This window comes from Ursus arctos, unplaced genomic scaffold (assembly GCF_023065955.2).
Source record: "Ursus arctos isolate Adak ecotype North America unplaced genomic scaffold, UrsArc2.0 scaffold_13, whole genome shotgun sequence".
NCBI classification, from domain to species: Eukaryota; Metazoa; Chordata; class Mammalia; order Carnivora; family Ursidae; genus Ursus; species Ursus arctos.
The window spans coordinates 48714440-48990824 of NW_026622797.1; the positions used below are offsets into that span (position 1 = coordinate 48714440).

Consider the following 276385-nt stretch of genomic DNA (forward strand, 5'->3'; position numbering starts at 1 on the left):
TAGGAGATCATACAGGGATCCTGATTCCTTCTAGCCTGTTCTTAGCACAGGGTACAATCTTCATTCATATGACTAAAGCTTGTCCACATCTGTCTATATTCCAGCCTGGAAAAAAAGGAAAAAGAGAAAGTGCAGAAAAAATAATTTTCTTATGCAAATAAGGCTTGGAAATTGCAATATCAGTTCTGCTCACATGTTCACACCTAGCTGCAAGGGAGGCTGGAAAGTATGGTTCCTACTTGGGTAGCTAATTGCCTGGTCAAAACTTGGCCAATTCTGTTACTTAAGAGGAAACAAGGAGAGAATGGATGTGGGGGCCATTCTCCAGGCCTGCCACACCTTTCTTACTTTCTAATCTACGGTAGCCAAGTAGACACTCCCTAACACACCATTCTGTTTTAATTCTCTGCATAATTCTTATTGTTCTCTTGTATTTACTTATTTGTTGATTGTTAGGTCTCTGTCAGATTTTAAGCTATGTAAAACTTGTCTTTGCTTAAAACTGTATAGCATTGCCCAAAAAAAGTATTTGACATAATGTATTCAATCAGTATTAGCTGAAAACATGAATTTTTAAGTGCCCTCCTAATAGATTCTGCTTTTTCAAATGAATCTTATCTCCCAACATCCCCTCAAAGCCCATCCCCCAATTCTTCACACTATAAAAAATCTTATTCAATTTCCAATACTAGCTATAATTCCACATAACATTCTCTAGGACAGTACTCTAGCACACACTGACTGTATTATCTCTTGTTGCATGATAAATTACACAAACTTAGTTGCTTAAAACAGTGCACATTTATTATCTCACTATTTGTGTGGGTCAGGAGTTTGTGCATGGCTTAGCTGAGTCCTCTGTATCAGGGTCTCTCACAAGGCCATAATCAACCTATTGGACTGTGCTGCAGTCACATCTGAAGGTTTGACTAGGAAAGGAGCTGTTTCCTTGTTCCCGTGGTTGTTGGCAGAATTCAGTTCCTTACAAGCTACCGGACTGTGGGCCTCAGTTCCTCACTATAGGTCCTTGCCATATCCTTCATCAAACCCAGAAACAGAGAACGCTAGTAAGCCAGAAGTTACAATCTAATATAACATAATTACAGAGTGGCATTCTATTAGCTTTGTACCATTATCATATTCTACTGGTTAAGAAAATTAGAATAATGTTACAAGTTCTACCCATACTGAAGGGGAGTGGATTTGATAAGGGTGTGAATACTGGGAGTCAGGGATCATTGAGAGCCAGTTTAGGACCTACCCATCATCACACTCACTACCCTCTGGGACTCTAGAAGCATTTATTAATTTTTTAAAAAATATTTACTTATTTATTTGAGGGGGGAGGGGGTGGAGGGAAAGGGAGAGAAAAACCCAAGCCAATTCCACACTGAGCATGGAGCCCAATGTGGGGCTCAATCCCATGACCCAGAGATCATGACCCGAGCCGAAACTGAGAGTTGGAGGCCCAACCGACTGTGCCAACCCGGTGCCCCTCCAGGAGTATTCATAAATATGACCACATAATTTACCATTTAATAGCTTCATTGTTGGTTTAATATGCCAACTAAACTGGCACACCCATATCTTCTATTTGGATATTCCAATCTCAAAACAAGGCACATATACACTTTTGGATTGAATTTAAAGTGACTGAGGGGGTATGCTAGAGCTGGCTTCTTCCTGTTTGTAAGAGTTATTTGCTACGTGTTCAGAACTTTTAGGAGCCAACTGACATAGGTAGGTTGAATTGGCCATGCTGGGAGCATTTACTTCAAGGATATTGGTAAACTCTACAATTAGGGTTCTCCATACCTTCAAAGAGTCAGTTGTTAAACATTTACCATTATACCACTGGTTGTCCCAAATCTGTCACATTCATGGTGTTGAAAACATGGTTTTCTCTAATGTAAATGTGAGTTCCACCACCCAAGGCTGTTGTGGGATTGTAAGTGATAAAAATGGTTTGGAAACTATAGAACCACATACAAGCTAAGACATGGCATTATCACTGCAACATACAGAAACAAAAAGGAAAGAAACAATACTGTCATAGCTGATGTGTTTTACATTAAATTGTGAAACAAAAGTGCCCAGATACAATCTGTCCCCAGAACTGTTGACTTCTTTGGTGTGACTAATATGAATAAGAGAAGATATGCCAAAAGTGAAAATGCAGTTTTCTTTGGAACGATTCCCCTTACTGTTCTGTGTTGTATTTCAATTTATCAGACATAGGGGAAGGACAAGTAACATTAGAAAGTGAAACTAGTGAGAGAGAATAAGAATCTCAGAATATAACAAATTTAGTGATGGTGTTTCCTAGGCTGAATTAAATATTTAGCCACAGATATAAACTTAAAAATAAGAAAGGACTGACAACGACCTTAATGGAAATGGGCAAAGCCACTTATAAACAATGTGCTGGCCATTGTCCTGGCAAAATATGCTAACATAAGTTTCTTACTTGTTTTCATCAGTAATTAAATATTCAGTAAGCAAAGAATTTGTAAAGTGCTGTTTGCAAATTTCATGTGGTTCATAAACACTTTGTTTTAGTTTTTAAATATTTAAGCAGATAGCCTCTTCAAAGGTTTTTAAAATTTTTTTTGAGACCTTTTTTTTTTTTTTTTACTGTTTTTGAGGTCCACTTTTGTTTTCTCTTTTTTGGTTATGACCTCAACTTGTACTCATTCTGTCATCTAAAGGATTAAAAAAGTAAGTGTTTTGAATATGTATAAAATATAAATTAAATGTAAAAATATCACAAATTAAAAGGTTTTTTTACAAAATAAAATTATTTTCAGATACTTCAAAAACCTATTTTTTCAAAATGTATAATTATGTTAAAATTAAAGACAATACATATATGAATTATAATTAATAACAATTTACAATTATAAAGGTAAGTTTTTATTATTATTTTTTATTTTTAAAAGATTTTATTTATTTATTTGACAGAGAGAGTGAGAGCACAAGCAGGGGGAGTGGGAGGGAGAGGAAGAGGGAGAAGCAGGCTCCCTGCCCCTAGGACTCTAAGATCATCACCTACCTGAGCCGAGGCAGATACTTACAAGACTGAGCCACCCAGGCACCCCTAAAGGTAAGTTTTTAAATTTAATTTTTACAAATGTATGAAACATTAAATATTTTTATGAAAATTAAACTATTTGCAATTCTTGTATAACATGTCCATTTTGCTACTAATGTAAAGAGTCTGTATCACATTTCATGTATATTATGTCTATACCTACCTATACATAAATTTTTTTCTTTTTAAAGTAGGCTCCACACCCAACACAGGGCTTGAACTCACAACCCTGAGATCCAGAGCTGAGATCCAGAGTTGGATGCTCTACTGACTGAGCCACCCAGGTGCCCCGACATAAATTTAAGAATAATATAAAAGAGTTCAGTATTGCAAAATGTTCCTCAGCCATCATGTTCAACTGTTTGAATTTTCACGCTAATTTGTGAGTATCTCTGGTGTCCCGAGAGAAGAAAATGGATACTTGGCACCAGGAAAAGATACCTCGTGAGGCCCAAAGCTATTGCATTCACAGTAAGAGGAAGAATTTGACAGTTATTTTGTCTCTTCTCTTATCAGTTTCTGCTATTCAGATCCTCCCCACATTCCAAAGGTCTTTCTTCTATGTCAACAGCAATGTAAACCATGAGCCTTTATGGCACTTGTATTCAGTTGCCTTTTGCGTAGTGAACATAGGTCAAGAGACATGGAAAAGTATTTCCCTGGGGTCTAGTTGGTGTTATTTCCAGGACTGGGTGTTTAAGTTTATGGGTCACACTATGCCAACAATGTGCCCTGAATTTCAATGTTATTTAATATGTTATTTAATAAGTGCTTTTGGGGTGTATACTTGTGACATGCAAGGGCAAGGCCCTTCTTGCTGGGTCTAAGATACTGGTTTCAGAGTTCACAGAAGTTAGCTTCTAACAGCTTTTTCTACCTGTAGCTTAAAGCCCCAACTTCCCACCTCTTTCCTAGTCCTTCTATGCCACTGGTAGACAAAGTTTTCTTAGAAGTTTTTAATCTTTTGGGTCCCATCAGCCATTCTATCTCAAAAAAATCTGTCAGATTGAAATAAAAAAGCCCTGGGGTACCTGGCTGGCTCAGCCGGTAGAACATGCAACTCTTGATCTCAGGTTGTAAATTTGAGCCCCACATTGGGTGTAGAGATTACTGAAATAAAAAAGTCCGCATTCACTGAGGGACAATATTTACAGAAATTCAGTTATTGTATCTATTGCTTATAGTAAATTTTTAAGCAAGTATTATGGGAAGTAAGTTCTTCTGAACTTTTAAATTTAAGTTCTAAGGGAAAATTAGCCCCATTCTCTCCCTCTCTCAGGTCAAGCATCTCATTTCAGAAAGCAACTCAAAACTCAGAGTTTGGAGACTCATACTCTATAGAAGCCGAATACCTCTAAGTCAAAGAATTCTATCTACATACTCACATTTGAGGTTCATTTCAAGAGGAGAAAGACCTCAGGGTGCCTGAGTGCCTCAGTTGGTTGAGTATCTGACTCTTTTTTTTTTTTAATGATTTTTTATTATATTATGCTAGTCGCCATACAGTACATCCCCGGTTTCCGATGTAAAGTTTGATGATTCATTAGTTGCGTATAACACCCAGTGCACCATGCAATACATGCCCTCCTTACTACCCATCACCGGTCTATCCCATTCCCCCACCCCCCTCCCCTCTGAGGCCCTCAGTTTGTTTCTCATAGTCCATAGTCTCTCATGTTTCATTCCCCCTTCTGATTACCCCCCTTTCTTTATCCCTTTCTTCCCCTACTGATCATCCTAGTTCTTATATTCCACAGATGAGAGAAATCATATGATAATTGTCTTTCTCTGCTTGACTTATTTCACTTAGCATTATCTCCTCCAGTGCCGTCCATGTTGCAGCAAATGTTGAGAATTCGTTTTTTCTGATAGCTGAGTAATATTCCATTGTATATATGGACCACAACTTCTTAATCCAGTCATCTGTTGAAGGGCATCTCGGCTCCTTCCACGATTTAGCTATTGTGGACATTGCTGCTATGGACATTGGGGTGCATATGGCCCTCCTCTTCACTACGTCTGTATCTTTGGGGTAAATACCAAGTAGTGCAATGGCTGGATCATAGGGGAGCTCAATTTTTAACTTTTTAAGGGACCTCCACACTGTTTTCCAGAGTGGCTGTACCAACTTGCATTCCCATCAACAATGTAGGAGGGATCCCCTTTCTCCACATCCTCTCCAGCAATTGTTGTTTCTTGCCTTGTCAATTTTTGCCATTCTAACTGGCATAAGGTGGTATCTCAGTGTGGTTTTGATTTGAATTTCCCTGATGGCTAATGATTTTGAACATTTTTTCATGTGTCTGTTAGCCATTTGTATGTCTTCATTGGAAAAGTGTCTGTTCATATCTTCTGCCCATTTTTTGATTTGTTTATTTGTTTCTCGTGTATTGAGTTTGAGAAGTTCTTTGTAGATCTTGGATACCAGTCCTTTATCTGTAGTGTCATTTGCAAATATATTCTCCCAAGTATCTGACTCTTGATTTCGGGTCAGGTCATGATCTCAGGGTGGTAGGATCCAGTGCCAGGCAAGGAGCCTGCTGAAGAGTCTTGCTCTTTGCCCTGCTCCCCCCCCCCGCCCCCCGCACATGCATGCTCTCTCTCAAAAAAAAAAAAAAAAGGCAAAAGCCACACCCTCAACTTGGTCTTTCTAGGGTGAAGCCCACAAGTTCAGAAGCCAAGAAGTTACAATCTGTTTTGTAGTGCTTAAATACTTACAGCCAAGTATCAGATATTAGAAGAAAACTTTCCTTCAACATTTAGAGAGAGATCAAAGTAAATAGGAAAGAAAGGAAACCAGAGGAAATAGAACTAATGTAGGCAGTGGAAGTAAACCTCCAAGGAAAAAGACCGTAATTATACACCATGGGGACAGGAGAAATTATTCTATCCACAAAAACAAACAGAACAGACAAAAACAGAATACTACATAAATAAAAAATGTTCAAAGAACAAAAGAGAGTGCTTGAAAATTAAAAATAGGATAGCTGATTTAAAAAAAGGTGGGAGGTAAATTTGAAGAACTCTCTGGGGGCATTTGTGTGGCTCAGTGAGTTAAGTGTCTGACTCTTGATCTCTGCTCAGATCTTGATCTCAGGGTTGTGAGTTCAAGCCCCATACTGGGCTCCATGCCTTGTGTGGAGCCTACTTAAAAGATAAAAATAAGAAAATAAAAGTTAAGAAATCTCTGAGGGGCACCTGGGTGGCTCAGTCAGTAAAGCTCTGCCTTCAGCTCAGGTCATGATCCCAGGGGCTTGCGATCGAGCCTCAAATTGGGTTCCTTCTCCCTCTCCCTCTGCCCGCTCATGCTCTCTCTCACTCACTCTCTTTCTCAAATAAATAAAATCTTATAAAAAATAAAAAATTTGTTCATGACTTATTCTCTTGTACTCTCCTTACTTGAGAAAGGTAATAACTGGAAGAATTGGAGCAATAATCTATCACTATAAATTGTTATCTCTCTTAGGATATCTTTATTTGCAGCTGAAGAATAAGAGCTGTTCTGGCACCTGGAAACACGTTTTAGTTGGTCATTCAAAGCTTCCACTCATTCTGGAAGCTAGAGAGGTCAGCAGGAACCAAGAACCTTTCACACACCCCTTTTTTTTTTTAAAAAAAGATTTTATTTATTTATTCGACAGAGATAGAGACAGCCAGTGAGAGAGGGAACACAAGCAGGGGGAGTGGGAGAGGAAGAAGCAGGCTCATAGCGGAAGAGCCTGACGTGGGGCTCGATCCCATAACGCCGGGATCACGCCCTGAGCCAAAGGCATACGCTTAACCGCTGTGCCACCCAGGTGCCCCCCACACACCCCATTTTTTAAAAGAATTTATTTTTAAGTAATCTCCACACCCAACATGGGGCTTGAATTCACAACCCAGAGATCAAGAGCCACATGCTCCACTGACTGAGCCAGCCAGATGCTCCCCCTTCCCATATTTAATAGAATAAACTATTTCTGCCACAAACCAAAAGCTTACCTTGTTTTGTAATAAGAAGAATATTCTGAGACGATTTGACATTTCTGCCATCCATAGCCTGAATTCCCAAGTTGAAAGAGACTTAAAAACAACTGAGAAAGTCGAACTTCAACCTATCTGGTATCTGGTAACTTGAGATACTCATTATTTCATCCCCACCCACATCCCCTTCTCAGAGAATCTACCCAACCCACAGTCCCTGGAAGGGGCAGCCCTGCTTCCATTAGACCCTGTCTCCGGAACTGTGGCTGATTGGATGAGGGGAGAACACCTAACCCAGTCAGGTTCTTTTGCTTGATTATTTGAACCCAGAGACCTATACATTGAGTCAGTAACTCTGTGGAAGAAACTAGGGCTGTAAGGTCAGGTAGGCTCAGGAGTGGCAGTAATTTGTTGCTGTTTACATGCAGAGAAATCTGGTCCTCAGAGATAGGCCATAACGTGGATGTGCCAAAGGAAGCAGAAATCATACAGCTCCAGAGAAAGAGAAAGTAATGGTCTGACAAGTTGGACCATTTCTATATTTGTGTTGGGAACGATGAGATTTCTCGTCTGGGACTTCTTCTTCTTCTTCTTCTTCTCCTCCTCCTTCTTTTTTTTAAGATTTATCTATTTACTCTAGAGAGAGAGAGAGAGAGAGAGCATGCGCACACACACGTGTGAGTGGGGGGAGGGGCAGAGGAAGACAGATAGAATCTCAAGCTGACTCTGCACCCAGTGTGGAGCCCAATGCCTGGCTCAATCCCATGACCCTGAGATCATGACTAGAGCTGAAACCAAGAGTCAGATGCTCAACCCACTGAGCCACCCAGGCGCCCTTCCCCTTTGGGACTTCTAATTACCTCGTTTTTACTTGAGTTAATTTGGATCGCTTCCTTTTACTTGTAACCAAAGAATCCCTGACTCAATAGTTTTTAAAAGTTCATTTTTGTCACCCATGACTCTACCTTTTCATACCTCTTTAGCCATCTGGATCCTACAGGTCCTCTGTAATCTGTTTTAAGCTATTTGGGAATATGGAAATATCCAAGAAAAAACATTTCCTTGCAATGTCCTACAGAAGGGATGTCTGGGTCTTTCTAGTTACAGGGATTCAGAGGTGCTTAAAAGATCACCCCTTCAAGACTCAGCCTGCTCTTCAGTAGGTCTTATAGACGTTGGAAGAAACCAGAGGATGAACCGGATGAATAAGCTACATAATTTGATGCCATTTATTAGCTCGCTCTCTCTCTCATTCTGAAATAAATAAATAAAATCTTCAAAAACTGTAAGGTTATATTTTTTGTGGAGTTTTTTCTTGGTCCCTTGTTGAAACTTCAACAAATACAGTATTGAGATCTCTATTTGAGAAAGTCTCTGCTGAGAAATTGTCAAAATAGAGAATTTTTAGCCATGTACTCAGAGAATGTGTAGAGAACTTCCCCAGGTAAATATTTATAAACATACCTAATCTTCACATTTTTAACAGAACCAGTTTAGTATTACTTATTCAAAATCCACAATTGTAGGGGCACCTGGGTAGCTCAGTCAGTTAAGCACCCAACTCTTGGTTTCAGCTTAGGTTGAATCTCAAGGTCCCGGGACCAAGCCCCATGTCAGACTCTGCGATGAGTGCCGAGACGGCTTGAGTTCTCTCTCCCTCTGCCCCTCCCGCTTGTGCTCTCACTCACTCTCAGTCTCTCTCAAATAAATAAATCTTTTAAAAAAAGAAAACCAAAATCCACAATTGTAGTTTTCAATTTAGCAAAAGTTGTTGTGTCTGCTGTGTACTTAGCACTATGTGAAAGCATAAGATGAGGACCCTTCAAAGGACCATACATAAAATGCACGAAACTAGGAATTTATACATCTCAGTATAAATTCAACTGATGAATTTCATTCCATAGAATGAAAGAATTACAAAAATCTGAAGTAGGGGAAATCATACTGTTAGGAAGAGTAGATAACTTTTTGTATAGGCAAACATCAGATAATTAGGGGTACTCTGATATTTGGTCATATCACAAAGTATGCGTGTTTTTTTTCTTTTTTACAAAGTATGCACTTTTTTTATTTTTTATTTTATTTTTTAAGATTTTATTTATTTGTCAGAGAGAGAGCGAGAGCACGAGCAGGGGGGGAGCAGCAGGCAGAGGGAGAAGCAGGCTCCCTGCTGAGCAAGGAGCCAGATGTGGGGCTTGATTCCAGGACCCGGGGATCACAACCTGAGCGGAAGGCAGATGCTTAACCAACTGAGCCACCCAGGTGTCCCCAAAGAATGCACTTTTAAAGTAGATTCCTCTTTAAATGACTTTCAAATTCTGAGATATTAAAAACCATACATTTATTTATAAGTCAGTCACAGTGTTTACAATCATTAAATCCTTATGAAAGTAAAGGTGGACCAAAATGAAAATCATTATCATGGATGAAAAAAAATAAATTGTTTCTACCCTTGGGTAATTAAAAATTAGAATATCTTACGAGTTTAACTATATATGACAAGTTAATTTTTATCTACTTTGAATAGTGAAGTCACAGTACCGTTTATTTAGTTTCATAATTAAATGAAATGTGAAAGGTTTCCATTCATTTTGGTATTTCCATACCTATTTCATATCTAGTATTACTTGCACTAAGCTTTAAAAAGAATATAACCTTTTTGTTGCTTATAAGCTTAGTTTTCCTTAAGAATATTCCTAAGAAAAACAATATTTAAGAAAGTAATTAATCACTTCATTACTTTTATTAATTTTCCATTGAGTATTTTAAAGCTTAATCTTTTTTTTTTTTTGGAAGAAAGCAATTATGTGAACAAAGTATTACGGTAATTATAGCTTAGTTTTGTCCAAATAGGCTAGTTTGATGTATACACTTCAGCCACTTAGAAATAATTACACTGAAGGAGAATTTACTTTATCCATTCACATTATACTTCCATCCAAGGAATTATGTAGAAAGAAGTGATTCCTTTCTCCTTTGTACTTGTTTATTTTCCTTTTTGTGCACCTTGCTAACCTACATAAAAGTTAGTTGTAGCTCATTTAAAGTCAGTCTCCGGTGTGAAGTTGTACATTGCTTAACTGTAACCCAAAGTGTGAGAAGGGGAGTGTCAGTGTTTCTCAACAGCAGTATCTTTAGCAACTAAGGTGTGGCATCTCTAGTGCTACTGAACCCTATTCCAGTCAAACATGTTTCTGTTCTGCATCTTCCATTGTGGAGTAAACTTTCTAATATATAGCTTCTAATCCTTAAATAAAGAAAAAAAAGCTAGAAAAAATAACAAAAATCACCATCCAAAACCAAGAGTCATCCAGAGTGTCTGAATATTCCTGGACATAACGTATCACAGTGGCTGAGTTTTCCTTTACCCCTGCCAAGTTCCGCCTCCTGAGTAGGTTTCCCAACAGGAGATGAGAGAGGGGGCAGAGAAATGTTGCTAAGGAACCCACGGGGTACAGTTGTGCAGTGGGCCTATCAGATGACACAACCTCGAGCTTTGTGCTGGCTTACAAGCATTCCACAATATAATAAAAGAGCTGCAATATTATGTAGATACAGAGAGGCAAAATAGAGAGTTCCTAACCTCAATTGTTAGTCCAGAAAGTCAGGTAGTTGAAGAATGACATGGTTACTTATACCTATGATTTTTTCTTGTTAGTCTTATTTTTTCCCCAGAACACTTTTAGGTTTAGGCATCATTTTTATGTATTCATGATGAATGAATGAATGAATGAATGAAAGAAATCATTCATTCATTCAACAACTATTCACTGAGTACCTATTTGGACATTTTGTTAGGTCTTAGCTATTGAAATTGAGACTCTTATATTGATATTGTGAGGTTTCCGTAAGCAGTTTGTTATAAAAATGAACAAGTATAGAGATCAAAATCAAGGGCGCCTGGGTGGCTCAGTTGTTAAGCGTCTGCCTTCGGCTCAGGGCGTGATCCCGGCATTCTGGGATCGAGCCCCACATCAGGCTCCTCCGCTATGAGCCTGCTTCTTCCTCTCCCACTCCCCCTGCTTGTGTTCCCTCTCTCGCTGGCTGTCTCTATCACTGTCAAATAAATAAATAAAATCTTAAAAAAAAAGAGAGCTCAAAATCAGCAATTCCTTGAATCCTTTATAATTGTCACATTTTTTTTTGATAAGGTTAGAATTTGAGCCTTTATTTGATAGGCCTATGAGTTACAAAACCGATATTTCCCAACTGTTAAGGGAGGTGCGGAGAAAGTCTGAACATGAATAGCTACATAATACATATTAGAAAATCCATTGGGGGCACCTGGGTGGCACAGCGGTTAAGCGTCTGCCTTCGATTCAGGGTGTGTTCCCAGTGTTGTGGGATCGAGCCCCACATCAGGCTCCTCCGCTATGAGCCTGCTTCTTCCTCTCCCACTCCCCCTGCTTGTGTTCCCTCTCTCGCTGGCTGTCTCTATCTCTGTCGAATAAATAAATAAAATCTTTAAAAAAAAAAAAAAAGAAAAGAAAATCCATTATGTTATAGAAGAATTTACCAGAGTTCCCTTTTAAACAGCAGCTCTCGGTTTGACTTTAATCAATTTATATACATTTTAAAGTTTTATTTATCTAAGTAATCTCTGTACGCCATGTGGGGCTCAAACTCACAACCCCAAGATCAACAGTTGCATGCTTTTTCGACTGGGCCAGCCAGGTGTCCCAATTTATACACATTTTAAAGGGGTGCCTGGGTGGCTCTGTTGGTTCAGCCTCCAACTCTTGGTTTTGGCTCAGGTTGTGAGATCGCGTCCCCAGTTGTGCTCTACACTCAGTGAGGAGTCTGATGGAGATTCTCTCTCTGCCTCTGCCCACCCTCCACCCCCCCTCTCTAAAATAAATAAATATATCTTTAAAAAAAAAAAGGCAGGGGCACCTGGGTGGCTTAGTTGGTTAAGTGTCTGCCTTTGGCACTGCCATGCCTTTGGTCATGATCTTGGGGTCCTAGGATTGAGCCCCACATCTTTCTCCCTGTGCCCCTCTCTCCTGTTCATGCATGTTCTCTCTCTCAAATAAATAAGTAAAATCTTAAAAAAAAAAAAAGCAGCACATTGGAGTGCCTGGCTCACTCATTTGGAAGAGCACATGAGTCTTGATCTGAGGGTCCTGAGTTTGAGCCAATGTTGGGTGTAGAGATTATTTTTAAAAAGGGTGTAAGGGCACCTAGGTGGTGAAGTTCGTTGAGCATCCAATTCAGCTCAGGTCATGATCTCAGGATTGTGGGATCAAGCCCCTCATTAGGCTCCACATTGAGTGTGGGATTCTCTCTCTTTCTCCCTCTGCCCCTCACCCTAAAATAAATAAATAAATCTTTAAAAAAAGGGGGTGTAGAGTGTAGAGCTCACACACACAAAAAAGCACATTATTGTCTAAAGTGAGCTGTACCTGTTATTTATTTTTGCATATTCAGCCCCTATTCTTTGTCTAGTGTAACTTTCCTTTTTTTTTCTGGCAAACTTAATATGCCTAAAATATATGAATAATGCTAATATTTATTGACCACTTAATATATATAACCTGGAGTCATGTTAAATACTACATGCTTTATCTCACTTAGGTTTTAAGAAGCAGAGACTGTCATTATTTCCACTTTACAAATAGTAAAACTAAGGTTATATAAACACCCCTATGTTCATTGCCGCATTATTTACAATAGCTAAGATATGGAAGCAACATAAATGTCCATCAATAGATGAATGGATAAAGAAGATGTGGTATCTATACCCACAATGGAATATTACTCAGCTTTAAAAAAGAATGAAATATTGCGGTTTGCAACAACATGAATGGATCTTGGGTATAATGCTAAGTGAAATAGTCAGAGAAAGACAAATACCATACAATTTCATTTATATGTGGAACTTAAGAAACAAAACAAATATACAAGGAAAAAAAGAGACCAAAAAGAAAAAAGAAAAAAACAGACTTTGAACTATAAAGAACAAACTGGTGGTTGGCAAAGGGGAAGCCGGTGGGGGGGATGGGTGAAATAGGTGATTGGGAATTAAAAGTACACTTACTGTGATGGGCTCTGAGTAATGTATAGAATTGGTGAATCACTATATTGAATGCCTGAGTCTAATATAACACTGTATGTTAATTATACAGGAGTTAAAATTTTAAAAATTTCTACCAAATACAAAAAAAAAGAATGAAATCTTGCCATTTGTGACATGAATGGACCCGGGAGGGTATTATGCTAAGTGAAATAAGTCAGACAGAGAAAGACAAATATCATAAGATTTCACTGTATGTGGAATCTAAAAAAAAAAAAAAACCACAAAACAAACAGAAGCAGATTCATAATTACAGAGAACGGACTCATGGTTGTCAAAGGGGTGAGAGGTAGGGGAATGGGCAAAATGGATGAAAGGGATTAAGAAGTGCAAACTTCCAGTTATGAAGTAAGTGGCAGGGGTATAAAGTACAGCATAAGGAATATAGTGAATAATATTGTAAGAACTACATATGGTGACAGATCGTAACAAGACTTATTGTGGTGATCATTTTGTAATGTATATAAATGTTGACTTACTATGTTGTTCACCTAAAACTAATATAATATTGCATATCAATTATACTTCACTGAAAAAAAGGGGGGGTATGTGAACAGAGACACACAAGGAGAACACCAGATGAAGACGAAAGCGGAGATTGGAGGGGTGCTTCTACAAGCCAAAGAATGCAAAAGACTGCCAGCAAATTATCAAAAGTTAGGAAAGAGGCATGGAACAGATTCTTCTTCAGAGCCCTAAGAAGGAACACTACTGATATTTTGATTCCAGACTTTTAGCCTCCAGAACTGAGATAATAAATTTCTCTTGTTTATAAACAATAAAATAAATAAGGTAAACAGAATAAAACTAAGGTTAATTTAAAAAAAAAAAGGGCAGGGGGTGCCTGTCTGGCTCAATCAATAGAGCATGCCTGTCTTAATCTTGGGGTCATGAGTTCAAGTCCCACATTGGGCGTAGAGATAACTTACAAAAAACAAACAAACAAAAAAGAAGGTGCAGTAAGTTGGCTAAATTCATACAGCTATTGAACTACAGAACCAGATCTGGACACTCTTGTGTCCAGAACCTCCCCATTAACTGAAATGCTCTATAACTTCCCATGAGCTTCAGTTGTATTCATCTGATAAAAATTTCATATGGTACATCAGAATGCCTCTAACACTTAAAAATGTTGAACTAGAGAACTACAGTTTATTAAATGTAGTTTGGCTTCTCATTTATTGGGAATAAAATCCACCCATATACACAACACATTAATCACAGAAAAGTGCTTAAAGATCTCAACTTAAAACCTTTTCTCTTATAGCATTTAGAAACAAAACACCTAAAATTATAAAAATAAACTACATTACTTTTTTAGGACAAAATTCATGAATTGATGTATCAGGACATAAAAGCAAGTTTGTTTGTTTTTATTTACTTGTGACACCATAATGAAGTTTAACTTCAGTCTATATTTTATACATACTTTGTCCTAAAAACAAACACATGTCAAAGATTGTTTTTTAAATCAACAAACTATGCTTTTTTTTTAACATAATGAATTTAAAGTGAATGAAACAGCCTATGTCTTTTGTGAAATGGGAAATGTTTCCTTTTCTGTGAAGAGGATTTCACTAGGCTAACAGTCTCTTTCACTTTCCCCTATGCATCCCAGAGAAGGCAAATGATTTGATTGATGAATTGTAGGGAAGAAACTGGGTTTGTGTATCCCACTCACTTCTTCCATTCTCCTGATAGCTGGCAGCCTCCATGAGCATCCAAGTATTGTCATGGGAGAAGGGGCCAGTCTCTTCAAGTGAAGCCTATGGTTTTCCAGCATTACCCGTTGACCAGATAGGCAAATCTGCCTACTTTTGGAGTTCAGTATTAGGAAGCCCACATGCCCACAAATGTAAGCCATATTCTCTAATATCTGCTTTTAGTGTTAATAAAGAATATCCTGGGGTGCCTAGGTGGCTCAGTCAGTTAAGTGTCTGACTCTTGATTTTGGCTCAGGTCATGGTCTCAGGGTCATGACATCGAGCCCCATATCGGACTCACGCTGGGTGTGGAGCCTGCTTAAGATTCTCTTTCTCCCTCTCCCTCTGCCCCTCCCCCACCCTCCCCTCTGTCTCTAAAAAAAGTGTGTATATATATATATATATAAATGTGTATCTATCTATCTATCTATCTATCTATCTATCTATCTATCTATCTATCATGATTCTTCATATACCTGCTCTTAATTAATTCAGAACTCAGGTGGGGAAGAGGAATATGTTTGTTTCCCTTAAACATGAACATGTGTGTGATTGATATTGTTAAATGGTATATTAAAATGAACCACCTTTTTTTGAACATTATTTTTAATAATAGCGCGCTCTCTCTCTCTCTCTATATATATATGTATATATATATATAATCTCTACACTCAACGTCGGGCTTGAATTCACAACCCCAAGATCACGAGTTGCATGCTCTAGGCTGAGCCAACAAGGCGCCCCTAAAATATTTTATATTTAAAATCAGCTCTTCATCACAGACCATATTAAATTGTGAAATAACTGTACAAAGTTCCAACGAGTGATAAGATTATACATTTCTGAGAAAGGGACTGTCAAAAAAGTTGAACATAAATCTTAAAGCTAAGGGCCAGTAGGATCCAGAAGCCCATTTTCTCTATAGTAGGCTTTCCCAAACATCCCTAGCACCTGGGCCACTTGTCAAATCTGCAGATTATCTATCATGTCTCTCCCCTGGACATCTTGATTCATTGAGTCTTGATTGGGGCCCAGGAATCTCTGTTGCTAACTTTCTCCTAGGTAAACTTTCCCACTAGGGAAACTGGGGAAAACATTGCCTTTCACCAGAAATAATAAAGCTAACATATTTTGATTTATAGCTGTGCATAAAAATGTAGAATAAGGGATGCCTGGTGGCTGAACCCGTTAAGCGTCTGCCTTCAGCTCAGGTCATGATCCCAGGATCACGTCCCACATTGGGCTCCTTGCTCAGGGAGGAGCCAGCTTCTCCTTCAGCCTGGTGCTCCCCCTGCTTGTGCCCTCTCTCTCTGACAAATAAATAAATAAAATCTTTAAAGAAATGTAGAATGAAATTTAGGTTTGTATTATGACATCATCCAATAAATGAGGTTGGCTTATTTTTCTAATACTTCCAAATAAACTACTTGTTAACAGGAATATTACAGAATCGAGCATAATATAAAATACAGAACAAAACTTTCAGGATTTTTGGGTCACATAATTTGCACACAAAATGATAGGTACTGTAGCATTTGGATTCAAATCCCAGCTCTGCCACTTCCCAGGTGAGTGATCTTGTACAAGTTATATAACCTCTCTATCCCTCAGCTTCTTGGTCTGCAAAATGAAGATTGTATTAGTAGTAAATTCCTACAGAGTTGCTTTGAAGAGTTAATGAGATAATTAATGTAGAGTCTTCACAGTAAGTAATTAGTTGTTGAGTATCTTATTATGCCTTGTGTTAATTAATTTCAAGAGTTAATACACATAAAGCCCTTAGAAGGGTACACAACACATAGTAAACACTCAATATAAGTTATTACATAAAGTAAGATTGAGATAATGATGACCTTCATTTCCATGAATATTTACATTTTAACATCCATCTTCACATAAATATCCTCTCATTTGTTCTTTCCATTAACCCCGTGAGGTAGGTGTTATTAGCCTTTTTTATTAAGGGTTCCTCCTTAAGGGATTCCTTTTTGAAGCTTACAGAGATTAAAAATTTACTCAAAAGTTCACAATTTGTTAGTTGAGCCCTACTTAGAAGGCTCAATGTGCAGGAGTTTGTGAGGTGAGTCTGTTTCTTTTGTCACAGAAGGGCCTGGACTCAGGATGCTTCATAACTGTTTGATGAATTTGATTAACCTACATCTTTTCTCATATCCTTAGTAGTTCCAAAGCACCTAATAAATCAAGCACAAACTCTTCTGAGTTTATCACTTCATTTCATTACTTAATCTCACTCATCATATACACCCTTATCTACTCCCTCTGCTTAAGTATGTTTCTTGTTTCTGAGGCCTAATTATGATAACATATTCTCCAAATCTAAGCTTGGGACATATGATTTGAATAATAGTCCAACAATGGGGCAGAACACTGAAATCAGTTTCAGCCCAGAAAACTAGGGATGTATGTATACTCCCTGTAGCTATGACCCTCCTTTCACTCTTGATCTTTCACTCCTGGTAGTATATGATTCTAATCTCAGTCCCTACAATTCTGCCTTAGAAATGTGCTCAAAAAGTATATATTTACCTATGCATATACATTAAAAATTTTTGGAAAATATACACCAAAGGGTTAACAGCGGCTACTTCCGGGTAATGAGATTGGGGGTATGCAATCTGGATTTTGATTTTTTAAAATGTTATATAATTTTTATTAGTTGAATGGTATTATAATGATATGTTCTATATTTCAAAACTACTTACAAAAAAACTACTTAGGAATATTTTTAAAAATTAATCACAAATAGAACTAAAATCAGGATGTCTTCTTTCCAAATAATAACCACTGCTTAGTCTAGGTTTCAGTCAACTAATCAAGCCAAATGTTAGAGCCATTTCAGCTACTCCAGCTTGAACACTAAATTCAGGATCTCAAATCAGAGCCTTTATATTGATAACTTGTGCCCAATTTGGTATTCTATTCTATCTTCTTTGCTCTAACACTCTTAGAATCCATTCCCACAAGCTTCCCAGATTCCTATTAATACAGACTTGCATGGTTTTGCAATTATTTTGGTATGTAAAGCTATATTTTCTTGGAACAGAAATGCAGTTTTCCCCTTGGGGTACCCTGGAAATTTAACTGGTTTCTGGAGGCAGGAAGGGATGGTGGCAGTGAGTCTTCAGGAAAATAGGCATCCTCTGCTAAGGTTTTACAGAGTCTTTTAAGAAGGGAAATTGGTTTACCCAGGCAGAGAAGGAGGTTCTGTTTTTACTTGCAAGGGAGGTTCAGGGGAATTTGTGTACAAGATTCTCAGCTTTGCCTTACTCCATCGAAATACCTCCAACTCAAGTCTCAAGAGTTTCCCTCCTTCCCAACTGATACCCTGCTCTTAACATTAAAGACTTGGTGAGGGGGCACCTGGCTGGCTCAGTTGGAAGAACATGTGACTCCTGATCTCTCGATCTTGGTGTCATGAGTTTGAGCCCTACATTGAGTGTAGAGATTACTTAAATAAATAAAAGTTAAATAAACAAAAAAGGACTTGGTGAAGTTGTGTGTTCTGCTGTAATTCTGTCATCTGCAAAATTAAATTGGAGGCTTGTCTGCCAGACACTTGCAAGAGATCATTTTTTTTTAAGGTTATAGAATTTCTGTGGTTTTCTACCTATTTTTGAGCTCAGAACTAAATGTCCTGACATTTTCTTATTTTTACTGAATATTCTTTTACTCCCTAGTATAATTAGAAGGAATCTCACCTCTCAGTTTTTGTGGCCATCTTTATCATCATACTAAACTAGCCAGGACTTGAATTCTCAAAGCCTTGCCCTTTTCAGATCCTCCATCTCAAACAGATCATTTTTTAATTATGATGTCATCCCATGCAGTAATGGTTAGTTTCATGTATTAACTTGGCTAGGCTATACTACCTAGTTATTCAATCAAACACTAATCCAGGAATTTCATAGGTGGGATGGGGATTAAATTCTACAGTTGTTAACTTTAAGTAAAGGAGATTACCCTCTATTATTATTATTATTATTATTATTATTATTATTATTAACTGGATAATTATTCTCATCCAATCAGTTGAATACCTTTAAGAGCAAAGTACCGGGGCACCTGGGTGGCTCAGTCAGTTAAGCATCTGCCTTAGGCTCAGGTCATGATCCCAGAGTCCTGGGATCAAGTGCCGCCTGCTGTTGGGCTCCCTGCTCAGCGGGGAGCCTGCTTCTGCCTCTCCCTCTGCCCCTCCCTGCCACTTGTGCTTGGTCTCACAAACAAACAAACAAACAAACAAACAAACAAACTTAAAAAAAAAAAAAAAGAGCAAAGTACCTGAGGAAGAAATTCCACTGAATGGACTGTCCTATAGATTTCAGACTTGACTGCACACACACAATTGCTTAAGGTAACAATTCCTTGAAATATACATATATACATATATATACATATATATACATATATATATACAAATATACATATATATACATATATAAATATACATATTTATATACGTACTAGAGAAATATATATATTAGATTTTGTATCTCTGGAACCTCAGGACCCCGATACACATGCCTTGTCAAAGCTAGCTACGTAATTTGTTCGGCCCACTGCAAAATGAAAATGTAGAGACCCTTATTCAAAAAGCAGGAGACAGGGACACCTTGGTGGCTCAGTTGGTTAAGCATCTGACTCTTGATTTCGGCTCAGGTCATGACCTCAGGGTTGTGAGATAGAGCCCTGTGGCGGGCCTGCACTGGGCATAGAGCCTGCTTAAGAGTCTCTCTCTCCCTCTGCCTCTGCCCACTCCCCCCCCCAAATAAAATATAAAATACAACAAAAAGGTGGAATGGGGATTCTTTTAAAAAAAATAATAAAAAGCAGGAAACAAACAAAAAAGCAGGAAATAAGTGCCATACTAAAACACAACTTTTTTCCTTAAAAATATTTTGTTATTTATAAAACATATAGAGGCAATGATACACTAGTAACAACATAAACTTACTGATTACAAAAATGTACTTTTGGTGTCATAATTTTAAATAAATAATACTTTATTAATGTGATACCTTGATTGATCTTAAGATTTTTCTGGCTTGCTTGCCTGCAAATTCATCTGTTAGGTCATCAAAATTTATACTTTTAGCAACTTCATTTTTAATCAATATAATTGAAAGTAACATCAGTTGGTCTTGGCAAATGCCAGATTGCAAGTAATTTTTGATAATTTTAAATTTCAAGAAGGATCTTTCTGCTGATGCAACTGTTACTGGAGCTATTAAGAGTATTTCATAGACTTTGACAACACTGGGGTAATTTTCTGATAAATTACATTGAAAATACAACATATAACTTATGTTATATATTTTTTATATATATATTTATTTACATATACAAACGTGTGTGTATATATATATATATATATGTAGTGATTTTTTAAAAAGTTTTTTATTTATATTTTTAGGTAATCTCTATACCCAACATGGGACTTGAACTCACAACCCTGAGATTTAGAGTTGCATGCTCTTCTGACTGAGCCAGCCAAGTGCCCCAGGCATAGTGATTACTAAAAAAATAAATAAATTAAAAAAAATTTAATTCTACATATATATCAGCTTCTTGTAAGCCTGAATTTAACTGTAAATGTAAATTTATGCAATGGCATTTTAATGTTTCTTCTGACATTTCCAGTAATTTGCAACGGTCATACAAGAAATTGAAAGTGGCTTTGTGATTTGTATATAATTCAAGACGGCTGTTTCTGCATTTTATTAGGGTATATTCAAAGGAAAAAATTAATTTTCAAGTTCTCTTCCTTCTCAATTTGCTCACCTACAGCTTCATATGAAAATAGTGTTCTTTTCATTACATGTGACAATCTTTAAATTATTTGTAAAAACTATGAATACTTTCTTTGCAATACTGTTGTTTTCAAACCTCTGGAATTTAAACTCACTTAAGAATTTTGAGAACTCTCTGAAATGATTTATTACAATAGCCACATGCACACTTTCATTTTGTAATAATTTGTTGACAGTGTTTCTTGCCAGAGTGCTGGCAGTTCCTGTCTGGGGACTCAGGCCAGAAAAATAGGATCTGTGCCGATGCAGCCACCTCTGCTGCTTGTGCTGCCTCTGCCATCATCACCAACACCGGTCTGGACCCAGACCCAGGCCCAGGCCCAGGCCCAGGCAAAGGCGGGTGCAGCCCTGGGCTGCCAGGTCAGCTGCTCCATACCCAGGCTTTGCTGTGCCCCTGGGTCTGAACCCTTGTCTGCATGTGCTGCCTCCTTGCCTCCCGGTGTATTTCGGTTGCTCACAAGAATGCTCCATTGTCCTAATGAGCTTCGCTTACAAAACACAAGTTCAAAGATAAAATTAATTATGATGCCTTTCTGAACGTGAGGCCCATAAGCCCATGAAGCAGTTCTGCATGGATTATTAGTATCCTAATTTCACTTCATTTATGCTGTACTTAGGTGAGCAACGCAATCCCCAAATTCCCTTCTTGAGAGTCTGTTTACTATATAAGGAAAATATGGTCAGTGCCTGTGAAGACTGGGTCTTCCAGGGAGTAGCTGTCAAGAAGGAATTAGGATGCAATAGATGTATTGGGGGGCAATGTTTGTGAAAGATAAATGGAGGGGGAACAGGGGTAGAGAGGGAAAACCTTCACATTCAGGGATTCTGTGAGAAATCAGGTAGCTTTAATATAGATATTATAAAAATGTTAAACTAAATTTTTAAAAAACCTTGCTTAGAGAAAATCAAAATTAGATTTTCAAACTGTTTTTAATTTCGAAAAAACCTTGAGGCATAAATAGTTGTTTCAAAGTAAATTTATAAAATCCAATTTCAGAACTCCTCATAAAACTTTTAAAAAACATCTGAGGTTCAAATATAGAAACAGATGAATAGCTTATGAATTTAAAAAATGCCTCTTTGTATTTTGTAGAGCTATTTTCAAAAGGCCAAGATAACAATAAAACTTATCTTGTTATCCACAGGCTGAATGAATTGAAAGGTTTTTTTTTTTTAATGTTTTTTTATTGGGGCGCCTGGGTGGCACAGCAGTTAGGCTCCTCCGCTATGAGCCTGCTTCTTCCTCTCCCACTCCCCCTGCCTGTGTTCCCTCTCTCGCTGGCTGTCTCTATCTCTGTTGAATAAAAAAATAAAATCTTTAAAAATAAATAAATCAATGTTTTTTTATTATATTATGTTAGTCACCATACAGTACATCTCTGGTTTCTGACGTAAAGTTTGATGATTCATTAGTTGCGTAAAACACCCAGTGCACCATGCAATACGTGCCCTCCTTACTACCCATCACCAGCCTATCCCTTTCTCCCACCCCCCTCCCCTCTGAAGCCCTCAGTTTATTTCTCAGAGTCCATAGTCTCTCATGCTTCATTCCCCCTTCCGATTACCCCCCCTTTCTTTATCCCTTTCTTCTCCTACCGATCTTCCTAGTTCTTATGTTCCATAGATGAGAGAAATCATATGATAATTGTCTTTCTCTGCTTGACTTATTTCACTTAGCATTATCTCCTCCAGTGCCGTCCATGTTGCAGCAAATGTTGAGAAATCATTTTTTTTTAAAGATTTTATTTATTTATTCGACAGTGATAGAGACAGCCAGTGAGAGAGGGAACACAGTCAGGGGGAGTGGGAGAGGAAGAAGCAGGCTCATAGCGGAGAAGCCTGATGTGGGGCTCGATCCCAGAACGCCGGGATCACGCCCTGAGCCGAAGGCAGACGCCCAACTGCTGTGCCACCCAGGCGCCCCATGAGAAATCATTCTTTTTGATAGCTGAGTAATATTCCTTTGTATATATGGACCACAACTTCTTAATCCAGTCATCTGTTGAAGGGCATCTCGGCTCCTTCCACGATTTAGCTATTGTGGACAATGCTGCTATGAACATTGGGGTGCACATGGCCCTTCTCTTCACTACGTCTGTATCTTTGGGGTAAATACCAAGTAGTGCAATGGCTGGGTCATAGGGTAGCTCAATTTTTAGCTTTTAAGGGACCTCCACACTGTTTTCCAGAGTGGCTGTACCAACTTGCATTCCCATCAACAATGTAGGAGGGATCCCCTTTCTCCACATCCTCTCCAGCAATTGTTGTTTCTTGCCTTGTCAATTTTTGCCATTCTAACTGGCGTAAGGTGGTATCTTAGTGTGGTTTTGATTTGAATTTCCTTGATGGCTAATGATTTTGAACATTTTTTCATGTGTGTGTTAGCCATTTGTATGTCATCATTGGAAAAGTGTCTGTTCATATCTTCTGCCCATTTTATGATTTGTTTGTTTCTCACGCTTTGAGTTTGAGAAGTTCTTTGTAGATCTTGGATACCAGTCTTTTATCTGTAGCATCATTTGCAAATATATCCTCCCATTCCGTGGGCTGCCTCTTAGTTTTTTTGTTTCCTTGGCTGTGCAAAGCTTTTTATCTTGATGAAGTCCCACAAGTTCATTTTATCTTTTGTTTCTCTTGCCTTTGGAGATGTGTCATGAAAAAGGTTGCTTTGGCCGATGTCGTAGAGGTTGCTGCCTATGCTCTCCTCTAGGATTTTGATGGATTCCTGTCTCACATCGAGGTCTTTCATCCATTTGGAGTTTATCTTTGTGTATGGTGTGAGATAGTGGTCAAGTTTCATTCTTTTGCATGTAGCTGTCCAATTTTCCAAGCACCATTTATTGAAGAGGCTGTCTTTTTTCCACTGGATGTTTTTTCCTGCTTTATCAAAGATTACTTGCCCAAAGAGCCGAGGGTCCATTTCTGGGTTCTCTATTCTGTTCCATTGGTCTATGTGTCTGTTTTTGTGCCAGTACATGCTGTCTTTGTGATCACAGATTTGTAGTACAGCTCAAAATCCGGCATTGTGATGCCCCCTGAATTGAAAGGTTTAATAGGTAAGTATAGTTCATTTTAGATATATTCACTTTATTTATTTATTTATTATTTGTTTTAAAGGCGATACTAGTTTATTGAATATACCACAAGGGAGCAGCGGGCAGGACAGCAGAGGAGAGGCTATCTGCCTAGATACATTCACTTTAATCAAGTTTCATTCTCTCCTTTCATTTCTCTTTCTTTCCTCCCTCTCTCCTTTAATGTGGTTAAAAATATTAAACCCTTACTAATTACCTACCAATTGTCGGGTTCTTTGGCAATTATGAGTGCCATTCATAATTGTAATTCATAATGGCAACTACAGTTGATTTATGAATTTCTTTAGCAAAAAATTCTTGAATTTCCACTTAGTATTAGGCACTAGTACTAGCTACCAGGAATTCAACAGTGAATAAAGGATGCTCCTTCCATTTCCCAAAGTACTTATGATCTAGTGGGAGACACAGACATTGGTAAGTAATATTTACTTATCTTTCAGCCCTTGCTCCCAGAATGAGACAAGAGCAAACCTGAGCCCAACCTGTAGCCTGAGGTTTGCTGCAGTGCTGAGAGGGCCTAGATCAGCTAAACCACAATGGACCTGCAACCCAATAAGCATGAGAATAAATGCTTGTTGTTGGTAAGCCATTGAGTTTTTGGTGTGGTTTATTACACAGCATATTCTAGTAAAAAAAAAATATGGCTAATGCACATTTGCAGTTTTTTGTTCAACATTCCTTCTTGCATTTCAGATTGATGTGTGCTTTCTTTCAGCCTAAAGTTTGCCCTTTAGAACATCCTGAGAGTCTTTGAGTGGAAAATTCTCTGAGTTTACACTCGATTAGTAAATTTCTTTGTCACTTGTTCTTTATAATTTTTTGGTAAATAAGTGTAGATGGACTATTAGTTTTTCTCAACAGAATGAAGATTTTGTGCTTCTTTCTTCTGCCTTTAGTTGTAGCTGTTAGGTCAACTGTAATTATTGCCCATTTGTAGGAAATCTCTCTTCTCTCTGGCTGTTTTCATATTTTCTCTTTGTTGTTGGCATTCTGAAGTTTCGTTATGACATGATTAGGTATGAATTTTGACTAGATATGGATTCTTTTTATTCTGCTTGAAACTGATTGTTGGGGCACTGGCTGGCTCAGATGGTAGAGCATGTGATTCTTGATCTTGGGGTTGTAAGTTCAAGCCCCATGTTGGGTGTACAGATTACTTAAAATAAAATCTTTAAAAAAATTGATTTGGATTCTGGGACATGTAAATTCTATGGTATGTGGAACAATGGCCGCTCAAAAATGTCCATATTCTAATCCTCAGAACCCATGAATATGTTAGGTTACATGACAAAGAGTAATTAAGGTTGCAGATGAAATTAAGATTGTTTTTTTTTTTTAAAGATTTTATTTATTTATTTGACAGAGAGAGAGAGAGAGAGAGAGACAGCCAGTGAAAGAGGGAACACAAGCAGGGGGAGTGGGAGAGGAAGAAGCAGGCTCATAGCGGAGTAGCCTGATGTGGGGCTCGATCCCATAACGCTGGGATCGCGCCCTGAGCCGAAGGCAGACGCTTAACCGCTGTGCCACCCAGGCGCCCCCAGAAATTAAGATTGTTAATCTGGTGACTTTAAAATAGGGAGATTATTTTGGATTATCTAAGTGGGCCCAATATAATCACAAAGGGATTAGATATGGAAGGGGGAGGCAGAAGGAAGGTCAGAAATGATGTGATATGAGACAAATTTGACCTGCTGTTGCTGGTTTTGAAGAAAGAGGAAGAGAGCCATGAGCCAAGGAATTCAGGCTGTCTTTAGGAGCTGGAAAAAGGCAAGTAAACAGATCCTCTTCTACAGACTCCAGAAAGAAATGCAGCCCTGGAGACATCTTGATTTTAGCCCAATGAGACCTAAGTTGGACTTTTCACCTACAGAACTGTTAAGATAATAAATTTGTGTTGTTGGTAATGGTAAGTTATAATAGCTTGTAACAGTAGTGGTAGGAAACTAACAATCTCTGGTTATGGTAATGTTATGGTTATGGTAACAAGTTATGGAAAACTGTGGTCATTTGTGATAGTAGTGATAGGATTGAAATTTCTAAGTTAATGGTAATGGTTATGGTAATTTGTTATGGTAATTTGTGACAGTGACAGGAAACTAATACAGTCTCTTTCATCAATTCTGGAACATTTTTGGCCCATTTGACTTTTAATATTGCCTCTTCATTCTTTCTCTTTTCTTCTTCTAGAACTCTGATTTAACATATGTACACCTTTTAACTCTATCTTACATTGCTTCTAATCTTGCTTTCATATTTGGTCTGTCCTACATTGTGGGTAATTTCTTCAGATCTATTTTCCAGTGTACTCATTCTTTTTGCAGCAGCATTTCTTTTCTTTTCTTTCCTTTCTTTTTTAAGACTTACGTATTTATTTGAGAGAGAGTGAGTGAGTGAGTGGGGGAGGGGCAGAGGTAAAGACTTTGCACTAAGCTGGAGCCTGACATGGGGGCTCGATCCCACAACCCTGAGATCATGACCTTATCTTGAATCAGGAGTCGGATGCTTCACTGACTGAGCCACCCAGGTACCCCTGCAGCAGCATTTACTGCTATTTAACCCATCTGTTAAATTTTTCACTTCAACAATTATATATTTCTTTTCTAGAGGGCTTATCTGGTTCCTTGGTAAACTTGACTTCATTTTTTTAACAGCCTCTTGTGTCTTGCTCCAATTTTCAATCTTATCTTTTATTGCTTTAAGGGTATTAAACATACTTATTTTATGTTCTATATCTAATAATAATTCTAATATTTAAAGTTTTTGTGAAACTGATTCTAATTCATGGTACCATATTTTCTTGTGTGTTTGATGACTTGACTAAAAGCTCATGGTTCCTTGGTACTTTATCTATGGGAACTGTTTGAGGTCTCATTCCAGGGGAGGATTTTCTCTTGCTTATACAGATGGTCCCTGACTTAATGATGGTTCGACTTAGGATTTTTTTGACTTTTCACTGTCAATTTATTAAAAGCAACATGCATTCAGCAGAAACTGTACTTTGAATTTTGGTCTTTTCCCTGGCTAGCCCTGTATGGTATACACGCTCTCATGATGCTGGACAGTGGCAGTGAGCTGCAGCTCCGCCTCAGCTACCCAATCACACAGGTAAGCAACCAATACACTTAAAACCATTCTGGGGGCTACTGGCTGGCTCCGTTGGTGGAGCATGACACTCTTGATTTCAGGGTCGTGAGTTTGAGCACCATGTTGGCGGGGGTGGGGGTGGGGTAGATTGTACTTTAAATAAAAAAATAAAAATGAAAAAAATAAATAAAATAACTAAAACCAGGGATGCCTAGGTGGTTCAGTCGGTTAAGTGTCTGCTTTCAGCTTAGGAAGATGAGCAGTAGTAGCACTCCCCTACGTAGCATTTCTGCCGTACAGACACGATAGACAGGAATAACCTCAAAAGTGTGGATAGTAGTAAAATGTAGCAAAATAGTTAGGAAGTGATTTGTTTTAAATACTTATTACCTTTGTTTTTATAAAATTTATTTAATCTTAAGTTGATAGAATTTAATTTTTAGTGATGACTGTTTTTCAACTGGCTTACAGAATTCCTGGAAACTTAATTGCTTTTGTGAGCTGGCAAGAGTAGGGTCTGGTACAACATTAGCCATTTTGCTTATCATCCTATTTCAAATGGCTATCCCCTTCCAGTTACTCTTTATCCCATGATCCCAGGGTCCTGGGATTGAGTCTCACAATGGGCTCCTTACTCAGCGGGGAGCCTGCTTCTCCCTCTGCCTGCTGCTCCCTGCTTGTGCTCTCTCTCTCTGACAAATAAATAAAATCTTTAAACAACAACAACAACAACAAAAGCCTAAAACCATTCTACACCCATACAACCATTGTTTTTCACTTTCAGTATTCAATAAATTACATGAGGTATTTAGCATTCATTATAAAATGGGCTTTGTATTAGTTGATTTTGCCCAACTATTGGCTAATGTAAGGGTCTGAGCACATTTAGAGTAGGCTAGTTAGGTAGTGTATTAAATTCATTTTCAACCTACAATATTTTCAATTTGCAGTGGGTATATTGGGACATAATCCATCATAAGTTGAGACCTGAACTAGCTTTCTAGGGGCATGACTTAGGACCAATTTAAAATATTTTCAGCATAGGTTTTTTTTTTTTTCTTTTCTTTCTTTCTTTCTTTTTTTTCTTCCTTCAGTGAGCTCTACATCTAATGTGGGGCTTAAACTCATGACCCCAAGATCAAGAGTCACATGTTCTACCAACAGCCAGCCAGGCCCCCCATAAGCATAAGATGTTCGGTGGTATGACCTACACATTAAGAACTGTGAAAGATTTGAGTATTTACTCGCCAGTTAGCCTGCCATAATTGCATGGATTTTTTTTTTTTTAATTGCATGGATTTTGGCAGAAGACACACTACTCTTGGGTCAGAGACCAAGGACAGGTATTACTCAAAGCAATAGCAGTAGCGAGAGTGTCAGCATTTGTGTTGGCTCCCCAAGGCCCAATTCCCAGAGGCAACACAGAGCAGGCCAGGTGACATCTGTACATGCAGTGGGTTGCATTACAGGAAAGGAACCTTGAACTTACAGAACATGCGTATTTTATAATTGGCAGTAATCATGCCTGCCTTCTTTTCCAGAGTAGACTCTATGGCTATCTTCTAAGGGTGTACACACACCTTCCTCTGGTCCAGAGGAAGAACCATCAGTATCTTCCAAGACTTCTCACTACGTAAACTATTGAAAAGATAGTCTAGAACAAAGACAGTCAGTGCCTCTGTTCGCAAGATGCGCAGAAACTTGAGCAACTCATTAAGAATTGTCTTCTAACAATAGGTAATTTGAATTGGGCCATGAACCCATGCTTGTGTTTGGCAAATTATTAGGGTAGCTTTGTCCCCCCTTCTATTTAGAGCCAAGATCAAGAGAGATAAGTTTTCTTGCTGTCCTCTGGTGTAGGGCAAGTGTTTTTATTTGTTTGATAAAAGTGTAGACCTTTGTGTTCTAGTTTGTGTATGAGTATGTGTGTGGGTTAAGGATCTCCTATTAGACTCCCCACCTTGGCTGGAATCATAGGTTTGTCTCCTGTCCCTATGCCCTTCATAGTCATTAGAACTCTAGTCCAAGCTCAATAGAGTTCAGAAGACACCCCCACTGCCCATAAAATCTTCCTTTTGTTTTTGTTTACCTCTCCAGATTCCTGCTTTCACTTGGTTTTTGGCCTCTGGTTATTCCTTAATTTTTTAGTATCTCAGAAATGTATTTCAATAGATGTTTTGTTTTGTTGAGAAGTATTATTATTATTATCTATATGAGAGGGTTACTCTGTGTCTCTAATCTCCTATACTGCCATGGTGGCTAAAATGCAGGGAGGTAATCATAATTGGAGCTTAGAGTATCGTGAGTCATCTGAATGAAAGCTGAATTCACCCAGAAGGCTGGTAGGTTTGAAAGAATATACTTAACCAACATGATTAGGAAATGAGGTGTTTTAGTGAACTGGATTTTCCCCCCAGTTATCTAAAGAACCACCTGCTTGGGGGTTCTACCTATGTAAGGCTGCCATACACAGGAAGCAAGGCCTCAGGATTCTCTAAGTTGTATATAATAACTGCACCATTGCATTGATTCTTTTGTTGGCAACTTTAGAAATATTGCAGGTATTCAATTTCATAGCTTTGATATAGTAACTACTTGGATCACTCCAGGGTTAACAGACTCTGAAAACTTGCTACTTAAAGTGTAGCCCATGATCAACAGCATCAGCATTAGCACCATCTGGGTGCAGTTAAAAATGAAGATTCTTAGGCCCCTCTTCAGCCCCACTGAATCAGAATCTGCATTTTAACAAGATTCCCAGGTGGTTCCTTTGAGCATTAATGCTTTATCTTTTTTAAAGATTTGTTTATTTGAGAGAGAGAGAGAGAGAGAGAGAGAGAGAGAACACACGTGCAGAGGGGCAGACTCACTGCTGAGGGCAAAGTGTAGAGCCTGATGCAGGGCTGGGTCCTAGAGCCCTGCGATCATGACCTGAGTCAAAATCGAGAGTAGGATGCTTAACCACCTGAGCCACGTAGGTGCCTCTGTGCATTAATGTTTGAGAAAGCACTGCCCTAGAAAAATGTTTTGAAGAAGGTACAGTTGTTAGTTGTTGCTGATGACTCCAGCAGTCATGAAATCTGGAGGCAGTGTAATACAAGGTAGAAAGCATGGTTTTAAGAATCATAATCTGAGGTCCACTCCTGAATTTAACAGTGTGAGCTTCAACAAATCGCTTAACATTTCTAAATGTAGGATCTTATTTCACAAGATTGTTAAAGGAATAAAAAGAAATAATGTAAAGAGTGCCTATGACAGCACCTGTCACATAGTAGGTATGCAGTAATAGTTTATTTTCTTTCCTTTTTCGTGTCTTGCCTAGAAAGAATAAGTTTTCCCTCTATCATTCAAGTGTGTAGAAAATAGCTTTTATAAATCCATAAGAAATGTCAGTTATTAAAAGAATTATATTCATGAATAGGTAAGATATAAATTATAAAAGTTTCCATAAATGATGAAATATGGTTTATAAGAGATGCATACAAACATATTTAAATTAAAACAGAAATAAAAAAAAAACAAATGAAAATCATTGGAAGTTGAATAGGAAAAATACCTACCACATAGCCAATCACAGTTACTCTAGGCAAGTTTGAAATGTAATACTGAGCTTCCTAATCACCATAGCAAAGAGGAAAACTCGGTAGATTATATAAAGAAATTATTCCAGAGATAATTTCCTTGGCATTAAGGTCCAAGAGGAACGTGTTGTGTGAGTTCTTGTCCAAGGAGCATCAAACAATTTAACGGGATATATTTTAATGGTACAACTGGAAAGTAGCTGTTAAGATAATGAAAACATGACTTTTAAGGGGTCTCTGGTGGTTTATACTTGAAGACTAAAGATAGATGGAATCTGAGCAGAATTTTTTCTTCTTCCTTAATTACTAAAAACCAGCAGAGGCTGAAAGAAAATTTCTTAATAAGCTCTCTAGAAATGGATTATCTATAATTCTTGGAAAACTTAATTTACACAATCAGAGGGATATTTTATGTATCAGTTATAGGCATGGTAAAACGTCACCCAGAATTTTTCTAACCTGTATAGGAGACATGTAGACAATTGGAAGAAAATATTCTTTTTTCCCTACCAGTAGGGACCAACTCTTTTTTAGCCTATAAATATTAACTTGCTCTTTTCACTAGATTCCTTCCCAGTAAAATAAATGAAGGTATATATATTAAAACAAAACTTAGGCCAGTTGATGTTTTGTGTTTTATGATTTTTTTTTTTTTAAGTAAGCTCTATGCTCAATGTAGGGTTTGAACTCATGACCCCGAAATCAAGAGTTGCATGCTCTACTGACGAAGCCAGCCAGGTGCCCCATTATGATTTTAAAATAAAAATAGTGTAGAATTCCTATTAATTTCTTAATAGTTTGAGACAAAAAAATGCATGATCAGAAATATTTGGGAGATGTGCTAATGAAGAATATTTTGGCAATTTTTAAATAATCTATTGTGTTGTTTTTAGTATTTTTTAAAATTTCTGGGTTTTTTTACTCTGTGATATAAATGGGCATCCCTCCCTATTAATACAAACTAGATCCATACCATTCTTTTAAATGGCTGTAGCGTAATCCACTGAAGGGATATGCTATTACTTAATTAACCAATATTTAAACTGTTTTTAATTTTTTTATCATAAAAACCATAGTCATATTCATCTTTGTACATATATCTTTACACACTTGCTTGGGATTACTTCACCCCCCCTTCCCTGGGATTACTTTATCTTAAGAGTTCTCAAAGTGGAACTATTAGGTTAAAGGGGATATGTATTTAAATTTTTAAATTCATATTGCCAAACTGCCTTCAAGAAAGATTACATCAGTTTACCTTCCCACTGAGAATGTGTAACATTGTCCAATTGCCCTATCTTTAGTGAAAAGCAGCAATCGTTATATATTTGCAAATCAGAGAGGTGAAAAGTGATTCAGGAATTATTTTAGATTATGCTCTCAAAAGAAAGGGATTGAAGGAAGTCAGGTTATCATCTCAGCGGGAGACTAGCTTCATTCAGCCTTATCCCAAGGGGACCTCTGGTATACGACCTGCACCACAAAGGTACTGCCTTGAGGCAAGAAGACCAACTGTGAGCTGCGAGCTGCTTCTGGGAGGGGGTAACCACCTTCTTAGATTAAACAGTTCCCTTTGTCAAGGGCTTATTCTCTAGATGGAGAACCGACAGCGGTGAACTTTTAGCTGCCAACACTCATAGCAGCTCTGGGATGGGTGTACCTGCCTACAGGGAATATTGGTGGGTATAGTAGTCAAGTAATCGAGTAGTGTCCTTCTTAATTCATGTCCACCTAGAACCTAGGATGTGACCTTACTTGAAAATAGGTTCTTTGTAGATATAATTAGTTAAGGTGAGGTTGATAGGAGTTAGGACACATTACTCCAAAATATGGCAGCTTGGCATATTGAATATTTTAAGCTGAAGCAGTCTGAGAAAACAGCAGAAGCAGTAAAGTCGTCCCGACCACCTCTCTCATCCCCTGAAAGAGATCATAAAACACTCATGTGAGAGGTAGCCTCCCAACATCCCAGGGGAAAGGAGTATCCTTATCTCTGAAGGAAAACAAAGGGACCCTAAGAATATGAACAAGACAGGACTTGCTAAGTTTCCCCCAGTTTACTACACTTATTCCCTTTAACTTATCATATTCTTCCACAACTGTCTACTCTTCATCAAATCTAGCATAAAAATCTCAGGTCTGTTTCTATGAGTCTTCATTTCCTTATGAAGTTCTCCTGTGTCACGTAAAAGTTTTTGCAGACCCAGCTAGGGACCCTAAGAGGGTAAAGGAAAACTTTTTCCTCCCCTACAAATTCATGCTAGATTACAGTGGGCCTAAATCCAATGACTCGTGTCCTTATAAAAAGAGGAGAGCACACAGACATACACGCAGAGAAAGTCATGTGCACGTGGGGGCAGAGATTGGAGTTATGTTGCCATAAGCCAAGGAATGCCTGGGGCCACCAGAAGGTGGAAGAAACATCTGTGCGAACATGGCCCTACTGATATCCAGATTTTAGATTTTTAGCCTCCAGATCTGTGATAGAATAAATTTCTGTTGCTTTAAACAATCAATATGTGATATTTTGTTACAGCAGCCCTCGGGAACTTATGAAGTAGGGTACTAGCTATTTACCAAGCAGTTCTTAAAGTATGGTCCATGGACTCCTGGGCATCCCTAATGCCCTTTCTGGGAGTCTATAAGGTTAAAACTATTTTCATAGTAATATTAAGATTTTATTTGCCTTTTTTTTTTTTAAACTGCATTGATGTTTCAATAATGGTGCAAGAGCAATCAATGGTGGGTAACGTTGCTGGTGTCTCAACATGTATGAGATAATGGCACCAAATCGTACTAGTATTCACTGTATTCTTCACTGCCATACTCACAATAAAGAAAATGCCAGTCTGTATAGGAATGTCCTTGGTGAAGCATAACAATTATTAGCTTAATTAAATCTTGACCCTAGAGTACATAACTTTTTATATTTTGTGTGACAAGTGCTTTGTCTGACAAAGCAGAACAAAGCACTTTTGCTGCATATTGAAGTACAATGGTTGTCTTGAAAATGCTTGTGTAATCACTGGAACTGTGAGCTGAAGTAGCCACTTTTTCCCACAGACTATCATTTCTACTTGAAAGAATACCTGCCTGAAAAACTAGGATTATTCAGACTTGGGTATTTGGCATTTTCTCAGAAATGAATGACGTGGGGGTGCCTGCCTGGTTCAATCAGTAGAGCATGCGACTCTTGATCTCAGGGTTGTAGGTTTGAGTTCCATGTTGGGTGTAGAGATTACTTAAAAATTAAAAAATATATAACTTTAAAGAAAAAAAAAGGAAATGAATGAAGTGGCACTGTTCCTTCAAGAAAAAGTTGATGGTATTTGTTACCAATGATAACAGTTGAGTTTTCAAGCAAAAATTAGTATTTTGAAAAACTGACACTGTGAGCTTGATATCTTCTCAATTCTTAAAGAGTTTCCTGATGAGATCCATGGTGATATTAACAAATATGATTTTTATGATCAGGGAATGTGTCAACATTTGTCAGATTTGCATAACTCTGGAAAACATTTTCCAAATGACTAATGATTAATGTGTGAAAAAAAGATATATTCAAGTTCAGGATAGACCAATGTTGATTTTTTAGATAATAGAATATGAAAACTTCAGTGCTATTGGTTTCAAATATTATGTTGTAATCATCTTTAATAAACTACCACTTGTTTGGGTGCCTGGGTGGCTCCGTCAGTTAAGCATCTGCCTTCAGTTCAGGTCATGATCCCAGGGTCCTGGAATTGAACCCCACGTCAGGCTCCCTGTGCAGCAGGGAGCCTGCTTCTCCCTCTCCCTATGCCCCTCCCCCCTGCTTGTGCACTCTCCCTCTCAAGTAAATAAATAAAATCTTTAAAAAAAAACACTATCGGGGCGCCTGGGTGGCACAGCGGTTAAGCGTCTGCCTTCGGCTCAGGGCGTGATCCCGGCGTTATGGGATCGAGTCCCACATCAGGCTCCTCCGCTGGGAGCCTGCTTCTTCCTCTCCCACTCCCCCTGCTTGTGTTCCCTCTCTCGCTGGCTGTCTCTATCTCTGTCAAATAAATAAATAAAATCTTTAAAAAAAAAAACAAAACAAAACAAAAAAAAGAACACTATCACTTGTTAAGTTTTGATATAGTATCGGAATATAATACCCACATAAATATCTGAAAAGTCTGTTAAGAAACCCCTCTTTTTTAATTTTTTAAAAATTTTTTTAAGAGAGGGAGAGAAAAAGAGAGAGAGGGAGGAGGGGGGAGAGAGAGAGAGAGAGGGAGAGAGAGAGAAAAAATGAATCTCAAGCAGGCTCCATGCTCAGTGCAGAGCCTGATGTGGGGCTCGATACCACAACCCCGAGATCACGACCTGAGCCTAAATCAAGAGTTGGATGCTTAGCCAACTGAGCCACCCAGGCACCTCATACCTCTCCTTTTTTGAAACTATGTATCTGTGTGATGCTGGATTTTCTTCATAGCAAAACATAATCAATAAAACATAACCAAAACAACCTATTGTAATAGAATGAATGCAAAAGTAGAGATGAAAATCTACCTGTATTCTGTAATCCAAATATAGAGATTTATGAACACATAAGACAATGACATTCTTTTCACTAATTTTATTTTTGTTTTGGGAAACAGTTATTTTTCATATAAATGTGCTGGTATATTATTGTTATGTTTAAATAAAAACTATTTAAAATTAATATTAGTGTCTATTTCTAATACACTAAATATTTATAAAAATAACCCACATATATAAAAGTTCTTGGGGTCCTCAATTTTTAAGAGGGTTAAGGAGTATGGAGACCAAAGAGTTTAAGAGAAGTTAGTGTACTATGAGTCTTGTTTTAAAAAAGCAACTTTAATCAAAACTTTACAAAAAGTATATAGGTATATAGGCTAGATACTACTTATCAATCAATAATAATAAAGTCAATGAGAAGATATTAAATTCAACTATATCTGAGAATATTTAATCAGGCATATTCTTTCTCGTGATCTACTTCACTGACAGTGGTTCCCACCTTCAATTTCAGTTTCATTAGTTATTTTATTTTTATTTGTTTATTTTTATTTTATTTTTTTGAGAGAGAGCATGTGTGCAAGTACAAGTTGGGGGTGGGGGTGGAGGACAGGGGAGAGGGAGGGAAAGGGAGAGAAAGAGAATCCCAAGCAGGCTTCATACCCAGTGTGGAGCCTGAAGTTGGGCTCAATCTCACAACCCTGAGATCATGACCCAAGCTGAAATCAAGAGTCAGATGCTCAACCAACTGAGCCACCCAGGCACCCCCTCAGTTTAATTCATTCTTAAAATTAGGCTACTCAGGGTGTCTGGGTGGCTGAGTCAGTTGAGCGCCAGATTTTTGGTTTCATCTCAGGTCACGATCTCATGGGTCGTGGGATCGAGCCCCATGTCCAGCTCCATGTTCAGTGGGGAGTCTGCTTAGAGAGTCTCTCCCCTAAAATAAATAAATAAATCTTAAAAAAAAATAAGATTAGCTACGTGAAGCACTCTTTTTTCCCCCCTCATGGATAAAATCATCTTTGTTTCATTTCTCTTGATGTATTTGAATCCTTAAAACTAGTTCTACATCCCTATAAGGGAGAAGGCTACACATTTGTGGGGACAGAAAGTACATGGGAAATCTGTTTCTTCCTTTCAATTTTGCTCTAGAATCTAGAACTGCTCTAAAAAATAAAGTCTATTAAAAACACAAAGACAAAACAAAGAAACAAAAAGCTGAGTGCTACCTCCCCAATTCTGTTGCCATGTTCACTTGGCTACTGTAGATGGTAAGTCATGCAAAGGAAGGATAAACTCTTTGGATACCTGAAGCATTCTTTTATTGAACAAATTACTAAGTGTGTATGGAATACTATAAGCTTCTAGGCATTGGTTATGTATTGGTGAGTAAAATAGACATAGCCTTTGCCCTTGTACCATGATTCCTGCTTCTAGTTAAAGATGGGGGTGGTGAATATGTTTCCTTCCTGTCCCTTTTTTTTTCTGCCTGTCCCTCCTACGACATCACTGAAATAGAGATTCAGAAGCACAAAGAGGAATAAAACAGTAGTGAAGAGACCAAAGAATGAGCTTTTAAACATTTCCTTTTTTTTTTCCCCCAAAGATTTCTTTTTAAGTAATCTCTATACCCAAGGCGGGGCTTGAGCTTACAACCCTGAGATCAAGAGTTGCATGCTCCACTGCCTGAGCCAGCCAGACACCCCTAAAACATTTCTATGAGACTATTCTGACACATGGAATGAGGAAGCTACAGGCCTCATCTACAAGGGTGGAGAGATGCAGGTGGTCTGCCACAAACCTCTAAGTGTTGGGGCTGCTGGAACTGGCATACAAGGAAATGCAGTGACAGACTTTAGAGTTGGGATGTTAATTGAAGAATTGCACGTAGAACAGTAGACCTTCCGTTATCTACTTCATTCTTCATATGGGCAAAATATTGTCAAACCAAAGGCATCAGACATTTAGCACCAAGTCAAAAACAGGAGTGCTGTTCTCTAAGAGAAGGGAAACGCTAAGGCACCTAATGTAAGTATTGGCTCCTCAGAGGATAGAGAAAGAACTGATTAAGAGGCATTAAGAATCATCTAAGATGGGCACCTGGCTGGCTCAATCAGAAGAGCTTGCAACTCTTAATCTCAGAGTTGTGAGTTTGAGCCCCACATTGGGCGTACAGATTAGTTTAAAAAATCAGTCTAAGAGGTCCAACATGAGAGTCAATCAGAGTCCTCCAAGGGTGCAAAAAGGAGTGGTGATGTGATGGTAGTGAAGAGGAGAAAGGAAAGTCAAAGAGAAAATAAAAGAGCAAAATGAATTCAAAATACCCATACCCAGACACATTCTGATAGATTCTATTTCCATGATTAAAGAATAGATCCTAGGGGAACCTGGCTGGCTCAGTCTGTACAGCACGCAACTCTTGATCTCAGGTTGTATGTTCGAGCCCCACAATGGTTGTAGAGATTATTTAGAAACAAAATCTTTTTTGGGGTGTGGCACCTGGGTGGTTCATTTAGTTGAGTGTCCAACTCTTCATTTCAGCTCAGGCCATGATCATGGGATCAGCAATGTGTGGCTCCATGCCCAGCAGGGTGTCTGCTTGAAGATTCTCTTCCTCTCCCTCTCCCTCAGCCCTCCCTGCCCCAGCTCATGCACTATCAAATAAATAAATCTTTTAAAAAATAATTTTTTTTAAAGTAGGGGGGTAAAACAGATTTCTTTCTTTCTTATTTTTTAAATATTTTATTTATTTGTCAGAGAGAGAGAGAGAGAGAAAGAGAGAGAGCACACAGGAAAGGGGAGTGGCAGGCAGAAGGAGAAGCAGGCTCCCTGCCAAGCAAGGAGCCTGATGCGGGACTTGATCCCGAGACCCGGGGATCATGACCTGAGCCCAGGGCAGACGCCCAACCAACTGAGCCACCCAGGCATCCCAAAACAGATTTCTAATACAGTTGAACCACTGACTGTTAGAAAATAATGGAGGTATGCCTTCAGGGTTCTGAGGAAATTTCACTTTCAACTTGGAATTGTATATTCAGCCAAAAAATAATCAAACATATAGTTTGGAAAGCAACCAATCTAATCTTTGCTCACTGAGGAGCTCACAGCCTGTCTGGGAAGAAAGACAGGTAAACCTGATACGCTTAAGGTAAGAAAGCATAAAGAGGTCTCACAGGTGTTACCAACATGAAGAGGGCACCCAACCTAGTCTGGGGAGGCCAGGGAAGACTTCTGGAAGATGATCCTGAGTTGAGCCTTGAACCATGAGGAAACAACCTGGTAAATCTCTTCAATAAATTTCCCTGAACTAGAGTAGACTGTGGTAATTTATCTCCATATTCAAACTTGACTTCCACATAGCTTATAACTGGTCATGACTAAGGGTATAAGCATTAAAAAATAGTAATGATTTTGCTCACTCCTTCTATCACATATGCACTGAACCTGATTTGCAAGATGTGCAGCTCAATTCTCCTCATGACTAATCCATTGGAAGTGGGGCACACCTACCTTTCCTTCTGACTTGAACAAATGGATGAAACCATCACTTTTTTCTGTCACTGTGGTTCTCTATCTGTGTCGAATGAACTCAGTACTTTAATGTTTAGGCCAAACCTTCCAAATTCCTTATTGGCATATGATTTAGGTCTTATTAATATCTCTGTGATTATCATTTATTTGTTTTTTGCTTAGAGCCCAGGGCAGGCTACATTCAGATGTCGGAGAATGATCTGTGCTGTATTGGGGCTAAGAAGTTTAAAGAATGAAAAGGTAGTTGGCAAAGTCATATTTGTGAACTTCCTATTTCTTTTTCTTTCTGTTTTTCTGAAAACATAGCAAAGCCAAAAAGACAAATAAGGTAGCTATGAAGTCCTGATCCTACTTGGAATTTTCTTCTTTTTTGAATGAAAAAAAAAAAAAATCCCCAGCTCTCTTTGAGATACGCATCAGCTGAATAGACCTACTTCATTGTTATTTTGTAGCACACTGTAGTTACTGTATATTTGAAAAATCCTACATTTTCCCATACTTAATCTACTAAAAAATGATAATAAGAACAAGAAGATCTTGTAATCTGTTTACAAGGCTACTTTTTCCCCCCCCTTTTTTTAAAAGTAGGCTCCACGCCCAACATGGGGCTTGAACGCACGACCCTGAGATCCTGGGATCAAGAGTTGCATGCTCTACTGACTGAGCTAGCTAGGCACCCCTCCAAGGCTAATTTCTAAAGATCAGATTCATTCACCATGACATGTTTTTGTCATCAGAGCAGAGAAATACGGCTAAAAGACGGAGAGGGAGTGTTTTAATAACATTCTTGTAGTTAGACTCTCCTTTATTTTTTATTTTTGTTTTTACTTTTTAAAGATTTTATTTGAGGGGCACCTGGGTGGCGCAGTCGTTAAGCGTCTGCCTTCGGCTCAGGGTGTGATCCCAGCATTCTGGGATCGAGCCCCACATCAGGCTTCTCCACTGGGAGCCTGCTTCTTCCTCTCCCACTCCCCCTGCTTGTGTTCCCTCCCTCGCTGGCTGTCTCTGTCAAATAAATAAATAAAATCTTTAAAAAAAAATAAAGATTTTATTTGAGAGACAGAGAGCATGTGAGAGAGAGAAACAGAGCACGTGTTTACACAAGCAGGGGGAGGGGCATAGGGAGAGGCAGACTCCCTAGATCCCAGGACCTTGGAATCACGACCTGAGCCTAAATCAGGAGTCAGACGCTTCACTGACTGAGCCACCTAGGAGCTCCTAGACTTACCTTTACGAAAAGAAAAATATAAATAAGAAAGCCCACTCTGGGGATGCCAAAAATTCCCTCCCATTCCCACTGAATATTGTGTGGGGTGAGGGAAAAGATCATTTGCCTCCTTTTTTTCAGGATGGCCCCTCATTCAGTGACAGTCAAAACTGAGCATGGTTGCTGGTTGAATAGTGTTCCCCCCAAATTCATGCCCACCTTGAACTTGAGAGTATGATCTTATTTAGAAATGATTTGTAGATGTATAAAAGTTACAATGAGGTTGTAACTTGTACAATGAGGATTAGGGTGGGGCCTAAATCCAATATGACTAATGTCCTTTTAAGAGGGGAATTTGGACACAGACATAGATGGAAGATGGCCATGTGAAGACAGAGGCAGAGACTGGAGTTACGTTACCACAAGCCAATGACGGCCAAGGACTATTGACAACCACCAAACTAGGAGGCAGGCATGCAGCAGATTCTCCCAGAAGGAACCAACCTTGGTATACCTTGATTTCTGGATTCCAGAATTGTGAGAGGATAAATTCCTGTTGTTTTAAGCTACCCAGTCTGTGGCAATTTGTTACAGCAGCCTTAAACTGACAGAGGCTGTCAGCTCTTCCCACGCCCTATCAGCAGCAGGTGGGCATCCCTCGCTTAGTTTGGGAGTTCTAGCAGGAAGAGGTCTAATTCTAGTTCTAGCAGGAAGAGGTCTAATTTTTCTTTTTATAAAAATTTTGTTTATTTATTTATTTAGAGAGCCCCCACATGCAAGTGGGAGGAGGGGCAGAGGGAGAGGGATAAGAGAATCTCAAGTGGACTCCACACTGTGCCCAGAACCTGACCTGGGGCTCGATCTCATGACCCAAGTCAAAATCAAGAGCTTGATGCTTAACTGACTGAGCCACCCAAGCACCCCAAGAGGCCTGATTCTTAAGCCCCATTGCCTCTCATTCCTCTTCCTCAGCTTCCCTGACACTGACTGTGTATTAAAGATACCAGAATCTGTTTCCCTACCAGCTTTTTAGCTTAGACCATCCTTATTAAATGGAGCTTTGTTCTCAGACTTTTAATCAATGTTTAAATAGTCTGAATATGCCTCCCAGAAGAGTTACAGGTATTTACATGGCAATTAATACTCTGAAATCTGATTGGCCAGAGAACTGTTGCTGTTTGAATGGAAGAGCAAAGGCAAGGAAGGCCTCTTTTACAAGACAATGAACATCTCAATGGCTGTGGCAATCCTACAGTCTCTGTATTTCATAAGCCCTCTGACTCTTCTGCGCACTGAGAAAGTGGAAACAGATGACTGATATCAATCAAATATTAAGAAAAAGAAAGTAGAGGTAGTGATTTTTAACATATACAAAGTGGAGTTTAAGACAAAGAGGATGGACTGTCTCAATAGGATCATTTGATCTTGATAAATGGCCCTGTTAATACTTGACAGTATTGTCCTCTAGTGTCATAGAAACCTGCGGTTAAATCCTATCACTAACTGTAATACTCCATAATTTATTTTCCTAGAGCCTCAGGTTTTTTTTTTTTATCTGCAAAATGGAGATAATACATATCTTCCTCATAGAATGGTTGTGAGGATCATATTAGCTAATTTATATAAAATGCCTAGAATTCAACATTAGCTTTCATTTTCACTCTGGTTACTTGCCAAAAAAAACCCATGCCAAGCCCATCATTCCTTCTTCAAGCCCCCTGCTCAAGCCCTACTGCTTTTTTTCCTCTGCATTTGATCATTCTTTCCATGTTATATAGAAATTATTACTTTTATTATAATGAGGCTAGGAATCTCTCAGTTCTTCAATTCCCTTTCCTTCACGGGGGCCTAGTCTTACTCTTCCCACTCACCTTCTGAAGATTCCTCCCTTTTCGTGTGAAGCTACCTCTGTTTGGATTTTGTCCCCTAGAAGCTCCATATTTTAGCCCCAATATTTCCTATGTTTTTACCTTTTCTTTCTCCACCAGTTCTTTCCCTTCAGTATATGAAAAGCTTCTTCCTCCTATTAAAAACAAACTAATAACAAAACCAAACTCTGAACTTCTCTCGACTATGGTAGGTTCAATTCGATCTTCCTCCTTTCTTAGCCAAGTCCTTTTTTTTTTTTTTAAGATTTATGTATTTATTTGAGAGAGAGAGAGAGAATGTGCGTGTGCACACACACACAAAGAGGCACAAACGGGGGGAAGGGCAGAGAGAGAGAGAGAGAATCTCAAGCAGACTCCCCGCCAAGCAGGGAGTTCAAGGTGGGGCTCCAGGTGGGGCTCAATGTCACAATCCAGAGCATGACCTGTGCTGAAATCAAGAGTCAGCCACTTAACTGACTAAGTCCTCCAGGCACCCCTACTTTTTCATTTAAATTTTATTTATTCACCTTTTGAAAAGGCAACATTTCATGAATCAAAATTCAGAAAGGAATAGAGTACAAATTCTCCCTCCTATCCCTGATTCTCAAGCCATTTACCTTCCCTGAGCAAATGGTTTCCTGCGGTCTTTTTGGAGATCAGTCTATGCATATACAAGGAAATACATATCTTTCCTTTTGTATGAAAATTTTAGCATATTACAGACACTCTTCCGATCCTTGCTTTTTTTCAGTTAAAATTTTATCTTGGAGGTCTTTTCATATCAGTGCCTAAACAATTTCCTCATTGTTAAAGTGTTCTCAAAAGCAGAAGCCAAGATGGGACTAGACATGCAAAAGACTTACTGGAGGAGATGCCTGTGAGGGAGAAAAAGGAGGGAGCTGGAGACAATCAGATAGAGATGCTGATCTGAGCCCCATGAAGGGTGGGGGCATATGAAGGGTTGAGGTAGTCAGTGACTCAGACTGCAACATAGTTATAAGAAAGTTTTAGACAGGCTTAAACCTTGGGATTCCTTAAGACAAAGTCACACATCAGAGGAATCCCGCATCCTGCAGGAATGAACCTGCCGGAACATCCTGCTATGCTCAGTCATCGACTGGGAGCAGTGCACGGGAGTGTGGCCTCATTGCAAATGCAGTGGTAGATTCAGGGCTTAGCAGATGGAGCCTCCCTACAGGGAGATGAGAGGAATAGTTCACAGACTTCATATTATCTTTCAGGCTGCATAATAATCCACTGACGGACATGTCATACTTTATTTAGCCATTCTGGGAGGTACATCACAGCGTCTACCACAAGGAGTGGTACTACTATTTTTTTTTTTTTTGGAAACTACTATATAATTTTGATAGATGCTGCCAAGATCAAAATCTAATGTATATATTGGTATATATTTTGTGAATGTGTACTTCCACTAGCAATGTAGAAGACTATTTCCTCATCTCCTTAGTAACACACGATGTGGTAAAACTTTTTGATTTTTTTAGTTAACCTTTTCATAATCTATATTTGATTTTTCACTTAAACATTTTCCCACTTTTCATTTACTCCCAAGTACATACTCATTAAGCCCTGACTCTGCAATTTACTAGCTGTCTCAGTTTGTTCATATGCAAAATAAGAATCATAAATCAAACCTAATAGGGATATTTTGAGGAGAAAATGAATGTAAAACTCCATAGTTAAAAACAGCAACCAACCCAAAAATATTCTCCATACTCTACACTGATGCTTTTCAAATCTCTACATTTAGGCCAGACTTCTTGTTGGCAGGTAAAAATATTCATCTCTTTACTTGTTCTTTTTTTAAAAAATTTTTTATTTAAATTCAACTTACTTGTTATTTCTGTCTTGATGTCCCACAAGCACTTCAGATTCAACGCGCTCTAGCCAAACTTACCATTTTTCTCTTAAAAATTGCTCGTATTCCTTTATTTACCTTATTGTTAAAGTCAAAACCCTGGAAGTCATTTTGGATTATTCTCTCTCCCTTAAACCCACATTTAATTAATCACTAGGTTCTGTTGAATTTGATTCATAAATAATTCTGGTATCTGTCTTTTTCTTATGATCAGCACTGTCACTCTATGGTTCAGATCCCTGTATTTTATAAGTATTGAGGCAATAGGTATTGCTGCTGCTGCTTCTTTTTTTTAATAGGCTTCACGCTGAATATGGGGCTTGAACTCAAGACCCTAAAATCAAGAGTCACATTCTCTACCAACTTGGGGAGCCAGCCAAGGTGCCCAAAGGCAATAGCTTCTTTACTGTTCTCATTTTCTTCCAATCTACCCTGAACACAGTTGTCAGGAGGAGTTTTTGCATACATAGCACTGATTATAATACTCCTTAGCTCAAGAGTCTTTAATGGCTTCCTATTATGTATAAAATGATGAAATTTAAAACTTTTATTTGACATATATATATATTGCTGTTCATAATCTGACCTCTGCTTATCTGTCTAACCTCTTTTTAGATATCCCCCTTTCCCTGCTTTAATCTGTAACATTCAAATTAGTTGCATTTCTCAGAATATATCATGTTTTCTCATTATATATGTATTTGCCATCCTGCCTTAAATAATTTCCTGCTACTTGCCCACTTGCCCTTCACATAAGGTTCTTTAAATTTTGGCTCAAACTGACTTCCCTTGTGAAGCCTAGCCTGACTCCTCTAGAAGTCTTCCTATTCTACCACTGCTCTTTGTACCGACACAGTTTATTTTCATTTTGCCAGCATGTTTCTTCAATAGGTTTTAGTTCTCCTGATCGAAAAAGACCAATTTTCATCTAGTATCTCCAGCACTTATCACAGTTCCTGGAAATAAAAGAAACTCAGATACTCAGATACTTTTTGATTGACTTCAAGATCTGAAAAAGTTTCCCAAGAAATTTACTCTTGTAGTAAGTAAATGATCTCCACCCCTCCCCAACACACCAAAATTTCCAGGTTTCTTCCAAAACCTAGCAGGCAGGTCACTATTAACTTTCCTTACCACTTTAGATAAAAGTGACAATTTCTTCCTTTGTGCTCCCACTAAATGTGGTACATTAGTCCTATTCTAGCAGCAATGATGTTTAAGATTGTATCCCATGCAACTGACACGTTAAGCACGCAATAATTAAATGAATCAATGTTCACCCTGATTAAGGAGACTTTCTTAAACATTCTCGGAGAATGTCACCATTATGCATAGACCGTAAAAAACCTTTTACAATCCAAATCTGATGATTGTTTTTAAAACGATGCATCCTCCTGGAACTTTGTCCTTAGACAGATGGCCAAAGCTTGGCTGTGGGAACCGCATATGGTGGGAGGAGACCTTGACTAAAGCGCGAGGAAAAGGATGATTGGCTGTTAGGGCTCAGAAGTTCTCCTCAGACCCATGCTAGGGCTCGGAAACCGCTGATGGCTCAGCTTTTGAAATACGGTTTTTGCATCGTAAAGAAAAAAGATTAACCTATCAGGAACAACCGAGCACACCCAATTACCAATCAAGAGCGGGAAAGGAGCCAAAGCCTGGGGATACCCACGCACCAACGAGGACGTCATTCTCTAGTCTCAGCCAATGAGCGGTCGGACGGGGGAGGGAGCGGGGTAACAGGCGGACCAACTGCCACAAAAAACAATCTGCAGTACAACTGTCCTAACCACAGTCCTCGCCTCTCAAACCGCTGGAGCAAACTGTTAGCAAAGCACTTGTCAAACACTTTCCACTCTCCTTCTCGCCCTGGAGCAGTTATAGTGGAGTACCTTCCTCACACCAGAACAAGGGCCTTCTTTCCACCAGGTCCCACAGACTCGTAGAAAGAATACAGCAACTTTGAACCTTCTACCTCCACAGAAACTGGCAGTCCGGCGCTACCTGAGGGGGAGGGGCGGCCCCAGTGCGCAGGCGTGCACGCCTCGTGGGGGCGGGGTTGTAGAGGCCCAAAGCGACCTGGGTACTGTATTTCTTTTGCTGGCAAAACTCAACCGCTCCTGTGGCCTTCGGAACTACATTTCCCAGGGGCCCTAGCGACCTCGGGGTGGGCGGGATGGTTCGTTAATGAGCTCGAGGAAGCCGCGGCGCGGCCCACCAGGTTCCAAAACAAGGAAATGAAGGGGGGAGGCGGGACTGGGGCTGCCTGCGGGAGCCGCCGCCGCCGCCGCCGCGGAGGGGGAGGAGGAGGTGGAGGAGGTGGCTGCCGCGGCCGCCGAGGAGTCCCTTGCTGAAGGCGGACCACGGGGCGGCGGGCGGCGCGCGCGCGCCCGAGAGGCGGCTGTTGGAGAAGTGGAGCGGCGGTCGCGGGGGGAGGAGGAGGAGGGACTGAGCGGCGGCGGCCCCCGCGTCCCGGTGCCTCTATGGGGAAAGCAGACAATGGATTATGATTTCAAGGCGAAGCTGGCGGCGGAGCGGGAGCGGGTGGAGGATTTGTTTGAGTACGAAGGGTGCAAAGTGGGACGCGGCACCTACGGGCACGTCTACAAGGCGAGGCGGAAAGATGGGTAAGAGCAGGGGCGGGGGGAGTAGGCTCGCTTGGGTCCTCGCCCTGCCCGCGACCGCGCGGGATGGGTGGGTCGGAGCCGGGTCGGGCCGTTCCCGAGGGGCGAGGCGGAGGTGGTCGCGAGGCCGCGTCCCAGCGCGGACTGAGGGACGCGGGTGCTGCCCGCCCCCCGCGCGGCCCCGTCGCGCCCCTCGAACTCCCGCGGCGCAGCCCAGTCGGGGGGCGTCGGTCCCGTCCCAGAGGGCGCCTTACGCGTGCATGGAGCTGGTGGCGGGACTCGAGTTGGGACCTCGGTTGGAGGTGGAGTTTGTGGGGTCTGGTCTCTTGGGGAGACGCGGAGGGCTGGGAGAGCTTTGCCGAGGAGTTGCCGCTCCGGCCCTCGGCTGGTGACGGTCGTTGTGGAACTTCCAATCGGCTGAGCGCCTCCCGGGGGCGGCGGTTTGAAACCTAGCCGAAGAGCCGGTCGCGCGGCGGAGCGCTGGGGTCCTAGCCAGCCTCACGGGTCTGACCCGCCGGGCACCTCTGCCCTTGGGGCCAGCCAGTCCACTGGCTTCTCAGCGCAGCCCCCGGTCCCTGTCTATACCCGGCGACTTCTGGGTCCCTCCTCATTCGCCCCCGATTTCGCTTTTTCACATTCTGAATTCCGCACCTTCCCTCGAATGTAGGACCTCCAGGGAAACCGCGTTTTACCCGCAGAACTTCAGAGTTTGCCGAGTTCTCTGGTAACTCATTTCCCCCCTCCTTAGATATTCTCATGTCTCCACTCCGTCCCCTGGCTAAATGACTGTGTGCTGGGGTTTATCGAGCACCTAGATTATCCAGAACGGAATGCGAAGTGACAGGGATCTGGGCCTGAATCTTTGTTTTCCTGGGAGTTGAGAGAGAACCGTAGTGACCTGTTAGGAAGCCTTCATTGATTGCTCTCTTAGGAGAAGGCGAGCTGGCTGAAGAATTGAGAACACCTGTCCTTCGTCCTGTAGGGTAGATGGGCTCGTACTGTAGGTCAGGTGGAACGAGCTCCCTGCCTGCGAAGGGTAGGTTTAAACCAATCGCCTCTTCACCGCCCATCCTGGCAGGAATTCTCCTCCCCCAAAGTTAGGAGCCCAGGAACGTCTATCTTCCTGTCCCGCTTAGTTTCAAACACTTAGATTTCAAAAAGTATATGAAAGAGAGTTTTTAGGGTTCGTAACAGAACATTTCTGAGTAAAGTGAGTATCAGCCATAATGACAGTAAGATTTGAAGTGCTGCCTATCGTTCTGCGCACTCTGTTGTAATTGGTATAGGTGATTTATGAACTTTAGGACGAAAGTAGTTTGTGTGTGCTAATTTCATACAGAGAACGAGAAAGCACGACTTTACAAATTGTTTTATCATAATGTATCGTGGAAATCACCAGGTACTATACACGTATAAAGGATTGTAACTGCAAGTAATTTTTGTGTTACAACTGAACGGGCCCCATGGTATTCAGTTGTAAACTTTTCTCATAATTCAGTTAATTGCCAGGTGTCCTTGAATTAATATCTTGGAATGTGAGGTACTATAATTAACTTGTATTTTGTTTTCGGCGTATTAACTTTACTTGTTTTACTGGTGTCCCTGTAGGAATCTTATCAGATATACTTGGAGAGAGAACATCTAGTTTTCGTATTTGGACATTGGCATTACAAAACAAATTACACGTGGTGTTTTTCATACTCCTCATGCTAACTTTATAATATACTTGATCTGGGCTTTCTAAAATGTATTTTCATCTTTGTTGTTAAAATAGCTACTTTTTAGTAGGCAGCTTTTGAGAAAAGTTGAAAATTCTGCTTTTGAATTGTATTTTGATAGCATGGGCTATAACAAAAAACAGATAATTTAACTTCTGCTTCTGATTGTTCTTTTTGAATATTTTCTCCTCTAATAAAGTTCTTGATTCGACTACACTTTCTTCTTGAGTGAAATTTGTTTGATTAGAATTAATAAAATTTATTTAATAGAATAAGATCAGTTTGTGTATTTTCAAAATATACTTTTAAAAGAAACTTGTAGGATCTGAGAGCATTAGTTGATATCAATGTATTACTTGTAAGAAAAATCATAATAAAGGTAGGTTTTCTTGGACCAAGTGTCTAGTTGAGATTTGAGGCTTTACAGTAAACACATCTCTTGTGGGTTGGTAGGATTAGTTTTATGTTCATTGATACAAGCAGTTTGAAAGAACAAAGTTTTTAGTGATGGTTCCAAACTGTGATGCAGATTTGTACAGTAAAGGATTTTACACTCTGGTCGTGGTCGATTACAGTTTAGATCTTTACAGAATTTATTTTGGTTAATTCAGTAAAAATGTATAATGCTATTTTAGGGAGCAAGAAAAAATCACATGGGTTCATTAAAGAAATTATTCTGATGTGTATAACATAGTATATAATAAAAATCAAGTCTTTTGGAGAAACACTGGAAGAAGTAATGTAACATCACTAGAAAACATCACTAGAAAATCCTCTGCTTGTAGTTTAATACTACAGTTTAAAAAACCTTAGAATATTTTCATTGAAATATGACTTTAACTTAGGCGATGTTAATCATACTACATAAATTTATAACAGTGGAAATGAAAGATTACATTTGGGTTTTTCACTTTTAGTAAAAATGTTACTTGTTCTTTTTGTTTTGAAGGAAGAGAATCTTTTGACCTGACCATCCTTTTTAAATAAAATCAGGCTTAAAAGTTATTCTTGAGAAACAAGTTCAGACTATCTAGATTTTTTAGTATGAGCAAGAATTTATAATGGTTTTTTTTTTCAACAGTAAAAAGTCACATATTATGGTTTATGGTTACAAATCTCAAGACCATATTTCTTAAATCTGAAAAACTTTGTTTTGATAAAGGAATATTGTTAAAAAGCTCTTTTGTCAATAAGAGGTTCAAACAAACTTGATTCCATAGGATAGTGTTATGTCTGGAAACTGTTGTACCCAACAATACTACTATTCAACTTTGCAGACATTCATCTAGTCTTTGAAGCACTCCAATCAAAGAATGCTCCTTTTTGGAGATGTCTGAAAGATACGTGTTAATTGAAAGTGAAATGGCTGACTGACAACAGTTTCAGTTTTGCCTTAGGGTTTCAAATGAGTCGTTGGTGACTGTATCTTAATGTATAAAGTTACAGATGAGTAGTTGGTATCTACATGTCTTAATGTAGGTCATGAAATCCTTCACAAATAAATGTAGTTAGGTACATGTAGTTAGATACATACGGGTAAATAATAATAGGCATGGTTGTATCAGCCTGGTTTTGATAGATGTTTCATATTTGGTTTGTAGTTAAGATAGATGATTGTATTTGCATTTTTTTTAGATCTACGAAGATTAAAGGTGTATCAGTATGATCATAGCATTTTAGAAAGCTATCAGGAGTTTTAAGATCATTTGGTCTTATTTCTTCTTTACAAATGAGAAAACCAGAGCTGTTAGAGGTTGTCATGACCATAGTCTCACAGCAAAGACAAGCCTCACAGCAAATTACATGACAGTAATCCAGATCTCATAACTTGAGTTTTACATTTTCTAATGTGTTTTCCTTCTTAATACCATAGGAGGCAAAACAAAAAAGGCCATGTTGCCTCTAGTTTTGACAATCCTTTTCCATGCAAAGGATACATCTATACCAACAAATACAGAAAAGGGAAAATATCACATGGACATTTAAAAAAAGTAGACGTGCAGGCCTGTAGTTTTCTTTATCTGGTTTCTCTCCATTCTCTCTTACTTTTGTCCACCATCTCTGATTTGCACAATAGCCAAATTGCTCTCTGCTGTTAGGTTAGTCTTTCCTCACGATAGTCCAAGATCCAATTTGCCTGGGGTCATTTTTCTACAAAATAAAATCAATCGTGTTACATCTTAGAAAACTGTACCTTTCTCTCTGGCTCATAAAATCACATCCAATTTTAATTCCTTCCTTTGGCATGTAAAGCCATTTGCATTCGGATCCTAAAGTCTTTAGTCTTTACAGCCTTTATGCTTGCTACCAACTCCCTCCTTTTTCCCGGAGTGTTCAAGCCATGCTTCTGTAGCATTGAATTCATAGTTTCTAGGACTTGGTAAATCCTTTTCATGTCTATTTTTTCCCCCTGCATTCAAAGTAGAATGGTGTTGCTCTGCCATTCCTCCCTCTGTTTTCTCCTCCCATAAACTTGGCAAACTCCTGCTCATCCTTAATACTCAATTCAAATACTTTCCTTCTAGAAGTCTTCTCTTATTCACCAAGTATATTCATTAGCTGTGATTCTGTCCTTCTTTGTTCATAGGTGTGTAATATCAGTATAAGTAATAACCTGCAGGGCTTGATCTCACGACTTTGAGATCATGACCTGAACCGAAATCAAGAGTTGGAAGCTTAACTGATTGAGCCACCCAGGTGCCCCTTCTGTGCTTTTACTAGCTATTTTATAAAGATGCTTAGAAAATGTTAGCATTCAAGCATACTTTAGGAAATTTATTGGTATTGTGGGTTTATGTTAATAAATTTAGTATCTTTTGCACTTAGTAAATCAAATGGCCATTCGTTTATGTTTAATTGGTTCTTCATTTATGCAGTGCAAGCCTTTAGAACTTTATTTTTGAAGCCCAAGGGAAATAAATGCTCTTTTCAATGAAGTTTGATTGTTTAGAGCAGTGGTTGACAAACTTTTTCCACAAAGAGGCAGATACTAAATATTTTGGGCTATTACTTGAATCTGCTGTTGTAGTGCAAAAGTATCCACAGGTAATATATAAATGAATATAAATTAGAATGGCTGTGTTCCAAAAGAACTTTATTTACAAAAACAGGTGGTGAACTGGCTTTCATCTGCAGGCTGTAGTTTGCCCTGCTTAGTTTACCAGCCCTTAGTCTAGAGCAGTGATGTCCAACAGAACTTCATGCAATGATGAAAATGTATCTATGCTCTACGGTATAGTAGCCACTAGCCACTTGTGGCTCAAGGAGTGTGATTACTATGACTCAGAAACTGGCTAGGTGCTGTGATACTGGACTGGGAAGGTTTAGTTTTTGGAACGAGTGGCTTGGCAACATGTAATTTTCAAATTCATGAAGTGACTTTTTTAAATTTAAGTAATCTCTACACCCAACATGGGGCTTAAATTCATGACCCCAAGATCAAGAGTTGCATAGCTTCACCGAGCCAGCTAGGTGCCCCTGAGGTGACCATTTAATAAAAATGTGTATATGATGGTGTGGACAAATGAAATAGGAAAGCTCATGTCTTTCAAGTTATAGGAGAGATTTTGAGGCTGAAACAGTTTGATAATGCAAACTGATACTTGAACTGAAAAACTGTCAATTTGTGAACGCAATCAAGGATATTTTATCACTTTTTCAAAAAAGTATTTTGTTAAAAAAAAAAAAGAAAAAGTGTATGTTCAGTAAGTAGTAAGTGCATGTGCATAAAAAGATATACAGTGTAATATATAAGCCTTCCCTTTCCCCACCCTTTTCCATTTCCACAGGCAGCCATTGTTAGTTTTCCATTTTAGAGAGATTTTCTTGGGGGTGTGTGTGTGTGTTTGATGATAGTGTATGTTTCTCTATTTTTAAACAAATATAATTTGAAAATCATTACATAAAACTGATATGCAGAGATGCCTAGTTCCTCTTAATAGTTTCACTCTATTCCATCGTATTGACTTAACATAATTTACTTAACCATCCCTTTTGATAGCCATTTAGGCTGTTTCCAGACTTTTGCTAGTACTAATACTACAGTGAATAGCCTAGTAGGTACAGTTTTTGTGCATATTAGTGTAGCTAATTAAAATTTCTGTAAGCCGTTTGCCTTTGGAAGTACTGGCTTGAAATGATTTGCTAACATGGTGATATATGAGGTATAAATCTCTAAAGACTGGAGACAAGGAGGCTGAGAATAAGGAAGAGAAATGTTTAAGGCTTTAAGAACAATTATTCATAAATAAAAATGAGCTTTAAATCATTAGTTTGCTATAGGAAATACAGGTTACTGTTTTAGCAGCATGGGAAAGGCATGTCTCTGAGTTTTATGTAGGAAAAAAGTAGATTTATGGAAAGTTTTTTTTTTTTTTTAAGATTCTCTTTATTCATTTGAGAGCGAGAAAGATTGGGAGAAACAGGTGGGGAGGAAGGGCAGAGGGAGAAGCCGACTCCCTGCAGAGCAGGGAGCCTGATGTGGGGACTTGATCCCGGGACCCTGGGATCATGACCCAAGCTGAAGGCAGATGCTTAACCAACTGAGCCATTCAGGCACCCAAAAGGGTTTTTTTGTTTTGTTTTTTTTTAATGTAATGGATGCCAGTATTGATGAATTAAGGATTTTTACTTTTGTGTACTATATGTTTGGACTGAATATGCTGGATAAAAAATTAATATGTGATGTTAAACTGTGTACTTGTTTTGCAAAATGCTCATGTAGCATAGTGAGGATTAGACATCAGTATAGAAGACTTGAAGGCAATGTATTACAATTTGAAATTTTCTTGGTGGTAAATGATGAGAGTGAGGCTATTTGGTTAATGTGTTTTTTTGAGGATCAGCCTGTTCATTATCTTGTGATGTTGGGACTGTATAATGTTAGTGCTGCTTTTGGATCCCAAAACAAAGGGACAAGATATTTTTTCCCCAGAGAGCATTTTAATGTTTTGAATTATTAACATGACTATTTCTTTAAAAACAGGTAGTTTTTAAGGTCTAGAACCATGAAGTAGTAGCCGACAAAGCTATTTGAAGATTTTGTCCATTTATAAATAGCTGATAGTTCAACGCTTCCTGTAATAGCCCTTTTGAGCTCGCATTGTGCAGGATAAAAGAGTCTCAAGAGAGGAGACAGGATGTAATTCAGGATACAAGTGTGCAGCAGTAGTTTTTTATTGAGGGTTTGAATTCTTATCCAAAAGTAACTGATGGATCAAAGAGAAGTAAAAACCTGTGAAGTCTTCAAATAATTGGTATCCTTGTAAAGTATCTTTAGTTTCTAAAATAATGAGTCTTTTCAGAGGAGAAACACACCCTCCTTTAGGGGCTTTAAACCTGTTGTGTGTTTTTTTTTTTTTTTTTTTAAGATTTTTTATTTATTTATTTGAGAGACAGGCTGAGAGGGAGAGAGAGAGCGCACATGGAGGGCAGAGGGAGAGGGACAAGCAGACGCCTGGCTGAGCAGAGAGCCCCACATGGGGCTCAATCCCACATCATGACCTGATCCGAAGGCAGACACTTAACTGACTGAGCCACCCAGGTGCCCCTGTTGTGTGTTTTCTGTCTAATATTTCAGTGAGATTTTGTGGTTGATGATTTCAGTTACCAAGGAGAACGTGATTAGGAAATGGATTTAATTTTGTACTGTGACCACAGACCAAAGCCATGTCATTGCAAACTGTTTTGTAGATATTTAGATTTGGACAGAAAGATGAATCCAAGGCTGCTGGAAAAATAAGGTAAAACTTTTGCCTTACAGGTGGTTAGTTTGCCTTATAGGTTAGTTGCGTCTTTAGGAAAGTTATAATTTTCTTTATGATTGTTAAAAAAGCTCACCTATGAAAGTACCAAGTGGTCTGAGGCACAAGGTATGTTGCTTTTTGCAAAAGTTAGTTTCCTTTATCTCTTTGCCTTTTGCAGTGTAATTATTGTAATTGCATTTTAAGAGTGACTTAAACACTCAGTGAATCCTATTGCTTTGGACTTAGGTGCAAATTAAAAAAAAGTGACTTTTTTCTGAAAAATTCTATGTAATTTGAACCTGTGTAACTTAGAAAACCAGAGTTCTGTTAACTAATTTCTCAGCAGTTTTTGATCCTTATAGTATATTTGTGTCAAAGTGGAAATATTTTTATTTTTATGCTATTAAAATGTATTAAATAATAGTTGTACATGATTAAAAAAACTCCAACAGTACAACTGTATATAAAATGAAAAGTAAAAGCCTTCCTTCTTCTTGTCCACTCTCAAGCTTCCCTCATTTTTCAGAGGAAACCAATGTTAACTATTTTTGTTTTAAGTTTTGCTGTTGCTTACCACTATAACTTTAATAAGCATATAATTCTGTTTCTTTTTAAAATATTTTTATTTGAGAAAGAGAGAGAGTGCGAGTGCACATATGCGTGGGGGAAGGAGGGGGGAGGGGCAAAGGGAGAGGGAGAGGGATAAGCAGAGTCCTGGCTGAGCTTGATCCCAGGACCCTGAGATGATGACCTGAGCCCAGATGCTTAACGGACTGAGCCACCCAGACACCACTATTTTTTTTTTAATTAATGATTTTTTATTATGTTAGTTACCATACAGTACATCCCCGGTTTCCGATGTAAAGCTCGATGATTCATTAGTTGCGTAAAACACCCAGTGCACCATGCAATACGTGCCCTCCTTACTACCCATCACCGGTCTATCCCAGTCCCCCACCCCCTTCCCCTCTGAGGCCCTCAGTTTGTTTCTCATAGTCCATAGTCTCTCATGTTTCATTCCCCCTTCTGATTACCCCCCCTTTCTTTATCCCTTTCTTCCCCTACCGATCTTCCTAGTTCTTATGTTCCATAGATGAGAGAAATCATATGATAGTTGTCTTTCTCTGCTTGACTTATTTCACTTAGCATTATCTCCTCCAGTGCCGTCCATGTTGCAGCAAATGTTGAGAATTTGTTTTTTCTGATAGCTGAGTAATATTCCATTGTATATATGGACCACAACTTCTTAATCCAGTCATCTGTTGAAGGGCATCTCGGCTCCTTCCACGATTTCGCTATTGTGGACATTGCTGCTATGAACATTGGGGTGCATATGGTCCTTCTCTTCACTATGTCTGTATCTTTGGGGTAAACACCCAGTAGTGCAATGGCTGGATCATAGGGTAGATCAATTTTTAACTTTTTAAGGGACCTCCACACTGTTTTCCAGAGTGGCTGTACCAACTTGCATTCCCACCAACAATGTAGGAGGGATCCCCTTTCTCCACATCCTCTCCAGCAATTGTTGTTTCTTGCCTTGTCAATTTTTGCCATTCTAACTGGCGTACGGTGGTATCTCAGTGTGGTTTTGATTTGAATTTCCCTGATGGCTAATGATTTTGAACATGTTTTCATGTGTCTGTTAGCCATTTGTATGTCTTCATTGGAAAAGTGTCTGTTCATATCTTCTGCCCATTTTTTGATTTGTTTATTTGTTTCTCGTGTATTGAGTTTGAGAAGTTCTTTGTAGATCTTGGATACCAGTCCTTTATCTGTAGTGTCATTTGCAAATATATTCTCCCATTCCGTGGGCTGCCTCTTAGTTTTTTTGACTGTTTCCTTGGCTGTGCAGAAGCTTTTTATCTTGATGAAGTCCCATAAGTTCATTTTTTCTTTTGTTTCTCTTACCTTTGGGGATGTGTCATGAAAAAGGTTGCTTTGGCCGATATCATAGAGGTTGCTGCCTATGTTCTCCTCTAGAATCTTGATGGATTCCTGTCTCACATCGAGGTCTTTCATCCATTTGGAGTTTATTTTTGTGTATGGTGTGAGAGAGTGGTCAAGTTTCATTCTTTTGCATGTAGCTGTCCAATTTTCCCAGAACTATTTATTGAAGAGACTTTTTTCCACCGGATGTTTTTTCCTGCTTTATCAAAGATTACTTGCCCAAAGAGCCGAGGGTCCATTTCTGGGTTCTCTATTCTGTTCCATTGGTCTATGTGTCTGTTTTTGTGCCAGTACCATGCTCCAGACACCACTATTAATTCTGTTTCTTGATTTATCAACTTTAGATGTTTTTTGTTGATTTTCCATTAGAAAAACTGAACAATTCTGTGAAATCTCATTACTTCCCGTTTTTCCCTTTCCCATCTCAATGTCCAAATTTATTACTTCGGTAATTTTAAATTTTTTGTAGTGAGTGCTTTTATGACTTTAGATCATGAATTTCTTTTTTCTTGATTTCTCAGTTTAGATATTATTTGTGGTCTTCCTGACATGAATATTAAGGAAAGTAATATATTTCTCCTACTCTTTTTCTCCATCTGCCAATATTTAAAGTATAATTTTTATATCATCCTGCTTTTTGTCTATGAGGTGATTCTAAAAAGGGAACATTGAAAACCATTTAACAGCCTTAAAATGTTGTGATTATGAAATTATTTATTGTGGGATGAATTAGTATATTAAGACCCATGGAGAAGGAAAAGTAATCTTGTGCATTAAATAATTACTGCTTAAAACAGTCTTCTAGGTATTAAGCCTGATGGGTTCTCTTAAGTTATTTTGCCCTTTCTTCAAATATTCTGAATCTTACTTAGCTAATAGCATTTTTTTACATCTCATGTGTGATTTTTCTTGGGTTCCTTGTTTTGGTTCAGCTTAGGACATCTTTTTGAGTAGCTTTTTCATGTAGGATGTATACATATTCTGAGTTCTTGTGTGTCTGATAATGTGTTTTATATTCATACTTGATCAATAATTTGGTTGAATGTAGAATTCTATATTAAGAATAATTTTTGTCTCAGAACCCAAAACTGTTGCTTTATTTCTTCTGGTATTTTTTGTCGCTCATGGGAGTTTCTTTATTGGAAGCTTGCTTATCCTCTCTGGAATCTCTTAGGGTTTTTCACTTTATCTAGCCATTCCAAAATTTCACCAAAGTCTGTCTAGAAAATGTAGGTTTTTTTTTTTTTTAATTTATGTGGTTTTGTTTCCATGTCTTTAACAAAGTATTTTTTTTTAATAGATAACCTATGCATATAATTTGAACTTCAGAGGTAAAAAGTGGTATTTGGTTTAGTTGCATTCCTTCTGCCTCATTTCCTACTCCTTCACTCCCCTTTTCTAATCTTGCCCGTTTCTTATGGATATTTTAGTGGGCTTTTTCTTTTGTCTTTCGTTTAGGGCAATTTTTATTTCCTATTATTTATTTGATTATTTTTTCTTCTCCCTCTATTGCCTTTCTTGTTCTCTTCTTCAGATATCCTTATTAATAAATGTTGACCTTTTAGGCTCTATCTTTCATGTCTCTTAAATTCATTTTCAAAAAATTGCAATTCTTTTTTCTCTCTATTCTGGAAGATTTCCTTTATTTAATCTTCTAGATTACCAATTTGGTCTTTGGTAAGGGTCACTGTTCTTTTATTCAGTGTGAGTCTGACTGCCTGAGTTTAATACGGCATTGGTTTAATAAAGTAAATAAATTCCCTATTAATATTTAGCTTGTTTCTAGTGTTTCTTAAGTAATTTCTTTTGTATGTACCATGTGCTGTTTTTAGCTTTTCCTCAATATTTTTCTTAAAATCTGAGTGCTAGACCAAGATAATGGAAACATTTTTCTGTTTTTTAATGCTTTTTTTTTTTTTTTTTAAAGATTTTACTTATTTATTTGAAATAGAGTGAGAAAGAGAGCACGAGCGGGGGAGACAGAGGGAGAGGGAGAAGTAGGCTCCCCACTGAGCAGGGATCCTGATGCAGGGCTCGATCCGAAGACCCTGAGATTATGACCTGAGCAGAAGGTAGAAGCTTAACTAACAGCCATCCAGGCGCCCCTAAATGCCCTTTTTTTTTCAAGATTTTATTTATTTATTTGACAGAGTGAGAGAGAGAGCACACAAGCAGGGGGAGCGGCAGGCAGAGGGAGAGGGAGAAGCAGGCTTCCTGCTGAGCCAGGAGCCCTAGGTGTGGCTTCATCCCAGGAACCTGGAATCATGACCTGATTCGAAGGCAGCCACTTAACCAACTGAGCCATCCATGCACCCCTCCGTTTTCACATATATAGAAATTATATTGGTTTCACTTTAATATAATAGTAAATTCTCAGCAACGTCCATCTATTCACATATTCATTCATCAACCTATCTCTATCCAAATTTCCATCCATCCATCCTCCATCTTCCTATCTTCTGTCTGTCTGACTATTACCTCTGTTCATCTGTCTTCATTTTTCTGGTATCCATTCATTTATCCCTTGTTTATATTTATCATTTGATTCCTTTCCTCAAGCCAAGTATTGTGCTATAGGTAATGAGTATACAAGGATAAATGAGATGTAATCTCAGACTGCAAAAACTGAGCCTGGAAGTTTCACAACAAATTGCTGATTGTGATTGTCTACAGGAAGAAAAATAGGGTTGAGAGGAAGACTTTCTGAAAAAAGTGTATACTCTTGCATTATTTGAAAAATATCTACATATTTATTTTACTATATTTATATTACCTATTTAAAAATGATAAAACATTAAACTGTAGAGTATATATAACTTAAGGGAAAAAGACAAAATACCTTTATTTTTAATTTTTTTTAAATTTATTTATTCTTTTTAAGTAGGCTCCATGCCCAGTGTGGGGTTTGAACTCACGATCCCGAGATCAGGAATTGCTTGCTCCACTGACTGAGCCAGCCAGGTGTCCCGTATTTTTTATTAAAAAAATTATTTATTTATTTATTTATTTATTTTGAAAGTAAACTCTACACCCAATGAGGGCTCGAACTCATGACCCCAAGATCAAGAGTGGAATGCTCTACTGACTGTGCTAGCCAGGTGTAAAAAAGGCAAATATCTTAAAAAAAAAAAAATAGCTTTTATTATCTTATAAAAATCAATGTGTTAACAAAAAAAAAATCCAACATGTATTTATTAAAGAAAAGTTAGGAAGTATAGAAACATAAAGAAGAAAACATAAATCACTTATAATAAGACCACTCAGAGATAACCATTGATAATATTTTGGCATATTCTTCTCCTGGTATTTTTTTTCCCCCAGTTCTATTGACACAGTATTTATATACAGTACTGAATAAGTTTGCAGTGTGTCACATAGGGGCAACTGGCTGTCTCAGTGGGGATAGAAGGCAACTTTTGATCTTGGGGTCATGAGTTTGAGCCCCACATTGGGTATAGAGATTACTTAAATAAAACTTAAAAAAAATAAGGTGTATAGCATAATGGTTTGATTTATGTAAATTGTGAAATGATTTACCCCAATAGGTTTAGTTAATTCTGTCATAAAGATACAATAAAAATTTTGATTGATAAACATAAAGTTCATTATTTTAAAGTTATATACTTCAGTGAGTTTTTTTTTTAAAGATTTTATTTATTTATTTGACACAGAGAGAGAGAGATAGTGAGAAAGAAAGAGCACAAGCAGGGGGAGCTGCAGGCAGAGGGACAGGGAGAAGCAGGCTCTCCACTGAGCAAGGAGCCGATGCGGGGCTCAATCCCAGGAAGTCAGATGCTTAACTGACTGAGCCACCCAGGTGCCCCTAATTCTGTGAGTTTTAGTACATTTGTAGCACTGTGAAACCACTACCACTACTTATTTCCTTATTAAAGAGTTTAAGATAGTTCTAGAACATTTTTGTTATAGCAAAAGGAAATCCATACCTCTTAAGCAATCACTCTGATTTCCCCTCCCCTGCATCCTGGCAACCACTAACTGCTTTCTGCTATGGATTTGCCTATTGTGAATATTTCATGTAAATGGAATCATATACTATGTGGCTTTTTGTGGCTGGCTTCTTTCACTTAGCATAATATTTTCTTTTTTTTTTTTAAGATTTAATTATTATTAGAGAGCGCGTGTGTGTACATGCAGGGGGAGGGGCAGAGGAAGAGAATCTCCAGCAGACTGCTGAGTGCAGAGCCAGATAGCGCTCGAGCCCACAGTCCTGAGATCATGACCTGAGCTGAAATCAAGAGTTGGACACTTAACTGACTGAGCCACCCAAGTGCCTCTAGCATATTTCCAAGGTTCGTCCATATTGTGGTGAATGTCAGTACTTCATTACTTTTTATGGCTGAATAATATTCTGTTGTATGGATGTACCACATTTTGTTTATCCATTCATCCACTCAGAAATTTGGGTTTTTCCACTTTTTGGCTATTGTGAGTAATGCTCTTTTGAACATTTGTGGACATGTTTTTGTTTTAACATGTTTTCAGTTCTCTTGGAGTGTAATTGCTGGGTCATATGGTAATTCTATAGTTAACTTTTTGAGGAACTGCCAAATGTTTTCTGCAGTAGCTTTGCCATTTTATATTCCCATCTACAGTGTATAAGGGTTCTGATTTCTTCACATCCTCACCTACACTTGCTATTTTCTGTTTGTTTTATTATAACCATTCTAGTGTGTATAAAGTGGTTATCTCATTCTGGGTTTCTCTCTCCCCACTTCCAGTTTTATTGAGATATAATTGACATATAACATTGTATTAATTTAAGTTGTACAGCATGATTTGATATATATATGTGTATATATATGTGTGTATATATATATATATGTTGTGAAATGATTATCATAGTAAGTTTAGTTAATTATCCACTACTTCATAGTTACGAATTTTTTTTCATGTGATGAGAACTTTCAAGATTTACTCTCTTAGCAGCTGTCAAATATACAATACAGTATTGTTAACTATAGTCATCGTGCTGTACATTACATCCCTACAACTTATTTATCTTATAACTGGAAATTTGTACCTTTTGACTACTTTTAACTTTCCTCTCCGCCTCCCCTCTCCCGTAACCACCAATATGTTCTCTGTTTCTATTTTAGTTTTGAAAGATTCCACATATAAGTGAGATGATAAAGTATTTGCCTTTCTCTGACTTATTTTACTTGGTATGATACCCTTTAAGTCCATTTGTATTGTCACAGATGGCAGGATTCTTTCATTTTTATGGTTGAATAATATTCCTGTACTTATACACCATATTTTCTTTATCCATTTATCCACCAATGGACACTTAGGTTGTTTCCATGTCTTGGCTATTGTAAATGATGCTGCAGTGTTTAGTAATTCATTTTTGAGATAGTGATTCATTTCCTTTGGCTATATACCAGTAAGTGTAATTGCTGGATCATATGGTTGTTCTATTTTTACCTTTTCGAGGAACCTCCATACTGGAATTATTAGGTATTTCTTTTGACCCAGAGGTGTCATGAACAAGTTAGTAAGATACTAAGATTGTATAAGTTTGGGATACTCTTTCTTAAGATGTGAAGAATGTTTATTCATATTATTAAATTTCTTTTGAAAACTTGATTTATAATGGATGTCTATATTCTTCTATCATGTGGGTTTGTAATGCTTTAGTTAACCGTTTCTAATTATTGAACATTTAAGTTCTTTCCAGTATTTTGATAATACAAATAACACTAACAAATGTTTTTGTATGTACATTTTGGTCCATATATCTGATTCTTTCTTACAATAGTCTTATAAAGAAATTTACTGTATCAAAGTATATTAATTGGGGTGCCTGGGTGGCTCAGCCATTAAGCGGCTGCCTTAGGCTTAGGTCATGATCCCGGGGTCCTAGGATCGAGCCCCGCATCGGGCTTCCTGCTCGGTGGGAAGCCTGCTTCTCCCTCTCACACTTTCCTTGCTTGTGTTCCCTCTCTTGCTGTCTCTGTCAATAAATAAATAAAATCTTAAAAAAAAGTATATTAATTGTTTTAAGGCTCTTAATATATATTTCCTAATTGCTTTTCATATGTAGTTTCATTCCCCACCACAGACAGTATATATGTGCCCCTCTTATCTCATCTTCAGTAGCTTTAAATGTTCTTTTTTTTCTTTTTTTTAAATCGTTTTATTTTTTTCATCATGATAAGTATACTCTTTAATCTCCATCCTCTATTTCCCCCATCCTCCCACCTACCTCCCTTCTGGTAAACATCAGTCTCTGTAGTTAAGAATCTATTTCAGTAGGTGATGGGGATTAAGAATTGTGATGAGCACTGGAATTGTTGAATCATTACATTGTACGCCTGAAACTAATATAACACTGTATGGTAACTAACTGGAATTAAAATAAAAACTTAAAAAAAGTCTGTTTCTTGGTTTGTCTCTCTTTCTTTTTTCTTTGCTTATTTTGTTTCTTAAAATCTACATATGAGTAAGATCATATGGTATTCATCTTTCTCTGACTTATTTTGCTCAGCACTATACTCCCTAGCTCTATCCATGTTGTTGCAAATGGTAAAAGTTCATTCTTTTTTATGGCTGAATAATATTTCGTGTGTGTGGGTGTGTGTGTGTGTGTGTGTGTGCGTGCGCGCCATATCTTCTTTATCCATTTATCTGTTGGTGGACAGTTGAGTTGCTTCCATGGTTTGGCTATTGTAAATAATGCTGCAATGAACATAGGGTTGCATGTATCCCTTTGAATTAGTGTTTTTGTATTTTTTGGGATAAATACACAGTAGTGTGATCACTGGATTGTAGGGTGATTCTATTTTTAATTTTTTGAGGAAACTCCATATTGTTTTACGTAGTAGCTGCACCAGTTTGCATTCTCATGAACAGAGGAAGAGGGTTCCTTTTTCTCCACATCCTCACCAACACTTGTTGTTACTTGTGTTTTTGTTTTAGTCATTCTGCCAGGTGTGAGGTGTTATCTCATTATAGTTTTGATTTGCATTTCCCTGATACTAAGTGATGCTGAAAATCTTTGTGTGTTTGATGGCCATCTGTATGTCTTCTTTGTAGAAATGTCTATTCATGTCTTCTGCCCGTTTCTTAATTGGATTATTTGAGTTATATCAGTTCTCTTTATACTTTGGATACTAACCCTTTTTTGGATATGTCATATGCAAATATCTTCTCCCATTCAGTAGGTTGTCTTCTAGTTTTGTTGATTGTTTCCTTTGCTGTGTAGAAAATTTTTATTTTGGTATAGTCCCAATAGTTTATTTTTGCTTTTATTTTCCTTGCCTTAGGAGACAGAACTAGAAAAATGTTGCTATGGCTAACATCAGCGAAATTACTACCTGTGTTCTCTTCAAGGATTTTTATGGTTTCAGGTCTCACATTTAAGTCTTTAATCCGTTTTGTGTTTATTTTTGTGTACGGTGAAAGAATGGTTCAGTTTCATTCTTTTGCATGTTGCCGTCCAGTTTTCTCAACACCATTTGTTGAAGAGACTGTCTTTTTCCATTATACAAGTCCTTCTGTTGAAGATTAATTGATTATTTGTTCTTATTTTTGTAGCTCCTTTAAGTGAAGGTTACGTTTATTTGATTTTTCTTGCTTTTTGAGGTAGGTCTGTATTGCTGTAAACTACCCTCTTACAACCACTTGTATCCCAAAGATTTTAGACTGTTGTGTTTTCGTTTTTATTTGTTTCCTTATAATTTCCGATTTCCTCTTTGATTTCTTGGTTGACCCATTCATTGTTTAGTAACATGTTATTTAACTTCCATGTTATGTGTGGTTTTTCCAGATTTTTTCTTGTGGTTGATTTCTAGTTTCATACCATTGTGGTCAGGGAAGATGCATGGTATGACTTTGATTTTTTAAAATTTGTTGAGACTTGTTTTGAGGCCTAATATGTGATCTGTTCTGGAGAATGTTCCATGTGCACTTGAAAAGAATGTGTATTCCGCTGTTTTAGGATGGAATGTTCTGAATATGTCTGTTAAATCCATCTGGTGCAGTGTGTCATTCAAAGCCACTGTTTCCTTGTGCTCGCTTTGGCAGCACATGTACAAAGCCACTGTTTCCTTGTTGATTTTCTGTTTGGATGATCTGTTCATTGATGTAAGTGGGTGTTAATGTCCCCTGCTATTATTGTATTACTATGGATTATTTCCTTTATGTTTGTTATTAACTGTGTTATGTATTTGGCTGCTCCCATGTTGGGTCCATAAATATTTACACTGTTATATTCTCTTGTTGTATTGTCCCCTTTAGTATTATATACTGTTCTTCTTTGTCTCTTGTTACAGTCTTTGTTTTAAAGTCTATTTTGTCCAATATTAATGTTGCTACCCCAGCTTTCTTTTGATATCCACTTGCATGATAAATGTTTCTCCATCCTCTCACTTTCAATCTGCAGGTGTCTTTCGGTCTGAAATGAGTCTCTTATAGGCAGCATATGGATAGGTCTTGCTTTTTTATCCATTCCCTCACCCTATGTCTTTTGATTGGAGTATTTAGTCCATTTACAAAGTAGTTATTGATAGATATGTGTTGCCATTTTGTTACTGTTTTGTGGTTGTTTCTATGGATTTTCTCTGGTTCTCTCTTCTCTTGCTCTCTTTCATAGTTTGTTGGCTTTCCTTAGTGATAGACTTGAATTCCTTTCTCTTTATTCTTTGCGTGTCTATTACTGGTTTTTGATTTGTGGTTACCATTAGGTTTGTATATAACATCTTCTGCATTTAGCAGTCAGTATTAAGCTGATGTTTGCTTAAATTTAAACCCATTCTTTACTCCTTCCCCCATCATTTTTTAGGTATATGGTGCTGTATTTTATATACTTTTTTTGGTTGTTTTTTAAGTAAACTCTTTGCCCAGCGTGGGGCTTGAACAAATCATCCCAAGATCAAGAGACATGTGCTCTACTGACTGAGCCAGCCAGGTGCTCCTTATGTCCTTTTATTTTATGAATCCCTTCACTAATTTTTACAGAAGTATTCATTTTTACTGCTTTTGTGTTTTTTACTTCTCATACTTTCATTTATGGTCATTCCTTTCCAAAGAGTCCCCTTTAATATTTCTTGTAGGTCTGTTTTAGTGGTCATAAACTCCTTTAGTTTTTGTTTGTCTGAGAAATTCTTTATCTTTCTTTCTATTCTGAATGATAGCCTTGCTGATAGAGTAATCTTGGCTGCAGATTTTTCCCTTTCAGCACTTTGAATATATCATGACATTCTCTTTTGGACTGCAAAGTTTCTGCTGAAAAATCTGCTAATCACTTTACATGGTTTCCCTTTTATGTAACTGTTGTCTTTTCTCTTGCTGATGTTTTTAAAAGATTTATTTATTTATTTATTTAAGGAAGAGAGAGAATGAGAGAGAGTGGGGCGGGGTGGGGGAGAGAGGCAGAGAGAGTCCCAAGCAAATGAACAGAGAGCCTGACCCTGGCCTTGCTTTCATGACCCAAGACCACAACTGGAGCAAAAGCAAGAGTCAGACGCTCAAACAACAGTGCTTCCCAGGCACCCCTTTCTCTTGCTGTTTTAAAAAATTTTCTCTATTGCTACTTTTTGCCATTTTAATTACTATATGTCTTGGTGTGGACTTCCTTGGGTTAAATTTTTGGGTGATCTCTGTGCCTCCTGCATCTGGATATCTGCTTCCTTACCCTGATTAGGGAAGTTTTGAGCTATTATTTCTTCAAATAAATTTTCTGCCCCCTTTTCTGTCTCTTCTTCTGAGATCCCAATAATTTGAATGTTACTATGCTTGAATTCCTTAAGACTATTCTCAATTTGCATAATTTCCTTTCCTGTTCTTTGTTAAGCTTGGTTACTTTCCATTACTCTACCTTCCAGGTTGTTAATTTGTTCCTCTGGTTCATCTAGCCTGCTATTCCATCATGTGTATTTTTTTTTTTTAAAGATTTTATTTATTTATTTGACAGAGAGACAGCCAGCAAGAGAGGGAACACAAGCAGGGGGAGTAGGAGAGGAAGAAGCAGGCTCCCAGTGGAGGAGCCTGATGTGGGGCTCGATCCCAGAATGCCGGGATCATGCCCTGAGCCGAAGGCAGATGCTTAACAACTGAGCCAGCCAGGCGCCCCGCATCATGTGTATTTTTAATTTCATCTGTTGTGTTCCTTATCTGTGATTGGTTCTTTTTTATGTCTGTAAAAGGATCTCATTGATGTCCTCCACTCCACACACACAGGTCCAGTGTGTATCTTTATGATTGTTACTTTAAATTCTCTATCAGGCATATTACTTATATCTGTTTCACTTTGGTCTCTTGTCGTGGTTTGGTTCTGTTGTTTCATTTGGGAAATATTTTCCTGTCTCCTCATTTTGTCTGACTTTCTGTGTCTGTTTCTGTGTGTTAGGAAAGTCAGCTACTTTCGTTGCTCTTAATGATGATAGCCTTATGAAGAAGAGGTCTTACAGTGCCCTGAAGCGCAGTGTCCCCTGTTTCCTAGGGCCTGGAGCTTCAGGGAGTGTCTCCTATGTGTGTTGCGTGTACTTTGCTTTTGAGTCTTGGACACTTTTCCCTTCAGTTCAGTTGTCTGCAGTGGCTCTCTTTGCCTATTGTGGGCAGTGTTTTGTCTCCAGCATGGATGGGGTGTGTTTTAACATTTTGTGTGGTAGTGTGCTGGTGAAAGGATACCTGCCCCCACCAGAACAGAGGTCCTACAATAGGTGGTGGTCAGGATAGGTGGTGTTGGCAGAATTTGTGCTGGTTTTCTGGGGGAGGGGCCCACAGCACCAGGAGTAAGGGGAGCAGGCCTGGGAAGGGTGGATCTGCTCAAGTGCATGGGGCCAGGGCTTGCTGTAAGCAAGTTAAGTAGTGAGTGTCTGCACTGTGCTGGTTCCCACAGGTGGCTGTTTATGCTGTGGGGTGGGGGAGGGAAATGGCACCTGCCAGCTCCTTTGTTCCTGGAGGGGACTCCCTGTGATCCCTATCTCTCTAGGCCACTCTGAGATGAGCAAATCACTGTCCCTCCTCTCTGCCCCTGGCAGTTTTCAAATTGCTGGTTTTACACTCTATCTGCATGGGTTGTTTGTCTGCTGTCTCTTTATGGGTGGGGACTCTGCTTCCTGAGTGAAGCCCACAGATTTTAAAGTTCCAGGCTTTAAGTTGAAAGAACTAATGAAATTCGGCCCCTCTTGCTTTCAAAGGCAAATATGGGAATTTGTTCTCCTCATTAGTGTGAAAGTCTGTTTTTCTGCCCTTTTCCTTGCCACCGGCTCTCTCCCCACCAAGGATGACCAAGGTCTGTTTTGCCCCCAGACTGTGTCTTCACCCTTCCTATGTTCTTTGATGTGGCCTCGTCCCTAACTTTAGTTGTGGAGTTTGTTCTGCCAGTCTTTCAGTTGTTTTCTGGGTTATTTAAGCTGGTGTCAGTGTTATCTAGTTGTATCCGTAGGACCAGGGGAGCTTAGGATCCTCCTACCATCTTCCCACCCAACTCAAATACTTTTCTTGCTTTGAATGTTCATTATCACAGTTTGATAGGTGCAATCATTTCTGCCTTAGCCTGATACGAATTAGAGCTATTTTCTATATACTTCTCCTGAAGCTCAGATAAAGGTCTGGTCAGCTTTACCATTTACATCTCTCTTTAGCTTTTTAGGTATTGTAGTTCATTTCTTTCTATCTGTGTCACCAGTGTTTACCAATTTATAGTTAATACATATTTTTGGCTTATGAAAAGCATTTTTTCCCCTTGGAAAACTGTGTATTTATGTAATCTTAGCATCCACATTTTTTCTACTTGTGTGTTGAAGGAAATTACATGTTGTGTTTTACATATAGAAATTGTTAAAAGCATTTAAAAAAATTTCAACTGCTGGAAAGAGGAGCAGATCTAGCCATCCTTTAAGTTCTGGAAAGAACATATGCTAAGGTGTGTTTTTGTGTCAGTTGTAGCTTCATGTGACAGAAAAACCAATTGCTAATGGACTTAAACAAGTAAGGGGTTTATTTTCCTCTTGTATCAAAAAGGCTAGAGTTGGAGAGTGCTCTGCTGGGGCAGCTAGCTGAAAATATCACCAGAGATTCACCTCCTTCCCTCTGTTTTGTGGTTTTTGTACACATGGTCAAATGATTGTTGTACCTCCAGGTTTTGATTCCAGGTTCTAGGCAGGAAGCAGGGGAAGAGGCAGAGGCTGAAAGACAAAAGGGACTGTGCCAACCAAGTAGTAAGCAAGTGCCTTCTCTGGTGTAGAGGAAGACAAAGGAAAAGCAGACTGGGAATGGCTTGTGGGAAGCTAGTTAGTAATAATCTTTGACACATTGTAGAACAGAGTTCACTTTGAGGTGGTGAAGGAGAAAGAAACCTTTGAATTAATTTTAAACTGTTAAAAAAACAAAATTCAACCAGATAAATTTTAAAAATCTTATTGACCCTTTTCAACAACCCATGATGGGGCTGCATCCAATCCAGCAGGTAGAAAGGAGCTCTGAGGAGCTGTGCAAAATGAAAGACTTTTATAGGCCGAATGGAGAGGGCAAGAAAGTTCTAGTAAACAAAAAAGCGAATTGGTTTTGGCAAGGTTACTTTCCTTTAGGGCTTGGCAGGGGTCTATCGGGCAGATTATCTCTAACTAATGCTGATTAGTAGATTCTTGATTGGTTCAAGTTTCCATTTCAGGGAGAGACTAAATTCATTAAATAGAGCTAGGTTGGATGATATGCAGCTTAGCATAAGTGATTCCGTTTTGGGCCTGTTGTCTTGTTTTTAACAAAGCTTAGCTATCACTCAAGTGCTTAATGATAAATTCAATTTGTGAACTATCACCCTCTTCCACACAATATAAAGATTTTCCATAATTAACCAAAATAAATTTTGTAGACCCTAAAATCCATATAAAGGTTTAAAATTTAGATGGATAAAGAGGGGCTTTAAAGTAGAGCCGTATGACGTTATGGGAATCCTTATCTTTTTATACATATGGTAGGTACACACAACAAAGAAATTTGGGACTTAGAACAGAATTTAGTCATATTAAATTTTACATGTGATCTTTGCTCTAGGCCAACTAACTAAGCTTCTTTGTTTAGTTTATTGGGGTTGTAAATTCAGTACTTTTATCAGAAAATCATTTTCCATTACAAAGGCATTTGAATAAAGAAAGTACTTTTGGGTCCACATGATTTAAATAAAGCTTTTTCCTTCTTAAAGAACTGTTGAATGTCCTTTCTCCTGATGGGTTTTTGCCTCTGATTCTCAATAAATACACATATAAATGAAAAGCACAACTGTGGTGTCAGGAAACCTTGGAACGGGAAACCCTCAAATCTGAGCGAGTACTCTCTAGCTTCGGGATTTTGGTAACAGCTCTGAACCTTAATTTCCCCACCTGTTAAAATTTGTATGACGATAAATTTTTACTGTCTCATGTGGTTGCTGTGAGGAGTAATTAAACCATAATGTATAAAAGTCCCCAGCAAAGTATTGGTTTATTTATTCTCCAAATATATTAAGGGGGTTTCCATGATAAATTTCCCTGAAGATTAAATTAGCAAATAAAAAGGGTAGGTACTGAGTAAAAATTATAGTCACCTTAGTTTTGAGAATAAGGATTAATCTTGTTAAGGTCGGTAGGAAGCTAGAATTTTCCCCTCATTTACAGTGAAATTGTTATTAAAAAACTTTATTCTATTAGGAAAGAAAAATGGGTTCTGTGATGGGCTATTTTACTTTAAGCCTTCAAAATAAAGAAAACAGATGAAACAGGAGAACCTTATTTTTTATTAAATTAAAATTTTTTATTTTATTTTTTATTTTTATTTTTTTTTAAAGATTTTATTTATTTATTTGAAAGAGAGAGAGAGTGCTAGCAGGAGGAGGGACAAGCAGACTCCATGCTGAGAATGGAGCCCCACATGGGGCTTGATCCCACAGCCCTGAGATCATGACCTGAACAGAAATCAAGAGTCAAGGCTCAACCCACTGAACCACCCAGGCCCCCCAGATTAAAATTTTTTATTATAAATAGAACATGTTTAAGAAAAATTAGAAAGAAAAGCGCACGCACACACACACACACACACACACCCCGTAACTATGAGATGATAGATGTGTTAACTAACTTTACCATGGCAATCATTTCCCAATACATATATAAATCATCACATTGTATACCTTAAACTTATACAGTGTTATATGTCAATTATATCAAAAAGATGGGAAAAAAGATCAGTAAAAAAAAGTAAATTAATAGATGAACACTATGAATGGTATGGTATACGTTTTTCTGTATATTTTTCTGGGCAATATGTGTTTTTATTTTCTCAAGAATGTAGTTGTATTCTACATGATTTTTGGTAAGCTCAATTTTCCATTAAAAAATATATAGTGGATATTTTTGCACTTCATTTAATGTTCTTTTCCAGCAGTGGTTTTCTTTTTTTTTTTTAATTAAAAAAATTTTAAAAAAGATTTTATTTATTTGAGAGAGAGAGAGAGAGTACAAGCAGGGGGAGCAGCAGAGGGAGAGGGAGAAGCAGACTCCCTGCTGAGCAGGGAGCCCTACATGGGGCTCCATCCCAGGACCCTGAGATCATGACCTGAGTTGAAGGCAGACGCTTAACCGACTGAGCCATCCAGGCACCCTAGCAGTGGTTTTGTTTTAAAGAAAAACTGTACCATTTACATATACAACTCTTCCACCAATAATGTCGTTAAGTAAATGCAGTTATTCTTGAGGGTAAAAAGTCTGCTTTCTGATCTTCCTTCCCCAGAAAATCACTATTTTTAGGGAACATATTCCATTGTATGGATGTACCATTATTTGTTTACCGAGTTACTCTATTAATTGGTAATGTTGTTTGTAACTTTTTATTATTATAAATAGCACCGTGATAAACAGATATTTAGTTAAAATTTTGGTTTTCTGAGAGGGAATTTTCTAAAGTGAAAAATGAAAGTGAAAAGGAGAGAACACATAAATCAAAATGTGCTTAACTGTTAGACTTTATTTATTTTTTAAAAATATTTGAGAGAGAGAGCGCGAGATGGGGGAGGGCCAGAGGGAGAAGCAGACTCACTGCTGAGCGGGCAGCCTGATGTGGGATCCTGATGCGGGACTCCAGGATCATGACCTGAGCCAAAGGCAGTCATTTAATCAACTGAGCTACTCTGTCGGCCCTTAACTGTTAGACTTTAAAATGGAGATCAGCATCAGAAAACTTCAAAGTGAACTGGTGTTTCCTGGTGTTACTATATTGATCTGAATAAAGTAGGGGCTTTAAGGACTTAAATAATTTAATTAAAAACTTAAAATATTTATTCCTGGGGTGCCTGGATGGCTCAGTTGGTTGAGCGACTGACACTTGGTTTCGGCTCGGGTCATGATCTCTGGGTTGTGGGATCAAGTCCTGCATTGGCTCCATAGTCAGCATGGATTCTGCTTGGGATTCTCTCTCTCCCTCTCCCGCAGTCTCTCCCCCTGCTGGCACATGCTCTCTCTCTCTCTCTGTCTCTCTAAATAAATAAAATCTTTAAAAAAACATATTTCTTCCTGAATGTACTTTATAGTGTTTAGAACTTCATGGAATCTTATATCTTGTTCAAATCACTTGCCTTAAAGAAGACCAGAAATATTAATGCCTCCCTAAAGATCACGTGATATGTTTCAGTGTCTGGTATATTTCTGTTGTTTTCTAATTCCTGCCCCAACATTCTTACCTGTAAGAAGTCTAATATAAAGGTAATGAGAACTTTTTGGCTATAGAGCATCCATAATCTTTAATGAAGAGACTGATGAAGGCAAATTAATTATCACTTGTTGTGATGCACTTTTCTATAAACTTTCTAAGATATTGATTGATAAGTGCTGCCGTTTTCATCAGTGAAATATATTTATTTAGGTCCACCTCGGCAGAGGCTTTTTTTTTTTTTTTTTTTTACAATTCAGTGGTTTTAGTATAGTCACAGAATTGTGTAATCATTACCACTATCTAATTTTAGAACATTTCATCATTCCAAAAGAAACCCTGTACCTATTAGCAGTCACTCTCTATTTCCCCATTCTCCTAGCTCCTCGCAATACTATTCTATTTTCTGTCTCTATGGATTTGTCTATTCTGGACATTTCATAAAAATGAAATCCTATATGTGGCTTGTGTCTGTCTTCTTGCACTTAGCATAGTATTTTCAAAGTTTATCCATGTTGTACAATGTATGAATATATTTGCCCCTTGGACAATGCTGGGGTTAGGGACACTAATCCTCATGCAGTTGAAAATCTGCACATAACTTGATTCCTGTAAGACTTAACCACTAATAGCCTACTGTTCACCGGTAGCTGTACTGATAACATAAGCAGTTGACTAGCACATATTTTGTATGTTTTATATATAGTATTCTTGTAATAAAGTAAGGTAAAGAAAAGAACATTTTATTAAGAAAACCGTAAAGAAAATACATTGTCAGTACTATACGTATACTCATTGAAAAAAATCTGCATATAGATGGACCCATGTAGTTCAAACCTGTGTTCAAGGTCAACTGTACATCATTCTTTTAATTTTTATTTAATTAAAAAAAATATCTATATGGGGGCCTGGGTGGCTCAGTCAGTTAAGTGTCTGCCTTTGGCTCAGGTCATGATCCCAGAGTCCTGGGGTCAAGCCCCACATCGGGTTCCCTGCTATCAGGGACCCTGCTTCTCCGTCTCCCTTTGCCTGCTGCTCTGGTTTCTCTCTCTCTCTCTGTCAAATAAATACAATCTTTAAAAAGAAATACAAAAGATATATTTATTTTAGAGTCAGGGGCAAAGGGAGAGGGAGAGAGAGAATCTAAAGCAGATTCCTCACTGAGCGCAGAGGTCAACCTGGGGCTCAGTCTCATGACCCTGAGATCATGATCTGAGCTGAAACCAAGAGTCAAAGCTTAACCAACTGAGCCACCCTTGTCTGTCTTTTTGATTTTTACCCATCTTAGTTGGTGTGAACTGGCATTTCATTGTGGTTTTGATTTGTATTTTCCTAATAACCAATGGTGTGGAATTATGTGCTTTTTGGCCATTTGTGTATATTCTTTGGAGAAATGTCTATTCACGTCCCTTGCACATATTTTCATCGCATTTTCTTTTTATTCTTTTTGTTGTTGTTGGGTGTAAGAGTTATTTATGTATTCTGGATACTAGGCTTTTATGAGACTTATGATTTGCAAATATGTTCTCTCATTTTGGATTGCTTTTTCACTTTCTTCATGGTGTCCTTTGAAGCATAAAAGTTTTTAATTTTGATGATACCAGTTTGTCTTTTGTTGTTGTTTGTTGCTTATAATAGGAAACTGCTTCTTGATCTAAGGTTGCAAAGATTTACTTCTTTGTTCTAAGAGTTCTGTAGTTTCAGCTCTTACATTTAGTTCTGGCAGTGTTTTCTTTTTTTCAGTGAATGGGACATGTGACAAGATTCCAGCCTTTTGGGACTTACAGTGTATTTGGCTAAATTAGACATACACGGCATAACTAGCAATACCATTCACTTATTTATTTGACAATGAATAACCCTATGCAGGAATTAGTAGTGTAAGAATAAAAGACATAGTTCCTTTCCTTATGGTCTAGAGAAAAAATAAAATAGATAACAGTACAGGGCTATGAATTGTTTTCTATAGGTATGCACAGAGTGCTGTGGGGGTAACTAGGAGGGACACTGAACTGACCCATGATGGTGTAGGTGCTTGGGAAACCTTCCCAGTATAGGGAAATCCCATGATAACTGAATTTTGAAGGCCAAAGAGTGAGCTAGACAGAGAAGTGGTTTTTAGTTTAGTAAGATGAGTGGTAAATACATAGTATAAAGGTGAAAGAAGTAATAAACTCAGAGATCTGGAGGAGATTTCAGTTCTTGTTTGGGCCGGATAAATTCTAAATGTGTATAAAAAGTTTTTTTATACCTTTGGAAGAACTGGAAAGGATTAGGGTCTGAAAATAAAAATCTGTAAGATGGGGCTGGTGTCTTTTCCTTTTGAGTTGTAAGGATTAAAGAAGATGGTGCTTTTATACTATAAGTAATATGTGTGTTAATTCTGTTACCATTAATTTTTTTTTTAAGATTTTATTTATTTATTTGACAAGATAGAGACAGCCAGCGAGAGAGGGAACACAAGCAGGGGGAGTGGGAGAGGAAGAAGCAGGCTCCCAGTGGAGAAGCCTGATGTGGGGCTCGATCCCATAACACCAGGATCACGCCCTGAGCCGAAGGCAGACGCTTAACCGCTGTGCCACCCAGGCGCCCGTTACCATTAATTTTTTAACATGAAATTTTGATGATCATTGGCTCTTTAGTATCTTTTTATTTCTAGGGTGTCATGGAGTCCTTAAGAGCAAATTGTTCTGAATTTCCTTTTTTTCTTCTTAATTTCTTACTTAAATACACATTGCATATTATAAACAAGGAAATGGTTGTGCATGTTATTAATAAGGAAATGATTATTGAGCTGTAAAAAGCAAATATTTTAAATTGACTATAGTTTTTAAAATAATTATAAAAGTTGTATAATCTGCAAAAGTAATTAGATGGTAAGGAAAGCTGTAAGGGAGAAAGTAAGAAGCACTCAAAATCACCGTCATGTGATAATTAATGCTTTGGTGCATTTCCTTTTTGACATCTTTTCATCCATTTGTGGTATGTACATAAACACACATATTTGCGTTTAGAAAAACAATTTACAAAAGTCAGATCGTTTTACGTAGGTTATTTTAATCTTTTTTTTTTTTTTAAGTTTTTATTTTTAAGTAGTCTCTATACCCAATGTTGGGCTTGAACTCACAACCCCAAGATCAAGAGTCACATGCTCTACTGACTGAGCCAGCCAGGTGCCCCAGTCTTACTTTTTTAATCTAAGTGCTTTATGAGGTTATCTTTCTGTGTTAGCAAATATAGATCTATATTATCATCTTGTTTTATTGTATTCCATTGTCTGGCAATATTTTAATATGATCCCCTATTGATGAATATTTAGGTGGCTTCTAGTTTTTTTACTGAATAATGCATAGTATGTTTGTCCACTTGTCTGATTATCCCTTTAGAATAACTTCTTAGAAGCAGAATTGTTGGATCATGGGGTAGGCCTGTTTCTAATTTAGGAATGTATCGCCACACTCTTTCTCCAAGGAGGTTGAGCCAACTTGTACCACCAAAAGGGCTTGGTGCTATCTCTTTCTCTTCGTCCTTGCCCACATTGGCTTTTGGCTACTTACTTAAATTCATAGGCAGATGATATTTTGCCTTTATTGATATTATTATTATTATTATTTTATTGAAGTTGAACATCTTCGTTTGTGAATTGGCTGTTTGTATTCATCTTTTGGGTACTTAGCATTCATTTCCTTTGTACTTTTTCAATAGGCAGTGTGTATGGCAATTAAGATTGGGCTTTGAAGTTGTATTATCTGGATTCATCATCCCATCTATAGCACCTTTTAGCTGTTTGACTTGGGCAAATTAACTGTGTCTTGGTTTTCTCATCTGTAAAGTGGGGATAATAGTAGCAGTTACCTCGTAGGGTTGTTGTGAGGACTGTATACATGTGAAGTGCTTTGCAACAGGGTCTAGCAGATAACAAGCTATGCACTCACTATTAATCTTTTACACTTGCTTATTTCTATAGGATAAATCCCTACTAGGGTAGCTGTGTTTGAAAATAGATATCACTAAACTGCTGTTTTAAAAAGTTGTTCCTTTTGCACTAAAACCTGCATCATAACTCTTTGCAGTATCATATCAGTATTATGATTGTGTCCAAGCTGTGTGTCGCAGTGATCTCTTTCTGTATTCATCTGTTTTCTTGAGAAATCAAAAGACTCATATATAAAATTGTATGTATTTCCAACTTTTGATTCTAAAAAACCTCAAACTTACAGGGAAGTTTAAAGACTTAGTCCTATTATGATCACCTAATATATAGCCACTATCTAGACCAGGAATTAGCAAAAAAAAAAATTTTTTTTTTTTCTGTAAAGGGCCAGATGATTTCTGTATTTCTGTAAAGGGCCAGTCAATATTTAGATTTTGGAGGCCATACAGTCTCTGTCACAACTTCTCAGTTCTGTAGTTGTAGTGAGTAAGCTGCCATAGACAACGAGTGAATGAGTGGACATGGCAGTGTTCAACAGAACTGTATTTACAAGAACAGCCACAGCTGGATTTGGCCTGGGCTGTAGTTTGCCATCCCCAGATCCAGATTAAACAGTTGACAGATTGCTATATTTGCTTTCTCTGTAAATGTGTTTGTGTATTTCTGAACCACTTCAGAGTTAAGTTGCCATCATCATGGCATGATCGTTGTGTGCCTGGCTTCAGAACTTGGCCTTTAACCTGATGGAGACATAGATTAATGCATTCCAAATGGAATAGATTCTAATATTTCCCCACATGGAAATAGTAATTTTTTTTTCTGACTGTAAAAGGAACACATATTGTTGTAAAATGCAGATACTTCATATAAGGTAGGCATTCATGAGAGATGTCCACTGCCAACAGTTACATGTGTAGCTCACAGTGGGGAATTTCATGATGAGTTTTGCACTGGTGTGGTTGGTGGAGAGGACCAGAGGTGTGAGAGTGGAAGTAGGAGGCTCTTAGGTCCAGGTGAGAAATGATGAGGACCCGTTTCTTAGCAGCAGCTGTGGAAGTAGATAAAGGGCAAGGTTGGGGTAACAGTTCAAGGGCTATTTAGGAGATAAATGAGATTCAGTGACTAGGTGGATGAATGGGCTGAAGGATCCCCCAGAAAAGTGGCTAGGATGGTAGTTGAGTGGATTTTCCAGAACTTGGGACCAAATTTGGGGGGTCATTTGAAGGGGGCATTAAAGGAAAAATAGCAGTTTTGCCAGTGGAATAATTTGAGTGGAAATTGTGTCCTTTGTCCTTATTTTTATCCTATGTTTCCAGGCTTATTTAGAAGGGAAGGGTAAAAGTAAGAATTCAATTTTATTTTGACAGATAAGAGCTACTATATATTATATCATGCCCTTTTCTCTTACTAATTGTTCCCCTCTTGAATTAATTAAGGTTACCAGCTTCTGTTTTGATGTGTAACTGTAGCATAACTTTTACATTTCACAAAGTTCTTGTTGCAATCTTTCAATTTTTATTCTAAGGAACTAGGATTGGAGTGGGGTAAGAGGGGCACTTGGACAAGTTATTGGCAGAGGTTCTTTGGCTCTGAATTAAGGGCTGTCTAGGTCTCTGAGTAGGATCTTGGCTTTCACCAAGTTCTGCTATGTTTCTTATCATTGGAAACAGGGCTGTAGAATTCATGGTGTGAAACTTTGACTCACTGTCATTTTCACAGTAATGCAGTGTTAGCATAGACTCTGAGTTCTGGGACACAGTGAAGGATCCTCAGTATGCAGTTAACCAAAAGATGATTGGTTAGTTAATGGCAGGTGGGGGGGTTATGGAGCTAAGGCATTCCATTCTTGGGTGAGAAAGACTTAGGTCACTAATGCTAACCTCTCTTTTTCATATAGAATTAAACATGGCACTATACCCTTCAATATTTTAACATGCATCTTCTAAAAATAAGCTCATTCTCCTGCATAACCATAATACCATTATTACAGCTAAGAACATTATAATTTTGTTCTTTTTAATAGAACTAAGACTGTATAATGTAGCACAAAAAGTATGAAAATCCTTAGATTTGCTCTTCAACCATGTAACCTATTGAACTGTATTTATCCCTCTTCCTCTTTCCGTTTTTCTTTTCTTTTTTAAGATTGTATTTATTCATGAGAGACAGAAAGAGAGAGAGAGAGGCAAAGGCAGAGAGGGAGAAGCAGGCTCCCCACGGAGCAGGGAGCTCGATGTGGGACTCAATCCCAGGACCCGGGATCACGACCTGAGCCGAAGGCAGATGCTTAACTGACTGAGCCACCCAGGCGCCCCTCCCTATCTTTTTCTTTAGGTAGAAATCTGTATTGGGTATCGCTATTTGCTGCTTTCATTTGACCCAATTACACAATCAAATGAGAGGAATATTTTGATTTTTTTCCCATGTGTTTAGTTTGTATTCTTAAAAAATCTGGGTTTTGTTTCTGTAATTTATATGATTTGAAAGAGAATTACTTGTAATTTATAATCAAAAGAAGAGTTTATGTAGTCTCTAATTTCCATTTGATTGTTGGTACTTGTTATGTGGTAGAAGAAACTGAAGGAAAGCAAGACGAATTACGTGCTTTTAAAAAAGTGGTCAACTTTTGAATTTTCATGCTAAAAGAAGGAGGGAAAGTAATATGGATATTCCCATTGTTTTCAAATTTAACTTTATTATGCTTTTACTTGATAAGAAAGTTTATAATACTTCAGATAAAGTTCTTGTACTCTGTGAAAAATTATGCTGCGGATTTATCCAGGGTCCTTGATTTATTTTTCTGTACTCCTACCCTTCCCTGATTTAGTAGTCTGCATTGTCATCATCTCTTAGGCTGTGGATGCAAAGCATCATCTTATTTTATCCTTTTAAAAACATCAGTTTCCTTGATTAGAAGGAAAGAATTTAGTGTCTTGGTATAGCTGTGGGCCTGGAGGCTACAGTTAGGAATAGTGTGTGCAAAATGAGATAAATGAGAGTTTATTCTTCTTAGATTACAGACTTGATAACTACCAGTGGGAGGCATTTTGACTATTAGGAACAGACTGAAAGTTATTGTTACATCTGTGTATTGTACACAGAAGAAGCAAAATGTATAAAATTATGATAAAAAGAAACACAACAGCAAGTAATTCAGGGTGGCTAGTGTAAGCATTTGGGATGGAGGTTGAAATATGTTTGGTTCTATTAGTTGTACTCTGTTTTTGAATTTATTTATTATTATTATTTTTTTTAATAAAGTAGGTTCCACGCCCAATGTGGGGCTTGAACTCACAACCCTGAGATCAGGAATTACATGCTCTACTGACTGAGCCAGCTAGGCACTCTTTACAGTCAGTTTTTTCCTCATCACTTAAAAAGTGGCTTCCTTGCATTCAACCAAAATGTTGTAAATAGTGATGAAGCATATGAAAGCTTAGTTACCTGGTGAGTTATTTATCGATAACTTTCTCTTGGCTCCTATATTTTATGTTTATATCTAAGAATTTAAGAGCTAGCATGTAATGGACAACAGTTGTTAGAGGTAGACATTTCTGAGTTCAGATCCTAGCTGTTTAACTTTCACAAATCATGTACTACTTAGCCTTTAAAAGGAGGTGAAGAACTATCTCACAGATCTTTTATGAAGCTTAGTTGAAATTATGTATGTTTGGAACCTGGTACAGTGCTGCATAGTGGGCACTAAAAGACACTGACTTTCTGTCTTACCTAAAAACAAACTTGAGTTCATGAAAAAAGGAAAACTAAAGTCTCTTTTCTAAAAATAAAAAAAAAAAAATCTACAGGCCGTCTCCTTTAAGCTTTCTCATCGTGTGGAGATGGGGATAGTTGCGCTCACAGTATCTTGGGGCTTTTTCTCTTTCAAAGAGCTCATTATTCTGTTTTGTAACTGCCTAGTATAATGCTTGGCACATAAATAGTCCTCAGTGTGTGTTAGATGTCTTGCAAAGAGAGAAAATGTTCTCTATTGCTTTTTTCTCTTGAACACCTCAAAAGTTGTTTACTTATATAGATTAACTTATCCACTCAAGATACTTGGTTTGTTTTAGAAGAGAAGTGATATTTTTAGTTACAAAATTAAGTACAGTACCCTTCCCCCAGCCTCTGGCAACCACCATCCTACTTTCTATCTTTATGAATTTGCCTACTACTCCAGGTTCCTCAATAGAAGTAGGATAACATAGTATTTGTCTTTTTGTGGCTTGCATATTTCATCTAGCATATTCTTAAGGTTAATCTATGTTGTATTATGCGTCAGAAAAAAAATTGAAGATCTGATTGGCTTTATTAAATGATTCATGAATCAGGCACCCATCTAGCAAGTAGAGAGGTGCTCTAAGGAGTAGAACAAATTGGGGGCGCCTGGGTGGCTTATTCGTTAAGCGTCTGCCTTTGGCTCAGAGCGTGATCCCGGTGTTCTGGGATTGAGCCCCACATCAGACTCCTCCGCTATGATCCTGCTTCTTCCTCTCCCTTTCCCCCTGCTTGTGTTCCCTCTCTCACTGGTTGTCTCTCTCTCCTTCAAATAAATAAATAAAATCTTAAAAAAAAGGAGTAGAACAAAATGGAAGGTTTTTATAGGAAAGAGTGTGGGGCAAGAAAGTTATAAGCAAAAGAGAAGAAAGGACAGTTTCAGGCAAGATCACATGCCCTTAAGGGAACGGGCTGGGGGTCTTATTATACAGATTACCTCATCTTCCTTTGGGGGATAGAGAAGGCCCATGGCACACATTACCTCATTGGTGCTGATCAGAAAATTTATTTTTATTTTTATTTATTTATTTTTTAAAGATTTTATTTATTTATTCGACAGAGATAGAGACAGCCAGCGAGAGAGGGAACACAAGCAGGGGGAGTGGGAGAGGAAGAAGCAAGCTCATAGTGGAGGAGCCTGATGTGGGGCTCGATCCCACAACGCCGGGATCACGCCCTGAGCCAAAGGCAGACGCTTAACCGCTGTGCCACCCAGGCGCCCCTGATCAGAAAATTTTTAATTGACCAGTTAAGACACTGGAGGTTGAGGGGTGCCTGGCTGAGTCAGTTGGTTAAGTGTCTGACTTCAGCTCAGGTCATGATCTCAGGGTCCTGGGATTGAGCCTGTGTTGGGCTCTGTGCTCAGCATGGAGTCTGCCTGTCCCCCTCTCTCGGCCCCTCCCCCTGCTCTCTCTCTCTCTTTCCCAAATAAATAAAATCTTTAAAAAAAAGAAAACATTGGAGGTTGAGACTACAATTAGATCTGGTATTAAGCCTGGGTTTACTGACTTGGGGCCCTTAAATGAAGTCATGCCATTTGGGGCCTGTGATTTTCTTTTTTCTTTTCTTCTTTCTTCTTTTCTTTTCTTTTCTTTTCTTTTCTTTTCTTTTCTTCTTCTTCTTCTTCTTCTTCTTCTTCTTCTTCTTCTTCTTCTTCTTCTTCTTCCTCCTCCTCCTCCTCCTCCTCCTCCTCCTCCTCCTCCTCCCCCCCCCCTTAAGATTTATTTATTTATTTTAGGGAGAGAGAACGAGCTAGAGAGTGAGAGGGTGCATGTGCAAGGAAGAGGAAAGGGACAGAGGGAGAGAAATCCTCAAGCAGACTCCCTGCTGAGCACAGAGCCTGCTACAGGGCTCAATCTCAGGACCCTGAGATCAGGACCTGAGCCTAAATCAAGAGTTAATCGCTTAACTGAATCACTTAACTGGCTGAGCTACCCAGGTGTCCCTCTGTGATTTTCTTTTTAACAGTTACCCCCTGGGGGTCAGACTCTTGGTTTAACTGAGAGATGTACTCAACATTTAAGGCATTAGCACCAATCTCAGCTACTGCTCTGGAAAGTTCCCACGGTAGTTGTTGTTTCTTTGTGTGGTATCCATAGGTCATGATGTTTTTTGCCTAATCTCTGTGATATTCACAAGTAACAAGTTAAGGTTTGCAGTTTTTAAGTCAGTCATTCTCTTTGTTCCTTTTCTGAGGAGATCATTTGCTTGGTGGTTAGTGGCTGCAAACAGTCATTTAATTTAAAACTTTTATGAGAATACAATTTGCCAGGGGGATTATTGTGATTACTGTAAACAGGATAATTTCCAGTATTTGGAGTGCATTTTGAAGCCATGGTCTCCAAGACCCAAACGAGTCAAAATCATGTACGTCAAGGAAAGACCCACTGACGGAGTCACCTTTTTTAGATAAACGGCCTGCTCAGTGATCTTAGTTAAGTTTCAACTTCCCTAGACATGTTAGTCCTGGTATAACTGGTGGTGTTGGCTATAACACAAACACCTCCTTGCTCGGCTGAAAGATAATCAAGAGCTATCCTATTATCAAGAACAACTTTGGGTAGAAAGTCTAAGAATCTTTTTTTGGGCAGCTATTGCTTTAGCAGCAGATTTTGCAATAATTTGAAGAATTAAAGAGAAGTTCTTTTTTTTATGTACCATCTTTATGTTTTTATTTTTATTTTTTGTTATTAACCTGTAATGTATTATTTGTTTCAGGGGTACAGGTCTGTGATTCATCAGTCTTATACAATACACAGTACTCATCACAACATATACTCTCCCCAGTGTCCATTGTTCAGCCACCCGATCTCCCCACCCCCTTCCGGTCTAGCAACCCTCAGTTTGTTTCCTATGAGTAAGAGTCTCTTATGGTTTGTCTCCCTCTCTGGTTTTGTCTTGTTTCATTTTTTTCCTCTCTTCCCCTATGATCCTGTGCCTTGTTTCTCAAAATTCTACATATCAGTGAGATCATATGATAATAGTCTTTCTCTGATTGACTTATTTCCCTTAGCATAATACCCTCTGGTTCCATCCATGTCATTGCAAATGGCAAGATTTCATTTTTTGATGGCTGCATAGTATTCCACTGTATGTATACGTGTGTGTGTGTGTGTGTGTGTGTGTGTGTATATATCACCTCTTTTTTTAAATTAATTAAAAATTTTTTTTATTATGTTAGTCACCATACAGTACATCCTTCGTTTTTGGTGTAGTGTTCCATGATTCATTGTTTGCGTATAATACCCAGTGCTCCATGCAATATGTGCCCTCCTTAATACCCATCACCGGCCTATCCCAATCCCTCACCCCCCACCCCTCTGAAGCCCTCAGTTTATTTCCCAGAGTCCATAGTCTTTTGTGGTTCATTCCCCCTTCAGTTTACCCCCCCTTCATTCTTCCCTTCTTTCTCCTGCCAATCTCCCTGCTATTTCTTATGTTCCATAAATGAGTGAAACCATATAATTGTCTTTCTCTGCTTGGCTTATTTCACTCAGTGTAATCTCCTCCAGTCTCCTCTCCTCCATGTTGCTGCAAATGTTGGGTAATCATTCTTTCTGATGGCTGAGTAATATTCTATTGTATATATGGACCACATCTTCTTAATCCATTTGTCTGTTGAAGGGCATCTCGGCTCCTTCCACAATTTAGCTATTGTGGATAGTGCTGCTAGGAACATTGGGGGTGCATATGGTTGTTCTCTTCACTACGTCTGTGTCTTTGGGGTAAATACCCAGTAGTGCATTTGGGTAGTAGGGTAGCTCTATTTTCAACTTTTTGAGGAACCTCTGTACTGTTTTCCAGAGTGGCTGCACCAGCTTGCATTCCCACCAACAGTGTAGGAAGGTTCCCCTTTCTCTGTATCCTTACCAACATCTGTTGTTTCCTGACTTGTTAATTTTAGCCATTCTGACTGGTGTGAGGTGGTATCTCATTGTGGTTTTGGTTTGTATTTCCCTGATCCTGAGTGATGTTGAGGACTTTTTCATGTGCCTGTTGGCCATTTGGATGTTTTTGCAGAAATGTCTCTTCATGTCTTCTGTCCATTTCTTGATTGGATTATTTGTTCTTTGGGTATTGAGTTTGATAAGTTCTTTATAGATTTTGGATACTAGCCCTTTATCTGATATGTCATTTGCAAATATCTTCTCCCATTCTGTCGGTTGTCTTTTGGTTTTGTCGACTGTTTCCTTTGCTGTGCAAAAGCTTTTTATCTTGATGAAGTCTGAATAGTTCATTTTTGCCTTTGTTTCCCTTGCCTTTCGTGATGTGTCTAGGAAGAAGTTGCTGCGGCTGAGGTCGAAGAGGTTGCTGCCTGTGTTCTCCTCAAGGATTTTGATGGATTCCTGTTTCACATTTAGGTCTTTCATCCATTTTGAGTCTGTTTTTGTGTATGGTGTAAGGAAATGGTCCAGTTTCATTCTTTTGCATGTGGCTGTCCAATTTTACCATTATCATTTGTCGAAGAGCCTGTCTTTTTTCCATTAGATAGTCTTTCCTGCTTTGTCAGAGATTAGTTGACCATAGAATTGAGGGTCCATTTCTGAGTTGTCTAGTCTGTTCCGTTGATCTATGTGTCTGTTTTTGTGCCAGTACCATACTGTGTTGATGATGACAGCTTTGTAATAGAGCTTGAAGTCCGGAATTGTGATGCCACCAGCTTTGGTTTTCTTTTTCAACAGTCCTCTGGCTATTCGGGATCATTTCTGATTCTGTAGAAATTTTAGGATTATTTGTTCCATTTCTGTGAAAAAAGTTGATGGTATTTTGATAGGGATTGCATTGAACGTGTAGATTGCTCTAGGTAGCAGAGACATTTTAACAATATTTGTTCTTCCAATCCATGAGCATGGGATGTTTTTCCATTTCTTTGTGTCTTCCTCAATTTCTTTCATGAGTGTTCTATAGTTTTCTGAGTACAGATCCTTAGCCTTGTTGGTTAGCTTTATTCCTAGGTATCTATGGTTTTGGGTGCAATTGTAAATGGGATCGACTCCTTAATTTTTCTTTATTCTGTCTTGTTGGTGTATAAAAATGCAACTGATTTCTCTGCATTGATTTTATATCCTGCCACTTTATTGAATTCCTGTATGAGTTCTAGCAGTTTTGGGGTGTAGTCTTTTGGGTTTTCCACATAAAGTATCTTATCATTTGCAAAGAGTGAGAGTTTGACTTCTTCTTTGCTGATTCAGAGCCTTTTGTTTCTTCTTCTTGTCTGATTGCTGAGGCTAGGACTTCTAGTATTATGTTGAAGAGCAGTGGTGATAGCGGACATCCCTGCCGTGCTAAGGAGAAGTTCTTGATCATAGCCTCATTACATTTATCCCTCACCAGGGAAATTGGACATGTCAAAGAAGTGGAGCCTGAATCATGAATATTTCGTGCTAGGTCCTTTTTATTTTTTATTTTATTTTATTTTATTTTCGATTTTTTTTTTTTTTTAATTTGACAGAGAGAGAGACAGCCAGCGAGAGAGCGAACACAAGCAGGGGGAGTGGGGAGAGGAAGAAGCAGACTCCCAGCAGAGGAGCCTGATGCGGGGTTCGATCCCATAACGCCGGGATCACGCCCTGAGCCAAAGGCAGACGCTTGATGACTGAGCCACCCAGGCGCCCCTAGGTCCTTTTTAAATCAACAGTGTAATTGGAGGGAGGGGAGTCTATCAATGAGATGTCTCATTTTGCTTGTAAAAAATTAGGGGCACAGTTAGATTTTCTCCTAGCCTGAAATAAAAGGTTTTTCCACTTTCCAGAAGTTACTCCCTTAGCAGTGGCCTGGGACATAAAGATGAAGTGTTATCTTTCTAGGTCAGTGCCAGAGGAAAGGAAAGGAAAAGGAGAAAGTTTCAGTTTCAAGTATGAAGTCTTGATCCATTGTCTTGGGTGGAAACAATCTACCTTGATGTCAGCTACTTTTCTCCCTCGTCAAATTGATTTAGAGGTCTCCAGTGTCTGTACAGTGTCGGGTAGAGCCTTCTGTGAGATGTGTGTCCAAGGTTCAATGTCTTTTAATTTTGTGGCAGTGTCAGTGGCCAGGAGCACTTGGTAAGATCCCTTGCAACGAGGTTTGAGGGCTGCCATCCCCTGATGATGTTTCTGGAATGCCCAATCACCGGACTGTGACCAACAGTATCCTTTGAATTGGGATCTGGGATGACTTCTTAACCTGTTGATAATAGGCTTGACATGAGGCATTAGAGACTTACAGTAGCTGGTCATACTAGCCTAAAGCAACAAGGGAACAGCAGAGGGTGGTATGCCTGTAGACATTGGTCTGCTGGTGATTATCTTGTGTGGAATGAATTCATTTCCCAAAGGGGATCCTGGGAACAGTCAGCAAGATCAAAAGCAATAGCTTAGCCAAGGAAGTCCAGTAGGTTTTGCAAGTTTAAGAAGTTTTAAGTTTGAGGATCCCTTTAGTTCTTTCAACCTTGCCTGAGGATTGAGGGTGATAAGGGCAATGATAATTCCAAGAAGTTTGCAAGTCTTTCATTGAGGCTTGTATGATTTGCCCAGTGAAGTGGGTGCCTCCATCACTGGAGATTACGGGAGGTATGCCCCAGGTATACCACAATTTGTTTATCCATCCATCCATCAATGGAGACTTGGGTGGCTTCCACTTTTTGGCTATTATGAATAATGCTGCTATGAACATGGGTATATAAATTTCTCTTTGAGACTCCCTGCTTTGAATCCTTTTGACTATATACCTAGAGGTGGAATTGATGGATAATATGGTAATTCTATTTTTAATTTTTTGAGGAACTGCCATATTGTTTTCTATTGTGACTGCACCATTTTACATTCTCAACAACAGTGCACTGGGGTTCCAGTTTCTCCACATCCTCACCAACACTTATTTTCCTCCTTTAAAAACAATTGGTAGTAGCCATCTTAATGGGCATGTGGTAGTATCTCATCATGTTGAATTTTAAGCTTATAAAATGTTTAAGAGTGAGTTACGTAATCACATGGCAGGAAATTAATTAATTAATTTTTAAATATTTATTTATTTTAGAGAGAGAGCAGGGGGAGGGACAGAAGGAGAGGGAGACAAGCAGACTCCCAGCTGAGGGGGAGCCCGACGTGGAACTTGATCCCAGGACCTGGAGATGATGACCTGAGCTGAATCAAGAGTCAGATGCTTAACCAACTGAGCCACCCAAGTGTCCTTATTTATTTATTTTTAAGGAGGCTTCGTGCCCAACATGGGGCTTGAACTCACAACCCTGAGATCAAGAGTTGCATGCTGTACTGACTGAGCCAGCCAGGTGTCCCACATGGCAGCAGTTTTAAAAAATGGAACAAAGTCACTCAATCTTGCTACTCTAACACCAATATTATTTTAATGTTATTTGGATATGTATGACCGTATATATATTACTCATGACTGGGCTCATAAGCATTTCCCTTTTTATTTATTTTTTTTTACGTATTTTGTACAACAATCATTTGAATTTTTATTTTCCAGGAAAATGTTGCAAATGCTGAAGAATCTATATAGCATGATCGACTACCTTGAATTCAATTGAACGTTTATGAATAAATTGAATATTTATTATTGTGTGGTTTCTTACATATAGATAAGTGCTTGGTTTGTATGGTTTTTATTCCATAGACTGGGTGATACAGTGACTAAGAGTGTGGCTCTTGAAGTAGTCTGTTTGAATTGCACATCTGCTACTTCTGGCTGTGTGTGTTTAAGCAAGTTTCTTAAGGTCTTGTGTCTCAGTTTCTTTATTTGTAAAGTGAGAATAAAATCTCAGAGTTATGAAGACTTAATGACTTAATACCTGTGAAGCTCATAGAATTGTGCCTGGCACATCGTACGTTCCACAGAAGACTTCGTTGCCATTATTGTTTTATCGGGTGGGATTTTAGTTTTTTAGAAATATATGCAATATTCAGGTAGTTACTGTGTCTCAGATCCTGGCACTAGTTTAGACTGTCACAAGCAGCACTACAGAGGAGGGTGCAGACTGTTAGGTTGTTTTGGGATTTAAGAGAAGATGAATATGAGGCAGATAGTGCTGGGCGAAATGCTAAGTTAGTAATATACAACCCTGTCTTGGGGATGGTGACCTTTCTGGCTGCCATTTAGCCCTGACAACTACTCTAGGCTCTTCTGGCCAGCTCAGTCTTTTTGCTTTGGGCTTCCTTCCCAATCCAGTTCCCCAAATTCCTTGGCTTGGCACTCTATATTCCCTCTATATGACGACTTTTATTCAGTTGTTAATTTAAGTCAAATGAACTGATTTAAATTCTTACAAAATACAGTTCTTTCTGTGGTTTTTAAAATCTTACTTCATTTGACATTCAGTGTAAGTCTGTGAGATGGTGAAGGAGCCCTCATCGAACAACTCTGGTTGTACTAAGAAATTGAGCTGCCTGACGTTGCAAAGCAACTGAATGATTTATTTGGAACTTGAACTCAAGCCACCTGACTTTAGGGCCGATGTTTTGTAATACTGTGTTTCTTTCTTGACATACCATGTTTTAAGACAGTGCTTTGTTTCTTCTTTCCTAATTATTTGATGACATTTTTAAGGATTTCTAAATATTACATGAAGTTAACATGTGCCCCTCTTTTAAATTTAATAGGTAGTAAAATTTATCTGATTCCTGTTCTCAGACCCCAGCTGCATTTCGTAGTCTTTTATCCCTATCGTTAGAAAAGAATGAGATGAAATCTGAGTTCTAAATATTTTACCTGATTACATACTTAGTTTTTTACATGGATGTCTTCTGAAAAGTTTTCATATTTCATGCTTATATTTATTTTATAATATTGGAATACGGTAGATTTCCCCCTTACTGCCTTGCTCATTTCAAGATTACTGTCAGACTTGGCATTAGAATATCTTTTTGGTTCTATTTTTCCCTTTTTCCTCTACCATGTCCTCTTCCAGGTCTGTTTCTAATTGTTTTTCTCACATATTCCCAACAATCTCATATCCTAAGAAGGAATTTACCTTGAGCTGTTGGGTCTATCACACTCCATTTTGTGAAGAATATTTTTCTACTTAATCTCTTTTATATTCCTTATGTGTGTATTGGCTCTTCACATAATTTTATTTTTTATTTTTATTTATTAATTTATTTTTAAGTAAGTTCTATGCCCAACATTGAGCTTGAACTCACCACCCTGAGATCAAGGGTCCCATGCTCTTACGGACTGAGCCAGCCAGGTGCCCCATCTCTCACATAATTTTAAAAATTAAATTGTTCCTTTGACCGTATATGAATTCATACTTTATTGCTCTTTTACTATTTCAAAGAGTATAAATCACTTCTTTTGGTGAGAGTATACATTAATTAAGGCTCAACTTTTGCTTTTTTTCACGTAATTAGCTACATAATATATAATGAACTCTAAATATTATCAATATATTGTTGATTTGCTTACTGTCAAATCTAAAATCCAGTTTCCTTGGCAGATATGTAGACTTATGATAGGCATTTGGCATTTTATGTTTTGGGCAGTGTAACTTTAAATCTACATAAACTTCTCTGCCTTTTGCCTCTGCTGTGTTCATAGATACCAGGAGGGCTTCGTGTATGGACCTCAAGCGTTGGAGGTAGCAGACTTTTCAGCAGAAGGTAAAGCAGAGTGTTGCCTTCTGGTGTCATTGTGTGTGTGTGCTGGGGTGGGTGAGAACTCTTTACAAATGTCATCACAAATAATTTATAATGATGCATTAAATAATATACAAAATTTAAGACCAAGTTGTATAATTTTGTTCAGTATTATTAAAATCCATACCAAATAGAAAACTTCAGATAGAACTAAAGACTAAATTTCACCCTCTGCTGTTAACTAAACAGTCGGGGTGATTAAGAAAAGAGAACATTAGCATAATGTATAATATCTACAGTCTAGCTTTCTCAGACCTAGCTTCATGATGATTTCTTCCTGGGAAGTTGTCCAAGTCATTATTCATCTGTTGTATTCTTCCCTGCTGCTCCTTTTACTGAAAGATTGCTTCACAATAGAGGCAGCCTGGTCCGTGACTCATGACTAGAGGATAGACATTCTTGCTGGAGGTCCCATGTGCCAAAAATGTTAGTTTCCAATATGTTAATTACCTCTCTTTTCAGAATGTGTTAATATGCTCTTCTCTCAAGTTAGTTCTTGTTTCAGTAGAGAAACAAACACATCCCACGTATTTGTAAAATATGTTTTTATAGAGACCTTCTTAATGAGTTACTTTTTAAGAAAGTAATGTGACACACCTTTCCTGGGTAGTGCTTCTTTGATGTTTTTAAAAAATAGAAACATTTTGCCTTTTATGTGCCAGATATTATAGATACTACTTTCTGTGAACTTACAAAACCATTTATGAACTTTCTTTGGATATACTTGTTTAGAGGTTTTTTGTTGTTGTTTGTTTTGTTTTTACAAAAATCTGTAGCCGCTAACAAAATATACTCTTAGATATGACATTCATAATGTGGCTAGTTTTTAGAGAGATTCTCAATGGGAATTAGAGGAATGGTGTCCTTATGTCTTCTAGAAATTTTATTTGTAGTGGCTGCACATTATACCTTATACGTGGGTTGTATACCTTATGCAAAGTCAAAGTTAGTACATATATATGTGTGTATATATATATAAATATTTCTTTCATTTTTCTCCTATTCAGAGAAGCTTCTTTTATTAACTGGGAGATAGTTAATGAGAGGATAGATGAGTTTCAGACTGTGTATTGTGGTTAGTTGCAACCTTACCTCTTAGGCCCTTTCTCCTTTCTTTTTCTCTTTTCGGTGGCCTGTTGGAGGATATTTTCTATTTACCAGTAATATTGGAAGTAATTTCTTGAAGGCCTTTTCATGCTTCATTTTCAGGCTAGTTGGCTCTACAGCCTTATATTTTCTTCTGAGTGTGGTATATTTTGTTACCAATTGAGAATCTCAATGTATTATTCTAAGCACTAGTATAAAAGATATAAAGCTCTGCTTCTGTCAAGGCAGAGAAAGACTCTCCTCCCCAGGTCCTCACCCCCCAGTTTCTATGAGAAAGATGTGATGAAACGGATGGCTCTTAAAGTATTTTTTCAAAAATAATTGCCTTTATTTTGTAGAGCAGTTTTAGGTTTACAGAAAAATTGAGTGGAAAGTACAGAGAGTTCTCATATATTCCGTTACTGCCTCCTCTTCCTATAATTAATGTCTTGCTTTAGTGTGGTACATGTACTGTAATTGGTGAGCCAGATTGTTACATCATTATTAATTAAAATCCACAGTTTACCTTACGGTTCACTCTTTTGTTGTAGATATTCTGTGGGTTTGACAAATGTACAATCACATGTATTCATCAATATGATATCATACAGAATAATTTTGTTGCCCTGAACATATCCTGTACTCCACCCATTTATCCCTGGCTCCTTTCCTTTGAGCCCTTGGCAATCACTGGTCTTTTCCTGTCTCTATAATTTTACCTTTTCCAGAATGGCATAGTTGTAATCACGTAGCATGTAGCCTGAGATTAGCTTTTTTCATTTAGTAATAAGCGTTTTAGCTTCCTCCATGCCTTTCCATGGCTTGATAGCTCATTTCTTTTTAGTGCTGAATAACATTTCATTATCTGGATATACCATAGTTTATTTAAACTAAACATTCCCCTACTGAAGGATATCTTGATTGCTTCCAAGTTTTGACAATTATGAATCAAGCTGCTATAAACATTCGTGTGCTGATTTTTGTGTGGATATAGTTTTAAATTCATGTAGGTAAATACCAACGAGTGTATTGTTGGATCATATGATAAGAGAATGTTTGGTTTTGTAAGAAACTGCCGAACTCTTTCGAAGTGGCTATATCATTTTGTGTGTCCACCAATAATAAATGAGCTTTACTGTTGCTTCATATCCTTGTCAGCATTTGATCTTCTGGATTTTAGCCATTCTAATAGGTGAATAGGGGGCGCCTGGGTGGCGCAGTCGCTAAGCGTCTGCCTTCGGCTCAGGGCGTGATCCCGGCGTTCTGGGATCGAGCCCCACATCAGGCTCCTCCGCTATGAGCCTGCTTCTTCCTCTCCCACTCCCCCTGCTTGTGTTCCCTCTCTCGCTGGCTGTCTCTATCTCTGTCAAAAAAATAAAATAAAATCTTAAAAAAAAGATATAGGTATATAGTGGTATCTCATTTTGTGTTTTAATTTGCAACCATGTAATGACATGTGATGTTGACCATCTTTTCATATGCTTATTTGTCATCTGCCTATCTTCTTTGGTGAGATGTCTGTGTAGATCTTTTGCCCATTTTAAAATGGGTTTATTTGTTCACTTATTGTTGAGTTGGTTTTGTTTTGTTTTGTTAAAGTAGGCTCCATGCCCAACGCAGAGCTTGAACTCACGACCCTGAAATCAAGACCTGAGCTGAGATTAATAAGAGTCGGACACAGTTAACTAACCGAGCCACCCAGGCGCCATGCATTGTTGAGTTTTAACAATATTAGATTGTATATTTTGAATACCATTCCTTTAATAGATACATATTTTGCAAATATTTTCTCTCAATCTGTGGCTTGTGTTTTTAGTCTCTTAAATGTCTTTTACAGAGCAGAAATTTTAGATTTTAGTCAAAAGTCATCTCCAAACTCAAGGTCATCTAGATTTTCTCTTCCATTATCTTACAGGAGTTTTATTGGTTTGTATTTTACATTTAGATCTATGTTCCATTTAGAATTAATTTTTGTGACGGGTGCAAGGTCTGTGTCTAGATTAATTTTTTTGCATGTGGACGTCCATTAGTTCAAGCACCATTTGTTGAAATACTGTTTTTTCTCTAATGCTATCCTTTGTTGCTTTGTCAGAGTTTATTGACTATATTTATGTGGGTCTATTTTTGGACTCTCTATTCCGTTCTGTTAATCTGTCTGCCTATTCTTTTGCCAGTGCTGCCCTGTCTTGATTACTATAGCTTTATAGTAAATCTTGAAGTTGGGTAATATCAGTCTTTTGCTCTCTTCTTCTTCAATATTATGTTGGATATTCTGAGTCCTTTGCTTTTCCATGTCAACTTGAGAGACATTTTGTCAATACCCACGAAATCACTGGCTGAGATTTTGATTGGGATTTTGTTGAATCCATAGATCACATTGGGAAAAACAGACATCTTGTCAATATTGGGTCTTCTTAGGCACATGCATGGAATATCTCTTCCTTTATTTAGATCTTTTTTGGTTTCTTTCCTCAGTTTTCCTTGTATAGATCTTGTACGTGTTTTGTTAGATTTATACCTAGATTTATTCATTTTTTGGGTGCTAATGTAAATGTTATTGTGTTTTTAATTTCAATTCCAACTTTTCATTGCTGGTATATAAGAAGGTAATTGACTTTTGTATATTAACCTTGTATCTTGCAACCTTGCTATAATCATTTATTTGTCCCAGGAGTTTTTTGTTGATTCTTTAGGATTTTCTCCAAAGGCAATCATATCTGTATACTTTTTATTTCCTTATCTTAACTGTATTCCCTAGGACTTCCAGTGTGATATTGAATAGGAGTGCCTTGTTCCTGATCTTAGCAGGGAAACCATCTAGTTTCTCTTTATGAAGTATGACATTCTCGATAGATTATCCTTATCAGTAGTATAAGAGATATAATGTACTACTCATATTAGGTCATAGGAGGACTCCTTCCCTTCACTGAAATTTCTATAAGAAAGATAGGATTAGAGGCGCTCAGATGGTTAAACATCTGCCTTCGGCTCAGATCACCATCCCAGGGTCCTGGGATCGAGCCCCGAAACAGGCTTCGTACTCAGCAGGGAGTCTGCTTCTCCCTCTCCTTCTGGCTCTTCCCCATCGCTCATGCTCTTTCTCTCAACTGAAAAAATAAACTCTTAAAAAAAAAAGAAAGATAGGATTAAATTGATGGTTATAAAAGTATTTTAAATTATGGGATTCAGGCAGTTTTTCATATAATACCTTTAGTAACTGCACACATTACTTAGTTCCTCTACTCTCTTGTCAACTTCCATAGAACAAAGATTTTACCTCACTGTATTATAACACTTACAGGGTCCAATAGGCATTACAATAGGCAAAACTGTTTGTTGAATGAAAAACTTAATTCTAGACTCTTAACTGTAAACCTCTGTTAGAAAGGAGGTAGAAAAGGGAGATAACGAATAACATCAGTCCTCTAATCAATTAATCCATAAAATATTTGATTGTTAGTTGATAGGTATTGTGATGGCTACAAAGGCACACATGATAATGACACCTCCTCTCAGAAAACTTATTATCCATATAGGAAATGTTAATTTCAAATGTTATGTTCCATTTTTGCTGATATTTGCCAAAAACTCATATTCCTGTGTCACTTCCTAAGCATTCTTTTTTTGGGGGCGGGGGCAGAGGGAAAGGATGAGGGATAATTTTTTTTTTTTTTAAGTTTTATTTATTTTAGAGAGGGGTGGGGAAAGGGCCAGAGAATCTCAGGCAGAATCTGCTCTGAGCGCAGAGCCTGACCTGGGGCTCGATTTCACGATCCTGAGATCATGACCCAAGTGGAAACCAAGATTCAGACGCTTTACCAACTGCACCACCCAGGTGTCCCCAGAATCTTAAGCAGGCTCCATGCCCAGGTTCTCACAACCCTGAGATCATGACCTGAACCGAAATCAAGAATTGGACACTTAACTGACTGAGCTACCTAGGTGCCCCCCTTCCCAAGCATTCTGATTGAAGTGTCTATTCATGGACTTCTTTCATATTATTCTAAGAAAAGTTTACAATTTTGATGCAAGAACTGACAGTTACTGAGCCTATAGCTAGACACAGTGCTAGGCATTTTATATATGTGATCTCAGTTATCTTCAAAACAGTGTACAGTGTTGTTACTATTATTCTCAATTTACAAGTGCGAAAACTGGTAACCTGAAGGTATAAGTAACTTATTAACTGTGTGACTTAGTATATCAGGTGTATAATTCCATATCCCATGCTCTCTAAATCATACATTATGGAAAAGTACCATACAAAGTGGTATGTGATGAATGTCATGTGTATAATACAGAGTTGTACTTGGTGAGTGCAGAGAAGAGAGCTTTGACCTTAGACTGGAGTGTTACAAAATTTCTGGAAAGCTTGTCTAATGGATAGGAATAATAAGGGGAAAGAGAGATCAAGGGGATTTATCACTGTGGAAAAGACAGAGGATCAAAAATAGGAAGTATTTTGGGATTCGACAATATAACATAAAAATATAAGAAAAATTCCTGCTGTAGTAGTAAAATGCAATAGAACAAATTTTGTCTTTTATTTTATTTTTTTTTAAAGATTTGATTGATGGATTGATTGATTTAGTGCATGCTGAGTGCAGATCCTGATGGGGGGTTTGATCCGATGACCTGACCTGAAATCAAGTCCCTTAACAGTCTGAACCTGTCTTTTATCTTAAATGAGAACTCCTCTCCTCCATTTTTCTCTTAAAATCATTTCAACTGGGTTGGCTCATTAGATTTTGAGTATGAGAGAGTAGATCACAGAAGCACTGCATAACGCCCGTGTCATCAGTTCCCAACCTTATCTTAGAGCAATCAGTGTGGCAAGTGCAGAGAGAGCAAAAGCCTGGGGAGAAATGGATGATCAAGGGAATCTTAAAAAAAAGGATTTTCCTAAAATCAAGTATGTTTTATTTATCCCTCCCTCATATCTCACAGATAGCCATTAATATGCTAAGGCTGTGGAGTTTCAGAGGCCTAGAGGAGGTAACCATTGTTTTCCGTGAACTTAGTGTTTAGTTTGGGAAGACCAGAGTAAAGTAAATAATTAGAAACCACTTATCAGCGTTAAGTACCAAATCATGTTGTTTACATTGTTTTTAGTGTAGGATCATTTTTCTTAAATGATGTTCTTCAGGGTTCTGTCCTCTCTTCTGTTCTCAAGATTTCATTTTCTAAATGCTATCACATCTGTCTCCAGTCCCCATCTCCCTTCTAAGCTCTTGGTTCATCCAAATGCCTTTTGGGCATCTCCATTTAAACAACGGCACAGTCCTCTCAACTTCAACTTACCAAAAACATTGAATCACAAACACACAGATTGCTTAAAATCCTTTTTTTCTTGGGATAAAGTCCAGTTTCTTGGGGGCACCTGGGTGGCTCAGTTGGTTAAGCGTCCGACTCTTGCTTTCGGCCCAGGTCATGATCTCAGTGTCATGGGACTGAGCCCCATGCTGGGCTCTACGGTCAGTGGGGAGTCTGCTTGGGAGTCTCTCTCACACTACATCCCCTCAGTTCTCTTTCTCTCAAATAAATCTTAAAAATAAAAAAAAAAGGTCCAGTTTCTTTAATGTGGCTTACCTGTTCTGCTTGATCTGGCCCTGCCTCCTCCTCCCCTAGCTTTATCTTGCTTTCCCCTATTCTAAATCAGCCTTACTGAACTTCAGATGCATAGTACTCTTTTGCCTGTGGTACATGCTGTTCCCTTTTCCGGAAGGGGAATAAGAAGAGATGAAGCTGTAGTGATTGAAAGCACAGACTCTGGAGACAGACTTCCTAGATCCAGGCAAATCCTGAATCGCCACTTACCTAGCTGTGTGATCTAGAGTGAGTTCCTTAACCTCTCTGTTTTCAGGGTCCTTATCTGTATGATGGAATGGCAATAGTATCTGCTTCAGCATATTGTGAGGATTAAAAGAGTTAGTATAGGTGAGGCTTTTAAAGTGGTGCCTGCCTCATACTAAGGACCATACGAATGTAGCTATTATTATAACTCTTATTATAAATGTGTTGTGCTATTGGATGATACTAATTTTTATGTTTTAAAGATGTTTTAATGATAACAGAAAAAATACATTGTTTCCCCATAAATTATGAGTTGATTGGCTGGTTCTTATAATTGGTATTTATCTTTTTTCCTGGGTGAGCAGCAGCTTTATATTCTTAACATCTTGTTTTTTAGCTTTTTAGTGACTAAATTTTGGTCTTAGGTTGACATTCTCATGAGAAGGATCATTTGACAACATTAGGTTTACCCGACTTTTTATACAAACTAGTTCAGGTGAACCTCCATGGAAACTTCTATTTATTTTTTAAAAGATTTTACTTATTTTAAAAGATTTTACTTATTTATTTACTTATTTATTTTATGAGAGAGAGAGGGAGAGAACATGAGTGGGAGGAGGGGCAGAGGGAGAGAGAATCTCAAGCAGACTCCCCACTGAGTGCAGAGCCTGACGCAGGGCTCAGTCTCACAACCCTGAGATCTTGACCTGAGCTGAAACCAAGAGTCAAACGCCTAGCCGACTGAGCCACCTAGGAACCCCCTCCATGGCAACTTTTAAAAGAAAATTAATTCTTAATAGCTAATAGCTGACTTTTGACTTTATCATTTATGGCCTATGCTGATTAAAGTTTTAAGTAAAGTCCTTTAAAGGATTTCAACTTTTTTCTTTCAAGTGTATTTCAGAGATTGTGGATTATGATGGTTCAAATGGTTTGGGATCTAGCAAGGATACTTACCGTATTATTAAATAGACTCTCCGAAAGGAAAACCTCTTGTTTCTCTTTGTGTTCACAATTCTACTTAAACCTAGCACTTCCCAGAACACTTCTGATACCAGATGTGTGGCTGTTTTCTCATACGGACCGATTCTCCAACACCAGCTGAGTATCCTACAATTTAACTCAGTTTTGACACTAACTGCTTGAAGTTGGGGCAGACTCCACAAACTAAGGGCTCAGACCCACAAGACTGCCCCCAGCTTCAGACCCCCATGGAAAGTGGTGGGTTCCCAAGTCACCTACAACTTCTGTCCAACTCAGCTACAAATTGGAGGTTCCTAAGACACCCTCCGCAAGTTCAGTCATTTGCCAGAATGGCTCACAGAACTCAGGAAAACAGTTTAGTTACTAGATTACTGGTTTATTACAAAGGATACATAGAGAATACAAATGAACAGCCAGGTGAAGACTATATAGGGCCGGGTCTGTTTCTGGAAGGTCTGGAGCACAGGAGCTTCTGTCCCCATGGAGTTTTGGGATATGCCACCCTCCTGTCAAGTGTATGTGTTCTTCTCCACCAATCTAGGGCGCTTAGAACTCTGTACTTCAGAGTTGAGGCTTTATTATGTAGGCATGATTGATTAAATTGTTGACCATTGATTTTTAACCTCTAGCCCCCTTCTTGGGGATGTGGGTGAGGTTGAGGGGTGGGGTGAAAGTTCTCAACATCTAGTTTTCCCCCTATCAACTAGCCCCCATCCAGTGGTTAATGAAGAACTTTCTAAACATCACCTCATTAACATAAACTCAGGTCTGGTTGAATGGGGCTTGTTATGAATAACAAAAGAGTTTCTTTCACTTTTATCCCCTGGAGCTTTTCCAGGAGCAAAACCCAAATATTATAATAAAAGATGCTCCTATGCTCTAAACACTTAGGAAATTATAAGGGTGTTAAGAGATGTGACCCAGGAACCCTGGAGGCAGACCAAAATATATATTTCTTATTCTATCACAATATCACATTTTCTATTATCACAGTAGTAAAGGTCAGCCAGGAAAACATGCAATACCTAAATTTTATCAAAAGAAGATTCCTTAGTGGTCTAAGTTTGGCAGAAACTTGAGTCGTATGTTGAAAAACTGATATATATTTAAATTTTAAGTGTTGACTTTGAATTTTGAAAGAGGACATCAGCTGCCTCCCTTTTGACTCAGACTTTTTAGTTGGGTCTTTCTTTCCTGTTTGTCTTTTGGCTCAGGCAGAAGACCTGGAGGGCAGAGCATCCCCTGATGGGAACTGAAACGACCTACTGAAGCAATAAGGACTGACCTGAGCCTATAAGACCCCCTCCCGGACTGACTCCATGACAATGATCCATTTGACTTTCACTGTCTACATGCATGTACCCACCCACCTTTGCCCCACATTTTCTTTATATAAACCTGGAAATAGTTTCACCCGTTTGGAGACAGTCTTTGAGAGGCTAGTCTGCAGTCTTCCCGCTGTTGGCCTCATGGAAATAAATTCCTTTCTTCTTTCACCACACCCCCCTCTCTGCCTTTGGGTTTTGTCAGCGGCAAGTGGCCAAACCTGGTCTGCTTGGGACCCCTGGAGCCAGGTGCTCTTGCCCCCAGTGCCATGGCTCTAGTCTTTACTGTTAATTTCTTTTGAGTATTTATTTTTCATGGAGACTTAACTATTTGCGATGATTTTGTGAAGACTGAAATATGAAATGTACCCCAAAGGAACAAGTTGTTGATCTAGTTCTATCTGGTCTGACAGTGCTAGGTTTGAGAATGACAAAATATTTATATTTTTCTCCTTTCCTTCTAGAAGGAGATAGTAGGGTTCTGGTAAGTTTTTAGATATGATTACTTTTCCATTAAAAAGTATCGGTGTTTGCTTATTACTGTTATTTTATCTTCCAGAATACTTTACTTTTGTCTTTAGAAAATATACTTTTTAAAGAAGATTTTCCAGATTTTCTATATGCTGAAAATATTTTTTAAGTTTATCAAGACTAATAAGTATGTTTATTTCAGTGCAACAAATGTTTAGTTTCTACTATTTTCTAGGCACTTTGTTAGCTCCTTAAGAATAGAGAAATGAGTAAGATAGTCTCTCCTTCCTCATTTGGGAATTGGGAAATAAGACATGAGTCAATTCTAAGTAATTCTAATAACAAAGTAGAGTATGGTACGGACCTTGAGAGAGTTTGAGCAAAGTGCATGTTCTACTGGTCCATGTTCTTGCAAAACATCAGTAGCTGCCAAATACGACCAGCTTTCCTCTCTTGCCTCCTGTTTGACTGTGCTTCTATGCTTTTGCCCAGCTATGTTTTAATACTTGTCTTTTGGCTTCCGTATACAACTTCCTTGTTTTTCTTTTAACTCTCTAATTGCTGCCTATTAGTTATTTTCCTCTTCAGTTTTGTTCTATTAAGAAAGCTTTGTAAAAGCAAAGTTTAGGGACTCCTGGGTGGCTCAGTGGGTTAAGTGTCTGCCTTCAGCTCAGGTCATGAACCCAGGGTCCTGGGATCGAGTCCTGCATCGGGCTCCTTGCTCAGTGGGGAGCCTGCTTCTCCCTCTGTCTGCTGCTTCCTCTGCTTGTTCTCGCTTGCTCTCTCTCTGACAAATAAATAAATAATTTTTAAAAAAGCAAAAAAGTTTGTAGAACAGTGAACATCCACATGCCCTCCAGCTAGATTCAGTTTTGTTTCCATTTTTCTGTATTGCTTTATCTCTCACTCTTTATATATATATACCTGTGTGTGTGTCCTTTGTTGCTGTTGAACCATTTGAAATAAATTGCCAGTGTTATAACATGAGACCCCAAAACTACTTAAATCTGTATCTCCTGAGAATGAGGATATTCTGCATAACCATCACAAATTATCCTCTACTTAAGAAAATTAATAAAATAAAAATAAAAATTAACAATGATAAAATCGTCTGGTCTATAAAATTTTTTTTTTTTTTTTTTAAAGTAGGCTCCATGCCCAGTGTGGAGCCCAGTGCAGGGCTTGAACTCACAACCCTGAGATCAAGACCTGAGCTGAGATCAGGAGTCAGGTGCTTAACTGACTGAGCCACCCAGTGCCCTGATTTCTTTTTTTATTTGAACTACAGTCTAGTCAAGATTTTCATGCACACTATTGATTGTTACATGTTTGAATAGACTCCCCCCCACCCCCAATCTACCTTTTTGGTGAAAAAAAAAAAATTTTTTTTTTTTCTTTTTAGGAGCCAGGCCAATTTTCTTGTAGAGTGTCTCACATCTAGATTTGCCTTTCAAGGTCTTTTGAAAGCTTCTCTTCCTGTAGCTTGTTGGAGGGTGGCATTAATTAGAGGAGGGCTTACCAACCCCTCCTCTGTGCTGTGAGTTATGGGTCCTATTTTTAATCCTCTAAGTTCTTTTTTTCTTTTTTAGATTTATTTATTTATTTGAGAGAGAGCATGAGAGAGCATGAGTGGGAGGGGCAGAGGAAGAGAGAATCTCAAGCAGACTCTGCACTGATTGCAGAGCCCCACGTGGAGCTCGATCCCATGATCATGAAGTTATGACCTGAGCTGAAACCAAGAGTTGGACGATTAACCGACTGAGCCATGCAAGCGCCCCTAATCCTCTAAGTTCTTTGGCCGTCAGTGGATTTTGGGGCCCTGGAAGTCCCTTCACCTCTGCTGTGAGCACTGTTAGTTTACCCTGGTAGGTAGGTGCCATGATATGAAGGAGCAATGGCTGCCATCTTCAGTTCTTTTTTTCTGCTGTGCACTTTCTCTTGTGATCACATTTACTTCTATGGTTTTAACAGTTCCCAGTGTAGTGATGTTTTCTCTTCCAGATTCCATTTCTGTTATTTCCTTTTGTTCATCTTCTTCTGGCCATATAGTAGCCACTTCAAAATCACCGTGTCCAAAATGAATTTATTCTCTACTTGTGAACTGGCTCATTGTCAGTATTCTTTATTGGGGGGGTAGTGTAGAAGGTGTAGTGTAAGTGGCTTTATTTTTACTGAGACAAGACTCTGGCTAGAAATCTCAGTCATCTGTAGCTGCTTCTCTGGCTGTTCAACTCTCTCATACACATACACAAATGTGCATACACATTTATGCATCAAGTATTTCTTTAATGCCTTCAGTGTGCCTATGTATATTTGGTTACGGTAGATGAGTCTATCTCTGGAATGCCTCTTGCATACATTCTTTCCATTCTTAACTGTATTTACTCTGATTTTGGTCCTTATCAACTCTTTCCAGAGCTTTTACACTATTTGCCCAACCTCTGGTTTTAAATCCTCTGATCCATCCTGCACACTGTCTGCTTGTCGAGAATACCTGTTTGATCATATATTTCTCTTGCTTACTTCTGATGGTTTCCCATTCATTGTACAGGAAGAATGCCAACTTATTAGCACACCATAGAAGACAATGCTAATTCTACTTTGCTCTTTTTATGTTATTTCATCTCTCGTGTTCCAGCTATTTAAGTCTTCTGCTAATTTCTTGAATATAGCATAGGTTTTAATCTTCAGACTTTGTCCATATATTTTTGGTGTCCGTAGGGCCCTGACCCCTCTTTTTTGCTTAATGAAATCCTACTCATCTCTCAAGGTCCACTCAGGTGTTCCCTTTGAAAATTATTTACCTGAAAGCCTTCTGTCTATCCCCTCCACCAGAACCAAAGCCTTTCCATTCTTTATCTGATGTACTTTTGCGTATACATCTGCTGTAGTGCTTATCAGATTGTGTCCCTTGCTGGTGTGCCTCTCAGTGTAAAGGTTCACAAGGGAAAGGATCATCTTGTTCTTCCTCCTGTTCCTAGAGCCCAACACAATGCCTGGCACACAGCACATTCTTAGTAAAATATTTCGAAAAGGAAGTCTGGCATTACTTGCTATATTACCCTCTGTAACAAGTAAATCTGATTTGAAATTCAAGAATTCTCATAGGAAGAATATATTTTATATTAAAAGTTTGGTTTAGGGGCACCTGGATGGCTCAGTCAGTTAAGCGTCTGACTTTAGCTCAGGTCATGATCTCAGGGTCCTGGGATCAAACCCCACATCGGGCTTCCTGCTCAGCAGGTAACCTGCTTCTCCCTCTCCTCCCTGCTTGTTGCTATCTCTGTCTGTCTCTCTCTCAAATAAATTCTCTAAAAAAATTTTGGTTTACACTGAATCTTTGCTAATGATTGCTTTTTGTGTAATACGATCTTGAATTATTTGTTTTAAACTTAACACTTTGATGCCTTATGTCTTAAAGTATTACTGCAGAAATGTTTGTTTTAATTAAAATAACTTCTGAGCAACACAAATTTGCCATAACAGGAATTTCTGAAATTTTATCATTTTAGAGCCTTTAAATTAGTAAATGTTTATCTGAATTGGAATTCTGAATGAAGGAAATAGTATAACATGAAAGATTGTTTTCTAGAGAAGGAGATACATTATTCAGTTTTTAAGAAAACCTAAATAAAGGCAGTCTTTCTAAAGAATGAAGGCAAAAGGATGCCTGGGTGGCTCAGTTGGTTAAGCATCTGCCTTCAGCTCAGGTCATGATTTCAGGGTCCTGGGATCGAGTCCCACATCAGGCTCCTTGCTTGGTGGGGAGCCTGCTTCTCCCTTTGCCTGATGCTCCCCCTGCTTGTGTGCTCTCTCTCTGATAGATAGATAGATAGATAGATAGATAGATAAATAAAATCTTAAAAAAAAATGAAGGCAAAAAGATAAATGCTTGTCAAATTTCCATGTTGCAAGGGAATCCTGAACTTTAATAAGGAGACCATTACTGTATTTTGGTGATGTTTAGAGAATGAGTAGATGAAGTGTTTGATAGATGAAGACGTAAAGAAGGTGCTAGTACTATTTGACATTTTTCATTAATTAGGGGAATACAAAATATTAAGAGTAACTTGTGTTACAGGTTTTTAATATTTCAGAATTATTTTGAAAGTCTATTATCATTTAAACAAAAAATTCCTGATAATTAAAAATATTATAGTGTTGAACTGTTTATGAGTGAAATGGTGTGGTGTCTGGCTTTTATTTCAAAATAATCAAGAAGAGGATAGGCAGTAGGAATAAGATTGGCCATGTGTTAATAATTGTTGAAACTGTGTGACATACATAGACTATCACTGTCACTTATTTTTTCGTTCAGTTTTGGAAAATTTCATGAAAAAAAATTTAAAAATATTATGGTATTATATAATAAAGGAAAGAGTTCCCAAATAAAGAACCATTACTGTTAGGCTGGCTGAACACTGAGTTCATGATATTGAAAAACTCGGAATGATACCAACGTAAAACTAAGTGATCTTTTTTGGGTTTTGTTTTTCCAATTTTTTTATTCCATATAGATATGTTTTCCCCTGTATGATGTGGAAGCCTCTTAATCTGTTAAGCCCAATCATCACATATGAAAAGAAAGGGATAGGATATTGATTTATGTCCACATTCTTGAAGAAAAATTTGTTGGTAAGCTTGGGTGTCATATTGTTTGAAGAATGTCTTGTTGATAACACCTACCTATAAAAACTGGTAATATTGTACCATCTTGGAGACTATATCTCTGATGATTTCATTATTTGAGTTCTACTCTTAAGGTTTGCAAAAGGAATTTGACGAATTCATAGAAAAGTTTGTCTTCTCAAGGGATGTGAGAGAGAAGTGTTCAGAAATTGTTCTGCCTTTTGTCTTTTCTTCCTTCTCTGTCTTTCCCCCTTTTCCCTTTCTTGCCTCAAGTTCTTTTCTGGATACCAAGAAGGTCATCTTTGTGCTTCTTCCTCTAATCCAATATCATATATTGGAGTCCTTTCAATCTGAAACTACTATGGTAGTTCCTCAGTAAACACCTTTAGGGCATCTCCCTTTTGAATTGCTCAGATATTTTCGGTTTTGGTTGGAGTTTTTCTTTCTATCGAAAAGAATCATTTGTGAGCTGAAGGACCTTGTGAGATCTGCCCAAGTCTTGTTCTTTGTGGTATCATCCTCCCCATCAGCAAGCTGAGAACCTCAGACTTCTCCTTGATTCAGCTTTCTTGATTTTACTATTTGTTAACTTGGTTCTGCCAATTCCTTTTTTATTTATTTTATTTTATTTTATTTTATTTTATTTTATTTTATTTTATTTTTTAAGATTTTATTTATTCATTTGACAGAGATAGAGACAGCCAGCGAGAAAGGGAACACAAGCAGGGGGGAGTGGGAGAGGAAGAAGCAGGCTTCCAGCGGAGGAGCCTGATGTGGGGCTCGATCCCAGAATGCCGGGATCACGCCCTGAGCTGAAGGCAGATGCCCAACTGCTGTGCCACCCAGGCGCCCCTGCCAATTCCTTTTTTATTTTTATTTTTTTAAAAGATTTTATTTATTTATTCGACAGAGATAGAGACAGCCAGCGAGAGAGGGAACACAAGCAGGGGGAGTGGGAGAGGAAGAAGCAGGCTCATAGCGGAGGAGCCTGATGTGGGGCTCGATCCCAGAACGTCGGGATCACGCCCTGAGCTGAAGGCAGACGCCCAACCGCTGTGCCACCCAGGCGCCCCTGCCAATTCCTTTTTTAGAATGACTGTCACAAGTGTTCCTTCTTTTCTCCAGTCTTACTGTTACCACTCTGTTATGGAGAATGTTGGACTTGGAACTGGAAGATTTTGTCTCAGCTCTGCTTCTGGCTGCTTGCCTACCTTCTTCATCTTTAAAATGAGGAGGGCTCACCAGGGTCATCTTACTCCGTTTTGGAGCTAACATTCTATTACAAGAATCTGGGTCCTTACCTGCTCGCACTTACATTGCAGTCACCTCTTCATTGTTTTTCACACCTCTAATCTCAGTCCTTCCTAATGAGATTAATCTTCATATGTAACTTTAATTGCCTGTAGAGTAGAATCTTAAATTTCCTGGTCTCCATTTATTCATGCCATCATTTCTCTGGATAGCAGTGTTCTCATTTACACAATTAGACAAAGTGGAAACTGCATCCATCTTCAGAGTCTTCCTTTCTTTCACCTGCAGAATCAAATTGGTTACTAAATTCTGCCAGTTCTGACTCAGAAATGTCTTTTGAATCCATGTTTGTTCTCTTCTGCCACTGTTCTAATCTAGTTCTTCATCTTCCCTTATCTGGACATTTGACGCAAACTACCAGATGTTTGCTCTGCCACCAGTTTCTAGTTACCACAGTTATCTTTCTGAGCAAAGATCTGTTAACTACCTTTTCTGTTCTAAAAACCTTACACTGTTGACATATGGAACACAAGTTTTTTTTGCAGGACTCACAGGGTCCCTTCCCTTTACTTTCTAACCTTGTCTCTTGCTCCTTGTCATCATACCCCAGTTTCCAGCCATACTGAATAGTAGCAGTTTCTGGAATATGCCTTTGTTATTTTTCTCATGCTGTACTTCTGCCTGCAATTCTCTGACCCCTTCATCCCTTCTCTGCTTGGGGAACCTTCCTTAAAGGCATCACTCATGGAGTTACCTTCCCGGAAGCTCTGAAAGAAACATCGGTCTCATCCTCTCTGTGTCTGTTATGCATACATCCTGGGTGTAGTGGAAGTCATATCAGAGTTTTTTGTTTATATTTTCCACTCACCCAGAATCTCTTTCCAGGTGGATTTTGAGCTCCATGATGTCTAGGGTAGTCAGTCTCTAATTTTGTTCATCCTCGGAGTTTGGCACAGTGTTGGGACATACAATATTTATTCAGTAGTTTTTTGTTGGTTGATGTAAAATAGTAAGCCTCTTCTGTTTTCCTTATAAACAATAAGAAAAGGATTTTAACCCTATTAGTTTGAAGACTAAATTTTTTAAAAAGATTTCTTTATTTATTTTGGAGAGACAATGAGAGAGAGTGAGTGAGCGAGGGAGCGAATTAGTGGGGGGGGCAGGCAGAGAGAGAGAGAAAGAATCCTCAAACAGACTCCCCAGTGTGGAGAACCCCACACAGGGCTTGATCCCAGGACCCTCAAAATCATGGCCTGAGCCAAAATCAAGAGTCAGACACTCATCGGACTGAGCCACCCAGGCGACCCATGAAGATGAAAATTTTTATGTCAGCCTTGTTTGAGCTTGGATTTCCTCATCCTTTTTTTCTTTTCTTTTTTTTTTTAAGATTTTATTTATTTATTGGAGAGAGAGAGAGTGCGTACGTGCAAGTGAGGGACAGATCACAGGCAGGGGGAAGGGTAGAGGGAGAAGCAGACTCCCTGCTGAGCTGGGAGCCCGGACTTGATCCCAGTACCCTGGGATCATGACCTGAGCCAAAGGCAGACACTTAACCAACTGAGCCGTTCAAGCTCCCCGAATTTCCTCATCTTATCTTGAAAGATGCTTCCAATTTTTTTTTGTCTGTCACAGATCCTTAGGACCAAAGATGGTCCAGGGCTGATCTGGATACCTGATAGTAGTATTTTTTTTTTTTAAAGATTTTATTTATTTGACAGAGATAGAGACAGCCAGCAAGAGAGGGAACACAAGCAGGGGGAGTGGGAGAGGAAGAAACAGGCTCATAGCGGAGGAGCCTGATGTGGGGCTCGATCCCAGAATGCCAGGATCACGCCCTGAGCCGAAGGCAGACGCCCAACCGCTGTGCCACCCAGGCGCCCCACCTGATAGTAGTATTGATAGGAGTCAAAAAAGCTTTGGGCCTAATTATGATGATAACAGATGGGGTTTGGGCCTATACTTGTATATATAGGCTGCCAAATGGTGCTTCACTTGCTGAAAGTGACTAGAGGCTGGTCACCAAGTTTGGACATTATTGAAAGGTATAAGAGTAGCTTTTTCATTAAACCAGTTCCTAGTATTTCATTCAAGAGATGTTCCTGAGCTTGCTTCTTTAAGCTTGAGAAATTCTTTCCTGAATTTCATTTAAATTCTACCACTGAGCCTGGTTTTCTGTCTGGGATAAAGCTTTCATTTTAAGGCAGCAATTTCTACAATTTGTACAAATATGTGCTTCTTGTATTTTCTACTATCTATAGAATTGCTTGCATCACGAGTTTTCCAGAGCATTAGTGTCTCAGATGGAAAATTTAATAGAATTGCAGTCTCTTCCAAATTTATTTTTCTATTTTGTTATTACATAATGTTCTTGTTGAATAATTGTTTTTCTTTGTCACTGCTGAGAGTGAAGCCCGCGTGGTTTTGATATACATTACAACCATATAGAAGAAATGTCTTTAAATTAAAAAAATTACGTACTAAATATATCCGTGTTTATGCTACAAATTTATGTATTTTTGATTCTCTTGGATTTATTTAGTAACCTCCTTTGATTATCAATACGCAGTTGCTCTAACCATTGTATCTAATATATATGAAAATTTAGAAAGCGGTTTCTCTGAAGGCTTTGGAACTGCTTTGTCTGTCTTTATTACAGTAAATAATAAAGTATTTTTATTTAGAAGTTAAAGTTATTTAGAAATAAGGTCGTTTTAAGAAAGAACAAGCTGCCTCTAAAAGCCGGGCTATCATAGTAATGTAAGTAGGGCAGGTTTACCTGCTTTTCAGCCTTGTCATGTAAAAGAACAAATTATTCCTTTATGATACTTAATATTATGTGTGCCTGAGACACCTAAGCTGTGGGGTATGAATTGTCACTACCATTTGGAGAAAGTGCCCGAGAGGGGCAGCACCCCTGTAGGTTGAGAGTAGCAAAGCCTCTCTGCCCCATGTGCTAATCATTGAAATATTTGTGGGCGTTGTGGGAAAGGACGCATCTAGTTTCCATAACTAAGGTATTGGCATCTGACCAAAGACTGGCACTGACATAGTATAGTGGTGAAAGTGAGTCCCTTGTGCCCTCTGGGATCTGCCACTTCTTTATATGGTGAACCTCCCAGGTGCCACATTATCACTCATGGTCTGACGGTTAATATACAAGAGAAATGGCCATGAGATATCCACATTCTTTAATTCTCAACCTCAAAGCTGCAGATAAACCTTAAGTTTGCAGATCTTTGAGTATTTTGCTAATTTAGCAGATGGAAGTTATATTTAAACTTATTAAGGGAAATAATTATTGGGTTTGTTCCTAGATTCCATCCATATAATTCAGAGTAAAGGCCTATGCTTCGGTTTATTCTGCTCAAGCTTTCAAATTCCTTTGACAGCCTGGATATGAAATTCAAAAGTCATTAATGTGATGTGTTAATTTTGCACTTTTTGACTTACTGCAAAAAAAAAAAAACCTTATAGTTTCCATAGCAACAATAACCTATCCAGATTGTGTAATATTCTTTACAGTATTAAAAATAAAACCATGCAATTACATGAGCTTCTGGAGCACTTCATTTAGGGGAACTGGGGATTGAAATGTTTCTGTTTTAAACAATTATGATTTCATTGAAAATTTTGCCAGAAAGCTTATGTAATTTTGTTTTAAGAATTTAACAAATTTCTTAAATATTTAACAATAGTACTTGGTAGTTAAATTAATTATTAAATGTGAAATTTGCACCATGAGCATTATGTTAAACATCTTGGCATAAGTGCTCTCACACACGTGTTCACATATACATTTAAGGTGGGGGGGGACATTTGGCTTTAATTACATTCAGTCACCTGCTGTTTGTACTTCTTAGTGGCTTCTGGGTGGTCTGAAAAAAGTCTAGCTTTATGTTTGGAGGAAACAGGATAGAGAAAAGAAAAAAAGTGATCACTTAAGCTTTCCCTAGTTTTAACTTTGCTTTTTAAAAACATGCCTAAGATATTACTATGAAGATATTAATGATTATTTTAGTAGGTGACTATTTTCAGGGTGTCAAATTATTTTGGCTTTTCTCTTTTTCCCTCTAATTCTAATTTAAAATACAATATAATATAATATTAGCACTTAAGTTAATTAATATAAGTTCCTGCATCTTAACACAACTGATTTTCAGTTTTTTAATCATGTTCAGCATATGTCTATAGATGTATGTATATTTTTATATGGTATAATTTGTGTATTTTCTCGCTAATATGTAGTAAACATTTTCCATGTTTCTGATGATGGTCATGATTATAATTTTAATAATTGCATAACAGTCTATATCCTGTTGATATAACAGGTGTGTTTTCTGTTTATTAAAATGCTGCTAATTATTTCCTGAATCCCATGTGTGGAAGAAAAATGGATATAATTTTCAAACTGATTGTGGGAGAAAGTAACTATAATTCACTTATTTGCCCAAACCATAGATAATTGTGAAAATCTTCAGAAGGCACGTAAAATGTTTTAAAATGCATATAACAAATAACCTCTTAAACTGCATTATCTGCGGGGCGCTGGTTGGCTCCTTCAGTTAGCTGTCCAACTCTTGATTTCAGCTCAGGTCTCAATCTCAGGATCTCAGGGTCACGAGTTTAAGCCCCGTGTTGGGCTCCATGCCAGGTGTGGAGCCTATTAACAAAACTGCCTTATCTGCTAGTCAACACAGAATGGGGAAGATAAGGAATGGGTAAGTAGGACAGATGTAGGTAGCACCATTTAGGTGCTGTCATTTGAGAAAACCATCATGACATGATCAAAGTTTGCTGAGGCTCCAATATAATCAAAAGGCAAAACTCAGAGGGTGTGGCTGATACTTCTCTTATCAGAACAACCCATACGATGAACCACATTTCTGACATTTTGTGTGTCCGGTTCTGGTGTCACTTCCCTGAGGATACTGTGTTGCTCTAGCCGCTCATGTGATACTATTTTTTTTTTTTAAAGATTTTATTTATCTATTTATTTAGTTGAGAGAGCACAAGCTGGGGAGAGAGGCAGAGGCAGAGGGAGACGGAGAAGCAGACTCCCCGCTGAGCAGGGAGCCCAATGTGGGGCTTGATCCCAGGACCCTGGGATCATGACCTCAGCCAAAGGCAGATGCTTCACTGACTGAGCCACCCAGGCGCCCCTCATGTGGTACTGTTTTTTTGTGGACTGTATCACCATTATTGAACTGCTGTCTTCCCTTGGTTGAGCACCCTGGTAACTATTGTGATTTCCCAGAATTCCTAACCCTGCCTACAATATTTGGAAAATACACCTTAACTACTAGGTTTTTCCTAGAGTTCTTGAGAATGAGATGTTGGTGGCTAGAGTTTTAAAAACTTTCCAAGGCTTTTGGTTGCGGTCTTGAGGCTCTTGAACGTCCCCTATCCTAGGTCAGAAGTAGGGTGTCACAACGGGTCGACATTCTTCTATAGCTCGTCCCTCCTATTAAGTGGTTCTTCTACTATGAAATTACTTTAAACAAATATAGAAGTTTACATCTGTCATTTATTTTTGTAGTTAATGTTTATAACAGAATGCTTTCATAGATTACAGATAATTAAGACAGGAGTAGAATTATCTTGCAATATGCTTGAGTTTATATTTATGCTTGTTTACTTTTTGAAACTAGTGCTGTGTTTAGTATCCTGTTTCAATTTTGAATTTTGTGTTTTGGCTCTGTCTAGTGTTTTCATTGTAACATGAATTTTTTTTTGGTATTTCGTATTTCTGTAGTTGTAATATTATCAGAAGCAGTAAGCAATGCATGCATAGTGAGAATGTTTATATATCACTGAGAGACTAGTGTATTTTTATTGTTTTTGTAGTCATGATTTTGTATCTGAAAATAATATTTAGAAAAAATATTTTTTTTGTTCGTATGCAGAAAAGATGAAAAGGAATATGCACTGAAGCAAATTGAAGGCACAGGAATATCCATGTCGGCTTGTAGAGAGATTGCAGTAAGTGAAAATCAATATGTTATCTGTTTTGTTATTGATATTGGATGATGAGTGATACTAATATGAAATAGTTTCATTGATGTATTCCATGCATAGTTATTTCAAGATGTCAATTAGTTTAATGGTATTTTATGTAAGATGAGAAAAGCTGCATAAACTTTTTAATTACTTGAAAGTCATCTTTAAACATCCTCTTAATGGTATTTAGGATTTATAATCTTAGGAATACTGAACTACATGATGATTTAATTTAAATTATGAATTAATATCTCATTAATATAATTAATAATCAATACAATTAATCAATATAATTCATTATTAATACAATTCATTGTTAATAAAGTAATAATTTGATTAATGTCTATTTTTCTTATAATTTTAGGACTGACATATGTCTACAGAGAAAGGGGTGATATTAGATATTATGCATATTAAATATTTTTTCTGAAATACATGTTTTATACTAGATTTTACTAGTTGCTAGAAAAATAGGGCTATCATTATAATAATAGGATAAATCCTTAAAGAAAGATCATTTCTTTTTTTTTTGTCTTTGTATGACATACTTGTGCATTTAAGAAATGATTGTCTATAAGAATACCTAACATTTACTGAGTATTTACTGGGTACCAGGCTTACTAAGTGCTTTCAAGAATTAATTTACTTTTCACAACAATCATATGAAATAAGTACTTTTAATATCCCCACTTAACGTATCATAATTATGGCTTAGAAGGCTTACCATTGTATTACCTTATTTTAGTTCAGTTTCTTATTTTAGTTCTTTAGTTTCTTCTTGGGGCTTTATCATGATATCACATCGATTAGGGATTTCTGTCTCTAAATTGTTAAATATTTATATTATCTAAATGCATTAGGTATTTCTGTTTCTAACTTGGTAACTGTACACATATTGTCCACAGTTTCCATGTTTCTGTGTCACCCACATGGAAGTACTCCATCACCACTGAGTTGAAGAAAATGTGTGGTGCAAAGAACATCGGGGCAGGAAATCTATAGACCTGAGTGTCTGTTGGCCTGAGTGGCTAATTAGCTATGAGTGCCAGTTTCTTTGTGAAATAAGGGAAATATAAGGTCTCTTCTAGGCATAAATCCCTTGCTTTCACAATGTGAGCTTCTCCCTAGACTGTGTACATTTTAAGGTGCATAGCCTTTGTCTTTTTATCCCCAGTTCCTAGCATAGTGCCTGGCACATAGCAGGTGGTCCATAAATGTTTGTTGAATTAATAAATGAATAAACAGAACAAAAACAATTCTACTAGCAGCCCATGATCGTAAGTTTGCTTTAGAATATAAATATATTATTTAAAAACCTCTAGTTTGGCAGTTTTCTATTAATTCTAAAGTGGTATTTGTAATGCCTTGCCAGAATAAGCATTTGGTAAATGATTTTTAATTCCCTAAAATTCTTAAGCATAATATCTCAACCAATATGAATATGGTGTACAATTTTGCTATTTTAGAGTACCATTGTTTAGTATAGCATTAATTCACTTTCTATGAGTTAATTGGGAAAAAAGCTGATATTTAAGGGATTAATTATTAGGAAATGAAAGCCCAGTTGTAGATGCTGTTTTTGAAACAGAGACTTCTCTATGATGAAGAATCCATGGGTTCCCTTTTCTCTACATCCTGACTAGCATTTGTTATCTCTTGTCTTTTTGATGATAGTCATTATACAGGTGTGAAGTGATATCTCATTGTTGTTTTGATTTGCATTTTCTTGATGATTAGTAATGTTTAGCTCCTTTCATTTATGTGTTGACCATTTGTTTGTTGTCTTTGGAAAAATGTCTATTCAGTTCCTCTACCTACTTTTTAATTGGATTTTTTTTTTTTTTTTTTACTATTGAGTTGTATGAGTTTCTGATATATTTTGGATATTTTTTTTTTAAGATTTTTATTTATTTATTTGACAGAGAGAGAGGGAACACAAGCAGGGGGAGTGGGAGAGGGAGAAGCAGGTTTCATGTTGAGCAGGGAGCCTGATGCGGGGCTTAATCCCAGGACCCCAGGATCATGACCTGAGCCGGAGGCAGATGCTTAATGACTGAGCCACCCAGGTGCCCCTCTTTTTCTTCTTTTGAAAGATTTTATTTATTTCTTTGAGAGAAGGAGCAAGTGCGAGTTGGGGGTGTGTGGGGGGGGGGCAGAGGGAGAAGCAGACTCCCCGCTGAGCAGAGAGCCTGATGTGGGGCTTGATCCCAGGACCCTGGGATCATGACCTAAGCCAAACGCAGGTGCTTAACCGACTGAGCCACGCAGGCACCCCTATATTTTGTATATTAACCTTTTATCAGATATATGGTTTGCAGATATTTTCTCCTAATCTGTAAGTTGCTTTTTCATTTTGTTGATTGTTTATTTTGCTGTGCAGAAGCTGGAAAAGCATGACCCATTCACAGTCTTCATATTTTTATTGAGAATTTGCTTAATAGACATCTGGAAAGTGTGCGGTTTCTAGATTGAATAGTATTTTATCACTACCTGAATGACCTAGCCCCAGTGTGATAGTGATTTTGACGTAAGTTGAGCATAGATGTTATTATGTAGTGGCTAAGTGCATATATACTTCTTTGTACCTTATAAGCCTGCTAACACAGTTTTATGATTATTGCTTTATGTAGTTGTCTTTTAGATCATATACAAGAAAAAAAGTTACAAACGAAAATACATATATGCTCTTTTTTTTTTAACCCATGTTTTTATCTTTACCAGTGCCCTTTATTTTTTGTGTAGATGAATTACTGTCTATAGTTCTTTCATTTTAACTGAAGGTCTCCCTTTAGTATATTTTTGTAAAGCAGATCTTCTTTTTTTTTTTTTTTTTTAAGATTTTATTTATTTATTTGACAGAGATAGAGACAGCCAGTGAAAGAGGGAACACAAGCAGGGGGAGTGGGAGAGGAAGAAGCAGGCTCATAGCGGAGGAGCCTGATGTGGGGCTGGATCCCAGAACGCTGGGATCACGCTCTGAGCCGAAGGCAGACGCTTAACCGCTGTACCACCCAGGCGCCCCGTAAAGCAGATCTTCTAGTGATGAATTCTCTCAGTTTCTATATTTGGGAATGTCTTACTTGCTGCTGCTTTTTTCCTTCCTCACCTGGTTCTCCCTTGATTTTGCAGGATAGTTTTGCTGGATATAGAATTATTTGACAGTCTTTTTCTTTCATCACTTTGACTCTATTAACCCACTGCCTTCTGGCCTTCCTGGTTTCTGATAAGTCAGTTGTTAAATTTATGAGAACTCATACACAAAGAGTTTTTTTCTGCTACTTTAAAGATTCTCTTTTTGTCTTCCTCTTTGACTATATGTGTGTAAATGTGGATCCTGTTTGGAGTTTGTTGAGTTCTTGGATGTATAGATTAACATTTTTCATCAAATTTGGAAAATGTTCAGCCATCATTTCTTCAGATATTGTTTCTACCCCTTTCTTCTCCCCTTTCCTCCTGAGACTCCCGTAATACATGTTTATAGGCTTGATGGTGACCTGTAGGTCTCAGAGGCTCTGCTTATTTTTCCTAATTTTTTTTTTCTATTTGTTGCAGACAGGATACTTTCAATTGCATACCTTCAAGTTTGTTGATTCTTTGTTCTGCCAACTCAGATATGTGACTGAAATTTTCATTTTAGTTGTTGTACTTTTCAACTCCAAAATTACTATATTACCAAAATAACATGTAGTAATTACAGCAAAATTGAACAGAAAGTCTAGAGATTTCCCATATATTCCCTACTCCACACATGCGTAGTCTATCTCATTATCAACATCCCCCACCAGAGAGTGGTACAATTGTTATAATCAATGAACCTATGTTGATACCCAGAATCTACAGTTTACATTAGGTTTCAGTATTGGTATTGTATATTCTGTGGGTTTGGATAAATGTTTAATGACATGTATCTACCATTATTGTACCATACAGAATATTTCCACTGCCTTAAAACTCCTTTATGCTCTGCCTATTTATCCTATATACCCTCCCACCCTGCCTTGGCCCCTGACGACCATTGATCCTTTTACTGTTTCCATAGTTTTGTCTTTTCCAGAATGTCCTATAGTTGGAATCATATAGTATGTGGCCTTTTCAGATTGGCTTCTTTCACTTAATAATGGACATTTCAGATTCCTCCATGTCTTTTATGACTTGATAGCCCATTTCTTTTAGCACTAAATACTATTCCATTGTCTGGGTGTACTATAGTGTGTTTATCTATTCATCTACTGAAATACGTCTTGGTTGCCTCCAAGTTTTGTCAGTTATGAATAAAGTTGCTCTAAACAGTGTGTGCAGGCTTTTTTGTGGACATAACTTTCAGTTCTTTTGGGTAAACACCAAAGAGTACAATTGCTGGATTGTATGGCAAAAGTATGGGTACTTTGGAAGAAACCACCAAACTCTCTTCCAAAGTGGCTGTACCATTTTGTATTCCCACCAGCAATGAATGAAAGTTCCTGTTGCTCTACATCCTTGCTAGCGTTTATTGTTGTCAGTGTTCTGGATATTAGCTGTTCTAATAGGTATCTTATTGCTGTTTAATTTGGGACCCTACTTTAGCCTTCATATCCTGCTTGTATAGCCTTAATGGGTGAGAAATTAGAGCCTTTTTATTTATTTCCTGGACATGCCCACAGTTCTGCATATGAGCATAGTTACAGTCTTTTTTTTTTTTTTTTTCTGGTTACACTCTTTCCTACCCAGTTCCATTTATAGAAAATTCTGGAAAATGCAAACTAATCTATGGTGGTAGATAGTAGATCCACTAGTGATTGATTGAGGATGGGAATGGAAATGGAAATATTACAAAGGAGTATGAGGAGTCTTTGGAGACAATGTAAGTCTCAATCATATTGTCATGATGATTTCACGGGTGTGTAACTATATCAGAACTCATAAATGGTATGCTTTAAATTTGTGCAGCTTATTGCACATCAATTATATCTCCGTAAATTTGGAGGAAAATCAATAAAGCTGTATGGGTTTATTAGTGGATAAAGGGTCTGTAATTGAGGAATTTGTAAAAATCAGTGGATCATAGCACAGCTGGAGGGATGGACCTTGAATAGGAAATGGAGTAGCTAGTTCACCCTTGAAACTGCAGTGAGAGAAGAAATGTTGCTGTCAACATATGTCTGTTTGCTAGGGAGATGATGAGGTAGTTACATTCTTGTGTGCCTCTTTTTTGTGGGTGTGGTGTTAAGTGATGAGCATTTGAGGTAATTGATGAAGGATATGTGAAAATTTGCTGATCAAAGATAAGATTATAGAAGCATTGTAGTCCACATAAAGTAGGAGATGAATCATGGGACCGTTGTACGGTTCTCTCCATTAGCAGCCCAGTGTGAGAAGGCAGAAATGGATTTTTCTGTTTGTTGTGGTAGAAGGACAGAGAGTGTAAGGTGGGTGAGAGAGAAGTGAAGAGGGACTGATAGAGCCAGGAGAATGCAGACAACACCATAAATTAAAGAGTAGATAGAGCTTGTACTCTGCCTTTTTTTCTTCTCTATCCCTTGATATATCTAACTCCTAGTATTTTCTAGTTCATATAGTCTCACATGGGTAAGGAACATTTCACTCTTCCCTCCAAAATGGTGGGACTGTTGTCCATAAAAGAACTTATGAGAGCAGGTTTGGAGGATGAGAAAAGAAGTCAAAGAACTTCCAAGTCCTGGAATGAACTTGGAAGAATTTGTACAGAATGGGAGGAAGTTTAAGAACTAAAATGTGTTATTACTTCAAGTCTCATTAATAAAGAATGTCATATCAAATTTAAATTTCATTTGAACCTTATTTATATCTTTGTATGATGCTTTCCAGTTTACAATATGCCATAATAGGGGGGTAATTCTGGGTGATGAACATATGAGGAACATGTGAACATTAGCCTGAGGTTACAGGGAAGTTCTAATATAAAGTGTATTACCTTTAGGGCCTATGTAATCATAAAGTTGCTGGATTAAAAATGTGGTAAATGGTGCGCCTGAGTGGCTCAGTCGGTTTAACATCTGACTCTTGGTTGTTGCTCAGATCATGATTTCAGGCTCATGAGATTGAGCCCCAAGTTGGGCTCTGTGTTCCCTGTAGAGTCTGCTAGAGATTCTTCCCCCCACCCTCTTCCCCCTTGCCCCCACCCAGCTCATGTGCACGTGCTCTCTCAAGTAAATAAATAAAATCTTAAAAAAAAAAAAAGAAATGTTGTAAATGTCATTAATTCAAATCTCATTCATTTCCTTCCTGATTATGAAATTCAAATACGTTCATTACAAAATTCTCAGACGGGGGCACCTGGCTGGCTCAGTCAAAGGGGCATGTGACTCTTGATCTCCAGTCGTCAGTTTGAGCTCTGCATTGGGTATAGAGATTACTTAAATAAATAAGTAAACTTAAAAAAATAAAAATAAAAATTCTTAATATAGAAAAAGGATGTTAAAAGCATCTGTTAGGGGTGCTTGGGTGGCTCAGTGATTAAGCGTCTGCCTTTGGCTCAGGGTATGATCCCAGGGTCCTGGGATTGAGCCCCGCATCGGGCTCCCTGCTCTGCTGGGAGCCTGCTTCTTCCTCTCCCACTCCCACTGCTTGTGTTCCCTCTCTGGCTGGCTGTCTCTCTCTCTGTCAAATAAATAAAAAAAAAAATTCTTTAAAAAAAAATAAAAGCATCTTAACAGATGCTAAATTAGAAATAATCATTATTAATATTTTGTGTATAGTCTTCTAGACTTTTTTCTTTGCAAAAATACAGATGTTTTTCCCATAAGAGTGGAGATTCCATTATTTTTTTTTATAAAATGTAATTTTAGCTGGAGTGATACAAATGTAAATTTCGACTATCAAAATAAGTTGGTGGAACGTTTATTAATCATGTTAGATTCTGCGGGCAGAAAGAAATATTTAAAAATACAACTCCTGAGGGGGCGTCTGGCTGGCTTAGTTGGTAGAGCCTATGACTCTTGATCTCAGGGTTGTGAGTTTGAGCCCATGTTGGGTGTAAAGAGTACTTAAAAATAAAATCTTAAAGTATGCATATACATATATGTCTATTTTGTGTGTGTGTGTGTGTGTGTGTGTGTGTGTATGTGTGTATACATATATAAAACTCCTGAGTACTTTTCAGAAAATAGAGATGTTCTCAAAGAAAGTGAAGATAGACTGAAAGGAAAATTAGTCGGGGAAGTAGGGCAGAGGCATAGGCTGAGGAGGGAAGAGAAATGGAGAAAACTTGACTTCCTGTCGTACTGCTATCTTCCTGACTGCTGGCTTTCATCTGCCACTTCCTCATTCACCTCTGCAGAGTTTTGTCCAGACTCTCCGTAACTGCCAGCACCCCAGCATTGATGCTCCCATGGTGACGGGTGATAGGTATCAGCTATAATGTACCGTCCCTTGCAGTTTTTCCTCACAGCACAGAGCAGTCAGGGTGGAGTGGCAGTTCACGGACTTGCCACCGTTTCTTCACCTCTCTTGGCACTATGGTAGTGTTAATAGGCCAGTATGTAAACTTCAGTAGAATACCTGGAACTTGCCCCTGTCATCAAGGAATAACCTTTTGCTTTTTTAAATGTATGAAATGCAATTGATAAAATATATGTTTGCTGTGGATTCCTTGAGAACTTTATTATTATTATTATTTTTTAAAGATTTTATTTATTTATGTGACAGAGAGACAGCCAGCGAGAGAGGGAACACAGCAGGGGGAGTGGGAGAGGAAGAAGCAGGCTCATAGCGGAAGAGCCTGATGTGGGACTCGATCCTGGTACGCCGGGATCACGCCCTGAGCCGAAGGCAGACGCTTTAATGACTGCGCTACCCAGGCGCCCCCTCCTTGAGAACTTTAAAATGTCTATTAGCAAGACTCCAATTCTTACTAACTAATATATTTCTTTTTATCAATCTTAAAACTATTTTGTTAAAGTTTCATGTATTGAAAGATGAGAAATACCTGCTTTTTCTCATTAAGATTTATTATATCCTCTCAATTGCTTTTATGTTGCATGGAATACAAATTTTTCCTTAAATATATGTCCAACTGTATAGAAGTATAGACTTGTGGAAATAGATGTGTAATTCAGGTATTTTACCCTTTCTATGAAGGAGACAAAATCGAAGTGTAGTATTAAGTTTTTTGTGAAAACCACTAAGGGTAAAAAAAATTTTTTTTTTCAGTAGACTTTTAACATGATTATTTAATAATTATTTTTATGTAATGATAATTATATTAAAAGTTTGGCATAATTTTAGGAGACTAGGACTAAATAAATTATGAATGAAATTGCCTTTGAGCGGTAAAACCTGTTCTTTGGTGTGGTCCTTGTATTCTCCTTAGAAACAAACAAAAGTTTACTTTCGGGACTGAAGACAGCATAGATTTTTTTTCCGCTTTAAAATGTTTTTTTTTTTTTTCTTGCATTGATTGGCTAGCGATAGTTATTACTTTTCTCATATATATAATATATTCAGCTTTCTTGGCAAAATAAATATATTCTTAGTGACTCATAATGAAAAAGAGAATCTTGTATGAGTTGGGGATGGGGTTTGGGATTATTTTAGGATGAACCTGGGAAATGGATATAGTGTCAGTTCATAGGGAGGAACCATGCTGTAGCACTTTTCCTTCCCGTCCAAGAGCTGAGAAGGTAGAAGGGGGCGGGTAAGAGGAATCACAAGCAGATTCTTCAGCCTTGTGGTGGATCTGTCTGCCTTACTATATATGTTAGGTCGTCAGTCTCTTAGAAGGTATTATTGCGCATGTGTGTGTGTGCATGCTTCTATTTCAAGCCACTTTATGTTTCCTCTGAGAAGACTAACTAATAAATCTTTTGTAGTCACAGATGCTGATTTGTTTCCAGTGGTGGAAAAGATGTGGGTCATGTAGGTTTCTGAGGTTTTTTATAAAGGTGACTGAGGTGAGAAGGAACAGTTTTGGAAGAGATAATATGGTTTTGCTCACCACTGTTTTATGTGTGTATGTTTGTGTGTGTGTTATGGTGAGGGAAGATGGATTGGTGTGGCAACATGAGTCATATATGTAACTGAAAACTCCCCCACTTTTCACTCTTCCCCTTGTCTAGGAGAACAGGTTAGCTGGTTGGAAGCAGGGGCCTGTGGTTTCTGTAGCTCCTTTCTCTCCGTGAAGAATAGCTGGGTAATTGAAAGAGTTGGCTTTCTGCTGTGTTGGTATCGTCCCTACTAAATACATCAGTATTTCCATTCTGAAAATATAAAGTGATCAATTTCATATTCCTGCTCTAATTAGATTAGATTTAATTGGCTCTTCCCTATTTTTAGTATTGTTTATTTTTCTCTTAAATAATATTGAAGCAAAATTATACTAGTGATATTATGCAGAGTAAAGGACTGAAAATAAGTCTGATAGTGGTTTGCAAAGGTCTTATCTTAGAGCCTGAGTGTAAATGCACAGTAAATGGTTTTTATTACTATTATTATTGATAGTAACACCTTTTTTGTATTTCAACTCTAATCAAAGAAAATATAATTTTTAGTTGAAATTGTTTTCACTGTGGTCAAAGTAAATTATTTTTAAGAATCTATAAATTTAATTTTTAAAGTTTATCATTATAGAAAATACTAAATTATAAAATTTAAATTTGGTAATTATAGATTCAGAATAAGAGATTGAAGTGGGAAAACTTCAAAAACTTTTAAAAAATATGCCTTTGGGGGTGCCTGGGTGGTTCAGTGGGTTGAGCGTCTGCCTTTAGCTCAGGTCATGATCCCAGGGTCCTGGGATTGAGTCCCACATCAGACTCTCTGCTCAGTGAATAGTCTGCTTCTCTCTTTCCCCCACTTGTGCTCATTCTCTCTCTCTCACAAAAATGAATAAAATCTTAAAAAAAATATGCCTTTGGTTTCAGATTGTAAAGTGAGAGAGAATATGGACTTTGGATTTGGATAGACTTGGAGTTGTGTCTAGATTTCACCATTACTCCTGTATGTCTTGGGCAACTTGCTCTTATTACAAGGGCCCATTTTCTAGGTAGCTATAGAAATGAAGCTATTTTAATTAATTAACTACATTGAAGTATAATCAGGATTTAAAAATGAAGCTGTTTTAACAGGGAATCGGGTTATATCTTGATTTGCTTCTAGGGCTGGCATTTCCAAGGAAGCAGATCATGCCGCAGTCCACAGGTTCCCCGGATTTCTCAGGTTCTCTGAGCCTCGAGCCTCTTGCTAATGTTCCAGGTCATTCTCAGCTCTACCTTGTAACCAGAATATCAGCCAAATCACACGAAATATTTTGACAAAGTACTTTTTTCCAGATATGTTCAGGAATCTTAAAAGTTCTTAGCAGGGAGGAGTGGCCTGTGAGAGCAGACAGTCTGACCCTAGCATATATTTTAGTGGTGCACACTAAATGTGCATCTAAGCTCTTGGGTTAAAATACGGCTAATTTCTAATTATATTTCTAGTTCATCCTTCAGACTACTTATTCTGATTTATTTGGATTTGGAATTTTTTTCTTTTTTGGCCTAATAAAAATTATTCATCCTATAAACCAACTATCAAAGTATCTGATTTCTGTGAACCTTAGTTTCTTCATGTCTAAAAGGGGATCAGTGGTACCTAATATCATAGAATTGTAGTAAGGATAAGTTAAAGCACATAAACGTTTTAGTTCATAATCAGTTCTCAGTGAAGGTTAGGTTTCTTCCTTTCTCTTACGTTGAATTTGTTAATGGGATGGAAAGGTAAGTTGTTAGTGGCCTTAGCTTTGATCGGTAATAATAAACAGGGGACCAGTAAATGTACTTTTAAAAATTCAGTTACTTCATTGTGGTCTGTGAATGCTGAATTATATTTAAAACATACTTATAGCAGCAGATACAATTTTGCCCCCACGCTCCCATTCCTTCAAATAACAGAAGTCGATCACTACTCTTTGTAACATAGTGTTGCTTGCTGAGAGAATATAGAACAGTTTTTTTTGGAAGAAGGAAGTCTTTATTTATTTAAAAAAAGATCTTATTTATTTGTTTATTTAGTTGAGAGAGAGAGAACATGTGAGCAGGGGGAGGGGCAGAGGGAGAGAATCTCAAGCAGACTCCACACTGAGTGCAGAGCCCAACCCACGTGGGGCTCAATCCCATGACCCCAAGATCATGACTTGAGCCAAAACCAAGAGTCGGAGGCTCAACCAACTGAGCCATCCAGGTACCCCTGTAAGCCTTTATCTTTAAACCAGTTGTTTGAAGTGCCTTTTGCTTCAGGGAACACTCATGCCCAGGTTACCAGTCTACTGCACCAAAACTATTTAGCCTATAGGTAACTGAGTTATGGTACTCTAGTACTGCAGTACCTGAAAACTACTTATAACATTGTTTTGATGGAGAAACATGTTTGTAATTAAAATCTTACATGTTAGGTTATATCTTGCCTTGTCATAGTTTTCTAAAAGGAAACAGTCTCTTCACATCCAGGTTACTGGCCAGGGGTTTGAGGCATTAGAAACTAGAGTAAGAATTGGGGAAGATTAGCCATAGTGTCAAAGGTTAGGGGGCTTTACAGCAACCAGAAGAAGGAATAGAAATTGTATTATCCAAGCAGTGAGGATCGGGGACTAGGGTTTTGCCTGGGAGGATTTAAGGAGGGAGGTAAGAAGGCTAGGGACCTGGGAGGCAGTTGGGGGGGTTTTAGGAAGTAACCAGGTGAATGAGGAATGGAGGTACTTGGTCAGTCAGTAGCTGTCTTGATTCAGTAGAGAGAGCTAGTGAACAGGGTAATCTAAAGTGATAGGGATCAGAAACAGGGAAACCCATAATTAGGGTTTTGATACAATAACACATTATAGCAAAGAATTTAGCATAATTAGGCAAAGCAGTTTAGTTACTTCAAGCACCAGTGGATTATCATAATGACATAGTCTCACATATTATTATTCTGTTATTTTGGCTTTATATCTCTTTTTCTGGTGACATAAGCTATTCACATTTTTAATATAGGTCTTTGACTTAAATAACAGAATGGTGCAAAGTCAAGATGAAGTAGAACTTTAACAGATAAAAACTAGAGTTAACAGGGGCACCTGGGTGGCTCAGTCGTTAGGTGTCTGCCTTCGGCTCAGGGCATGATCCTGGAGTCCTGGGATCGAGCCCCACATCAGGCTCCTCTGCTGGGAGCCTGCTTCTTCCTCTCCCACTCCCCCTGCTTGTGTTCTGTCTCTCGCTCGCTGTCTCTCTCTGTCAAATGAATAAATAAAATCTTTAAAAAACAAACAAACAAACAAACAAAAAAAACTAGAGTTAACAGACTGTATTTTGAAAGGATGATGATTATTATTCAAAAGCAGATAATTCTATTTTTTTAAATATTTATTTGTTTTAGAGAGAGAGAACATGTGCACCTGTGCAAGGTTGTGGGGGGGGGGGGAGAGCAGAGGGAGAGGGAGAGAGAATCTTCAATCACACTCCCTGCTGAGCATGGAGCCTACCTTGGGGCTCCATCCCAGGACCCTGAGATCATGACCTGAGCTGAAATTGAGAGTCAGCCATTCAACTGACTGAACCACCCAGGCGCCCCCAGATAATCCTGTATTATTATAAAAGGCAGTATATAATGGGAATGGGATAAACTGATAAAACATAAATGTCAGTTTACAAGCTTCTGAACATACTCAGCAGCTCAGTAATTTCAGTTTGAATAGGCTAGAAGAAATTTAGAAGAAATTCATTCTAATTGATTGAAAATTCTACAGTTTGTAGATTTTACTGATATTATTAGACAATATAGCTTTCAAATAGTTGAAAACAAATTAGCATTTGAAACAGAATAACTGCCAGAGGATTAAAATTTACCCAAGATAGTGCTAGGTTGGTATTCTTCATAGTAAAAGTATATCAAGGAAAGAAAAAGATATTTGGAAAATCTTATTTGCAGAGTAGTAAATAACTGAGGTTTGAGTACAAACTGCTTTGTCACCTTTTTTTCTCTATAAGTTCTTTTTTTTTTTTTTTTTTTAAAGATTTTATTTGTTTATTTGACAGAGAGAGACAGCCAGCGAGAGAGGGAACACAAGCAGGGGGAGTGGGAGAGGAAGAAGCAGGCTCACAACGGAGGAGCCTGATGTGGGGCTCGGTCCCGTAACGCCGGGATCACGCCCTGAGCCGAAGGCAGACGCTTTAACCGCTGTGCCACCCAGGCGCCCCTTTTTCTCTATAAGTTCTAATTAAAAAAAAGTTTTTTTTTCCTTCCAGATTGTCTGCTTTTCTGCTACGTGTGCCGTACCATCTTATATTAAAATAATCTGATTAAGAAACCTAATTTTATTTATGGTTTTGACCTTTGGATGTTGCTGGCATGGTGTATGGTGTTCACTTTATTTCCCCTCAGAAAGAATTCTTAAAGTTAGGTTTTTTTTTTTGTTTTTGTTTTTTTTTTTTAAGTAACACAGGGCTTGAACTCACAATCCTGAGATCGAGACCTGAGCTGAGATCAAGAGTCAGACGCTCAACCAACTGAGCCACCCAGGTGCTCCCAAAGTTAGGTATTTTTAATCCAAGAGCAAAAGAGTCTAAAGAATTAAATAGGAACTTGAAAAAAAATTAAACATTATTGGCCAATAAATAAAAAAGATATTCAATTATGTTAATTGTTAGAGAAATAGAAACTAAAACCACAATAAGGTGTACTTTTCCCCCACCAGATTGGTAATGTATCCGGTATTTGCAGTGATTTGGAACACTGGAACTGTCATACAGTGCTAGGAGAATTGTAAATTATTATATTACAACATCAAGGAAAACAGTTTATTTAGTAAAGTTAAGATACATATGCCTTGTTACCCAATAACTTCATTCCTAGATGTAGATGCCGTAGCAGTGCTTCTCAACCCCCAGTTGACCTAATTCCCCCTTTATAAAAGTTATTGTATAGTTCTGTTTACTACCGTGAACTGAAATTCATGGGTGATATAACCTATTTTCATGCATAATTAAAAAATGATTATGATTCTTTATTATAAAAAAAGCAAAAGAAAGTAATTTATAATGAAATAACATATTTAAATATATAAGAGTCAGGCTTTTTTTTTTTTTTTTTTTTTTTTAAGAGAGGAAAGAGGGGGAGGGACAAAGGGAGAGAGAAGGAATCTTAAGCAGGCTCCACATCCAGTGTGGAGCCAGACACGGGGCTCAATTTCACAACCCTGAGATCATGACCTAAGCTGAAATCAAATGTCGGACGCTTAACTGACTAAGCCACCCAGGCGCCCCAGAATCAGGCATTTTTATTATGATATCTAAATGCTAATCAGATCCTAGATGCATACCTAATGGTGAAACATGTAATTGCGGTGATGCAGTGTGTGGTTCTGGGTACCTTTGAATTAGCACTGTTTTTTGTGTTGTGCTAAATGTATACTGTGGTATATGTGAATTGATTAACTTGTGGGCTTCACAATTCCATAGGAGATTCTGAAAAGAAATTCTAGTTGTTTCCCAGATTCTTACCTTGAGTCTGGAATGTAAGAGTGAAGCTCATTAGCACGTTAGATAATATTTTTATCTCTTCATTTGATTTTTCTTTCACTTCTTTTTCTCTATTGTTTATGCTATTTATTGTTTCTCTTTTCATTTCTGCCTTATTTCTTATGTGTTTTCTTTTTTCCTACCTTTTGCCAATAGTAGTTCTGTTCACGACTGTAGCCACAAAGATTATACTTGTTTTAACTATTTTTCTTCTTATCTTCCTATCTGTTCAGTTATGCAAGGTATGGAGGTTCATACTCAGAATTTTCCCAGAGGCATAAGGAAATCCTTTACTATATAAACAGTTGCTCAGTTAAGCTATTAATTAATGATTTGAAATGCTTTTTTGAAAACAAAAATTAACAAGCCATTGGACTTTTTGGAATTGAGATTCTTGTGTTTTTTTTGTTGTTCATATATTAACATTTTAAAGGTATTTTTAGTATAGATTCATTCTGCTTTCATAATTTTTAGGTCAGGTATTGTGTCTAATATAGTCACTCTTGAATTTTTGGAATCTGTCTAGTACAGTGCTTAGAACAAAGTGGGCTCTTAATAAATTATTGAGTAAATGCAACAGTTTGAATTTGTTACTTTAACAATATTAACAATTGTGTATGTTCTGAAGTTTTCCCCGTAGTAGATGATTTTAAACTTTCTGCTTAAGCTAATTATTATTTGAAATATAAAATTAAACTTTGTGGACTGTATTATTTAAAATTTAGGATCCCTTCTGATTCTCTTTCCATTAACCATGTGTGATTTAATGGATAAGTGATAGAAATAATATGTATATGAATAATTATTTAAATAAGTTGATTTTTCATGAAATATTTGAGTATCTGTTGTAATCCAGGAAAAAGCAGTAAACAAAAATTTTCCTTTTCCCTTAAAAAGTTTATAGTTTTGGAGGACACAGATAAGAAAACACAGATTTCAACACAATGTAATCAGTGCTATGGCAGTTAAGCCCAAAGTGCTGGAAGAACACATAGCCCATACTTGGGAGTCTGGGAGGGCTCTGTAGGGATTTTGTGGTAGTATAAGTCTGAAGGACACTTTGGAGCTGGCTGGGTAAAGAAGGGAAGAAGTGGGATAGAGCATTTGGCCTAATGAAACAACAGGTAGGAAGACCCAGAGGTGAGACAGAGTGAGCCTGGCCGCTCTTAATTTTATGAACAACTATGGAGAAGTACACTGTTTTAGTTCCCTTAAGCCTACCAGATTAGTTATTAGTTATTAGTTATTGCAACAACGTTATATAAATTTCTGTTGTGTTAAGCAACTGAAATTTTTGGGTTTAACTACAATTTTGTTTTTGAACAATATTAATATATTATTTTGATTAAAAAATTAGATTAAAAGTTACTATACATCCACTAGAATGGCTAAAATTAAGAAGAGTGATCATTTTTGGTGAGGATATGGGATAACTGGTACTGGTGAAAGTATAAAATGGTATAGCCACTTTGGTAAAAAGCTTGGCAGTGTCTGATGAATTTATACATAGACCTCTTGTATGACCCAGCAATTCCATCTGTAGGTGTAGACATCCAAGAACATTTAGTGCATATGAGTATAGGACACTTGTAGAAGAATGTTCATAAAAGCTTTATTCATAATATCCCCAAACTGGAAACAATTCAAATGTCCATCAGTAGAAGAATGAATAAACAATTTATGGTATATCTATAGGAAAGATTACCACTCAACTCTAAAAAAGAAAACTGATACAGTAACATAGATGAATGCCAGAAATGTTAAGTTGAATAAAAGAAGCCCAAACTAAAGAATACATATGGGTATGATCTGATTTATATGAAATTCAGGAATGACAGAAATATCTATCGTGATAGAAATCAAAATTGTGATTGCATGGAGTTGGGGGGAAATGTTGGGTAGAAAGAGGCACATGGGAACTTTATGGAGTGATGGAAATAGTGTCTGTCTTGATCTGGTTGGTGGTTAAATAGATGTATATGTTTGTCAGAATTCAAGCCAATCACTTAAGACTTGTGTATTTTACTGTATGTAAATTTTACCTCAATAAAATACTAGTAGTATAGAAAATACAAGAGTTTGGTGCATTAAGGGAACAAAAGTCTAATATGGTTGGGTTGAGAGGAAGTGTTGGGGGTAGGAACGTTATTTTGGGCTGGGGCCATTTTGAATGACTTTGTAAATTATTAAGGCTTATCCTAAGATTATCAGGAAGCCATTGAAGGTTTTTAAGAGAGATAGTATTAAGTTCGATTTTAAAACCATCCTTGCCTTCTCAGTGGATTGGACAAGAGCAAGAATGGATGTAGAAAGACCTGTTGAGAAGCTTTTGCTGAAGCCAAAACAAAAGATGATAGTGGTTTGTATTGGAACGTAATAAAGGGGTTGGAGGAAGCAGACATTTAGTGATGGGGAATGCAAGAGAAGACAAGGCTGACCACAACATTTCTCTCTTGATCAGCTAGGTGGATGATGGCATGCTATACTGAGCAAAAGAGCAGAGGTGGGCAAGAAGTGGGGAGGTTAGAGGAAGATGGTGACCTGAATTTCACAGATTTGATTGCTTAGTTTTGGGAAAGATACAGAAGATGATATAATAGTAATATAATTAGAAATATATGAGTGAAACCATGAGAGACTCTGGACTCTGGGAAACTGAGGATTACAGAAGGGAGCGGGGTGAGGGGATGGGGTGACCAGGTGATGGGTAGTAAGGAGGGCACATGTTGGGATGAGCACTGGGTGTTATATGCAACTAATGAATTGTTGAACACTACAACAAAAACTTATGATGTACTATATGCTGGCTAACTGAACATAATAAAAAAATTTAAGACTAAAATTTCAAGGAATTATTACGGTCTAAGTAATTATTTCCTTTCTGCTCAAGGTGTTCATTATCCCTTCTCTTTTCTCTTTATGAAGACATAGATGATTTGCCATTCACAGTCTATATAAATACAACTACTGAACAAAGGATAGTTTATACAAATAGAGAAAGTTGGGTGGTTTTATTCAAGAGAATAGTTTCCCTTGTAACTCTCCATATTTAATTTTAACAGTCAACCATATAGTATTGAAGCAATCAGACTCCTTCAGGGGAGGGACTGCAAAGGGCCTGGTGCTGTTACATTCTTTTCTAAAATTGACATATAATTCACATACCATAAAACTCATCATTTTAAAGTGTACAACTTACTGATTTTTAGTATATTCACACAGTTGTGCAACCGTCACTACTATCTAGTTCCAGAACATTTTCATTACCCTATAAAGAAACCCTGTACCCCCCCAGTGGTAGTCATTTCCCTTCCCCCCATTGCTCTCAGCCCCTGGCAACCACTAATCTACTTTCTATCCTTATGGATTTGCCTGCATTCTTTCTGTATTAGCCTATCTCCCTTATTATCAGTCGTCATTCTATAGTCCAGAAATTCACAAACTTTATGGGCCTATGTATCACCTGGGGATCCTGTTCAAGGACAGCGATATAGGACATGGTTCTCTCCGTTACGGAGCTTATATGCTGATCATATGCTGGTTGGGAAGACAAGACACATTTTTTTTAAAAAAGATTTTATTTATTTATTTCAGACAGAGAGAGAGAGAGCGAGCACAAGCAGGGGGAGCAGCAGAGGGAGATGGAGAAGCAGGCTTCCCGCTGAGTAGGGAGCCCGATGTGGGGCTCGATCCCTGGACCCTGGGATGATGACCTGAGCCAAAGACAGACACTCAGCCTAGGCACGCCACAAGACACATTTTTGAATATAATTAGTGCTACAAGGTTGTGAATGAATACATTCTAAAAGAATAGTAGAGTAAGTGGAGTGAGGCCTCTTTGGACATGGTATTCTCAAAGTTTCATAGATTAGTTTTAATTAGATTAATATTAATCACAACTCAACCAAGAATCTTTTATATCTAAGTTGACTTGTATAATGTATTTTGATATCCCTCAGGAGATATTGTCTTATATAGCATAATTCTATCTTATATGGTTCCACCTTTCCTACTTATTGAGAAGTTTGTATTATTTAAACTCAGTATTATATTGTTGACCTGTTCAGATGTGCCATGTAGTAATGGCTATCCTTTCTAGCTTGGTATTTTAGGGGAAAAAATGGCATCCAATTTAATTTATGTGAGAGTACCTTGTAGACTTTATGGTTTTATGCTAATGCAAAGTATTATTATTAACCCTTCCATATGTTCCATGTTACTATTTAGAATCTAGAAGTAGGGGCGCCTGGGTGGCACAGCGGTTAAGCGTCTGCCTTCGGCTCAGGGCGTGATCCCGGCGTTATGGGATCGAGCCCCACATCAGGCTCCTCCGCTGTGAGCCTGCTTCTTCCTCTCCCACTCCCCCTGCTTGTGTTCCCTCTCTCGCTGGCTGTCTCTATCTCTGTCAAATAAATAAATAAAATCTTAAAAAAATAAATAAATAAATAAAATAAAATAGAATCTAGAAGTAAATATTCTTTGTTGTATAACGAAAGGATTGCCATCAGTGGACTTGCTTTTCCTCCTAAGTCTTTGTCTTAAGGGTCTGAAGAGCTTCATTCTCTGTAGACAAGGTAGTATATAGTGTTCTTCCCTTTCCACTTAATTATGGTGTTTGCTATAAACAAAAATATAGTTCTTGGGGTGCCTGGGTGGCTCAGTCAGTTAAGCGTCTGCCTTCGGCTCAGGTCATGATCTCAGGGTCCTGGGATTGAGCCCCGCATTGGGCTCCCTGCTCAGCGGGAAGCCTGCTTCTCCCTCTCTCTCTGCCTGCTGCTCCCCCTGCTTGTGCTCTCTTTCTCTGTCAAATAAATAAAGTCTTAAAAAAAAAAACCAAACATAGTTCTTTATTAACATAGATAAAATAAACTTAATCCACTTGTTTAAAACATTTTTCTCAATGGCCCAATAAAGTTAAGATTCTTTAAGGATTAGGAAAGTTAAGGAAAGGTTAAGGTTAGTTAAGGTTAAGGAAAAATCCCACTTAAGTATCTATAATTAGATAGGGAATATTTTCAGGCCATACCTGTTATCAGTTATTACTTCATCAATTCCCCCTACCCCATTTTCTCCAGACTTGATGTGAGAACACTTACACTTTGATTCTGAGGGCTTTCCAAAATTAGGAATGGGGGATGGCCCTTTAATAGTTTTCGCTCACATCTGAGTCCTTTCCTTCTTTAACTCTTGGAAGAAGGACCTGATTACAGCCGTTTACTCAAGACGGCTGGCATTAACTGGCCTTCTCTAATAGTCTCCTATTATCTCCTGAAGTGTCTCCTCATACTTTCCCAACAAGGACAGAAAGAAAAAGGTATATAGGTCTGTTGCCTCATGATTAATAATGGTTGTATCGTGAAATATTAGGGTACTCTTCCCCCCGCTTTTCTCTTTAGCTCTTCTTTACTTCATTGTTCTCTGAAGCTACTGGTGTTTTAAAATGATATTAAAATATTGTTCCCATAGCAATACTTAACCGATTTCTTATGGCAAACGCTGCATCTTTCACAAGTTGGGTTGAAAAAGAGAAATGCTTTCAGGAAGAGTTTATTTATAAAATCGAGCCAACAGAACATAACTGTTTATTTTTAAGAAAGCATTTTTAAGCAGACTGTAACAGGATTTTACACATTGATGTAATGTGAGCTTCCCAGTGGGTTTCTGCTTGTGTGAAAGTTCTGAATTTGTATTAAATTGACATTTTTCCCTCATAATAAGATTTGAACAGCTTAAATAAAAAAATGGAAATCCTGCCAAATTTCAGTTAAATAATTTGTAAGTTCTGCTTAAATGTAATACCTGTACCCAGGCGTTTGTAGGTTGCTTAATAAAACCGTTAGAACAGGGCGCCTGGGTGGCTCAGTCAGTTGAGCATCTGCCTTTGGCTCAGGTTATGATCCCGGGGTTCTGGGATCGAGTTCCGCATGGGCTCCTTGCCCAGCGGGGAGCCTGCTTCTGCCTCTCCCTCTGCTGCTTCCCCTGCTTGTGCTCTCTCTCTGTCAAATAAATAAATAAAATCTTAAAAAAAAAAAAAAAGACTGTTAGAGGAAAGAGCAATGCTCATAATACTCTTGTAATGATTTTCCAGCCTCTTAGGCTGCATGGTGGATTTTGTTCAGGATCTGTTCCTCTGATTTCTTTTTTGTTTTTGTGGCTTTTTTTTGTCTACTCGTTTGTAAAATCAATGTCAAGTAATTTTAAATCTTTTTACATTTAAATTTTATAAGTTATGTCATCCATTTTAAGCTGCTTCTTACTATGTGTTGGCTTTTAGTAATACTCAGTTTCTTTTTCTTTTTTTTTTTTAAAGATTTTATTTATTTATTTGACAGAGAGAGAAAGCCAGCGAGAGAGGGAACACAAGCAGGGGGAGTGGGAGAGGAAGATGCAGGCTCCTAGCAGAGAAGCCTGATGTGGGGCTCGATCCCAGAACGCTGGGATCACGCCCTGAGCCGAAGGCAGACGCTTAACGACTGTGCCACCCAGGCGTCCCAGTAATACTCAGTTTTAATTCATTGTTTTTTAAAGAAGCTTTAGGGAAGACATTATATTTATAACAAATTATTAAACCCATTTTTCCTTTTCTGTTTACTTTAGTTTTCTTCATTTATAAGGTTTTTATTTAAATTCCAGTTAGCATGCAATGTAATATTAGTTTTAGGTATACAATATAGAGATTCAACACTTGCGTACATCAGCTGGTGTTCATCACAGCAGGTGCGCTTCTTAATCCCCATCCCCTCTATAACCCATCCTCCCACCCCCTCCCCTCTGGTAACCATCAGTTTGTTCTCTACAGTTAAGAGTCTGTTTCTTGGTTTGTCTTTCTCTTTTTTTCTTTTGCTCATTTGTTTTGTTAAATTCTACATATGAGTGAAATCACATGGTATTTGTCTTTCTCTGACTGACTTACTTCACTTAGCATGATAATCTCTAATTACTTTAGTTTTCTTGCTCTAAATTTGGTTTAATTCCTATTAACTCAGACTTTCTGGCTTTTTCACAATTCCAAAAGCGTATGTTCTAGTTTGGCTACCATGCTCTTTCCTTTCCATTCTCTTGCTGGAATTTTTGAAAGCTATAGATCCATAAGAAATCCTTTGAAGCTACCATAGGTTATATTTTTGGAGGTATAGATATATTTGTGGAGGTTGTACTTAATGTACTTTTTTTAAATCAAGATTTTATTTATTTATTTGACAGAGTGAGAGAGACAGCCAGCGAGAGAGGTCACAAGCAGGGGGAGTGGGAGAGGAAGAAGCAGGCTCCCAGGGGAGCAGGGAGCCTGATGCGGGGCTCGATCCCAGGACACTGGGATCATGCCCTGAGCCAAAGGCAGACATTTAACGACTGAGCCACCCAGGCGCCCCGTACTTAATGTACTTTAGTTACTGGTTCATTCAATAAATACCGGATGTGGAGATATAATAGTGAAAAAAATACTGACATTAATAATTCTGTCCCGATGGAGCTTACAGAGTGGATATCAGCTGAAGACTTAACTATTTTTTAAACATTTTTGTATTGAAATTCAATTAATTAACATATAATGTATTATTAGTTTCACAGGTATATAGGCCTGTGATTCATCAGTCTTATATAATACCCAGTGCTCATGACATCACATGCCTGTCCTTAATGTCCATCACCCAGTTACCCCATCCCTCCACCCCCCTCCCAAGACTTAACTATTTTGAATGCTTTTGTGAACACTCTTTGCATTTGCTCACTTGGCTCTTTTCATCTCCATATTCACAGTGCTAATTTGAAAGACCCCACTGGCTGATACCTTCTCCATTTCTGTATAATTTAGAATTCTGCGTGACTTTGTATATTTCATTTTCCAGCTACATGTCTATATATTAATACTTTCTGATGTTGTACTATAGTTTCAGTTATATTTAATTCAGGCACAGAAACCAAAACTTAATCTTATCTAGGTATATATCTTCTTTAATGTATTTTTTTTGGGTAATAGCTCAAGATTTACCCAACTGGATTACCAAATCTTGTTAATTTTTCTTTCAAAAAATTTTTCATCTTTAGCTTTTCTATTTTTATTTTTACTGCCTTCATCTAAGCCCTCTTTGTGCCTAAACTTTAGCAATAGTATTCTCTCTCTCCTTGCCTCTCCTGGCCCAAACATAGCCAATGGATTGGTCTTCTTAAACTATGGATGTGATCATATCAGTTCCCTGCTCCGCAGTGTTTCTAGCTAGAAAAAGAACCGTACACTAAGATTTGGGGAGGGTAGGGGTGGTGGGCAACCCAACCTTGGTGTCCCTGAGGATCAGCGGGGCAGTGGTTAGTCATGCTTTTTCACTCCTCACCAGGTTATGTACTTTTGTTATATGTATGTTTTTTCTTTATTTTTATTTCCAAACCATAGAAGAGATAAAAGGAATCTTCTGAGTAGTCATGCTAGACAGGTTATTTCAGAACCAGTTTCTATTGCCTTGAGTCAGTATTTGCACTTCAGTAAGATTTCATTTACTTTGTTGCATTTATAATGGCTGGTTTGGATTATTCTCTTTTAAAGCTAGTTTGTTTAGAATGTTTGTGTATTTTCCAGGATCTTAGCTTGCGCAGTAAATGATCACTATCAATTGTAGACTACGTATAGAAGACATATTAGGTATTGTTGGACTGTGTTAATCATTCTTTCTAAATAGTAGGAAGAGAATATTCTAATTCTCACAAAGGAAAAGAAATCACAGTTTAGATAAGCAATTTATCTAGCCTATGAGCCTGTTCATGTAATTTCTCTGGGATTTAATTAAGAGTTGAAGTATAAAAGACCTTTAATGTCATTTGTGAAAATCGGGAGTGGTTAGTCTAAATTTTGACTTATTTATTTAAAAGTTTTGGTGGTAAACACAAGAGAAAGCCCATGTATAATTTTATCACATCCCCCCACCCCATCTTTCTTAGATAAGGAGACTACGTTAAAAAACATGGGAGTTTAGAGATGAGATTAACTTTTTCCCCCTGAGATAGTTATTCCATTTAGGATTGTTGCCTAACACCTATTACAAAACTTAGTAGCATAAAACACACTTTTTATATGCACATAGATTCTGTGAGTTGGGAACTCCAAAAGGGCATAATGGGTATAGTTTTCTCAGCTCTTATAATGATGGGTGTTGCCTTTGGGAAAGCCTGAAGGTTGGGATTAACTGTTAGGGGCTGGAATAATTTGGATAATTATTTCATAATTTGAAGGTTTGTCACCACCATGTCTGGCATCGGGGCTGGGAAGTCTCAAAGAGTCTAGGACCACTGACCAGAGTACATACACATGTGGCCTTGCTTCTGTGCAACACGGTGGTCTCGGCATCGTCAGATCAAACTTAAGTGTTAATGTGAACAAGGAGAAAGTTGCATTGTTTTGTTTTTTGATAAAGTCTCACAAGCTATGCATGTCACATCTGCTGCATTTTGTTGGTTATAAGTGAGACATATGCACACCCAGATGGACTTCACCTCTTGCTGGGAGGGTGGCAAGTTCTAGAAAAGCATTTGGTACTGGAGATACTATTATGGCCGTCTTTGGAAAATACATCCTGTCGCAACAGTCAAGTCGAATATTTGCTAATATTTTTCATTTCAAATGCATATTTATAATGACTTTAGAGATAAAAGACCAAGAATTCTTTACCTGTTTACATGAAGGGAGTTTAGGACTTTAGGAGTCTGTGAACTGAGGGTTGAAAACTTTAAAAAAAATGTTTTAAAAAGTATATTTTTCTATTACTTTGATGGTTGGCTTTTAAAAGCATTTTTTCATCCCCTTTAAAGTAAAAATTGCTTAGATATTTTTTTCCTTCTCTTACTTTAAACAAGTATAGTGTCATGAATCATTAGTTTATCCAGTTAGATATGTTCAGTTTTCATTGTTGCTGCATGTGGAGACAATGTCAGCTTCCCACTGATAAGAATCAGTGAAAACTGGGGGCGTCTGGGTGACTCAGTCAGTTAAGTGTCTGCCTTCGGCTCAGGTCGTGATCCCAGAGTCCTGGGATCGAGTCTCGCATGGGGCTCCTTGCTCAGCAGAGAGCCTGGTTCTCCCTCACCTCCCTGCTCGTGGTCTCTCTTGCTCTCTCTCTCTCTCAAACCGATAAATAAAATCTTAAAAAAAAAAAAAAAAGAATCCATGAAAATTTACCATGCTGTCTGTATTGATGCAGAGACTACTTAAAAATTGAAAATTAAAAAGACAGGGAAAGAAAAAAAAAGAGAAAAGAAAAAGCAGGACAAAACTTGTGTGTCCTTTGATCTTACTCTAAAGATTGAATGTGCAGAGATACAAAGTCTAGCTTTTTCTCTGGCAAGATTCTTGCTAATGGAAGCCTGAAGCTTACACAACTGAAGAAACCTCAATGTCTGGCCAGCCAGAAGACATACTGGATAGTGTGAATTCTTTTGACAAGAAGGTGCCTTATTTTGAAAAGGCTTGAACCTTACCGAAATTTGGATTTGCCCCAGCACCAAAAAGCCTTATCTTAAAAATCTGGTAAGCGAAAGTAGTGATATGATTGGAGAGGCCTTAATGAAGCTCTCTGAACTCCTTCCTGATGGTTTGTGACCAGGAGCCAAACAAGAAAGCCTCTTTCAGATGATATTATTCTTCTAGAATGGTTGACATTTTTTCCTTGTTTTCTCCCAAATCAAGGTTTTAAAGGAATTGGCAGTTAGCCATTTTCTCTGAGCATGTAACGAAATGAAATTCTGATGTTTCTTAGTAAAGCTAGTTGCTCTTTTTTGTCCTTTAAGAGCATGCTGAGGCCATCAAGATTCTTGTGTCGTGAACCCGTTTTGGACCCGTGAGACCATTGAGAGTTAAAACGGTGAAAAGTGGCTTGCCGTCAAAACTGATGGCATACCTGGTAGCACATCTGGTTTTGCTGTTCTGATGAAGAAGGAAGCTCCATAGGTCTCTGTGAATCATTGCTTTTACATCAGCATCAAAGACTCTGCCAAAGATCATGAAAGCAGTCTTGTCTGATGTCTTGAAAGTCACACTTCATCCCAGTCAGGGCCTTGAATCACTGCCTTGTCTGGAGCTTCTCTTGAGAGATGGGAGTGGAATAGAAGGTTGTTTTGTGTTGCAGAGAAGTTCATTGATTCTCCAAAGAATAAGTCTCCAACCACTGGGGAATTCAGATTCCATTCGCTGTTACATAACTTTGTGAATCAGAGTTTTCAGAGCACTTTTAGCAATCGATTGGATTGTTAAAACCTCTGGCATGTTAACCATTCTGCTTACTATTTTACCTCTTTATTCAAGAGAAGAGCTAGCGTTCTTCTAATTGAAAGTGATTTTTGTGGAATTCATTTTAATTTTCTTTTAAATTTAATATCCTTTCCTTTCTAATCTAAACATCCTTTCTAAGTTTAGAGAGTTTACTCTGTTTACATTAATGTGTCTATTCATGTAGTTTGATTTATTTCTAATTTTCGTGTTTTCTATGTCTCATGCTTTGATTCCCCCCCCCTTTCTTTTCTGGCTTCTAAAGTATTGCTTGAGTTTCCTTTATTTCCCTTCTTTTCTAAACTTCTAGTTTGAAAATCACATATTTTTTCCTAATTTAGCAATTATTCTTATATTTTTACACGCATTTTTGACTTAAATTCTTAAAGTTACCCTATTTCCTCCAAGTAGTAGGATTTCAAACCTCTTTAACTCAGCTCTCTCCCTCCTGTTACTTCCATTATTTTAGTTCTACCTTGTTTTTACTTAACCTCCTCTCTCCCCACACCCAACTTTGTATATTTTAGGTTTCTTCACAGTCAGGACTTATTTAGATTTACTTATTATTACTATTATTTTATGATTCTTTTTTGCATACATTCCTTATTGGGGTATGTTTTTAATGGTTCTTTCAGCGAGGGGTTTGTTTAACCAGTTTTTTCAGTCTTTGGCTGAAAATGTCCATCTTGACCTCACTTTGAAACATCATATAGGTAGACATAGAATTAAATATAGGTTTTTTTTTTTTTTTCCCCCAGCACTTTAAAGATTTCTCCATGGTCCTCTGGCCTTGATTCTTGCTGATGGCATGTCTGCTTGCTAGCGTAATGGTCTCGTCTTTCTGGGTAATCCATTCTCTCTCTGATTTTAAGGTTTTCGCTTTGCCTTTGACGTGTTCTTCATGCTGCACAAGGCCCAGGTTACACGGTAAACTTCTTTCCTGCTTCTGCAGCCAGAGGATAGAGTTTCTGGTCCTCTTTTCACTGCCTTCTCACTGTAGCGCCGCCTGGACTCAGGGTTCTGTGGAGGGGCTTGTCCCCGTACCCCAGTCTTAGATACCTAAGATGGCATCTTCTGTTTTCCAGTGGGGATTAGAACCTCAGCTCCTAGGGCCTGGATCCAGGTTGCCAATCTCCATGGGCTTTCTATATCAGCTTATTCTTTTGGCTCTGATTAGATTTTTCTCTCTAGGTTCCTGGAACCTGGGAATCTTCTTTTTTTGTCTTTTCGGATTCACTATTTAACATGTGTTTAACAGTAGAAAACAAAAAATGAGAGCGTCCTGAAAACAGGAGATTTATTTCTCTGCCTCAGGAGATTTCCCAGAGTGCTATTCTATATGTTAGTTGAAGTGTTTAACATGTCCAGAGCTCTAAGTTCCTATTGACTGATTGACTGATTGCTTTATTTGACCAAGAGATTAAAAGTGCCATTTTGATACATACACAGCCCTTGTGGACTGATACCCTTGAGCCCCTGTTTCCTGTTTACCTTGAGTCTATCAAAGCCTGCCACCACCCTAGGCATGACCAACTGCCTTGGAAGATTTTTTTAATACTTCTTTAAATGAATCTTTCTATAGAAAGACTCTTTGCCATGATCTAAGGCAGTTTTCGGAGTGTGGTTCCTAGATCCTCAGTACCAGCATTATGTAGGATTATACAGTATACATTGTTCCCTTGTCATTCATTAGATATTCTTCGTCATGCTTTTTTGTTTTTTAAAGATTTTATTTATTTGTTAGAGTGAGAGAGACAGAGGATAGCAAGAGAGAACACAAGCAGGGAGGAGAGAGAGAAGTAGGCTCCCCACCCCCCCCGCCCGCTGAGGGCTTGATCCCAGGGCCCTGTGATTATGACCTGAGCCAAAGGCAGCTGCTCAACCGACTGAGCCAACCAGGCGCCCCCTGTCATGCTTTTTAAATTAAGCTTGATAAAATATTTGTACTGGCACTTTGTTTTTAATTTAATTTATTTAAGTAATCTCTACACCCAACATGGGGTTCAAACTCATGACCCCAAGGTCAAGAGTCGTATATTCTTCTGACTGAGCCAGCCAGGTGCCCCAAAGTTTGATAAATGTTTGAACTAATAAGTGGTCCAGTGATGGATACTTCTTATAAATAGATGAAGTATGAATTTTATGGCTTGATTTTCTTTTATACAGAGAGTACTTATTAATTCTATGGTATAAAATCATGTTAAATACTCTGATATAAATGATACATATGTTGCTATATCTATGATTTCCTTATACTTGAGCATTCTTTATTTAAAAAAAAAGTTCTTAAAAGTCGAGTGTTAGATGTGGAATGAAGGAGATATTTTACATCTGTAAATTAATTACCTTATCTTTTTTTTCATAATCTGCCTACCCCAAAGCTCAGAAAAGTCACAGTATTATTTATGTAACTCCTTTTAATGGTCCCCATGGATTTAAAACACAATTGGCATTGTTACACTTCCTTCCATAGAGAAAATGTATGCTTTTTAAATAAATGTAATATGCTTTTGTTCATGAAGAATGTCGTTGAGTAGTGCCAACTATTTTAAGATACTAAAATAAAAACATTTACAATCCAAAAATACTTTAAGATTATTCTTAGAAAGAGGTTCCATTGTTTTTAGTCTATTACTTAATCTTATAAAAGTGCTATGAAAAGCAAACTACATGACATTTCAGAGTTCAGAGATTTGATCAGATCATTTAAATAGAGTTTTTGCCAAGAAACTGAACACATGAAATGAATGGTAGCACCATTGTGAAGATTTTCAATACTCATGAGACTTATGATTAATTAAGTACTTTAACAAAGCCCACACAATGCCTCATATGTAGGAGTGTTCAGAAAATGTTGGCTGAGGGGCGCCTGGGTGGCATAGCGGTTAAACGTCTGCCTTCGGCTCAGGGTGTGATCCCGGCGTTGTGGGATCGAGCCTCACATCAGGCTCCTCCGCTATGAGCCTGCTTCTTCCTCTCCCACTCCCCCTGCTTGTGTTCCCTCTCTCTCTGGCTGTCTCTATCTCTGTCGAATAAATAAATAAAATCTTTAAAAAAAAAAAAAAAGAAAAGAAAATGTTGGCTGAGTTTAAATGACCAAGTTAATCTTGACCTGTTAACCTAGTAGCATAATGTTCTCTTTTTCACTTAATAAGCTACTCTTAGATATGTTAGATATTGTGAACTGGCCCTCAGTGCTCCAGAAGGTAATTGTAAGATGTAAACATGGAGAATGGTGAAGAAAATATTAAATATTAGAGGAAAATATCTTACAAAATATTGATAAAACCAGTCTATAGACATGAAGAATTAAAGAAAAGATAGTTGCTTAATAGATTTAAAAATAAATATTCACCAAAAAAGGCAATCTAATTTAAAAATGGACAAAGGACTTGAATACCTCAGGAAGGTATTCAGATAGCCAATAAGCGCATGAATAGATGTTCAACACCATTAGTTATTAAGGAACTTAAAACCCACAATGAGATACAACTTCTCATGCACTGGAATGGCAATAATAATCATAAAAGGAAAATATCAACTGTTGATGATATAGAGAATTGGAACCCTCATACATTGCTGGTGGAAATGTAAAATAGTGCAGATGCTGTGAAAAGTATTTTTGTGGTTCTTCAATAAATTAGACATAGAACTGCCATCTGACCCAGCAACTCAGCTCCTAGATAAATACCCAAGAGAACTGAAAACAGGTGTTCCAACAAAACCTTGCACACAAATGTTTATAGCAGCACTATTCGTATTAGCCAAAAAAGAGAAACAACGCAGATGTCTATCAGCTGATGAATGGATGAACAAACTGTGGTACATCCATATAATAGAATATTATTCAACCATAAAAATGAGTGAAGTACTGATACTTGCTACAATATGGATGAACCTTAAAAATATTAAGTGAAAGAAGCCAGATACACAAAGCCAGATATTGTATGATTTCATTTATAAGAAATGATTAGAATAGGTGAATCTATGGAGACAGAAAACAGATTAATGGTTGCCAGGGGCTGGGATGAGCAAGGAATGGGGAATAGCTGCTCAGTGGTTATGGGGTTTCTTTGTGGGATGGTGAAAATTTTCTGGAATTAGACAGTGCTGCTGGTTCCACATTATGAATGTCCTGGAATTCACTGAACTTCCAGTACATTTAAATAAACTTTAAAATAGTAAAGTTTATATTATAGAATTTTAGCTCAGTAAAAAAGAATATTCAGTGTGATTATAATTCTCAGTGAAATAATAAAGTAAGAATTTTAATATCGAAGGAAAATTTATCTCGACATTGTTATTTTGTGCTTAGAAAAATTACAAAACATGTTTGGTAAAAATACGTATGAAGTCAAATAAATATTCTTTAGAGCAGGTTTCAATACAAGGTATGTGTGTTTTGTGCCTCATTCAGAGGGATTTTGTGGGGTAGGATAAAGCACTAGGAGGCAGTCTCATGCTGTGTACTGTGACTGGTACGTTGCTTTTTGAAAAATTGAAAAAAAATTTTAAATTATTTGACAGAGAGACATCGAGAGAAGGAACACAAACATGGGGAGTGGGAGAAGGAGAAGCAGGCTTCCCGCTGAGCAGGAAGCCTGATGCGGGGGCTCGATCCCAGGATCCTGGGATCGGACCTGAGCCCAAGGGAGATGCTTAGCGACTGAGGCACCCAGGCGCCCCTAGTACGTTGCTTTTTAACTGGCTGGCCCTCTCTGTAGTCATGAGCAGTGTCTCTCAACCTTTTACACTTTCCTTGCCATCTTCTTCTAGATCTGCTTGACTTCTTACTGTCGTGAGCTTCATGCATGCCTTTCTGACATGACACTATATACTGCTCAATTAGCATTAATAGGGTCTCTCTCATTAGTTAACCTACTCCTTCACAGACACTGTTTCCAGCCACTTTGAATAAACACCTTGTTTATCTTGCTTCCCCACGGCCCTGTTCAGTTACCTAGATTCTTTCATGTTTCAGCATCTTCACTTCTTCGACCTTCCTAAGGAAACCTGGACAGCAAGGACCCCAAAGACAGGAATAGGGGGAAGGGTGAATGAAAGCTAATGAAACAAAGGCCCTGTCTTCTTTGTGAAATCTGTTAGAAGAGGAACTGTCCATAGATGTGAGCACTCTGGTTCCATATAGGCCTGCTATTTCCAGAAATCAAACATTATTTAATGTTTATTTTATAGCTTATCCAGTAAATTTATGTTTCTAGTCAACGTAGAACATCTAGGCTGTCTTGAGAGTAGTTATTTCTTTCCCAAAATATGTTCCACAGAATACTAGTCCCTGGTAATATTACTAGAAGTTCTGCTTTGGAAGGGGGAGGCTCCCATGGTCAAATATATTTAGAAAATGCTGCTTATCCCCTCTTGGGGATATATCACACCTTAGTCTTTAAGGGCTCTGAAACGTAGTCAAGAAACTTGTTTGACTCAGCATTTCCAAACTTATTTGAGCCCAGAACTGTTGGTAGGGCGGGAAGGGACAGCATAGCTGTTAATATCTTACATAATAACATCAGTTGGGAAGATATTGTCTTAGAGCATTGTAAATTTGTACAACTGTAGTTTAAAAAAAAAGTAGCTGTCGGGGGCGCCTGGGTGGCTCAGTCGTTAAGCATCTGCCTTTGGCTCAGGGCGTGATCCCAGAGTCCTGGGATCGAGCCCCACATCAGGCTCATCCACTGGGAGCCTGCTTCTTCCTCTCCTGCTCCCCCTGCCTGTGTTCCCTCTCTCACTGGCTGTCTCTCTCTCTCTGTCAAATAAATAAATAAATAAAATCTTAAAAAAAAAAAAAAAGTAGCTGTCTTTATTTACTTATTTATTTAAATTCCAGTTAGCTAACATATAGTGTTCTATTATTTTTTTAAGTTTTTATTTTAATTCCAAAAAATAGCTACCTGTATCAGCTAGTAAGAAAACTACCTATCCTTCATATGTTCTATGTAATGTACAGCATTTGTTTATAGTTATCCTATAAATTCTCTATCAAGATAGACCTCATTTTTTTCCCCTTTACTTACAAGTGTCAGATTGTTGTCTTTCAGTGATTTTCTTGCTCTTTCTTACTTAGTTATATCAAAATATTTTTTGAAGGGTGACTAAGGCACCTAGGACATTCCCAGTTTTAAATAAGTAAACAGCTCTGTTAAAGCTGTAGTACATGTATTTGTTGAGTCTGTTATAAAATTTCAGACTTGTCTAATTCAAACACCCTTTGAAATCCAAGCCATGTATTCATTTACTATGGATTTTTGTCAAGACAGGCCCTTTCTTAAAAAAGTAATTAGCCTTGGATGTAGAAGGTATAATTAATAAATAAGCACAATTCATTACCTTGTTAATTCTTCTCTACAGCAAACAGCTGGCACTCAGTGTTTCTCCGTTAATAACATAAAAATGTGTGGACACTTAAAATTATGTATCACAGTATATTCCTACGTAATACATAGTAGGTATCATTTCTTCTTTTAGGTGTAATTAGTGTAGGATTTTAGCTTTAAAAAATTTTAGCCTTTTCATGTACTTGAATTTCTTTTCTCTATAATATACCTCTCATTACATTGTCTTTCTTGTTCTTGAGAACTTTATAGTTTATAATGGGTATCACATATATTCATCAATAATCTGTGAGGCTCTCTTAGTATACATGGGATAAGATTAGATTGTTGTGGCTTGCCCCTTTTTTTGTTGTTTTTTTAGGCACAGTGTTTGAATCTAAGGGGGAAATAAAGCCCACAGCCGTGTGGATTGGATTCCTCTTGTGTGTTTTAGGGGTGTATTATATTTCCATTTAGATCTCCTGCTCTGTCTTTTGACGGATGGCCCCGGTTTCTGTTCAGAGTCGTTTCTGTGTTGTTGGCTCCTGACCCCATATAAGTCAGCCATGTCTGGCAGCGATAGAACATGGTGCTTTCAGAGCTTCTCCCAGATGAAGTAAAAATGACTCCCAGGTGAGTTCCCGAAGAACCGGAACAGATCTTCTCTCACAAGACCGTCTTGGCACTTCAACAAAGCCTGAAGTGAAAGCTTTTTGTTTTTGTTTGAGTCGGCTTTAAGACTAATTTTAATTTTGCTTGCTTGGAAATTAATGTTTTTCTCTTGTATTTGCTTTTTCTAATCACAAGCAGCCTTTCTTCTCAAATGGTGTCTTGTACTTTGATGTGATCTACTAGCTGTTATGGCATAATATTTTCAATTCTGTACATATTCTGTTGTCCAAATTAGAGGGAGTTTGAAAATGAAATTAGAATCTATACTGTAATCTTTGCGTGTGTGTGTGTGTGTGCGCACATGATGATGAATTCCTAAAGCCAAAATCTTGTTTGTTTGGGAAAATGGTAACACATAATGATATACAGATATATATCAGTAGCAAACAGATGATTTGTCCGCTGGAAGTTTTATCTTTAATATTGTTTTTGTCAGATTCTACTCTTCTATATATCTTTTGATGGCTTGCAAAAATTTAAAGAATAATATAGCTTCTTAAAAAAGGCTTTCTATGGAGCGCCTGGGTGGTTCAGTCCGTTAAGCATCTGCCTTCGGCTCTGGTCATGATCCCAGGGTCTTGGGATTGAGCCCTGCATCGGGCTCCCTGCTCATTCAGGGAGTCTGCTTCTCCCCCTGCCACTCCCCCAACTCATGCTCTCTTTCTTTCTCTCTCTCAAATAAAAAAATAAAAATAAAATATTTGAAAAAGCCTTTCTAGCATGATTGTGGGTGAGAACTGGGAATTTCAATTCTTGTCTTTGCTCTTTCATTATGTAATTACATGTGGGCTGATAATTTATTTTCTATGTAAAAAATTGGAAAATACCTCCGTCCTTTCTACCTCAAAGAAATTGCATTGCCATGGTAAAGATCCCATGTAAAGTCTAGTTGCTATTTACTTTAAATTTGTGACAATCTACTATTTCTTGCTTAATATATTTTGACACTTTACCAAGACAAAGCTTTTCTAGGTACTTATTTCCTTCATTTTTTTATATTGTTTTTTAAAAACATTTTTTAAAAATTTAAATTCAATTGATTAATATGCAGTGTATTATTAGTTTCAGGGGTAGAGTTCAGTGATTCATCAGTCTTATTTAATACCCAGTGCTCATTACATCACTAGGTACTTATTTCTTAAGCAGATTCTAAATGGAAAGATAAAGAGAGATAGTTGAGATACCAAGTTGTTATCTAAAACTATTCTCATATCTGTAAACCTCAAAAGTTCTAACTTCTGAGTCCATGATGGTGATTATTTTTTATTTTCACCCTCTTACCAATTTCCTTTTGAAACCACCCAAATGGTAGAATGCAAAAAAATTTATATCACCTTTGGAAAACTAATGGAGAGTCTCATTCCCACTGTCCTCCTTTTGAAGAGCTATGGTAGGAAACAGTAAAGGTAAGAGTAGGGCGAGGGTGCAAGTCAGCCTGCCAGTTGCCAGCCAGCCCATTCAGGAGAAATTGGCTAAGGAGGTTGATCAGAAAGCCTGTTTTCCATGTAAGTCTAGTAACACGTCCAGTCTAGGAGCTAGGGCTGGAGACAAAAATGGGACCAGTGATGTCAGTAGGTCAAATCTGTATCCTACCCCGGGTGGAAGTCAGAGCAGACGTCACCGTGGAGGGGGCTCCTCCATAGTAAGTGAATATAAAGGAGTTTCCTACCCCTACCAGCTTCAGGCTGAATGGGGAGGCTGTGCCCTAATCAAGAATTCAACAGTAGGGGGCGCCTGGGTGGCTCAGTCGTTAAGCGTCTGCCTTCAGCTCAGGGCGTGATCCCGGCGTTGTGGGATCGAGCCCCACATCAGGCTCTTCTGCTGAAAGTCTGCTTCTTTCTCTCCCACTCCCCCTGCTTGTGTTCCCTCTCTCACTGGCTGTCTCTCTCTGTCAAATAAATAAATAAAATCTTAAAAATAAATCAACAGTGATCGGCACGACCTAGTACAGTGTAGGCCAGTGCTGCCCAGTAGAACCCTCTGCAGTTAGCGGAATATCTGTGCTGTCCAGGATGTGGAGCCCTTGAAATGTGGCTAAGAACCGAATAACTACCAAAAGCCTTAACAAGGGCTTTCCTCTTTTGGTTATTTTTCTCTTAAGGAGTTGATCAGACAAAAGCTATCATCACAGCATTGTTTTTTATGTTAAAAAGCATATGTAGTATCAGAGTAACATGAATGTCTTGGTTAAAGCAGTCTGTTTCATACCCGGAGAGTGTTGGGGTAGTACGCAGCCACTGAAATGCTGATGTAGATAGGCATTTAGGGACAGAAAAGTTTTTTCCAATATGTTAAGTGAAAGGTTGGTTACAAAACCATGGGGTTAGTGTGTTCCCCTATTTTCGTGTCAATATTTGAAAAGATCGTGTGTGTGTATGGTAAACACATACATAGATAAATAGGATCTGGAACTTAGGCATCAAAAGATTTATCTTCATCCTCGTTCTGCCATCTGTTAACTCTGTGACATCGTGCGAGTTACTTAACCTCTCAGCCTCTACAGTTTTTTCACTGTAAAAGAGGGATTAAAAATAGCAACTATCTCATTGGGTTGTTTTAAAGATTAAATGAAATAACATGGCTGAATTGCTTAGCAGGATGCCTGTATCATCCTGTGATAAGATCATATAAAGCAGCAGCTTTCTTGTGGTCTTGGTGATTATTATTGTTATCGTATGTATATGTGCGTAGGAGAAAGTTTAGGAGTACATAAAAAGTACTTGCAAGTTGTCTGGTAGGATTGCAGGTGACCTATATTTTCTTATTCGTGATTTTCTATGTTTTCAGATTCTGGTATTGCATTTGGACATGTATGACTTCTATAATTTTAAAATGTTTAAAACTTTTGGGATGGCTGGGTGGCGCAGTTGGTTAAGCATCTGCCTTCAGCTCAGGTCATGATCCCAGGGTCCTGGGATCAAGCCCCACGTCAGGCTCTTTGCTCAGTGGGGAGCCTGCTTCTCCCTCTGCCTACCGCTCTGTCTACTTGTGTGTGCGCTCTCTCTCTCTCTGTCAAATAAATAAATAAAATCTTAAAAAAAAAAATCTTTCTGTGTGCTTAAGTAATTAACATACAATAACACCAGTTAAACAAAATGACTCATGGTAAGTGGATGAAGGATTTATGATACAGATTTATAATACGGATTTCATCACTCTCCTTAGAGATGCACGACTATTTTTGTGGTCATAGAAAATCTGTAAAATTAAGGTGGTTGGAAATGTAGTAGTGTAATTGAAACACATTCCTTAATGTAGAATTATAGTTTTAATCACATTTTACATCAGGGAAGACTAAGACAAGTTATGTTTTAACTTGTATCTTTCATAATCTGGGCAAAAACAGTACAGTTATCTCTGGGGATGGTTTTGTTTGTGATTGCTTATTTCTGGGCTTCAGTCGCTCTAACGGTGGTGTAGATTGTTGGCAAAGCTATAGACACCAAGTTAGGGTATTGCTTTGGTGGATAGCCTTGAATTTTGTATTTCCAAAATTGTTGGCAGCAATCTTTTATATTTCACTTGGCTTAGAATTTACATGTGTCAGGTTCTGTTCTGGGCTCTGGGGAATGAGATGAACGAGAAAGGTGCCAGTCTGGCCAGGTAGGCAATTAAACAACCAGAACAGTCAGATGTTAAACGTGGGTATGGTAAAAGTGAGTGGGTACGGGAGGGTACCAGTGGAACAGTGGTCAGTTATATTTTGAGTGAGTGAGGGTGGGTTGTGGGCAGAGAAAGTTGAAAAGGGGCTATCAAGGAGGGGACAGGATGTGGAGCTGGATCCTGAAGGTGGGTGTCTGAGTATTTGCCGTTTGGGGTCCAGGCCTTTCTGGCAGTGAAGCAGCTGGGGTTTGAGGCAGCATGGGGCACTGGGCAGCCTGAAAGTGGGTTGGTGTGGCTTGAGGTAGAATACAAGCCAGAGGCCAGCCAGTGACAAAGCTGGAGAATCAGGTCAAGGAACTCTAGTGTTGATGTTTTCAGAAATATGCTTAGGATAAGAGAAACTGCTGACCATTTTTTTTTTGTTTGATCAGATCTTTTAAAAAAATGCTCACACTTAATGCCATAGATTTAGATTTGAGGTGTTCCGAACTTCCATGGAAGTTTATGTGAGGTCATGGTCTTTTCTTTTTTTTTTCCTTTTTCCTGTTTTTTCCCTTTTCTTCTTCTCCTCCTCCTCCTCCTGCTCCTCTTCCTTTTTTAAATGATGTGGGTCTTACCATATCACTAAATTGGCAACTGAAACTGTGTTGGTATTTCCTGAACTTTCAGCTCCTTCCTTCCCTATTCCCTTACTTCCCCCTTCTCATCACCGCACCTGTACCAAACTCTGACTCCCACAAGGTCTCGTTGTCCCTGCTATAGGAACACCTTTAAAGAATTTGTGAGTTAGATGTAAAGGGAGGGAGGAAGCTGGGGAAGAGATGTGTAGTGGTTCAGTAGCTGATTTTGCCATACTCGCTCGCTTATAAGGAGGCTATTCTGTTCTGTATCATAATCCTATGTTGCTTGATTTGTTTTTTTCCTACTCATTAAAACAAAACGTTTCAGATCTTCATTCAGTTAGATATTCATTTGGGCTAAAGTTAGCAAATAATTCTGGGCAGGGTCACATACGAAGTCTGGGCAGATGTTTGCTTTTTCTTCCTGCTCTGTAGATTATTCTCTCTCCATATTTAAAAATATATATATTATATACATATAATACACATATATGTATATATATCTATGTATATGTTTTAACTGACTGAACCACCCAGGCGTCCCCATATTTAAAAAATATTGAAGACTCTCCTACCACACAAAGCAAAACAATATAAAACCACCTCTCTGAGCCCTTAGTGCCCCCGTTCATAACCTGGCAGTTTCTCCTCACCACTAACTCTTAAGGGCACCCTAGCTTTTGCTGCAATCTGACTTTGTTTCCACTTTCAGTTTAGTTAAAAAATTTATTGAGTGCCCAGCAAGTGAGTGGCCCTGTTCTCCATGCAGTAAATGACAATGAACAAGACAGCTGTGATAACTTTCCTTTGGAATTTAAGGTATCAGTGGAGAAAACTGTTCTTTCTAAGCTCCCTAAATACCTCCAGTAAAGGCTGACAAATCTAATAAATACTTCTCTCAACACTTGAAATCATTATCTATTCTCCCTTCTGAGAGGAGGGAAAACCTCTGGTTTTTATAACAGTATCCTCTCTCCTGGAAGAAGAAGGCTTTTCCTCTGAGTACGCATTCTGAGTCTTTGTGTGATCCTCTTTCTCTTAAATGTTTCTTTTTCAGACTCTTAAATGTTTTTATTTTGGGGTGCCTCGGTGGCTCAGTCGGTTGGGTGTCTGCCTTCAGCTCCAGTCATGATCTCAGGGTCCCGGTATCGGTATCGAGCCTTGCATCGGGCTCCCTGCTCAGTGGGGAGCCTGCTTCTCCCTCTCTCTTTGCCCCTCCCCCTGCTCATGCTGTCGCTCTGTCAAATAAATAAATAAAATCTCTAAGAAAAAATGTTTTAATTTCCCCAAAGTGCTCTCTACTAATTGCCCTTCTCACCTTTTCATGTAAAACACTTCCATGGCCATCTCATCCCTGTGCTGATGACCCCTCAATTTTTTGTCCCAACTGCACACTCGCTCCTGAGTTCCAGATCCACATATCCAAGACTACTATCAAGGTGCCCCACGAACATCTCAAATTCAGTCACGTTTGATAGTAAAATCAATTTTTCTCCCCCTCTCAAAGCTGTAATGCTTTCCCTTGTCTCTAAATTGTACCACTATCAGGGCGCCTGGGTGGCTCAGTCGGTTAACTGTCTGCCTTTGGCTCAGGTCCCAGGATTGAGCCCCGCATCAGGCTCCCCGCCTAGCAGGGAGTCTGCCTCTCCCTCTGTGGCTCCCCCTGCTTGTGTGCACTCTCTCTCTCTGTCAAATAAATAAAAATCTTTTAAAAAAAAAAATAAAAGAAATCTTACCACTATCTACTCAGTGGTTTGTGCCATCCTGGATCATTTGCTCTTAGCATATCATACTAATTCTGCCCTGCCGTTTTTTTATTGACCTCCTTTCTATTCTTATTGCCGTTGTTCATGTCTAGTAATATCCTCCCTCCCTGTCTTTCCTACCCCCTTTTAAAAAATTTAAATTCCGTTAATTCACATATAATGTATTATTGGTTTCAGAGATGGAGTTCAGTGATTCATCAGTTGCATATAACACCCAGTGCTCATTACATCATGTGCCCTCCTTCATGTCCATCACCCAGCTACCCCATCCCTCCACACCCCTCCTGTCCAGCAACCCTCAGTTTGTTTCCTATGATTAAGAGTCTCTTATGGTTTGTCTCCCTCTCTGATTTTGTCTTGTTTTATTTTTTCCTCTCTTCCCCTATGATTCTGTTTTGTTTCTTAAATTCCACATATGAGTGAGATCATATGATAATTGTCTTTCTCTGATTGGCTTATTTCACTTAGCATAATACCCTCCAGTTACATCCACGTCGTTGCAAATGGCAAGATTTCGTGTGTTTTTTTTGATGGCTGAGTAGTATTCTACCTGTCTCTTCTTTAAAGACTTATTGGACTCACTGCTTCCAAAATTAGTTTTGGCCCATGGTCCCACACTCCTGGGACATATGTGGATTCCTAGAATCTATTTAGTCATGGAACCCATCCCTGAACAACTTTTGACTTCTAGGTTATATGAGAACGTAAAAGTATAACTAAAAGGATTTATTGATATTTACTATAGTCATCGTATGGAATGACCATATAGCTTACCAAAGAGTTAGCATAAGTATATAACTATATGTAATAGTATTAGGATATGTATTGAAAAAGTAGATAATATAAGAAATCATATGTTAAATTTGAAACGAGTGGTATATATAATTGCCATAGGGATTTGGAAGAGTGAGAGATCATTAATAGTAAAGCCCTTCATGAATGGAAAGGAACGAAGGAAGCAAAAAGCCAGCAAGGGTTAGTGGAGGATTGGGCATGGCTGAAAGGGAGAAAAAAAATGGAAGGAGTAAAGATACATGAAATTAAAGTTTGTGAAGTGGATGCACTGAGTACTTAATGTATAGGGTTTAGTTGCCATGTTAGTGAAAACAAAGTCTTTTGATTTCATTCTCCTGTAGTTCTTCAGTTTTACTTAATTTATGGTGGACTGAACTATGTTCCTAATCCTGGCTAATCCCTTTTTAGTTATTTATCTACCCTTATCAAACAGGTGATTGGGCAATAGGTTGTGTTTGTAACCAGAATAAACACATACTTTGACACCAAAAAGAACCTACAATACATGCCCTCATGAATATCTTTTGTATATGTGCTTGAGCTATGTGGTCTTCTGTCAATATTCTGAAATTCTCAGCCTCGCCTTTTTAAAAAGTCTGTTATTTTGGTGCTTTCTTTATAGATAAACTATCTTAACCAAACTTCTTTCTTTTCCATCTTATCAATTCCAGAGATTACTAATGTTTATAACTTATAATATGGGGCTATTCCCAATAAATGTATGTAGATTCGTTTTTTAAAAATTCACTCATTTTAAGAAAATTCATTCAAGTCTTCGTGTACATTGCATAGGTGTCTTATTAATACATCTCTTTAGATTTTTCAGAAATTGTATTTTTTTCTTCATTACCATTTCAACTAATAGCATTTTTTCCCAAGTTGGTCATACTAAGAATCGACATATAAAAACTCAGTTTTACTATAAGATGGTTCTTGGCATATGGAATGGGAATGATAAGGTCGTTAAGATTTTTCCTGACTCAGAACAGTATTAACGTATAATACCCTAGAGCAGTGGTTTCCAAACTCTTTGATTGTCATCCACTCTTTTTTTTATATAATAATATTTTTTTATTATATTATGTTAGTCATCATACAGTACATCCCTGGTTTTTGGTGTAAAGGTCGAGGATTCATTAGTTGCGTATAACACCCAGTGTACCGTGCAATACGTGCCCTCCTTACTCCACTCTTGCTCTGGCTCTCTCCTGCTCATAACCTGTGAGGTACACGATGTTTTCAATTATTTTCTGCTCTAGTCCCAATTGAGGTGATTTCCCCTGGTGGATGGGAAATGCTGGTTGCAACTCACTAAACTGATTTCATAATCCATTAATAGGTTATAAGCTGCAGTTAAAAAAACTGTATCTTAGAGCAAGTTTTTAGAAAAATTAAGAAATGCAGAGCAGTATAAGGTAGCAAATTCAGTTATGCATAATTTGTTCCTTCAGGTAACTCCTGTCGATCTTACAGAAGTATTGAAGAAATATAGCATAATAGGAATTCAAAAAGTATTGAAAAATTTGAAATGAAAAATTTTAAATCTCTGTCTTCCTCAGCCTGGTGCTTCTGTACAAAAGTAGCTGTTATAAATGACTTCTTTTGGCTTTACCAATGTTTTTTTATGTGTATATCAGCACATATATATCTTCTATTTAAAAATTTTTTTTCAAAGATTTTATTCATTTATTTTATTTATTTTTTTAAAGATTTTATTTATTTATTTTTGAGAGAGCGAGCGAGCGCAAGCACAAGCAGGGACAGGGGCAGAGGGAGAAGCAGACTCCCGCTAAGCAGGGAGCCCCATGTGAGACTCCATCCCAGGACTCTGGGATCATGACCTGAGCTAAAGGCAGACACTTAACCGAATGAGCCACCCAGGCGCCCATTATTCATTTATTTTAGAGAAATAGAGTGTGTCTGTGAGTGGGGTGAGAGGCAGAGAGAGAAGGAGAGGGACCAGCAGCCTTTGCCTTGAGCAGGGAGCCTGACAGGGAGCCGATCCCACAACCCCAAGATCATGACCTGAGGTTAAACCAAGAGTCCCACACCCAACTGACTGAACCACCTAGGCGCCCCTATATTTTTTAAAAAGTACCAAAAGATATTATATATTCTGTTCCATCTATATCACTTAACATTTTATCTTGGTACTCTTTCCATACCAATAATACAGATTTTTGTTTGTATTTCTTTTTGTGAAATGTCTATTCATATTCTCTGCGCATTGTTTTATTGAAGTGTTTTTTTTCCTTAATGATTTTTGTAAACCCTATAAATCAAGCAAATTAGCCCTTTATGTTAATGTCTTACAATTGGTGATGTTTTCCACATTTGTTGTTAACCTTTTGACTTTGTTTAGGATATATTTTCTGAACAAGATAGTTTTGTAGTCAAATTTATTAACCTTTTCCCTGTGAGTTTTATTTAAAAGGAGAGCTTTTCCCTATAGCAGATATTTGTTTTAAGTGTGACCAGAACTTATGTTGGAGAATTACATTTCAAAGAGGAGAGTCTAGTGAGATTTGACATTTTATATGTACTTTTCAAGCAGTCTTGAATGAAGACATTTCAAAGCTCTAAGATTATTCAAAGAAAGCTTATTAAAGTTAATGTCCTTTTTTGCATCTGTGCTCTGCTAAACACAATATTATTGAAAGTTATAGTATTTTGAATTATCTTTCATCATTATAATGTAGTAATTACTAGTTTTTCCCCCTAATTGTTTTAACATATTTTCATAAAAGTCACATATGTCGCAGTGTAGCTCTTTTAAAAAAGTAAATACTCAGTGGAAATATTTAGGATTTATTAATTCTAGTAGATGTTTAATATGTTTAATATAAAAGAAGTCATTTATTTCATTGTGAAAACTCACCCCCCTCTGTGTTTGCTTATAATGCGTCCAAAGGTTTTTTAGCAGAATAGGAAGGAAGTGGATTTTCTGTTTAATGGAGACAATACAGTAGATATTTCCTGGATTGCATTTTGGTCAGATCATTTAGTAGCTTTTCTTATTACTACTGTTTAAATTCCCCTGAGGTCTTCCGGAGCTATAAATGATTAATTTATTTGAGCCTTGACTTTACTGTGTTTATCTTCTCTGGAAGCATAGTGATGTGAAATATGTTGAGTTACTGGTATTGGTATTTTAGCTATTAATTATTAATCAAAACCTTTAACTATAAATTGTAAATGTTAGTGCAATTTCTTGTAGTTGTATGGGAGGGGTGTCTGACCACTGATATGCCAGTCATTCTGAAAAACAGAACATCCAACATGGATTAAACCAGTTCCTTTAGAAAGCAAACCCCCCTCCGTCTCCCTGAAGATCCTTAGCCAGAACCATCTAGATGGCAGGCGGGGAGGGAGAGGGTAGGGGATGACTTTCAGGGCTACTTGGTTGCCTGCTTTTATTAAAGAAAATGTAAACCAGGGACACCTGGGTGGCTCAGTCGGTTAGGTGTCTGCCTTGGGCTCAGGTCATGATCCCAGGGTCCTGAGATCGAGCCCCGCATCAGGCTCCCTGCTTAGCTGCTTCTCCCTCTCCTTCTGCTGCTCCCCCTGCCTGTGCTCTCTCTCTGTCAAATAAATAAATAAAATCTTTAAAAATAAAAAATAAATAAGAAAATGTAAACCATATATTTTAGAAGTATAAGCTATAAAGATATGGGTTAGGTGTGAACCCAGATAGCTTGAGAGTGCACTGAAATAAAAATAAAGTTTATTATGGCCATTTAGGATAAAATTACTACTTTATTTGCTCAACTAATCAAATGCCAACTTCAATTTTCAGACTTAATAAATTCCTTGTTAGAAATTTTGTTTCTCTGTTTTGAAAATATTATTTTTTTCAATGGGGAATAAATGTCATTTAACCAATGTGTTTGAAAACCAATTCATATACTGTTGCTTTCGTTTCTTCATTCAACAAAACGTGCTGAGTGTCTACTTTGTGCCAAGTCCTGTGCTAGGTGGTTTTATAAATATTCATCTGCAAAGAAAAGACACATCTCTGTTACACAGTGAGAGGTTTGCCCAGGCAAATTTAGAATAGGGTAGGAATTTCACTTGATAACGTGCTCCTAAAAGATGAATGGTGAGGGAGTTCTTCGAGTTGGTGTCTTCACGACATAGAGTAACTGCTAGCGCGCTTGCTGGCAGGTGGTGGCTCTGCACTTCTCCGTCCTCTTCCCAGCAAGCACACTGCATTAGAGCACCGGCTCTGACTTCCCAGAGCAGGTTACGTTTGCTGTATATGCATGTTCTGTATTTTTCTTAATAGCCTCATCATAATTATAATTTAAAAGTTACTTCTTTACTCTTTCTCCTCTTTGGTCTCTATTACTCCGTAAGCTTAACCTGAGGTCCCTGTGCCTGCAGTATGCTCAGCACTCATGTTTATTAAGGCATTTTGATTTCTCTCTCTCTCTTTTTTTTTTTTCTTTATCATCGCTACCTGCTGGGTATTTTCTATCATGCTTCTGCCTTATCTGCATGTCCTAGGGCAAGGCTTTGTGGGAGATATTGGGTAATGGGCAGAATTCAGAGCAGTGGAGACCTTGGGCGCCCATTCGTGATGATGACATAGGGAATATCCTTACGGTGAGGGCCACAACATATGGCGATTATGATACTCCCTTTACCAGGGAAAAGCTCACTGGTCCTTAATTTGGATCTTATCCATCTGCCTCATTTACAGTGCAGTTTTATCTTGAGTATCAGCTCCTCCCAGCACACCATCCCCTCCCCCCAAGAGACTATTTCTGGAAAAACAGATTTAGCCTTTGGGGTGGATGGTTTTGAATGTTCTATTTAGGAATTTTAACTTTGAAACCATTTAAGATTTTGGAATGGGAGAGTTAACATTATCAGACTTTTTATTTTAGGAAGATATTCTGATGTCAATGCATAGGATGTATTAAAAGAGATAGGAGAGGGGCGCCTGGGTGGCTCAGTTGGTTAAGTGTCTGCCTTTGACTCAGGTCATGATCCCAGGGTCCTGGGATCGAGCCCTGCATCGGGCTCTGTGCTCAGCGGGGACCCTGCTTCTCCCTCTCCTTCTTCCTGCTGCTCCCCCTGCTTGTGCTCTTTCTCTCTCTCTGTCAAATAAATAAATAAAATCTTAAAAAAAAAAAACCCTCATAGTTTAAAAAGAACATATAAGCTATCATAGTTGAGGGGATATTTATTTATTTATTACAGACCTCACTTGGTTTCAAGTATCTCTCAAGTACCTGTAGTACTTGAGGTCAGAGAGAAAAGGAAACCAGATTTCTACAAAATGGAAAGGAAAGTCACTTTCCTATAGCCATAGTATTATTTATAGATTGTACCAGGGGAGTTTCAGGAATTTGGTAAGGAAATGCTATGGCATTCCCCATTGCAGCACATCTCCTTTTTTTTTTTTTTTAAAGATTTAACTTACTTATTTGAAAGAGCACAAGCAGGGCGAGCAGCAGAGGGAGAGGGAGAAGCAGGGTCCCCACTGAGCTGGGAGCCTGATGCTGGGCTTGATCCCAGGTCCCTGGGATCATGACCCGAGCTGAAGGCAGACACTTAATGGACTGAGCCACCCAGGCACCCCAGCAGCACATCTCCCTTTAACAGGTTCTCTGACTATCCAGACTGGTTGGTCTCTTTCACTTATGTATACGGGCAATAATAGCTATTATTCATCAAGAACTTATAGTATGCCAGGCATTCTGCCTATATTATGTCATTTAGTCCATATCACATTCTTGTGAATAAGAATTAATAAGAGTAATAACTATAATTTATCAGGTATTTAATATGTCCTATGCATTGTGTTACATAGTCAGTGTACTTATATTCATTGAATTTGTACAGACCTGTGTTTGTTTTTGGCATTAGATATTCATTATTCCATGAGGTTCAGAGGGGTTTTGAAATCCACTTGCTTTATATCATAGTTAATAAGTCAGGACTCAAACTCAGATCTCGGAATTCTAAAACCTGTACTTTTTGCCTTATGCCTGCTGCTTCATTATTACCTCTACTCTGTGGCAGTAGGAGCATTGACCTCCCTGAAGCTTATGACTGGTACCTAAGCAGTGTCCCTAAAGTAAAATAAAGCAAAATAATTGAGGGCCACCTTGACCCAGCGCTGGGTTACTGTTTTATAGACCCCTTTTCAGGGTATGAGTGCCACCTGCTGGAAGGTTATAATGTATCTATGTGTTTGCAGAGACCAGCTTCCAAAAGGGCTGCTGTCACAGACGTGGAAGGGGCAGATTTCAAAATGCTAATTCTTAGATTTCAGTTTAGGAATACTGCAGCATTTTGGAATTAGGTGAGTCCCCTCTTTGCCATAAAATAAACTGCTTCGTCTTCCGGTTTTTTTGTGTGTGTATCATTTTAAAAAATGATACACTCAGGTGTTTCCTAAAGTAAAGCCATTTCATCATGGGAAAGATTGATAGTCAAATGAAACACACAGTTACTTGCAACAGATCAAATAAGAGTAGAAAATTGAGGGCGCCTGGGCGGCTCAGTCAGTTAAGTGTCCAATTTTTCAGCTCAGGTCATGATCTCAGGGTTGTGAGATCAAGCCCTCTGACTCTGCACTGGGTATGGAGCCTGCTTAAGATTTTCTCTCTCTCCCTCTCCCTCTTCTCCTCCCCCACCTCTATCTTTCTCTTCCTCTCTTAAAAAAAAGAATAGAAAATTGAATTTACTTTGAGATAAGTGAGTTATTGAAGTATAAGAGGACCCTTTCCATTCAGATACCCTAAAAGAGGAATCTGGAACCCATGGAGGCATCAGAGACTTGGAGAATAGAAAGGGGACAAAAGGGGAAGAAAGATGTGTGTATAAAAATTAGAATGAGTTCTGTAATTGGTAGTCTAGCCCAAGCCTCCCCAAAGTGAGTCAGGATCCTAAATAGTGCCTTAGGGAAAAAAGATTAGGACTGTAACTTTGAATTATTATATGTTTGGGATAGTGAAAAGTGGATACTCTTCATAGCACTTATATGCCCTTGAAGGAAGAGCAGATAAAGTCTTGGAATGTTCATTGCACATTCTTCATTAGGCCCCTTTGAGATTATGTTAGTACTCTGAGTATCTGCACAGGAGAGGTTATCATTTAGTGTGGGATTTTCATAGGAAAATCACATTATACTTAACTGTTATTTAGATATGATTAAAGCATATCGGTAGTTGCATGATGTCATGTTGAACAAATATTTGTGTAACAAGAGATTCAAGTCCATTGGTAAAATCTGATATTGCCGAGAATGTAGGAAAGTACAAGCACAACCATCTCCTTCTTTCTTTGAGTCCCTTTTCAGATCAATCACGTAAGAAACCGTGATAGTTTGATAGTATCTTATCCTAGCAGGAGATCTCTTTCTGGAGAGAAAGAACTGTGTTTTGGGGGTTTGTGTTTACATGTGTGTGAGTTTTTAAATGATACGAGTAAGTTTTTAAATTATAAGAGCTCATTATAAAAAACTTGTAAAATAGAAAAATAGAACTAAAAATCACACCTAATCCCCTAAGATTTTTTGATTATTATTAATGTTTTGATGTATTTCCTATTTTATAGACGTTTAATATTTTGCAGCCTTTTTATGTTACATCACAATATTATAGTATAAGTCTTTTCTCATGTAGTTAAAAACTCTTGGCATATGGCCACAATATGTGGATATACCGTAATTCACCTAATGGCTTTCTTATTGGACATTTATATTTGCTGTTTTTGTTCATTTGTTTCTTCAGTAAATAGTGGTAGGGAAATTTCCTTTTTCTCATTTGTCTGCTTCAGTAAATCGGGGTAGAGAGTACACTCTTATATGGCATTTTTTAGGGTGTAGCACTGTGTTGGTAAACTAGCCTTGAAAGTAACCAGTGATTGAAGTCATCTCTGTTTTTTTCCTCAGGTGTGTCCCCCCAGGTCCCCTTTTCCTGCGTGCATTTTCTTCAGAATTTCGTAGTGCTTATTTCATTCATAGCCCTTTCAGGGAACACCCTCGCAGCACCCTTTTCCGTTTCAGGTTCTGCACAGGTGAAATACCTCACCCTGAGCTCTTAAGAGCTGTGTTTTTGCCCTTCACATCAAGGCAGCTCTCTTCTGCTTCTGGTCGTGTGGGCGCTAGTTGAGAGAACGATTCCTTTTTAAGCTTAAAATAGATGTAGCTTGCAGAAAGTCGGTACTTAGAAAAACTATTTTAGACACAGTCTATTCAGTTTATTAAAAACAAAATCATTCAAAACACCTTTGGAAGGATACCAAAGTTTTATAATATTCCGAGCTGTTTGCTGGTATGTTTTGTAAGAACTAGGTAACTTCAGTAGATTTAATTCTTTTGACAAATATTTATTGAGTGCTTACTCAATAAATTATTAGGCACCATTTGAAGCACGGGGGGCGGGGGTATAAAACCAGCAAAAACTTTGCCTTCATGGAGCTTATAGGTTAATGGAGAGAGACAGACAATAAACAAGATAAAATAAATAAACAATACCTAGGTCCCCAATTCCTTAAATGAAGCCTCAGGAACCACATGTATTTTAGATTAAAATATTTTTTAAAAGATTTTAGAAAGATAATATGGTGTATATATTATGTCACCTGACAGCCAGGGAAATAGTAATCAAACCTGTTAGTGTTCTTTAGTATAGAAGTATGATCATTCACACTTGGGTGAGTAAAGACTATAACAGCTTCACATTAGGGCAAGTGAGATATTTCTGCAAAATGAGTATCAAAGGATAATTTTCAAAGAAGGTAAAATTATGATGTGATACAGATACAAAATGAGCACATTTTGAAGATTTTATTTAACTTATTAAATGAAGGAACCCAGTAGATGGTATAGCCCATTCGAAGGAGAATCCTTAGAACAGAAGTATTTATAAATCAGGAATATTAAAATGATGGACAAATTGAGGCAAAACTCACCTCTTCCATAACGGGAGAGGGAAGTCAGTGAACCTGTCCTTGACAGGACAGTTTGCATGTGTATAGACAAGAATTATCCTGCATTGTTATCAGTTATCTATAATGTACTGAGTTGTAAAATAGCTTCCATAGGATCAGAATCTGATAACCTGAAAGGGTGTACCCTTGACAGTGCATTTTTTTTCCCATTAAAGTTAAAATTTTTTTCCCTACGTGAGTTCCTAGAAAGCTTTGTTTTCTGAGTGCTTTAGAATTATAGATAAGGGATAGAGAGCTATAATAGTTTGACAGTGATAGTGCTTTGCAGAAAAATAAAGGTGCAGAGGGAGGTTGTAATTGCAAATAGGAGAACCAGGAAAGACTCGCCGAGAAAGTGGTATTGTGAATAGAATTAAAGTAGAGGAAGTTGGGGCGCCTGGGTGGCTCAGTCGTTAAGCGTCTGTCTTCGGCCCAGGGCGTGATCCCAGGGTCCTGGGATCGAGCCCCGCATCGGGCTCCCCACTTTGCTGGAAGCCTGCTTCTTCCTCTCCCACTCCCCCTGCTTGTGTTCCCTCTCTCGCTGGCTGTCTCTCTCTCTCTGTCAAATAAATAAATAAAATCTTAAAAAAAAAATAATAAAGTAGAGGAAGTTGTTTACCTGAGTAACTGGAATGATGAGGTTGCTATGAACTGAGCCGGGGTAAGAGCAGTTAGGTAGAGGGCAGGGGCGGTGGATATCACCACCTCAGTTTTGGCCCTTAGGCATTCAAGTAGAGATGTTGATGCAGTTGGATACCTATCGCTGGAGCTCAGGGAAGATGTGTGGACAGAGATAAACATTTAGGAGTTCATGCACGTCAGTGACATTTAAAGCCCTCAAAGTAGATGAGATCACTAAAAACAGGACTTCTTCTATGTGCCAGGCCCTGCGTTAGTCCCTGGGGATACAGGGATAAATTAAAAACTGTCCTCAAGGTTTAATGGGGGACAGTTGTAAACAGTTAAAGCAATATAAAAAATACTAATATAAATACACATAAAGTACAGATGATTTCGTGAAGCCAAATCTAAGAGTCGTCTTAAACTCCGTCACCCTCAAACTTCCTTGTTCGGTGACCTGATCATGAGACACACACAGAAGATAGTTAAGGTGTGGGACCCTTTAATATCGGCTGGTTTCTCCACTAACCCTCTGTGCTCACCAAGTTTCCAGTGATATTAGAGAGCCTCGCTGGTGACACTTCTGCATGGCGTACAAGGCTCCCCATTATTTGGCCTTTGTCTTATCTCTTGCTTTACATGGATGAATAAAGACTATAACAGTGAGATATTTCTGCAAAATGAGTATCAAAGGATAACTGTACACTTGAAAATGGTTAAAATGGTAAGTTTAGGGGCGCCTGGGTGGCACAGCAGTTAAGCGTCTGCCTTTGGCTCAGGGCATGATCCCGGCGTTATGGGATCGAGCCCCACATCAGGCTCTTCCCCCTATGAGCCTGCTTCTTCCTCTCCCACTCCCCCTGCTTGTGTTCCCTCTCTCGCTGGCTGTCTCTATCTCTGTCGAATAAATAAAATCTTAAAAAAAAATGTTAAGTTTATGTTGTGTATATTTTACCACAATAAAAAAAAAGAGCTGGAAAAGAAAAGACCTAGAAATTTATTGCTGCCGTAATGAAGAAAAAGGAAGATTTCTACTTACAATACTAATATTGTATTGAAGATTTCTACCTACAATACTAATATTGTATACTGATATTGGAGAGAATTTCTAGGATAGATTGTATTGAAAAAAACTTAAGTGTTATCTTTTGAGTAAATAAGGACAGATAAAAATATATACTCCTGTTTGCTTTTATTTGCATAAAGAAACACTGGAAGAATTAACTAATAAAAGTTGTTAGTTTTAGCAGGAAAGGAGGACTAAGGTCACCAGGGGCAGGCATGGTTATGAGACATCTCAGTGTATACCCTTTTATGTACTTTTGATTTTTGGACCATGTAAATGTATTACCTATTCAAAGTAATGTTCAAACATGGGAGTTAAAGTGGTTTCATTGTAGAGAGATCACCAATTTGTAGTCACAGAAAACATAATTTTTTATGTGATGAAACATTGCTACATGTGACATCCCCTTCCCCCAACAAGTCAGAACCTGGTTTAGATGCAGCAGTGAGTTTCACCTCCCTTCCACTGTAGGCAACAAAGAGAATGTATTTTGGGTAGAGACTTAATAAAGCCAAACTCTCTAAGTTCATTAATACCAAGAGTCAGAAAGAAAGGGTGACAAGACATTGCACCTGCAATGAGGCCTCTTCCCAGAGTCCAAGAGCTTGAAGGTTGACCATGGCAAATAGGGTCATTAAACATATTAACCTACTGTGTCAGAGAGCCTAAACCATTCAAAAACAGGAAACTGTCTGGATATAGCTCTGTATCCCCCACTTTCTCTGATTCAGTTATTAATTAGGGGCATATTATGTCTAACATTTGCGTCTGAAGCAAGAAGCAGGGTTGTTTAACATTTCTTAGGCAGTGGGAACAGAGATAGCAGCCCAAAGCTGAGCACCCACCTAATGGCCCCACCGCCCTCCTTCTCCACCAAGGGAGTAGGACTGTTCTGTCTTCCCTGGACATTTCCTTCCAGCTCTCCTTTCCCACCTACATCCAGTAGGCAATGCGTGTAGAACCCTGAGGCAGACTGTGAAGCAGAAGCCCATCCTAAGCCTTGTTTCTTAGCTGTGTTCCAGGGCATGTGGGTCGAGGGAGAACCCAGGGAGGACTATCCCGGAACCATGCCCAAATTATAGCCAGTAGAGCACCACCTTCCAGCAAAGGTGGTCAAAGTGCAGGTCAAGAGAAAGGGTTGAAGTATAGAGCCAAAATGAGAGAATTGAAGGACTGGGAAACAACATTGAAAGTAGTGAAGAATTAGGCAACTGGGAAGTAATTTATTAAAAGTTCCAGAGATGGAATTCACATGAATTTGTACAGGATTTCAGCACAGGCACCGAAGGTATACTTTACTCATTTCAAGTCATTGGGAAAAAATAATAATAAAGTTATTAGAATGGGTAAGGAATTTGTTTTTCTCTTGCCTCGTTAATCGATTTGTGTGTCTGTCTTGCCCATTACACTGCGGGAATTGAAGACAAAAACTTCAGCCATTGTGGACAAAGCATGGACTTTGGAATTAGGCAGATCTCTTTAAATCCAAACCTCTTCTCTTTCTAGGTGTTTGGTTTTGGTCAAGCTGTTTTTATGACACTGACTTCAGGTTCCATGTGCATCATAGGATTGTTATAAGGATTAAACGAGAGAAAAACATGTATATATAATCCAACACACAGAGTATTCAGTAGAAATTTCATTCCCTCTCCCTTTTTGTATCTCCCACAGAGTTTTACATTTAAAAGACATTGAAAATATCAAATTGAGCATGTTAGTGTTAAATCTGAACCCTGGTTAAGAACTGCCTGAGGCAGGCGTGTTTATAAGGCTTTCCCCTCGAACAGCGAAAGTTGTTGTTGCTAAATAATTTATCAAGCAGCTGCCTGTTATGGGCCAAGTGCTAAGGTTTCACTTGCGGATCTGGTCTATCTTATGATTTCCTTCTTACTCTCAGGGTCTGGCTTCTACTGCGTGAGGACCTATTCCTTATTCTCTGTTTATGGGACCTCTTCTCCACACCAATTTTTTTTTTTTTATCAGCGAGTATCAGAGTCATTACCTTATACTCATTGCTTTTCTAAAAAACCTCAAGTACATGCTCTAGGCATGGATAAGTGTAGGGATTGTTAAATCTCTTTCCTTCTTTTGTCAAATATTTACTGAGCACCTACTGTGCTAGGGTAGAAAAAAACAGAAATAATACGTGATTCCTGCCCCCCAATAGTAAAAAAAAAAAATCACATTCCAGATTATTTTTAATTACTTCATTCTATGATGTTTACTTTTGTTTACCATTTTACGTTTTACTACTTAAAATGATCCCATTTTGAAAACACACACATACAGGTGGAAAAAGGATTTGGAAGGATATGCACCAAGATGGGGCAGAGCTTATCTTGGAGTAGGGGTATTTTTTTTCTTTTATTTTGCTTATCCAGATTGTCTAAATTTTCAAAGATTTCACTAGAAAATGCATCATTTCCCCCTGCTTGCGAACAGGAGAGTGACCCCTCTCTTCCTCTTGCATTCAGCTTTTGCGAGAATTGAAGCACCCTAACGTGATCGCCTTGCAGAAGGTGTTCCTTTCTCACAGTGACAGGAAGGTGTGGCTGCTCTTTGATTATGCAGAACATGATTTGTGGGTAAGTCTAAACGAGCTTTATTTTTAGGACTATTTCATCTAGGTATGGAGAAACAGATTAATGTATGCACTGCATATTGCTAATGCATGTAAAGGAAAACTTGCTTTGTTGACCAGAGTGTAAAATAAGTATCAAATGCAAATGCAGATTTCAAAGAACTCAAGCAATAAACATATAATCTCATATACTGAGAACATGGTGTTCGTAACACTCAGAAATTTCACTTCAGAAAGTGTTAATGTGTGTGAGATTATAATTTTATGCAAGTCATCAGTGACACTTTACTGATAATCTGTAGTGAAAATTGCTTTCTTTTGTGGTACGCACGGTAGTTCAAATTTCACCAGTTATGTACTCGTGAATAATTTCCCTAAGTTAAGGTCAATCTCTTGCAGCATTTTTCCAATTAAAACCGACTCCACCAAATGGAAGTACATATATAGTTTTACAAATATTAGCCCCAAATTCTAATTCCCAATTTTTTATGTCAGAAGTCAGGGTATTTAAACGTTTTATCCAAGGAGTTGCTAAAAGTAAAAAAAAAATCAAACTTGGCAGTAAGTCCAGATTTTTGGTAGTTAAGTTTTGACTTGACATATTGTGGTGTGTCATCTATACATATGGCACATCTGTTTAGAGTAACTTTAACAGACTTACAGGTCTTGAAGGAACTTTCAGAATTTATGCTATTATAGCATATTGACAAGAATGTCCAGTGAATTTTTCTCATGGATATTCATAAAAATTATGTTTTCCCTATTTCTCTGTATCCTTTATATTTCTGCCAAGGTTTATTTGATAACATGTGTACTTCACTTTGAACCTCAGTGATGTGATGAAAGAACATGTAGTACTTCCCCGCAGAACTGTGTTGTTTGTAACATGGCGGCCCCTAGCCGCGTGTGCCTATGGAGCACTGGAAGTGTAGCTGGTCTAAGTTGAGATGCGCTACAGATATAAAATACACTCTGGCTTTTGAAGATTTAGTAGGAAAAAAAAAAAAGTAAAATATCTCATTAATATGTTTTATATTGATTATATGTTGAAATGATAATATTTTGAATATACTGGGTTAATTAAAATATATTCCATTAATTTTACCTGTTTCTTTTTTTTTTCTTTTGATGTGGCTATAAAAAGTTGAAAGTTATATATGTGTAGCTCTTACTATATATATATATATATTTTTTGTTTTTTGGGCACTGCTGCTACAGTATAAACCCTAATTTTCTATTAGTTCTTTAAATAAAGTACATATTGTTGAACAGTTTATAAAAAAGCAAAAAATCTATGTAAACAGCTTAAAATTTTTCCATACGATTTGGCCACTTTAAAGTTAGTGGAGCATTGTTGACAGCTTTACCAGTGTTGTTTAATAGGGGTTTAAGTGGCCTTTAATACCCATTATGTCATGTTTTGCGTAGGGGTGAGGTGAAGATGGAGGTACAGGTTTGGGGGACAGGTAGCATTTCTTCCCTGTCATTGTAATGTTTTTATAACCTAGAAATAACATGTGGACATAAAAATTATAATATGTTGATGCAGTTGTATTTATTCCAATGGAATTGAATTTCCCGTTTTTCCTCTCCCTACTCCTTTCTAGCGATTTCCTATTTAATATTAACTAATGGGATTGTATCCTAATTTCATTCTGTACCAAAAGAAGGTAGAACTTAACAATTATTCAAATGTACACATAGTCAGTGACATTACACAAATGCTCTAAGTGCTAACTTCTTATAGTATCGTAAAGATATAGGGGTGCATGGCTGGCTCAGTCAGTAGAGCATGGGACTCTTGATCTCAGGATTGTGAGTTCAAGCCTCATATGTGGCATGGAGTTTCTTTAAAAAAGAAAAAAAAAGAAGAAGGAGAAGAAGAACAGTAAAGATTTACAGGGTCTTTTTCTCTTTTTTTTTAGTCTTTCATTCTGTCAATAGAGAATACAACTAGTAGTACTATTTTTATGCAGCCTTTTAAACATCAACGCTTTTTACCTGTCGGTCTTATTTAATAAAAATCTTAATGGTTTCAGTAAATCTAGTCATTATACCCTCAATAACATTGTCACATTCACCCCCAATATAGGTTCTATTTGGTTGACCTTATTATTCAAATTATTTTTCTTTGCGTCATTATTGGCCTTTAGTAAGTAATTTTTAAATGTAGAGAGTTTATTGCAGACTTGTGTTTCATTGATGTAGATATTAGCAAATACTATATATTATTTTGTATGTTTTATTTTTTTTTAATTTTTAGCATATTATTAAGTTTCACCGTGCATCAAAAGCAAATAAAAAGCCCATGCAGTTGCCAAGATCTATGGTTAAATCATTACTTTACCAGATTCTTGATGGTATCCATTACCTCCATGCAAATTGGGTGCTTCACAGAGATCTGGTAAGTATGTTTCTTTTAAATTGATCAATACAATTTTTTTTTTACCTTCTCTTAAAAAATATCTTTTCCTCTTAGTAGAATTATTATAAATATTAATTGTAAAAAAATTTTAAAACACATATAAGCAAAAGGGAAGGAAATAAAATCACCAATAAGCCTACAATTAAAAGATTACCATTATTAACATTTGGTGTTTGTTGTTCCATTATATATCTGCATAGCTATAAAATGTCAGTGTGGTTTTCAACGAATGATTGGTATACTCTTAATGGATAGTTGTATGTGAAATAAGTAACTTGCAATCCATTTTGTTTTTCATGTTATTCCTCATTATTAGTAAAAACATTAATAATAAAAATTGAGTTCTCTTTGTTTTTTTTTCCTTAAGAGCTAAGCTGAAATAATGACATTGCATCCAGTAAATAGACTGTTGTTACCAGTGTTATCAGTAAATGTTACCAGTATTACAATAAATCAAATGTTTGATTTTACTTTTTTCAGTACACATGTAACAAACATTTATTAATGTCAGATTCTAGTTACCTTTGCATTATTGTCATGTTAGTTTATATTAATGAGATCTTTTTTGTTTTTCGTAAGAAAATATGGTTACTGAATAGTTGTAATACCCAGGAGTTTATAATTGGAAATTTTATTTCCCAACTCTCCTAGGAAAAGTGGTTTCATGATCTTTTTTTTTTAGGCTTTTGGAGATTCTAGGGATATAGTAGGGATAAATCTAGGTCGACTCGGTTTTACTAATTGAGAAGTATTTGTTATAGAAAGGGATGAATACACAGGACATCTAGTTAGTACCCCTTGCTACCCTGTCAGTCAGGCCTTGCCGTCTGACTTGACCATCTCTTTCTGTGACATTGAAGTTAAATTGGAGGCAAATGACAGTGACCACAAAGATGGACTTACCATTTCAACAGATGCATTTCACCTCATAATTTTGAACTGTAAGGATCTCAAAGACTTCCACCTATCCACTTTGCTATTAACCATGAATCAGCACTTTTTACGTGGGTACCTGAGGTCGTTCTAGATCAAAGCCTCCTTCATAAATGGTTTTAGATATTAATTTGCTATATGTACTTAATGTAACGGATGTGAGTTATTTTTGAGTTCATGATCATGTTTGAATCATCGATCAGAATCTTTTATTGAAGATTAATTTCAACTCTTTTTTCACAAAATTCTATATTTTATTCTTAATAGCACAGATTAACAGATTTTATTTCTGACGTTTTCACCTGAGTATCCACCTGTACTAAAGCTCAGTATGACTAGGACTCAGTTTTCTCCTAGTTGGTTTGCTGCTGCTTTCGTGTCTATTTTAGTTATGGCATCACCCTCCTCTCAGCCTAGAAAGTTTTTTTTACCCCTTGCAGACCCTTGCACTATACATCTAGACCTTGCCTAGTCTTGTCAGTTTCACCTCTAAACTATCTCTTCCATTTGTCCATTTCCATCCCTGGTGCCTCATTCCTAGCTCAGGCCTTTATTGTCTCTCTCTTGAAGTATGGTACTAGCCTCTGGACTTGTCTCCTTGCAAACAGTCTCTTTCCCTTCCATCCACTTGGGACCTTCTGAATAATTATAGAGCTCCCGTTCCAGAACTTTGAAATAGTTCCGCATTGCTTACAGACTAAAGCTCTAGTTCCTTATTGGGCTTTCAAGGTCGTAACAGATATAGCTCCAACTGCCTTTAGAATTTTTCTTTATCCCTGTAGTCTTTCATTTACACTGTACCATTAAACTGTTGATTGTTTCTTGTGTCGTCCTGAGATTTCCTGCCTCAGTGGCCTTTATTTATTACCCCGTCTCTTCATATTCAAATAGTACCTGTCTTTGAGGACTTGCACAAATGTTAAAACTTACCCTCATAGCCATTCCTACTTGGAAATAATCTCTCCTTCTTGCTGGTTGCTGTTGTACGTCTTTACTTCTCTTATGAAATTTATCTGTTAGTGTTATAGCAATTTATGTAGCTGCCTTAGAACATCTTCTAGACCGTATACTTCTTTTTTTTTTTAAAGATTTTATTTATTTATTTGACAGAGATAGAGACAGCCAGCGAGAGAGGGAACACAAGCAGGGGGAGTGGGAGAGGAAGAAGCAGGCTCATAGCGGAGGAGCCTGATGTGGGGCTCGATCCCATAACACCGGGATCACGCCCTGAGCTGAAGGCAGACGCTTAACCGCTGTGCCACCCAGGCGCCCCTAGACCGTATACTTCTTGAGAGAGCAGGGTCTATGATTCATTTTGGCACCCTAGTAGTACCTGAGTACACAATAGTTACTGAGTAAATATTTCCCCAGTGAGTGAGTATGAGTAAGAATACTGATTATTATGGTATGCTTTTGGATCAAGTAACATGTATATATTTCAACACACTGTCTACAATAAACATTTATTACTACCTTGTATGTTTAAAGCATGAGGGATGGGGACAAGTACAAATACTACTGCATGGAAGACCTTCTCCTCAGGACTTTACTCTGAGAGAAGAAATGTGCCATGGACGCAAGCAAGATGCTATAAGCTAGATGAGAAAGAATGTGATCGTGGCCATGTGACAGGCACAGACCAAATGCTACTCAAGGTTAGAAGAGGTTATGGGGGGGGGGGGGCTCAGGGAAAGCTTCACAGAGCTGCCACTTGAGCCAGACGTTGAAGGATAAGTAGAATGAACATAGAGACTTGAGGAAGCGAAGCTTGAGTCTGGCACTTTAGACCGCTCGGCTATACTGACACCCTAAGTAGAGATTTGAGAGAGGAGGGTAACCTAAGGGAGTGTTGGGTGTAAACATTTCTGAGGTGAGAAAGCTCTTGAGTTATCCCAGAAAGAGTATGGAATTCTGTCTGACTACAAAATGGATAAGCTAAATTGTGGTAGTGTGTGCTGAAGTCTAGAAAGATATCAGTTAGAGCCTGATCAAGGAAGCTCTAGATAGCAGGCTAGGGAGTTTGCTCTTTTTTTTTCTTTTCTTTTTTTAAAGATTTCTTTGTTTATTTGACAGAGAGTAAGAGAGAGAGAGAGAGGGAGAACACAACCAGGTTGAGAGGCACAGGGAGAGGGAGAAGCAGACTCGGGAGCCTGACATAGGGCTCGATCCTAGGACCCCGAGATCATGACCCAAGCCAAAGGCAGATGGTTAACTGACTGAGCCACCCAGGTGCCCTGGGAGTTTGTTTGTTCTTAAGTACTAAAAGTTTGTGAGCAACAGGGGTGGACTGGATGGCTCAGTGGGTAGTGCATGCAACTCTTGATCTCAGAGTTGTGAGTTCAAGCCTTGTGTGTGGTGTAGAGTTTACTTAAAAAAAAATTGGGAGCAACAGAATGAATGTTTTTTTCTGGAATGAAAATTTTTTTCCCATTAAAAAAGCCACTATTGATTATTATTACCTCATCCATAGCATGAGCATAGTGTTGAAAATACATTCTGCATGTGGTTCTGACCTTGGATAGCACATTCATAATTTACTCACATTCGCTGAATGCCTCTACTCTTCAAATAAGTAACTAATAATATTTGAAACTTTGAACCAGTAGGAATCTACCCTGGGACAGCCTGCTAAGTTCTTATCACTGATCATGAATCCTGATAGCTGGAACATATTGTCATGGTTCTGCCAAAGTACTTCCAGGAGTAGAAGATTTTGTTTTGTATGTTTACTTTAAATGTATTCTGTAGTAGATATAGAAATATAAAGTATATCAAATATGAATGTGGTGTTAAAAACTTGATGGGGACATTTGAAAAGTTATTTTTTGTGTGTAAGCTTAATAGAGTTGCGATTTTAATCATGAGTGGTTTTTTTTTAATGCTTCATTTCCTATCGCTGAAAGAAATTTGGCTTTATACTATTTGTTGGTCACAATTGTTTCAGAGCGAGAAACTTGCAAGATCCTAAAGGCATTAAATTTACAGTGTAATAGTATAACCCCCAAACTGTAAAAGTAAATAAAAATCAGTGTTTTGGACTCTACAAACAGGCATTATATCATCAAAGAAGGTTGGGGTTTTTCACTGTGATTGATTACATATCTGGAGTAGTATTTAGTTATGTCATTTGGATCCCAGAATTTAAAACAGAAATAGAGAATTTAAATAAAGTCACTAAAAGATTACTTATATTGAGGAATTGCTTTAAAAGGAAAGGAGAAGAGGAGCTAAATATATTCATCTTGGCTGAGAGACAGCAAAGTAGAGACATGAGTCTATAAATATTTGGAACTTGTAAACACCAAGGGAAAAAAGATGTATTTTAATTTTACAGCAGGATATAGCTAAGAGTAAGAAGATGAAATATAGGATGACTCACTTTTATGAGATTACAATTCTGGTAAGGCTGGAAGAGTGCCAAGATACAGTTTATCCCTTTTTCAAAATTATGAGCTTCTGGGCAGCAAGGATCATATCTTACTAATTTTTGTATTCCTAGTGTTGGTATATTGTTTGTGTTTTAAGTTACATGTATTGAATTTCAGCAAACCATCTGACAATTGCATATTGTTCTTTAGCGAAGGTAGAGAAATACTGGCTCAGTGATAGTGTTGTTAAGATTTATGGCTCCTTAGTTACTCAGTGTTGCTACTGGATCAGTGGCATAAACTGAACTATAAGTTAAACTCTCTCTGTCACTTTCCTGTCTCAGTACCTAACACATGATAAATGCTAGGTCTTTATCAAATGAAAGATCTTAGTAAATGCTCCAGGGCCCTGACCATGCTCTGTCTTTCAAAAAATATTTGTGGGGGTCCCATCCTAAAACTCTAACTTTGGGTTTGAATGGTAATTATTATTCCCAATAGTGGGTGAATTTGTACTCTTTTGAAGTCTATGGGTACAGATAACTATATTGTCTGCAAACATGGTACGTGGACATTTTGTGAGATCTAGTTGAGGGAGAAAATGATTTTGTATCCAGTAGTCTTTTGAGTTTTGTTATTAGTTAACATCTACTAAACATTTTGGGGTTGTCAAAAAGTCACTCCTGTCACAGACCTAAAGACTTTTTTATTCAATTAGAGGTTAATAGTAATAATAATAATAATAATAATAATAAACTTGCCAATACTTAGAGTCAGGTATATTTCAGTTGATTAAAGAAAATGGTGTAATAGATATTCTAGCTACAGAGAAATGTGTACTAATGCCTCTGGATACTTTGTCATACTAACTGAGAGAGAGCTACATAGGTTTGGTTTGTTTTTTCCTATGACACCAGCTTGTTCAGGCAGAATACTTATTTGATTTTCAACAGCATTCTAGGTTGTTTATGACCTGTGGGCTGTGTATGTTTTAAGTCTGTGTTAGTTATCTGCTGCTGTATGACAAATTGCCCCCGAACGTAGTGGCTTTAAAGATTTTTAAACAACATTTATCATCTCACAGGTTCCGTGGGTCGGGACTCTCGGTGTGGCTTATCTGGATCCTGTCTCAGAGTCTCCTTAAACGATTGCAGTCATCTCAAGTCTTCACTAGGAAGCATCTTGTTCACGTGGTTGTTGGCAGGATTCATTTCCTCAGGAGCCGATAGGTGGAGGCTTCCCTTGGTTCTTTGCCACATAGGCTTCTGCACAGAGCGTCTTACAACATGGTAGTTTTCTTCACCAGAGTGAGCAAACAAGAGGGCGAGAGAGTGTGTGTTAGCGAGATGGAAGTCACGGTGTTCTGTTAGTGAATCATGGAAGTGACATCCCATTACCGTTGCTGTCTCCTGTTCACTAGAAGTCATTTGTGCAGCCCACACTCGGGGAGTGATTACAAAGGGCATGTTTACTAGGGGTGGGGATATTGGAAACCGTGTCCGAGGCTGCCTACCACAAACTCTAAGAGGCTTTTATATGATATTTGGATCCTGTTATTGTTCTATTTATTTAGTGGAAACATAAAGTGCAAGAAGTCCCTTCTTTCATATATCACTTTTTCCTTGTTGAAAAGTTGCTTGAGTGGCAAGAGTTTGGGGGTAGTTCTGGTTCTAAAGAGCTAAAAAATAATATAATGTACCAGTTATCCCTCCGCTTTTCCAAACATTCTTCAGTGATTTATTTCCAGAATTTGGTGTATGTTCATTTCCCCTCCTCTCCTGTCCCCTCCCCCTCCATTTCTTCCCCACCCATTATGGAACCACAGGTTTAAGCTACTTAAATCTAGAGGGTGTGTTCATTTGAGATCCGGGATTTTTCTTCACTTTGAACGTACCTAGAGATCCCATCTTTGTTATACAGTCTGAGGCCTATGTTTATCACCACTATCTCATTTCTATTTTTCATGCATTTCTTTCGAACAAAGGCAAAAATGCAAAGAAAAATTTAAGTTTCCCACTACTAAAAATTGGTAGTGCTGCTGTGTTGAAACAGGGAGCTGACAAGCAATGAAAAGACACCATGAGGAAGCATGAAATATTATCGTCCTTTAGCTAAGAGAGAGCATTTGAAGGTGCTTTAGGAACATCGCTGTATAAAGATCAACGTACGAAAGTCAGAGATGGCCTCTGTTTCCACTCAGCTGGAGAGGAAGTGCTGTACTGTTACTCTTTGTGGAAGTTTGATTAAAATAAGTGCTCAGTGGTTGGAGAGTTTTCTAAGAATCTCTGTGTGCAGTACAGCTTCTATTCATACCTTGTCTGACAAGGAGATACATCAGGTCTTTAATTTTGTCTGTGCTAAACAGGGCCTGACAGGGTAAATGTGTTTACCACAATGAACCCCTTAAAATCTGACAGTAGCCATCATGCTGGCATTTTGAAGAATTTTCCTAATGGCTTAGAATGCAGAGCTAACAATAAAAATCCTAGGAAAATATGGTTTGGTTATTTTCTCACTTGCAATTTTAGGTGACTTTGGGCAATTCCAGATCTTGTCACGCTGATGAATCACACTGGGGTTCCTGCTGGTGATCTTTGGTCCCTTACTAGTTCCTTAGGGCTGGGTCCTCCAGAGTCTGTGGCTCAGCAGCTCATGTCTGCAGCCGAAGGCCTTTGATGGTAGTGATGTCACCCCTGTCCTACCTGTACTTAAAGCCTTGTGAAGATCAGGCGAGATAATGTTTCTTAAGGTGCTCTGGATACTGTGACATATACCTTAAAATGTGAGAAGGTATTATTGAGGTGTTTTCTAGATTCGGGCTGTGATATTTTATTATTTATTTATTCATTTATTCATTTATTTATTTATTTAGAGAGTGTGAGTGGGGTGGAGGGCAGAGGGAGAAAGAGAGAAAATCTTAAGCAGGTTCCACGCCTAGCATGGAGCCAGACGTGGGTCCCTGAGATCATGGCCTGAGCTGAAATCAAGAGTTGGACCCTTAACCGACTAAGGCACTGAAGCGCCCCTGGGCTGTGATTTTTTTTTTTTTTTTTTTTTTTGGCATAACAGGCTTTCAATCACTCGCACCCATACCCCTGTCACGGGAGCTTTCTGCAGAGTCCTACACATCTGTTGGTGTGAGCTGGAGTGTATTGCTGCACCATCTGTTCCGTGGACAGGTGATAGACACTAAGAACCACACTTCCAAGAGGGCCCACTTCAAAGGGGATGAGACCTCTTAAGGTTCAGCTCAGGGACAGGGCTCTTGTGATGATCCCTGACTTTAGCGTAAAGTTTTAGTAGCCTGTACTGACAAACACATGCATCTAGAAGGTGGTTTGCCAAACTAACTCCACAGTCACTAAGAGGCGATAATTAAGATATATTCCACAGTGACAGAAATAGCAGGAACTGGTTAAGAATCAAGGGCTATAGACAGGAGCCCCAGCACTTTGAGGCCTGTGTTTAAAACTGAAGAATCATTTCAGGCATACTATTTTATTAAATTAGTATTATTGAGGTAGAATTCACACACTATAAAATGTATCCATTTTAGTTAGAAATCGATCAGTTTGGACAAATGTATATACCAGGGTAATCACTACCACAGGCATCCTCTGTGACTAGAACTCTAGGGTGATTCAGGATCCCTCATTGAGAATGATGGTGTCTTCATCAAGAGGGGATCTGACATGCATGGACTGATTATTTATTGGGAGACTGCATATGATGATTATTTTGGGTGATCTTATTCTCAACTAAGCACTCATCTGAGTAGAAGCCTTCTACAGGTGAGGGCCATAAATCAATTAAGTGTTGTGCATTTTCCAGGTGCACTTTTGTTCTCATAACCCTGGCCTGTGGTGCATTCCTGAGAGGCTTGAGTTCTAATCCTGGGTCTGCCACTGTCTAGGGGGGACAATGAACTTGAGTAAGATTGTAGGTCTTTCACCTTCGTGTCTTCATGAGTCAAAAGAGAGGGCTCAGTTTCATAATTTCTACCTCTGACATTCTTTTTTTTTCCCCCCAAACCAAAGGTCTTCCATATTTATTGCTGAACCAGCCTACTGGTGCAAAAGCATAGTGACAGAGAACAATCATTTTCCCCCCGATAAAACATGTCTATTGTTCAGGTAGGCGTGATGTTTACAGAGTGATAGGATACGAGCACATGACCTGCATGCAGCATAAACACATGTGCCGTCTCATGTGCCATTCCTTAGAGACCCAGCTTGGCTCTTCTCTCTTGTCTCCTCCTGGAGCTACACCTGATTTTATCACCAGTTCTCATCCGAATGCACTGGCGAATGGGACGAGTCTGCTTTTGCTTCTCGGCCAGGAATCGCTTGATCCTGAAAGTCTTGGGAGAAGACATGGCCAGGAACCGTCAACGGCACATACCACCACTGCAGAGAAAAGGAGAGAGGAGCTCTGCCTATGACATTCTTAATTTCTCAATGATAAGACTGAATTATTTGATTTAAATATGAATGTCACAAATGTAAATAGAAAACTACTTTCTACCAGCATTGCTACTCTGAGGACAGATTGTACTCATTAACGAGTAAGATAGAATCTGAATGTCTTTGTAGCATTAGTCCTGGCATTGCCATCAATGTAGGATTTATCTTGATTATACTCTTAGTGACCTTGCAGTTAGGTAAGTAGCCTTCTAGATACCTGTGTTTGTCTTGCATTAAGCTTCTAATAACGGCTGCTTTTTATTGGTTCCTGTTAGAGAAAAGAAAACCTTATCTCTGTTGTCCAGGCCCGTAACCACTCCTAAAAGGCCAAAACAAAGAAGTGCATTGTTAACTGTTGTGCAGTGCTGGGTTGGCAGGCGTTGTTTACTATGAGCACCAAGGTTTGATTAACATAGGTTATTCAGATTAACCTATTACAGATACCTCCAAACCATTTTAAGTAAAATGAAATGAATCACAGCATTTAATGCTGTAGACGGTTCCTGAGTTACAGATAGCCTGCGTCTAGTTGTAGATAAATAATTTTGAACTGGGAAGGCATTTTTGCTCAGAAATAGCAATTTAAACAGTGGTCAGGTTCTCTGAATACAAAAGCCTATTTCGGGGCGCCTGGGTGACTCAGTCGTTAAGTGTCTGCCTTCGGCTCAGGGCGTGATCGAGCCCCACATCAGGCTCCTCTGCTGGGAGCCTGCTTCTTCCTCTCCCGCTCCCCCTGCTTGTGTTCCCTCTCTCGCTGGCTGTCTCTCTCTCTGTCAAATAAATACATAAAATCTTAAAAAAAAAAATGCCTATTTCACCCACAATATAGCTAAAGTGTGACACGTGAAGAACTATGGAAACTAATTGTCATTTTAACTAGATTATTCATTTATAACTGGATTTCTGTGGAAGAAGTGCTGGCTTATAGACTCAGAATATTTGCTTTACAAATAGATTTTGATCTCCTAATATGTACCAGGAGCTATGCTGGGCGCTGGGACTACACAGATAAATAAAATACAATCCCTTCCTTCAGTGAATGCATGGTGGGGAAGATATACAAATGGATCATCATACAACAACAAGGTTTAAAAAAGACATTATGGGGGTGCCTGGCTGCCTGGGTTGGTTAAGTGTCTGCCTTCGGCTCAGGTCATGATCTCCAGGTCCTGGGATCGAGCCCTGCGTCCGGCTCCTTGCTCAATGGGGAGTCTGCTTCTCCCTCTCCGTCTGTCCCTCTCAACCCCCACCCCCGCACTTGTGCTCTCTCATGCACGCTCTCTTTCAAATAAATAAATAAAATCTTAAAAGGAAAAAAAAAAGGACATTATGAGGTATAGTCAGAGATCCGCTATGCAGAAGGTACTGAGCACAGGAGAAGGACATCTGGCCAGTTGGGGTGGGGGCTGAGTCTAAAGGAGAAGTAGAGATTTATAAGATGAAAGGGGGAAGGGGGGGCAGCATTCCAGGCAGAGGAGCTGGCAGGAGTAAGGGCATGGGGTAAGAAACTACAAGCATGTTGGTATCACTGGAACGAAGCAAGAAGTAGTGAATGAAGGAGCAGAAAAGTAAGGACCCGACCATGGTGATGCTTCACCATTGTGTTCAGAAGCGTGGACTTTTCCTTTGGCCAGTTAGAGCTGAGCTGGTCAGGTTTTTGCTGAAGAGAGACCACTCAGACAGGGATAGGGAGAACTGGTTTGAGGGTGCCGGGATAGTAGCTTTTTCGGGCTGTTGTAATCAGGTGGTGGAGAATTGGTGAAGACCTGGCAGAGGTAATCAAGATAGACTGGAGGGGAAAGAGCAGCTAAATATGTAGGAAGTAAGGTAATCAGAGCTGAGGATTCGATTTGAGGGATGAAGGACAGGGTATTCAGACTTCCGCTTTCGTTGATTGAGAAGGGAATACCAGAAAAAGAGGCAGTAAAAATTCAGTTTGAATAAGTGGAGATGATTGTGGAGACAGCCAACCTACCATTGACATAACTCTAAGTATATAGAAGTTTAGAGACCTGTGGTTATAGATTTGAACATCATTAGCATACGGGGTGGTTGCTGAAACTCTAGAATAAACTAAAATCAGGATTAAAAAAAAAAAAAACCTCTACGGGTTTCCCCCACTGTCTGAAAGTAGAGCGTCCTATGAAATCTTTTGTAGGCTGAAATGGAGTAAAGAAATGGTAACCATTAATTTATATGGAAGTTTTTGAGCTTTCCTAGACCCAAAAAATAACCTCTCTCAGGCTTTTCTGATGCCTTAGGACACATCTTGCTAACAGATGCTCAGCATAAATCCAGAGAAAGCCCAGATGCTGCTAGTTGAAAGCTATGGCAGGTCGATGCCCAGTGCGGTCGGGGGGCGGAGCTTGGCGGAGCCGCTCTCCCTGCCCCAGACGCGCTGCCCCCTTAAGGGTGGGTGCACACCGATGCTGAATGCGATTTTCACTTCTCATCTTTTTTTTTTTTTTTTAAACGAAATCTCTGTATTTCTTTCAGTTAGAAAAAGCAGATATTAACGCAGGTCCTTTGTAAAAGTAAAGGGGTGTGACTGAACTTTTAGAAAGCAGGGGAGATCTGTAGATTCAGAAGTGAGCTTGGCATATTTTGGGTAAGTGCTGACTCTAGTTTCTTGTAAACTTCTTTTTTTTCTTAAAGATTTTATTTTTAAGTAAAAGCCCCCAACGTGGGGCCTGAACCCACAACCCCGCCATCAAGAGTCTCATGCTCCACCGATTGAGCCAGCCAGGCGCCCTGCAACTTCTTTTAAAATTGAAAACTTGCCTCCCATGAGTACTAACCATTGACAATTTTTATTCCTTCATCCAATAAATATTTATTAAATACTGTGTCCCTGGATTTCAGCAGATACAGAAAGTGGTGACAGAAGTATCTTCCTTGCCCTCTGGGAGGTTCCATTCACAATGACCAGATTCTCCATATTTTTAAACCCTCTACTATCACTGGGGTGGTTTTAAGGCATAAACAGTTATGATAATCTGATGCTCTTAGCAAATGACTGCTGTGTTTGCTAAAGAGAAAAAGCACATTTATCTCACTCATAGTTCTTTGCGCAATTTGTTACAACACAATCTTTTTTGTTCAAGGTGAACAATGGAGAACAGTATAAAGAAAGGACCATAAACGGAGGGTTTTCTCCTGGGAATGTACTTCTGCATCAAATATGAGGAGAATTGTGCCACTACTAAATTTAAGTAAAAGAGTGGTTGTAGCTATTAGTATTAGACCAGCACTATTCATTGTTCAGAAACTGGTCCGATGGATATTCTGATTGGTTTTGTCCCTATTATTCAGGGTGGTAGACAATTGTGTTTGTGTTTTCCTGTCTTCTTTATTGGTGCTGATAAGAGTCATTTGTGGCTTCATATTTTTGTTTCAAATGTCCTGGGGTGGGGAGTGCAAAGGAAATGTAGTAAAGGATAATTGTGTATCTTTAGGCTGTTCTTTTATGAGGTGCCAATTAACTAAAATAAATTTAACCCTGTGGGAAAAAAATTGTTTCTATAGAAGGAAAAAGCAAATCTGAAGTACACGCAAAGCATCATGAATGTAACTTCAAGAATTAGCTGAATTTTGCTAAAATGCAGATATTTCAAGAATAGTTTCCAAGTCATCATATTGTTTGTCACATGATTTCCCTGACTTTTGCCTTTAAAATACAGTTTAACTAAATTAAACCCTGCAGCCTTGATTTGTCTATCCGATTTTATTGCTGATAACTTAAATGTGAGGCATCCAAGTCCTGCCATTTCTGCTGTTTCTATGGTAACGAAAGTGTGCAAACCCAGCAGTATCACTTTCTTTCACAGCTGGCATTTTGTGTTCACAGTAAGAGGAGTTTTAGTAAAGCACAGTCTGTGTTAATTGGGATGTAAGTAGGTCAGAACAATTTTGGTATCCTTTCTTCGTTCTTTCAGGTGTGCGTGGGTGTGGGTGCGTGTGCGTGAGCAGCAGTTGCCTTAATTTTTTTTTATTAAAGCCTATACTTTCACTTCAGGTAATCACTATTAAAGTTAGTCTTTGAAAATTAAGCGTAATATCTGTAAATATGACTTGGTTTGGAACCTTGAGGACCAGGCGGAGTTCTGAGACTTGCCCCACACCTGTAGGCCCTTGAGTGTTTCGGTTTAAGAAAAAGGAAATGATTGATATGAAAATGCTTTGAAAATGTAAACGCATTTTAATGGTGCTTATAACATTTATTTTGTTGTTATCATTGTTATTTTGAAACATCAAATATCTTGTGACCTTAACATTTATGTACTTGTTCGGGGGGTAGGGGCATGTAATCCCAGTTAAGGGGTGCGTATTTAAAAATGGCTTCCTGTGCAATTCCGGATCTTAACTTGACTACAGGAGCCCTTCTCTGTGGATACTGCCCAAGCCCTGGGTTCCTTTCTTAGGTTGTACAAAAGAGCTTATAGCCGCTGCTCCCCCAAACCACGTCACTGCCTCTGCCCTCAACTCTGGCTCTCCAGGGGGACCCCACACTTAGAGCTTCCATAGGCTTCAAGTATCTTATATACAAGGTATTCCTTACAAACTTCATTACCAGCTGGACTCCTCTCTCTGTCTCTGTCACCTCATTCCATAGTGGTGTTCATATTCTCTCTTTCTAGAGAGCATGACTGCAGGAACTTCTGAGAGTTAACTAACAGTGATCTGAGACCGGCTTCCTGCTCTTCTCCCATTCAAATGCTCATAATCTATTTGCCTTTCATATGTGAAGCAACTTTGCTCCTTTTTCACATACTTTGTGTTTTTATCTTACAGATTTATTCTGAGAGGGTTTAAGCTCAAAATTTAGGAATTACAAATAATATAGCAAAGGGTTTATGGTTTGTGGTTTATTGGATAATTTTTAAGAGTTGTTTTTTTTTAAAGTTTTATTAATTTAAGTAATCTTTATACCCAATGTGGGGCTTGAACTCATGACCCCAAGATCATGAGTCGCATTCCCTTCTGACTGAGCCAGCTGGGCGCCCCAAGAATTGTTATATCCCAGAGAGTCTGTTCTCACTAAGGCCTTCAACAGTATACTCTAATTCTGCCTTTACCTTCTCTCTACTTATTTGGGTCTCATGTACTGTGTCTGGCTTGTGCAAATGGACAGAAGTTGCCTCTTCCCATCTTTCATTCTATTGCACCTAAAGACTACCTCTTCCTTTTCAAGCTCTCTTAGCTTCTAGAACACTACGGGCTCTGTTTTCTTACCGTGGTTGCTCCTTCGCGGGGTTTTTCATTAGGCTTGTTTCCCTCTAAACACCTTTTATTTCTCTCAACATTACTTATTTTTTATTAAAAAATTCTATTTCTCTAATGAGAAACCATACCAAAAAATACAAAATCAGACATTATAGAAATATATAATGTTGTAGAAAATGATAGTCTCTCCATATCCTTCCATCAGAGATTTGGCAAAATGCCAAAATCCATATTGTACAACCTATAAAAATTATGGATAAGAGAGAAAGATAATATATAATAAAATAATGCTAATTCTAGTCATGTAAAACCTAGTCTTTGCAAGTTCCTACATCATTCTGTATGATTGACAGCCCCCTGTCAGCTTCACCTTACCTCTCCACTGCTTCTCCTGTGCTAACTCTCCTGCTGTCTCATTGACTCCAGCCACATTGACCTCTTGGCTCCTTCTCCAGTTAACCAGGCTGCTGGCTCACCAAGGCTTCTCCTCACTACTCTACGCCATGGCCTTGCCCTTCTGCAAATCTTGCAGGAGCCCTCACCTACTCTTAGAGCGCAGGCCAGACAGTGCTCAAGAACTTCCCAATTCTGGTACTCAGATGACTTGTGCCCAAAGCAGAACATTGGGAACAGCAAGCAAGCCCTCTGTTGTTGGCTTTCCTTCTCTCTAGTGTCATCAGCGCTTTATTCTGTGCTTCCTGATGCCCACTGTTCTCCCTAGTAAGTCTCCAGTTCACCAGCCGAACTCCTGTCTCAAACCTTTCAGCTTCCCCTTCCCTTTGTCTAGACTGCTCTTCCCTTAAATTCCAGCAGCTTATTTCTTTACTTTCTTCAGGTCTTATCCCAAAAGTTACCTTCTCAAAAGCAGGCATTCTCTGAGCAATTCTCTGAGCTTATTACTATTAAAAATGACACCCTCCCAGCAATGCATATCCCCATTCCTCGCTTTGTTTTTTGTCTTTATTATCGTCTTAATATATGATATGTACAAAAGAGTATTTGGAACATTATGTACCTTCCAAAGCTAACAGTCGAGAGCCTGTCACTTACCCCAGTAACTCGAACATTACTGGTAGCTTGTTTCTATTTATGCTCCCCACCCCATCCCATCCTCCTGCCTCCTCAAGAAGTAACAAATATCCTAAGTTTTGAATCCATTATTCACTCCTTTTTAAAAATAGGTTTATCATGTTTGTTTGTGGGCCTAACCCATATATTCTTTAGTTTTGCTTGGTTTTAAGTTTATGTTAATGGCATTCTGCTGTATATAGTCCTCCAAACTTGCTTTTTTTACTCCACATAATGCTTCTAAGATTCAAACTTTTTTTTTACCTTTATTAGTAACCCCAAAATTTTCACTGCTATTTTAAAATCCATTGTGTGATTCTACCAAAATTAATTTCTCCATTTTTCTATTAGCTAGAAATTTGGGTTTTGTCCAGATTTTTTGTATTACAACTTATGCTGCTATGAACATTCTCTTGTGTGTCTAAAAATGGAATTACTGAGTCAAAGGGTATGTGATTGTTCAGGTTTGCAAGATGATGCCAAATTGTTTTCCAAAGAAGTTGTACCAAGTTATTCTCTTACCAACAATGTACTGGAGTTCCCCCTGACCCACTTCCTACTCAACAGTTCTTAATTGTTAAACAATATACCAGGTGTAAAATGGTATCTCACTGTGATTTTAATTGCATTTCCCTCATTATTGATGAGGTTGAGCATCTTCATATACTTAATGGTTATATGTTTCTTCTTTTGTTAAATGCCTGTTCGGACATTTTGCCCATTTTTTTATTAGGTTGGTTTTATATTGATTTGTGGGGAGTTCTTTATTCTGGATACAAAATTTTTGTTACTTATGTGTATTGCAAATACTTCTGGTTTGTGCTTTGTCTTTTTATTTTATTTATTTTTGATGATTGAAAGTTATTTTTAATAGCCAGATTGATCAGTCTTTTCTTTTTTGATTATTTTTTAAAATCTTGTTTAAGAAATTCTTTCCTACCTGAGAGTCAGAAAGAAATTCTCTACATTCTCCCTTCCCCCCAACACTTTTAAAGTTTTGCATGTTTAAATCCTTAATCTACCTGAAATTGTGTGTGTGGTATGAGGTGAGCATTCATTTTATTTATTTTTTTTCCATTTGGATGACCTCTTGTGCCAACACCATTTAGTGAATGGTTTTCTCCACTGACTTGAAGTTCTTCTTCTCCCAGTATTATGGTTCCATCTGGGCTCTCCATTCTATCCCATTGATCCATTTGTCTCTCTCTGTACCAGTATCACACTGTCTTAATCACTGTGGCTTTAAAATAAATCGTGACATCCTGTTTTGAGTCAGATGCCTCTCCTCATTCCCTACCCCTAGCACTTCATGAGTATCTTGCCATCCTTAGGTCTTCACTCTTCCACATACATTTTATTTTATTTTATGTTCCACATACATTTTAAAATCAGCTTTCAAGTTCACATGCACACGCACACATACACACAAAACTTTGATGGAAGTTTGATTGAAATTGCATTGAATTTACAGATAAGTATGAGGAAAATTGATGTCTTTATATATAGAATCCTCTTATCTATAAACATGACCCCTTAATTTATTTAGGACTTATTAATGTCATTTAAGATCAAGTTTCAAGATTTTCTGTACAAAAATCTTGTACATCCTTTAGTGTATTTATTTGTAGGTACCTTATTTTTTTTTATTGCTATAGAAATGCTGCCTTTGAAAATTTTTATTTCCTACTTTTTTTTTTGCTGTTATATAGAAATACGGTTGATTTTTTTCATATTGTTCAATTAGGCAAACATCCTACTAAACTCTCTTACTATTGCTAATAATTTATCTGTAAATACTTCGAGTTTTTTATGTAAATAATTACATCATCTGCAATGAACAATAATTTTGTTTCTGCCTTTCCAATCCATATTCCTTTAATTATTGTTTTATAGCATTAGACTTACAGTGGAATGTTGATTTTAGAAGTGGTAATGGTGGGTATCCTTGCATTAGTCCCGATTTTAAAGGAAATCCTTCCCAGATTACTTCTCAGTTTTGGAGACATACCCATTATCAGGTTAAGGAGGTACTTTTCTAGTCTAACTTGCTGAGAGATTTTATCATGAATGGGTGTTAAATTTTATCAACTGCTTTTTCAGCCTCTATCAAGATAATTATACCATCTTTCTTTTTTAATATGTTAATATGGTGATGGACATATATAGGCTTTCTCATATTAAGCCATCCTGGAATTCCTGTTAATGGCTTTTGACTTATATTTTGTTTAATATTTTTGCATCTATACTTATGAGTATTTTTGTATCTATTTTCATGAGGTTGGCCTGAAATTTTTCTTTCGAATGCTTTGGGTTTGCTACCAAGATTACACTGGCCTTCTAGAATGTATTGGGAGCGTCCCCTCTTTTTCTGTTCTATGCAAATGTTTGAATAAGATTGAACAATCTGTTCACTGAAAACTTGGAGAACTTGCTTCTGTGATCATTTGGGGTCCAGTATTTTCTTGGAAGGAGCATTTTTAACTATAGTTTCAATTTATTTAGCACTTATTGGTTTCTTAAGCTTTTCTAATTCATTTTGCGTCCATTTGTAGGTTACATTTTCTTGACTTTGGCTATTTTGTATACATTTTAAAGTTAATCCATATGAAGTTCTTTGTGAGGTTCTTTTATCTTTCTAACCTCTGTTGGACCTGTAGTTATAGTCATTCTTATAATTTGTAATGTTTATTTGTACCTTCTCTTCTCTTGCAGTAGTCATTCTAGAGGATTCATAAATACATAGATTTCTGCCCTTACCATTATCTTTTTACTTCTACTTTCTTTTGGCTTATTTTGGTACTTTTCATAACCTGCCTGATATTACAAAAAACAGTTTGTCTGTCTTTCCCTACTAGATTCAAAAGCTCTTTGAAGTCAAGAGCTTCATGTTTTATTTTTCTTTCTTTCCAAAAAGTCTGCAGTACAGTGTTTTATCTATAATGGATCATTGATAAATTGTCAAACTTGAATCTTGCAGGTTTGGGTTTTGTCTAGTGCTGTTTTCTCTTTTGGCTGTGATAAACTAATTTTGTCTCATGTTTTCTTTAGTCATCATACTCCAGTGACAAAAACTTTCAAATCTGAATCTTCCTATTTCCACTCCCCTAGCTAGTGGGATGTAGGCATCTCAGATTATTCCCCTTCCTTAACCAGGACCTCTCATAACTTTTTCATAATAAAGGCACCAACATTCTTCCAGTTGCGGAAACTCAAAACCTTGCTGAATTTTATCACCCTTTGTCTTAGTCTTCTGACTTCAACTAGTCACAAAGTCATGTTAATTTCTCCTTCACAGTGTTACTCAGTTCCATACCTCCCTCTCCGTTTCAGCCGAGAAGACCTTGGACAGAGCCTAGTTCTGATATTTGCCCCTCGCCCATCATCTCATGGTCTGTCATATAAAACTCAGATCACTTCACCTGGCATTTAAGATTATCCTGAATCTAGGTTCACTTTACTACCCCCAACATGAGTCCTCTGGTTTCTGTCCAGAATTCTGTCCAGGTTATGGTCTCCTAAGCCTACCTCGTTCCTAGCCTTTTTCACCTCCTGTGGTTCTCTTGCCCTTCTATTCCACCATGCTAGTTCCTGTTCATTTTTCAGAATCTGGATGACGGACACCACCCTTGCCCTCACCTCCAATGAATAATCCGCTCAACAATGGAAACTCTGGAAACTCTGGTTAATCACTTCCTCCTTTGAACTGGTTTTTTGTTTGTTTGAGTGCTTATTGTTTTCATTGAAACTTTAAGAAGAGCCAGCAAATTGGAAGGGATCTAAATGTAATCTGGTTTAACCTCTAGCCTAAGACCTCACTCCTCTCCGTAACTCATAAATGGCATTAGCTTCTAAGATACAAAGCTCCTGTTTTTTCGTTCTACTTATGTAACGAGCATCTGGAGGTTAGGAATTTGGTTCATCATGCGCTTGTGTTTCCTCTTAATTGTTAATATATTTTTTTGTCCCTAGAAGATGCTAAAAATACTTTCATTGATTGAATAAATGAATCATAAATTTTCTCCCTAAATAGTTTACAGAGGAGACTGACTTGCCCAAAAGCCTGTTTCCACAGTTCCTCTGTTTCCAAATATCTACAAATGAGGATGACTTAAAAGACAGTGGATACATTTGCAGTTTATTCTTTTCTTTATATAGCTCCGTATTAGCCCTGGTTTTAATTTTCCTACATCTTGAAATTCTATTTGGAATTTCTCACGTTTGCATGAACTATAGATGAAAATGCATGTGGATTTTAATGGAGTCTGTTGAATGTCGATCATGTTTTCCTATAGTGGTTTAGAAATATTGAGCAAGGAATATCCTATTTGATTCACTTAAATGAAGGCAATGATGTTGTGGTTAGAAATTTTACATAAAAATTTTCAACCACAAAAACTTTGTTGTGGGCAGCAAGTGGACAGTTTATTTTTGTGCAGGTTTTTAAAAAATTATTATTACTTGTTACTTCTGTGGGGTAAACAGAAATGATAGCTTCAATTTTTTATAATTACTTATATGATATAATTTTGAAAATAAGATGTTTTCAAAGCAAAGATGTTTATAGAAGTTTAGTGCTAACTTCAGGTATGTCAAATGCTTTTATATAGAGGGTACTTAATATTTTATTATGGTTTTGATGCAAATACAGAAGTGATATTTTCATATTTTAAGAACTTCTTTCCATTTTAGAGCATGTCAAAAGAATAAGCATAGTAATTTGAATGCTCTATTTTTATTTCTAGAAACCAGCAAATATCCTAGTAATGGGAGAAGGTCCTGAAAGGGGGAGAGTCAAAATAGGTAGGTAATTATTTCTAAAATAATTTTTTAAGATACCGAAGTGACTGCAAAGGTGGTATCCCCTTTTTAAGACTCTTATTTAAGTAGGTAATTTTCAAATGACTTCCTCATCATGTTTTTAGAAAATGTGTTGGGGAGTGTAGATAGATAGTTTATAAAATTCCGCAGGTTTATTCCCCAAAAAGGTTCTGTGATTCTAAGCTGAGGCAAGCAAGCCCATGAAAACGTCATTCCCATACAGTACCCAAGCATCCGTTTGTGCCGTGATTACTGCCCTGCACAGTTACCCTAAGCATAATCTGCTAAGTCTTGCTTTTGTCTCAGCTTCACCAGAGTTCTTTCCCAGAATGCCTCTCTCCCTCCTGACCTAATACACACGTCTTCCCCAGAAACCTGTCCCTGCCCCCTGCATGCCTGGGCCAGGTACCAACATACTTTTTCCAAATGAATCCATATGTTTATAGACTCTCTTACTTGGTAGTCTTAAATTAAGGCACCAGCAGGAATCCTATCTATATCTTAAAATTTCCTTTGCAACCCTGAGGGTGTTCTAAAAGAAATTGGCATCATTTATACACATGACATATCGGGGAAGAAAATGAGCTAAAGAAATGGTTTATTCTAATTTTTTTGTAATATAAATTACATTTGTTAAATGTTCAATGGTTTTTAGAAGGATTTTAAAAGAAATTTTGTTTCATCTACCTGCTTTCTTTGCTGTTAGAATATATCATACTAGAGGTGATGCAAAATCGTGCTAACTTGACCAGCTACCCATCCGTTCTGTCCTGCTACAACTGCGCCTGCCTGCTGCTTGGTTTTCTACTTCTTCGATTAGTTTGCTAGCCTAGTTCCAGAAGAAGCTGTTTTAAACCAACTTCCCTTCCTTTAAACCTCTATGCCGAGTTTACTGAGATTCAGAGTCCTAAAAAATACTGTTGATGGTCACTAAGAACCGAATAGCTGCTTTCCTTCCCTTCCCTCTTCCGCCCGCCCCACCCCCTTTCCACCACTCCTCACTTGCTCCTGTTTCGCGCTCATACTTTTTCCTGTAGGTATTCGAGTCCCTACCTTTTGCTCGACATGGCTGAAAGGGAAAGGGTGGTGACGGGTGACCCTCCCTATGCGGGACAGTGACACAGACAGTTCACCGTCCAGTGTGGTAAATGCCGTCACACGTTACCTCGCTTACTTTACTCAACCACCCTGCACGGTGGGTGTGCGCGAGGAGGGGAGCTGGCTTTAGAGAGGGTGCAGCTTACGGACCCTCTCCGATGGAAGGCTCGAATTCCACGTCGGGAGTCTCTTTCCCTGCAACAAACGTTGCTGCCCAGATATCAAAGCCGTCTGCTGTACCCTCACCGTCCACTTTCCGTCAGCACAGTGCTGCCTTTGAAAGGGTCTCAGACAAAGAGCGACTCTCCCCCTTCCTGAGTCCTGTCTGGCGCGCCCCCCACCCCAGCTTCTAAATATCTTCCTGCTGTACTTAAGCTCTCACACTGTTGTGTCTCCACTCTCTGCTTCCCGGGTTTCTCCTCTTCACCTTTCAACATTCATAACCCCCTTCACAATTCTAGAATAAATCTTCTCATATCCATTGTGTTTTCTTTACCACGTGTTCATTTTTTCCCCTTGTTCCTCTACTTGTAGATCACACTGTGTTCACCCACGGGTTCCACTCACCCTAATTTGTTATGATCTGTCCTCTAATTCCATCCCTATGTCAAAACTGCTCTCCAGACAGTCACCTATGACCTCTTTCTCACCAGAGCCAGTGGCCTGTAGTTAGTCACCGTTTTCCTTTATTGCCTTAGTCATTCCTTCCTCTGACTAGTCTGGCTTCAGGGCTGTCGTTTCCCTTGGTCTATATGACACCACAGGATTCTATTTTTCTATTTACCACTTTTGTTCTTACTTCTGCATTTTATTCATTATTGGCTTTTATTCCTATTAGCCTTTTGTTTCAAGATCCCCTAGGCACTGGCTTGGGGCGTGGCCTCCCTCTGCAATTACTTCCTTAAGGAATCGATAAATTGTGGCCTTAAAAATCGTGGATTCTATAAAAGTCATTTTAAGATCTGAATCTCAGATTCTCTTCTCTCACCCCAGCCGAAATCTTTACCTTTGTTTGGATGTGCTGCTGGCAACCTCTCCTCCGTTGTTTCCAACCAAATTCATCGTCACATGCCATACTCCCCCTTGTTTGTACCAGTCATCACGTTTATCCCGGTCACCCGCACTTACTGTCTTCCCACCGCTCCCAGGTATCTCCAGTCGTCCGCAGCATAAATGCTGCGTTCCAGCCAGGCCCGTTAGTTGCGCTCCTGTTAAGAGTTTTAGGATTGTCATTCTATCCAAGATTTGGGATAAAATCAGGGTTAAAAGTAAGCAATAAGCAATACCAACAGTCTAGTCGGCAATCTAGTTGATTAAATTGCTTTTAAATTTTGTTTTAATAGCACATTACTTTTTAAAAATTAGTTAATGTTTGGATGCCTATGCTTAACGCTTTTATACAGTCCTTTTTTGAAAAGGACTTGAAAAGAAAAGTGCAAATGGAAAATGCATCGTGCCCTTCACTGCCCCTGAGCCTCCCCTGCCCCGGCGGCCTAAGATTTCAGGCCTTACCTGAAATGTTTGCTTGCCCCCCTTACGGTTCACAGTGATTCACGCTTCAGGTACAATACAGCTCAAGTCCCACGTTCAATTTAGTCCAGTGCTACAGAGGTTTAGCAAGCACTGTTCCATTTAAAGCCAGGGAGACACAAGCCCTCCCCTCAAAGGACGTCAAGTCTAGTAGAAGCCACTGGCAACTTTCCTTTTAGCTTTACAGCCCTTACCCTTTTTTGCTTTTATCCACTCCGTGTATTTTGTCACCTCACCTTCGTGTAAGTTCCTTGGTGGTAGGCACTGCCTTTTCCTGCTTTTCTCCATCATCTGATACTATCTAATTAGCCCTCACACCAGAATGTTACCACTGCAGTCCACTGAATTGAACAGTTTCACTCATATCTAATTTTAGGAAAACAACTGTTAGTAATGTTTAGGCTAGTTACCTTATGTCTAAAGTACTGATTATTTGAGGAAGGGTTTGAAACTCCTGTAAAGTTCAAACAATAGACAGGAATTGTTTTTAAGAATGTTTATTGTTTCCTTTAGACTTGACTTTACCTGACAGTGAATAGATGAGGCTTATATAAAACAAAGAAGATAGACAATAAGGGGAGAAATACTGGCGTTAGCTTTTACTTAAAAATAATATGCTTTTCAGTGGGTGAGACAGCATTGCATCATATTCCTTTGCCATCAGTAACAATCAGCATCTATTAAATACATAAAGCAGTGCTTCGAAGTAGGCGTAATATTGGTAGAATGGTTTTGAATGTTTTCGTTTGCCCTAGGGAAATCTAGTTAAGAAAGAGTAGGCATAGCACAGGCTTCCTTGGATAGCTTTATTTTTTTATGACCTGTGTTCTCCAAAGCATTCTCAGAAAGTCTTGTAAATTATTCACACTCCAAAGAAATAAAATCACTGTCAATTAAAATTTTAATGTATATCATAGCATGTTAATTTTAGATTAAATGATTATCATTGAAACCTTAATGTATTATTACATAATGTACATTATTCCTTATTATCAAAATATACTGTGTCTATTATATATTTCAAATTATAGAGGTTTTTCATTCTCGTGATTTTACCTTTGTGACATGGGAGTATCTCTCTTGGATGTCAGATCAATGATTAAGAATATAGCTGCTAAATTGTAACGTGGTTTGCTTGAGCCCTGGCATTTTTACTTCCTATCCCTGTGACCTTGGGCAAGTCATTTAACTGCCGCGGGCTTTAGATTTTTCATCTCAGAGGTGGGGAACAAAATACTAAACCAGCATTCGTATGAGGATTAGATGAAGCGATGGATGATATATGTGAAAACCATCCGTAAACTCTAAAGTGCTTGATAGATAAAAGGTGTTTGTTATTGATGAAATGTTAAGAAAATTAGATCGTCTCCAGGAATTTATTATAGTAGTAACTATTCTTTTTACTACTTGCATACACCTCTAATATTTAAATCAGTTAGCTTTGGTATAGAGCTTTGTTAAATCCTGAATTATAACAAATTATCTCTTACCTATTCTATACATGTTCTTGGAAACATGTTTATGATGTGCTGGTAATTATACAACAGTGACTCTCTGGGGTTAAAAAAGCCCCAATTTGTAGCATTTGTTGTTTTTCATGATGCAAATATTCCCATCATAGCCAGTTTCAAGTCACCAATATGACATCACTGAACTCAGCATTGGGAAGAAATGTGTACAAATTGGCTCTCGTGTGTCCATATTCCAACTCCAGCTCACACCAAACTAAGATGGAGTCAGTTTTTAGATTCATAGGCATACAGAGGTCATAATTAATCATGGAAACTTGTAGACTATTTCAATTTTATAAAACATTTAAGATTATTGCAATGTTTCTAAAAGCCAGGGTTCTGAAATCAGACCTGTATTCTAATTATGACTCTGTGTTTACTAGCTCTATGACCTTGGGCAAGTCAGAATATCTTTAAGCCTCCATTTTTTAATCAGTAAAACAGGCACAATAATAATATCTGCCTCCGAAGGGGGAATCTGGTGCCTGGTGCAGACCCCTGGTTGAAAAGGAGGAAAAGGATTGCTTTATAAGGCTAGTGGCTATTGTCATCAACCTTGCATGGTTCTAGTAGCATGCCAAACTGAGTGTTATATTAATTTATTTCATTTTTTTTTTTAGCTGACATGGGTTTTGCCAGATTATTCAATTCTCCTCTAAAGCCACTAGCAGATTTGGATCCAGTAGTTGTGACTTTTTGGTACCGGGCTCCTGAACTTCTGCTTGGTGCGAGGCATTACACAAAGGCCATTGGTAAGTTAGTCTAAAATGACTTACTGTTGTAGCATCGAAGTCTCGTAAATACCAAATGGTATAACAATAATGAAGCTGCTTTGTAAAAACCACTTTTATATCTCTTTGTCGAAGTCCCATTGTCTTCTATATTCCTAGATATTCTATTCTGGTAGATAAGGATTTTTAACTTCGTAGGGGAATATGGTTCTTTAACAAGAAGAAAGCATTTTCTTGTAGAGAACAGAGTTACTTGAGCCTGTTGAGTTGCTATGGAAATTTTATTTCGCACTTACCTACCATTGATCAGAAGAACCGGAGAGAGGTTTAGAATTGTTTTCTCCACAAAAAGAAAAACGGAAGACAGGTATAGGGTGGTGTTGAAGAGAGCCCCTTCTGTCTGGGGGAAAAGTCAGTCAGTCAGTCCTTTCCTCAACAAGAAATAACGTGACGGATTTTTCTCTCCTGCCGTTACCATTATCAGAATGACGGTTTCTCCGTTACAGTAGGAAATAGAGTCCGGGTGGGTTAGCTGTGCTCAGCATCTTGCCATGTCACTAAGTGAAGAGACGGAGTGAGGAAGCCTGTTACAAACACACTCTGTGTAGGATTTGAAGTCTGCAAAACAGAGGAAGCAGAGATTTTGCTACCTGATCACTCCGGTTTCCTCAGAGGGCCCAGCTATGAACTGGGGGAGTCAGGAAGAGAGAACTCTCCTTAACCCTTGAGATCTCTTTAAATGAGGTAAAAAGAGAGGATAGAGAAGGGTAGGTAGTACTGTCACTGGGTTGGGCTAGTTCTATAAGGTACCGAAATCTGCCAGGTGTATTTCTTGAAATTTTCCTTTTGTTGAATTTTCCATTTACTGGTAATAGACTAATATCATGTTTTACTACATTTAGCTGCTTTGGTTAAGTTCTATTGAATAAAGGCGATAAAAGTATAAAATTATTAAAAATAGATGAGCACAAGCCTTTCTGTTAAGTTAATAAAAGATCTAACGGCATGCGAAGAACTACAAAGGTAGTTCCTGTGTTTGAAAAGATTAGACCAATAATTAACCTATTTGTGGGTAAAAGGAGAAACAAAGATTAAAATATAGTGATGTCCTCGTTCATCAGGAGATGTGGTTTCTGCAAAACTCCAACACCCAGCACACATTTATACTTCGTCAAGGGATTGAGATGCCAGGACAGTGCTGGAATCTTGTAATACTTTATAAATATTGCTGAAAGATTTTGTTAAATCCGTGAAAAAGCCCATGAGTGTTTGACAATAGGGGCGTGTGAGACCAACCCTTGACCCTTCTGCTAGCAGCCAAGTCCCTGGTAAGGCCCCATTCAGAGGCTGCCGAGGCCGTGTCATCGGCATCGGGCCAGACCGTGGCAGCTGTGTGTGGAGGCTGCAGAAAGGAGTACTACACAAGCAGACGGAAGGAATAGAGTGCGCTCGGAATGAGGCGTTAAAATCAGAGCCTGACTCTAACTTACATTCCAGTGAGTGATTTTTACTGAGGAGCTGTATCTTTGCAACTTCTAGAATTATGTCTGCTTTTTCTATTAGACCTCTCAGATGAGAACAGTAAAGTCTCTTAGACAATCTCAGAACCAGACAACCAGGGGATAGGAAGAGACTGAAAATACACCAGAAAAAGGGGGTGGTAGCTGGGAAGTAACAGGTGGTGCCTCAGAGCAGAATTGATGATGAGATAACCCAGGGCATAGGGCAGCAAGTAGAGGACATGGTAACAGTAGAAATCCACATTCCCTGGGCTCCTACCAAGCTCCATGCAGTCTATTAACTAGAAGGGAGATTTCCAGTAAGAAAAGGCACATTTGGCCAAAACCTTCCATTGAACTAAATGACTCCCCACCAAAGTCTGTCCTACTCTCAGAGATTCTTATAGAGCAAATCCATGGTAGTAAGTCTCATTTTTGATATGTGCCATGATATGATTCTGTGTATGTGGTCCATACATTTTGACAGCCCACACTTTGAGAAGCACAGTTCTATGAATATTTTCTGACTAACTGTTCTACTATTGAAATAAACTAGATGTTTTTTGGGGAAATAAAGATAATTGGGTATGAATTGGAAATCAACTCTATTTCCTATTTCCTCAGGGCAAGGACTACTAAGATTGAATTTAAACCAGTTTGCAACTTACAGATAAAGATACAAATATAATCACTAATTTCCAATTTTAGCCAAGTTGCAATTATCCATTCTGGATAGCAGTTAGGAAAAAAGACACAGAAAAAGAATAATCCCCAAATCAATTATTTTTAGGTTTCAAATATATTCATAGCAGATATTATAAATATACTAAATACCTACACATTCACTCGTTCTTACTCTCCTCCATACTGGTTCATGTCAGAAATGAGTATTTTATCTATTCAGAGCATATAAAAGAAGAGTTTGATGATTTGATATCAGTGACGTTTTATGGAGTAACATTTAAAGGGGGAGGGGAGTCACTGCGTTTGTGCATCCGTGGTGTGTGTGTGTGTGTGTGTGTGTGTGTAGAGGGAGGAAGGGAGGAACAAGTCATTGATAGAGGAATGAGAGCTGAGAAATGGTATAGATGATACGAGAGCCAGATGACCATTTAAAATTAGAGGCTAATATGAAGCAAGAAACCCTAGAACTTAACATTACCGGCTACACTGAGGTTCCTTCTCTTAGCAGTTCTTAGGAGAATCTCGATCCTGGCTTCTGTCCTTTAAATGGAAGGCAAACCAGGAACTGGCATGACCAGGAACATGCAGTCCCAGTCCCAGGTGACTTCATGGAGAGGCAGCCAGCAGGAAGAGAGATGGGACTGTGTCAGAGGCAGCTGTATCAGGGGCAAGAGTGACAACAACATGACGTGGGAGAGAGAAAAGAATTTAAAAGTAGACACTGAAGAGTATTATTACTCTACTCTTTCATGATGGATGTTTATGATGACCCTTTTGAGTCATTAAGAAAGATTAAATTATATTTTATAGCCTCTTAAGATGGCAGGTAATGGTACAATAAAAATGATTATTGAAGGGCTGTGTTTCCATTATCCAAAAGGCTGATGCACATGAAAGGGAGCCGCTCCTGAACGGAGTCAGCTATGTAAGACATTTACTCTCTGGTTTTTTGTTTTTGTTTTTTTTTTTCATTTGGCAGTTTGTTTTATGAAATAGCATACCAATGTTAATTCTACCTAACGGGTATAATTAGGCTTTTTTCTTATTTAGCTTGTCTACAGAATGTGATTCCCACATCTAGTGGGCTACTAAACACTGTGCTTTTCTATACTGTACTGTGGTCCGTGCGTTATTTAAAAAAGAAAAATTAAATAGCATTTATTTAAGTGGGCAAGTGTGCATATATATCTTACAAAAATTAATTCACTTGTACATTTGGCAAAACATTGTGAATATAATATTATAGTCAGAATCGAAATTACAGCTTTTCAACGTGTAAAATCCAAATAGAATAATCTATAACTGGTGATTTAAAATAGTTAATAAAACTTTTAAAGATGTCTGACTTTGTCCTGGAGTGTTGGAGGGTTGGAGCAGCTTAATCCTACTGAATATATTCAAATAACGTCTATTTCTATGGGCGTCATGCTGTACCCGTAGACATTTGTATTTATCAGCTTCTAGACTTTACAATTTGTTGAAAAAATTGAAGTTGGTAGTCTTTCATACAGACGTTGAGTTTTTCCAAATCATTTTATATGGCCTATACTGTCTGTCTACACTCACAAATCAGAAATTATGCTCTATCATTATGCATTTGATTGCTTTAAAGGAATATATCACTATACCTGATGATGATATTGTTTTAGTCTTCAGGTCATGAGTACTTAACCCTGCATTAGATTATTAATTGAATGCTTCAGTGACTACATTATTAATAGTGGTTAGAAACGCTTTTGCCTAAGTGTAAATTCATTACTTGCTAAATTGAGTTTCCCAAGTGTATCTTCATTAGGAAATTCATAAATAAATGTGTTTTATTTGGCTTTTAATCTGTTATGTGATGATACAGCTTTTCATGTCATCTATATCTATATCTTCTTAATAGAGTTGTATATTCCATCACTGAAAAGTATTTTTATATGTAGGTTGTGATTATACTCAAGAATTATAACCCAAGAAATATAATAAATGTGTATAAAAACTTGTTTTTCTTCCTTCTTAGATATATGGGCAATAGGTTGCATATTTGCTGAATTGTTGACTTCAGAACCTATTTTTCACTGTCGTCAGGAAGATATAAAAACAAGCAACCCCTTTCATCATGATCAACTAGATCGGATATTTAGTGTCATGGGGTTTCCTGCAGGTAATTTATTTTTCTTTTCAAAATAATACTGGAGTCATATTTCAAAATAATTCCTTTTCAAAAGCATATTTTGAGTATTTTTATGTATATTTTTAAGCTAACATAAGTAGATTTTTTCATGTAAGTGACCTTATTTTCTATAACAATATTCGATATTTTTTTATAAGATAAAGATTGGGAAGATATTAGAAAGATGCCAGAATACCCCACACTTCAGAAAGACTTTAGAAGAACAACGTAAGTAATTTCATATTAAATATAAGTAGTAACTTCAATGGGAATATTTAAATTAATCCTTTTAAAAACCAGATATAGATTAGTATTTAAACCAGAAATTTAGATTTTAACATATTAATTATGCTTATGATTTAAAGACGCTATCCCAGATGTTGTTAACGTACATGTCAGGCTTAGGCTGTAGTATTTTACAAACCTTTAAGAATTTTAAGGGTCAATGTAGTGTTTAAACGTCTCTCCTATTTTAGCGTGATGAGGGCTGAGTTTAAGGCCGCAACTGTGATTTTATCTTTATCTGAATAATGACTGAAATGCTGGGTCAAGCAACCAGGAAGGACAGCAGAAGGTGTGAAACACACCGGTGTATATTGAGCAGAAATGAGAGAATAAAAGTGACAACATGAGAGGAGATTGTTATAAATGTGCACGCCTGGAGGAAAAGGCAAAACAGGTTCTCTTTCGGCCAACTGAACAGGAAAATTTCAGGACAGGATGGCTTGTAGGAACAAAAGCAGACATGATAAAGAGAAGTAGGAAATGACACTTTTCATTTTTGGCCCCTTTTGTACACGGTCCCTGGTGGGGTGTTTTTCCTCTATCTGTCTCCTAAAGATAACACTCATTGCTCAAGGTTCTGTTTTGGGCTCTCTTCTCACTCTGGACGTTTTCCCTGGGCAGTTTCTCTGATTTTATTGGCCATAGTTTACCATTGATTATGCTGGTAACTCCCAGTTTACACATCCGAGTCCGATCTCTTTTCCAAGTTTCAGACCCACTTGTCTAATTTGCCTTATGAAATCCCAACTTGAATGTTCCATAAATACTTCAAGTTACATGTCCAAAATTGAACTCATCATCTATCCTCCCACACCGTCCTCCCGCTGTATTTCCTATCTTAGGAAATGGCTCCATGATTCACCCAGTTGTTCAAGCCCAAGACCTGAGCTATCCCCAATCCTTCTCTTATCCCATTCTCTCCCATTTTACCTGGCGGGGTCCAAACAGTAGGTCTAGTCAGTTCTTTGTATTTGTCGCCATCTACTCTGCCACTATTACAGTCCCGATCACCACTGTCTCTCACTTAGGATCCTGCAGTGGCCTTCCAAGTGGCATTGCTACCTCCGGTCTTTATTCCAACTCACTGTCTATACTGCAGTCATTGCCAAAAGCAAATTGGATCATGTTGGTCTCCTCACTGCTCTTAATTCACTGCCACTCTCAATTCTTTGGGATGGCTTACAGAGCTTCGGCTTCCACATCACCAAATTCATCTACTAAACCACTGTCCACTTTGTATTCGGTAGCCTGGACATCATGAATTTCTTTAAGAACCTGAAAAACCCAGAGCTTTTTTTGACCTCTGAGTTTTTATACACCCTGTTCCTTCAGTCTAGGTTGTACTTTCCTCCCACTCCTTTTAACTCCTCAGATTAACTCCTATTTTTCCTTTCTACTTATCTTTTGGTCCTGGCTTAGGCATCACGTGCCTGCAGAGGCCTCCCTTGACCTTCTGGGTCTGAGTTAGGTACTCCCCCCCAGTACTCCCCAGCATCCTTGCTGCTTCTCTCAGCACTGATGACTTTACACTACAGTTCGCTTGAGTGCTACCTGCCTTTCCCTCTAGGTAGCGTGGGTTATGAATACTCTATACACCGTTGTATGTATCCCCAGGGCCTGGTACATGGTACGTACCGGTACATTAATTACTTGTCACAGGGGTATTAATGAAAGTGGTACAAGTAATTGAAGACACGCTAATAGTATCAAAGATGGAGAAAATTAATGTAAGCACTTAATATTTATCTTAGTGTTTAAAGACCAAAGGAAAATTTTCACATAGAATGATAGTGTTTACGGTAACCGGAAATAAAAGGAGAGAAGTTTTAAAAGATAAATGAAATTCAGTTGGAAAAGTAATAGTTCGATAAATGAAATTCAGTTGGAAAAGTAATAGTTCGAGAAGCTCAGCAATAAGAGCCCATGTGTCTTACGCAAATGGTTCTACCCCGTGAAAGCAGGCTACTGATACATAAGATAAAAGGAAGGTATTAAAAATTAGCTAAATCTAATGGAGTACATACAAGTCACTAAAGTAAAATATAATTTAAAAATTCCAGAAAACATGATTTGAAATGCCATAAAAAGTAAAATAACTTGCTTTCATTATATCAGATGAAAAGAATTGACCTTCTTTTAGTGAATTGGGAGGGATAGTGAATAGAAGTTTCTGTAATCTTTCCAGAGTGTCAGCTCTTATTCGCTCAGTAGAAGGCAAGGTGAAAGTGGAATTAAAAGGCTATCTCTAAGTTGACTTTAAAATTGAATGCTCCAATAAGCATCGTCCGATAGAAACAAATAACTTAGAATCTGGAGTTAACCCAAGAAATCAGTTGATTTAATATAATGACCAAAGACATATATGTAGACAAACTCCCATTTCTATATAAACTTTAAAATTTCTTCCCATTAACAAACTTAGTGACTACCTTGCTAATAAAAATGTTCCTGGTATTGGGCGCCTGGGTGGCACAGCGGTTAAGCGCCTGCCTTCGGCTCAGGGCGTAATCCCGGCGTTCCGGGATCGAGCCCCGCATCAGGCTCCTCCGCTGGGAGCCTGCTTCTTCCTCTCCCACTCCCCCTGCTTGTGTTCCCTCTCTCGCTGGCTTTCTCTATCTCTGTCAAATAAATAAATAAAATCTTAAAAAAAAAAATGTTCCTGGTATTGGAGGAAAAACTTAAAAAAAATTTTTTTTAAGATTATATTTTTAAGCAATCTCTATACCCGTTGGTGGAGGTCGAGCTTACAAACCTGAGATCAAGAGTCACCCGCTCTACTGACTGAGCCAGCCAGGCACTCCGAGAATATTTTAAATTAATGGCAAAGATTTTAAAAATGAACATACCCAGGGTTGGCAAGGGTATGACAAAATGGGCACAATGCTTCTCAAACTTTAATGTACATACAAATCACCGGAAGACCTTGTTAAAAATGCAGGCTCTCCAGGGCCCATGCTGCTGATCTGAGGGCCAGCTTTGTGTAGCAAGGTTTAGAGCACGTAAAAATGGCTTTGACCTAATAAATCCAAGAATTTATCCTATGGAAGCAATCAGAGCAGCCGCACGTGTCTTACTAAGTACTTACTATGTGTCAGGCATGGTGCTAAGCCCTTAGCTACATTTTCTCATACGGTCCTCACAACAACTCTGTAAAATAGTATGATTATAATCTTCAGTTTCCAGAGGAGGAACTTGAGGCTTTCGCAGGGGCTAAGGAACTGCCCAGGATCACACAGCTGGTAAATGTGGGAGTCAAGGGGTCTGGGAGGGGTCTCTGATTCTCACCTGCTGTGCAGCATTGTCTCCCTACCATGCGGGTCAGATTAACCTACAAGGGCCCATATTTCTTAATAAAACAAACATCAGTAACAGTAGGAATATACAGCCACTGCAAATTAATAGTGTAGGTAGTGTTCGACAAGGAAAAATGTTTATGAAACATTATTATTAAGTGAAAAGAGGTAGGACAATTTGTATATGATCCCAATTTTATAAAAACAAGACAAAAACCCCTCTGTGTTTGTATCATACATAGATATGTAGCAAAAATGCCAAAGGAAAATTAGCAAAATATCAACAGTGTTTTGTTTTTTTGTTTTTTAATCATCGAATGACTTAACTATGAGTGATTTCAGTTTTCTTCTCTACACTTTTCTGTATTCTCTAAATTTTCTACCATAAACTATATATATATCATATATATGTATATGATATATATAAGATATATGTATGTATCTTATTTTTTTACCTTTTTAATGTGAGATATTTCATATATAGGAAAGAACATACATGATGAAAATACGATACGTAGTCTTTTTAGAATAATATAATGAATACTCCTCTACTCACCCCTCAACATAAGAAATAGAACATTACTAAGATTACTGAAGTGCTCTGTGTACACTGCCTTCCTGTTCATGTCCCTCTCAATGGGTAAACATTATTCTGAATTTGTATTTATCATTCCACGTTTTTTATTCTGGTTTTGCTACAGGTGTATGTATCTCTAAGTGGATTATTGTTTCAGTTTAATATATCTTTGAACTTTATAGAAATTATATTCTATAGTCTGCTTTTATTTGCTTTTATTCCCCACTCAACTTCTGTATTCATTTTTACTATTGCGTAACCATCCATTCTGTGAATATATAACAATGTACCCATTCTTTAGTTGATAGGGATTTGTGTTGTTTACAGTTTTTCTACTACAGAAATGCTGCTAAGAACATTCTCGTTCATGTACCCTGTGATAAACATGCACAAAGGAATCTCTTAGAGTATGTACCTAGGAAAGGAATTGCTAGATTTGAAGTTGTTTACATTTTCAACTCTAATGGTTAATGTATAATTGTTTTCCAAAGCCATTATAACAATGGAAACTCTTACGTGCAGTGTTTAACAATTCCTACTTCTTCACACATTTGCCAGTATTCGGTCATGTGTTCTTTTATTAGTCAGAAAAAACAATGGGCTAAACATGTACGTTATAGGAAAACCAGTCTGGGAGGTTTCTGTTAAAAAATACAAATTGTGTAACCTGTACTTCAGTAATAAACATTTTATGAAAAAAAATGTGTGAGTGTTCACAGTGATGCGTGATTGTTGTGTCCTTGCAGGTACGCCAACAGTAGCCTCATAAAGTACATGGAGAAACACAAGGTCAAGCCTGACAGCAAAGTGTTCCTCTTGGTAGGTGCCTCTCTTCTGGACGGGGACGTCGGGTCCGTGGCACAGGCCACCTCATCCCATTCACCATGGAGTTGTCCTAGCTATTCCTCCTCTTTGGAAAGAAAAAAAATTGGTGGATGCTGAGGCAAAATTAAATATTTTTCTTGTGAGGTGTCACCTTTCACTTCTAGACTTAATTTTTTCCAATGATTTATCAGCAGGAAAAAAAATTACATTCTTAAAGGGCTTTAATGCTAATGATTTCTGCCAATTTCACGTAAATGTGTGTAGTGTACTAATAGCTCGGTGAGCTCTACAAAATGGCATTTGATATGAATCCTGCTAGACATTTATACTAAAGTCAAAACATTGATTTATAAGCAATCTTTCCACGTGCTATCAATTTCTTGTGTGTTACTCTAGCTTCAGAAACTCCTTACTATGGATCCAACCAAGAGAATTACCTCGGAGCAGGCTCTGCAGGATCCCTATTTTCAGGAGGACCCCTTGCCAACATTAGAGTATGTATCCTGCATTTTCTGTGCCCTTTGCTCCGGGTTGAGGGTGTCGGATGGTGGCTGAAAGTAAGAGAAGCACTTTACTGCAGTGTCACTGAAGTTCTCCATTAATACTACCTTGGAGAAGGAGTACTCAAGAGAAAGGGCCTGTATTCTGGAACAGGCAAAACTATAGAGAGGTGTAAATGAAAACGAGTATTTTGGGAATGACCATTATTCAGTATTACAGAAAAAAACTAAAGCTGAGAACAGGTGGGACTTTAAGATCAGTCAGCCAGATGAGTTTATACAATTAGTATAAAACTTAGACAACAAATTCTTTTTTTGTTTTTGTTTTTTTTTAGAGAGGGAGAGAGGGGGGCGAGGGGCAGAAGGAGAGAGAGAATCTTAAGCAGGCTCCATGCCTGGTGTGGTCGGAGCCCAGTGCAGCTCCATCTCACCCCTGAGATCCTGACCTGAGCCGAAATGAAGAGTTGCATGCTTAACGGACTGCGCCCCCAGGCACACCACAAATTCTTTTCTTACTTGCCTGGGTTAAGTTGTCTTGGGAGGCATCCAGCAAATATTAGCTATAGATGAAGAGTGGGAAATACGTTAAGAAAAAAAAGTGGAATTTTAAGTTAACAAGGGCAATGATACTGTAGAATTTAGATCATGATGTATATTTTTTTTAAATGATTTTGTAGTGTGTTTGCTGGCTGCCAGATTCCATACCCGAAACGAGAATTCCTTAATGAAGATGAACCTGAAGAGAAAGGTGACAAGGTATAAGCTACACCGTGTACTTCACATCCAGAGAGTAAGGGAGGCAAAAAGAGAATTGGGGGAAGTAGAATGATTCCTCCATATTTAACTGCCTTTAATTAAGTATGTATTGACGTGATTGCAGATGTACTTTGCAATTCGAAATGTAGTAAGTTTACAGATAAATGAACTTCTGATTTGTTTTAGAGCCCATTTTATTCCCTGATTCTTAATTGTTGCATTTTGTTTGTTCGATGTCATCACCATCACTTTATGCAGGCTGCTGGCAAAGCATCTTTCTCTTCTTTGCCTGTAACTGGGTAGATCAGGCCCTCCCCGTATCCCTCTGCTTCTCCAAACTCATGATGGACACCGTTAAGGCTGGGTTCACGACTGCAGAACTACTTCCGGGGTGCCGCGGGCGCTCAGCGCGGTGTCTGGGACTGACGCGGAGGGTGACAGCGCGATCGTAAATGAACCTCAGAGAATGCATCCTGTTCAGGACTCAGTACTCTGACCTTTGGGGATGCTGCGTTCCCCGGCTGTAGTCACGTCCGCGTCCCACCTAGGTCGCCGCTCGCCAGCTTGGTCGGCCGGCAGTCAGTGTGCGTGTCCAGTCATCAAAGTAATGTCCTGTTACAAAGAAAAAAGGGAATAGAACAGAAAGCACCGTCCTGTAAATTTAGTGCCAAACCAAGTTTGCCTCATTCTTTTTCTCCCAAGAATCAGCAGCAGCAGCAGAACCAACATCAGCAGCCCACAGCACCCGCGCAGCAGGCGGCAGCCCCCCCGCAGGCGCCCCCGCCGCCGCAGAACAGCACGCAGACCAACGGGACTGCGGGCGGGGCGGGGGCGGGCGCCGGGGCTGCGGGGGCCGGCCTGCAGCACAGTCAGGACTCGGGCCTCAATCCGGTGCCTCCGAACAAGAAGCCCCGCCTGGGGCCCTCGGGCGCAAACTCAGGCGGGCCTGTTATGCCGTCGGATTATCAGGTACTCCCCTGCCCCTGCATTTTGTTCTTGTTAACGGCCGTAGGTTTTATGAAATGGGAAGTCGATTCTTTTTTTTTTTTAAGAGAGAACGGGCACAAGCGAGAACACGAGCAGCAGGGAGGGTCGAGGGAGAAGCAGACATCCGGCTTAACAGGGAGCCCCACGAGGGGCTCGATCCTCAGACCCCAGAATCATGAGCGGAGCCGAAGGCTGACGCTCAACCCCCTGAGCCGCCTAGGCGACCCGGAAGTCAATTTTATAATAGAGCCTTTTAGGCTTAAGTAGTGCTTAACTCTAAAGTTCGTACAAACGCTACAATCCTATTTCTAGGTCATTATATAAAAATGAAGATTTTGGTCACATTTCACGTAATTACAAAACATTTCATTTCTTGACTGGTTTTTCCTGACTTCCTGAGGAGGGAAGGGGAGGCAGGCATCTCCCTCCTCAAAGAAAATTTCTCGTATTACCGTATTACCGTTCCAGCTGCCTGTCAGCTTTGGGTCAGAAAAGATAGCTAGATAAGCAACTGAAAGAGAGAGGAGTGGCGGCTTATTTTGTCCAAAATAAGCTGCATAGTTGAGAAAGATTTGCTGTCACCGACAGGAAATAATCAGTAAGTAGCCATGTAAACATAGAAAGGGATTAAGATGGAGACTTTTCAGAAATCACCGTTGAATCTCACTAGAAGTATTTTTGAGACCAGAAAATACTTTTATTATTAAGCTTAAAAAAACCCCACTACAGTTGTGTGGTATCTGGCTAAATGTGGTGTCTCTCTCCGTGGGATAGGGGCCCCCAGGTGTGGGGTGAGGATAGGTGGAAGCCAGTGGCAGCTGGTGGGCCAGGCGGTGAAAGGATAACAAAGGAGCCCGAAGTTTACTGAATACACGGCAAGGGAGCCACGGGCAGGACAGCAGACAGGACAGCAGACAGAGGCTGTATGCCAGGACGCTGTGGGTGGGGGCTGTGGTGAAGGCGGGAAGGTGAGGAGGTATGACTATGGAATTCTCCCCTTTTATGCTAACCGTACCTGGTTGTAAGTAGCCCATTGGTCAGTTACAGCCAATGGCTATCTTGAGGTGGGTCACCTGAGGGGCCCGTCTGTGTTCAGCCAGGGGGTCGCTGTGGGCCCTTTTGCCTTGATCAAGTTTCATTGCTCAAGTTTGTTGTCTAAAAGTGGCATCTACAGATTGTACTAGTAATTTGGGAAATTAAAGGGAAAAAAGTCTCAGGATTATTAGTATTTGGGGAGAGAGAGAGAGGTTAAAATACCTGTGAAAACCATAGGGAATACTGCAAAAAAACAAACTCCACAAAACCCTCATCTCCTTCCTTCCTTCCTTCCTTCCTTCCTTCCTTCCTTCCTTCCTTCCTTCCTTCCTTCCTTCCTTCCTCCCTCCCTCCCTCCCTCCCTCCCTCCCTCCCTCCCTCTCTCCCTCCCTCTCTTTCTTCTTTCTTCCCTCTCATTTTCAAGGAAAGTACCCAGCTAAGATCTAAGAAAGGGAAAAACAAAAACAAACCCATAAAACTTAAAAAAAAAAAATGTAGAACCTCAGGGTGCTGGTGGAAGAGGAGCAAGAGGATGGAGATAATAGAAAACAAAAACCACAGGCAAGGGAGCCATAAACTCACTGATAAGGAACGGGAATCAAGAGAAACATTAACGAGAAAGACATAACAAATAGCTGCCTCAACTGGCTTTACGTTTTGAATATATCTGCAGACGAATGTGTTTTCACACAGCCTCTTCTCTGGAAACTTCTCTTGGAAGAGAGGCCCTGCAAAGAGGAGTACACAGTAGAACTTCCATTGGTTCCACTGGCAAAAAACAAAATTCCACAGAGTCCATTTGAAGATCGAATTGGCTTTATTAAATGATCTGTGACTTGGGCAGCAGCCCATCTAGCAAGTAGAGGGGAGCTCCCAGGAGTTGTGCAAAATGGCAGGTTTTTAAAAGAGAAGCAAAGATTGTTCCAGGCTGGGTCACTTTCCCTTAGGGGGAAAGAGCAGGGGTCTTGTGTAAATTACATCATCTTCCTTTGGGGGAACGGAGAGGGCCCAGGTGGCAGACTTTTTGGCACCCATCAGAAACTTTCCTGACTGACCTGGTCAACTACATTTCTGGGGAAAGTTGAAACTGCAATTAGATCAGGTATTAAGCTCTGGTTTGGTGACTTGGCCTAAGTGACACCGTTTGGAGCCTGTGGCTTTGTTCTCTAAACACAATGAAGCTAATCAAGGCTTCATTTTGACCTACTAAAAACAGCATGCAATTTGGGTAATAGTCATGAACATATTTGAATTTTATTGTAAATTCCGTTCCCCCCTCCCAACAGTAGTTTATTCCTATTATGTGAGCACCAAACCTTTATTATATACTGCTTCATCTTTGTGTCTCTGATCGTATTATATTAACCTGAGTATAGTCCGTTATGGACAGATTACTTCCCTACTGTATTCCTTTCAAACCCAAGAATTCTTCAAAATGCTTTTCTTTGTCCTATACTATGCTATCTACTTAAAAATAGCGTATCTGTGGAATGGGTCGGTATTGCAGCTGCTTCGTTGGAGAGATCAGTATGACATGGAGGTGGGAGAACCCCATTGCACCTACCTGTGACTCACATTTCAACATGTTTGTTCTTTGTCTCTTATGGGGGAACTTTCGTGCTGAATCTAATCTGGTAAAGTAAAGTAATCATAGCCAGCCTAACAATTGTAGGGCTTATGAGTGGAAAGAACGTGTTTTTCATAATAAACCTAAAAATAAAACGTGTGAATTTGGAAGCCTGAAAGGATTCTTACACTGACACATCTAGTGTCATGAGCACGCTATGAAGGTGCAAACACAAGTTGCGTCTTTCCACAATGTCAGCTTTATTCAGTCATAAAGCAAGATTAACATCATTATAAAGCAGGCGCAGGATTCCACTGAGGATTCCTCAGTGACTTCGCTGCATGATTAACTTGGCTCCGTACATGGCACACAGAGCAGAACACAAGATAAGTCACACAACAAAGGAGGTCGCATAGGGGGCAGGAAGTTACCGAACCAAACGAGAAATCAGTCTGGGCGCACATTGAGACAATGTCTCGGTCTGGTCCAGGTCAGCTCTCAGCACTTAGTGCTTCTGATGTTCAGGCAGTGGAAGATCTCGGTTCTGTTCAGAGATCAATCGGGCAGAGCCTTTGGCTGCAGGTGCCATTTTGAAGTGGTCGGACATAGACGGGTCAGTGTCTGAGGAGTGGGACAGTTTGCTGTAAAAATTCTCCCTTTTTAAAGGGATTTCATCAGTCTTGGGCCCCTGCCGACCTCCTCTGCTTTTGCTGATTATGAGCTCTGAGGTGTCATCAGCTGGTGCTGGTCTCGGCGATATCTGGTAGCTGCAGTCCCCTTCACTGCCATGTCATGGCTTGACACAGGCCCCTGCTTGACACGAGTGACTCCATCTTGATCTCTGCAGCGAGCCGGAGTTCTGTAATGGGGAAGGAGCTAAGCAGAGCTGTTTTTCACGAAGACTGTCTTATGGCCCTGCTGTCTTAGACCAGATGTTGCAAGTTCGGTTTGGCAGCCTTTGCACACTGAGTGGGGGACCCTGCTGATTTGTCCTTCCTTAAACACCCAGTACCTCAAAGTCATTTACATTTTTTACTCCGAGTAATGGTTTTATTAGGAAGATCTTTCCCACTTCGCTCACAGGAAAAACGAGCCTTCCGAGCTTAGCAAAAGACACTGGTTCCGGCTATGCTTATCTCTAACTAGGCACCGTGTTCTTATTCTATGGATGATTTTTTAAACATATTTTCCGTATTTGCCCTTGGTGCCATAAAGATGAATGTTTCATTTCAGTTAATAAAAAAAACATTGAATTGAAATACATTTGTCTCTGCTTTCTCTTGAGGGCATTTTCATGTATGAACATTCTTTTTCATTCTAAATGTTACCTGTGGTTTATATGACGCACTTACTGCTGCCAGTCCTGCCTAGCATGCCTTGCTTTGTCTTATCGGTGGTGCTGCTGATGCCACTCCAACCTCTACCTCTGAAAATTCTCTTCTCTAAAAATGACTTCTTAATCATCGCTTTGTTATTTATAATGAGGAAATTAACAGCACATCCGTATCCATTTAAGAATACCATGAATTCAGTGTGCCAAATTGATCATTCTTTCTGCACATCTCAGTTACACAAAGAACAACTCAGCAGAGTTAGTATCAAGAGCAGGGGGTCAGCCTACGTTTCCCCTCTGCCTTTCTTTGCCACCGCGGCTTATGCCCCAAAGAAATCCACCCAAACATGTTGTCAGTGGTGGCAGGCCATGGTTTCAGATGTGCAAAATGTGTTAACAAGCTTACGTCAGCTGTCAGCTACCGTGGATCTGAACCCGGAGCCATTCTCTGCCTCCCCCAGTGATTCCCTTTTTCCCTTTCCTTCCCCCAGCACTCCAGTTCTCGCCTGAATTACCAAAGCAGCGTTCAGGGATCCTCTCAGTCCCAGAGCACACTCGGCTACTCGTCCTCGTCCCAGCAGAGCGCACAGTACCACCCGTCTCACCAGGGCCACCGCTACTGACCGCCGCGGCCCAGAGCACAGACTCCAGCAATATGATGTCCGCATTGAAAAGAACCAAAAAATGCAAACGATGATGCCATTTAAAACTCATCCACTTAGGAGGAAGACTCCATCCTGAGCATTTTGCAGGACTGACTGATGCCTCTTCTTTATTGACGTAAAGAAGATTTTTGTGAAGTCCCCCCACACCCTTTCCCTGCATGTGTTCCATTGTGACTTTGATCCGGCGTCTGAGCTAACCCAGCACTTCACTTCTGTAACCTTCAGCATTTTTTGGAAGGATTTCCTGGTGCACCTTTCTCATGCTGTAGCAATCACTATGATTTATCTTTTCGAAGCTCTTTTAATAGGATTTTAATGTTTTAGAAACAGGACTCCAGTGGTGTATAGTTTTATACTTCACGAACTGATCTAGCAACACAGGTAAAAATGCACCTTTTAAAGCACTACGTTGTTTTCACAGAATATGACTGTTTTGCTCATGGAAGTCTTAAACAGAAACTGTTACTGTCCCAAAGTACTTTACTATTACGTTTTTATTTATCTAGTTTCAGGGAAGGTCTAAAAGAAGACAAATGGTGGGACAGAGGGAACCTACAACCAAAAACAGCCTAGATATTTACAGTTACTATGCTTTGTGCTATGAAGAAGTGAAGTATGTGCTAGTTTTTGTATAATCAATCATTCACATGGAACGTAGTTCCCAGAATCACCTTGTTCCGAAGAGTATTCAGTAATGAAGAATTCTCATTTAAACTTCATGTGGCTAAGTCTACCTTAAAAAGGGTTTCGAGAGCTTTGATGAACTGCAGCCCTCTGGTGCCCCACACCAGAAAGCAGAAGAGAGTATTAACTGCATTAGGGTTTCTTTAAGGAGTAATGCTGATCAAAGGGTGTGTTACTTACCTTTGAAGGAAAAGCTTTTAGTGTGTATTGTACATAAAGTTGGCTTCTCTAAAGAATCGTTGGTTTCTTCACGTCGGGGTTAGCTTGAGTAACTTTCTTACATAATCAAGAGTACTCAAACAGAAGCCTGCAAATTGATTTGCAAATTAATCTGCTTTTAAAGAGCAGTGTTCTCCATATTTGCATTAGACATAGAGTGACTATTTTTAAAGCATGTTAAAAATTTAGGTTTTATTCATGTTTCAAGTATGTATTATGTATGCATAATTTTGCTGTTGTTACTGAAACTTAATTCTATCAAGAATCTTTTCATTGCACTGAATGCTTTCTTTGCCCCTAGGAGAAAACTTAATAATTGTGCCTAAAAAACTATGGGCAGGTAGTATACATGACTATACTAGATAAAGTGCATATTTGCATTTCCACGATCTATGAATTAGAGGCTGAGTTCTTTCTTAGCCAGGGAAAGGAGCCCCTCCCTCCCCAGAGTCACAGGAAATGTAAAGACTTAGAGCTCCCATTGTAATGTAAGGGGCAAGAAATTTGTGTTCTTCTGAATGCTACTAGCAGCACCAGCCTTGTTTTAAATGTTTTCTTGAGCTAGAAGAGATAGCTGATTGTTGTATATGCAAGTTATATGCATTTTTAAAAAACTATTCTTTGTGAACTTATCTACCTGGTTATGATACTCTGGGTCCATACACAAGTAAAATAAGATTTTAGACAGAAGCCAGTATACATTTTGCACTATTAATGTGATACTGTAGCCAGCAAGGACCTTACTGATCTCAGCATAATAATGCTTGTTAATAATAAAAGCTATATAGTGACACTCATGAACATCGAAGATGAAACAGTTGACATGATCCATTGGAAGGAATTTCTGATCATCTCTATGGTAATTCACCCCTTCCATTTTTTTTTAAATGAGAAATGAATGCCCTTTGCATAACGTAGCTACCTGTGTAAAGTTCTGTCCTGTGCCCTGAAGCCTCACTGTCCAGAGTTATTGGTCATCGGATGCTGACTGTACCCTCACCACGTGCCCAGTGCCATGCTGGCTGGAGGACTCAAAGGGCAAGACATACTTCCTGTCCGTAAGGAGCTTAGGATCCATTCCATGACAGTGAGTTCTCCTGGGATGAGAGGAGTGGCTTATAAGAGTATGAAGGTCCTTTTTTTTTACTTCCAGACTCACTTGGATAGAGTTATTATTCCGAATTCTACTCACTTGGATAGAGTTATTATTCCGAATTCTGTGTGTTATCGAGAGGTTTCTATAGACCTTAGAGAAAGCCAGCAATTAAATATCACAACAGGCATTAATGCAGATTTGAAATGTTCACAGCAGCCTCTCGACAACAGTTGGGTGGCCCTTATAAGCAGAATACACTCCTTAAGTGGTTGTGGGAAATTACAATGAAAACAGAGGCTCTGTCACTGCCCTTTGGGCGCACTTACATTTAATAAGAGGAGAGCCCACCTACGTGCATAGGCCAAAACACCATGCCCCTGAATACTCTGAGCAGCTTCGAGGTACTATTCTTGTGATATGTGCTTACATAATCACAGAACTACCCTGCTTTCCCTGCAGATAGCTAATTTTATTGGCAGAACTGATACAGAAACTGTGAGGGGATTTCATCCATTTTTCCTAGTCCAGGGTGTTCTCTAGGATACAGCCAGATGTTCCTGTTATTCTGGTCACTGTGCTGGTACCGGCCGGCCCTCTTCTCATTCTTGCATCGAAGTTGGGGATGCCCATTTGGGCCCAGTACCCTTGAAATAATTTTGGCTCATGAGTTCCTTTTCTCCGTGAAGGGGAACAAAGCCTTTAACATTCTTATGGACCCTAAACTGTGGGACATTGAGGGAGATCTGTGAAGCTTTTTGAGGTTAGAATTTAACTTTGTGGTCCCCAAATGACCTCATTCCTCTCTGAAAACGTATTAACTGTCTTGCTTCCTGAGAATGCAGGGGTAGGGGGCTCAGCCCATGAAAACACCCAAACCAAGGGAGGTTATTTGAAAGGAAGGAACGAATAAAAGTGAAGTTCCTCTGCCCTCCATATTACAAATCAGTTTTCGAAATTAGCTTTCTGGTGAGGTGTGTGTTTGGGAAAAGGGATTCTAGAGTTTCAGGAGAGCTGAGCCCAAGGGTAAGGTGGCCTGGTGGCAGGGCTGTTACTATGAGGCTGAAGCAATCCTTGTGATGAAAGTAGATCGTGCAGTAACATACGAAAACCAAGGGCATGTATATTTTTATATCTGTGTGGTTTTAAAACTTCAGTACTTAGACCTTTGCCCTTCTGCACTACTCTTTCGCTCTTATAAACCTAATTTACATTGACGAATGGAAAGGGACGATGTTTACCTACGTGTTCACTGCCTCACTCCTGGTGAAGCAACTGCTGGGTGTATGCCTCTGAAACGATGCTGTTTTCTCTGCTCGAGGGAAAAGGAAAAATCGTTGGACAATGAGATTTGCAGCTTACTCTGCTTTGAACAAAATGATGTGGCAGAAACTATACAATGAAGGAAGAATTCTATGAAAATTGCAAATCCTAAACTCTCTGGCGATATCTTTCTAGGGAATGGAGAAAGGCAGTAACATAGCAGTTAGCCTAAAGGAGGCTCGAAGGATTTCAAGTATAAGTAACATTTTATATCAGACATAGCAGTTTAGGCCCCCATCATCTTCAAGAGTAGTCACAGATCTCATAAAGCAAAGTTCATTGTTTTAGGATTTTTAAAAAAATGTGCTGTACCTAAGGCCATACTTACTCTTCTACGCGATCACTGCAAAGGAGTGATACGTATGTATTATATGAAAAAGATCCTTAATGCACTGTTATCTCCTAAATATTTAGTAAATTAATACTATTTAATTTTTTTAAAGATTTGTCTGTGTAGACACTAAAAGTATTACACAAAATCTGGACTGAAGATGTCCTTTTTAACAACAATTTAAAGTACTTTTTATATATGTTATGTAGTATATCCTTTCTAAACTGCCTAGTTTGTAATTCCCATAATTCCTATCTGTGAAGTGTACCTGTCTTTGTCTCTTCTCTCAGCCATTTTCTGCACGCACCCCTCTTTCTATGATTATAGAGATGACTGTGTACGCTTCCCACACTCTGCTGCGAAGTGTGTGCTCAGAGCCGGCTGCCCCCCAGCAAGGCGTGCTCCGTGGGGGGCAGGAGAGCAGCCACTTTGGAGCCCGAGTGTTTCCCTGCTTTTGAGTTGTCCTGCCATCCTTCTTGAAATGACTGTTAAAACTAAAATAAATTACATTGCATTTATTTTATATTCTTGGTTGTAATAAAATTTAATTGACTTTGTTTCTCTGTGGATTTTTTAAGTCTAGGAAAGCTCCTGTTAATAAGTTTTAGTGTCAAAATTTTATCTGCACGCCTAGAAGCTTCTCAGAGGACACCTGTCCTGCAGAGATGCAAAGTCTCCCTGCGAGTTGCAATATGTTATTTTATTCAGGATGCTTACGATATCACAAAACCACAGACACACTGCGTACGTACCACAGAAGCAAAATCACGGTTTTTAAAACATTTCTCGGGGAAACATCCTTTTTATAAAAAAATGAAGATCAGAATGACGTTTTGGAAAAAACAAATAGGCAGCTTTTTGTGGGTAGAGAGGCATTGGGTTCTTCTCCTTTTTATGAGAACACTCTGTTTTCCCTGGCTGCCCCTTATAGTTTACTTGATGAACCTAATACCATCAAGGGTGTCATGGAGTAAACTGAAGAATGTTTAAGTGGCACAAACACAAAACTTCCATTTCTATTTAAAATAAATACTGCACAGTCCAGTTGCCTCACTGCTTGTCACAGACCATATGTATATTCAGTACAGCGCCGTTTGTAGGGTAGAGCTTCTCTTGGAAAACTATTCTTTGACCGAAGCTGCCTTTCTAACCAGCCACCCGGATAAGAGAATGTGAGGACTGTACAAACCCCTTACCACTCCTGGGAAAATCACTTTGAAAGGACAGGTCTATGTCCTTAGCCAACTGTAAGTTCTTTGTAGACAAGCCGTGGGCTTTATTTCTCCTGCACCTGTCATGATACCCAACACAGAACGAGCAATTAATAGGGCAAGTCATTAGCGTCATTTTTTTACCTTGGCATAGAATTCCTGGATCATATTAAATGGTGGGCATTTTAAAGCCTCAGATAGCATCATTTTAATCTTGCAGGCAGTAGAAAGCCAGCTTGGACCAGCAAAACACAAGCCCAACAGGAACATTTGTTCATTTGTTCTAAATGAGAGAATATAATATAAGGGAAAGAGATAAAAATACTGACTTAAAGCTTTAAGATGTATTAGGTACATTACTGCTGATTTTTCAGACTTTTTCTGCTGCTTCGATTATTTTAGAAAGTACTGCTGTATTTTTTCACATAAAGGTGATATTATGAACTGAATATTTGTGTCCTTTCAAAATTTTTATGTTGAAGCCCTTATCCCCAATGTGGCTGTATTTGGAAATGAGGCCTTTATCAAAGTAATTATAGTTAAATGAAGTCATAAGGATAGAACCGTGATGGGGGGGCAATAAAAGGATAGAACCCTGATCTACTAAGATTAGTTTCCTTGTAAGAGCTCTCTTCCTTCTCCTTTTTACCTTCTGTCCCCCACCCCCACATTTTCTTCTCTCTCCCCACAGCCTTCTCTCCCTACCATGTGAGGACACAGCAAGAGGGTTGTTATCTGCAAGCCAGGAAGGCAGCCTTCACCAGAAACCATACCCTGCCAGACCTTGATCTTGGACTTCCCAGCCTCCAGAACTGTGAGAAAATACATTTCTGTTGTTGAGGTCACCAGTCTATGGCATTTTGTTACAGCAACTCATGCAGACTAATACAGATTTTGGTACCAAGAAATGGGGTGTTGCTGTAACAAGTACCTAGAAGTGTGGCAGCAGCTTTGGAACTGGGGGATGGGGGAGGCTGGAGGAGTCTGAGGTACATGCTAGAAATGAGAAATGTTAAAGGCAGTTTGGGTGAGGGCTTAGAAAGAAAAGAGGAGGGCAAGAGAGAAGGCTTCCATCTTCTTAGAGAACCCGCCAATAATCATGAACAGAATGTTGGCAGAAATAGGGACATAAAGGCCATTCTGGTGAGGTCTCAGATGGAAATGAGGAACAGGTAATTGGAAACTGGAGAAAAGGCACTCCTTGTTACAAAGTTGCAAAGAACGTGGCTGAATTGTTCTCTAGTGTTTTATTTTATTTTATTTTATTTTATTTTATTTTATTTTATTTTATTTTATTTTTTTAAAGATTTTATTTATTTATTTGTCAGAGAGAGAGACAGCCAGTGAGAGAGGGAACACAAGCAGGAGGAGTGGGAGAGGAAGAAGCAGGCTCACAGTGGAGGAGCCTGATGCGAGGCTCGATCCCATAACTCCGGGATCACGCCATGAGCCGAAGGCAGATGCTTAACGACTGAGCCACCCAGGTGCCCCTGTTCTCTAGTGTTTTATGGAAGGTAGAATTTTTGAGGGGTAAAATTTCATTTTTTAATTATTTGTTGCTATATATAGAAATAGAGTTGGTTTTTGCATATTGCCTTTATATCCTGCAACATTGCCAAATTCACTGTTCTAATATGAGAGGATTCCCTTAGATTTTCTACATATACAATCATGTCATCTGTGAATAAAGACAGTACTTCTTCCTTTCTAATTTAAATAGGTTTTATTTATTTTTCTTGCCTAAATGCATGGGCTAGCATGTCCAATACAATGTTGAATAGAACTGGTGTGAGTGAATACCTTGTAACTTTCTCGGTCTTAGAAAGTATTCTATATTTCACTAGTAGGTATGATGTTAGATCAAGGTTTCTCATAGGTGCCCTAAATCAAATGGAGGAAGTTTCCTTCTACTTCTATTTTGACAAGAGTTTTAATCACAAACAGGTGCTGCATTTTGTTAAATGCCTTGCCTGCATATGAGATGATTATATGATTTTTCTCCTTTATCCTGTTAATATGAGGAATTACATTAAAAAATATTTTTGGCCAAGGGTGCCTGGCTTGCTCAGTTGGAAGAGCATGCAACTCTTGATCTTGGGGTTGTGAGTTTGAGCCCCATGTTGGGTGCAGAGATTACTTACATAAATAAATTAATTAAAAAAATTTTTTTTGGCTTAGCACAACACGAATTTATGATCTCACAGTTTCTGTGGGTCAGGAGTGTGGTCACGTGTTGACTGGGTACTCTGCTCAGGGTCTCACCAGATCTCAAGGTGGCAACTGGGACTTTGAGCTCATCTAAGGCTTGGGGTTCTCTTCTAAGATTACTAGTTTTTGGCATAATTTAGCTCCTGTGGTTATAGGATTTGTCTGCTGTCAGTGGAGGGCCATCCTTAAGTTCCCAGAGACTGTACTTTGCCATGTGGCCTTTTTGACAACATGGTGGTTGGCTTCTTCAAGGCCACCAGGAAAACTCCTCTTTGGTCTGTTAAACGGTAGAGTTTTATATAATATAATGTAATCACCGATGTAACTATTCCATCATATTCACAAATCCTGCTCAAGGGAGGGGAATTATGTAGGATGTGTATTGGGGGCTACACTGACTGATTTTTGGGTGTTAAAACAACCTTGCATTCCTGGGATCAACACAAAGAGAAGGCGATGTGAAGATGGAAACAGAGACTGGAGTGATGCCGCCACAAGCCAAGGAATGCTGTCAGTCACCAGACACTAGAGGAGGCGAGGATGAATTCTCCTTTAGCCTCTGAAGGGAATGTGGCCTTGCTGTCACTGATTTCAGACTTCTGGTCTCTAGAACTGAGAGAGAATAAGTTTCTGTTGTTTTAAGCCCCTAAGTTTGTGGTAATTTGTTACAACAAGCACAGCAAACTAATACAGATTTTGGTCATGGTGTATTACCATTTTTCTAATTTGCTGGGTTTGATTTGAGACTGCTTAAAAGCATAAAGTGGAACAAAATCAAAATGGCTGCCCTAATGCTTCAGGAAAACTCGATTTTAAACTGAGTAACCTCAGGCGCTTGGGTGACTCAGTCGGTTAAGCATCCTACTCTTGGTTTGGGCTCAGGTCATGACCTCAGGATCATGATCTCAGGGTTGTGCGATTGAGCCCCAAGTGGGGCTCTGCACTCAGTAGTGAGTCCGCCTGAAAGATTCTGCTCCCTCCCCCATTCACATTTTCTCTCTGTCACTCTCTCTAAAATAAATGCATAAATCTTTAGGTAACCTTTTCCCTCTCTTCTGCAAACCACCCCTCCCATCTTAGCCTTTTGTTTCAGGAACCTGGTACCACCCTGAAGACGTGGCAAAGGAGGCTGGCCGCACGTACACAGTCCGTGTCAGAACTGGCTAGATCCTGGACTTCCCTGTAAAACTCCCAGCTCCTTCCTCTGGGCGGCCTTGCAGTTTTGAAGGCAGCCTCCTTTGACTGGCAAAGCAATAAATCTATTGTTCCTCTTTATACCCCAGCTCTGTCTTTGCGTTACATGTTTTGGCTCTGGAGCACAGAGGTCGGTCTTTGACAACAGATTTGCTAGTATTTTGTTAAGAATTTTTGTCTCTATATTCATGAAGGATATTGGTCTATAATTTTCTTGTGATGTCTTTGTCAAGTTCAATGTCAAGGTTATGCAGGACTCCTAAAATGATTTGGGAAAAATTTTTTTTTTTTAAGATTTTATTTATTTATTTGACAGAGAGACAGCCAGCGAGAGAGGGAACACAAGCAGGGGGAGTGGGAGAGGAAGAAGCAGGCTCCCAGCGGAGGAGCCTGATGTGGGGCTCGATCCCAGAACACCGGGATCACACCCTGAGCCGAAGGCAGACGCTTAATGACTGAGCCACCCAGGCACCCCAGGAAATGTTTTATCTTCTGTTGTCTGACAGATTTTGTGCAATACTTGTATTATTTTTTCCTTAAACAGTTTGGTAGAAGACACCAGTGAGGACCTCTGGATTTTTCTTTATGAGAAACATTTTAATTATAAGGTGGATTACTTTAAAGGTTATAGAGCTATAGAGATTTTTTAGTCTTGAGTCAAGAATATTTTATTGTTATATTTTTAAATGAATTTATTTCATCTAGGTTGTAATATAAATATTTCTCTAGAAATAAATACTTAGACATGGAATTGTCTAATCAAAAAGAATGAGCATTTTAAATTATGAAAACATTTATTGAGGGATGCCTGGGTGGCTCAGTCGGCTAAGCATCTGCCTTTGGCTCAGGTCTTGATCTCAGGGTCCTGGGATCGAGCCCCATGTCAGGCTCCCTCCTCAGCGGGGAGTCTGCTTCTCCCTCTCCCTCTGCCCTGCTTGTGCACGTGTGTACTCGCATGCTCACTCTCGAATAAATAAATACAATCTTAAGAAAAAAAACATTAAAACATTTATTGAGCTAACATTTAGTGAGCACTTCCCATATGCACTTTACATTTATTAACTCTTAATTCTTACAACTGTATGAGGTAGACACTATTTATTGTTCCCATATTTTTTAAAAGATTTTATTTTTAAGTAATCTCTACACCCAATGTGGCGCTCGAACTCACAACCCCAAGGTCAAGAGTTGCACTCTCCACTGACTGAGCCAGCCAGGTGCCCTGTTTTCCCCATTTTCAATAAATGAAAAACAGAGAAGTAACTTGCATATGTCACACAACTGATAAGCATTAGAGCCAAATTCCCAACTATTTATGCCAGTAGTTCTCAAAATGTATTCCCTAGACCAGCGTCATTAGCATCATGTGGGAACTTGTTAGAAATGCAAATTCTCTGACTCTCCCCCATACTGCTGAATCAGAAACCCTGGGGGTGGGGCCCAGCAATTTGAGTTTTAATGAGCCTCCAGGTGATTCTGATGCATGCTAAAGTTTGAGAACCCCAGACTTGTACCACACTCTTCTTACATATACTCCCAAATTACCTTCTAAAAAGGCTGGATTAATTTACTTTCACCAGTAGCATATGAGAGTGTCACGTCCCTGAGCCTTACCAAAATTCACTATGAGCAATCTTCAAATTATGTACCAATTTGATAGGCAAAGAGTAGTGTCTTGCTCTCTTTAGAAAAAAAAAAAAAAAGATTTATTTGAGTGAGAGAGAGCATGGAGGGAGGGGCAGAGGGAGAGAATCCTCAAGCAGACTCCCCACTGAGCATGGAGCCTGAGGCAGGGCTCCATCCCAGGACCCTGAAATCATGACCTGAGCCAAAATCAAGAGTCAGAGGCTTCACTGTGTGAGCCACCCAGGTACCCCTGTCTTGTTTCTTTAAAAAAAATATTTTGGTTCTTTTGGTGAGAGTCAGTTTGTCTTTCCCTTCCTGCCCGGCTTGGGCCTCCTCTCTTCTACATGGCCTTTGACTCCATTGACCTTCCTTTTTTGGGGGTGGGTTCTCAATTCTAACACTTTTTTTTTTTTTAAAGATTTTATTTATTTATTTGACACAGAGAGAGAGACAGCCAGCGAGAGAGGGAACACAAGCAGGGGGAGTGGGAGAGGAAGAAGCAGGCTCATAGCGGAGGAGCCTGATGTGGGGCTTGATCCCAGAACGCCGGGATCACGCCCTGAGCTGAAGGCAGATGCTTAACGACTGAGCCACCCAGATGCCCCTCAATTCTAACACTTCTAACCTATCCAGGCAACCATGTGGTGCTTGAGTGCTAAATTAATCTCGTTCTTTAGGAGTAGGGAGAAGCAAATATATTATCTTATATAAATATAAAAATCTTTTTTTGTTTCCTGAGCTTGAAATACAAAGTCTTCTTCAGGTTTTGTTAATGATGATCCTTTTCTGAATTGTGTATTTTCCTTGCAGTTCTGTGTACCTCTTGGCATTGTGGTGCCAGGGGACCGGATATCAATGAGGACAAAAGGTGTAGGAGCAAAGAAATTCATAGTCATCCCAAGTGATAGCTTCAGAAGTGTTTGGGGGAACCTAATCCCTGATCTTGACATTTCAGGGGGAGGGAGCACCTTTTTTATGTCCAAAACAGAAAAACCTTGATTGACCAAAGGTCCCCATGATTTGATTTCATGGTGTTTCCCATTATATTTTCACCACATTGCAGAAAAGACCCCATAAAAACTGAGCTGGTTAAATATCACAGGGCGAGGGCACCTGCTTGGCTCAGTTGGTAGAGCATGGGACTCTTGATCTCAGGGTCATGAGTTAGAGCCTCATGTGGGGCATAGAGATTACTTTAAAAAAATCACTGGGATAATTTCCATTTATAGTCTCTAATAATTATTGAGTTGTGATTTTCACCTCCACCTCAGTCAAATCAACATGGCTCGACAGAAAGAACATGGGTTTTGGAGACAAATTTAGGCTTGAAACCCAGCACTTCTACTTCTGAGCTACGTGGCCTTGGATAAGTTACTGAACCTCTCTGATCTTACCTTATTGTCCATAAAATGCAAAAGATAGCATCTACCTCATAGAGTTTAAGGATTAAATAATTTAATATGTGTTGTGCCCAGAAGAATGCCTGCCCCATAGCAGGCTCTCAGTAAATGTGGGTTCCTTTGGTTTTTTCCTCCCTCTGAAATTTCTATGCACTTGAGTGTGTTTCTAGTATAAATAGGAAGTTTACTACCCTTTATCTCCTTTATTGGATGATCTCTCTTTGTATAGAGAATGACATCTATATCTGCACAGATTACTGGTCAGCCATCTGAATGCCGAAGACACCACCCACTGAGCCACAGAGCACTCTTACAAGCAGGGGGCTATGTAATAGGTATTCGCGTTCATTGTTTAAAGAAACACTATAAAAAAATGAGGGACTCTTTCACTGTGTTTTGGTGGCATTACCCACCACCTTTTCTGTTGCTTTCCCGCATTTCCCTATAGTGTGCACCTGAAACTCATATTATACTCTATGTTAACTAACTGGAATTGAAATAAAAACTTTAGGGGCGTCTGGGTGGCTCAGTCAGTTGAGTGGCTGGCTCTTGGTTTTGGCTCAGGTCATGATCTTGGGGTCCTGCGATCGAGCCCTGTGACCTGCTCCATACTCAATGGGGAGTCTGCTTGAGGATTCTCTTTCCCTCTTCCTCTGCCCCTCCCCCTTCTCATGCACATGCTCTCTCTCTAAAATAAATAAATAAATCTTAAAAAAAAGAAAAACAGAGAAACTGTTTAAAAAGAGCATAAATGCATTAGATAGTGTTTCCATACCATCTGTAGCTATGGTTATACTAATCAGAGCAACTATCTTTTCTGGACATGAAATTGCAACATGAGGCAGAAGCCACCCACAGAGTCTAGGTCCAAAGAGAACATAGTTCCTCCAGTTCCTCACTGTGGTTCTCATAAGTTGCCATCTGTACTTCCAACTCCTGAGTCATCACATCTCACAAAGACATGGTCCAGAGATTTGTAAAACCCCTCCACTCCCAATACTTTTGTATCATTCATCTGGAGAAAGGTCACCAGGAATAAAAAGAGCTCCTGAGTTTTGCCTTTTAGCCCCTACAGGCTGGGTTTGGAAGGTCTGTGTCACCCAAGGGACAGGAGGGAAGAGAGAAAGAGAAAGAGATCCTCTCTCTGTACATAGACAACGTGAGGGCCCCCCTGAGAAGAGCAGCCCTTAGCAGGTGAGACTCCCAGTCTGGGAGACTCAGAGACTCCAGGCTGTTGGAAAGTGCCATGGAGGAAAGGCCTGCTGGAGTTGGAGCAGTCTGAGCCCAAACTCCAAACCAATAAAACGAAGTTCCCTTCCAGAAAGCCACCATCATACAAACTGAGCAGAGCAGAGGCTACAGGGCTAAAAGAGGAGGTCCAAATGAAAAGAGGGGATGGAGCAGAGAAGATGGGTCCGGAAAATCCAAAGGCATTTCCCACCTAAGGTATTTGTAGAAATGTATTAAGCTCTTTTAATCATGAGCATTTCAATTCTACACATGTATCTAAAAATCTTTTCAAAAACCACTTTCTCCATTTTTCCCATGGCTTAAAAAAATCCCACACCCTTTTTTCCATATAAACGAGGAATAGACTTATGTTGCTTCCCCAACCATACTATGTGTATAATAGCTCTTTTGGCACAAACAACGAGCTTAGCACTGATTATAATATATATGTGTACATAGTTTTCATATAGAATTCCTTACTCGTAATTCATAGGAACTTTCATATGAAAATGATCCAAAGAACTACAGATTAACTGGGGGCTTCTGGCAACTAAATTATGTGAAAAATTCTTGTATAATTTGTTGTAGCACGTTCTTTATTTCCAGTGAGGATTGGACAAAGGAAAATAAGTTTTTAGTCGGAAATTCAGGGTGTGTCTCATGTAGTCTTAATTAATATTCTCTGGTGAAGTTGCCCTGCATCAGTTAGCTATCCTGGTATCATTTTAACATTTGGACTTGTCTCTTGACACCAACTAAATAGTGTACTTGTTTTTTGTTGTGGTGGTTGTTGTTGTTAAGATTTATTCATTTATTTCAGAGGGAAAGAGAGAGAGCACATTGGGAGGGGCAGAGGGGGAGAGAGAATTTCAAGCAGAATCCGTGCTGAGCTCAAACCCCACGTGGGGCTCGATCTCACGACCATGAGATCATGACCTGAGCTGAAACCAAGAGTCAGATGCTTAACTGACTGAGCCACCCAGGTGCCCTGATGGTGCACTTGTTAAAGCAAGGACCATGCTTCTGGTTTTGTTCACTGTTGAAATTCCCAGGGCCTTACACATACAGTGAACATTCAATTGCGTTTGTTAGTGAACTATACAGAAGATTCGGGGGGAGCATATGGAGCAACTTCCTAAGCTGAAACTTTGCTAACTGGTTAGTGAACCTAAGCGAGGCCGCATGCCCTCATTTTGGAAACTATTAACCATTATATTGCCCTTGGAGTGGGTTACGTACCATGTGACTTGGATAGTCTCTTTGGATTGTTCCTGTCCCTGTGTTCTGTGGGAAAACAAAATAATAGAAAGGCTGGACATCTTATCTGGAGCTTACCCTGGCCAACAGAATTAACTTTTGTTTGCTCCAAAGGCTAAGTAATGAAAACAATAGATCTAGAATCTAGATCTTTACACCAGATCTAGTTTCAGCAAACAAGCTGGTCTCCAGCCTACCACCGCCGCCACACCCTTTCTAATTTGGAGAAGGGAACAAATGAACTCTGCAACATTTGTAAGATCTTTTAAAAAAGTAGCAAAACACTCTAAAATAAAACTGTCTAAAATTTTCTTATAAAGGCATTAACACTTAAAACTTATTAACACCTAAATCCAACTTAAAATATTACAAAAGCCAAATAAAGACCCAGTAGCCACCCCAGCGTCTCACAAACAGATGTTTCACGGAACACTGCTTCTGTTGGATTGCTCACAGCATTTCACAAACAGGAGTTTACACACATCTGGGAAATTCTAGGTTTAACATAAAGTACAGGTTTTCTCAGAGCCTTTCATATGCTGATGGCACTGTGAATTCCTGGGGAGATGAGCTAGTGCACCCTTTTCCACACTTACTTGACCAAAGAACTCCTATTTCTTGCACCTCCAAAGAATGCTCTGGGGAAACCAATTTAGAAACCCCTGGTTGTGGCAGACAGTGTTGTTGTCTCCTCCGTTGCTGTCAGAAGCCCTATTTGTTTACTCTGTCCGGAGTGGCTTTCTCATTCCACGGAGGCTGGCCCCCCTCAGCTCCAGAGGGTGAATAGTGATTGAACCAAACCCAACACATTGGTCTCATTCCCTTTGCTAAGCCACTGGCTCAAGCAGGGCCATGTAATGCAATCCTGGCCAATAAAACTTGAGGGAAAACTTTCAGGGAGGGTTTTTAGGAGGATTTGTTTTAAGCTTAAAAAGATAACCAAGACACCAACAGTCCATTTTCTATTTCTGGACTTCTAAATATGAGCTGTGGCGGCCATTTCAAGACTACGAAGGGAGCCAGCCTTGGAGGCCACACAGAAATACCAGGGAGAAAAGAAAAATGGAAAGAGCCCGTAGTGTTGAGAACTGCACTGATTCACTCATTTTACCATTGGAACTGCCCAGTCTCTGGAGTTCTCTTCTGGGACATTATAGATAGTCCTTACTTTAAATATCAATTTCTTTCTTCTTTTTCTTAATATTTGCAGTCAAAATCATCCATATATGGGGTTCTCACTAGTCAGAGCCTCAATACCATTGGCACAAGTACAGAACATTCAAAGCATTGTTTCTGGAAATATTAATTTTTTTTGAAATGTTAATTGTTAAAAAGCAGTAGCTTATTACAAACGGAGTGTCCACCACCATTATTACCAGGATTTGCAGCCTGTATATTTAAACGAGTGACTCTAATACTACCATTTTTAGTGACTCTAAATTAGAAAATGAAACATTTATTCCTTCACAGCAGGGGCAGGCTAAGATGATAAACAATTATCAAAGTGCTGTAACAGTGAAATCCATAACTCCCCACAAGCCCCGGAGCCAGAGCTGGGCGTAGGAAGCAAGACACACACAACAGCCCTGTGTCTCCCTGTGGGTTGCCCGGCGTATGCTGCACGTTGTCAGGGCAAAGACCGTTCTCTCCTTTGCATCGCGTTCTCCCTGTGTGCAAAGCTTGGGCACAGTCCTCTCCCCTTCCTTCAAGTCCTACTCCCCATCCCAGTCCTGCTGAAGTCCCATCCGCAAGGAACCTCCCCAGTTACTCCAGCCTCCACTAAACAGCCTTTTGGAAGGATTCTTCCTAGATGCCCAGTCTGAACCATTCACTTTGGCATTTAATTGAAACACCCTACATTTTCTCTTATTTGTTTGTGTTTTCTGCAGGCCCCCTGTTGGATGAAAGGAGTGGGGGGAAGGTGGACGTGATAAGAGTATTATCCAGGTCAGTGGCTCAACTCTGTCCTGTCCAGCAAACCCATTTTATAAGAAATACCTTTTTTTTTAAAGATTTTCTTTCTTTCTTTCTTTCTTTCTTTCTTTCTTTCTTTCTTTCTTTCTTTCTTTCTTTCTTTACTTAGAGTGCTCACAATCGGGAGTGGGGCATAGGTGTGGACAGAGGGAGAGAGAGAGAGAATCTCAAGGAGACTCTGCTGAGCGTGGGGCTTGATCTCACAACCCTGAGATCATGACCTGAGCCGAAATCAAGAGTATACCGCTTAACCGACTGAGCCACCCAGGTGCCCCGATAAGAAATACTTTTGTAACACCCCTTTATCTAGTATGAAATTCATAGATAAGGGAACTGGCCTATATATATAACTTCAAAATACAGTTGACCCTTGAACAACATGGAGCTTGGGGGCACCAATCCCCCAGTTGAAAGTCCTGTATAAACTTTGACAGCCCTAAAACTTAACCACTAATAGCCTACTGTTGACTGGCAGCTTTACCAATAATATACATAGTCGATTCAGATGAATGGATAAAGAAGATATGGTGTGTATACACACACACACACACACACACACACATACACACACACACACACACACACACACACACACACAATGGAATATTACTCAGCCATCAAAAAAAAAGAAATCTTGCCATTTGCAATGACGTGGGTGGAACTAGAGGGTATTATGCTAAGCGAAATAAACCAATCAGAGAAAGACAATTATCATATGATCTCACTGATATGTGGAATTTAAGAAACAAAACAGAGGATCATAGGGGAAGAGAGGAAAAAATAAGACAAGACCAGAGAGGGAGACAAAGCATAAGAGACTCTTAACCATAGGAAACAAACTGAGGGTTGCTGGAAGGGAGGTGGGTGGGGGGATGGGGTAACTGGGTGATGGACATTAAGGAGGGCATGTGATGTAATGAGCACTGGGTATTATATGAGACTGATGAATCACTGACCTGTACCTCCAAAATCAATAATACAATATATATTAATTAAAAAATAAAAATATACACAGTCAATTAACATATGCTTTGTATGTTATATGTATTATATACTGTATTCTTACGATTGAGCTACAGAAAAGAAAACGTTATTAAGAAAATCATATGGAAGAGAAAATACAGTTGCAGTTCTGTACAGTATTAAAAAAACCTGCATATAAGTGGCCCCTGCATATAGGTGACCCATGTTGTTCAAGGGTCAACTGTTTATCAAGTCAGTGCTCTAGCTGTGGTATAAAAGAAAAGAAAAAGAAAAAGAACTTAAGATAAAGTAATATGTAGATATCTATATCTGTATGTCTCTATGTAAATGGTTGTCCTGATTGCAGAAGCCACAGTGAATAACTGAAGAAATGCATACTGATGTAATGTGTGGTCTTGGCAGCTTGAACACCATCAGCCCTGGTGCTGTTAGTGATGCGACTTTCTGACATGACCAATGAACGATGAACAATCTAAATGATAAGCACAAAAGTCCAACTTACCTTGATTCATGCGGTAGCCTCGTTCCTAGCGATTCAGCTATATTAAGACTATGCAGAAAATACTTCTTGTTTATATATAAGGTAAGTTTTGTTCCTGGGTTCAAATAATTATAAACACAATTTTCGCCTGGGCACCTGGGTGGCTCAGTTGGTTAAGCATCTGACTCTTGATTTTGGCTCAGGTCATGATCTCAGGCCTGTGAGATGGAGCCTCACCTTGGGTTCTGTGCTGCTTAAAATTCTCTCCCTCTACCCCTCCCCCCTGCACCCCCGCCTTGTATACTCCCTCTCTTTCTCTCAAAAAAAAAAAAAAAAAATTCACTTAATGAATGACTGAGAGGACATTCAAAAGTTGCAATGGATGCAGGACAATTCTTCATGGTGGGGCACGGGCCGGTACATTTCAGTGTGCTCAGCAGCTCTGGCCCCCACCCACTGCAGGCCAGCAGTACCCTCCAATCGTTAGATTACCCTCAAAGTTCCCACAAATTTCTAAAAAGACCCCTGGGGGAGCTGGTTATAATCATAACACGTCCCAGAGCTAACACAATGATAAAATGAGATAAGGTATAGATAGCATCTGGCTAAGATATTATTGATAAGCATTATTGTCTTTTCCTGTCTGTTCGTCGCAGGGGCCATATTTCCTGTGTAATTCCTATAGTATCTAGACCAGTGTCTCGTTCCCAGCTGCTGCTCAGTAAATATTTGTGGGGGGAATTCCCTCCTGCTGCTCTGTTCTCCTGCACTTTTTGTTGGTGATTGTCACACTATGTTCAGTGCAGTCTTAGGGCTTCTGAGGAGGCGCCCAAGGGCCCCCGTGGGCTGGGCAGGTGAGACTCTGTAAAGGTGGAAAGCAGACGAGGAAGCAGTTTGACTCCATGCCCACCCTCACGTTAGCTCTTCTAGTTTACGTATTATTAGTTTGGGAACAATATTTTCTTTTTTAAAAGAATAGATTCTGTGATTTAAAGTTTGAAGGGCACCTGAGTGGCTCAGTCGGTTCAGGGTTTGACTTTGCCTCAGGTCATGATCTCAGGGCGCTGTGATCGAGCCCCGCGTCGGGTTCCCTGCTCAGCACAGAAGTCTGCTTGTCTCCCTCTCTCTCTGCCCATCCCCCTGCTCTCTCTCTCTCTCTAGAGTAAATAAATAAATCTTAAAAAAAATAAAAAATAAAGTTTGAAAATAACTGCCTTATGCTTTGAATAGCTTAGAGGAGGAATTTAATTTTATGAATGACTCAGATGTTTACATCTTCATTCTCCAAAACTTGAGCCACTATAAAGTAAATAAAGAATTCAATTCAGTTCTTCAGTTTCACTAGCCATATTTCAAGGACTCAATAGCCACATGTGGCTGGTGGCTACCATTTTGGACAGTACAAATATGAATATTTCCTTCATTGCAGAAAGTTCTGTTAGATAGCATTGATATGTATTTTATATTATTTAAATCATAGGACTTAATTGATAGTGACTGTGTAGTCTGTGCTGTAATATGTTTATAGGCTTAAAGGGAAAGTTGAATTGCCCATAGATGGAGGTTTGGGTCCTGCTATTAACTTGCCATGTGGCCTATTGGACTGGTTTCATGTTTCCTCCTCTGTACCAGGGAGGTGCGGGCCACATCAGAGGTTTCTATCTATTTTATCTCTAAGGTCCCTTTGTTACTTTGTTCCCTTGGACCCACACCCCTGTTTAAAATAAACCGCTATTAGGTAATAATTGGCTTACTTTCCCACTTTTGTTAACTGGCACTATTTATAACTACCAGCAGACACCTCTGATCAGCATAAGATTACCAGAATCCTTATATTGAGGTGAAGTAATTCCAGCCCCAAACTTAGAAATGAGACATTGTGGTAAGCTTTGCCTTGTCTCTGGTAATTGTACAGTGTTCATGTGGTGTTTTTCAAATATTGAAATTTTCTTGTTGATTGCCCCTCCCTGTCCCTGTCACTACTTTCTCCTACTCCTAAGGTTTAAGGGGTCCAGGTTAGGAGTCTCCTAACTACATGGTCATTTAAAATTTCTTTTGAGTTTTTAAAGTGATCCTAGGACAAAGAAGGTAAAGGTCCCCAAAGTTCAATTTGGGAATTCAGAAAAGCAGCTAAAAGAAGACAACTTATCAAATTCAGAAATGAAATTGAAAACCTTGAATAGATAGACTTTTCAGTATAGAAAACAGAATGTGCAGTGTGATTGTATTTTGAAAGTATGTATTGGGTGGGACTTCTGGCTATGGCAGAGTGAAAAGGCTGACTAATTCTCACCCCCCAAAATAAAATATCAAACTGAGCAAAATGACAAAAACAATTTCAGGGTTTGGGAAATCAAGCAAAGGGAAGAACAAATCGAGAAGCATTTAGTCATGAGAAACTGCTAACCTTTTGTGTTAAAATGATGAGAGTCTGTGTCCTTCATGGCTCTCTTCCCTGTGTCCCCAGCACATCTAGCCTGATAATTTTACCAGCACCGTACTGGCTGTGAAAACCAGCGGCCTCACTGTCAGAGGGGGTAGATTTGATTTGGAGTGAATGGTGAAAACCCACACCCAGCAGTGCTGTCGGTAAAAGCAGCAAACTCATTTAGGATTTAAAAAGGAAACCTTGCAGAGCTGCTAGCCTGAGACTGCAGTCCTGGTTGGAGTGAGCGGCTGACCAGTCAGACACTTAATGGGGAAATCCTAGAAATAAGAGAGCCATAAAAAACCTATATAAGCTCTCCATGCATCCCTAGTTGAGCAAGACGCTATGCATATGTACAGAGAAGAGCCAAGAAAGCCTGGAAGAAAGTACAAGTCAGGCAGACTTGAAGACTGACTGACCTTTGAATGCATTCCTCAACCCACACACAGATCCATCAACAGAGGACGGATCTTATAGGCTTAAGGTATTTGAGCATAACCTCTGCCCAGTCATCAGCTGACCTCTAAACTATGCAGACACAGGGACAATGCTTTGGGAGCTAGGCTAAAAATTAAATATAAGAATTAAAAACAAAAAAACTGAGCAGAAAACATTCATGGCCACACACTGCAGGAGACACATTCTACAGATTAAGTCCAGACAAGTTAATAAAAACAATATAACCACCTCAGAAAAAGAAATTAGAGTCCAGAGTTGCTATAGAATATTTTCTAAAATGTCAAATTTTCAAGAAAAATGATGACACATGAGAGGAAACAAGAAATCTGATTCATACTCTAAAAAAATGTGACCCATACTCAGAACAAAACAATAGAAACTCTCTGAGTAGGCCCAGAAACTAGATTTAGCAGAAAAAAATTTCAAAATAGCTACTATAAATATGTTTAAAGAACTAGAGGAAACTGCACTTAAGAATTAAAGAACAGTTCAGTGACAATGACTTGACAAGTAGAGAATTGAACAAAGAAGTGGACATTATAAAAAAGAACCTAATGGGAATTTTGAATTGAAATATATAAAAACAGAAATTTAAAAATCTGCTAGAAGAGGTCACAGAAGAAAGAAATCAGTGAACTTGCATACAGATCCTTAGAAATTATTCAATCTAAGGAACAGCGAGGAAAAATGCTAAAGAAAATTAAACAGAGCCTGAGAAGCTGGAGAGATAACATTAGGCATACCAACATCATGTGATTGGTGTCCCAGAAGGCTAAAGGAGAAAGTGGCAAAAAAATATTTCATGACATAATGGCTGAAAAATTCTCAAATTTGATTGAAAGCAATAATCAACAGACCCAGGAGCTCACCAACTCCAAGCAGAATAAATAAAAAGAGATTCACATCTAGACACACCATAGTCAAACTACCGGAAGCCAAATACAAGAGAAAATCTTGAAACCAGTGAGAGAAAATGTCTCATTATGTGCAAGGGAACAATAATGGTCGAGTTCTTGTCAGAAACCATGGAGGTTAAACATAATAGAATTAGATATTCAGATTGCTCAAAGAAAAAAGAAAAACTTTCAACTAAGAATTTTATATCCAGTAAAACTGTCCTTTAACAATGAACATGAAAGAAAGACGTTCCCAGATAAAGATCGAAAGAATTTGTTGCTAGCTGACCAGCTTTATAAGGAAGTTCTTCAGGCTGAAAGTAGGTAGGTGACACCAGATGGTAACTTGAATCCAAAGAAGAAATGAAGGTTTTTACAGGATGGTGTCAAAAGCAAAGAAGGAAACCCTTGCTCCTTCCCCAAAGCCAAAGCAAAGGCTTTGAAAACCAAGAAAGTGGTGTTGAAAGATGTCCACAGCCACACACAGAAAGAAAGATCCATACATCACCTACTTTGTAATGGCCTAAGACACTGCAGCTGAGACGGCAACCCAAATATCTCTGGAAGAGTGCCCTGGGAGAAACAAGCTTGACCACTAGGCCATCATGAAGTTCCCCTAACCGCCGAGTCAGCCATGTGCTCACTGTGGATGTCCAGGCCAACAAACAGATCAAACAGGCCGTGAGAAAGTTCTGTGACACTGATGTGGCCAAGGTCAGCACCCTGAAGAGGCCTGATGGACAGAAGAAGGCATATGTTTGGCTCCTGACTATGATGCTTTGGATGTTGCCAACGAAATTAGGGTCATTTAAACTGAGTCCAGCTGGCTAATTCTAAATGTAAAGTGTTCATCATTAAGAGAAAGAAAAAAAGAGAAAAATGAAGAACATGGGAGACTGTAAATATGTGGGTAGATATAAAGGACTGTATAAATATATCTGCCCTTCTCTTAATTTCTTTAAAAATCAATATTCTGTAAAGCTATAACAGAACACGTGGTGAGCTTATAATGAACACATATGTAATATATAAACAGAAATAGCATAAAGGAAAGGGGGAATGGAGTTATATTGGCACAAAGTTGCTACATTTTCCTGGAATTAAGTCAGTATTAACTTGAACTGCTAGATTATGACAAGGTAAGATTTTAATCCCTAGAGCAATCATTAATAAATTTTAAAAATACTTTTAAAATCAGCAATAGAATAAAGATGTTGCACCTAAAATATTTGTTTAACAGAAAAGGAAACAGCAAAAGAACAGCAGAAGAACAAAAAAACATAGAGGAATTAAGTAGCAAAATGATAGACATAATCCAATCTTATCATTGATCGCATCAAATTAATTACATTACTCATCATCCAATGAAAAGGCAGAAATTCTCACACTGGCTATAAAATAAGACTTAATAATACGGTCTATAAGAGGCAAACTTTAGATGGACAGTAAAATGATGGAAAAATGTTTGCTATATAAACAGTAATCATAAGAGAGATAGAATGGCTGTATTAATATCAAACAGATTTTAAAACAAGCTATACAAGAGACAAAGGGAGGTCTTTCACAATACTTAAAATCTCAATAAATCAGGAAGATATAAGTATATTCACACCTAACAAAGAGAGCCCCCAAATATACAAAGCAAAAATTGACAGAAGTGAAGGAAGAAATTGACAATTCCAAGACTATCATTAGAGATTCCAATACCCACCTTTTGATAATTGACAGAATAACAGGACAGAAAGTAAATAACGGTAGAGGAGACTTAAAAACTCTAACAGCAGCAGAATACACATCCTTTTATTTTTCTTAAAGATTTATTTTTAAGTAATCTCTACACCCAACATGGGGCTTGAACTTACAACCTTGAATTCAAGAGTCACATACTCTACTGACTGAGCCAGCCAAGGGCCTCAGAATATATGTCCTTTTAGACCGCACACGAAGTAGTCTCCGGGATAGATCATATACTAGGTCTTAAAACAAAGCTAAATAAATTTAAGATGATTGAAATTACTCAAAAGATGTTCTCTGACCACAATGGAGTTAAAGATCATCAACGGTAAGAAACTCGGGAAATCTCCAAATATTTGGATGGTCAACAATGCTCTTCTAAATAACCCACAGACGAAAGAAGAAATCAAGAAGAAAATTTCAGGGGTGCCTGGGTGGCTCAGTCGTTAAGCATCTGACTCTTGATTTCAGTTCAGGTCTCAATCTCGGGGTCATGAGTTCGAGTCCTGAGTCGGGCTCCATGCTGGGTATGGAGCCTACTTAAAAAAACAAAAAATAGGAGGGGCACTGGGGTGGCTTAGTCAGTAAGTGTCTGACTCTTGATTTTGGCTCACGTCATGATCTCAGAGTTGTGAGATTGAGCCCCACTTGGGTTTGGCGTTCAGGGTGGAGTCTGCTTGAGATTCTCTCCTCCTTCTGCCCCTCCTCTCTCTCTCTAAGATAAATAAATACATAAATAAAATAGTTTTTTTTAAAAGAGTATTTCAATAATGAATTTAAAATAAAACAGAACATATTAAAATTTATGAATTGCAGCCAAAGCACTGGTTGGGAGGAATTCATAACACCAAATACTTCTATTAAAAAAGAAGAAATATTGGGGCACCTGGGTGGTGCAGTCGGGCTAAGTATCCGATTCTTGGTTTCAGCTCAGGTTGATCTCAGGGTCGTGGGTTGGGCTCACACTCAGTGCTGAGTGTGCTTGAGATTCTCTCTCCCTATCCCTCTGCCCCTCCCCACCATGCTCACTTGCGCGCACTCTCTCTCTAAAATAAATAAAATAAATCTTTAAAAAAGAAATATTATGAGCCAATTGTTTCATCATTTGTCTTAAGAAATTATAAAAGAAGGACAAATGAAACCTTAAGTAAGCCAAAGAAAGGAAAAAATAAAGATCAATGTAGGAATCAATAAAATAAAAAACAGAAAAGTAATGCAGAAAATCAATTAAACCAAAACTATGTACTTCGAAAAGATTTTTTTTAAATGGACTTCAGGAAACAAACTGAGGGTTTCAGAGGGGAGGGGAGTGGGGGGATGGGCTAGCCCAGTGATGGGTGTTAATGAGGGCACGTATTGCATGGAGCACTGGGTGTTGTATGCAAACAATGAATCATGGAACACTGCATCAAAAATTAATGTACTGTATGGTGACTAACATAATAAAAAATAATAAAAATAAAAATAAACCTTTAGTTAAAGTGAACAATTAAAAAAAAGAGGTAAGACACAAATTATCAAAATCAGCAATGAAAGAGGGGGATATCACTACCAATCTGATAAAATAAAAACATTTCTTTTAAAGGTTTTATTTTTACATTTTATTTATTATTTTAAGTTTATTTATTTTACACCCAACGGGGGGCTTGAACTCACAACCCTGAGTTGAACGATCGCATGCCCTACCGACTGAGTCAGCCAGGCACTCCTGATAAAATGAAAGGATTTTATAGGAATATCAGGAAAAGAAACAAATTACCAAAACTGACTCAAGAAGAAAGAGAAATTCTGTATAAATCTATAATAAGTAAAGAAATTGAATTTGTAGTTTAAAACTCTCAATGAAATAAACTAGGTCTAAATGTTTTTGCTGGCAAATTCTAACATTTAAGGAATAATACCAATTCTACACAAACTCTTCCAGAATACAAAAGAGGAGGAAACACATTCCAACTCAATTTATTAGGGATGCATTACCCTGATACCAAAACCAGACAAAATATCACACACACACACACACACACACACACACAAACTACAGACCCAAATTCCTCATGAACATACATGCAAAAATCCTTAACAAAAATTAGCAAATCACATCCAGCAAAATGAACAAAAAGGTAACACATCAGGACCTAGACAGGTTTATCTGGTAATCCAAATTATGAATAATGACTGTCTCTGGATCCTGGGATTATGGGCAGTTTGTTTTCCTCTAGATTTCCAGTAATGAACATGGCTTACTTCTCCAACAAGAATTTGAATGTTATTATTTAAAGACATACAAAGAATTTTCTTGCAGTATTTTCTGGAGTAGATAGAGAGTAGAAGAAATACTGATTTGGGTGAAAGATTCACAAAGACAAAACACTTCTCACTTTCTACAAAGTAAAAGTTAAATGAAAGCATGAAATGAAGAAATAGGAAACAGTAAATGTGACAGGATGCACCCCCTCCTCTTTCCCACAAACCAGCAGGGATCAGGCAGAGTCCTCAGGAAACCCAGGGGCTTCTCAGCCCCCCAGCCCTTCAGAGGAACCACTTTCCCTGCATGACGGGGACATTTGCACATGGATATGAATCAAGGTGCTTATCTTCTCTTTGAAGGAAATGTGAATCATCAAAATGGCAGGGTTTTTTATTATTAACATATAATGCATTATTTGTTTTGGGGGTACAGGTCTGTGATTCATCAGTCTTACACAACACACAGTGCTCACCGCAACATATACCCTCCCCAATGTCCATCACCCAGCCACCCCATCCCGCCCACGCCCTCCCCTCTAGCAACCCTCAGTTTGTTTCCTGAGATTAGGAGTCTCTTATGGTTTGTCTCCCTCACTGGTTTCATCTTGTTTCATTTTTCCCTCTCTTCCCCTATGATCCTCTGTTTTGTTTCTTAAATTCCACATATCAGTGAGATCATATGATAATTGTCTTTCTCTGATTGGCTTATTTCGCTTAGCATAATACCCTCTAGTTCCACTCACGTCATTGCAAATGACAAGATTTCGTTTTTTGCTAGCTGCGTAATATTCCATGTATATATATATACACCATATCTTCTCTATCCATTCATCTGTTGATGGACATCTTGGGCTCTTTCCATAGTTTGGCTATTGTGGACATTGCTGCTATAAACTTTGGGTTTATCTGAAGGTGCCCCTTCGGATCACTAGATTTGTATCTTTGGGGTAAATACCCAGTAGTGTGATTCTTGGTCGTAGGGTAGCTCTATCTTCAACCTTTTGAGGAACCTCCACACTGTTTTCCCGAGTGGCTGCACCAGCTTACATTCCCACCAGTACTGTAGGAGGGTTCCCCTTTCTCCGCATCCTCGCCAGCATCTGTCATTTCCTGACTTGTTAATTTTAGCCCAAAATAGCAGTTTTTTTTTAACATGACATGGCACTTGCAGAGAAGAGAAATTTCTAAGTATTAATTCATCCCCTGTTCTTAGCAGGGACCTTGAACGTTATTATAAGTAGACAGTTGCTCTCGCACCAAAACTGAATGAGGTTATTGGGCCTTTGGGTGGTGTCCGCTGGGGAGAGGCCAGGACCAGTCTACCTCTGAAAGCACCGGGAGGGATTTTAAATTTGATTTTATTTCATATTTTACTTTATGTTTTGGTTTGCCGTTTGGAGACAGAAACGACGGTTGATAAATAGAAGAGTCTGTCTCCTTACCAATGTCCTCCCTTCCCTGAAACTCTGGCTGGCTCTGTGGCACCACAACTTCTCGCTCCTCGCTTTGGACCGGAGTGGGCTCAGTTAGAGCGAAGTCTTGAGACGGCTGAGGCAGACCACGGAGCTGGTGCTGATGCCGCGATGAGCACGGTGCCCGCTTGGGGTCCCTCTCTACCAGGGCCCCAAATGCCTCCCCACCCGTTTGACAATAACCCGCCTTCCTTTAACAAAAACACATTTACTTACATGTCCAAAGTGCTAATAACTGTAGAAAAGAACAGCCACGCACCGGTATTCAAACTGACCTGCAAAGTGATACGGAGCCGTTTGGAGAACCAACGGCTGAGAATTCCAGGTCCCCCAAGGGGGCTTCCTACAAGATCGGGTCCACCAGGCCTGAAAACTGCCTCTGTGCTCTTGTCAAAGAACAGATTTGGGTCCTTGGGCCCCGGGCTAAATAACAGATAGCCCAGAATTCTATGCGGCCACACGGCTGACTGCACGCAGATCATGATCCAGCTGCTGCTGTCATTCGGAGCGCACAACCGAGGAAGTGACTGGGCGGTTCATGGAGAGGAGCCAGTTCGCCTCTTGAACTCAATCAGGGCCCAGTGGTTAAAGCAGGGTGCTGTATGTCCGTCAGCCTCCATAGAGTGTGTCAGGAAAGCGCGACTGAGATCTTCATGTCTCTTCCGCCAGCTGTGGGACGTGAGACAGTGTCAGATTCGCCTGGGCCTTAAGCAACCAGCCCCGGAGCTAAATAACCACCGCGAATCCTATTCCTGGAAGTCTGTGTGAGCCCCGGCACCGGGGAAGACCCTGACTTCCGCCTCGGGCAGGGGGAGCCTTGTCCAGTTACAAGGAGTAGCTCAGATGCTTTTAGAGCCAAAGTGACAAATGGCAACAGAGGTGCCGAGAAGGTAAAAATCCAAAGACTACGGTAGACATACTTAAAACTGTTCAGCCTCAAGTCTCAAAGATCCGGCTCGAAGTCTTTGGGAGAATGCACGAGGAAGTGGTAACTTTGGTGACGTGTAGAGAGTGGGATGAAAATGAGATTTATTTTTCATTGTATTCTTCCATATTTTAAAAATTTTGTACCATATATCTATATAAAAATATATAACTTATAATTGACATTAAGCAAATGGTGAGATTTAAGACAGCACATTGTTAAAAGCCACATAATCTGATGTAAAATATAAGAGGTGATGGAGGTCTTTTTGTCTTTGATGAAGCTATGGATTTTGTCCTTTGGTGACTTTACAGGAGAAAGTGACGATCGCACAACATGTAGGAATTAATTTTTACCTTTTCTTTCCACAAATACCCACCATGTGCCAGGCACTGTTCTAGACACTGGGGATAGAATGATGGACCAAAGAGAACTCCCCATCGCCCCCCAACTTTCCTTTCCTCAAGGAGTTTAAATTTGAGAGCACCTGAGTTCTAGTCCTGGCTGTATTACACATTAGCTGTTTGACCTTAGAGTTGACCTTTAGGCTTCTATATTCCCATCTTTAAAATAGGGGCTGTACAAGATCTTCAAGCAGATTTAACCATCTATTCTGACTCGAAGAGGTGAATGGTACATGGTAGCTCAGGCTAGACACTGTTTTCGTTCTCTATGGTTTTGTAACAAATTACAACAAATTTAGTGCCTTAAGACAACACAGATGTATGTTCTTACAGTCTGGAGGTCAGAAATCTGACATGGGTCCTCACTGGGCTAAAATCAAGGGGTTGGCAGGTCTGCATTCCTTTCTGGATGTTTTATGGGAGAATCTCTTTTCTTGCCTCTTCCAGCTTCGAGGGGCCATCCACATTCCTTCCTCCATCTTCAAAGCCAGCAGCAGCAGGTCAAGTTCTCATCCTGCATCTTTCTGACCTCCTCTTCTGCCTCCTCTGCCACACTGAAGGACCCTTGTGATTATATCGGGTCCACCCAAATAATCCAGAAAAGTCTCCCCGTTTTGATTGGCAATCTTAATTTTATCTGTAATCTTAATTGCCTTTTGCATGTAACAGAACATATTGCCAGATGCTGGAGGTGAGGTCATGGACATCTTGGGGGCGGGGCATTATTCGGCCTAATATAGATGTTTAACAAACAACAGGAAACACAATCCTCTGACTTTTGAATTTCACAAACTGTTTAGACAAACAAGCTGTTTTGGTCATCTACTTCTGTGTACCAAATCGCTCCCAGACTTAGTGGCTGCAAGCAACAAAAACCATTTATTGTCTTCCCAAATCTGCAATTTGGGCAGTGTTGGTGGAATTCGTCTCTGGTGCATGTAGTATCAGTTGTGGCGGCTCAGCTGGCAGCTCAGAAGGATCCTCTTCCAAAAGGGCTCACTGTGTCTGGCAAGTGGGAGGCGGTTATCAGTTAGGAGCTCACCCAGCATTGGCCAGGGGCCTTGCTTCCTTTCTATATGGGCCTCTCCTTGCGGCTTCTGGGGCATTCTAACAGCATGGCAGTTGGGTTCAAAGAGTAAGTGTTCCAGAAGGCCTAGGAGGAGGCTGCAAGGCTTCCTATGACCTAGTTGCAGAAGATCTTGACTGTTATGTCCACTATATTTTATCAGCCAAGTAAGTCAATAAGGCCAGCCCAGATTCAAGGGGAGACAAATTAGATGCCCCTCTTGGTGGGAGAGGAGCCAAAGAATTTGTGAGCATCTTCAAGCTACTACACACCCCAACAAAACCCCCCGAAAAAATGAAAGGGAAGACTAACATGGTATTGCCATAGTTTATTCTGATAACTAGGAATATTAAAAACACAAAGCCAAGAAATGTTATCATCTATTATTACATTATCCTCTCTGTTTCTGAAATAACACGCCCTTTTTTTTCTACCAAAAAAGTAGAAAGGACATCATCCCAGAACAAATGGTAGTTCTCCAAAACTGAACAAACTGGGCATCGTTAAAAATATACTATGTGATCCTGGTTTTTCTCCTTTTAAGCCAGGTAAAAAAAGTCACGGATTAGGGCATCCAGACAGACCAGCAGGCATGAGGCAAGAATGCCTCTGTGGTTCAGAGCCGCAGTCTGCTTCTACCCCCTCGGCCTGGTCTGCAGCTAGACTCTCTGGAACCCCACGTCCCACTGGCTCTGGGGACTCACCACCCTACTCGGTTCCCAGGCGCAGGGAGCTGCCAACGGGCCCATGGGCTGAGGGATCTAGGGTTTGCCTTGGGGTGGCAAGGATGGGGCTTTTTTCTGGCAGCGTCTGGCTCTCCGGCCACAGCTTGAGCTCCTTTCCCTGTGGCTTTGGCTTTGCGGGCTGGGCTATTCTGGCTCTGCAGGCCTGGACGAGGCGCTGATACATTTGGCCTGAGGCAATGGGAAGCGTGCCCAGGACCACTGCTATCACCCCATCCGAGCTTATCAGAATCCCCAGGGGAGGCTTTCCGTGCCAGCTTCCGCCCACCTTAAAATTCTGGCACCCTTGTGGACTCTGGAGCCTCTCGTCCCACCATGGAAACAGTTTGCTAGATCAGGAGGGGACCTTTCCATGGTCCTCTGTGACCAAGAATGCAGAGACCTCTAAGCCAAGCCAACTCTGTTTCTAGGCGTCGCATACCTCTGCCAGACCCGGGAGGTAGTAATTAATAAGACGGTTCTTAAAAGGATGAACGAGGTTTTTACCTGTAGAAGGCAATTACCTCCTCTTAGCTACTCAGCTGGTTGAGGATTGATTTCTTAAGTGTTTCTGACAGACACGGGGAAGTGGGGAACCGTAGAGTCCGACTCGGACCCTCTGGATTACCTCCTCCTCCCGGGCCTCAGCTGTTCAGGGAAGCGGAGGCCTTCTCCACTTTCGTTTCACAGATGTCAAAGTGGGATCTTTCCAAAATTCTCGATGCGGAGGGAGGAGCCAGTGTATATTGTTCGCCCTCCTCCTTTTAGGTGAATAGTTTCAGAGGAATGGCCTCGCCCCGGACTTCTGTGAATGAAAGGTGTTCTATCAGAGTAAAAGGGCCAACTAGAAGCCGGGGTCATCATCTCTTCACGCCGTCCTGTTTTTAATGACCAGCGTGTTGGGGGCGGGGGGAGGCAGGGAGCACGTCCCCTCGGTGGTTCCCCTGACGCGGGACATCAGGGAGCGGGGTGGGAGGGGTCACCGCACCTTGTGAGGCATCTAAGAAGCAGGTCAGCGGAGTACAGGCCGGCACAGAGCCCTCTGTTTGCAATGAGCACAAAGAGCCAATTCACCAGCCCACAAAGCTCGTCCTCCATAATAGTCCTAATTAGAAACATTATACATAGGAGGGAAACAATTTACACCGACTCCAGCATGAGCTCATGGCAATGGAGTTGTTTGCTTTTCGGCCCTGAGGCTATAGACACACACGTCTCAAAAAATAATGCCTATGTATTTTAAAGACTGATATTTTCAGACACTCTAGAAAAACGTGGCAGCAGCAGGATGCTGCGCCAAAGCGGCCTCAGTCACGACTCCCCAGCCCTCCCCGCCCCCCCCCCCCCATTTTATTCCCTCTGCCGTCTGTCTTGGTGAGTGTTAGGGTTTTGTTAGTAGCTTAATATTTCAAAAAATAATTTGCAACCTGTTCTTTCTTCTTTGTTCTCGCACAACCTTGACATATAAGCATCTTTCCATCTGCTTTTGGTCTTCTTGCACCAGGCAGACCCTGATCATGTTTCCCTTGCTTAACGGAGCAGAAATCAGCGTGCGTTTCTGTTTAGCAGTCCTTGCTGCCTGGAGCGACAGCCGAGTAGGCAGTACTGTGCGGAGCCTTAGCGCGACCTTACGCACTGTTGCCACGGCAGCCGGAGACGCGAGACAAAGAGCGTAAACCACAGCGTCTCCCAGTCTCCCAGATACTTTGCCATCAACACTCCGCTCCTGGCTCCTCATTGGGAGCAGGGTTTTTTGTTTTGTTTTTTCTCTTTACGGTCCCCCCCCCCCGTCTCTCTGTCTGGTGTCGTGGAGAGGAATTCTCCATCTCAGCTCTGGGAGACTCACAGGGGATGTCCTCTGAACCACACCTGCATTACAAACCCACCTGCCTGACTCTTCCTTTCCTCTGCCTCCTGCTCCTTGTTCCCCGGCTCCCACAAAAGCTGGTGGGTAAGTGCATGGTCTGTGGGTCCGCTCGCTGGCTGTGAGTCCTGGCTCTGGTTCTGTGATCTTGGGCCACTTCAACTCTCTGAACCTGTTTCCTCCTCTGTGAGATGGGAGAGGCTGGTCCCCTCCTCCTGGTATTGTTTTGAATATTAAATGAAATACTGCATGGAAGAGCTTAGTACAAAGCACTATAGGGTTCAATAAACACCATTTTCTCATGGTTTTCTAGATTTTCTAGATTTTTCTAGATTTTCTTGATGATGGGTCCTCAGAGAAACTGTAGTCATGGAGGATGGCAGCAGGTCCAAAGTGCACATAGCAGATGTTCAGTGAATTCCATCTGCTGAGTACTATTTCCAGTTAATCCCCAAAACTGTGTTGAATTGATGTTTGGAAACCACAGCAGGGCCTCCTCGGGTTTTGGGGCTGCTATTTGAGGAAGGCCACGTTAGTATTTTGCTGCCCTGAGGAAGAGGTGAGGATCAGTCAGTGGACAGAATGCCACTCCAGCCCAGCTGTCCCCTGCTCCCTCCTCCTCCCCCTGTGGATTGAGATGAAAAGGCCCTGGAGACCCACCTCACACTGCAGGGGTCTTGTGGGGAGTAGTAAGTAGCGCTCATTAGACCGCCTTAAGGACGGTGTTCGAATCGTTCTTCCATCAGTTGGATATACGATGTATTTTGCCACGAGGCTCTTCCTGATGAACCCAATTTTATTTCCCCGCTTTTATCTCTGTGAAAATTCTCCACTTGCAGACTTGGCTTAATCTAAAGGTCTCTGAAAATTTACACATTCACCAAAGAAGTGAAAAGAATGGCCACAGTGTACAGAGGGGTGTTTTCGGACCACTCCAAAACTGCTTCATATGCACACAGGTGTGTTTCCCGAGGGTGCACTTCACCCTGGCCCTGCCTCCTCCTCCTCCACGAGCCTGACCTGCTGGGGCCCCCATCAGCTGCAGGGGTGTAGGAAAGGGGTCAGAAAGTGCAACCATTGCCCGAGTCCTGAACCGCGGGGCGATCGCAAGTAACTCCAAACGCTAACACTGCACTCACAGCACAAAGACAAGTTCCGTTCCTTTGTGTTGCCCAGAGCCTTTGCCAGCTCTTAGGTCACGTTGCCCAGAACCATGCGCTTCTGCACTGAAAGGCCCCATTGTGATGACGAGTCAACAAGGCAAAGCAAAGTTTGCCCCTGCATCAAAACCTGGACTGTCCTGACTTTTTACGTGCTAAGAAGTGTGTGCTTAGTATTGTATTAAAGTAAATGGGGAGGGGCAGTTCCTAAAGCAGAGAAAAATAGATACTTATCTGCTTGGTATCTCAAATTGGAGGCTTTTGAAGTGACCTGAGGAATGGGCTTATTGCTTTCATTGCTTGCTTGCTTCCTTCCTTCCTCCTCCTCCTCCTCCTCCTCCTCCTCCTCCTCCTCTGGCATTTGTCCTCCTCTCCAAAACTTCCTATCACAGTGACCCCAGGTTTCTGTCAGGAATTTTCCCCCCACTGCATGGATAAACAAGCAAACCAGGCATTCTAAGTGCGCTGAAAACATGGACTAAGGGACTTGGAAAAGTTTCTGGCACAGAAACCCAGTTGGGTGTGAAGTGGTTCTTGCAGGGAAACAACGAAGTGAGCTGAACATATATTGAAAATGCAGCATCATTAAGATTTGCCTGTTTAACACTTAAACACACCGTCTCTCAGGCGTGGGCATCCAAGTGCAAAACCAAGATCTTTGCCTTGGTTGGGTGCACCAGTGAACCTGTCTGGTACCAGTTTCCTTGTCTATACAATGATGCATTTGCTCAGAGGCTCTTCAGCCTTCCTTCGGAAGTCTCTGGGGTATGAGCTCAAATTCCAGTTCTACTATCCGCCTCTTCCTGGTTCTGAGAGTCCACAATATCCTTCTAGGAGACTGATGTGGTAGAGGATGTGGGAAGGAATGAAAGCCTCTTCATCAATGCAGAACTTGAGGTAAAGGGCCAACATCATTGTGCCAACATCAAGGCACTAAACATGGCAAATGTTGAAATGAGGGGGACAGTGAGAGCGACTGACTCTGCTTACTCTTTGACACACAGGAGTCCTGATTTGAAATTCCTCAAGCTCCTTCTTTTCTTCTGGGAGCTCATTTCTTTCAAAACAACTTTCATCTGAAGTCAGGAGAACTGGCCGAGTTCCGGGTCTGCCACAAACTCAGGCAGGCCCTTTCCCCACCTCACTTTCTTCACTGGTGAATGGGAGGTGTGCGTTTAGCTGATTTCTAAAGCCCATCTAAGAGCTAACATTTGGATTCTGGGAATTCCAGGAAATGCACACTCGAACCAGCATTCTGACAAGTGAAAAACCAGAAAAATAACCGAACCAATGATTTTCAGACATTGGACCCCTGGCAGTGTACAGCACTGATTCCTGGGAAAGTGGAAACAAATGAGATGAATCCTGTGATTGTCCCCAGCTGACTACCTTCAGAGAATTTCCAGGCCATAGTGCAGGGAAAGGGAATATGGGTGGGGCCCAGCCCTATCCCTGAGTAGAGCAGATGGAGCTGGGATTCCAGGGAGATCAATGAAGCTAGAATTCACAGAACAGAAACTGGAGAGGAGGGAACTGTACACAGAGAACAGTGCAGAGTTCTACAGAGCATCCTCTTCAAGTCTCCAGTGGGGGTACTGATCAGCACATGGCATGTGAGGGAGCTCCATGAGACCAGGGAAAGAAGCTCCCACAAGGATTGGAGGGAACAACCCTTAGAGCTCGCCTAGGACAGGGAATCATCCCTATCCTCACCAGCCAGAGTTGAAAACTTTGTAATTCATGGGGCATTGAGTAGAGTACTCAGAAGGGTATTGTCTCAGGAATGGGCCTAATTAGCCTAAGACTAAGGCTGTTCTGGTCCTTCCTAACCAGGCTTAACAGCAAGCCTTAAAAGACCTAACTATTTCCAAGTAACTTAACTGTGTCCCAGAACAACACCCAATAATACATTAAAAATAAAAGAATATCCAGCACTCAATGGAATGAGAATCAGCCAAGAGAAACATGAAGAACATTATACCAAGGCACAGGATAATCAAATTGCTCAAAACCTGTGAAAAAGAGAGAATCTTAAAAGTAGAGAAAAAAATGTATGTTATGAACAGAGGAATGTAGATAAGGATGAAAGCAGAGTTCTTGTCAGAAATAAAGGAATTTAAAAGACAAAAGAACAATAATCTTTGAAGGTCTGAAAGAAAAAATGCCAACCCAGAATTCTATACCCAGCAAAAATATCTCCCAAAAAATGAATGCAAAAGGAAGACTTTTTTAGACCCACAAAACCTGAAAGAATTGATCCCCAACAAACCTGTACTGTAAGAAATGTTAAAGAAAGTCCTTTAGGCAGAAGAAAAATGATACCAGATAAAATTCTGCCTCTACATGAAGGGATGGAGAACTCTGGAAATGGAACTTCATTTAGTCTAAACACATAATGAGCTCTTAGGTGGGACTCTTCCTGTTGACCTGGGTACCAGGACCCGAGAGTAAGAAAAGAGAATTACTCAATACTAAAGCCAACATCCATAGGAGTCAGAGAACCAAGGATTCCTAAGAGGAGACAGATGTGGCCCTGGTACCACCAACCACCATCTTCTAAGTAGCAAGATGAGGAAAGAGAGAGAGAAGTCAATCTAAGTCATTGGAGTATAGTGGGTATGAAGGGAGGCAATTCCTCCCCTTCCTGTGGGGATTAGAAATAGAGGTAGTTGTATTTTCTCTCCAGTAAGGGGGTTCTAAAAAAATCATTAATGAAGATTGGGGTAGAAAGTAGTCCTCCAGTTGGACAGTTGAGTAAGAAAAGGATTTGCTGATTTACCAATACGTCATTAGGAGCAGAGAAGAGTCTTGGAGAAAGAAGAGAAGACACAAAGCAAGGTTGCCGCAAGAAGTTGGAACACACCCAGTTTGTCAAGGCTAGGGAATGAGTTCTCTGTGGTTCATTCGCAGGTTACTTAGAAAGTAGTTGGATTTGTCCCATTTCCATCTTTTTTTTTTTTTGTCCCATTTCCATCTTAAGATCGCTCTCTCCTACCCCCCAGGGAGCTTGAGATCTAAGAGTCTATAGGTATACATTCACTGATGGGAGCTGAAGAGCATGGAAGTGTTAAACCTGGATTTACCATATCCCTGCCCTGCAAATCCCTCTAAAGAACTCACATGTATCCCCAGAGGAAGCCAGTGTTTGGGTGTTCACCTTCCAGAGGATGTCAACAGTCAGTCTAGGTCTGCCAGTGAAGCAGCCGCCACTGCTAGGCTATAGCAGTGGTCTGTTTGTATACGACACTTGCCCTCTCCCTGTCCTAACTCTTAGCCCAACACACTAGAGAAAGTAGGGGCAGGAAGTGGCCCAGAATTAGACCTTCAGTCAATCAGGGTCCAGGTTGCATGGGGCAGGGGGGGATGAGAAGGTGAGAACAGAACTGAGTTTGGAATGGATGTTTTAAAATCTACTAAGGTTTAATATCTGAAAACAACTGGAAAATTATGGATCTGCCGAAGATGCCATTAAGAGATCTACTATCCATTGGAGAAGGTAGACTTGGTATAGTACATTTGGGAAGAATGTTTAAGAAAAATAAAAAGCTTTAATGTCTTGAAAAAAACAAAACAAACAAAAACTGTCTTCCCCCCAAAGGCACAATTACCTTTGTGAAGACCTTTCATCTTAGTGCTCTGGTTCCCAGCAGTGAGTGAGGAGCTAAAGAGGCCAGAAAGGGGCTCATAGACCATCCACTCTCTCTGCTCTGCTCCTGGGGAGCTCCCAGCCTGCCTGGTCCTTGGACTGCTGACTTTTCTTTGCACTTGGCTGTTCTTTAGTGCATGGCCTGTCTTCCTGGAGGGAAAACAGGAGAGTGACCTGGTCCAGCAAGGAAAGGCCTCATGTGCCATGTGTCCCTTTTCAGCAGGGGGGTGGTTTCTGAGTCCAAGCTCAGCTTTGGGACCATCCCTAGGCTCTGGCAGCTGCCACACCAGGTGAGTAGCACTGACCTCCACCCCAGTTGAAGCCTTGACACTTGGTTATTTTACCTCCTTTTTACTCTGAAAGTAATACACATTCTTAGTTGAATGAATGAGGACATACAGGTAAGTGAAGAGAAGAGGTGGAGGAACCAAAAGGGCTGGACCTCAGAGAAGGCTGGAGAACCTGCCCTTGTCCTTTCTTCCTTCTCTTTGCCTGTTTCATCTATTCCTTATTCTAGTCCCCTTTACCTCTTCTCTGTCATGTTTTAATTTCTTCGTCCTTTGCCCGTTCTGCCATTTCAACTCTGGATTATTCCCCCCATGCTCAAATCCCATTCTGTCTTGGGGTTTTGAGCCTGATCTCCACTGCTCCACCTGCCTTTGTGCTGCTTCCTAACTGCCTGTGATGATAAGACTGCCGCAGTGGCCTCCGCTTCACCCCCACGTGGATTTGCCCACCTACCGCAGAGAAGAGTGAGTGTCTTTTCCAGTGGTTCCCACAATTCCCTACTGACTCTCTCACCAGATTGATTTAGGTCACACGCTCGTCTCTGAACCAACGACTGGCCGGAGAATACGATGTTTTGATTGGCTACCTCTGGGCCACCGCCCAAGCCCTGGACCTGGGGGCGAAGCCTCACCCAGCGCACGGGAGCTAAAAGTTGGGGGGAGGTGGATCCTCACCTGAAAATGGGGCTCTGTTCTGGGAATAATATCCTGGGAATTTCTATCTCAGGAAGATAGAGGAATGCTCCTTGCATAGAGCAGAAGAAATATGACAAAATAGATTACGGGAAGATTTTGCATGTGAATAAAGTAAGTGCCAGAGTCATACTGGAGGTGTGATTACATTAAGTAAATCATTAAACAGATGCAAATCTGAAGGGCATATGTTACTTTATTTAATATTACAGGGTTTTCTTTCTTTCTTCTTCTTTTTTCCTTTTCTTCAAAGAGAAAACCCTCCTGTGTCTTGTAAACAAAAAGGGTTCTAAATAAAGGATAACCTAGTCTTCTTTTCCAACCAAATTCACAGTGTTAAAAATAATTTCACTATTAAGGAGAACTTTCAGTGCCAGGTCCTGACCTAGGCTCTTGATATGTTTTTTTTTTTTTTTTAAGATTTTATTTATTCGACAGAGATAGAGACAGCCAGCGAGAGAGGGAACACAAGCAGGGGGAGTGGGAGAGGAAGAAGCAGGCTCATAGCGGAAGAGCCTGATGTGGGGCTCGATCCCATAACGCCGGGATCACGCCCTGAGCCGAAGGCAGACGCTTAACCGCTGTGCCACCCAGGCGCCCCTTGATATGTTATTTTTAATCCTACTAGGACTCTGCAGAGTAATTTAATCATTCCATTTCCGGGATAAGGAAACTGAGGCCGCGGGAGGGTCATTAATTTTCCCAGAGCAACACAACCAGTAGTTCCCACCACACAATTCAAGCCCAGGTTGTAGAGGCCAGTGTATCTTTCTCTGCTAAGAAAATACCCTATTCCCTAAACTTGTGTTTGGTTGCGCTTTGGAAGGATTTTAGCTCTCAAAGTGCTTTTGCAGCTTTGGAAGCCAAAGCTTCAGTTGCTTTTGAACATCTCAAAGTCCACAGGGACAGAAATAGCACTACATGGACAAGGGATTTAAAAGAAGAATCTAAAATTTCAGATAAAGATGCACAACTTGGGTCTTTTAATGTGGATTAAAGGATGCCACACCTAGGTTTTCCAGAAGAACTCTTTCCTTTTGGTGTGCCTGGACTGGTGCGGTGTGGGTGGGACTGATGCCATCTCTTGGTCAGGCCAAGGACTTGGGAAATGAAATGTACAAGAAGGGAGCACGCAGGGGAGCATCTTACAGTCTCTTCTCTTTGTGCCTCCACTCATTTCTGTGGGTTGGTTTTCTTTCAATTTTTGCATCACATCTCTAATGTTTTTTGGCTTCCCGAAACTCTCAATCACAAGATTTCAGGTTTGCAGTGATTGTTTCTGTGACCATCTTATCTGCTCCTAGAGTCCCCTTTCTGTCACAGAAATTCAGAGCAGGAAAGTTGATGCTTTCCCCAACAGGTGAGTCACCAGGAAAATGTCTGAGTCCTCAAAAGGTGATGGTTCCACTCCAAGCTGGTGAATTCCATGAGCAAACAAAGCTCTGTTTGTAACCCTGTCAGATAAGGATAATCTGGGATGTGTTTTCTGTTCAGTACAGGAAATAAGAGGTGGGTGATCCCACTTGGCAGAATTTGGCTGTCTTCTCTTTAGACAGTATCTCTTATTTGTTACTCATATTTTAACAGAAAGAAAAGAGGTCTTTTAGAAGACTGTGAAACCCATATTTTGAATGGGGTAAGGTAAGGAAGGAAGTGTGGGATGTGTCCAGAGGACAGACTGTTCATCTGTTTGGCGGTCAGGAGAAGGTCAGGGCCAGTTTTCAGGGAGGGCACTGAAAGTTCAGCTGAGGAGTTTAGGCTTTATTTTCAAAGCAGTGGGAGCTACCAAGGGGTTTTGGTGAGATGGGTGAGAACTGTGTTCAGAACAATTTATTAACAATATGTGAAACAGAATGGAATATAGAGAGAGTGGAGGCAGGGAGGCTGGGGAGAGGTCCACTAGAATCCACCGGGCTGAAGCAAGAAGGCAGGCATTAGCATCTGGAGAGTGTCAGGATAGAAAAGATGGCACGGGGGTGGGGGAGAGCTGCTGTAGAGACAGAAGTTATAGGATCAGAGAGCATATGGAAGCCAAAGATGGTGCCAAGATTTCCACACAGGGAGGATGGTAGTGCCATGTACAGAGGTGGGGAGAACATGGAGGAAGCACGTCATCAGCACGCTATGAAGGCGCACGCACGAGCTGTGGCTTTCCATGATGTCAGCTTTCTTCAATCATAAAGCAAAGTTAAATCAAGTGTCAGAAGCTTAGCCAACTGAGCTACCCAAGCACCCCACTGAACTATTAACTAAGCTTTTAGCCCATGTCACCTGCACTTAGGGGTTGGTTGGAGCCATAACTCAGATGAGAATATGAGAGGCTTCCAAGGAAGCAATCAAAACTAAGAGGGAACTAGGCAGGTCCTTGAAGGATACTGAGGGAATGTGAGGAAGGGGTTAGAGAAATAGTCCAACCGGAGAACAACAGGGGTCCGGGAAGCAGAGGGAAGAGTTTTAAGAAGGGGGTGGTCAGCAATACCAATTTGGTAAAGGGGTAGAGAAGGTTGAGGATGGGAGCTGCTGATCTTTGAGAGAATGCTTACAGAACAGTGGTGAGGGTGGAAACGAAATTACAAAACATTGAAAAGTAAGTGGCTATAATCAATGCCACTGAATTGTACATTTATTTTTTTTTTAAAGATTTTATTTATTTATTTGACAGAGACAGCCAGCGAGAGAGGGAACACAAGCAGGGGGAGTGGGAGAGGAAGAAGCAGGCTCCCAGTGGAGGAGCCTGATGTGGGGCTCGATCCCAGAACGCCGAGATCACGCCCTGGGCGGAAGGCAGACGCTTAACGCCTGAGCCACCCAGGCGCCCCAATTTTTTTTTAAGATTTTATTTATTTGACAGAGAACGAGAGAGAGACAGAGCAACAAGTGGGATGGGGGGACAGCAAGCAGAGGGAGAGGGAGAAGTAGGCTCCCCGCTGAGCAGGGAGCCCAACATGGGGCTCAATCCCAGGACCCTGGGATCATGACCTGAGCTGAAGGCAGTTGCTTAACTGACTGAGCCACCCAGGTGCCCCTGAATTGTACATTTAAAAATGATTAAAATGGGGGCGCCTGGGTGGCACAGCGGTTAAGCGTCTGCCTTCAGCTCAGGGCGTGATCCCGGCGTTATGGGATCGAGCCCCACATCAGGCTCCTCCGCTGGAAGCCTGCTTCTTCCTCTCCCGCTCCCCCTGCTTGTGTTCCCTCTCTCGCTGGCTGTCTCTATCTCTGTCGAATAAATAAATAAAATCTTTAAAAAAATAAAATAAAATAAAAATGATTAAAATGGCAAACTTTATGTCACCTTTTACAACGAAAAAAGTAAGTGGGAGAAAAATGTAAACATTGAAAAAATCTTCTCTTCCTGTAAGTGGCCTGAGGTGATCTCTGAAAATGGCTCTCTATTCACTTGACCCAAAAAAACCCTACAAAATCATGCAAATCAAGAGGTTTAAATCTTCGTGTTCACTTTAAGAACACACGTGAAACTGCCCAGGCCAACAAGGGTGTGCGTATCCGAAAAGCCACCGAGTATCTGAAGGACGTCACTGGGCAGAAGCGGTGTGTGCCGTTCCATCGCTCCAGTGGTGGGGTTGGTAGGTGCGCCCCGGCCAAACGCTGGGCTGGACACAGGGTCGGTGGCCCAAGAAGAGTGCTGAATTTTTACTCCACATGCTTAAAAATACAGAGAGCACTGCTGAACTTAAGGGGCGAGATGCAGATCCTCTGCTCGTTGAGTACATCCAGGTGAACAAAGCCCCCAAATGAGGCATAGAACTTAAGAGGGCTCATGGTCGGATTAACCCATGTGTGAGCTCTCCCTGCGACACGGAGCTGATTCTTACTGCAAAAGAGCAGACTGTTCCTAAACCAGAAGAGGAGGTCGCCGAGAAGAAAAAGATATCCCAGAAGAAACTGAAGAAACAAAAAACTTAGGGTCTGGGAGTAAATTCTGCATAAAATAAATGCAAATAAAAGTAAAAAAAAATGTCATTATTCTCTGCACTTCTCTCTATGCTCAAAATAAATTGATCTAAAAAGTAACGGGGGGGGGGATTAAGTGATAATTCAGAAATGGAGGTAAAAAATACAGATTACTCTTTAGAGAGATTGATAGATGAGTGTAGGAGCAAAAGGAAGGGTGGCACAGCTGGAAAGCGTAACAGGATAGAAAGAATTTATTTTTCTTTTGATGAGGCAATTGACCATGTTTCTAGATTGAGAGGCTGGGGGAGAAGGACGATGGGGGGTGTATAGTGGGTTGAATGGTGGCACCCAAAAAGATATGTCCACATCCTAACCCCTGGAACTGGGAATGTGACCTCATTTGGAAAGAGGGTCTTTCTAGATGTAATTAAAGGATCCCGAGATAAGATCATCTGGATTCTCCAGTGGGCTGGAAATCCAGTGACAAGCACCTTCGCAAGAGACTCAAGGGAAGACACAGAAAGAACTGGAGGAGGCCATATGAAGATAGAGGTGGGAGGGATGCAGCCACAAGCCAGGGATGCCTGGTGTCCCCAGACGCTGGAAGGGGCAAGGAGGGAATCTTCCCCAAAGCCCCTGGAGGGAGCATGGCCTGCCAACACCTTGATTTCAGATGTCTGCCCTCCGGAACTATGAGAGAATACATTTCTATTGTCTTAAGCCACGATGTTTGTGGGTGTTTGCTCCAGAAGCCTAGGAAACGAATGAGGGCGGAGGTGGGGGGTATTTGGCCACAGTCCGAGCTCCTGAAACAGACCTGGGGCTGTATCCTGGGCCTCTAGTGCTCTGTGCCCAGCCCAGGGCCAGTGCAACTAGGTGCTCGGTTATTAGTTTAGAAATTTTGGCCTCAAATAAACAGAAATTGCAGGATTTCACTCACAGACGTAATTTCCCTGTGCCTTCATTTTTTCCTCTTTCCCACTCAATTTTAGAAAATCAACAAAGATTTCAGTACTGAGGTCTTTCTCTTTCTCTTCTACTTTCTATCTTTTAAGGTATGGCAGTGGGGCCAGTGTGAGCCCCAGAGGGAAATCTTCACTGGGGGCTCGCACCTCGTGCTCATCCCCACAGGCCAGGTGACGGGGTGTCTGTGAGCGAGCCGGGCAGCAGGTGGCAAAGGGAGAAGCTCCGGGGAGGCCTGGAGATGGGTCTGCCCCTCACAACTGGGGTGCACAGTAGTTGCTGATTTCAACCACCGCCATCCTTCTGAATTCCAGTGACAGTGGGCCTTCCTGCGGGCCAGGTTCCCCAGGGACAGAGATTCCTGTCTTCCCAGCCAACCCTCTGGGTCATCCTAGCAGAGATGGGGAGATGGGTGTGGGCCGGGATCCCCCTCCAGGCCAGAGTTCAGGTACTATTTTGAGGCCTGAAGGAAGGGGGGGTGGGGCTGACATGCTGCCTCCCCCCACCCCCCTTGCCGGAGCTTGCCTGCTCCCCACACCTCCTGCAAGTTTTGCATTGGGAGCTTTCAAAGTTTGAGGAGAGGACTTCAGTGGCAGAGCTGGGAGTGTCCTCTGGCAGCTGCCTCGGTTTTCCTGCGGCCACAGCAACGGGTGGCCACAGACATGACTGCTGGGTAGGTTGCCCTCAGGGAGAGCACAGCTCCGACAGGGTCCTCCACCACCAACGCTGTCAATCCCCAGCCTCCCAGCCTCTCGTGGCCATGGTGTACCCCACCCCCACCACACAGCAAGGCACCAAGTCCTTCTCTTCTCTCTCACTTGGTCCCTCTCTCTCCTTTCCTTCTCATTCCTGTTTGTTCAGGTGTCCCTATCTGGAACCTCTGGTCTTGGTCCCCCCTGCACCCCCACCCCGGTCTGACCACTGCGTGCTCAGCTGTCCAGGTCTTAGAGCCTGCCCAGGGCATGCACAGCATGTCACAGGCTCCTTGGCCACCAACCCTGTACCCTCTGTAATTGGGTGCCCATGACAGCTCCTGGGCTCTGCACGAACCTCCCACTCTGGCCACACTGGGCTCTTGTTTCCTTAAACACGTGACTCTGGGTTCTTGCTCCTCCTGTTTCCTCCACCTGGAAAGGTGTCCCCCACTGATCTAACCATGCATTTGCTTTAAGACCCGGCTTTCCTACTTTCTCCACGAAGCGCTTTCCGCTTAGGCGGTCCATAGTGCCTTCTCTTTCCTGTGAGAATTTCTAGTTTGGTAGTGCTGTCTCCGGTTCCTACTCACTTTTCATCTGGCACTGATAATTTTCATGAATATATGTACGCTGTCATTCTTTCCTTCATACATTTGTTCAGAAACAATATACCACGTACCTACTATGTGCCAGGCATTTGAATATAATGATGAGTAAAACCTAGTCCCTGCCTTCTAGGAGTTTCGGGTATGGTGTGTGTGCTGGGTGTCTCCCCCTGGCTCTTCCACATCCATCCACTGTGCTGCTTATGCCTGAGAGGCTGACCTGTACAGTGCCATCTACAGGCCCCCCGGCCCCCTGGCTTCTGGTGGGCTCTGCCGGTGGAGATCCCTTGCAGAAGAGCAGAACTCTGGGTTGGAGGGGTCTTGCTACCCTAGCTCCTTGCTGTGGAGTTGCCCTGGTAGGCTGTGTCACTGCTTTTTCTCTCTGGATCTAGTAACGGCTGGTTGCCTTCAATCCTTGGGACAGGGTTGGTCACTGTGCCCACTGTCGCTTGCCCCACACCATTGCACCGTCCATCCCCGTGGCTTCTGCACGCTCCACCCACACCTCTGTGGGTGGGTCCTGCAGTCCGCACCCCCCCCCCCCCCGTGTTTGCACCCTGACCTATACGGGTGGAAAGCCTTTCCCAGGGGGCAGCTGGAGGTCAGAAGCTCAGTCTGAGGACAGGAGACACTGCCACGTGGTGTAAGCTCTGCGCATCTGTCTAGCGCACAGAGCAGATGCCCAGTAGCCTCTTCTGCTTTTATGTTTATAAAGGAAATGCACTCTTTCTAACTTAACTCCTATCCCACTCTACTTCCCATACGGAGCATTTCATCATGGCGAGACTACCAAAATAATTAAAAAATTTTAAATGCTTGCCTTACTGAGGAGCTTCTGGCTAAGACCTCTGAATGTGTGCCCCAAGGGCTCCGGGGCAGGGCTCCAGCTGGGTGGTGTAAGACTTGCTGTCCTCACGCGGGTGGCAGTTGCTAGAACAGGGACTGTTTCGTTTCATTAACAGAGCAAAGCATGCTGTCAGCAGGCAGCAATAGCCACGGGACAAGATGCAACCAAATCTCACACCGAAACATCCTGTCCTAGCCTCAAGCCAACTTCCCCTGTCGGGGTTTTCCAGGAGCAGGATGGTAATCAGACGAGAGCCCCCTCGAAGAGGAATTATGTCGAAGTCGATCTAACGAGTTCTGGACATTCAGTTGCCCTAAAACGGCCCCAAACACTGCTACAAAGAGGGGTTCAGGATCCAGAGGGACCGTCTTGGACTTAACCCACGAGTGTAGTTTTTGAAGCACCTGTGGGGTTGCCAGTGTATCTCTAGGGTGCGTGCGAGAGCCAGATCCCAAGGCAGCATATCGTCCGTGGATGCTTTCACGCCCTATGTAAGGAGAATTTAATGGAAAGAAAAGACTGTTCAGCTGAAGGAGATGTATCTATGAAGCAAACCTTTCTTAAACCCCACTAACGTACAACCTCAACCCACAACTGGATTCAATTACTGCGTGGAAAGAAAGGCATTTTCTCATAAAGCTGCTCTGTTTCCATGCCTGGCTGCGAGCTGGGTCAGTCATGACAAAGACAAGCCTGTGCGTTGTTTTTGGTTGTTTTTCTTTTCCAGCTCTCCCACTGGTACTGCCAGGCCCCAAGCCGTTTGGATCAGTTATGTGGGGGCCAGCTTACTTGTTTTGGCTTTCGGCCTCTTTGTCCAGCATTGATGACAGAAGAGCAAGCCAGTGTCCTGCGTGACCGATGGAACGGATGGGCTACACGGCATGATTCCGTGGTTGCATGGGGCTGACTGTCCCCGAGGGACAGCATTTGGGAGGAAGGCTAACATTGTACAGACGCAGAGTGGGAGAGATTGTAGGAGACTTGCGAGGGGCCTTGCATAAAGCAGTTTGGGTGCATCCATTCTCAAATATTAATAATTAGACCTGGCAGATAACGGGCTCACCGGGTGCTCCGTGCTACCTGGTCTGCAGAGCCTTCCCATGAACTCTCTTCATCCTCCCAACAGTCCTCTGAAGCGGGTACTGTCCCTATCCCCACTCTCAGGTGGGAAAACCGAGGCACGGAGCAGTGATGTAATTTGCCCCAGCTCACACAAGCAGTAAGTCGCCCCGAGCCGAAGCTCTTGTTTGCTGCATTGTCACAGAATATGTTGCAGAAATTTTACAACCACAAGTGGCATTTATTTAACTGCTAAACATATTCACTGTTCATTATTCTTAATTCATTCTTACAGTATGCTCAATTCATTATTTTCCTTGACACAACTGCAAGACATATTTGTATTGTGGGATATGCATTTTAAATAACAAGACTGGGAGGCCCATTTGGTCCAGCCTGCCTTGGGTAGACTAGAAATGATTAATAAGGAAAGCCAGTGGGCTTTCATAAAAGCTCTTCTACACAAGGAGGCTAAGAACCAGCTCACTCAGCTGTCTGATCAGCCTGGCATGGGCTTGGCTCTCTGATAGGAAAGTCCAAGCCTTCCAATCTGGAATGAAGATAGGTAGAGCCATCAGCTTAACTCATTGTGAAAGTTGCCAATTTGTTGCCTTTCATGTCCCAATTCACCTTTCATTACTTGCTCTGCAATGACAGACTTGGACCCTATTTGCGGTTCTCCTTTGCCAGCTAGGGTGGTGTGCAGTTCTGTCAGTAGAGGGACATTGTGAGAGGTTGGGGCTTCTCTGTCTGGTTCCAGCGGGCTGGCGTCGACAGGCTCCTGTAGCATGCGCGGCTCTTTCTGCCCTGCCAGCTGGCCGGTAGCAATGGGGCCTTCCTGTGGGCAGCTTCCCTGGGCACCTCCCTGTGAATGATTTCCTGCTGGAACCCCCACAGGAGGTTCACAATAGAGTGCCAAGGGTGGGCTGTCTTTCATTGGATGGCTTCCCTGGCGCCCCACTGGAGAGCTTTGTCATGATTTCTGGGGTGCGGTATCTTGCTCAGTGGTTAGCTTCCTGGGTGCTCCAGACAGCAGGTCTCTGGAAAGTCCCACCAATGCAGCCCCTTATGAACTCTTCCACCACCCAGAGAGCCATGGCTGTACCCTCTCCAATAAGGTCTAGATCTCAGTCTTAGGCGGAGGTGGCTTCTTCCTGAGTGTTCTGTCTCAGCCATAAGGGTATTCTCTTAGCTATTCTCTGTGTCTGTTATTACTGTTTTCTTTAGTCTTTACTTCTTACTAGTCAATCTCTTGTTACTCCAATTCCCTGTTAATAATTCTTTACAGTTAACTTCCCTTGTAGAAATTACTGTGTGGTTTCTGTCTCTAATAAATTTAGACTCTAATAAATTTACCATATATATATATATGCATATATATATATATATATTTAGTCTGACATTTTAAATAAAGATGTATCTCTTTTATGGAAAAACATATAAAAATTCATGGAAGCAACAGAAACAACATAAAAACACTTTCACCATAAATTTACTAATAAGTAACAAATTTACTAATAAGTTAGAAAACTCCGTATCTTTTTTTAATTCTTAGCTCTCTGTCTGCATGACTGATTGTAACCCTGGTACATAATTGAGTCTGTGATTTATGTTTATCAGTTTGACATTAGTTTACATAAGCAGTTGGATGCAATCCCATAATCCACATGCAGCCAGAGTCCACACAGGCTTGCATTCATCATCAGTCATGGCCAGATCATATTCCATTTTTTCAGATGCTAAAGTTTGCTTAGTTGGTTCCTAATTGCTGGATACTTGGGTTGGTTCCTGCTTTTCCATATTACAAAAGCTACAGCTTAAAATATCTTTGTTGAAATCGTGTCAACCCCACCTAAGTTTTTCTCTTGTCTCCCCCTTTTCTTTTCTCTTAACAGCTGGGTTCACACAGCTCCCCCCTGGTAGACAAGAGATTATAAGGACAAGAATGAGAAATACAGGGAGAACATCTGCCCAAGAAGGATGATGGAACTTTTTTAGTAAAGCCTTCAAGAAGCAACAGGTTGTACTCTGGAGATACTTCTTGCCCGGAATAGAGCTGGTCTCAGAGGTAGGCGACAATAACTGGTTGGATGGGGGTGGGGGGGACTAAGTGTTGGGAAGAAAGTCATTCCAAAGACCAAGACTGTCTTTTCTTGACTAATGCATTAGTCATACTGAGCACGTGGAAACTGCACAATATATACTAGAAAAACATTTTAGTTCTCAAAAATAGCCTCAAAAGCAGACAATGCTTGAAGTAATTGAGAGTGGGAAGCACATTGTGATTACTGCTCTCTGACATTTTAAACCACCAAGAACTCAATTGTTTCCTGAATTCCCAGGGAGTCAGGGAACACCAAAAACCCTGTCACTCAACTAAGTAAATGTTAAACTCCTGCTTAAATCTTTTTTTTCCACAAAAAAAGCATTCCTGGTATGATGCCCAGAAAGAGGCTTAAGCATAGCACCCTTCATATTGTTCACTTTTTTGTTCACATATCATGTTTATCTAAAAATTATTTATTCCACACTCATTCTTAAAAGCAGCTTTTGCAGCACATGCAGATCTGGGTTCTTTTCTCTTATCACCTCGAAGATATTGTTCTCCCTGTTTTCTGGTTTCCGTTTCTGTTGACACCTTTATAGGTCTCTGCTGACAACCTCACTGTTTCTTTGTTGGTGATTTGCCCTTTTTCTAATTGTTGCCTTTAAGATCTTCTGTTTGAGTTTAGCATTCTGCAGTTTTACTACAATGTGACTGTTAATTTTTTTAAAAATCCTGCATGGTTTCTGTTGTGCTCCTGTCTCTGTGGATTCATATCACTCATCAGTACTGGACCTTCTCATTATCTCTTTGAATAACGCCTTTCACCTAGTCTCCCTAGTCTTTTCTGGGTCTCTTATGATCAGCATTATTAGAACTTCTCATTCTGTCCTCCATGTCTTCACCCCTCTTTCATATGTTCTATCTTCCTGTCTCTCTGTGCTGTATTCTGGGTGATTGATTTCTTAAGACACACTAGTTCACTGATTCTCTTTTCAACTGTGTCTTAGGTACTGTTTACTCCAGCCATTGAGTTGTTAATTTCAACAATTATATTTTTTATTTAAAAATGTTTTACTTGGCTCTTTTTCAAATCTGCCCGGTCATATTTCATATATAGTACTTAAAAATTTGCCTTTGATAATTCCAGTACCAAAGTCCTGGAAGTATGAATTTGTTTGTTCTTTCTGCTTTCTCTTACCTGTTGTGGCTTGTTTTCTTGCTGTTGGGTGATGTTTGATTCTGAATTCATTTTGCTTGATCTGTGGGAGTGCTGAGGGCATAAATCAGAGTTATTTACTCAAAAAGAGGTTTTCATTTGCTTCCTCCAGGACCCAGACAACTGATTTAGCCCCCTTAAGGGTCAGAGTTTAAAGCAGGACTTGAGTTTGGCTTTTGCACCTTGCAATGGGTCCAGGACTTAGTGTTCGATTTGGTCCTGTACTGATCTTACCACCTCCGCTTGGCTTTCAGAGCGCTGCTCATTTCTTTGGACTCTGGAGGGTTCCTTTGCTATCTGCAAGCCCAGTAGTACACATTAAAAATGACATTGTGTTTAGGGTCTAATAGAATTATAGCAGGAGTGCCTTCAGAGGATCAGCTCTGCCAGGACACTGGGAATGGGTATCATGGGTTCATAATATTCAGGTCATATGGACACAGCAGCAAGAGATATACATGCAGAAGCAAACACAGCTTGCACATCAACATTTTAAGATAAGATAAAGATAGGAGAAAGAGAACATTTCAAAGCTCTCTCCGTCCCTCTTCATATACATGATGTGTGTGTACATACATTACATTTTTATAACAGAGAAGTTAGAGATGAGTGAAGAGCTGATATCCAAAGTAGGGATGATATTTCCTTTAAGGGACTGAAGCTGGTATTCAGGGTGCAGTAAACAGCATTAACAGAGGCACCAAGAGGAAATAAGTAAGGCCTTATATCTTTGAGTCTCTGTTTATAAACCAGGCCTCGCCTCACTGTTATTTTATTCCTCTGGTTTCATAATTATAAGACTTAGCTAGTGATTTTTCATATGAATATCCCTTTTAAAAGTCCCCTGTAATTTCCTTATTTACAAGATGGGTGCTCATTAGAGTCCTCCTGGTCTTATCAGGCGGCTTTCATACGTGGACAACGAAAGAACGAACCAGGTCATGTACTTTCCTTGATGATTTTGTAGTTCAGGGTCCTGAGATGAAACAACAATACCTCAAAGACACGCGCCTTCTTTCCTACTTCTGTGTGCAAAGTTAACGTTTCTTCCTTACAATATGCACTTACTGAGGGTAGTTTTGAGAGGACCGGTTTCTGGTTTTTAAGACTAAAATCCCCTCTGACGCGTGTATGCCTTCCCCTTGGGATGGCACGTCCGTTTGGCTCAGCCTCCATCCAGATCTGTGGATGCCGCACGAAACTTTGTCATTTTCTCTAGTCTTCAAAAACAACACGATCCAAAACAGGACCTACTTCTGGGTTGGAAATTAGTTGTAGAAAATCTGGGCCCTGAACAAAAACCACATTTGAAAGAGTATGTCTTTTCTTTTATTGGCTTTTGCTCTAAAAAGCAAAGGCTGAAAAACAGCTGTTAGCTGTTTATACAGTATTTTTGATTTAAGTGTTAGACAATAGCCGTTTTCTTCCCCACTTAGAATGACACATTTTTTCTCGGGCCATTTAAGTCCTCTCTCCCTGTGGCCGCAAGTATTGGTATGCACCTCCTCCCTCTCCCTAGGTTTCTGGAGGAGATTAAGGACTTTTTTTTTTTCTTTCTTTCTTTCTTTCTTTCTTTCTTTCTTTCTTTCTTTCTTTCTTTCTTTCTTTCCTTCCTTCCTTCCTTCCTTCCTTCCTTCCTTCCTTCCTTCTTCAGTTTCTGTTTTTTCATCTTGAAGTCAGACTTTGGTTTCTCAGAATAGATGGCTGAGTTTTGTACCAGGTCAGAGCTCTGCAGGTTCCTTTTTGGGCCAATTTGACACAAGTACTCATATAAGACACTCCAGAGGAAGTTTCTATAGGTGCAAAGTGTCTATAGGTTTGTGGCTAGATCACATGAACCCAGTCCTATATGTACTGAGTTATTGGCATTTATTCTTTTTTTTTTTTTTTTACGATTTTATTTATTTATTTGACAGAGATAGAGACAGCCAGCGAGAGAGGGAACACAAGCAGGGGGAGTGGGAGAGGAAGAAGCTGCCTCATAGCGGAGGAGCCTGATGTGGGGCTTGATCCCATAATGCTGGGATCACGCCCTGAGCCGAAGGCAGACACTTAACGCTGTGCCACCCAGGCGCCCCTATTGGCATTTATTCTTGATCCCAAACACTGATGGTTGCTTTCCTCTGTTTGGAATTCAGACGGTAATTCTTGGCAATCCCCACTTCCTCACACATGCTCTAAGGACACCAACCTTCATCATCGCCCTCATGGTGCAGAGCACAGCAAGATAGGCAGGACTCACGGAAGCCTTATACATGAGTAGAGAGCGCTCCCTAACCTGCAAAAGGACCCAGCCAAAACATTTTCTTGCATCCTCATCTCATGTGCTACCACAGAAATTATGTTAGGACAATGGTAACAACACCGAGTTATGTGTTCTTTCAGGTTTTCCTGGGGTTTTATTTGCCCACAACTTGCTTCCTTTTAATCAATTTAGCTTCGTTTGGCCATCAGCTTGTATTGATTTATATATGGGGGAGTAGTCTAGCCCGTGACTCTTAGCAAGGGCGGCATCTTGTACCTTGCTAAGAATAGATAGTTGCTGGGTATATCTCCCTGAGATATCAGGCATTCAGAACCTGCCTAAAGATCATTGAGCCTCTTCATTTATCAATTTATCACACCATGAGCCAAGCTACCTCTAAACCAGTTTTTAGAACTTGGGGATTCTTACAAGGTGACATCTGAGAAGCATTAAGAGCTTGTTGAAATAAAGATGCAGCGGCATGAAAAGCAATTTTTGTACTCTTCACCAAGTGGGTATTTGCAAATGTAGAGTGATAATGCCACCTCCAACCCCCTACAAACACCCTAGAGGTATTCCTCAATCTTAGTTTTTGGTCACACATGAAAAACCATTTTGCTCTTATTTAATAAGGAACAACACATTATCATTTTTAAATTAAATTAATTTATTTTAATTTTAATTCCAGTATAAGTAACATACAGTGTTATATTAGTTTCAGGGGTATAATGTAGTGATTCAATTCTATGCATTACCCAGCGCACATCATGATAAATGGGCTCTTAATCCCCTTCACCTATTTCATCCATCCCCCCACCCACTTCCCTTCTGGTAACCACCAGTTTGTTCTCTGTATTAGAGTCTATTTTTTGTTTGTCTTTTTTTGTTTGTTTTGTTTCTTTAATTCCACATATGAGTGAAACCATGTGGTATTTGTCTTTCTCTGACTTATTTCACTTAGCATAATACCCTCTAGATCCATCTATATCATTGCAAATGGCAAGATTTCATTCTTTTTTATGTCTGAAAAATATTCCATTGTATATGTATACCACATCTTCTTTATCCATTCATCTATCATTGGACACTTGGTCTGCTTCTGTAATTTGGTTATTGTTAATAATGCTGCAATAAACATAGGGGTGCACATATTCTTTCGAATTAGTGTTTTCATATTCTTTGGGTAAATACCCAGTAGTGGAATTACTGGATCATATAGTAATTCTATCTTTAATTTTTTGACGAACCTCCATGCCATTTTACACAGTGGCTGTACCAGTTTGCATTCCCACCAGCAGGGCACAAGGATTCCTTTTTCTCTACATCCTCGCCAACTCTTGTTGTTTCTTGTGTTTTTGATTTTGGCCATACTGACAGGTGTGAGATGGTATCTCATCATGGTTTTGATTTGTATTTCCCTGATGATGAGTGATGGTGAGCATGTTTTCATATGTCTGTTGGCCATCTGTGTGTCTTCTTTGGAGAAATGTCTGTTCATGTCTTCTGCCCATTTTTAATTGGATGATTTGCTTTTTTGGTGTTGAGCTGTAGAAGTTCTTTATATATTTTGGATACTAGCCCTTTATCAGATATGTTATTTGCAAATATCTTCTCCTATTCAGTAAGTGGTCTTTCATTTTGCTGATAGTTTCCTTTGCTCTACAGAAGCTTTTTATTTTGTTGCAGCCCCAACAGTTTATTTTTGCTTTTATTTCCCTTGCCACAGGAGACGTATCTAGAAAATGTTGATTTTTTTTTTGCAACAAAAATGGTTGCTGTCAGAGAAATTACTACTTGTGTTCTCTTCTAGGATTTTTATTGTTTCAGGTCTCACATTTAGGTCTTTAATTCATTTTGAGTTATTTTTGTGTATGGTGTAAGAAAGTGGTCCAGTTTCATTCTTTTGCATACTGTCCACATTTTTTTCTTTAAGATAATTGGTCCAAATTAGATGATTAGAAAAACAGTTCCCTTGTGTGCAACTTAAAACACTAGGTTTGTATGACATTATTTCAAAAACAGGTTTTGTGGTAAAATAACCTCTCCCTTTGGGAGATAATAAATTTGGGCATATGAAAGACTCTGAGAAATCCTGTAGTGGAGAAACTTTGTGGAACTCCATTTTCACAGGACACCTCTTAACCTCTCTCAGTACATTCATTGGGAAAAAGTGGTCCTGAAGTCCGTCTTGAAATTCATGTTGTCAGCATCCTCACATTCTGCTCGGCAGTCCAGGCCTAGGAACCTCTGGGGATCCTACTTTCATCCACCAGCTCTCCACATTCCTTACCAATTCCCTTTGCTTACGGGGCAGGGCTCAAATCAGGAGCCAATGCCCGATAATGAGGCCAGTCAGATTCCCACTGACTTACTTACTCAGAGCCTTAACCTAAGAGGGAAGAAGTCCTGATGGTTGAAAAAGAACTGGCCTCTTCTCCATGGTTGTCCTCACCTGCCCTCTTACCTACAGGAAAGTGTTTCTCTTTTGTGGTATATCCGCTTGCATTATTAATTATTGTGGGGCTCATCTGCTACCCTGTGCTAGGTGGTGGAGCAGTGTGGGTGGGCACAGCCATAGTTGGTGTGGAAGAGAAGGATGCAGAACCACAGCTACTCTTAGAGAAAGGGGCAGGCATTCCCAAAATAGAGGGGCAAGGATATTTATCCTCAGCCACGTTAAGGCTGGCCAACATGAAGTCTAAGTTGAAATGGGGAGTAGTAGCCACAAAGAAATACATATGACTTTACAAAGGGATAAAAGTAGACAGTGACTTAGGCCACTGCCCCACACCACCTAGGTGCCAGCTTCCTGAGTGTGGAAACATCCATCTCAATCCAGAGATCAGAAACCTTTGAAAAATCATGTGCCAAGGTTCTGCCCACTCTCCCTCTGGGCGTTTGGGTGCAGGGTAAGGGGAGCAGAGGGACAAGGAGGGGGAGGAGAGAACTGGCATGTTCTGGCCAGTCATTCTCTTGAGCAGAGGCCAGTGAGACTTTTCAAGAGAGGGCGAGTTTCATTTGCCAAGGAAATCCATCTGTGTATGTATCACTTTCACCACGCATGCCATAGATTGCACAGTGCTGGGTCACAAGTTTATTTGGTTACATTCATGCCCGTAGCCACTGTACATTGACACCCTTTGCAAGGAGGAAATAAAAAGTTAAAAATGGGTTTCATAACAATCATTAGTTTCATAGCTGAGTGAGTTATGCATAACAGTGCTTTCAGCTATTTTGTTACCAATCTGCCCCCAGGAAGAAGATGAGGCTGACAAAATGTTTATGGGCTAGTAAATTTTTTCTACTAATTTGCAAGGCTATAATAAAACCCATGAACTTGATGGCCTGCAGGAAACATAACAAGAACTAGGAATGTACAGTAATTTGGAACTAGAAGGCCTCTTAAGGCCCTACAGGAAATGACTCCAAGAAAGGAGATGAATCACTATTTTAAACAGAGAAGAATGATGCTAAGTTTATACTTAACCAGTTATAGCCTGAGAAAAGACGTTCCAGAAGGAAACGGTGGAAGTATCCTGCTTTCAGTTATTCTTGCTTTGGAGAATAAAATCAATTCAAGTATATAAAAACAATATTCAAATGAAAACAGTTACTGAGGCACAGAGTATCCTGTTGTGTGATACTAATGGCTATTTCATACAGTACACACAGTCACACTGTGCCCTCTTGTGGCAGAAGTATTATTATAACTAGATGTCAGCAGATGCCGTAGCCTATTTTAGTCATCAGATTTGTTTTTGGGAAAGTTTATTCAAGGGAAAAGATGGTTTGCAGAAAAGGGTCATTGCTGGGGCTCCTTACAGCATGTATATTTGAGTGGGGTTATTCTTACATTTACACAAATGGGGCAGGAGTCCAAAGGAATCATGTTTTCATAGATGCAATGAAATATCCATCACGGAAAGCTGGCATTTTAATTATCTGCTTAATGTTAAAATGCACTCATTTTAAACATTTTATTATAGTTATCCACACCTATAAATAACAGTAGATTATATACAGTATCCTATTTTATCTCAAAACTATGGGGTTATATAGGGAAATTGAGGCTCAGGATATTAAGTATTGTTTGAGTTTACCTAATGAGTGAATGGCAGAACTGGGATTTGAATTACTCTTTCCCTTATTCCATAAACCTGCATACTTTCTCCATTGTGCCAAGTTGACTCTCTAGCCAAATATTTCTTCACTGTTTAATACATGTGAGACACTGCTGCTGAGTACCTTGAGACTATTATAAAGTCTAAGATACTCCTCATTCTTCAGGAACTTATAACCTAAATAGGGAAATAAAAACATATGTGGATACTCAACACTGAAAAACTTAAAGTTTTACCTTTAAGATCAGAAACAAGACAAGGATGCCCACTCTTGCCACTTTTAGTCACATAATATTAGAAGCCCTAGCTGGAGTAATTAGGTACGAAAAAGAAATAAATGGCATCCAAATTGGGAAGGAAGATGTAAAACTGTCATTATTTGCAGGTGACATAATATTATATATAGAAAACCCTAAAGACCCTACCAAAAAATTGTTAAAACAGAAACGAATTCAGTAAAGTTTCAGGAAACAAAATTAATGTACAGAAATCTGTTCCATTTCTGTTTTTTTAAGATTGTCTTTTTAAGTAATCTCTCTACCCAATGTGAGGCTTGTACTTACAAACCCAAGATCAAGAGTTGCCTGCTCTTATCAACCAAGCCAACCATGTGCCCTGAAGAAATCTGTTGCATTTCTATACACTAATAATGAACTATCAGAAAGAGAAATTAAGAAAACAACAATTCCATTTATAATTGCATCAAAAATAACAAAATACCTAGGAATAAATTTAACTAAGGAGATGAAAGACCTGTACTCTGAAAAGAATAAGACATTGATAAAAGAAATTGAAGACAACACAAATAAATGGAAAGACATTCATGTTCATGGATTGGATGGATATTGTTAAAATGTCCATACTACCCAAAGCAATCTATGTTCAACGCAATCTCTATCAAAATTCCATTGGGATTTGTCAGGGAAATATAACAAACAATCTTAAAATTTGTATAAAACCACAAAAGACCCTGAATAGCCAAAGCAGTCTGAGAAGAGCAAAACTCAAGGTATCACTCTCCCTGATTTCAAACTATATTAAAAAGGAATAGTAATCAAAACAGGAGGCTACTGGCATGAAAAAAGACACATAGATCAATGGAACAGAACAGAAACCCAAGATACAAACCTATGCATATATGGAAAATTAATATATGACAGAGGAGGCAAGAACATGCAATGGAGAAAGGACAATCTCTACAGTAAATGGTGTTGGGAAAACTGGACAATCACATGCAAAAGAATGAAACTGGACCACTGTCTTACATCACACACAAAACTTAACTCAAAATGGATTAGACTTGAATGCAAGACTTGAAACCATAAAACTCCTAGAAGAAAACATAAGTGGTAAGCTCCTTGACATTGATCTCAGTAATGATTTTTTGGATTTGACACCAAAAGCAAAGGCAACAAAAGCAAAAATAAACTACATCAAACTAAAAAGCATCTGCACAGTCAAGGAAACCATCAACAAAATGAAAAGGCAACCCGCTGGATGGGAGAAAATATTTGCAAATAATAAATCCAATAAGGGGCTAATATCCAAAATACATAAAAAACTCATAAAATTCAATAGCAAAAAACCAAACTAGCCAATTAAAAAAATGGGCAGAGGATTTGAACAGACATTTGCCCAAATATGATACACAGAGAGCCAATGGGTACATGAAAAGATGCTCAACATTACTAATTTTGAAGGAAATGCAAATCAAAATCATTATGAGATATTCTCTCACACCTGTTAGAATGTTAGAATGCCCATTATCAAAAAGACAAGAGGTAACAAATGCCGGAAAGAATGTGGAGAAATGGGAACCCTCATGCACTGTTGGTGGGAATATAAATAGGTGCAGCCACTATGGAATACAGTATGGAGGTTCTTCAAAAAGTTAAAAATGGAGCTACCATGTGACACAGCAATTCCACTTCCGGATATCTATCCAAAGAAAACAAAACCACTAACTCGAAAAAGATATAATATACACCACCATGGTCATTGTAGCATTATTTACAAGAGCCAAACATGGAAACAACCACTGATGGATGAAATGGGTAAAAAAAAAAAAAAAAAATTGTATTGTATAGGGGGCACCTGGCTGGCTCAGTCAGCAGAGGATGTGACTCTTGATCTTGGGGTCATGAGTTCAAGCCCCATATTGGGCATGGAGCTTACTTTAAAAAATGTATATACATACATTTATATATATATACACACACACACACAGAGGAATATTATTCAACCATAAAAAAGAACAAAATCTTATAATTTGTGACAACATGGGTGGAACATGAAGGCATTATGGTAAGTGAGAGAAGTCAGACAGTGAAAGACAAATACTGTATGATCTCACTCATATATGGAATCTAAAAAAAAGAAAGAAAAAGAAAACTAAGTTTATGATATAGTGAACAAATTGGTGCCAGAGGTGGAGGAGATGGGTGTTGGGTGAAATGGGTGAAGGGAGTCAAAGTTACAAACTTACATTTATCAAATAAATAAGTCACAGGGATGTAACGTACAGCATGGTGACTATAGTTGATAATACTGTATTGCATATTTGAAAGTTGCTAAGAGAGTAAATCTTAAAAGTTCTCATCACAAGAAAAAATAATTCTGTAACTATATGTGGCAATGGATATTAACTAGACTTATTGTGGTGATCATTTCCTAATATATACAAATATTGAATCATTATGTTGTACACCTGAAACTAATACAATGCTGTATGTCAGTTGTGCCTCAATAAAAAGCATACATAGGAAAGATATTACTATACAGTTCAGTATAAAAGGAAAAGCAATGTAGAACTATTTTTTAAACAGACAAACAAAGGATTTGTATGGTCACACACATTTTTCCCCCTATTAGCGCAGGAAAGCTAAATACTTTAATTGTTCTATGGCTTTTGGCCTTGAGTGTGGGCAGGAACTGTGGCTTGTTTCTAATCAGTAGAATATGGCAAAGCTATTGAGATGTATGTGATTACGTGTGATTACATGATTATGTGACTTAAGATTTTAACATCCACTTTGCTGGGGTCTCTTTCTCTCTGGCTTTGAGGAAGCAAGTATTCACTTGGGGAACCCCACACTGTAAGGAACTGTGGGTGGCGTCTAGGAGCTAAGGGCAGCCTCTGGACAATAGCCGACAAGATATGGAAGTTCTGAGTCCTACAACTGCAAGAAACTGACTTCTGCCAATAACTGTCCCTAGTAGAGCCTTGAATGAGACTGCAGCCTGGCTGACACGCTGACCGCAGTCCTGTAAGACCCTAAGCAGAGGACTCATTACCTATGCCTACACTCCTGACCCATAAAAATTGTGAGATAACAAATGTGTTGTTTAAAACAGTAAGTTGGTGGTAATATTGTTACTTAGCAATAGATAGCTAGTACAGTTATATTTTAGAATTTATATAATTTTAACTATTATGTGTATGTCTTTGATCCATTTCAAGTTAATTTTTTAGAGATCATCTCTCTTCTTTTTTTCTTTTTTGCATATGAACATCCAATTATTCAAGCACCAATTGGTGAAAATATTATCTTTTTCCTATTGAACTGCTTTGGGATATTTGTCAAAAGATGACTGACTGTATAAACGTAAATCTAGTTCTGGACTTTCTGTTCAGTTGCTCTATATGTCTACTTTTATGCCAACATGCACTGTCTTCATTACTGTAGCTTCATAATAAATCTTGAAATCAGATAATAAAAGCCCTCCAACTTTGTTGTTGTTGTTGTTGTTTTTCAGAGATTTTGGCCGATCTGGTGCTTTGCGTTTCCATATAAGTTTTAGAATGCTGATACATTGTGATGCAAAAACACTCAGCTTTTTTGCCCTGCTGCCCCAGGCCTCTACCTTTAGCTTCCTCACCCATCAGTCACATGTCCCCCGTGTCTCACAATTTCTGGAAACACAAATCAAGCTAAGAGGTGAACTGGAAGCTCCTCTTACTAGACTTGGGAGAGGTGCCATCACTCCTCACAGCACAGTGTGGCTCTCACCAAGGAAATCTTCCCACAAGCCCACCGCAGTGGGGTTCCAGGTGGAAAGTCACTGCACTGTCTTGTGGCTTCAGTGGATTGTATTCTTTGCCACCTGTGATGAACATCTTTATCTTGGTCTGTCTCATAACTTGTTTTGTGCCTGATATTTATTGCATTTTGGTGTCTCACTCAAAACTCCCAATTTAACATTTTGTTACATATTTAAATTTAGATAAATTAAACCACTCAAATCATTTCATCTAGCATTTTTTCGTTGTTTTGTAGGGGGGAGGGTTGTCCAGAGAATTGAATCTGTAATACAGAAGTCTGCACTCATTTTCTCCTGCATGACTGCCGCTATTCTTTCCCTGCTACCATTATAGTGACAGATTAATTGTATGGAATGTATGGATCGTTTCTCTGCAGTGCGATCACACCGCAGAACACAGACAGAACTTAACCTATTTGGAGGTGCAGAAGAAACAGAGCAGGATTTTGCCTTTTGAATATACTGGGAAGAAAAGAAGCGCTCAGAGCCCAGTAAAAGCTGAATATTTCCAAGTCTTTTTCAACACTGAAATCCGCTCCCATGAGCATGAGGCCCACCTAGCAGCCGGGATTGTTACGCAGCAGCATTTAAATGGGAGATGAACAGTCCTAACCACATGCTGGTTCGGAGGCAGTTTCCTGCAAAACGACGCTATAAATCCAGGTGAATACTTGTTAAACACACAGTTATGCACCCACAGAGCTGGACTGAAAGCATGTAAGCAGACAAGACACATGGTGGGCATCGTTTCTCAGGATTAATAATATGGCTATAAAAGAACACACATACTCATGATAAAAAGTTTGCAGCACCCAAGTGTGAAGTGCAAAATAAATGTCCTCGTCTCCATCTAATCCCTATGTTCTCCTCCCCAGAAGACACCGATTTCTCCATTCTTTGTGTACCCTTCCAGAGATACTCTATATATTTAGGCATATATATGTATTCCTTTTCTTAAAGGACATTTCTATTAAGCAAAAAGGATCCTCTATTTACCTTTTCACAATATATCCTGAACATCTTTTCATTTATTTTTTATTTTTTAAGATTTATTTATAAAAAAATAAAAGATTTATTTATTTGTTGTAGAGAGAGAGAGAGTGCACATGAGAGCGCATGCGCACATGTGTGCACAAGTAGGGGGAGAAGTAGAGGGAGAGGGAGAGAGAGAATCTCAAGCAGACTCCCCACCAAGCGTAGAGCCTGACATGGGGCTCAGTCTCACGACCCATGAGATCATGACCTCAGCTGAAACCAAGAGTGGGACACTCAACAGACTGAGCCACCCAGGCGCCCCAACATCTTTCCATTTAGTACATATTGTTCTACCTACTCATTATCATTGTATGGATGCACCGTAATTTATTTAACCACTTTCCTAAATTGCTTTTCTCATATAGCAATGTGATTTCAAGATTTTCCTGTATCGGGGCGCCTGGGTGGCGCAGTCATTAAGCGGCTGCCTTCGGCTTAGGGTGTGATCCCGGTGCTCTGGGATCGAGCCCCACATCAGGCTCCTCTGCTGGGAGCCTGCTTCTTCCTCTCCCACTCCCCCTGCTTGTGTTCCCTCTCTTGCTGGCTGTCTCTCTCTGTCAAATAAATAAATAAAATATTTAAAAAAAAAAGATTTTCCTGCATCTCCCATATGGATCTCCCTCATTTTTCCCCTGTTGCATGGTATTCTGCTGTAGGAATATGCCACGGTCTATTTCTCCACTGACAGGTTGTTCCCAGTTTTCCTCTGTCACAAACAATAACATTTCTAGTACATGTCCTCTTGTGAGAGTTTCTTTAAGGTAGCAGGTCCCATATTTCTAAAGAATCACTCTGGTTGTTGTGCTGTGAATCGACTGGGGTCAGCCCACAGGAACAAAAGCAGGAAAATCAGTTTAGAGGCCACTTCAATAGCCTGGGGAAGTGGCAAGGATGGTGGTGACAAGTCGTTGGAATGGGGTACATTTTGGAGGCGGAGGTAACATGATTTGCCGCTGCTTAGGTGTAGCGTGTGAGAAGAAAAGAAGAGTCAAAGAGATTTCAAAGTTTGGGGTCTAAATAATGAAGGGATTGAAGGTACCATTCACTAAGAAACAGGACACTGGGAGATGAGCAGCTTTAGGGAGATCAATTGTCACAAATTCTGTTTTGGAAAAATCAAGGTTCAACACCTATCAGATTTTCCAGTGGAGATTGTCAAGAAATTGGAATTTAGGGAAAAGCTCAGGGTCGGAGATCCCAATTTAGGAGTCACAGGTGTAAGGATGGTATTTAAAAGTATGAGATCTGTGAGAGAGTGAGTGCAGAGTGAGAAGAGGTCCATGGACTCTCAGAGTAATCCAACATTTAGAGATTGGAAAGAGGAGAAAGATCCAGGAAAGGACACTGAGAAGGAATATTCAACAAGACAGGAGGAAACCAGGGAGTGAGGATGCTTAGATCAAGATATTGGGACATTCTTGTATGCAGATGAGAGATCGAAGCAGAGAGGGGTATGCAGGGGAGAGAGGAGGTAACTACATGATTGACCACCTTGAGTAGGAGAGAGGAGATGGGGAACCAGCTCACAAGTTGCAGGGCTGGCCTGAGTTAGGACAGAGTCTGTCCTTCACAGCAGTGAGAAAGCAGAGTATGTAGGCATAAGGCAGGACAGTGGTTAGATGTGGTGCTGGGAGTGTGTATAAGACCTTTACTAATTTTTCTCTACTATGTCCTTGGTGCAATAAGAAGTGTCAGCTGAGACTGAGGGGCTGGGTGGTTGAAGGCAGTCACACCAGGGGTGAGTGAGAAGTTTTGCCTATGATGGAGGACAGCTGGTCAAAGTCGTGTCATAGAAGATAAGTGAATTGGCAAGTAAAGAGCATCGTGCCTACTGGCAAGGCAGGCTGGTGAGCTGTCTTAGGAAACCCAAGAAACTGAAGGCCGGCTGAACAGGGGAGCCTTTACTCAGCAATTCAGTTACCTTTTGTGGCACTGCAGTCATTCCACAAACATTGGCTGAGAGCCACCACCAGGCTAGGAGGTCAAGACGTGATGGTGGATGAGATCCCTCCTGGAACACATAACCTATGGAGGTATATTTTCCTAAGAATAAATCTCAATTTTATAACTGAAGTAATTGGGGGAAAGGGGATATTCTCAGGTATCTGCTGAGAGTAGGTGGAGAGAAGGAAGGTTGTGAGAACTGATGGATAATTTGCAGGTGGATGGGAGGCACACATTTTATAACTTGGAGCATTTCTCCTTAAGCTCAACTATCCCTTTGACCTAAGTTACACAGAGTCTGTAACCGACCACTGGGCTACCAACTGACAGTGTAGTCTTCACCAATCCTTTAATTTATGTGCAAAGTACATTCTAGATGAGGTGCTCTCTGAGTGCCCCCACCCCCCCAGTGCTGTGATGCTGCTATGGAACCTATTTTCCCATTATGAGCAGTAACTGGAGAAGTTGTTTTGCCAAATTGCTGTAAAGAAAATTCATACCCAATATTAACTATTTTAGCAGACCTCTCAAGTTATCCTGTCCTTTTCTCCTTTTAAGGCTCTAGGCAAATCCAAGAAGATCATCATTAAATGAACCATAATTGTAAAAGATATGCTAAAACTTAGTATGCCTTGCCTTCTCTGCTGTTGAGCAGGCAGTAATCAAGCCATGAATCCCAGCAGGATTCCATTCCATCATATTCTGCAATTATTGTTTTGGTTCTTCTCTTTCATTATTCCAAACAGACCTATGCTGAGCTCACACACTTTCAAAATGACCATTTGTTTCCCCATACTGCAAGAAGTTGTATAGAGTTTTCTATTCAGAGCTATTGTTTTCCCACAGCACATTTATGTCTCAAAGCTATATTACCTAATGCCTGTTTGCACGTTATGATTTCTGCTTGCCGCTTTCAAATGTCCTCACTGAATGGATTTTAAGTAAATACAGTTTTTAGCCAATTAAACTTTTCCCCACTTTTTTTTTCATCTTTACACAGATTGATTATTTCTTTATTCCACTGGAAACAAAACAGTACTAGGCAATGATTAATTCTAGGCAACCACATCAAAGGAGCCATTTAACCATTCCCCATTAAGGGCTAATTAATAAGTACTTGGTAAAGGCAATAATAATCTTTTTGTTTTATTGTTCTGACCTTACAAATGTTTTTATTCTCTCATATATCCTTGTGTGATTTAATTATATTTATCACACAGTGCTAAAAATTAAGTGATTCTAAGTTCTTTCTGCTATTGGAGGCAATTGTGTGATTGCACAAATCATTCTATATTTTGTAAGCTGTGCTCTCCAAGTGCTTTTCTTTGTGCATGGAGATCCATTTATCCTTAAAGCTTATTATGAGTTTTTCATTATCTTTGCATCAGTTAGTATCCTGTGTTGCAATAACTCAAAGTAATTTAGACAACAAAGAGAAATATTGGCTTATATAACAGAAAAGTCCAGAGGTGGTTAGGTTCAGGTAAGGTTTGATCCAGCAAACAATGTTATGGAGGATAAAAGGATTATGAAGAGTGTCAGAGCATTCAGTAATAAAAATATTAGTTTAGTTTTTGAGATTTTGTGATTATTTTTTTATTTTTCAGCTTTTGAAATTTGTAATGCAAAATGCATTGAATTTTTTTTCTCATTCTAAGTAATTTTTTTAATCTTCTATAATAGTTTCTCCAAATTGCATAAACTTCAAACTTCACAAAACTTGCATCTATCCCTGCTGAATAGAGGGTGAGAAGGTGGCTCCCAGAAGAAAATATTTTTAAAAAATGAGGGTGAAAGGACATCTAGTGACACAAACAAGACATGACCACTAGGTTTTAAACTTGTTTTGAACTTTCTTAGCTTTCCAATATGCCTATATTGGTCTGATGAATGGTTTTGTTGGTAATGAAGCTATTTAAGGCAGGCACTATGTGTTAAACTTTTCTGGTTGTGCCCCCAGTGACCAGCAAAGTAGTTTGTGTGTAAAAACATAGTAATTTACTAATGCTTTTTTCCAAGAATGTGATTCCAAAGTGATTACATTTTCTTTTTATTTGACCATACACAAAAGTTTCATGGAGGAGTCTAAGTTCCACGGAGGAGTTCAGTCATAAATTCAAAGGACCCTATACAGAAATACTATTATGAAAACAGCAAAACATATTTATAGAACAAAACAATGACCTAAGCCTTGGCCACTGACTTATTTCAAATAATTATCTATTGGCTCGTATTATCTATTCCTTTGTATTTGTTGAAATGGAACTTTAATTAAGTAAAAAAACCTTGCCTAATATAAGATTGTTATTACTTTAGGAATTACTAAATGTAACTCGGTGTTTTCTAGCATCCTTGAAGAGCATGTGTTATTTTAAAGTTTGACATAGAAAATGCATTTTCATAAAGAGTTAATGTGAAATTACTTGGGAGGAAAATATTTGAATTGACTGCTGACCCTGGCCTTTCTGGGAAAGGTTGGGCTTCATGTTCAGTTTTGTCATTAACTGAAATTCATTCTCAGTGAGAAAGGTTGTGAGAATGAATTTGGTCAGGTCTGTCTAGAGATTGTTGTTATTGGTCTGGAAAGGTGCAGATCTTACTCATAGAATCTTTGGCTTCTTCCAGAACTTCTTCATTTGGCAGTTATGGGAGACGCTTTGGTACATTATTAAGTAACCATAGTTTGGGGCCTCTTGTGGTCTAATGGGAACAAATCCAAACAAATGAGCTTCTACCTTGTTTGTACTTTGCTGTTTGCCAAGTTGCCTCTCTCAGCACGGTGCTTTTGTTTGTAAAAATTATGGGTTGTTCCAGAATGATCTCCAAGGTCCAAGCAGCTGTGACAGTCTGTTATTCTAGGATCCTACTATAGGATATATATATCCTAATATATATATACACTCATTTAACTGACCCTTCCCTTGAAGGGTAGAGGACATTTAAGGTCTGTGGCTGGTATGTAGGATGAGGTCTATATATTCTTGTCCCTTCTCCTTCCTCCCTTCACACACTTCCCAGTCCTGGAAATTCAGAGCGACTGCACTAGGCAGCCCAACGGATGGTGGGTGCTCAATTTCCAATTTGTGGCCTGAAAGGTGGAAGGGGACTAGAAAATACTTTCTTCTTTCACCAGTGGTTTGTACTGGGAGACTTATTTGGGTGGACTAGAGCCAGAGAGCATTCCTGACCTTTCATCCAGGTGATTCTATAATGGTTCTTGTTTAATCCTGAAATACTACAATTCATCCATCTATTTATCTATCTTCCCAATCATCCATCTAATTTATAGATGGAAATGGAAACTACATGTAAATTAAAAACAGGGGCACCTGGGTGGCTTAGTCCACTAAGTGACTGACTCTTGGTTTTGGCTCAGGTCATAATCTCAGGGTTGTGAGATTAAGCCCTGAGTGGGACTCCCCACTCAGCATGGAGTCTGCTTGAGATTCTCTGCCTCTCCCTCTCTCTCTACCCTTCCCCCCACTTGCATGCACACACTTTCTGCCTCTCAAATAAAATCTCAAAAAAAAAAAACATGAAAAAATAAAAAAATCCAAAATTTAATTAGCTCAAGAAAATCACCTCCAAACTCTTCCTATAACTAAAGAAACACATTAAAAAATGGGATCATATTGCTCTGAATGTGCATTGTCATGTTGTAAACATCATTCCATGTGAATAAATATACCACACCATCATTTAATTTTTATTTTAAAATTATATGTTTTTTATTATAAAAGTAACAATTTCCTAGTGTAAAAGCTTCAGACAGTTCAGGAATGTATTAAAACTGAAAAACCTATTTTTCCATACCAAAATAACACTTTCAATAGTTGCATAGTATTTTATTATATAGAAAATACCATAATTTAACCAGTCCCCTGTGAATAATTAGCTCTTAAGTTGCTTCCTTTTTTGCTTTTATTATAAATAATACTATATTGAAATATTTTCCATATAAACATTTGTACATTCCTCTGATTATTTCCTCATTTTGATGATATTTTAATATCCTTATGGTTTTAAGGATAATGAATGTTTATCAAGTTTGGAAATAATAAAAATATTTTTATCTAAAGCAGGTAGGACAAGAAGATGGTTAACTGAAAAAGTTGATAAAGCAAGGTATCATAAAAAGGAGGAATTTTATGAAAGACAAAGATGACTCTAATGCTCCTTAAACCATTCCAGAGCATGGAAAGAGAAATAAAACATCCAAATTATTTTATATGATGCCAACATAACACTGATAATATGCAATAATGGTTACAAAAGAAGACCATAGAGTAATCTCACTTAGGAATATCAATCCAACAATCCAACATAAATATTAGCAATCAAACTTCAGTAGCACATCGAAAGAATACTAACATTAACAATTAGGAATTCCAGGAATGCAAGGGCTATTCAATAGTAGGAAATCTATTATTATGGTAGGAGAAAATTAATATTATCTTTCCAATAGGTACTACGTAGGCATTTGATAAAATTCAGTATCTATTCCTGGTAAGATGCAGTAAACTTAGCAAATGTTGGATACTTTCTTAAAATGATTAAATGGATCTATCTCAAAAGCCAGCATTGAGTTTAATGGAGAAATAATATGTTCCCATTAAAGTCAGAAATGAGGCAAGGATGTCTAGTAACATTATTATTTAACATCATTCTGCAGGTATTAGCTAATTCAATTAGGTAAAAGAGAAGAATTAGAGGTATATTAAAAAAAAAAAAAAAGAAGAGGATAACATAACCACTACTTGCAAATGAGGTAATGTTAACCTTAGGAATAAGAGTCACCTGAAAATGATTTCAAACAATATGGGAAATAATTTGGCGTGGTTAAAACACACACACACACACACACACACACACACACACACACACAGAGGATAAACAGCCTTTTTAATATAAAATTATTGATCATTGACATAAAAATAATCTGAAGATGTAATGGAAGACTATTTACTTTGCAACTGAAAAAATAAATGAACTATGGAAGTTCTAATTAAAGAAAAACTTATGGCAAACAGCTACATGAAAAGATGTCAGACACTGCTAATCATCAGTTAAATGCAAATTACAACCATAATGAGATATTACCTCATACTTGTTAGAATGGCTGGTATCAAAAAGATAGTAACAAGTGTTGGTGGAGAAAACCAACAATAGTTTAACAAGTGTCTCTTAACAGTGGAGAAAAGGGAACCTTCCTGCACTGTTGGTGGGAATGTAAATTGGTGCAGCCACTGTGGAAAATAATATGGAGGTTCCTCAAAAAATTAAAAATAGAAATACCATAAGATCCAGCAATTCCATTAACAGGAAAACATTAACTTGAAAAGCTATGTGGACCCCAGTGTTCATTGTAGCATTATGCTCAGCAATAGAAGTTTGGATAAATGGATTACAGTATATTCATACAATGGAAAAATATCATGTGGCTATTTAAAAAATATAGTGACTTGAACAGTTCTCCAAGATATAGTAGGGCAAGTTGCAGAACCATTTGTGTGAAAAAAAGGATGGAAACGAATAGATTTATTTTTGTTTGTTTATGCATAAACTATTTCTGAAAAGATACCCAAGTATCTTAGCTAGGTCTGCCATAAAAAAATACCATAGACTGGGTGGCTTAAATACCAGGTTCTTCCAGATGGTTCAAGTACACCTTACCGTGCAACCCTCCTCTTAGTATTCTAGCCCCATAGGGAAAACCGTTTAGAAGTAGGACTAAGAAAATCTCTCTCTTTCCTTCCCGGGACTTGCTCCTCACTTTTTGACTACTTTGGTCAGTATCACTGTGACATGCAACCGCTGGTGTCCATTGTTCTCCAGCTCACTCCCACACTTGTAAATACGAACACAGAAACAGAATACACACACACACACACACACACACACACACACACACACACACACACACACCTTGCACCTTTCTCCTTTAGTGGGAGCAATTCATCTTCTGCTATGCTCACCATTTCTTTCTTTTTAATCTCTTTTAAAAAAACGATTTGTTTATTTATTTTAAAGAGGGGGAGGGGCGGAGGAGAGGGTGAGAGAATCTCAGACTGAGTCCTGAGCGCCAGCCCATGCGCGGCTCCATCTCACCACTGAGATCATGACCTGAGTCAAAGTGAAGAGTCCCATGCTTAACCAGCTGAGTCACCCAGGCGCACCTACATTTCTATCACAGATACAACACTCAAGGTTTTTAGCCAAAACTTTCATTCATTTCATGCTCTTAAAAGAGACCTACAACAGTTATTCCGAATCTTTTGCACATTCTGCAAATCCCGTTTGTTTGTTTATCTTTTATGGTAAGAGGGAAATCATTTCACTCACTTGAATCTTTGTTAACATATTGCATTTGTTTATGAACCAATCCTTATAAAGCTGTTCCCGCTGGAGCCCTCAGTAGGTGTGCCAGTGAAATGCAGCAGAGAAAGTCTGTGCTTCCTAGGATGGGAGAAACTTGCATCTCTCCCAGTGGAGTAGGGAGGGAGGAGGAGAATGGAAAGAGGGAGGAAAGAGGGGAGCCCAAACGGCCAGGCCACCATCCTCAGTCACTCAGGCTTGTAAGCTCAGGGACCCTCACCTCCTCAATGTACGTGCCTTCCCCAGGCAGCCAGTTGCCAAAGCCGGCCGTTCTTCCTTCTCTGCCACTTGAATGGGATCCCCTTCATTCTGTTTCTACTACCACCTCTTTTTTGCATCCTGAACCCTGGGCTCCAAGTGTATCACCCTGCCAATTGACTTTCCTATCATCACCTCCATCTTCCTCCTCCGTCACATCCCCATTATCAGACCAATTTTCACAAAACTTACCTTGTTCACCACAAGGGACAACGCCTTCAGTGGCTCCTCACTGCCTGTTAACTAAAGCTCGGTAGTCGCCGCCTAGAATTCAAGGCTCCAAGCACTGTGGCCCTAATTTACTTATTCTTCTTGGTTTACCTTCATAGCATTAGCTTTTATTAAGCACTTATCATGGGTTAAGCACACTGTTAAAAGTTGCTAAGTGTTACTCATCCGGAATCCCTTTCCAGGAAGCTGTGTCTCCCCTATTTCCTGAGGTACTATTGGGATGTTTCTGAAGAGAGTCAGACATGTGACATAGGCCAGCCAATCAGAGGATTCTCTGTCCTGCCAGAAGCCGTCAATCGGAGTTCCCTGCCCTGCCACAGGCCAGCCAATCCGAGTTCTCTGCCCTGCTACAGGCTAGCCAATCAGAGGAGTCCCTGCCCGGCCACAAGCCAGTCAATCAGAGTTCCCCGCGCTTCCACAGGCCAGCCAGTCCGAGTTCTCTGCCCTATAAGGCTAGCCAATCAGAGAATTCCCTGTCCGGGCCTTAGGCCGGTGGATCAGCGCAGTCTAGTTTTCCCCAGCTCCACCCCTGGCTTTGAAAAATTGACTTGTAGGTGTGGGAGGGAGTGGCTTTCTCTCATCTGGGATTGAGATCTACACAAAGAAGCAGAGAAGAGCAGAGAGAAGAGATGGAGAATGAGAGAAAGGGAAACCCGAGACACTGTTCCTCTGGATCCCATCACACCTGCAGCTAGCCCTACCTCTGGACTTCTCCCACAGTGAGTCAAAAAAGTCCCTTTCTTACTTTAGTTTGTTTGAGCGTGGTCTGCTGCTATTTGCAACTGAAAAATTGGCTAGAGCACTTGCGGCTCATTTGACCTCACCACTGAATTCAATCGTTTTGACCAGGTAGTAATACCAGAGAGATGTGACTTGGGCGGAGTGTGGAAGTGTTTAAGCGATAACGGTGGAATTTACAACCTGGTTGTCAATTGCGGAGTATGAGCTCTTAACAGTGCCTTCCAAGGCCGTTCCGGTAAATGTACCCATTATTTTCTGTGTGTGGGGTACCAGGCGAAGCGCAAAACACGTCTGCTCTCATCCCGTCGGCGGCTGTGCTCCCACTGTGGCCTCACACATGCCTGGATTTTTACTTCTGGGTTTTTACTCGGGCTATTTTCTACACCTGAGTATGCCTTCTACCTTGCCTCTGCCTGGCAATATTTACTTATCCTTTAAATCTTTTTTTTTTAAGATTTTATTTATTTATTCGACAGAGATAGAGACAGCCAGCGAGAGAGGGAACACAAGCAGGGGGAGTGGGAGAGGAAGAAGCAGGCTCATAGCAGAGGAGCCTGATGTGGGGCTTGATCCCATAACGCTGGGATCACGCCCTGAGCCGAAGGCAGACGCTTAACCGCTGTGCCACCCAGGCGCCCCTATCCTTTAAATCTTGAATCAAATATCAAATTCTTCTGGAAGCCCTCAAGGTTACCTCACCCAGGAGCAATGACTTCCTTCTCCAAGTTTTAAGGACTATGACTTGAACACCCGGCCAGATGGGTGTCTTTGAGGGCTAATGGCATACTA

The 276385-nt window shown here is 39.3% G+C and overlaps 1 protein-coding gene, 1 long non-coding RNA gene and 1 pseudogene across 4 annotated transcripts; 2 read left to right on the forward strand and 1 right to left on the reverse strand.

The window, feature by feature from the left end:
• Positions 1-21987: 21987 nt before the first annotated feature.
• LOC130543549 (uncharacterized) lies at positions 21988-45425 on the reverse strand. Its single transcript, XR_008958986.1, has 2 exons — positions 45305-45425; positions 21988-23693 (listed from the first exon to the last, which is right to left on the reverse strand). It is a non-coding gene; the product is annotated as an uncharacterized LOC130543549 (long non-coding RNA).
• A 279-nt stretch (positions 45426-45704) lies between these two features.
• CDK19 (cyclin dependent kinase 19) lies at positions 45705-210243 on the forward strand. Of its 3 annotated transcripts, XM_026511640.4 has the most exons (14): positions 45954-46039; positions 88336-88397; positions 109876-109951; positions 162599-162709; positions 164969-165109; positions 184928-184985; positions 189763-189894; positions 194062-194205; positions 194373-194442; positions 199116-199188; positions 199591-199688; positions 200372-200450; positions 201153-201419; positions 205864-210243. In XM_026511640.4, exons 3-14 carry the CDS (start codon positions 109928-109930, stop codon positions 205993-205995), a joined length of 1329 nt encoding a protein of 442 aa, XP_026367425.1. In that variant the 5' UTR covers positions 45954-46039; positions 88336-88397; positions 109876-109927; the 3' UTR covers positions 205996-210243. The 3 variants fall into 3 exon arrangements, with proteins under 3 accessions (XP_057167127.1, XP_026367424.1, XP_026367425.1); XM_026511639.4 differs by lacking the exon at positions 88336-88397 and having other exon boundaries at positions 45709-46039; XM_057311144.1 differs by lacking the exons at positions 88336-88397; positions 162599-162709; positions 164969-165109 and having other exon boundaries at positions 45705-46039.
• A 36396-nt stretch (positions 210244-246639) lies between these two features.
• LOC113264688 (60S ribosomal protein L17-like) lies at positions 246640-247182 on the forward strand (annotated as a pseudogene).
• Positions 247183-276385: the final 29203 nt, after the last annotated feature.

Excerpts from the sequence above, each read along its gene's own strand:
- CDK19 (XM_026511639.4), top strand. The coding sequence starts at position 45,912 with ATGGATTATGATTTCAAGGCGAAGCTGGCGGCGGAGCGGGAGCGGGTG. Across the intron at positions 189,895-194,061 it reads GCATTACACAAAGGCCATTG|ATATATGGGCAATAGGTTGC; the intron begins GTAAGTTAGTCT and ends CTTCCTTCTTAG. Across the intron at positions 200,451-201,152 it reads CTGAAGAGAAAGGTGACAAG|AATCAGCAGCAGCAGCAGAA; the intron begins GTATAAGCTACA and ends TTTTCTCCCAAG.